Source organism: Manis pentadactyla, chromosome 3, assembly GCF_030020395.1.
Source record: "Manis pentadactyla isolate mManPen7 chromosome 3, mManPen7.hap1, whole genome shotgun sequence".
NCBI classification, from domain to species: domain Eukaryota; kingdom Metazoa; phylum Chordata; class Mammalia; order Pholidota; family Manidae; genus Manis; species Manis pentadactyla.
The window spans coordinates 214,685,000-214,887,781 of record NC_080021.1 but is presented as its reverse complement, the minus strand read 5'-3'; the positions used below and the strand labels follow the sequence as shown (position 1 = coordinate 214,887,781).

Sequence of the window (202,782 nt, the reverse complement as noted above, 5' to 3'; positions counted from 1 at the left end):
GGACCAAACCAGCCAGGCTCCTCTGAGCCCTCTTCTGGACTAGGCCTCAAACTTGACCTGTAAAAATTATCTTAGGCTCTCAGCTCATGTGATTTTTGTCCACCTTCCTCCCCCCACAAACACTAACAGTTTCTAACAGCTCAAGGTTGCACCCCTAGTATCCTAACCCCCTTTAAAGTGCATGCCTGAGAAAGCTCAAGGCTGCCAAAGAATTTACTCATTTTTTTCAGCCACCACCTGAGGAGGCCCCATACACTACCCTGTCTTAGAGCATTTACTGAAAAGAGCTTACGATCCTGAATCCTTCCTCTGTCCCTTTGAAGTGTATTTGTAACCTCTACAACTCAGGAATGTCTTTCTCAAGGACCTGAAAACCATTCCTTAAAAATATAACCCTCAGGGAGGATTGGGCCTCTGTCTCCCAGTCTCCTACGGGAGGACAGAAGCCTAACATCGGTTACTGCCCGCTAGCAGACACAGCTGGCCTGATCAGCATTTTCACTGGCCAAGCCTTTGTGATTTTTCACTTCCCTGAGTCTGTTCAAGCTCCTGCCGTTCCCTCTCTTACTCCTCAAGCCCCTTTTAAAAATGCCCAGTCACTTCTGTACAAATCAAAGTTGCATTCAGTTCATACTGGGCCCTCTTCCCTACTGCACTAATATATTACTGATTAAAATCTTGAACTAGTACCCAACTTTATTTATCTTTGACACTGGACAGGGAGTGACTCATGGAAGCCTCAGATTAAGTGGGTAATGTGCTCGAGGTCCCCATTAGTATACTAAGTCACGCATGCACTCACTGCCATTATCAAGATTGAGTCGCAAGTGACTGACACTCAAATACTTACCAGCTTAGTCAAGGGTGAGAGGGAATTGACTAGTACAACTGGGGAACCTAAAGTTCAGTTTCTTGCACAGCTTGATCTAGGGGCCCAGACAAGTGTTGCTGAGCCTGTCCCTTGCTCCCTCGTTCAGTGCTGCTTCTTTATAAGTTGGCCTTATTCTCTCCTGCCACAGTCTGTCTCCCGGTAGCATAAAGACAACTTGCAGTTGCCCTTATCTCCTATTCCTTATCCTTAAGATCCAGAAATGCCTTGTCCCTCTCTACATCTATACAGTATTCTCTTGGAATGATTGTGATTGGCTCTGCTGTGGCTCATGCCCACCAGCTAGGACCAATTACTGGGGACAGTGAGATGGGGAACTATGGCCTTCCAGAGTCACATGTCTACATCCTGTGTCCACCACCCTAGGGAGTGAGGGATGCAGTTCTTCCAGAATCACATGGGTGTGGAAGAGTTGGTTCCCCAACAGAAAAAGGGATGTTGAACAGACAAAAAAAAAAAAACCCAGTTGTCAGTAGACTATACTGGAGGAGGTGGGAGAGCACCAATCTGATGGAGAAAGTGGATTTGGGGATCAGTGGGAGGTACGGGTGGAGAGGCAGGGCTGAATGGGGAAGGCCCTGGGGATACAGTTGAAGGAGTGTGAGCATTGAATGATGAGGTTTCACCTTAGGATAGTCTGAGGCTACAGGCTGGGCAAGTCAGTCTGGCAGGTTGTAGGTGTTGGCTTAGAGACAGGAAGACAAGACAGTCCTATGCCGGACACTGTTATTTCCAATATTTAATTCTCCCAACCACCTTAGGAGCAGGCTACTATTATCATTTCCATTATATAGACAGAAAACTAGAGCTCAGAGTGGCTCAATAACTTGCCCAAGCCCACACAGGAAGGGACGCCGCTGTTATTTCTGACTTTGACCCATGTTGGGCCCCTCATAGCCGGAATCTGCACCACGGACCTCCACTTCGTTCTCATCCTGTTTGCATTATCTGAAAGCGAATAGCAAGAAGGTAAGGGTGTCGTCACTACAGAGCAACCTTGGGCGAGGCCTGCCTCTCTCGAGGCCTCAGTCATCACATCTTGAAATCTCAATTCTGCAACCTGGAATCAACAGTGCCCGATCTTTTTTTTTTGGCGGTGCGGGGGTTCTTTTTTTTTTTTTTTTTGTATCATTAATAAACAATTACATGAGCAACACTGTGGTTACTAGATTCCCCCCATATCAGGTCTCACCACGTACCCCATTACAGTCACTGTCCATCAGCGTAGTAACAGTGCCTGATCTTTTAAGCGCCCGGAGAGCTGCATGCACGCGTGAGGCTGTAGGGTTGGGGCGGGTAGGGAGATGCAGGGTCGAGCCCGCCGCCCGCTCCTCTGCTCTCCGAAGTTACCTGGCGGGTGGGAGCTGAACTTGGGGGGAGTTACCGGCTGCGCGCGCGCCGGCCCCGCCCTCAGCCTCCTCAGGCACCTGTTGGCTCGAGGGCCTACTCGGTCGCAGCTGCTACCCAATAGGTAGCCTCCCCGGCCCAACCCGGCCCCACCCACAACCTGGACCCGCCAATCCTCGGGTGGCTATGGCCTCTACCTCGGAGGGCCCGCCCCCAACGAGCGCTTCTTCCGGGTGGGGCCCGGGGGCGAGGTTATGGCGCCCTGGGCGCTCCTCAGCGCCGGGGTCCTGGTGCGGACCGCGCACACCGTGCTGACCTGGGGGGTCACGCTGCTGCTCTTCCTGCATGACACTGGTGAGCCGGACCCCGCACGACCGCGGCCCACCCCGCCCCTCGTGGTTCCCCGGACGTTTATCTCACTGGGTTCCTTGCCGAAGCCCCACGGATCCTGGGATTCGCCGCGTCTCCGCCAGCTCCTAAGGCCCCTTCCCCTCTGTCATCCCGAGAGCCACCTGCTTTCGTCCGATACCTCGTTGATCCCTAATTAATCCCAACACCTTCCTGATCCCTGCCAGATGCCCTGCCCATCTCAGGACCCATCTCCCCTGGTCCGGGGACCCACCCTCTCCTTCCCAGGAGTTGACTCCCAACCTTCCCTCCAAAAGATTCCGAGGATCGACTAGGTCAAGGACTGGCATCCCATCCCCCTACCTCCATGGCCACCAGCTGCCGAAGTCCAGGCTTCCCACCCTCGGGCAAGAGAACACCTCATATGGGAGCGGCCTGACCCTTAGGTCCCCATCCTCGCTCCCTGCCCCGGTAGCCCCCGTTCACCCCACCAGCCCACCCCTTCATCTCTTTACCTGCCACGGGCCGCCTCCAGCCCAAGGCCTCACCCTCCCTCGCTGTCCCGACCCCTCCCGTCTTGCACCGGCCCTAGCCTCCCGCCTGGGGGCGCTCTCACTTTCCTCGAGAGACCTTCTCTAGTCTCTGCAGTCCTTGCGCCTTAGCCTATAAACCTGCTCAGGGTCCCCACCAGAAAGGACCTCCCAACCCCCCTTACTTCTCTGCTCCCTTTAACAACCAAGGGGCACCAGAGTTGTCCACACTGCCATCTGGCTGCCTCACGCCCCTTACTCCCCACCTTCCATCCCCCACAAATTCCTCAGTCACCTCCATGGACTGGACCCTTACTGGCCTGGGCCCCCTTCACGAACCTCTGCAACCTGGGAGCCTGCTGGCCCCGCCTCCTGTCTGTTCCTGAGCGTCAGACCTGGCTGGTCTCTCCTATCCGGAAGTCAGAGGCAGGGATCCCTCCTCTCTCCCCCGACATCCAGTCAAGTTTGGTCCCTTCACCCCTTTACCCCCTATGTACCCATACCTTCCTCTCTACCCCTCCTATCAGTGCTCTTGCCAGCCACCCTCCTCTCCTCTCCCTCCTGGACAAGCCTTTGACTCCAAACTTAAACCTACCCCATTCATTTCCTTACCAACAGGGGGACCACCAGCCCTGGGATAGTTTGTAGAAACAGCTCTGACTCTGTAACCCTCCATGGCTCCCTGTTGCTCTCCAGGCAGAGTGCAGATGAACTGCCTTTATTTGCTGAGCCTGAACTACTCCCTCCTGTACCCTATGCAGTAGTCACACCTGACCCCCTCATCCAACCCCATCTTCAGGCAGGGATGCACTCCCTACCTTCAGCACTCCCCCACCCCAACACACATGCACACACAGGCACGCACACATGCCTTCCTATTTGGTCCCAGCCTGGGCCTCACTCTCCTTCTCCTGGGCCTCTCCAGCACTGCGGCAGTGGGAAGAGCAGGGGGACCTGCTCCTGCCTCTGGCCTTCCTGCTCCTGGTGCTGGGCTCCCTGCTGCTGTACCTGGCTGTGTCACTCATGGACCCGGGTTACGTGAACATCCAGCCCCAGGCCCAGGTAACCAGGGAGCCCCTGGGGGCCTGAACCCCTCCTCCCACCAGTAGGGGACCCAAGGTCCCAATACTAGTCTCATGCCAGGTTCTATGTGAAGGGATTTCTTGGGGCATCTCTGAATCCTCTTGCCAGCCCTAGAATCCCATCCTACAATGAGAAATAGCCAAGGTCCAGAGAGGGGAAGCAACTGGCAGAGGTCACACAGCCTCATTTAATTTAGTACAGGCCAATCTGCCCCACCCCACCAATTCTGTTATGCAAGGGATGGGCCCCAAAGTGTGCACACCCAGAGCTAGGCTAGGCCCTAAGGGAGATGCCCACCAGTGCCATCTACCTCCAAAAAGGACCCCTCCCCTTACACCCTGCATTCCATTTCCAGGAAGAGGCCAAGGAGGAGCAGACAGCCATGGTTCCTCAGGTCATCCCCCTTCGGCGCTGCGGATACTGCCTGCTGCTGGTGGGTGATGCAGGGACCTTCGTGGGAGAGGTCAGGGGCAAGGTTGAGACTCCCTGACCTCCTGCCCCAGGGCCTTGGCCTTGCCCCTCCAGGAAGGCCTTGCAGATTCAGGCCCAACTCCCACCCTCATCTCTCCCCTCACTCTTGGGCCCAGAGGGGAGCTGGCATTGAACCGACTTCCCTCCATGCCCACAGCAGCCCCTGCGGGCCCGGCACTGCCGTGAGTGCCGTCGCTGTGTGCGCCGCTATGACCACCACTGCCCCTGGATGGAGAACTGCGTGGGGGAGCGCAACCACCCTCTCTTCGTGGCCTACCTGGCAGTGCAGCTGGTGGTGCTTCTCTGGGGCCTGTACCTGGCCTGGTGGGTTCTGCCGCAGTCTGGTGGGGGGGGCGGGGGCAGGCAGCGTGCTCCCACAGGTGTGTCGAGAGCCAAGCTTCCCTCTCCCAAATGGCCTGCCCACCTGGGCTCCCTGGGGCACCCCTACCCACCCCCAGCTCTGGGTTCCCATCCCTATTCTGCCCTGCAGGTCTGGCCTCCGGTTCTTCCAGCCCTGGGGGCTATGGCTGCGGTCCAGCGGGCTCCTGTTTGCCACCTTCTTGCTGCTGTCCATCCTCTCTTTGGTCGCTGGCCTGCTCCTGGCCTCGCACCTCTACCTGGTGGCCAGCAACACTACCACCTGGGAGTTCCTCTCCTCGCACCGCATTGCCTACCTCCGCCAGCGCCCCGGCAACCCCTTCGACCGTGGCCTGATTCACAACCTGGCCCACTTCTTCTGTGGGTGGCCCTCGGGGTCCTGGGAGACTCTCTGGGCTGAGGAAGAAGAGGAGGAGGGCCGCAGCCAAGTTGTCTAGAGTTACAGGAGGCAGGGCCACCATCTAGTGCCTGAAAGCCGGAAGGGCCACATGCAGCAGGGGCAGGCCTCCAGCGGGCCGGGGGCTTCTCCCGCTGCCTGCTGCTCCCAGGCCTCGGAGCACAGCTGAACACAGAAGCCCTGCCTCGGGGCAGGTCTGCCCTCTCCACTGGAAGAAGGGGGTGAAGAGGACCTGTGGGGGCTCAGGCACGAACAGCCTGGGCTTCTGATTACCTCCACCCCGCCCCCCAAGCCAGTAAGCCTCCAGTACGCAGTTTTATATATTTAATGATCCTTAAAGCAAGTCAAGTATTAAAAACAAACAAACCAAACGGCTCCTAGCTGTGTGAGCCTTCCTGGGCCAGGTCTCGCTGGGAGGCAGAGGAAGGGTGGCGGGAGTGGGGCAGGGGGGCAGTGATGGAGGAAAGCCCACCACAGCACGCCGGGGCCCCCACCTCAAGTCCCAAGCGTTAAGACATGCCAGCAAGGCCTGGGCACCCAGATGGGCAGACAGGTGGGTGAGCAGGGCTCTAACAGTCTGGGGTGCAGGGGCGGAGATGCCAGGAGGGGCCCTCAGGGCTCCAGGAACTGCTCTGACACGAAGTCAAAGTCCCGGAAGGCAACCTGTTGGCGGGCGGTGAGGGGGCTGCGGGGGTCAGGGGGTGTCAGGGCAGGTGGCAGCCCCGTGAACTCGCCCTCAAAGTAGCGCAGGTCTGTAGGGCCACAGAGGCTGGGCAGGAAGGGGGGCTGGACAGCACGGGCAAGCAGGGCCTGCCAGTCGGTGGTCTGGGGGCAAGGGGAGAGGGGCCTGAGACAAGGGTAACAGCAGCCCACATGGTAACGTGAGGCCTGCTTGCCAGGCAACAGGCCCACGACGGCCCTGGCCACTCACCCTGAAGAAAGGCTGAGTCTTGACCTCCTCGGCGTCCTGCTCACCTGCCCCCAGGCGCTTCTCTGGGCACTTCTGGAGGAGCTGGGCGAGAAGATAGACACTCACCGGAGCCCTTGGCCCCAGACACTGTTCGCCTCCTCAAGTACCATGAGCAAGCTGGGCCTCAGGACCCCAAGGATGGGTGGTGACGGGCGACCCATGAGCCACAGCACCTGCCTGGCCCAGCCCTGGACCCTGCAGTGATTACCTTCTGAATGAGCTCCAGCCCTTGCACCGACAGAAAACGGGGATACAGGGCGTCAGCATTGACAATGCAGTCAAACACCTCCTCCTCAGTGTCCCCCGGGAACGGGCACTGTGGGGATGGGGATCAGCAGGCTGCATAGGCCACCCCCACCCCACCCGGACCTAGAGGCCCCAGCAGCCCCAGCATAACACTCACCTCGCCCACCAGCATCTCGTAGAGCAGCACACCCAGCCCCCACCAGTCCACGGCCCGGGTGTAGGCCTCCTGGGTCAGCACCTCGGGGGCCAGGAACTCCGGGGTGCCACAGAAGGTGCTTGTCCGGTCCCCAAAGCCGATCCCTGCACACCAACATACACACCGACGTGGGCGTGGTGTCTTGTCCACGATAACCTCCACAGTTGTAACAATCAACAGGCAACCCTTACGACCCCATGGACCCCATCCCATGCCAAGCCCTGCCCCATACCCTCAGAGGCGGGGACAGTTTTTATGTCATCTGACTGATGAGGAAGCTGGGTTTCAGCCACGCTCACAGGCCAAGGTCATTAGAAAGCAGAACCCATTCCCCTCTCCTAGCTCTAAGCACAGGCTCTCACCCTGGCCAAGGGCAAGCTAGGGCTCTTTTCAGAGCTCCTTGGGGTGGAAAGGAAGAGTCAGTGTGTCCAGCTGGTCCCTGGAAGGAGGGCCAGGGCAGGGAGCTCTCCTAGCAAGTGCCACTTGCCCCCTGCCCTGCTGGCTTGGGCTGTGAGCAAGGCTAAGAGATGGGGTCCTGGACCAGAGGCACCCACCTTCCTTGCATAGCCCAAAGTCTGCGATCTTCAGGAAACCTTGGGCGTCCAGCAGAAGATTATCCAACTTGAGGTCCCTGAGGGTGAGGGGGCAGATCAAAGGGCCTCTGGAATAGCCTAGGAGGAGGGCAGCACCTGCTCCCCTGGCCTCCCAGCCCCGGCATCCTGGGGGCAAGTTACCTGTAAATGATCTTCTTCTCGTGTAAGAACTGCAGCCCCAGGACCACACAGGCCAGATAGAACCTGGAGGGGTGGCGCAGGGGGAGTTCAGGCCCAGGACGACAGTGGGCAGGGCGGGGAGGCGCCAGGATGGCCACGGCCTGGAGACCCCTGGATGTCCTGGCCAGGGTCAGATGTGGATGAGAGGCTGGGATACGCCTCCCATGGCCGGGAGGGGAACTCCTCCAGACAAGAGCCCCAAGGTTGTCCCAAGTTTGCTGCCCACTAACAACCTACCCTTCCTGGGCTCTTAGATGGTGCCAGGTTTGACGCCCAGCGTTCTCACGCCTTACTCTCCCAGCATCCTCCCACCCTGCGGTTGATGGGCATCACGGCCATTTTTCGAATGAGGATCTGAGCCTCCAGGTACTGACGCACCCGGGGTCACACAGCTAGTGGCAGAGCTGACATGCAAACCCAGACTCCAGCGCTTGCAATCCGATGGGCAAGAAATAACATCGGCTGCCAGTCACTTACTGCTCACCAGTCCCTGTGCTCAGCGATTTATAAATATTACACTCATCTACGGGATCAGCCTAGGAAATAATTATTAGCCTAATTCACAGCTACATAAACTAAGGGCCAAGGTCACAAATGCTGTGAAAGTTGATAACCAGGAGGCCTCCCTGCCTCCATGCTCTTCTGCCGATGGGTGCCCCAGGAAGTGGGATGAAGGGAGCTGAGCACAGGGAATCAGGGAAGGCTTGCTGGAAGAGGCAGACAAGGACGGGAACCCACCGGGCCTGGGGCTCAGGAAAGACATCGTCATGGATCTGCATCATGAGGTCACCGCCAGGCACGAACTCGGTCACCAAGCAGGCGTGGCTGGAGGTCTGGAAGCAGGCAAGGAGGGGGAGCAGGAAGGGGTGCCCCGCGCAGCCCACAGCCTCTAGGATCCGCTTCTCACAGTACAGGCTGCAGCAGAGGGTGCGGGTTTTGGAGGGAATGTGTGCCCTGCCGCTCACGATACGCCTGACTCACAGGGTCTCCAAGGTACCAGGCAGGGACAGGGACAGTGTCTATGCATCAGGGGCTCACATGGGCCGCTGAACCCGCACAACCGCCAATGTTCCATTTTATAGATGAGGAAACTGAGGTACAGAGACAAGAGGGGACTTGCCCAAGGGCACACAGTGCCACCTGCAGGTGCTAAGGGAGAGCACAGGCCTGGCTGGCCCCACAGGGTCACCTCTTCAAAGCCCCAGGAGCATTCAGCTGCAACCAGCCCAGGCAGTCATCGGGGTACCCTCCAGGGCCAGGTGCCCCCCAGCCTCCCTACACACCTCTCTATCTCGTCCCGGCTCAGCACCTCCTGTTTCTTCAGTGCTTTGATGGCATAGTATTTCCCTGTGCCCTTGAACTGGGCCAGGAGGACCTGGAGACCAGAGAGGTCAGGCTCCAGGCGAGCAGCAGAGGAGCCTTTATTTCCCCCACCCACTACCCCACAGAGCACAGCATCCTCCGAGCTGATGGCCTGCCCACCCGCCTCCACCACACCCACCCTCCCAGGCACTACCTTCCCGAAGTGTCCCCGGCCCAACACGGCCAAGCAGCGGAAGTCCTGAAGCCGGGGGGGGTTCCTGCAAGAGAGAGGGCACAGGAAGCCCCCTGGGACAAGGGCTGCCCTCCACCACAAGCTGTTCCAAACCCTTTATGCCCGGTCCTGGGCCGCCCCACCTATGAGGCTGGAGAGCCTGAGTAGGGGCTCCTCGGACAGCAGTGCCCCGGAGTCTGGCATACAGCTGGAGCCAGTGCCAGTAAGGTGGGCTCAGCGAGGAAGAACCTGAGAGCGAGCCAGTGACACGGCAAGGAGCTGTGGGTGAGCCACAGATGGCCACGCAGACACTCAGGGAAGCAGATAAATGTCTCAAATGTGAAAGTGAGCCGGGGGGTACCTGGTGGTGGAGGCTGGTAGAGACGGCCCAACCGGACTCCTGGCCTCCATGTGAGGGCGTTTGGTGCGCTGTGAAGGCAGAGGGGCTCAGGGCAGAGCAGGGCCTCCCTCCCGCGGGCCCTGCCACCCCGCCTCAGTGGTCCCCTGCAGCTACCAGCGTCCCCCTCACCGGCGTCTCCTCAGGGGTTGACTCCCGGGGCAGGCAGAGGCGTGGGGGCTTGGGAGGGGGCCTCATCTCTTCTTCCAAGGGGGTCTTCTTGGGTGGGCAATTACTGTGGGGAAGGAGATACATTGTGGGGAACAAACAGATGGAAGAACTGAAGGCACAGACACACAGCCAGGCCAAGAGACAGAGGGTCAGAGGGTAAGCAACTGGGGCAGAAACACAGACTGGCTGCACCTGCAGAGGGTGGATGCCACAGAAGAGCAGGCAGACGCAGGCAACATGGGTCCTCACCTGGGCGAAGCAAGGTCTGCAGCTCCCCGGGGTGCGGCCAGGGTCTGGGGGCACCCTTTGGGGGGGCTGATTGTGCTTGGAGAGCTGCAGGGGGGCAGAAGGCTCGTGACCAAGCGCCCCCAGGCCGCCAAGCTGAGGTTCATCTGGGAAGCCCTCAGGAAGTCCCGACCTAGGGCAAAAGTGGGGTTCAGTCCCAGGGGGTCCTGACAGCCCAACCCGCTCCCTCTACACGCACAGCCCTCTCCTCTCCAAGCCACACCTCTGCGTTTAGAGAAAATGCGTTTCTGCCTCTGCAGCCGGGGCCTCCTCTCAATGACAGGGTCACAGAAGGTCACCTGTGGGGGCAGGGGGCAGGGCTGAAGACCAGTCTCCTCCTATCCCATCAGCCATAGGCAACTCCCAGCCTCCAGGACCAGCCTAAGCCTCCTGTGCCAATGATGCAAGAGCCAGAGGAGCCCAGAGAGACAGATTCAATGTTAGTTGGTACCAGTGGGGAAACTGAGGCCCAGAAAAGAGAGGCACTTGTCCTGGGTCACACATGAGGCATGAAAGTCAGGATAAGGACAGAGGGGCTGGGAATCCTTCATTCTTGGTAACCTCCTGCTGCCAGGCCTCAATTTCCACTCCCATACATGGGTGGGTTGCACAGTATTACAGCCCCTTCTAGCTCTGAAGGAGCCAGGCGTCCTGGAGGTCAGGGGGCAAGGCCAATGGGCACCTGGGCGAAGAGCAGCCCCTTTGGCACCAGGCTGAGGGAGAGCTGGTGACAGGCATTGTCCAGGAAGTCTTCCAGCCGCAAGAAGGCCACGCCACACAGCTGCCGCCAGTCCCGCCAATGCACCCCAACCTCCAGCTCTCGGGCCTGCATGGGGATGCAGGGTCAGGACATGGCACCAGCTCCCACCTGGCCAGCCTTCCACCTCAAGGCCCAAGGCCACCCCTGCCCACACAAAGGCTAGCCTCACCCGTTCCAGGGGGACCACAAAGGTCTGGTCCCAGGACTGCTTGGCCATCGGACCCCAGCCTGTGTGGCCCACAACACGATTGTCCACTTTCAGCACAGCCAGTACCTCACCTGCAGGGCCAGAGCTGGGGCTCAGGGCAGGCTGGGAGTGGGGGTCCTTTGCTGTACTCCCAAAACCCCACTCCCTGTGCCTCCTACTCACTGGCCAGTTCACCTCCACCACGCTGCTGCTTGGCCCTGCCCCGAAGCCAGCTCTGGGAGGGGCTCCCAGCCAGCATGGCTACTGGGGAACGTCCAGGCACGGCTGTCAGCAGCTGCTCACAGCCCAGGAGGTGGACCTGCAGCGTCCCTGGAGGGAGTGTGAAGGGCAATGCCATCAGGGGCCACCCTCCCACTGCCACCACCAGTGGGCACCTGGGACCCCAGGAATGCTACCTTCTCGTGGAGATGGCTGAACCCACACCCATGTTAGGCCTTGGCAGCCATCTGCCACCTCCAAGCGGACGAAGCGGCCTTCCCCTACTGAGTACCCTTCATGCATGTGTTGAGGGCAGCAGACAGGCAGAGGAACGAAACGCAGCCCTCAGCCAGGCCACATGGAGTCAGAGTGCACCCTGACATGCTGCCAGAGTTCAGGGCCCAGGCAACAACACGGCGGGGACGAGGGCTTGGGGAGCAGGAAGTCTGGCTGCCTGCCTGTCCTGTTCCCCCTTGTCCCGGGGCCTTGCTTTCCCTGTCCGTCCAGTGGAAATGAATCCCAGCTCTGCCCTACCTCCCTCAATGGATACAAAGTGTGTTTTGCCAACCAAGTAGATTTGTTTTTAGGGTCACTAGAGTTTTGACCCCTTAAAGGGGAGAGGAAACAGGAGGATTCGAACAGCTTTTGAAGATGTAAACTGGATCTAAGGGTACCATTCAAGAAGCCTGGGCCTGGGGCTTGCACTCTGACAGACCTTATAGAAAAAGGCAATGCCCAGGGTTGGAAGATCATTTTAGAAAGAACTCAAGGAACTGGTGTTTAGCCAGGAGCTAGGGCATGGGATGGTCCCATGGAGCTGTACTCTAGGCCTTTTAACAAGCCATGAATTGTCATCCCTATTTTACAGATGGGACAAACTGAGGTTTGGGAAAGGGATGTCACTTGCTAAGTTCCCACAGCTGGAGAGTGGCAAGGCCAGGATCGGAACTGTTCTGCCAAGTTCTTCCCCACTACGGCCTTTCCTCTCTGGAAAGGAGGGAGTGCTCTGAACTGGGAGGGGCTCCTGGCTACCTGTCAGGGCGGCGGGCTTCACAGGCATCCCTGAAGACCGGGGGGTCCCAGACACAGCCGTCCGCAGCTCCCGGGCCACTCTGCCACGCAGAGGGTGGGCAGGAGGTAGGCCCTCCAGCAGCTGCTCCAAGGCCAGCCGCAGGAGGTCCAGCTTCTGGGAGGACTCCTGGAGCTGGGCCTGAGCCTGCAGAGGGGAGCCAGGCAGGGGACACAGGCCCATGGGGACAGGGGCTGCAGTCAGAGGCTCAGTCCACCTGGAGACACCCCTCCCCATGGAATGAGGTCTGCACACAATGTGCTTCCTGTTTCCTCACTGCCGCCCTGCACGGCCAGTCCTCGGTGCCACCCGCCACTGCAGAGGGTGCTTTGAGAACAAACAGACCCTCAGAGAGGAGCAGCAACGGGAAGGGACCATTGTCTGACCTCAGCCAGCACCTTGCGATCTTGCGTTCGCCGGCTACCCAGCAGCTTCACCACGTTCTTGGCACCCTCGGCCACAGCAGCCTCAATGCGCAGTCGATGCCGCAGCTCCTCTGCCAGCAGCTCAGGACCTGGGAGGAGGGAGTCAGCCCTCAGGCCTCGCCCTGTTCTGCCCTGCCCATCCCTGTCCCTCCAGGCCTCACCTGGCTCAGGGGACCCACTGGCTTCCAGGCTGCTGATTTTCATTCGCAGCAGCGCCACCTTCAGCTGGCTGTCCTGCAGCATCTGCTGAGCGGCTGCCAGGAGTTTCCTCTCCTAGGGGGTTGTGACATATGCCCCACGGAACCAGGACTAGCCCAGAGCCTCCTTGGTCAGACCAGAGATGAGAGCCAAGCCTCCCCCACCAGACCAGGTTTGAAGCCAAGCCTCCCTTCGAAGTCCAGATACTAGAGTCAAGCCTCCCTTGGTGATTCTGTCTGGGGCAGAGCGCCCCCCATCAGACCAGACAAGGGCGCAGGTCAGGCCTGCCCCATCATATTGGGGCCGTGCTCCACATCATGCTGGGATGTGGAGCTGGGCCTTCCCTACTAGACTGGGGACTTGGGCTTGGATTCCCCCATTAAACCAGGGTTCCTTCTCCGTTAGACAAGGGGCTGGAGCCATGCCTTCCCCACTAAGCTAGGATTTGGGGCTGTGTCTCCCCCTCAAAATAAGGGTTAGGACTGTGTCTCTCTTACAGGGTCAATGACCAGGTTGTAGTTCTTTATCAGAATGGGACTTCAGCAGTATCTCCTCTACTAATGTGACAGCCAACTCTTTCCCCATCAGACCCCAAGAGACTTACCTTGGGGGTGCCACTGGCATACGTGTGGGTCATATTCTCAGCCCCCTGCTTTACCTTCAACTCCACCTGCAGCTGCCTCTGGAGAGCCTCCAGGTGCCGGGCCCTAGGCTGCTCTGTCAGTGGCCGGGGTCCTGCAGCCAGAGGTTCTGTGTGCACAGAGCGTGGGGCACGTGAACCCCTCACCCAGAACCAAGTGCCTCCCACAGCCTAGCTCTCTCCTCCCCTGCCCCTGGGCGGGGGCTACCTGAGGAGGCTCTGGGAGTGCTCAGGGCCAAGGTCAAGACGCTGGGTTGGCCTGGCGCCTCCCGTCCCAAGGGGTCTGCTCAGACTCCTCACTCACCAGCCAGGCCAGGCCCGGGGCTGGGCAGCAGGACGCGGGCGTGCAGCTCCCGAAGCTCTCCGTGCAGCTGCTCCAGACGGCGGTTGGAGGAGCGAAGCAGCTGCTGCACGTGGCCCAGGTGGCGGCGGTCTGTGGCCACCCGCCGCAGGTTCTCCACACCTTCCTTGATTTTCAGCTCCTTCTGGATGGCTCTGCGGATCACCTCTTTCTCGTCCTCTGGGGGCCGCTGGCCTGCCCCAGGCTGTGGAATGCAGAGGAGTTGTTTCCACTCAGTCCCTGTCGCCACCAACCCCAGCTCACCACTGACGGGGGTGCGGACGGGAGAGGGGAGGTGTGGACGACACGCAGGATGGACACATGGGGCTTGGGAGGCGCCTCGGACCTTACAGCTAGGATCTCTAAGCCAGATGGAAACCCCACGGCTGCTGTCCTCCGCCGTTAGAGAGAAGGGTCAGGGGGAGAAACGGTTACTATTTACAACGGTGCTACTGGATGCCAGGGTCTGGTGTCAGAGCTTCACACACATTAACGTGTTAGTCCTCACAGCAACCCCATGAAGTAAGTGGTCATCAGCCCCAAGTTATAGATGAGGAAACTGAGACGCAGAGACGCTAAATCATTTGCCCAAAGTCACACCACCGCTTGGGCCCCAGCCTCTCCCGGCCAGTCACTCTTAATCAGGCTGCTCTAAGGCTGGAATTCAGGCTGATCTGGAGCCAGAAGAGAGGTGAGAGATTCACCCAGGGTCACAGAGAAGCAGCCACAATCCAGGGCTGAGTAGAGGCCAGGGCTATTGCCCTGATGCCCTAGGGCCTCGGGTGGCAAAGCAGGGTACAGAGAGGGGGCTGAAGAGGTCTCTGGGGCCCATTCCCAGCTCAGCTCCCGGGAGGAAGTAGGAGCTTTCTCACCACTTCACCCAGTTAGAGACAGAAAGGAAAACCTCCTTTTCAGAGGCTGAGATTTCAAACCAACTGGTGCCAAAGCTGCCTCAGCCCAGGGTAACCCATGACACCCGCCCCCATTGCAGGACCTCCATCTTACCTCTCTGCTCGCCATCTCCTGAGCCCAGGGGAAGGGTGGCTACCCCAGACTCAGGGGCCCCCCACCCCCCAACCCTAGGCCTCCTCTGGTCCGCTAGCTCGGCTGTCAGAGGGCAAGGGCGGGGCTCAGGAAATCCTTTGCCGGCCCTAGGCCAGCGGGCCAGAGCCAAATGCTTGAGCAAACAAAGATCCCATGGAGCAGGGGGCCCGGCCACCGGGGTCCTGAGTCACCCAGCTGGGGCTGCTGGGCGGAGGTTCACAGGAAATAGGAAAATGTGTACAAGCCACCTCTGGAACGGGCCACAGGACCTCCGGAGAAAGGGGGTAGGAGGGGGCAGACGCCTCTCTGAGCCTCTGGGGTGGGGGCTCTCGAAGGCGTCTGGTTCGGGACACGTCACCCCTGAGTATACCCCGCGGTCCTGTCTATCCTGGGCTGGAATCCTGCCATGTACACACATCCCTCTCCCCTTCTGCTCTGCGGCTGGGGGCCCTATCTTGACCAGACACCCCCGCCCCATTTGCTCTGGGCTGGAACTCCCCCGCCCCCTCTCCAGTAACAGACACGCACACCACCTTGGCCCCTGGGTCCAGGGGCACCTACTGCCAGCTCTGGCAGGAACCCCGCCCCCTCGCCACTCTGTGTACCCGAAGGTTCCCGCGCGGGCTCTGGGCTAGGTCCCGACCCTCGCGTGCACACGCCTCACGTGCCAGTGCGCACGAGGAAGGAACCCCGCGAGCGCGCGGGGCTGAGCCCCTCCCAGGCCGCCCTCCCCCGTGCGCACACTTTCGTCCTCTGGGACCTGTACCAACGTGCCCGCGCCCGTCCCGCATTGCTTTTTCCGGGAGATTCGCACAGGCCTTAGAAAGACCCGAGAGAACCTATTTTCGGAAATTTTGGGGCCCACCCCGGTGGCCCTGAGGATTCAAATGCGCTCATGAGCCTGCCTGACTAGAGGCTCTGAGTCACTTGGGGGTGATTTAAGGACGTTTCCAGTGGACGTGAACGACTCACCCGCATGCTCAGGTCTGCCCTGCGAAGATGGAGGGGGGGCCGGGGCAGGGGCTGGGAAGGGATTCGGGGAGGGGTCGGGGGTGCGGAGCCATGGCTGGGGACGCGGCCGGAGCTCGGCACGCCCGCAGCGGTGAGAGAGGGTTCCCCCGCCCCTCGGCGCGCGCGAGCAGCCCTGCCGGCCCCGGCGCCGTTCACCTGCCGCGGCGCCCCCTCCTCCATGGCGGCACTCCGGCCTCCCGGCCCCTCCTCTCCACCACTCCGATTCCGGAAGCCTCGGCCGCGCCAGGACTTTCAAACTTGAAACTTCCCGGGGAGCGGCGCCGAGCCGCGGGATCGGGCGCCCCCTCCCGAAGTCCGCTGGCCCTCGCGGGACGCAGAATCAGCGCCGCCTCGCGGCCGCGCGGGATCAATACCCGGGACCTCACTCTTGAACCTGCGGCCCCAGCGCCTCCCCCAGATCCGAGGTTGTGCGGGATCTGGGCTGTGTCCCCTCCTCAGAGGCTGCAGTTCCCGCTGTTTACAACACTGACCCCCGCCCCGGGATAGAAGGGCAGGAAAGAACCCTTCCCGGGCCGGGGTTCTCTAGTTGCCTTGCCGCGCGCCCTAAGGGGTGGGCCCGGGTGGCGACAGCGCCGCCTGCCGGCCGCAAGACACTTCGTGGCCGGTCCACCCCAGGCTGGGTCAGCCTCCTCTGCCTCCAACCCCTCCACCACTTTGGTTTCTCATCCTCTCGGATGTCAGTGCGAAATCGGCTGATCTGAAACCTGTCACCCCCACGGAGTACTGGCCTGTCCAGAGTCACTGTAAGAATGTATGCATCAAAACTGAAGGAACAAAATGGCAGCAGACTCAGTGACTCCAAGAATGAACTAGTGGTTACCAAAGGGGAGGGGTGGGGGAGGGCTGGGGGGGAGGCAGGGAGAAGGGGACTGAGGGGTATTCTGTTTAGCACACATGGTGTGGGGGGTCATGGGAAAGACAGGGTAGCACAGAGAAGGCAAATAGCAAATCTGTGGCATCTTACTACACTGATGGACAGTGACTGCAATTGGGTATGGGTGGGGACTTGATAATATGGATGAATGTAGTAAGCACATTGTTTTTCCATGTGAAACCTTCATAAGAGTGTGTATCAATCATACCTTAATAAAAAATTAAAAAATATATATGCATCACCCAAATCAAGCCCAATTACACATCACAGATGAATAAACCAAACGTCTCTCAGACACCCATCGCTTGACCCAACCGAAGCTTTCAGGTTCAGCCAGGGCCATTGCTCTGCCTTGGTCCTAAAGAGCCCATCCATACAGAAAGCACGTTTGCGCCTCAAGAAAGTCACCATCTCAGGAGAGTAACCAGCCTACACTAGACCTCCTGGCAATGGCTTCCCTGTGTAGGGGATCCTAGTTCACTGCCCAGCCTAGGACTGTTTAGCCACTTGCTGGTATCCTGTGCTCACCAGCCCTTTGTGGCAGGACTTTACTATAAGGAGGCCATATATGTAAGGGGCAAATATTGAAGGTGGTGGGGCTTATTTGTGAATTTGAAATAAACACCCCCCCAGAGCTTTTACTGAAGGAAGCCATGTCAGTTCCACTTTGTTCTGACCACCTCCCTCACAGTGGACCGGAGAAAATAGAACTGGCAAGCCATGGACCAACAATTCTGGGTTGTCCTGCAATGGGAAATCCTAAGTGGCATCAACATATGCAAAGGCACCTTGGTTCAATGGGGTACCTGCTTATACTTCATTACCAGAGGTCACTCCTGACTTAAAACACATGTATGTATCAGTGTTGAGGGCTACACCATTAACGCATAGTAGGCTAGTCGGGCACATAAGGCTCTTCTAAGTGGGGCTTATCAAGTTGCCCTGAGCTGAATTTTAAACATAGTTTAAAAGGCTATCAGGTTTTGACTGCACATGTCAAGTTTGAGAAAAAAGCCCAAATCAAACAAAGCTCCCCTTTTCAGGAGGATGCCTATTTCCCATCTGGAGGATCATTTACCCACTCCTACAGTCAAGGAAGCCAAATTATGCCTAAGAACTCAAAATGACTTTCCAAGTGTGCTGTAAAACATTTCATTGCCTCACCAGTCACCAAGAGGGTTCAGAAATATCAGAAGCCATATACCCTTCCAAATGAACCCCAGCTGGGCAAACCCACAGGAGAATCAGGTCCTGAGCAGACGGATGAGTCTGACCAGACAGCTGCACCTTTTATGTACGATGGTGATGGTACTTCACAAAGCTGTAGTTCTTAGGAAAACAAGTTCACATTCAACATCTAGTAGACAGTGAATAATGGAGACTCTCCAGCTATTTGGCTGTTAAAACTGTATAAACATCAACCTGAAAGGAGCCTCAAACTTCCTAGCAGGACACACATATTCCCTCTTTCTACACTTTTCTTTCTTCTGGGTATTGCAAACTTCAATCCAGCTACATTTAGCCTAGCCTCCCTTGAGTAGTATGAGTACAATGTCACCAACTAATCAAGTTGGCAAAGTCCTCACTATTTTTGTTTAATCACAAAACTGCAGTCCTTCCCCTCAGACCTGTTACAAAGTAAATTTCTAAGTCTTCATAAACACAGCCATATATTCAAAAGGGAATGGTCACTGCTGGGGTTGGAGACCGAGTTCCCAAATAATGATGTCCTTTAAACTGGAATGGCTATTCGTCCATCTCCTTTTCTCAACCTTCACAAAGTCCTCAAAGTCTTTACCCTTTGCAACATAATTCCATTCTTGCAGTGGCCAGAAGGGTTCATAGCAAAATATGAAAATAGAAAACAACCTAAACCTGTTTCTGGGACCAAGTGAAACCATGAAACCAGTTGTTAAAAAGCAGTTAATGACAGAAGCTACCAAATTAATCCAGAAACACAACTGGCTAGGAATCTTCTGAAGTCCAAAAGCCCCAAATACCCACAAGACATTCATCTTTTAGGAGCCCAACAGCTAACAAGTGAAAACAGGCCAAATGTAAAACAAGTGTCAGCCCAACAAGACATCTAGGCTCCATGGACTATTTAAACTACATTATAGAGGTAGAGTGGGGTGAAATGTAAGAGCCTGCCTTAGAGGTTAGGGAATAGTTACATCTTCTAAAAATCAGGGTATCATTAGAGAAACAAGTAATCTCAACTCCAGGATTGGTCTAGAATATGCCTGAAGGTTTTGAAATTAAAGATACAAGTTACTGTCCTCTATGCCCCAGTTCATGTAACCAAGTTCTTCTCATGAGCTGAATATGGCAAGGACTTGGAAGAGACGTCCACTTGCCAGAGAAACTACCTAACAGTCACTACTTGCTCTTTTGTTAATGTCCTTGTACTGAAGTTTTGGGCCATTTATCAGTAACTTCCAAATACACATTTGCCCAAGCGCCAGCCCATGAGCTGCTCTTGCAACTGGGCACAAAGCACACTAGCTACTCTAGCCATTTTCCAGCACACTTAAGGTTGCCACCTGGCTTTCTTACAGGCTAGTGCTCCTTCACAAGATTTGCAGGCACAGGGAAACCTAAAGGGTGATCGCAGTGGTTGGCAGGAAATTACCTTTCAGGGCTCCTGTTTTTCCACATTCCTAAAAATATTCAAAATGATTATATGTGACCTATAACCTAACAGTACAAAGACCTCACCAGCACAGAAAAATCAGGTTTTGGCAAGCTATAACTTGGTGAAATAAACATGAGAATTAATTCAAATGACTAGTAGTTTCTCCCTTACGAGATACTAGTCATTTGAATTAATTCTCATGTTTATAAGTCCTTTAAATGATGGGAAACTTCAAAATCAAAATACTCCATTCCCTCAGGAACTTACATTCCAAGTTATCAATCTGTGTCCATGACTTTTACACATACCTTTCCATGCAGATGGTACCCACCATTGCTGCACTCACTGCTGAACCATCTGCAGAGTAGCTCCCTCCCTTCCCGTCAGTGTGAACAAATATCACTACAAAAAACTAGCTCACGGTCTAAATCCAGAAGTAAGTTGACATTTTTCTACAAAACAAGGAGAATGACCCCAGTCAATAAACATCTTTATGTTCCTTTATTGGAGTAAGATTCCTGACCGGTATACAGTGATGTTATTTACTAAACAGAGACCTGTGCAGAAATTACATACTATCCATCTAGACAGGTTTCCATTACACTTTGCCTATTGATGGAATAATTCCATCTATAAAGTTTTATACATCAAAAAGCTTTGAATTTGACTAGGCTGTTCATTAATTCATCTCTGAAAAAAGTTAAGTGGCATTTAATTGTAGCTACTATATTTTACAGCATTAAAAAGCTTATGCATTAGGTAGCTTCTCAAAATGTTCTTTTATGCACAATGGCATTTACCAGAGCAGAGGCCATCACCTCACTCAGATCCACACAAGACGGTCTCATTTGAGAGCTCTATGCTAAATAGCTGGTACTTAGAGACGTTAAGTACTCCTGAGTTTCTTACCACCAATACGGACTTCTTTAGTCTGTCTTCTTGGCCACATTTTATAGTGTCAAGGAAGACATGCCAGCAGTTGTCCCGTGTTTAACTCGGCATTAAGCACCAGGTCTGTCTGATGGTGGTGGCAGGCACTATTATTTTATCCAGGTAAATAAAGGCCCATTTTTTTAAATGCCAACTTGAGATACAAAATCAAGGGTACAATATACTCAGAACTGAGTGTTGAGCAATCTGCTGACCTTAATGACATGACAACTTTCAGAAACTGATGGCAAATTGTACCCAAGATGGTTCCCAGCTATGGAGACATTAATACATTGATTCAATCCCTTTACTCAAATCCACATAGCCCTGAGGTCATTCTGCAAAGTGCGTATCAAAAAATACGGAGTTAGGATGACAAAGTTTGACAATATGTTATACAAGTCAAACTTGGAAGTCATATTAAATACATCTGTTCTGAGAGAAAAGCATCAAATCCTTTGTGTACACATTTAGTTTTATTGTAACAAAGCAACTTGTACACTTTTAATGTTTAAAACTGAGCATCATCTTTCCTTTCCAGTGAAACAAAAAGAGAATTTAAAAATAAACAGGAACAAAATTACAATAGAGAATGTCAATTCCAAATGAGATCCTACAGGTTCTGCTGATTCTCCCATCGAGTGGCAGGGCTCAAGTCATCATTAAGAGAGAATTTTATTTTAAAAGTGTCATCTTAAACTGCAAGGATGTCCGTTAAACATCACAATTAAACATGCCAAAGGAGAAGCCATGTTGTCAAAATGCCCACTTAACCCACCCAAACATCTCAAACCCACCCTCTGCTGACCTTCTATAACCCCTTTTTTTTAAGTGTTTTTTTCTTTTTTTAAACAAGAGAAAGTAGACAGATACATGTTGGTAAATGCTAACTGTCCATATTCACATAGAGACACAGTGTAATCTCTGAGCCCGATATACAGAGAAAGGAGGAAAAAGCTAGAATTCTATGCACTACTACACAGGGGCCTAGCACCCTCCAGCTTCCAGCAGAGCTAAGGGAGCAGAAGGTTTTTCTTTTTTCCCACAGAGCACGGTGGTGTTGATTCCAGAAAGTTTTTGTTGAGACAGGAAGGGATAAAAATGAATCTGGAACAGAAAGGGGTAGAGATTCTTTTCCCACTGTATTCTGCTCAAGGTATTTCCCCCCAAAATAAGTTGCAAACCATGGTATAAAGGAGAGAAAAGAGACCTCAGAAAACAGGGCGACTGAGCACAAGAGGAGGGGGAAAAAAAAAAAGAAGACTGCAACTTGCTCCCAGGGACTGGAGAAAATTAAAAAGGGTTGGACTCCATCAGTGTTCCATCAGTCATCTTCTCCTTCATCCTCCTATGAGAAAAAAAAATGGGCAGTTACTCTTCAGGGTTAATTCCAAGGTCACTCCTCAACATTCATACACACTGTGATGAACTCCACAGGACACAACATGCTACTGCACCATCTCAGCTTACAAACCTGTACATCAATCTGTGCTAAAACTCAACTGAAAGACCCAGTGATACTGTTTCAGGCAAATCACTTACCTTTTCAGCACTGACCAAATCACTGGACATCCATCTTTCAGACCAAATAATCCAAACCAAAAACCCATCTATCCCAATCTGATATTAAGAATTTTATCATTTGTCCAAAAAACAGGCATATTTTTGCTATTTAGACTTGTTAGAATTTCAACGGCTGCATGGATACACATCACTTTCATTAAGAAATAACTAGGGAAGAACATGATTGAGTAGTCATAGAAGCTAACCACAAAAGCAGAACTAGTTAAACCATTGACAAAACACTAAGTGTATCAAAATTTTCTTCTATCTTGGACAACACAATAGCTTATCTTTTCTACAAATCCTCCCACAATTAGTTGAGTCAGTTCCATCATACAGTATGTGTAACCAGCAAAAAGTGACATGGTGAATTCTTTCACGGCTATCTTTTTGGACTTAACCAAACTTTCTTTTACCTCTCCTTCCTCCCCCTCATCATCATCTTCATCTTCTTCACCTTCATCCTCATCCCCTTCCTCGTCAATATCTTCCAATCCTTCTTCTTCTTCATCGTCATCATCATCATCTTCTCCTTCCCCTTCTTCATCATCCATGTCAGGAACCTTGAAAAACCAAGAGTTACCTTAAGAACACATTTTCAAACAAAGGAAACAAGTACATCCATGAATAAAAAAAATAGTCTCAACTTACCAAGTAGTACTGCAATGGATTTGGCCAAATATCATCTTTGATGACTTCTCCTAACTCATCTGCACCTGCGTCAGAATGGTCAGTAAACCAGGTAAAGAAGCTCTCTGGTTCCTCGTGCTGTCTCTTCCTACTGGCTTTATTCTGTGTTTGACTTGAACGTTTCGTCAAATCCTAAATGAAAGATGAAAAAACTTTCGATAAAAGGTTTCTACAACACCTAAATCTCCTAATTTAAAGTTAGATTTTAACCCAAAAACAGAACAAAGGACATCAGTATATTGTCTACACATTAAAAGAAATAAAATACACAGCAGGTAAAGGGCAAAAAAGTTCTAAAATTCTAGGTCAGCAAAGACTGTTGTCAAATTTGTACAAGTTCTTTCCGAAAGGGCACCATCTAAAATTGGCTTTTTTCACAAAGTTTGTTCTACTTCAACAATGAATATAATCCAATACAATAATCTTAAAAATGTTCACCACTTAAATGCAGACGTAAACAGATCTGGGGAAGTAGCAAGCCATTGGAATGAAGAGCTGGGTTACTGATGTAGAAACCAAAAAAATTTAGTTCATTTCTTTAAAACCTGCTCTCAAGTTTATAATGTGAGCTCCAGGCTACTGCATTTGGTTTTAACACAACTGTAGCTTTTTTCTTATTTTAAGGGTTTACATTCAACACATTATCAAGGCCTCAGGCATTGATAAATGTTTTAATGAAACCAAAATACACAAACTTGTATTTCTGCCCAACAATTCCTCAAATACCTTTCCAGATTTCCATTTGATTTCAGTGGACTTTGAAGATGGATCACCACTCTCATTCAGATGAAATTCTTTGGAGAGAACTTTATTTTCGAAGTAAGGGTTTTCATCAAAATACTGTAATAAATGATAGGGGGATTAGAAATCAACACAAACAGCTCTTCTAACCAGAGCTTGTTAATTTCCATGGTGGCAAACAATATGAATTACTGACACTTACAAAATCTATTCTGTAACCTGATTTAATATCTTCAAATTCTGTCACTTCAACTCTTGTCAAATAATGCAGCGCCTCTTCATCCTCCTCCCCAAGCAGTGCAGACACTAGACCAGCAAATCAGAGGTCAAAAATGATTATTACACAGATAAACCTTAAGAACTCAAGTGATGTTTTTTACCATTTTCCAAATCTAGCAAGCACCTTTGGCTTCATAAATCTATCAAGTGAAAACCAAATGGCTCAGAGTGTTAGAGCTACCACTGTCTTTTACCAAGGAAATTACAAGGAATCTCAAGTTAGAATAGTCTCTCTAAACAAAAGCATTACTGGTAAGGTTCCCCTTTCTACCTCTGCACGTAACAAACATACTGGACCAAATCCTCAACCAATGCCTCTCCACTCTAACTGGATACCCCATACTCTTTAATAATGCTCTGCTGTAACATACCTTGTGGATGGTTGACAAATGTTGTTACCCAAAAATTGGGTATTTTGGCGATCAATTCCGACCTCTTCTGAAAAAATGGTTGGCGGAGTTTGTTATATTTCTGTTCTACTTTCAAAATCTCCTCACTGGCTTGTTCATTAAGTCTGAAGCAAATAAAAACACATGTTGATAATTAAGAGTATTTGCCAAATACAAAACTGCTAAACTACAGAATATTTACTCCTTAGCTTTAGATCAGTGCAAAGTACTTATTTACAATAGACAAATCACCTAGATTTTTGTAGCTTGCTTCAAGTCGAACTAAGACATAGATTTGATCTGCTTTACCAACAGGCACTCAGTAAGTGGGCAAACAGCACTTTGTTAACATAGTATATCTACTTCATCTAAGCTATTACCAGGCTAAATTCAGTTGTTTCCCTCAAGCAAATGGAATTAAGACAAAAGAACGTAACTTTATTACTAGTAACAAAGTTACAAGTCAGAGCAACACTGATGCCATTAACTAAAATAGCCCAAGTGTAGTCAGTGTATTTCATACAATTAGTAGCCTTCAAAAGCAAAACCCAATCTTTACAAGGTCAATGTACTTTCATCAAAAACTTTTTGGTGACTGTACAACAAAATATTTCACAGAAAAATATCACTGAATCTTCCAAAATATTTCCAACTAAGTTATAATGATCTCCACTTAGGCAGTGGATACACATTTGACCGCAGTTTCAGTGGCTACCAGATTAAAAAATGCATCTCAGAAAACTCCAAAACAATAAGAAACTTTACCTGTCTATTTCATTTTGTACTTCATCAATATGTTCAATTGCTTCTTGCTGTTCTTTTTCTGCAAGAAAAAGAAGCGTAAGACTCAATACTAATCATCATATAAAATCAGGTTTCCTACTAACACTGTGACCCTAAGTTTTATCAATAAAGCCGTTAAAAAAAAACTACCTACAAGACATGCTCTCCACGTGTTCACGCATGTACTGCAGCCGACAAATTTTAATTAAAACACTATTCACAAATCATGCTATCACTAGGCTACTCAAAATGTATGGCCTGTAGCACTTTCAACAGTTACAAGAGAACTACCAATAAAGTTTCTATTGTGAAAAACAAAAAGAATGAACTTTACCCAGGAATTCCTAGTGCTTATTATTTATAACATTATATACCTTCAACGAAATAGTACCAGCTAGAATACGGAAACTAAACGATGACAATAACAAAAATTAGGACACCACCTATCTCAATGGTAGAAATCACTTTTTATACAAAGTTGGAAATACTGCTCAGTATCGATTACAATTAAGACATCAAACACGCCTGCGAAGACAGTGGAGGCCCTCGGAACTACCCCACCATCAACACTCTATGAACCCTAGGATTCCAATCTGACCTTTCTCACCCCTCCAACCCAGTTTCTGGCGGGCCGATCTCAGATATGGCCCCGCACGATTCTGGAGCACACTTACAGGAAGCAGCATGAAGTCAGAAAACTATGAGCCAAAGAAAGTAGAAGAGGAAAAGGGGTGTGTGCTACGTAGAAGGTGCCCTTTTGTCCGGTAAAGACTGCAAAACCTTCAAAGCTAAGTGGGCGTGAAGGGGCCTGAACGCGCGGTTCGTTTCCGGTAACCATCTCGGGGTTTGCAGCCCCCCTGCCGCGAAAGCCTTTACGGGAAAGGTTGGGAGGTTTCCCGAAAGCTACGGTGAAGACCCTCCGACACCCTGGCCGCCGCGCCAGGTTTCCCGGCGCTCCGCCGCCCCCGAACGGCCACCCCACGTGGGGACTGTGCCCGCGGCCGGCCACAGCATCCTCCTCGGCGGCCCTGGCCCCGAGTGCCGCCGGCCGCGTGCTCCCCCGCGTCCCCACCCCGCCCCAGCTCGAGGCCGAGGGCCGCGCCGGGGCCGACCTCCGGCTGGGGGCGCGGGGGCGCCGCCCGCGGGCCGGGCGCCAAGGGGGAGCCGCGCGAAGGCCCGGGCGCGGGGCCGCGTCCGGCCGCACCATGTGGCGGCGGCGGCGGCTGATGGGAGCGAGGCATCATGGCGGAGCACAATAAAGAGAGGCTTCTCGGGAGGGAGGGAGGGGGAGGAGAGCGAGGGAGGGGGGAGAGGAAGGGGGGGTCTCCTCCGCCCGCGCCTCGCAGGCCGCAGCGCCCCCGCCTCGCAGCGCCGTCCGCCGCCGCGGCGCCACCCCGGCCTCGGCCCCGCGCGCACAAAAAAGGGCGCCGAGGCGCGCGTCGGCCCGTCCGCCCAGCGCCCCCCGCGCGCCCCGGGCCCCGCCGGCGGCCTGCGGGCCAGGCGGGCGGCGAAGATGGCGGCGCGGGCCGGCCCCCGCCTCGCCTGCTCCTCACCTGAGGTCTCGTCGGCCCCGTCGTGGTTGGAGTTGAGCTCCTTTTTACTGACTTTGGCCGCCGGCGCCGACATGGTGCTGCTTCGCGGTCGGGGGGGGGGAGCGGGGAGGGGGAGAGAAGGGAAGGCGAAGGGGGCGGGCGGCGGCTTCCCCTCACGCCACACGCGCGGGCGCTCGCTCGGTCCGGCCGCCTCCTCCCGGCGCTGGCTCGCTCGCTCTCCCTCCCCCTGGCTCGCGCGCGATGCCCTCGCGGCCTGACGACGAGGGAGGGGCTGCGGCGACGTGCCGGGCCCCGGCCCGGGCTCCTGCTTACGGAGGGGAGGCGGCGGCGGGCAGGCGGGCGGCTCGGCTCCCTCACTCACGCCCCGCGGTCCAGCTCGCTGCTCGCTCTCCCCGAGCCACCTCCTCCTCCACCTCCTCCTTACGGCGAGGGGCGGGCGGCAGGGCGCAGGCGCGCCAGGCCCCGCTCGCACGCCCCGCCTCCTGCCGGAGAGGCTCGCGCCGCCCCGCCATTGGCTGGGGTGCGGGGACGAGGAGGTGGAGCCGCGGCGAGGAGACACAGGGCCCGGCGAAGAGGCGGGAGGAAGGCACGCTGCGACGTACGGGGCCGGCCCCCCGCCCCGCGCTCCCCTCCCCCGCTTTCCCCTTCTCCAGCCCGACCCGGGACATTTGCGCGCCGCGGGCGCGCGGCGGCTGGAGGGGCGGGGCCTCGCCGGGCCGCGCGGAGGCCCCCGGCGGGCGCGTCACGTGGTGGCGGAGAGGCTTCCCTTCTCCGCGGGGTGGCGCGGGCGCGGAAGAGGGGTGTTCGCAGACCCCCAAAAGTGCAGGCCTCGCAGTAGCCTGGCTTCACATCGCGGCCTGGAAATACACCCGCGCCGGGTTCTGCGTCCTGGACACATGAGGGGCATCCCTCTTCGTGCGTGAAGCAAGGCGGCACCTCCATCCTTTTTTACTGAGCTGCCCTTCGGACTCACCTAAGCCTGTTTGCAAAACCCGAAGCTGTCCAGTCCACTCACAGGGCCTTTCCCTCGCCTTGAGGCCAAGCCCTGCCCAGCAGGCTGTGTGCACTTGGACAAGTCACTTGCCCTCTCTGAACCTATTTCTGTCACGAAATTATAAAACTCAAAAGAGGCTGACAAATGGGAACGTGTCAGTGGTGACATTTAAGCAGAGCAGCGCTAAAGTGGAAGTCCTCTGAAGTCAAGGAGATGCCACATTCATCCGCGGGTCCTTCTGGGCCAATGCAGTGCATAACGCTTGCATGAAACAGACAAGAGTACAAGTGCCAGCCCCAGCAACTGTCAGCTCATCTCGTTGAGGCCACACAATTGCCAGATGGGGTAGGTGATGTTACATTGATTTCACCACGTCTGAGACTGGACCAACAAGGCCTGCTTAAGACGCTAAGTCTTGAGTAAGTAGGGCCAAGGCATTTCTGTTTAAATGCTTTCCAGGTTTGGTCTACCCCCCTCGTCCAGGGCCTCAAGACATGGACCACAAAAAGCCTGAAATCTCTCCCTGGACGTTTGTAACCAGAACCCAGGGTTGGATTATTTGCCTTCCAGCACTCCTGTTTTACTATCGTCAGCTCTTAGAGCTCAAGCAGTGTCTTTAATGTTAAAGACAGTCCATTGGTGGGTGATCAATAAATGTTAAATAAATGGCATACAGTCTATGGATAGAGAATACAAATGTCTTCTGGGACCTCCCCACAAAACCCAGAAATTCATCTAATCCTGCCTTCCTCTCCAAACCTTATCTCCACCGAGTCCAGCTCAATCCATACCTCTTCCAATTGGACAGGCTTTTTTAAAGAAAAATTATTAGCACCAAATTAATAGTGATAAGCTAGTCAATGTTTGACAATCAGCTCCATGAGAGAAAAATAAAATAACACCCAAACCTCTGATTTGTAGCACTTGCTGATTTCAGTGACATATAAATATTATCAGAATGGCTAGTTTCCTGCTACCTCTGGGATGTCACTGAACAGATTTGGAAAGAAAAACCAGGCTCTACTGCACTGCTGAAGCATGTGCCATGGACCATAGACTGGGACCAGTACCTACATTTTCTCATTCAATCCTCACACAATACAAGGCAGGTATTAATGTCCTCATATCACAGATATTCTCAACTTTTCTTAATGCAAGTGACAGAATCAAGATTCTAAACCAGGCTAGTGGATAACAAAACCCCTCCCCCTAAGGCAGTTTTTCCATTTGAGGACAAGACCAATAAGAGGCACATTTGACATCAGGACCCCAGTACACACCTACACACAAAACAATACTTACCCTTACTAAGTGTGATGTTACTCTTAATTGTCCATTTTCTTTAAATGCAGGTTGCCACTAAACTGATTTCGTGACCCTCTAAGGGAATGAAACACTTTGGAAAGCACTGTACTGAGAGCTGCTGCTTCCACACACACTGCCTGCTTACAGGTTGGCACCAGTGACCCAGAGCACCTCCTAAGTGCGGGGTCTACCTGTGTTTCCCACACATCTGTAGGGGCCCAGGGGCTCACTGATTAGGCAGTGAGCTTCCAGGCTCCCCCTAACCACCATCCCAGCCCTCAGAACCATCCTGCTCCTCTTGCTGACCTTTCCCACAGAACCTGACAAGAGAATCCAAGGAGCCCACTAGGAAGTGGAAGAGAAACAGAAAGCAAAAGGGCAAGAGTTTCAGTAAACAAGGGAGTGGCAAGAGAGAATCTGCCCACTGTGAATCAGTCACTGCGGTCTCCCCCTTCTCCCCCATCAAGAGCTGTGCATTCTCTCCTCTGCATCTCACCTAACCCTCAGAGTTCCTGCCTCTCCTCTCCTTGCCAGCTTCCCTTGAAGAAGGAACACCCCATAGCTTAAAGACCAGAACAGGGAGATGCCAGTGTTCCCTACAATGTGGCAGGCTCCCAAGACAGACCAGGAAACCTTAGCTAGAATGGCCTTCAACACCCTGCCCTCCCAACCTCTCTGAGGCTCCTTTTACTGAGCTGTAAAATGGGACTCTCCACAGCTGCTGGTGTGAGGGCTGGTGGAGAGAGAAGCACTTTGCACAGCTCCTGGCAGATCAGTGCCCGTGCATGGGGAGAGCCATTATTTGGATTTAGATGAACCACGTTGGGAGGGAATGTGGTTGCACCTTCTGATCCCTTCTGGTCCTCTTAATTCTCCCTGGAAGCTAAAGAGGAGGCAACCGGAAGGGCTCATCCACATTCAGCTGCTCACAGTGGGAAGAAATTTCATTAGGAGTCAAGCTCCGGCTTAAGCGTTTCACTTCTATTTAAGCCTCCTAGCAAATCAAAGAGATAGATACCGTTAAGCCAATTTTACAGAAGAGGCAAGAAACACAGGTTATGTCACTTGCCCAACAAGGTCACACAGCCAGAGGAAGCCAGGTGTCAAACCCTGTACTACACTGGGGCATCAGCAAGCTGGAGGTCTTTGCATCTCATCTGACAGGGTAGACTGAGACCCATTAAAGCCAAACTCGCCACATTCTCCTGCAGATGCACAGGAGCACCTCCATGAGGGCTCCTCATCCAGTGCTCCATCTGCAAGTGTGACTGGACCTCAGCTAAGTCAGCAGGTTAGGAAGAGTTCATGGGCTCTGAACCCCCTCCTCATCTGCACTGAGCCGCCTGCTGTCACTGTCCTGGGCAAGCCTACCTGTCCAAACCCAACCCCAGCAAAGGCCCACCAAATCCCCACTCTATCGGGTCGGGGGGTGCTAATCACCCGAACAGTCTACTTCGTGCCGGCTCCCAAGAGTGTGCCTGCAAAAAGCAACCCTCTCCTCCAAGTTAACGGTTGGGGGTGGGGTGGGGGCTATGAAACCGACAATTACAATGTAATGATTGATGTAAGGGTCGGGCTGTGGTGACTGGGTGTTGCAAGGGCAGAGGGGGGCTCCTAACACCCAGCAGCTGTGGTTCAAAGGAGACTGCTTTCAAAGTGACTTCTCAGGAGAGCTGCAGAACGAGATGAGCACAGGTGGAGAGGAGAGTGGTCCGGGCAGAGGCCCAGGGAGCATTCGGGGCGCCGAGGTTAGAGAGGTCCAAGGGGCTGGACGGAGCGAGAAGCTGGAGACCTCACAGGGCCCGGAAGTCTTAGCCTTACAGTTCGAGGGCAACGGGGAGGGAAGGAAAGCCGGAGTCTTGTGATTGGCTTCACTCAGGCTGGCTGGGAGGAAGAGGAAGCTGGGAGCAAGATGAGGAAGCAGCGGCGGCGATCTGGGCCGCAGCGGTGGGCAGGCGGGGCAGCAGCAAGAAAGAGAGGTGGACGGATTTGAGGGGTGCTGAAGTAGAGCCACCACTTGACTGGAAGTAGAGGGGTGGAGAGGGGGAAAGGCGGGCTGGTGCTGCCACCTGCCAAGACCGGGAACCAGGAAGGGTGGGTTTGGGGCTGGGAGACAAGCTCAGCATAGGTGCTGGTGGGGGCAGGGATGAGCTCCACGTGCTCCCAGTCTCCCAGACTTGCCCCTTCTGCTGCTTTGCTCACAGAAACCTAATCCATTCAACCGTGTTAAAACCCTTCATGGGAGTTTGGGGTCACATCTCAAAAGGCATTGGGAAAAAAAAAATCACTTTAAGTCAATCCTTGCAAATCCTCTAAATCTCCAATAAATGTAGGGTAGGGACGTACCTCCATTCGGCAAGTTCAGAGAAGTCGATGTCTCCTCCGGCCTGGGGATGGGAGGCGGTCTTGGTTTCTTCGTTTGAGCCAAAGAAATCTGGCGTTTGGGGGCCATGCTATGAGGAAAGTCCAAGAACCATGGGCAGAAGCGGCACCTGGAAGACGCTCCAACGGAGCCCGCCCCCGGTGGCGGGGGTTTAAATCCGCCCTGCTCGGAGGGGTATTTACATGACAGTGGGTCACGCACCAAGACCCCTCCCCCAGTTGAGGTCGGCGTCCCTTAGTTGCTGTCTGCATTTCTCTGCGAGGGCCTTCTCTCGGCTTTGGGTGGGCAGGGGGCCTGGTTTCCTAGTGGGCAGTAGGTCTCTGCTCTCCAGGCCTCTTCTAGTTTTGACTTGAAACACCAGCAGCCTCTCCCAAATCCTCTAGGTCATCAGTCCCACTCCTGTAAAGGGCTTGTCCTCTTCTTTTTTTCCCTTTGGCCTCTGGATGATTGAAACATGCCATTACCTCACTTCAGCCTGGAACATTCTTCAGTCCTCCCCACCCCCATCCCCATTCTGGCTAACTCCTACCCAAACTCAGGTCTCAGCCTGGAGAAAGAAAAGCATGTTGAAATAAGAGATTCCCAATCAAGAACTACAGAGGCTGACAGGGCATAAATCTGCAAAAAAGTAAAAAGCTAACCTTTTCAAACAATATTGCTTCTTTCTCACCAACTTTCCATTTCCCTGTATGGCCCTGGAAGATGACTGGTTAGCCAGAGACGGGTAAGATTCCTCAAGGGAGGAACAACCTAAGACAGGCACAGTTGCAGGGGGGCCATCAGGTGAGACATTGGGGATCAACAGAGGTGAGGCTTAGAACCTCACCCCCCTGTTCTGAGAGAAATCTTCTGCATCCGTGGATGTTTTGTTGCCCTTGTCTAGCTTGGATTAATACTTAGTCTATAGGCACACACCTGATCATCTACATTTGCCCTCTTACAGCACTAAACTATGTTTTCTACCTTTATCTTGCATTATCTTGCATCTACCTACCACTTCAACATTTTATTTAAAATAATAATAAGGGAGAAACGTGGGATTCACATATAAATCAAGTATGAAAATCAAACGAATAATCATATCTGACTTGATTGTTTATAGTTCATGATGCATGATAAAAACTGAAAGTTTCTGTGATATGACTGCCCTTGCACTGTTCACCATGTAAGAACTTATTCACTATGTAAGAACTTGTTCACCGTGGAAGAACTTGTTCGTTATGCTTCAGAAGATTGGAGACTGTTGAGAATTAGGCTTGGGGTTGATTAATGATTGTGCATTGAGTCCCCTATACAGAATTTTATTGTTGTTAACAACCATATGATCAATAAATATGAGAGATGCCCTCTCAAAAAAAAAAAAAAAAAGAATTACAGAGGCTGAGGGACAAGCAGGCACCCTTGAGAAGAAGACTTGGAGCAGCCATCTACTCATTTCAGAAAAGGTTAGAAGGTTAAGAATTCAAGGAATCTAGAAAGCATATTGTCTGGGGGTGGGTGGGGTACATCACAAACCCCAATGCTTTTGGGGGCCTGTCAGGTGGTAACTATGAGTAAGGCAAGCTACTGGAATTCACAACAGCTGGGGGGATAGTAGGTTGGTACAACCACTCTGGAAAACTGCACCCGCTCTACTAACGCTGAACTTGTGCTAAGTTCCTCTGTCACTCAACCACTGTACTCTGGGCTGTGTCCCAGCAGAAATGCATACCTGTATGCATTGATAGCCGTGATCGACGTGTACAAGAATGTTCATGGCAGAGAGATTCATTAAAATCAAAATTGGAAAACAGTACAAATGTGTATCAGAGTTGAATGAATACAATATGAGATCTTTGTGCCCTGGAATATGATAAAGCACTAAAAACCCATGAAGGACAACTACATGCCACGATGCCTGATGTTGAGTGAAAGACACAAGACACAACAAGAGACACAGATGGGCTATGTGATTCATTAGCATAAAACACAAGAACAGGCAAAACTGATGTATGCTGTTAGAAGTGCAGAGTGCGGTTACCCTTGCCTTTTGGGGTGGGCATCACTGGAAAAGGACCTCGAGGGTAAGTAAGGGCCTCAGGAGTCCTGGTGATGCCAGTTGCTGGGTCTGGGGCTTGCTGCACCAGTGTGTTTGGTTTGTGAAACCCATGTTGCCAGATCTTCAATTTTTCCGAAGAGAAGCCAGAGGTACACATATTTTATGTGAACTCTCTAGAGTTTAAAAACTTAGCAACTAATTAAACATTTTAAAACACAATTTGTGGACCCAATGAAAACATGTCATCAGGCCACTTTCAGCCCGTGGGCCCTGAGCTTGCAACTTCTGAGATAGTGCAATGATTTTCTGGGGGTTTTCTATTTGTTTTTCCCCATTCATTACCCTCAACAAAGTACATCTTATGCATAAGTCAATGATGTCAATACCAATGAAAAGGTGAGCTCTTTCTGGTGGAAGTCACCAGTGGCAGTTTTACAGATGGACAGCTGAGACCTGAGAGAAGTCATCTACCTAAGATTGTACAGAGAATAACTGAGTTGTAGCTGCAAGCAGGGCTCCAGGGTCCCTCAATCACAGGGATGAACTTTCTATCCTACCTAAGCCTGGTGTTTACTTCTGTAAAATGGATGACAATAGTACTGCCTCTTTGTTTTAAGATTTTCAATTTGAGGACAAGGGGTCATCTTTTCCCTGCTTTTACTGCAGAGATTGTCTAAAAACAGTACAGGAAACAAAAAATGAACACTCATTTTTGATGAAACTTGCTGGACAGCAAAAGCAATGGAGAAGGAACAGGATGCGTGCAGGAAGAGAGGACAGACACCCTGGCTACACTGGGAGTATCAAGAAAGGGCACTTGAGGAAGCTGAAGGGCGGACCCCAACCCCTTGCCTTGTGGCAGCCAGAATAGTGCATACTGACAGGGTCCTGCACTAGATCAGTGCCTGAAAACACAGAAGGGGCCAAATGAGAAGTCCAGGGGAGAGTCACAAAACCAATACGAATTAGAAGTACCCTCAGATTCCACGCCCCCCTTCATTTTTTGGTTTTTTATTTTTTTTCATTGAAAAATAGCTGACATAACACATTACATTGGTTCCAGGTGTACAATGTAGTGATTTGACAATTATATACATTACTTAATGCTCACCACTGTAAGCGTGGTTACCATACGATTCCTTTTTTTAACCGACTAACCTGAGATCCAGAAGTTTAGAAACACCCTCCCTAGGAGAGGGGTGTGAGGATGGGGCCTCTCCTTACTAGTGGCAGCTTAAATGAATACAGCACCTTTGGGGGGCAATTTAGCCAGCAGAGTACTATCAAAAGTGCAAAAGTATATACCCTTGCTCTAGAAATTCTCCTTCTAGGAATTTATCCTACAGATGCATTGCCAGTGGCTATGAGATGGCACCTACACAAGGCAATTCACTGCAACATTGTAAACGCAAAAGATTGGAAACAACCTATCAGTCTTCTGCACACCAAGAGGTGTATCCATACCACGGAATACTCTGCAACCATCAAAACAAATAGGGAGCCCTCCCACCGTGCAGAAGTGAAATAAGCAAAGTCCTAAGCCAAGTAGTTTGCTATCTTACCGTTTGGGTAAAGGAGGGATAGAAAGAAATACACGTTCCCAAATTTCCCTGTATACCTCTAACACTGCTCTGGAAGGACTCCCCTAAAAATGATAATGCAGCCATCCCTGGGGAGGGGCTGGGTGGTGAGAACTGAAAGGACAGGGATTAAAGAGAGGTGTTTCACTCTAGCCATTATTATACTGCTATACATTTGAATTTTGAGCCTTATGAAAATATTACATTTAAAAAAATTACTTGAGCTCCAATACTTAGAATCAGTTAGGTCACCTAAGTACAGCACCCACTTGGTACATATTAGCTTAAATGCAAACATGCAAGACCCCACCTTTCCTTTCCCCGACAGTTTCCAAAATGGTAACTTTCTGGATTCCCAGAGGTGTTACTAGGCAACTGTGCAACTCTGCTCCATTTCAGAACAGGCTGCAGGCAAGAGAGGGACAAGGCAAAAAGTCTTCCTCTACCCCACCCAAAAGCTGACAGACTCCTGATGTTCTAGCCCTGAGGCCAGCCTCCTGGAAACCAGAAGTTCCCACAACATGCAAACACCATATCGTTATCTGTGTGCACAGCAGGCTAGCTATAAGTAAGCTACCATTTATTGAGCGTGAACTGTATGAGAGACGTTCATTCACTAAGCATTGTCCTTTGAACGCTCCCATCAACCGTTCCAGGACAGTATCATGTCCTTATTTTACAGATGGGAGAATCAAAACACATGAAGAATCAACACACAAAGAATCTTGCTCCAAAATCAAAGCGACTGGAACAAAGTCAGGATTCAAACCTGTGTCTTTCTGACTTCGGTGTACCATTTTCTTTTAATTATTATTTTTTTATTGAAGTGTAGTTAACAAACAATATTATTTAGTTTCAGGTGTACATCATAATTCTTCCACAATTATATGCATTATTAAATGCTCACCACAATAAGCATAGTTATTATACTTATTGTAATGTTATTACAGTATTATTGACTATATTCCCTATGCTGTACTTTTCATCCCTGTCACTTATTTATTTTATACCCAACTATATATATATATATATATATATATATATATATATATATGGTCCATCCATGTTGTCACAAATGGCAGGATTTCTTTCTTTTTATGGCTGAATAATACTCCATTGTCTATATATACCACTTTGTCTTTATCCATTCATCTATTGATGGATATTTTGGTTGCTTCCATATATTGACTATCATAAATAATGCAGCAATAAACAGTGGTGCATATATCTTCTTGAATCAAAGATATTGTTTTCTTCAGGTAAATTCCTAGGCGTGGAGTTACTGGGTCATATGATATTTCTATTGTTAATTTTTCTGGGATTCTCCATACTGCTTTCCATAGTGGCTACTATGGAAATTTACAATTTATATTCCCACCAACAGTGTAGGAGGGTTCCCTTTTCTTCACATCCTCACCAACACCTGTTATTTCTTGTCTTTGGGACAGTGGCCATTCTAACTGGTGTGAGGTGATTATCTCATTATGGTTTTGATTTGCATTTCCCTGATAAATAGTGATATGGAGCATTTGTTTTATAATTGGAAGTTTGTACTGTTTTATCCCCTTCATCTATTTCGCTTATACCCTCTGCCGTATTTCCCTCATGGCCACCACTAGTTTGTTCTCTGTATTTATGATCCTATTTCTGTTTTGTTTTATTTTTTTAGATTCCACATATAAGTGATATTATATGGTGCTTGTCTTTCTTTGTCTGACTGTTTCACTGAGCATAATGCCCTCTAGGTGCATCCATATTATTGCAAATGGAAAGATTTCATTATTTTTTATGACTGAGTAATATTCCATTGTGTGTAGATACCACATCTTTATGCATTCAACTATAGATGGACACTTAGGTTGTGCCCATATCTTGGCTATTATAAACAATGCTGCAGTAAACATAGGGGTGCATATATCTTTTCAAATTAGTGTTTTTGTTTTTTTTGGGTAAATTCCCAGAAGTGGAATCACTGGGTCTTACGGTGTTTCTATTTTTAATTTTGTTAGGAACCCTCCATACTGCTTTCCATAGTGCTGTACCAATTTACATTTCCACCAACAGTGCACAAGGGTTCCCTTTTCCCCCATATCCTCACTACTATATGTTATTTCTTGTCTTTTTGGTATTTGACATTGTGACTTCTGCATCACTTTTGACATTGATGTAATACAATGGACTGCTACCCACAGCCTGATTGCCAGGAGAGCCTAGAACGCACCAAGGCTTATCTCTGAGACTCTTAGAACCCTAGGAGATCATCTCTGGTCATCTCTTGGTAGGTTTCCCTTCACACTTAGTGCAGGAGGCATTATAGCAACTACTAATATAGCCTAACTACATAATATAACATGTATGCCATATAACACGTATTTCTGTGTACTTAAAACATGGGGATTATAGTATAATCTAGTGTTTGTCTAATTCTTCCCATTAATTTTTCTCTAACATCTTTTCATGCTGTTCTATATTCTTCTGTGATAATATTTTTCATGGCTGCATAGTTTTCTGTGGGATAAATGTGCTATGATTTATTTTACTAAACCTCAGCAATGGAAACTTAAGGTATTTTTATTTTTGTCATTATAAGCAATGTGATGAACATCCTAGCAACTAAACCTTGGCACACATACATGTATATTTCCCTAGAATACATTCCTAGAACTATAATTATTGAGGAAGAAATATAAAATAAGGGCTTTTTATGTGTTATCCAGTTGCTCTCCTGGAGTGATTGTGTATATTTCATTGAACTTAGCCTCATTCTCTGAAGTTCCTGTTCGGTGGGTGGAAAATTATATCTCATCGTTGGTATTACTGAAACAGACGGTTTTTCTTATGCTTCTGGACTGATGGTATTTCTTCCTTTGTAAATTGCCCATTCATGTCAACTCACCCAATTTCCTATTGGATGTTTCTCCCTTCTTCGTTCATTCATAAGCATGTTATGTATTAATCCTGTAAGCCTTCTTTCTTATATATTGCAAGGTATTTTCCTTAGGTTGTTATTTGCTTCTCATTGCATTTTTAATATTTTTGGAGACTTACCAAAGTATTTTATGTAACTAAAGCTCTTGATCTTTTCTTTTTTTAATGGTTTCTGAATTTGGAGACAGAGAGAACTCCAGCTCAAGATAAGATATACAATTGCCTGTGTTTCCTGTTTGTATTGGCATATCTTCCTTTTTAACACTACAAGTTATAACCTATATGAACCCATTCTGGAGTATGATGCAAAGCAGAGAGATAATTAGACTTTTTTCCCAAATGATTGGTCCGTTGATTCAACACATTTTTCTTTTTAATTCAGTACATATTGATTAAGTCTTTCTATGAGAAAACTCCAGTGAAAAGTGATGGCAAATGTAAGGATGGATGGAACATGAATCATATCTCACTGAATAACTTTGAGGTTCATAAGGTTTAATTTCACCTGAATAACTGTTTACATATCATATTTCCTCAATAGAATTGGTGCTGCAATTCATAATGTTGATGAAAGAAATACAGAATTGACATATTTAGAAAATATTTGCTTACATAGAACCAAATTAATTCATTCAATCAGTCAATAGTTCCTGTCTAATACATGCCAGGCAGCAATGATTATGATAAGTTCTTTGAACAATATACAGATAATTAGGGAAGCTTTCTAGTGAATTGGTATTTGGGCATACTTCAAGGAAGTAGGAAGCAGCCCTTGTGACCATCAGGGGAAGAACATTCTAGATAGAGAAAGAAGAAGGGCTAAGCCCTAAGGCAGGAGCACATTCCAGGAGAAGCAAGGAGGTCAGGTCTGTGGAAAGGCTTCAGTGATGGGAGATGAACTCAGAGAGTGTTAGGGCTCTGGTCTTACAGGACCTGTGGGCTGTGATAGGGTCTCTAGATTTTTCTATGTTGGGCATACAATATGCAAAGCTGATGAAGACATGCCTGTGTCCTGAATGAGATCATAGTTCACGTCAAAACCTGTAATAGAGATGAACAGAATTCTATAGGACTAGAGAAAATGGAACAAATAAATATACTGCCAGGTGAAGGTGAAGTTTAAACTGTGTCAGTAAGAATGAATGAATGTTATGGGATTTCTTTGGGGGGTGATGAAAATATTTTAAGATTGGCTGTGTTGATGGTTCCACAATACTATGAAGATACTAAAAAACATTCAATTGTACACTTTAAACAGCTGAATTGTTTAGTGTATGAAGTATACTCAATAAAATTGTTAGAGTTTAAAAAAAAAGAATTGAGGTGGAGTTCCAAATAGAATGGATATACATTTTGGAGAGAGGTAACTTTTGGTTTGGGCAGAGTATTTGCAAGGAATTTTCTCTTTAGAAGATGAGACTTCCCTTGTTCTAAGATTGAAAATCGCAAGGAATGGACAGCTCAACCTATGGAATGGACATTGTGTATTGCCAGGTACTGAGCTGGGCCTTTGGGTTGCAGACACGACAACAATATAGCCCATCATTTAAATTTCATAGGCTAGTGTGCTTGCTTGCAGGGATTCGAGGGAAGCACCGCTTAACAGTTTATTCCATTTTACTCTGAAACGTCACCAGTGACATGCATTAAAAAATATACTTAAGTCTGTTTCTGGATCTGCTCTTCGGTTGAATTAACACCTATGATTACTCCAGTATCAATTCCACATTCTTTATATTATTTTATTAGGACTGTTTCTCTCTCTCTACTTTAACAGCTTCACTTAGGTATAATTTACATGCCACGTATTTCACTCATTTTAAGTGTACCATTCAGTGGTTGTTAGTAAATGTTCCAAACTGTACAACCATCACCACAATCTGATTTTAGAACATTTCCACTACCCCGAAAAGAAGCCTCATGCCTAATCCCACCCCCAACCCAGGCAACCACTAATCTACTTTTGTCTCTATAAGTTTGCTTTTTTCTGGACATTTCACATAGATGGAATCATACAACATGTCTTTTTTTTTTGTATACAAAGGCTCTCTATTTTATTTTATTTATTTATTCTTGTATTGAAGTATAGTTAATAGACAAATATGTCATCTTTTATGTTTGGCTTTACTTTATGTATTCATGTGTGGGGCTTGGCTTCTTTCATTATTCTTCAGTTTTAGGAAATTTATTGGGCATTTTCACAGGCCTATTCGTCCAAATGAAGTGGAACAGAAGTCATGTTCACAAGTCATTTTATAGACCGAAAGAGATCACCCCACTAGGTCCCAACGTAATAATCTTTCTCTGAACAACTCTTGATTCTAAAAATCAAATCCATCTTTGACAGATAGAGGGTATTTTTATTTTTAAGGGCTGTCAGATTAAAAAGATAGTTCCAGAAGAAGTTATACACTGAGTGAAACTGTAACCCCCAAATAAATACATTATAACCTTACAAGGAAATTCACTGAAGAGCCTTTGGTGTGTAAGTTCTGGTTTTCTTCCTTAAAAAAAAACAACAACAACAAATCTGTATACTCAGCTGTGTGGCAAATCATTCTTCTTCGTCTCCAAATTTCAGTTGTTATTTGTAATCTGTATAATGGGAACTACACCACCTGTCTCGGAATCAAGCCCATCTGCTTGCTTTACCCCTATAATCCATCTGCAGGGTCACACCAGCCCAAAATCACAGGGAGCATGTGCAGAACAAGCACTTTAATTATGGCTACAGTTTATTTAGCTCTGTCAGGAGCCAGATGCACTTAATCTTCACAATGACCAGGTGCAGTGCATATTGTTAGCCCACTTTATTTTTTCACTTAAAAAAAATAGACTTTATTTCTTGGAACACTTAGGTTTATAGCAAAACTGAGCAGAAAATACAGATTTCCCATATTCCCCATGTCCCCACACATATATAGTCTCCTGCACTGTCAACATCCCCCACCAGAGTGGTACATTGTTACTATTGGTGAACCTACATTGACACTTCATAATGACCTTAAGTCCATAGTTTATATTTGGGTTCATTCTTGGTGTTGTATGGCCTATGGATTTGGAAAATGTATAATGACATGTGTCTGCCATGAAAATATCATGCAGAGTAGTTTCACCGCCCTAAAAGCCATGCTCTGTCTTTTCTTTTTTTTAATTGATATATAATCTTACGTTAGTTTCAAGTATACAATACAGTGGTTCAGCAGTTACCCAGTGTTATTAAATCCGCCCCCTCCCTAGCACAGCTACTATCTGTCAACATGGGAAGATGTTACAGAACCATTGTGTAGTTAGCCCACTTTATATGTGTTCACTCAAGGTGGGCAAACACTTATTGGTGACTTACCAGGGGTGAGCATGGGCCTGACACAGGTAAACTCAAGGCCAAGAAGACAATGCTCCCTGTGCATGGCAGCATGGAAAGACACACACGACAAAGCAGGAAACAAAGAATGAGGAATACCAAGAGGAAAAGCCACCAAGAAGGCAGCCAACTGGGGTTGAAATGGAAAATAACAAGGGAGACCTCTTTCACTCAGTTCTTCAGGGAAAGTGGATCTAAGAAGAAAAGCGTCAGTCTCAGACTTAAAATGTAAAGGGCCCAGCGCCTCACAGAACTGGGAGACAAGTGTTTCAGGAAGAGGAAACAGGCACAGAGAGGGACAGGAAGGGTGGGAGGTCACACAGCGCCTGCACCAAAGAGCCAAGATTTGAAACCTAATGCCAGATGCCAAACTCCCCTCCATGACATTCTAACAGCCAGTCAGTAACAGACCCAGTGTGGGGGACTCACACACAGTAGGTCCAAAGGAGAATCACTCTTGCTTGATCCTCCATGAATGGATGCGGCTCAAGGCTGGGGCCCAACCTGTAGCCGTGCTTGTGAGGGCAGGGAGGAGGATTTCTCACCCCGGGCCGCAGTTGGGAAAGGGGGTCGGAGTTTTACCCCATTGTCATTGTCCTTCCCTTCCTTCCTGCTCTCCAACTCCAGCTCTGACCCAACAGTTTTAATGAATTTATTAAAGCTCCTTTGTCCTCAGTCCACCTTCGGGCTGGGGCCTTTCTGGGTGAAGGTGGGTAGGAGCCTGGGCTGGGTGGAGGCAAATGTCAAGGGGCAGAGAGAAGGCCGGGCAGGCAGGGAATCTTGAGGCCTGGAGGGATTGAATTTGCCTCTCAAATGTCACCTCTTCTGAGAAGACTTCCTTGTCTGTCCTGGATAAAATAGTTGTTCCAGGATGCACCCTGTCCTTTTCTGCTCTGTTCCCCTGCTTGATTTTTCTTCCAGTCCTTGGCTCACAGTAGACATTCAATTAATGTTTGTTGAATAAAACAGAAATTTGTGTTCTTTCATGTGAGAGGCATGGGGCTGGGCGCTTTATCACCAGTTCCTTACCACCCCATCATCTCCCCAGTGGTGACCACCTCCTCACTTTAATGGCCCTGTGTTTCCTCCAAGCACTTATCACCCTGTAATTACTTAGGTGCACAGTGTCAATACTCGGAATGTAAATTTCAAGAAAGTAGGACTGCTTAGTGGTGCTTCTTGCTCCCCAGCACGGTGTCTGACACATAGGAGGTGCAAGATAATCATTTGCTGAGTTGGAGTGAGTGAATGAATGAATGGCTGGTAAGGGCACCCTAGAGCTGACCGAACTGTGGAGCCGGGCCATGGAACTTTGATGTCATGCCTACTGCCCAGAACTCCATGGGATCTGTCTCTCCCAAGAGGCTCTTACTTCCCTGACACCACCTTCACTCTAAATAATCCAGGAATTCCTCTAGAGTAAGCAGGTCTTAAATTTAAGAGCATAAAAGAATGACTGAAAAAATCCCAGAGCCCACCTTCCAGATTCTGAAATGAATGAGTAGGGCTGTCCTGAGCTAAGAGAATCTAGTTGTTTCCAGTACCTTCCCCATTCTACAGCCTGGCATTTTCTTAAAAACACTTCAGTCCAATTAAGTCACTCCCTTGCTGGAAACCCATCAAATCTGGAGTCCAAATTCCTTTAGTAGCTATATGATCTGGCTGCTGACCACCTGCTGCATCAAGGCATCAGGTTCTCTCACCTTGGGGACTTTGCAGAGCTATTCCTTCTACCGGGAAGACTCTCTCCTCTTTCTACTCTTATTTCTGCTTTCAAGTTGTCCTCACCTGGCTTTCTTTTTTTTTGACCTCAGCCTAGAAGCCCTCTGCCCCTGGAGCCCTTTCCTGGTCCCCAACAGCATGAGGGCCCTCTGATGGCCACACATCCTTGCTCATCACTCAGAGCTGACTCATAGGGGATTGTAATTGTCCCACACGTGCAACTCTAAGCTTGTTGAGGTCAGAAACCATCACCGTCCTCAGAAGGCCTGGCGCATAATTGGTGGCAGCTTGGGAGAAGACAGCGCGCACGCACGCACACTTACAACCCACCCTATGCCCAGTTATTCAAGAGTGATCTTTCCCATTTGTTAAGCCCCAGTCTCCCTTTGTGTGGCCTCCCTGAGCCCTTATGGCTTGGTGGTAATAGTAATGCTAAATAATTAAGAATTATTGATACTGATAATCTACTAGACTCTGCTTTGTGCGCTTGCTCTCCAAATGTTAATTCTTCCCATCTTATTTCAACCCAGTGAGACAGGCCTTAGTATCCCAGTTTTACAAGTGAGAAAACTGAGACAGAGTGATTTAAAGAAAAGATCACTGGCCTCAAAAAACTAAAAATAGAAATACCATTTGACCCAGGAATTCCACTCCTTGGAATTTACCCAAAGAATACAACTTCTCAGATTCAAAAAGACATATGCACCCCTATGTTTATCGCAGCACTTTTTACAATAGCCAAGACATGGAAGCAACCTAAGTGTCCATCAGTAGATGAATGGATAAAGAAGATGTGGTGCATATACACAATGGAATACTATTCAGTCATAAGAAAGAAACAAATCCTATCATTTGCAACAACATGGATGGAGCTGGAGGACATTATGCTCAGTGAAATAAGCCAGGCGGAGAAAGACAAGTACTGAATTATTTCCCTCATTCGTGGAGTATAATAATGAAGCAACACTGAAGGAACAAAATAGCAGCAGACTCACAGACTCCAAGAAGGGACTAGAGGTTACCAAAGGGGAGGGGTGTGAGAGGGAGAAGGGGATGGAGGGGTATTATGTTTAGTACACATGGTGTGGGGGATCACAGGGAGAACAGTGTAGCACAGAGCAGGCAAATAGTGACTCTGTGGCATCTTACTACACTGATGGACAGTGACTGCATTGGGGTATGGAGGGGACTTGATAATACGGGTAAATGTAGTAATCACATTGTTTTTCATGTGAAACCTTCATAAGAAATAATACCTTAATAAAAAATAAAATAAAAGAGAAAGGATCATTGGCTTTTGAATCAGCAGGTCTGAGTTTTAATCCAACACCCACTTCACCAGCTATGCATGACCTTAGGCAAGTCATAAAGTTCTCTAAATACTGTTCTTTCCTACTGTGAAATGTGGGTCACAATAATAATCTGCCCTATCAGGATGTTGTGAGAATTCATGCAAAGTGCTTAGCACATGGTGAGAACTCCGTACACTGAGAGAAGTTATTATAGTTGTTTCATCCTTGGTGCATGGTATAGACATTCAAAAACTGAGTTGTTTATTAAACAGAACTCAATTTCCTAAAATAATTGTCACCAGGGTTTTAAAACAGGGATGCCTACATTTTTCACTCTTTTAAAAAAATTGGAATGTAATTGATACACAATATTGGATTCAGATATACTCCTTTTTGACTCTTTGCCAGAGCTTCCTTGAATGCATTTGAACCTTCTTTTTTTTTGTTGATACACAATCTTATGTTGGTTTCAAATATACCACACAGTGGTTCAACAGTCACCTATTATAAAATTTTCACCCTCTCTAGTGTGGTTACTATCAAAGCAGTAAGATTCACAGAATCATTGACTATATTCCCCAATTTATATTGTGATTGCAAATTATTGTGCCCTTTATCCCCTTCACCCTCCCCCCCTCACCTGCTTCAACCCCTCCCCCTTGGTAAGAACTAGTCCCTTCTAAGTGTCTAAGAGTCTACTGCTATTTTGTTGAACCTTCTCTTGAACACCTATTTCCTGAACTTTTTGTGCAGCAAGAAGTAGAGGTAGGAAGCAGAAGCCTTCCTGGAAATGGCCTGATAGGCAGCCTGAGGCCAGTGAAGATTTAAAAGGGGCTCTGCCCTCCTGTAAAGCTGGAAACTTATGGTTAGATGTTCATCAGCTAGCCTTTGCTTGTGCCAGCCATAGTGCTGGGCTCTGGGGACAGCTGTGGTCCCCACGTTGGTGGAGCTGACCCGCTGGGGCAGTAAAAGGCGTTACTGCCTTGTTACTTAGTTACAGTCTTGGGGAGTGCTTCAGAGGAGAGAAACTCAGAGAGCCAAAAATAGGGGCTTAGGATTGGTCCCCTTAGTAACACTTCCCAGGAGGCCAGAAGGTCAGGAGAGCAGGGAGGAAGGTCCCGGAGGCAGGGTTGGGGAGTGTGAATTGCTGTCAGGGTAATGGGGATGGGCCAGAGGTCCTGCAGCTTCAGGGTGCAGGAATGAGGCTGCCCAACCCGTCCTCCACCCCCCTCCTCCTCGTGCTGCTCCTCTTCCTCCTCCAGTGAACCCTGCTCTCCTTTTCAGTCTCCTTCCTGGAACGTGTGCCTGCTGAAAATTCTTCTATCCTGGAAATATTTCTTCGACTGTCCTGCCTACCCAAGGTGCAATACTTTCTTTTGCACTGCTAAGTTTTCATTTACTCATTCACTGCTTTCTTTACACAAGTAAGCCACATAAAACGTGAATGTTACAAAGAGAGAAAAAAAAAATTAAGTTACCCAAAAGCAACTGCCATCAATATTTGGATATTTCTAGGTTTTGTTAGAAACATATTGTTACAAAAAAGGGATACATTGTATATAAATTGCACTTTATAAAACCTCTAATGTGCTGCATTTTGCCACATATAAACATCTGTATTTTTAACAACAGTTAATGGCCACCTGAGATTCTATACCATGTATCAGAAACACTCAACCAAAGTCCTACTGTCTATTCTTCAAATATTTAGTGAACAACTGTTGTGTGTCACGACTTGCTTGGAAATTTACGTTGACTGCAGGAGCTTACTATTTTCATAGTGATACCATTATAAATGTTGAATATTCTTGGGACCTAATATCTGCACAAGTCGGTAATTGTTGACTCAGGAAAAATTTTCAGAAGTAGGATTTCTAGATTAAAGAGGAGGTACCCTTTAAGGACAAATTACCCTCCAATTAGGTTTTGCCAGTTCACACTCACACCCACTTCCTGTGTTAGCTTCCCAGTAACCATCCATCACTTTCTCTACTTCCCCCTTCCATTCCTAAACCCTCTGCAGGCTGGCTTTTGTCCCCACCACTCCACAGAAATTGTTTTTGCTAAAGCCACCTAATGTCATCCAGAGGGCCAGTTTCATGGACTGATCTATTTTCTGGCCTTCATTGACCTGTTTGGGGCAGCATTTAATACCTTGGACCACCCTTCCCTTCCTGAAATATTCTCCTTCCTTGGTCAGGTAAAGCAGGTCCAATCTTACTACCTTATTTTACAACTAGGAAACCCAAGCCCAGAGAGGTACCAGATCTATAGGGAAGACAGTACTGTTCAGGCTTCAATCCAGGCCTCCAGATGCCCACAGCTTTGAGCTTCGTTTTGAGCTAGGTTTTTGGAATCCTTGGTGATGTATGCAAATTCTTTTAGTGTTAAGAGGGCCTCACAGGGAGAATTTTGGTTCTACTCTCTTTCTAGGAAGAAATATCTATTGCATTTCATTTTTTCCCCCAGCGTTGCTAATTCGTCCTCATGGCCTTAGCTGGAACGGTGTCCTAGTGAAGACTCGGTCGCGTGGTGGTGCAGAAGGGCCCCTAATTGGGCAGGTTTCCGTCCCTGAGGGTTTAACGATAGGAAGGAAGCAGCTCAGAGGGCCCGGCCGAAGGATTCCTGCCAAGAGACTCGGAATCCGGCTGCCGAGTTAGGCAAACGGGATGGGGGCTTTACGGCGCGACCTGGGGCAGGTATTTCTCGGACTATCGGCACCCTAATGCGACATTAACAGTTGCTTCCTCATAGCCTTGTTTTGAGGATTTAGTAAGATCAACGTACTTAAAAGTCTGGGTCTTTAATTTCAATTTAGCAAGCATTTTTCAGTATTTGACCTCATGTGGACCTTCCAAAATATTCACACTCTGGATCCACCGATGGATATCATAAATCACCATACTATTGAGGCAGAAGCTCAGAGAGTGAGCACTTTGCTTCGAGGTGGCTACCAACGGGAGCTGCGCGCTTCTCGGCTCCACTAGCAGCTCCCGGCTGTTCTTCACTTTTGGGCCCCGAAGCCCCACGCCACGCCACAGTCCGCCGCGGCCGCAGCTTGCCGCCCTCGCTTCTGGGCCTTGCAGGTCAGCGCCATCTTTGAGCCTGGCACCGAGCCTCGCTTCCGTATTTCCCTCCACCACTCCCTCCCCGGAGTAGCCACGCATGCCCCAAGCGTGCACCTACTGGGATGGAGTATCCAAAACTGGTCGTGCGTGTCGCATAGGCCAGCAAAAAAGAAATTTCCTTCTTTCTTCGGGGTCTTTGGAGGCGGCGCTCTGACCATTTCAAAAATGGCGCCGATAGCCTCACCTCCCCAGTCCTGCTCTCTGGAGGCGCGTGGGCGAAGGTCGCGTCGGAGTCCGCCGGCGCGAGAGGGTGGAGCCGTCTCCGAGGCAACCCGCGCGCAACCCAGGCAGCTCTGCCGGGCTGGACGCCCGGGTGCTGCGGCCCTGGCGACAGGCGGGGCTGCGAGTGCCGAGGGGCCTGGGCGGCCCGGGCCGCTACAGGACGAGACCCTGGGCGTGGTGTCTGTGCCCTCGCAATGGAGGAGCGTCCAGGGCATCCGCGGGGTGACGGTGAGGGCGCGGACTCGGCTCCGGGCGACGCGGGCGGGAGGTCGGGGGGCCACGCGCAGCTTCCGGGCCAGGTTCTGACGTCCCACCGTTTTTTTATATTTTAATACACAGAAACTAACTCTTGGGAATACTCTAGTTCCAGTTTATCCAGTCTTTGAATAACAACAAAAGGGGTGTTCCTTTTAAATCTCTTAAAGGTTTTGTGTGAACTGTAGTTTTTAGGCTTTTCAAACTAACATTCCTTTAAAAAAAGCCCACACTGCGTCTTAAGGTCGAGATACGCCGGTTTTTTAGTAGTTTCATCAAAAGAGCACAAAACGAGGTTCTTTGATGAGATGAGGGACAGGACCACTGAGTAGCAGGTCTCCTGAAGGCTGTGTGTGCAGCTTTGGGCGCCTGTGAATGCGCTCTCTCCTGGAGCTTCCACGGGACTTGTTTGTAGGAGGCAGAAAATACACGGTGTATTTTATTTTATAATAAGTCAGTAAATTATGTAGTGTGTCAGAAGGTGAATAGGGCCATAGTCGAAAGAAAAGAAGTGTGAGGAATTAGGAGGACTGGTTGGGGAGTTATGAGGGTGGGTGGGTGGGCCTCTTTTGAGAGGGTGACATTTGAACAAAGACTTGGAGGAGAGGGAGCATTAGGCAAGTGGGTACCTGAGGTAAACTGGTCCAGGCAGAGCAAATGGCAAGTGCAAAGGCCCCGGGGTTGGAGCAAATCTGGGGTGTTTGAGGAGGGAGGTGGGGCTGGTGAGGAATGAGGGAAGAGGAGAATGGTCCCAGGTAAGGTCAGAGAGGCAAGTCCAGTAGGGCCTTGCAGATCATGGTAAGGATGTTAACTTTTCCTCGGTGAAACGGAGCACTGCCACGTGCTGTACATTTCCCAGAAGAGAAAACAGAGGTGTGTAGCCTGCCACACAGGAGGCCAAGCCTGCAGAGCCCAGGTCCACTGACACCGATGGGGTTTCCATGAAGTCATATTCTTGAGGACCGTTTTCTTGCCTCAGGCCAACAGTCCACAGATCTCAAGCCAGGATTTGATCTAGCTTCAAAGCCCTTCCCGCGTCATCATGCTGTGTAGGAACAGTTCTAGTTAAAAGCAAAGGTAGAGGATGTTTTAGTTAAATCTGTCCATCCTTATTGCAGGTAAATGTATAACTCACATTCACTGACCTCTAAAAAATACCTGAAATAGCTCTTGGCTTGCGGTAGAGTCAGAATTTAGAAGACTCCAGTTGGGGAACCACGGATTCAGTCTATCTTTTTTACTCCCTTTTTAATAGAATGACACTGAGGCTTAAATTTTCTTGTAGCTATCATTTTAACCTGTAAGATTCTAAGAACTGTTTCTAATACATGAGGTGTACAGGTTTTCATCTGTGAGGGTGGTTCACTTGAATCCTTTCTCTTGTCTTACTGAAGGAGATTCTTTAAGTTGTAAGAATGTTGCAAGGGTTGGAAGAAAGTGATAAATAGCTTTTTTCCGATTAACTTATTTTCTCTTTATAAAAGTTGTGTCCAAAATTTAGAAAAAAATCTGGATAAGCAAAAAAAGAAAGAGAAAATAAAAATCACCTCACAATCCGATTCCCCACCCCAGCCATATGGTCTGTACCTTTCCCATCTCCGTTTTGTCTGTTTTTCCCTACGTTTTTTTGAAAAAAATGGAATCACATTGTGCATAACATTTTGTAGACTTTTTTTTTCACTTAATACACCCTGGACATCCTCCCATGTTTCAAACTATTTTTTTATAACATTTTATTTAACCAGTTCCTTTAGATGGACTGTTAGGCTGTGTCCAATTTTTCTGTTATCAATAAACTCTGTGGTGAGTGTTTCAGCCAAATTTGTATGCAGTTCCTTTATTTTTTGTGTAACTCCTTTTGGAAAAGTCAAACACTGGCCCATATAGTAGTGTAATATTGGTATGTATTTCCATGTTTCAGTGATTTTTTTTTTTCTAAAGTATTAATGGTCTTTGGCCTTACTTGACTATTCTTGTGATAACCTGATCCGTTCACAGAGGGATGGGGTCCCGGACTTTGGTTTGAGACCTGGGTGCATGGGCTCTTCAGGGGCTTGGGCTTGGGTCAGCCATGTGATCTCCTGCAAACCAGCTCTTAGAATACTTCCTGTGGGGTTAAATGAAATTGCTGATAAGAAAGTAGTTTATAAACCTAGTGCTGTTCAGGTGGAGGGGATTGTGCATCTCAGTGGCAGTCCAGCTGCCTGAGATAGCTTCTCATCACCCTTCCCTGTTCATTCCCTATTTCTCAAACTTGGCTGAGACTGAAATGCCACTTGAGAAATATGGATGTCTGGGTCCTACATTCAGTGATTCTGGCTTAATTGGTATGTGGCGTGACCTGGGAACCTGGTTTTATTAAAGTTCCCCTGAGTCATTCTAATTCATAGCAACATTTGAGAACCACTAATTTAACCCATCCTACTTTCTAGCAGTTACCTTTCTGAACCCCCAAATCTGATCCTATTAGCATGTGGGGTGAATTTTTTTCCCTTTTTAAAAATCATGGTAAGATACATACAAATTTTATGGTTTTACAGTCCAGTAGGGTCAAGTACTTCACAATGTGCAACCATCACCACTATCAAGTCCCCGAACTTTTTCACTAGTGGGCTGTGTTTTGGACATTCAAGTCTGTCTCCTTTGGACTGTGAGCTCCCAGAGGGCAGAAAGTGGGCCTTGTGGACTTTTGCACCAAACAAAGGCACCCAGGAAATACTGAACTGAATACTTGTCTTGTGTCCTGTCATTTCACACAGGCTTCTGTTGCATCTCTCCGCTCCTGCTTTGGATTGAATTTAGCTGCCTGCCTGTGGGCTCCTCCTCCCTGCTGAGCCCCCGCCCCCTTGCCTTGGGGGGTTGTGGGCATATGGCACCCCCTGCTGGAGGGTGTTTGTGTTTAACCTGCAGTCAGGCCCCTTGCAGATGGTCATGTAGAATGAAATCCATTCTCAGCCTTGAGTGTGCTAGACAGTTTTGATACTAGATTTCTTTTTTAAGAAGCACAAGAAGGGATTAAAAGACTTGAACAACAGCAAAGTAGTCTGCAGTAATTACAACTCGAAGGTGCTGTAGCATATAAGACCCTCTCTCAGATTCTATGAAAATGTCGGATATTCCCTCTTCACTTGGTTGATGTTTGGCTCCAAGTCGTTCTCTGAATAGCTCTTTGCTGCCCTGATAGACTCAAGAGTCAAGTTCAAGTAAACAGGAGATTGTACCTTGATGATGGCTGGGTATCAGTTACTCTGCACTGTTGAGGGTCTCACGCAAGCAAATGTAATTGTCCATAGTACGGCACAAAACTCACTCAGCTCAAGTTTGTATTTAAGACATTCCCATGGCAGCAAAATGTGCTTCAGACCTGGGTGCAGTTTTGCCAGTGTATGCGTGTGGGATTTGCAGTAAGTGGATAAAGAGCCACTGAATTAGGTCTGGAGTCATCCCTGGTCCTATCGCACCGATTATTAACTATCAGGTGTGTGTGCAGGACTCCGAAGGGACGGAAGGTGGGAGGGAGGGCCTGGCAGTGCGCGCAGCCTGAGGAGGGGGGAAAGCTGGGAAGGAGTGGGGTGGGCCCGAATACGCTGGCAGGGTGACAGTGAGGGGCCCCTTTGCTGGGCTCTCCGCTCCGCAGCTTTCCTCAGCCTCTGGGGAGGAGCCCTGTTCCATCAGACCCTGGGGAGGGGAGGTGGCTGGAAAAGGGGGTGATGTGAGCACTGCCTGCCCCAGAGGGCAGCTGAGAGAGGCTGGGCCCCGGGCCCGCAGCATACCAATGGCTCTCGGCCCACGTGGGGGGTCTGACGCCCGCACCTGCAGCTGCCTGGGGCTTGTTAGCAAGGCGTTTGTTACCTGCCTGATATTTGTTACAAGCTAGCCGTGCAGGAACGTTCGTAGAAATCGTAGAAATGCCTGAAAAGGCAAGAGCATACCGGCTCTGTGGGCATTTTTGCCGTGGTTGTGATTTTACATTAATTTTAACATTCACAATCCTATGATACTTTTATTAGAAACATTGTTTTGAGTTCTGATGTTATTAGTGGCCAGGATTTTAGACTGTTTGGGAAAGAAAACATGATGGAGAAAGTTAAGTGTCTCAGGTTAGACTGCCTGGGTTCAACACCATTGTGATCATCTTATTGCTGGGTGAACTGGGTGAGTTACTTAACTTCTCTGTTCCTCAGTGCCAACATTAATGCCAAAATAGGATTTAACTTCATAAGGTGATAGTGAGGATTTGTAAAGTTTGAGTAAAGCTTTGGAAACAGTGCCTGAGTTAGCACTTAATACCTGGCACTTTCACCATCACTGGGGCTTCCAGGAAGTGTGAGATTTACCCATAGTCTCTTAAAATTTTGCATCAGTGTGTATACTTTTTGATGTCCATCCATTAATTCCTCAAAATGCGCATCCCCTCCGTGGACTCCCCCGGTCCTGTGGTTTCAAGTCACACCTCTAGTCGAATGCTTTTCAGAGCCGCACGCCTCCTGAGCACTCTTGGGAACCGGCGGCGAGGCTTCCGGGTGGTTGTCTGAGAGGCATCTCAGTCTGAATGAGGCTCAGCTGAACTGCCCCCGTGTGCTTTTCTCTCAGCACCCGCCTTCCCACCCCGCACTTCTCCCTGCCTAGCGGGGATGCCTCGGCTCACATGTCGTCGCCCCAGAGGCCTCCCTCGCCAGCGCAGCCCATACCAAGGCTCCCTCCTCTCCCACACCTTCCCTGCGCTTAGCACTGCTGGTATGCAGTGGGGTTTTCTTGTTTGTTTATTTATCCACCCCAGCTCCCAAGTAAGCTCCTTGACTCAGGAATGTTGCTTCTTTGTTTTCTGCTAAACCCGCAGCAGCCAGACAGTGCTTGGCAAGTAGGTGCACATTCCCTCTCTCTCTCTCTCTCTCCCTTCTCTCCATCTATCCATCCATCTATTTCTTGATCCTATAACTGAACTTATACTGTGTGTCAATGTTCACAAAGTTCTGGGGTTGTAAAGGTAGAAGATAGATCAGACAGGAGTGGGAGCATGGATCAGGCCCTGGGTGGGGCCAGCCCCCTGCCTTCAGGCTTGCTCACTGGCCTGAGCAGGGGAGTGTGGGCGCCTGGGCCTTGTCACTGCCCTGCACGTTCAGGTCCTCGGTGAGCGGCTGGGTACAGCAGGCCCCTCACAGGTGACAGTCGTAGTGACAGAGGGCCCCTCATTCGGTAGAGATTGGTCTTGTCTGCAGCAAAGGGAGGCTGGCAGCCCTCTTCCTGACCTGATGTCTGTGCCTGTGCCCAGCCAAACGGGACAAGGAATTGGAGACAGATGGCTGGGTGGAGAGAAGGGGCGGCAGGGGGGTAGCCTGCTTCGTACCAACCGGCTTATCGCGGGCACACTTGTTCCTGTTGATCAAGGGTACTGCCTGCCCGGGGGGCGGGGAAGCTGTGGGGTGGCCTGCGCACGGCCCGGTCTGGGGGTCTTCCATGTGGTGGTAAGACAGCCACTGCTGACTTTAATAGTACATGAGGCTCACTGCTCTCAGTACCTTCAAAAGGGGCGTTTCTTCATCCCCTCCAAATTCTGTCACCAGAAGGGCAGGGTCAGGCTCTTTCTGGGTCATGTGGCCACCCCTGAACCTGAGGGAGGGTCCCAGTGCTCCACCTGCTTAGCTGGAGGTCATGAACCCCCTCAGTGGAGCGCAGGAGGGTTGAGGGGTCACCTCCACCCACATCGCACAGGTTGGGTTCCTCCTAAGAAAGATGGGCTAGTTAAGGCGGGAAGGAACGGACTTTGGGCTGGTAGAGTGAACAGAGGCCCGCTCGCCGAGGACCAGGAGCAGCCTGGGAGGTGTGTTCAGCGAGGCAGGGTGAGTGTCCTGGTGGGTGATGCTGGCTGGTGATTAATAGGTCTTGATTTCTTTCTGCAGAAAAGTTGCCAGACAGACAGCCTTGCTACAGCGGAAGCGTCTTCCCAGACCCAGAAGCGTGCAGATGCCGAGGTGCAGACCGAGGCCCGCATGCCTGTCAGTGTGCCATCTGGGTCCCGGCCCGACAGCCCCCGGCTTGCAGCCTTTCTTCAGAGAGTGGAGGGCATGGTTATCCGAGAGCTGAACAAGAATTGGCAGAGCCACGCTTTTGATGGCTTTGAGGTGAACTGGACCGAGCAGCAGCCGACGGTAGGGAAGGTGCAGGCCCGGGACGCCTCCCCCCTCTGCCTCAGATCGAGCCTCTACCCCATTCTGTGCCTCCGTACCACCCAAATAATGGTACCAATAATAGTAACAGCGTTCTTTGTGCCCTTTTTGCCAGGAGGCACTGAGCTAGATTTTGTAAGAATAAGTCATTGAGCCTTCCCTGCTAGCCCAGAAGTAGGTGCTGTCGCTGTCTACATTTTACAGGAAAAATGGGAGACCCGGTGTTGTAGTAACTTTAAGGTGTCGCTGAGCTAGTAAGGAGCAGGGTTTGCACGTGGGCTGTGTGACCCTGGATCTGATTCTCTCCGCCCCTTGTCTGTGTCCCCCAGGCACTGTGTGCTGAGGGCTTTCTCTGTGCCATCTCATGTACTCCTCAGGACAACTGTGTGAGGCAGTACTATCATGATCTCCATTTTACAGGTCAGGCTCAGAGAGGCAAAGTGACTTGTCCCAGGTCACACAGCTGCAACTGGCTGAACTGGAATTTGAGCCCTGGTCTGTCCCATTTTACTGTCGTGCTCTTGTGACTTCAGCATCTCCAAGTCTTTCTGCTCCCTAAGCACAGCTCAGAGCTGTCACCCCATAAACCAGATGTCCAGCTGGACAGACAGCTAAGGCTTCCAGACCAGGCAGCCTCTGAGTAAACGAGGGGCTCTTGGAGTGTGTTTCAGGCTGGACCTCATTGTCCCACTGTGCTGCGGGAGCCTCAGTGCCAAGGGCCCCAGACTGCAGAGCCTTTTAAGTTCAGATTCAAGCTTCTGTAATGCGCAGTATTTCCTTCCTTTAGAAAGGGAGGTGGGTGACTATGTATTCAGAGGTCAGGAGCCCCTCCCTCGCCCCTTCCTCCTCTTGGGCATTCCCTCCGTCTATTTCCAGGGATATACAGCCGCCCCGTTCCCACCAAGTCATTGTAGGTATGGGGGAGCCGATGTGAGAGAAATCCTTAAAATCGGTCTGAAAACAGTTGCCAGGGCCACATCGAAGTGTGGAGTCATTGCATCTAAGCAGGGCAGGAGGAGGAGAACAGTGAGCATTAAAGCCAGTGCGCTTGCTCACGCCCCTTGGCATTGCTGACGCCCGTGTTACAGTCCCACTCAGTTGAACCTGTGTTCTTTGTTATTAGGGCTTTTCTGCATGTCTGTGGATTAATTTGGTCCACAGGTGTGTTACTTTCTCCTTTAAAAATATCTGTTCTTTCCTGATTACAAAAGCAGCGCCCCGTGTTCCTTGTAATAAGTTTAGTTGTTACAGAAACGCAGGACGTCTATCTATCCAACGTAGGCGGGGAGAGGGAACGCTCTGGTTCCCAGGCCTTCAGAGGCTTTCCTGTGCTACGCTGACCCGTAGCGTTACTGTTAGCACCGCTGTTGCAAAAACATTGTAAACAAAAACAAATCGCTGTAGCTTTTGTGACCTCTCCCCCTTACCAGAGCTTTCCATGTCGGCTCCTATGAAGGTGCCCCCGAGTTGTGTCCCACTGCAGACACACACCATCCTTTGTCTGAGTCCCCCGGGTGGCCACCCCAGGCAGCACCTTCACACTTAGAAAGGTGTCCCCCAAACCCCAGAGCAGGCGGGAGGTAGGGCAGCTCCCGTGAGGGCTGTGTGCTGTGCAGCTGCCTGGCGGCCCCGACGGGTCTTAACCATTCCCCAATGTCGCTTGCTTTCACATTTTGCTATCATGTAACAGAACTGCAGCGAATCTCTCACTGTTCCTTTAGCATCAGTCTTTGTTGCTTATTCCCCTGGAGTGGAATTACTATTTTGGCTGGTATAGGATTTCTCCGTCTCTACTCCTACTGTCAAGGCAGGAGCTGCCTTGGACATCTCACCACTGGCCTTGGCACTGCTGTGGGAGCCCAGCAAGGCTGAGGCACCACTCGTAATGGAAAACTGTAAGTTTGAAGTTCTGAAGCCATCGTGACAACTTAGCCATGAGGGATGAGGGAACCGTCACCCGTGGGCCTCCGCCCGCTCTGCCCATCGCTCGGCCATGTCACCTCTTCCCTGTTGCTCGGCACACACGTGCTGTTGGCAGCTGCGAGTCACTGTGACCAATATGAGGGTCTTTTCTGGTCAGAAGCCTCTGCTGTGTTGTGAGGTTGCTACAGACTTCACACTTGTCCAACGCCACATGTTTCATCTGTAAACTCTGATTTTTGAGTCAGGTTTATCAAGGTCGGTTGTCCCTGCAGCTGGGTTCATCCTGTGTGCAGGCTGAGTCCGGGCAGCATGGCCCTGGCGCAGTGAAGGCGTGGGGCAGCCCTCACCACTCCCTTCTCTCTAAGGAGTCTCACCTTTAGATTTTAAATTGTACTAATCATCGTAGTTATAAATAGTGTTACAGTAAGTAACCTTGTGTAGCTTATTTTCAATGTAAACTTCACTGAATATGACATCAAAACATGCACAAACTACAAGTGTTCAGGTCTGTGACTTTTCACAAGGTGAAAACAGTAGCAGAACCAGAACCCAAATCAGGGACTGAAATGTTCCCAGGCCCTCAAAGATTTTCTCATGCCCCCTATAAGCTTTGTTCTGAAATAACAGATTTAAGAGATATAATTCCCCCACTTAAAGTGTACAGTTCAGTGGGTTTTAATGTATTCCCAGAATGGTACAACCATTGCCACAGTCAATTCTAGAACACGTTCATCATCCCCAAAAGAAGCTCCATACCCGTTAGCAGTCACTCCCGGATCTCTCCCCGCCTCCTGACAACTACTAACCTAGCTCTGTCCGTCTGCCTATTCCAGACATTTCACATCAACGGGATCCTACAAGAAGTAGTCCTTTGTGGCCAGCTTCCCCCACTCAGCAGAGCGCTGTCAAGGGTCATCATGGGGCACCTGTTAGCACTCGACTCCTTGTTATGTCAGCAGTACTCCCTTGCAGGGGTTTACCACACTTGGCCATCAGCTGATGGCCATTTTGGCCGTCATAAATGACGCTGTATTTGTGCACAGGTCTTTGTGTAAGCATGTATTTTAAATTCTCTTGGGTGCACATGTGGACCTGGAACTGTGGGGTCATACGGGGACCCTGTGTGTGACAGTGTGAGGGGCTGCCAGGCTGCGCCACAGTGGCGTTCTGCAGTCTCGCTGGCTGCACCCTGGCGGCATGTAAGGGCACCCACCACAGAGCTTTTCAGCAATTTTGGACTCACCCATCGGGTAGCTTCTCTACATGGGGGTATGAGGCCAAGCAGTGCACAGCCTCTCACGGGAGTTTTGATCTGTGTGCGAATTGCCTCCCGGAAAGCTTGCGCTGATCCCTCACTGTGGCCGGCGTTCTCTGCTGCTGCTGCTAGCCTGCGATGGGCTGAGAAGCAAGAAGCCAGAGCCTTAAAAAATGTGTGTGTGGTAAAATACCATAAAATTTACTGTTTGAACCATGTTTGAGGTGTGCATTCTGTGGCATTAAGCACATTCAGGTTGTGTGACCATCACCGCCTTCTAGCTTCAGAAGCCAAAGCTTTTGTGACTGTAGAACAGATGTGAGCACTGGGTCCAGCTCTGACCTGGAGCCTGGCATTCGTCTCCATATCAAAGCCCTTCTAGGTTTCTGCAAGCATCCTTTTAGGGGAGATGCTGAGATGGAGGTTCCACATTTTCCTCCAGGGCTGGGCAGTGGGCTTGGGTAGCTTTTAGGGGTTTGAGAGGCCCACGCCTGTTTTTTTGATAGGTGACCATGGGCCACCTGCTGTGTGGCTTGGGGCTCAGGGTTAGGGCTGGTCTGTGTCTTGTAGGTGACCTGCCTGCACACCCTGGCCTACCCCCCAGCCCAAGGGCAGGGTCTGCATGTGACCAGTGTCTCCTGGAACACGACCGGGTCCGTGGTGGCCTGTGCCTATGGCCGGTGAGTGGCAGCAGGGGTGGGTGTGGGGCACCGGGAGGCCCTCAGACCCTGGTGTGAGCCTCTGTGGCCCCATCTGCAAGGTGAAGGGTCGGCCCAGAGCTTGGCCATGCTGGGAGTCCTTCTTCTCAGGGCCACCTGGCAGCATGTTGGCCAGAAGAGAGCAGGGCAGGGAGAGGCCTGGAGCCTCGGACTTGCAGCGCCCGCCTGCCAGCACGGGTGGCAAGCCCTGGGCCTGCCTTGCCATCTCCTGTTGTTTTCTGATGTGCTAGGGGTCCCCCATCCTGCTGTTGTGTGGACCCATCCTTGGTTCCTGGGGACCCTTTTCCAGAGAAAGCCATGCCCTCATGGTGCCACGGGGGAGCCTGTGCCACTCCATACCCAGTACAGTGTCTGGGTGTGATGGGGACACAGAGGCTGATCTGTTTGGGGGTAGCTGTTGGGGAGCTGGGTCAGGTGTTAGGAGCAAGGTGGGGATGGGCGGATTGGGCTGAAGCCCTGGCCTCGGCAGAGCCAGCTCTGGCATGTCCTTGTGCAGGCTGGACGACGGGGACTGGAGCACGCTGAAGTCCTTTGTGTGCGCCTGGAACCTGGACCGGCGAGGCCTGAACCCCCGGCAGCCGTCGGCGGTGGTGGAGGTGCCCAGCGCTGTCATGTGCCTGGCCTTCCACCCCACGCAGCCATCCCGCATTGCAGGTGAGCCTCCCAGCCTGCAGAGGGCCACCAAAGGGGGGCTCTCCATTGGGCCCGTAGTCCCTGGGCATGGCCAGGGCAAGTCCACTCAGGGGCAGACTTGACCCCTGGATTCCGGTGGGATGATGAGAGGCCTGTACTGGGCATGGAGCTCAGAGGAAGAAGCAGGTCCTCAGCTGAGCTGGGGCTGTGTGGCCTGGTCAGGACTAGAGGCAGGACAAAGCAGGTGCCACGGGGGAGCTGTCAGTGGTCAGAGGAGCCACCCGTGTTGGGAGAGGGGGGTCATGCTTTCCCGAGGGAATGAGAATGGCAGGGTGTGGTCAGGGGGAGCAGGCTGGCCGTGGGGAAGGTTCCCTGGGTGGGGCACAGCAGACAGAGTGTGGGCCCGGAGATAGGACTTTTCCTCAGAATGATTCTGGGCCAGTGGCTCCTTGACTCGGTGAGCAAGAGGGCCGGGACCTGGCCGGGAAGCCAGGCTGCTGGGTGTGAGCCAGCTTCTGCCTAGGCCCGCTTGGTCCCACAGGGGGACTGTACAGCGGTGAGGTGCTGGTGTGGGACCTGAGCCACCCTGAGGACCCGCTGCTCCGGCGCACGGGCCTGACGGACGACACACACACAGACCCCGTGAACCAGGTGGGAGCTGGGGCTGCCGGGCAGTCAGGGAGGCACCTGCCCCTTCTCGGAGCTGGGCCTTGCCCTCCTGGGCCCAACTTGAGGCAGAGCAGGAGAGAGGGCGCCAACCTGGCACAGCTGTGGAAGAAGGTCACCAGGGAGTTGGCAGTCAGACAGCCTTTGGCATTCCCAGAGCAGCCGGGGCCTGAGTCACACCCTCGCCCCCAGCGGGAGCCACTCCCAGAGCCCTGGGCCAGTCCCAGCCTCCGGCGCCCAGGCTGCAGTGAGGGCTTCCCAGCTGGCCGGGCTTTCCGCTGAGACTAGGGGAGGAACCCTGGAACCCTCTGGGCCTACCCCCCTGGTGGGTGAGGTGGCCCCCGGGCCTCCCCCGGAATCTTTTTGTTTCTCCCCCCTGGAAGAGAAGAGGAAGGTGGGGGCGGAGGGAGCTACCTGGCCTTGCTGGGAGGTAGGGCTTGGCCGTGGCGCGGCGGCTCTCTCACCCTGCCCCTGCCGTTGTCCCAGGTGGTTTGGCTTCCGGATCCGCGGCACGGCCACCGCTTCCAGGTGCTGAGTGTGGCCACCGACGGGAAGGTGCTGCTTTGGCAGGGGGTCGGGGCGGGCCAGCTGCAGCTCGCTGAGGGCTTTGCCCTGGCGGTGCAGCAGCTCCCGAGGAGCACCAAGCTGAAGAAGGTAGGCGGGGGCTGAGGCCGCTGCCCCTGGGGACAGCCCGTAGGCAGCCCTGGATGCGGGAGCTCCCCGGGCAAGTTGGCGGCTGGGCAGGCTCGGCCACCAGAGCTGCCAGCGGAGGACTTGCCGCCGGACTTCTTTGGGCCACAGCACCCACTCGTCCGGGGGCTCTTGTAGGACACCATAGCCGGTCTCTCAGGTCTGCCCAGCTCTTTGTTTCTCCACAGCCTCCCCGGGGGGAGACTGAGGTGGGCGCCACAGCGGTGGCTTTCTCCAGCTTTGACCCCAGCCTTTTTGTTCTGGGCACGGAAGGCGGCTTCCCACTCAAGTGTTCCCTGGCAGCCGAAGAGGCCGCCCTCACGCGGGTGCCTCACTCGGTGCCCCTGCGCGCCCCAGTCCAGTTCACGTTCTCTCCCCACGGCGGTCCTGTCTACTCAGTGAGCTGCTCCCCCTTCCACAGGTAGGGAGGGCCCTGGCCTGGGGCTTCTCTGCCACAGCCACAGGGCCTCTGGCACTGGGAGGGCATGGGCATCCCTCCAGGCCATGCTGCAGACCTGCTTAAAGGACCTGCAGGTTGTCCTGGGCCCACTTGAGGCCTGGTGGTTGGCCCCAGGGAGTCAGCCCCTCTACCCAGGACTCCAGGTCTGTGGGTCCGGGGAGGCCTTTCAGGAGCCTGACAGCTCAGGTGTCTGGCGAGAAGGCCCCAGCCACACCTGGACTCATCCCCTTGTCTGGCTGTCTGCTCTGCATCCCATCTAGGAATCTCTTCCTGAGTGCAGGGACCGACGGCCACGTCCACCTGTACTCCATGCTGCAGGCCCAGCCCCTGGCGTCCCTGCAGCTGTCCCACAAGTACCTGTTTGCCGTACGCTGGTCCCCAGTGCGCCCTTTGGTGTTTGCCGCTGCTTCTGGGGAAGGTAGGAGATGGGACGCAGGCTTTAAGTGACACAGGTGCAGCACGGGCCTGGAATTCTGGGTGGAGGAGCGGCTGCATGGGGGTGAGGATGACTTCCCCCTCGGGGAAGAGCTTAACTGGGCGGCAGCTGTGTCCTCCAGGGTTCCTCTTCCCAAGGGCACAGGGATCTGCAGAGGGTCGGGCTGCTGCTCTGGGCCTCTCTTACCGACTCTCTCGCACTGAAGGTGACGTGCAGCTGTTTGATCTCCAGAAGAGCTCCCAGAAGCCCACAGTTTCAATCAAGCAGACCCAGGATGAAAGCCCTGTTTACTGTCTCGAGTTTAATTGCCAGCAGACTCAGCTGCTGGCTGCTGGCGATGCCAAGGGCACAGTGAAGGTATGGCGGCTGAGCACCGAGTTCACCGAACAGGGGCCCCGGGAAACGGAGGACTTGGACCAGCTGGCAGCAGAAGCAGCCCCCTGAGGACAACGAAGCCACAGCAGGGCCCCGGGGGGAGTGTCCCTAAGTACAGAGGCCTGCGGGGTGGGCTGCATCTGGGCTGCTCTGTGTATTTCTGATGGAAGCTGAATGAAGACAAGACACACTTTTGGGGGTGGGTCATTTATTCGTCCTTTATGTGACAACAAAAAATGGGGGTGGGGAGAACAAGAGGAGAAGTCACCAGCTGCTTGGATTTTTCTGAAGTCGGAATGGGGCGGCTGGCTTCAAGACAGAAGCTGGGTCCCCACAGCAACATGGCAGTTGCACCTGAACTGGACCAGAAGCGGTTTACCGAAGCACCATTTTCTACTAAGAAGTCTTACCTCAAGCTAAGCAGATTTAAGGTCACACCGGAAAGTAACACTGTCTGGAATATTATTTAAGAGCACAGAGATGGGTTGACATGCAGCAAGGCGGCAGCAGGGCGAGGAGCAGGGCCAGGCTAGCCTAGGGGTGGAGGATCAGTTCACGAAGAGCGAGCGGGTGAACTCAACGTAGTCGAAAGCAGTGGGGAGCTCACGGCCCTTGCTGTCCACATAGGGCTTCATGTGGGAGACGCAGTAGTCGGCTTGTTCCCGAGTCAGGTTCTGGAGGGGACGAGGACACACCTGTCAGCTAAGCCACTGCCAGGCATGCTGAGGCAGGCAGCAGGGGACTTAAAACAACATGAACGGCCAGGCTTCAGGAAGACCTATGCTTGCAGGCTGCGGCCACTTTTGCGCGCAGCTACAGGACTTGGCCTGAACTGCATTTTATTTACCCGCAGGAATAAAACACCTGCACCCAGCAGTGTAGGGCTCCAGTCTGTTACCCCAGGGTAGCCTTGGGCTTTACTTTTTAAAGGAAACCTCAGCCCTCCTCCCCAGGGAAGCAAAGCACCCAGACCTGGTACAGCTCCTCCTTGGTCACGTAAGGCTTTCCTTCGGAGCTCAGGGCCCGGAAGGCACTCTCTATCTCCTCGCTGGACTTGACGTTCTCAGTTTCACGACTGATCATGAAAGCCATGTATTCTTGCAGGGAGACGTGCCCGTCCCTGGGGGGTGAAGTGTGTGAGTGGGGAGGGCATGGTGGGCTCTGCACACATAGCTGTTCCCACCACCTTCCCTAACGCTCACCTGTTTGGATCCACAGTGTCCAGGATGGCCTCGAACTCTGGGTCAGGTTCCCCTTCCTCCACCATGGGCAGGTCGTAGCCCAGAGAGCGCAGGCAGGACTTGAACTCCTGGTGGTTCAGCCGGCCAGACTTGTCCTTGTCAAAGTGTCTGCAGCACAGAGCCAAGGCCACTCAGTGCCCGGCCCTGCTGCTGAGCCCGCCTCCACCAACCAGGCGGGCAGGGAGCGCGCCAGGCATACTCACTTAAACATCATGCTGAATTCTTTGAGAGCTTCCTCAGTCACCCCTGTTGTGTTCCTGGAAGAGAAGAACAGAGTTAGAGACTGGGCCTCAGCCCCACACAGCAGGTAGCACATTCTGTTCCATCCCAGTGCGATGACCGACTACTAGAAGCTGGGGTGAGCAGGGCCCTTCCTTCCCATGCTGCCGCCCGTGCCCACCCGCTGCCGGGGGCAGGCACCTGGCCTGGATCTGCTGCTCCAGATTGTGCTGCATGCGCATGCCCAGCTGGTCGAGCTGGTCCCACTGCTGGGCCAGGCCCACGGTGCTGTGCTCCGTGTACTTGTTGTCCAGGATCAGGGCTTCCTCCATGGCTGCCCCCAGGTCCTCAATCTTCTTGAGCTGACTTCTCATGGCTCGAATCTCCTGGTGCTTGCGCTGCAGGGGTGGGGAGCAAAGATGCATGGGAGGGCCCAGCCTGAGATGAGCAGGGCTAGACTGGGAAGGGTGCGGCGGGGTGACTGAGGAATCCAGAAGGAGAGGGAAGAACCTGAGCGGGAGTCACAAGCCAGGGGCGCACCTGCCAGGGACGGCCGAGGGGCAAAGCTACCTCTTCCCTTTCAGGCAGGGTTGCAGGCAGCAACCACCGCAGACAAATTTAAAAATGATGGGGTTCTGGGCTGCTTTAAGCCAAACGGGGGTGGTGGGGTGAAGGGTCTTAGCCGGGCAGGGAGCCCTGGGGACACCTACTTTGGTAGCTTCAAGCTGGGACTCGAGGGTTCCGGATTCTTCCACCATGCAGGACCTGAACACAGAAGCACAGTGAGGTGGAGGGAGCCTGAGCAGGAGCTTGGGATTATTCTCAGATAAAATTAATGCATGTAGTTTTGAATTCAAGGGAATCAAACCTATCTGCTATTAGGGAGCCCAGGGAGCCAGGAAAGGCAGAGGTATTTCAGGGACAGGAGATTGCTGCCCGATGTGGCATGCGACCTGCCCGAGACCCAGGGAGCCTGCTTCTGTTCCCAGGCCAGGACCCTTTCTCAGGCGGCTCCTCAGGACCAGCCAGGCTGTGTGTGACCTGCTGCCTGACCCGAGCTAGGCCCTTGAGGGGTATCCCAGGGACTGACTCTAAGTTCCCCTGTGGGAATAAAGGGGCTGCGGGACTGCCTGACAGTGTACCCCTCTGCAACCTCGTGAGAAAAAGATGCCCTGTACAACCGTGCCCCCGACAGATGGGAGACCTCAGGGAAGGGGGAGGCTGACAACCCCTGCCCCTCCAAGAACTCCCTGGAATCTGCAGGTCCCTGAGGAGGGGAGCCACATTCCAGGGTGAGTGGCAGTAAGGGAGGAGGTGCAGTCGGGTGGCCCTTCAGACACGGCAACTGGGGTGCTGAGAGATGGGGACCAAGTTTGGTCCAGTTCTGCCCAAGGAGGGAGGTGGCCTTGACTAAGCCCCAGATTCAGGTTCTGTGACCTGGAGGCACAGTCAGTGCCACAGGCTCTTTTCAGCGCTCAGTTCTGAGGAGCAGGGGGCTCGGGGAGCATCCACCTTCCCAACACACAGTGTGAGGCCACTAGTGAGCAAAAACGACAAAACGAATCAGGGTTGTGTGCAGGGCCAAGTCACACTGTGCGTGGGTCCCTGGTGGGGTTTTAGCCCAGCCTCCCCTGTACCCACATCGGTCCCAACACACCCTGTTAACAGCCTAACCCTGGCTGTTCAGAGCCAGGGTTAGCTCTGAAATCTCCCCCAGGTTCAAAGTGCTCAGCAAGGCAGGGCACCAGGCTTCCTCCTGCCCCAGCAGATCAGACTCACAGCCACACCACGCCCCCCAGGGTAAAGCACACCCCCGGGACCTGGGGGCAGGAGGCTGGCTGTCGGTGCAGTGGGAGGGGGACACACTCCTCCCTCCCAAGCAGCCGAGAGTGGTGGGTTAGTCAGAAAGCAGAGCCGCCTGGGGAAGTCAAGAGTGCATTGGTGAAAAACCAGTGAGGTAAGGAGAGAAATAAGAGGAGAAGAACCTTCCAGACAGATCATCCCCGACTTCATACTGACAGACACGAATGACCCGACGATATGCTATGCTAGTCAAAGGAAAGAAAGCAAATGAATATGCCAGGGTGGGGCAGGGGAGCACCCACACGCCACAAGGCCCAAGCCGACGGGGCCCGGGCAGGGGGACCTGGCAGAGGCAGAGCCGATGGCCTGCCTGGGAAGAGCCACATGGGAAGGGGAGCATGGCGCCTGACGGAGACAAGGCCAGGGCCTGCAGACACAGCCACAGAGGCTGCGGAGGAGAGCAGACGCCAGGCTGGCTTAGGAGCTCCAGCTGGAAAACAACCCCTAAATCCCAACCCACTCTGCTACAGGTCTGATCGGGGTGGGCACACTTCTCCACTGCTGCCTTTGAATACTGTCTACAGAGCCTCTGGAATGCTAGTCTGAGCCGCTGCGGCCCCACTACCCTGGATTTGCAGTGGGCCCGGGAGTGAATGCAAAGATGACCCCCCCCAAGCAGAGGAGGCCGAGGCCTTGGGGAGCAGCCCACACCTGGACTGGACAAGCAGCCCTGGGTCTCTATCATGCAGAAACCCTGGGCACTTCTGTCCTCTACTGGGGCAGATCATCCTGTCCCCTTCCCCTGGGAAAGCTGGGGACAGTCTCAGCCCAGTGGGGCACCGGGGAGAGGTCAGTACAAGCTGGGGACTTACTGCCCCAGCCTGAGCCCCCTAAACATGGTCATCCGCTTTATGTCCACAACCTCCTAGGGGCTGAATATGGTTCCATAGGGGACACGGGACAAAAGGCACAAGTCCAGTACAGTCCCAATGGCGGGGACTCTTGGGGGCTTTGGACTGCAGCTCTGGCCTTCTGGCTTGGTCACGCTCCCTACCTGAATCTGATCAGGAAGTGGGAGTGGCTCCCCTCCCCAGACTGCAGGCTGCCAGGGACAGTGGGCTGTGGGCAAGGCACACACTCCTTGTAAGGTGACAGGGGACAGAGGTGGGGCCAGGGCAGGACAGCCATGGGCAGGAAGGCCCATCCTGGGATCTGCAAGCCAGGCCACAGGGGCACAGAGGGCATGAGACAAGCACATGAGACTACCACATCATGAGCCCAGAGAAATAAGAAGACAATATTAACCCATCGAGGAGATACGTTCTGTGGAGATGGGGTCCAGGCAGCCGAAGACAAGGCGGTGTCCAGACAGCAGCAATTGGGAGGTGAGGGACAAGGGAGACAGAAAAAAGAAAAACCAAGAACATCAGTACCAACAGTGCCCTCAGCCCTGTACCGTCTGTCACCAAGTTGCTGCTTGGGGCTGACCCCGGGCTGCACAGTCCCACCCGATCCAGGCCAGCCAGACTTGAGGACACAGCTCCATGTGCCACCCGCTGCTGCAGCCAGACCAGGCCGCACTTCCAGCCCTTCTTTCCTTGCTCTGAGCATGCCCTCTGGTTTCTCGCAAAGCTCCCCTCGCCCTGGAGCTGGAGGCCCAAGGACTCAGCCCTGGGGACCAGAGTCCCAGGGCCTGCACAGTGGCCAAGGGCTGCCACCTGGTCTCCTGGATCCACTGGTGGAAGGCATTGGCATGCTGGGCAAACTCCTGGCGCAGCTTGTCATTCTCCTCCTGCCGGCGCTGCTCCTTCTGCAGCTCCAGCTCCCTTTCCTGCGGACCGAAGAGGGGCAGAGGCCATGTCACCCCTGCTCCCCATCTCAGACAGGTCTACCTTTGGGAACTGACCAGCTGGCCTTAAAGTTTGAGGAGCAGGAAGGATTGTCCTGAAGCTGAACATAGGAAACTCTGCTTTGGGGGTTGGAGGGACGAGATGTTAGCCTCAACCCAAAGACGTTCTACAGGGCAGGGGCCTGGGAACCATTCAGGGAGCTCACAACACTGCATGCTCGCAGCCCACCCAGGACCTCTGGCAAGACATGGAGGGAAGTGACTGAACGTGGTCATGTGGTGGGCTGCTAGGCCGACATACAAGGGAGCTCAAGGTGAACGAGACTATGCTTCCGCCTCCCCCCACGCCAAGAGGCCCCAGGCCCACAGCCCCGGGAAGGAGTGCAGAGCGGCGGGGAAGGGCACCTTGATGATCTTCTGCAGGTTCCTCCAGGTCTCCTCCAAGGCCTCCATGGTGAACCAGGTGTAGGGGTTGGAGGCCACGCGGAAGCTCTTGATCTGGCGGTCCAGCTCAGCCAGCTGGTTGAAGTCGGCCTGGGCTGAGCTGAGGGAAGAGCGGAAGGCATCATGGGCCTCACGCAAGGCTTTGATCTCTTCCAGGGAGTTGCAGCGCACGGGGTCTGTTAAATCCTCCTCTGCATTTTCAAACCAGCTGTTGAAGGCAGAAGCCTTTTTGGCAAAGGTCAGGAAGAGGTCCTCCACCTGGAAGCAGAGGAGATCGAGTAAGGACAGTTGCTAGGGCCTGACGTGCCTTGGGCAGAAGGGCAGGTGGAGGGGTAGGAGGACGTGGCAGGCTGGGCACAGCTTCTGGGGCGCAGGGGTTGGGACAGCTCTCAGCTGGCACGGCTCCTTTCTCTTGCTTCACTCTGGAAGTCCTCAAGCTTCTCCCCGCCGCTCCCCCTTCCCCTTGGTACGTGCCAGTTCACCCGGGCTCACGCAGGCAAGGGGCCCACTGCTGTGGCTCGAGTTGGCTCCATGCCCCTGTGCAGAACCTCCACCCCAAGCAGTGGCAGAGCAGGGCACATAGGAGCTGGGCTTGCCTTTCCTATGTGGTGGGGCAGGCGAGCCTTGCTGGGCCCACCCTTACCTTGCGGAAGTGACTCTGAGCCTCCAGCAGCTTCTTCTTCCGGGTGGCTGAGTTGGCCAGAAGTTGGCTCCACCTTTTCATGAGGGAGGCGTGCCTGGCCTCGATGGCCTTTGACTGAATGTGCTTGGCAGCCAACAGCTGATCTTTGAGGGCAGTGATGTTGGCAATGCCCTCCTGCTGGAAGGCCTGCAGGCCAGCATCAAAAGTTTCCTGCAGCAAGGAAAGAGAAAGCCAACCGCAATAAAGGCAGCGAGACTGCAGTTCAGGCGGCACCAGCATCTGGCCAGCCTGCTGCCTAAGCTGCCTGTCAGCCCAGAGTCCCCACCTTCCCCCAACACAGCCACACCTGCCCACTCCCCTGCATCTCCTCCAGACGGTCAGCCCCAGGCCCTCCCACCCAGCACTCCAGGCAGGCTGAGGTATCCGGGGCCCCCTGAACTGCCAGGCTCTCCCCAATTCTGCCTAGAACACACCCTGCTTCTCCACCTGACCACTTCCTGCTTGCCCTTCATGATCTAGCTCAGACGTTGTCTCTTCTGGGAAGGCTTTCCCTCCACAACTGTGGCCTGTTGGAAACAGTCAGACACCTCTTGGGTGTTGAATCCGCAGCACATTCCCCGTGCGTACCCCGTGAGCACCAGCAGGCTGCAGCAGAGCCTAGTACAGAAGTTCCCTGAGGACCAGGCCTGTATCTGGTTCACTGCCAGGTCCCTAGGGCCTAATGTGTAACGGCCGAATGTCTCAGTGGAAGATGCTGACCATCATTCATCTACCGGCAAACACCATCTGTATTCATTTCAATCAGCCAACAGAGTGCCACAACCGACCTGCTTGGTAAGGAGAGTTTGGACGGAAGATAGATCTCGGCCGTAATCATCTGTCTTCAAGCTGTTTTCCTTCTCACCTACAGAACCAAGCATGGGAAATATACCATTTCGTTTTGGTGCAGTGAGATGAATTAAGTAGGAAAAAAACCCCAGATACACTGTTATTTTGTTTACTAAGTTCTAACATGACTAGCAGCAGCCTCTGAACCCATGCTAGGTGGCTCCCCCCTGTGGCCCAGGCCCATTTTCTGTCTGTGTCATGAACAGGTCCTTCCAGCTGGTTCTACATGTTTCTGTTGCTACTTATGTGACAGCAACTGTTAAGGTCATGGGGGTCCTGCAGTCAGAGTCTAGTTCCTCTTGGTCTAGACTGTACCCTGGACCCACGTGGCTTGCAGTGTGATGTGGTCTGGTGGCTATGGGAGCACCAGTTTTGTTGTAACGCTTTCTACTTCCAGTGTTGAAGGGCCTTGGTTTTGTTAACCCTCATGTTGGCCCAGTGCTGGGTTCCACTGGGACCCTGCTCTCTGGGGCTTCAGGACCCTGGCTCCTTCTGGCTGCTGCCAGTGGTCAGCCTGGCAGCGAGTTATCTGATATGCCCACGTTCAATGCGTTTCTTCTCTACGGAAGAAAACTGACTGCACAGGGAGAAGATGAGCTGTGGCTCTGGAACAATCTTCCTGGCCGGCACAGTGCTTACCAATCCAGGACTCCACCACGTCAGCCTTCCAGTTGAACTGAAGGAAGGCCGAGTTCTCGTCAAGCTTCGCCTTCCTCTGGGCGGCAGCTTTCTCCAAGTCGGCTACTTTGCCGTTCAAGGCCTTCATCTTCGCAGAGATGTTCTCCTCGTGGTGATTGTTCTAGGCCATGAAGAGAAGGCGCGTTCTGGTCGGCTCGCCGCCTGCTGCGGTCACCTGACCGGCCCTCCTCCCTGCCTGGGGAGGTACTCAATCTCCCTGAGCTGCGCGGTGTCCCCGCCCACCACCAGCGGGAAGAACGATGGGTAAGGCTTTTCTTTGAGCAACACAGAGCAAAAGCTTTAAAAGATGAATGCTGACCATTCCACCTAGAGGAATTAATTCTGAAGAAATAACGAGGCATGTGTTGCAATATTAAGTGACAATGCGGTAGTCATTAGTATTATTTTTGATTATTAAGCCCCAAACACTGATTCAGTTTTGGTTAAACCTGTACTTGAAAACATACACCACAGGTTAGCATAAAATAGAGAAATTCAAGGGAGAAACTAGGACTTGTCAGGTGAAGGGCTGTTCACAAACCAGTCACCTTGCACGTTTAAAGAAAGGAGAACATTAGTTGGGGGTGCAGTGGCCAGTGAGTCACGCACAGGTCTCCCCTGTGTCTCTACCTGAAATGAGCTTCATGTTAGTTTATCTGCCTGTGAGTTCAAGGAGAAAAAGCTCTCCAGTGAACATTTTTAACTGCACTGTTACCTCCTATGGACCAAACTTCAAGTCTCAAGGCCAGAATTATGGGACAGGAAAACAGCTGTTAAAGTTGCCTGTCTTGCAGTGCTGAATGTTTGCCACTGTGCCTCAGTGGCGGGCGGTGCCAACCTGGGACTGAGGGCACCACATTTAGTTGGAGACTTCAATGTGTGAGCTGATGTCACCACTGGTAAAAAGGCACCAAGACCCCTTATTTTCTGCTTTCTCCCTAAAGGGCTATTTGAATGAAACAAGCCTTGGGATTTTAACAAACTCACTTCTAGAACATCTTGTAGAGCCAGGTTTTACAGAATGACATAATCTAACTAAAGAGGTATCTATCTATCTATCTATCTATCCAGGGCTCTACAGGGAAGAAGAGTCTGGAAGGTCAGGCATGAAGATCTTACTAGTGGTCACCTCTGGTGGTGGCTTTATGGGTCATTTGTATGCTTGCTTAATTTCATTTTTACTACCTCTATAAACAGCTCATATGACTTGAGAAATAAACCGAGAGAGTGGCCATATGGGAGTGCTAAGGCCACACAGATGGACCAACAGGGGTGCTTCTCTGCTCGATTAAGACCGAAAAAATAACTTTGCTAACTGGCTTCAAAAAAGGAGAAATAGCACACTAGCCACAGCATCTTCAGACTCTTCTTTAGGAAACACAGGAATGGAATTGCTGTTCATTTCTGCGCAAACCAGTGGTGAATATCCCAGGGGATGAGCTTTGTGGGGCAGGTATGGTACCAGCATGGGACGTCCTGGAGTGGGAAATGAGCATATTCCCAGAAGGCCAGGCTCACCTTCTTTACGAGGTCTTGTCCATTAGTGCAGACGTCGTTCACACGATCCTTGTGGACAGTGAAGTCTGTCTCAAAAGCTTCGTGTTTCTTCAGTAAGCCCTAGGGTGGGAACAGCAAGGCCAGTACTGAGAGGCTGGCATGTGCCAGGGTGCCAGGGACCAGGGACGGAGGTTAACTAAAGGCGTCTCCTCCTGACCCCCAAGTCTAGCCAGGGACTACGCCGGCAGGTGCAGAAACCAGTAGGTAGTAGTAATGGCAGGAAGGCCAGGATGCAGTCAGTGACCATCAGTGGGGTGGGCTGGAGAAGCGACATCAGGGAGGGGAGGTCTTTCTGAAGGGGTTAAACTCTTGCTAATTTATCAGTACAGTGTCCCTCTTCCCCTCTAGAAGACCACAGAATGAACACCAAGCAAGCTTAAGACAGCACCAACTGATCAGCGCCACTCAGCCCAGAGGCCATCCTGAGCATATCTAAGGACCGCCCGTGTCCCTTTTCCTCAGCACAACCGGAGCTCTGCAGACAATGCCCTTTGTGTTGCTTCTAGAGCACCCCACTGTGTGCTTACTCCACCTCAACTCCTACATCGCCCCGACTAGCTGGAGGATTCCATTCTGAGGACGGGGCTCAGGGGTGACCCTGGTTCTCGGAATGCTGACTCTACTTCCACAGCTGAGGGCATGGGCTGAGGAACAGGTGACCGCAACGTGCAGCTCCTCCTATCAAGAGGTGGTCTACTCATCCGCGAGACCCTTGGCTGTCGTGTGACTGCGTGCAATGCCTGAGACCAGGCCATCAGGCCCCTGCAGCATCTGCCGTGGCCTTTGGGTGCTCCTCTGGAAGCTGGCCTAGCTGGCCAGGGGATGACAGGCCACATGGAGGGGAACCGAGATGTGCCAGCCACCAGCTGGGACAGCTGCTGGCTGCACACGGGATGCCATCATGGCTCTACTGCCCAGCTGCCCTGCACCTCAGCACACTGTGGGAGGGCCCCCCAGTGAAAGCGCAGAGGTCATGCCTGCCATTTCGCAGAATCATGGGAAGTAAGAAAGTATTTAGGGGTGTGTTATGGGTTAAACCGTGTCCCCCAAGAAGGTATCACTGATTAAGTCCTTATCCCCAACACCTATGAAATGTGGAAATGAGCTCTCTGCAGATAAATCAAGTTCAGATGAGGTCATTCGGGTGGGCTCTAACTCAGTATGACTTGTGTCCTCATGAGGAGGAGGACATTGGGACACAGGTCCACCCGGAGAGAATGCCAGGGGAAGACAGACACAGACACAGAAAGTGGCCGTGTGGAAACAGGCAAAGACTGGAGGAATGCGGCCACAAGCCAAGGAGTCCCTGAGGCCACCAGAGCTTTGAGAGGCAAAAAGGATTCTCCTCAAGGTTCAGTGAGTAAGGCCCAGTCTGCACCCTGATTTAGAAATCCTTGCCTCCAGAATTCCAAGACAACATATTTCTGTTTTAAGCTACCCAGTCTTTAATGGCAGATACAGGAAACTAAGAGCGTTCTAGTAACCTGTGTAGTAAATACTGCCTAGTTGACACAGGGCTCTGTGAACTGGGGCCGACAAGTCAGCCCAATTTTGTCCACAGAGGGGCAGGGTCTCTGGCATGACACCTGAAGGCTGCTGGCTGTGCTCTCCTAGAATAAACACGGCCAGTGAGCAAACCAGCAGGACACGGCGACCAGCAGGCAGCTGCTGAGGGAAGGCAGCAGGCACCCGCAGGTCCTCTGACCTGGATGGCAGCAAGAGTGTCTCCATAATCTTCACTGGCGACCAGCGTCATCTTCTCATTGATCCATGCTTCTTCCTCTTCCACATTGGCTACAAACTGCTGATATTCCAGGGATTCTTCTAGCCGCTGGCCTCTAAATACAGGAGATACAGAAAAAAAATCAGCCATAATCTCCACCCACTTTGATTCTGAGAGTTAACATATGCTTACAAATATTCATGACAACTGTGGAATGTGAACAGTCCAGTCAAGCAGTAACACAGCGTTGTTCAAGCATGGAATTCTAGAACCATCTGCTTGGTCTAGAGCCACATAACGGAACCAGTCAGCACAGGCCTGTTAGAGGTGGCTCTGGAGCAAGCCAACTGTGGCACCTGCCCACCCCGGAAAAGGGCCCAGGCCCAGGCCCACGAGGCAGGGGGGCCTGGAAGCTGGGCGCCTGACCTTGGGGTGCAGACCTCCCACACTGGGCCCAACGCACGGGCTGCTTCCCCAGCCACTCACCGAGCCGCAGCCAGCCGCTTCAGTTCTGTCCAGTGCTCCACGAACTGTGCCAGGCGCTGCTGGATCTCCTCCTTCCCAATGGTGTTATCATCAGACAGCTTCTTTCCGGTGTCCAGGACGCCCTGGAAGATGAGAATAATTAGATGAACAGTTATCACCAGCTACTTCCGGAAGCTTTCAGGAAAAGGCCTCAGCATCAAATTCAGAACCTCTCCTTCCTGGTCTGTGATGAAGGGTCACCAGCACTGTAAGATCTCTCTGTGCACCCGGGCCCGCTGACACCGTGGCCTTCTCAGCCACAGAGGCCCTCCTCACCTGAATCGCAGGCTCATGTGCAGCCAGTTCTGCCTCCAGCCGTTTGTGCTTCTTCCGCAGGTTCTGAACGCCTGTTAGGTCGCGGCCATAGTCCTCAGAGCTTACCAACAGCTTTTTCTCCCTGAAGAACACAAGCACGCAGGCGGTCACTCCCTGTACCTCTGTGTCTTCAAATGGAGATCTTTGGTCAAAAGAGCCACGAAATGTACACACCCTATGATGTCCCCCACCTACAGGAAAATCCTCACTAGTGCTCGAGAACACAAACACCTGTTTCCCAAACGAGCAGCACCTATGTATACAACCAGGTGCACCTGCGCTGTGCGACCCCACAGAGGGTGTGGTGTGCTGATGAACAGGGAGGCACCAATGGCAGCGCCCTGTCAATCCTACTTCCTCAGATATGCGTGCCACGCATAGAAGTATGTAAAGATACTGCTGTAAGTCACTTTTTAAAGGAAGTGAGAAATTAAGAGAATTTTGTCCTTAAAAATAATTATTTACACATTCCATCTACTTAGACTGACATTTTTGGGTGTGGGGGGAATTACTAAAAAAAAAAAAAATTCTCAAGAATTGATCTTCCCCAGGAGACCAGGCTGTCTCCTCCAGACAGGAGTGCACGACTCTTCCTGGCATCTGGAGCAGGGTTTGGCAAAGTGATGGGTGACCATCGTGCATCACAAGTCACTACCACCTAGAGGCTGCCTAGAGGTCTTCATCATTGCCCACCCGGACCCCAGAAGGGCCTGAGGTGTCCAGGTGCATGCGTGGCCAAGCTGAGCCCACACCCTTTCTGTCACACTTCCCTGTCTCCCCTCCACTGTTCCGGAGAGACTGAAACTTCAGGGCCGGGAGACCCCGACGTTCAGACTCTCACTCAGCCCTGCAGTCCCAATACGGGCCTGCAGTAAACGCTCGGGGGCGTCCTCGAGGACCCAGGGCACGAGGTCCCAAGGACACATACTTGATCCAGGACTCCTCATCATCCATGTCCCGGAAGAACTGGTGCAGGCGATGGGACTCATTCAGCTTGGCTCGCCGGGAGGCTGCCATGCTCTTGATCTTCTGGAAACGACTGTTGATTGTGTCCCGCTTGTCCTTCACTTGGGAGGTGTCAAAAGCACTGCTGGTCATCAGACTGTCAGCTTGGCTGTTCAGGTCCTTCAGACGGTCCTGGGCAGGGGACACAAGGGGATGGGTCAGAAAACTGGGTCTCCCATTGTTATCTGCTTAAAAATAAGAACTCAGGCATTCTTCGCTGTCAGGCTGGTTTAAGATTTCTTTGGTTTATTGATGTTGAGTGTTGATATTCTCAAAGTGTGGTATGTAGACCCCTGCGATTCCAAGACTATTCTCACAGCAATACAGAGACAGCATCCGCCTTGCTGCCTGTGGGGACGTTTGCACTGATGGTGCAAAACAACGGTGAGGCTGTTGACGCGTTGGCTCCAGGCTGTACCAGCAGAAATCTGATTCTTGGCTACCACGCACTCGCCATAAAAAGTGCTATTTCACTTACGAACATTCTTTAAAAAGCAGCCAAGTTGTTAATGTTACTAAATGTCCATCTTTGAGTACACATCGTTTTTGTATCCTGTGTGGTAAAATGAGAAATAGAGCCCTCCTGCTGCACACTTAAGTTCACTGGCTGAAGAACAACATGCGTTTTGAGCCGAACTAGCCACTGTTTCCACGGGCCACCGTTTCTACTTGGAAGATCCACCACCAGACAAACCATGGTTACCCAGCTTTGGCATCTTATAACTACTTTGTTGAGAAAAAAAGTGAACCTGGCACTTCAGGGAGAACTGGGTTTGTTGCTAATGATAAAACTTGAACTTTCATGAGAAAATGACAATTTTAGAAAATTCACATTCCACCTCCATGTGTTTATTAGTAGCTTCACTATGTGAAGATTTTCCTGCTGATGGTTGAGATGTTATCAAATGTAGTGCTTGATATCATGAAATGAAATGTGTCAACATTCAGAAAATCTGTGTAACTCAGTGACCCAGTGTTTTCCAAATGTTATGTGTGGCTAAAAGAGCCATTCAGAGTCCAAGATTTTAATATACAAGTTTAAATATCGGATTAATAGGGTTTCAGAGTCCACTCTGCAACTAACCTCAAAGCAACCACCACTCAGAGTCTGGTGTAGAACCAGAGGATCCACAGCGACCTGAGCTGAAACACTGCTCCCTTCTCTGGCCACCTGAGTGAGGCTCTTCATCCAGCACAGACAACATTCTGTGATGAACTGAACTCAGCAGCAGCTACAAGAACGCTGCTGTCTTCTATGAAGCAGGACATTAAAGCAACTTGCAAAAATATGACCAATGCCACTCTTCTTACTATACCTCTCTCCTTTGAATTTTTAAAATGAGTGTTACTTCATAAAAAATGTTACTTAGGTTAAGTTGTAATGGGTTTATTACTTTCAATAAATTCATCAATGTTTATTTTTCATTATGAAATAGTCAGACTCACGACCTACAGCGACAGTACAGCTTCTGTGCACCCTTCACCCGGCCTCCCCCCAGTAACAGCTCCCACAGCAAGAGATAAAAATCAGGAAACTGACATTGGTACAACCCATAGACCTTACTGGGTTTCACTGGTTTTCATATGCACTAACTCCTGTGTTTCTGTGAGGGTACGTATGTGGTTCCAGGCAATTTTACTGTATGTCTGGATTTGTGTAGCCACTTCTAGAATCATGACGTAGTCGCTGTTCCGTTAGTACAGCAGAACTTGCTAGAACCCTTATAGTCACACCCCGACCCAGTCCCCAACTCCTGGCAACTACTACTCTGTTCTCCATCTCTACAATCTTGTCATTTTCAGAATGTTATCTGAATGGAAACATAGTACGTAAACCTTTGAGATTGTCTTTAAAGTTTAACTTTTAGTTTTTAATAATTGTATCAACAGATAAAATCTGTATGAACAAACTCTTATAGTTGAGAGTCTTTGAGAACCCAGCTTTAACTGCTGGCCAGCACTCTCCTTCCCTAAATGCCCTGGCTCTCTGAGTCATGCCCAGCTGTGTCCCAGACACCAGCCTGGCCACCTGTTCTGCTCACCTCGTGGGCAGATATATCCGCCTCCAGGAGCTGATGTTTTTTCAGTAAATTGTTCACAGAAGCCAGGTCTTTGCCATAATCCTCAGATGCTAGAAGGGCCTCCACCTGTCAGTGAAACACAAAGGGAAAGGCTACTGCATGGTGCACGTTTCTGTATGTGTGTATACATATACGTGTGTGTGTGTGTGTGTGTGTGTGTATATACATACACACATATATACATACATACATACACGGTGCACTTTGTGTTCTGGAAAACCCAGGATGCTCAGATGTGTGGCCGGGTGTTAGGCCAGCTGTAAGCTTCTCTGTCACAAGCTGTTATTGTCATGCCTACTCGGCTTGTACCACCACTCAGCTAAGACGCTCTCCCTTTCTGTCAATCAAACTTGGACTCAGGAGCCTTATGAATTGAAATACTACAGCTACAGGCAGTGTCCCCGAGCCTTCATGGTGGTACAGTGGCAAAACGTATAGTAATTGCACTTCAAGGGATCTCCTCCAGAGACTAAAGAATTAACAGTGTGGGTAAAGATTAACATACAAAAATGCTGACTCTAGCAAAATGTATACCGCCAAAAAGCAGGGAGCACCTGAAGGTCCAACAATATGAGAAGAGTCAAATTAGGGCCCAACTCTGATGGACTTAAACAGTCATTCAAATGTTTAGGAAGAAGTTTTAGTACTTGGGATAACATACACTAATAAAAAAATAACATTGTGAACTCAACTATTTACAAAAATACAGCTACAGAAATGTTCATGGAAATATGCATAGACTGGAAAGAATCAACAGTGATGGTCTCTGAAAGTTTCTATTCCTTTATATTTCTTGTACTTTGTGCATTTTTACTAACGCTGGCTTCTCCCTAGGCATAGACTCATTAGTGCTGCCTGCCACGCAGACAGACCCCCTCACCTCTTCAATTTGCATTCCCTGTGCAAGTGGGTGACCTACAGTCCAGTTCCCATAAAAAATAAGCTCTCTCGTCTCTAAACATGCGATCCCTCTGCTTATCAATCCCTTACAGCACACAACTCACATATGGTGATGGAGATTTCTATTAAAAGGGGCATCGGCAGAGTGCCACCTTAAGCCCTGCTTTTTTGGGTGTTGCTGACTGTCCTGATATTTCAATGACCAGAAATCCTCTGAGAATGGGAAGCGAGACTTGGCATTACCTCGGAAAGCCAGAAGTCAAAGTCCTTGATTCCAGTATTGAAATTCTGCTGCTTGTTGGCTTCTTTCAGTTTCTGGCTCTTCTCAGCTGACTTCTGCACCAGGAATTGCCACTGGTCCGCTAGGGCAGCCAGCCGGGCCTGGGGAGAGGAGCCGTCAGAGCCGGTGAGACCACGGGGAGAGCCTCTCCCAAGGCCAGCTCATGCACTCGCTCGCAGAGACGGGAATGCCCACAGGGCCCATCACCACCCGCGGTCCGTATGCAGCACAGCCAGAAGCCTTCTCATCTGTTTATGTTCTTAGGATCGTATTTTCAAGCCATCATCAAATTGACAAGAACATGCTGACAGTCAAATTCAACTGCTCCTTCCTGGGCCAGGTGAGCTGGCAGACCCTACCTTGACAGCATCCTCGCTGCCAGCACAGGCGCCACGCTCAATGAGGGAGTTGCCCATGTCGATGACCCCGCGGATCCGGTCAGCATTGGCATGAAGCTCTGCTTCGAAGGCCTGGTGCTTCTGGTGCTTGCTCTAAAAAGTACCAAACAAAACAAAATCAAACAAAAACCCTTTCAAAACCAGGTCCTGCTAGGTTACATCTTTTCAGGGAGAAGGAATTCTCAGAAGGGAGTGGTAGAAAACTTAAAAGAACTGGGGGCAGGTGCCAGTATTTTTTGTAGATGGCAATCAGAATTTGTGTGAAGTATTTTCAGGGCCAGTCTGTTGGGACTTCAGCAGAAAGTCTGGGCCAGGAGAAAGGAAATGTACCAGCAGAGGAGTAGGTGAACTGAGTCAATTCTTAATCAACTGGACTGGCTATCTGGAAATGAAGTCCAAGAATTACACACTTTCTAACATTTTGCCAAACAGCCGATTGCAGTTTGGAATACTTGTACATTAGTTTCCATCTGAGGCTTTCTCCTTAGTAGACAGAGACCTATCAAATGGCACACGTATGGCACTCTCATCACCTCCAGCAACCATCAGTGTGCTGACGGAGGAGACGCCTACAGCTGCTGCAGACCCTGGCTCTGCTGGATTCTCATCTAGTAGCTGTCATTGGTCAGGGTCAGAACTTCTGGATATTGTCAAAGTCCAGGCTTGACTCTAGGAATTCAGTTTTCCTCGGGAAAGAGGGCTGGGAGAATGAAAAACCGGGGCTGGGTTTTAAAGGACCGATGAAGAGACAGAGGTGCAGAACCACCACAGGAGACAAGCACAGGGACAGAGCTGGGCACAGTTCTGGGTGAGAAACGCAGGGTCTCAGAAAGTGTTATTGGGAAAAAAGAACTAAAAGAAAAAAAGCAGTACAGCTGGGGGGATTCTGCATCGAATGTTTCATTTCAAGGGCAGCAACAGTCAAGAGGATGGAGCCACCCGGCCGGTGAGAGGCAGCATTACCATTTGGTGTCCTGGTTGTGTACCCCACACCTGAGACCCAGTCTGAGGACAGAAGAGCCTCAAATACCCACTCTTTTCCTGTTTCTAGTTTTGACCACTCTTTGGTTCAAATCCCATCAATTCTTCTTTGTTCTTCCATTGAAAGCAATTTCTGAGTTAGATTTGACTGAAGAGTCCCTTCCACTAGCCCTTGGGTGATAAGGCCCACCTTTTATCTTAGCCTCTCAGCCCCCGGCTCCTGCTGCCTCTGGAGGCAGGCTGCCTGCCTCTCTGAGGTCCCGAGCGGGCCCTCTCCTGCGACCAGAGCCTCTGGGCGGCAGACTGGGCTTATGATGCAGCTCTCACCACGCTGGGCTCCCGGCTCCCGGCCACAGAGACCCATGAGCCCACATTTACCCAGAAGAAGCTGATTATTTTATTTTTAAAAAGAAGCACTGCTCAGAAGAACTACTGCCCCCAAATCAAACACTGCACAGAACTCACCTAAGTGATAAACTGGGAGGGGGCAGGAGGGTGAAGGGTTGCAGGCTAAGTACAGCAGAGCGCCACATCCCACAGGGACACTTGAATGGAGTGTGATGGATGATCAGAAACAAAAAAGCACGGAGGAGACACCAGCAGATTGTGTGACCACAGTAACAACAGTCTACGCAGGAGAACACAAACACTGGAGCTCATTTAACTAAAATGCTTTAGAAGAATAAAAAACTTACCAGCAGCTTGGAAAGCTACAAAAATAGATTAAAATAACAAGAGTTCAGTACACTGATGTGAATACACGCATCGCTATTATACAGAAACCCATTTGTTGTCGTACTTCCTCTGGGAAGCTCAGCATTTGGGGACATGGACAGAGAGGGAGTCTACAGACTTTAATAGCAGACATGGTTTCAACAGAGACGAATGAGGAAATCAGCTTCTAAATGGCTTTGATAATTCAGTGAGACTTTTCCACCAGCTCAGCTGATTAAAATAAATTTCACTGGCTTCACCACGGGTATGAGGAAATTGTCTTTCAAGTAATTCCCCCTTTTAAAGAAGCCTTACTTATAAAATCTACCCAACCCGGGCTGCTCCGGAGATCAGCAGCCACTCGGCTTGGCTCACCTGGATGTTGGTGGGGTCCTTGTATGACTCATCACTCGCTGTCTGTAGTTTTTCACTGATCCAAGCCTCAATCTCATCCACGTCCCGGCTGAACTGCTGGAGGGTCTGTGATTCTCCTAGCTTTGACCTCTTCTCAATCATCTGGGCTTTCAGACGTCGCCACCTGAGAGGGAGTAATCAAGAGCTGATGTAAACATCCTCCAGACAAGGCGGGGCTGGGCTCCCACATAAAGGTCGGCAGTGACCCCCATCAGCACCACCGAATATCCACCTGTCCAAAACCTCATTGCGCCGGCTGGAAATGTCGCCTTTGGCATAGTGGCCGGCAGCGATGAGCTGGTCAGCAAAGGACTGCAGAGCGGCAATCTTTTCTTCCTGTTGGCAAAGAAAGGTGTGAGTGAGGTCAAGGTGGGCCCAACAGCCCTGCCTTCCCTGGACTGCAGGTCTTGAGATGAGAATGGTTATTTTGGGCGACTGAGGACTAGTTGGCGAGAGGATCAGTTACACTGACATTTTAGAAGCAGAAGTGCAAATGCCAGAAAAAGTTTGATTTCACTCATTACTAGAGTAGAGTTTAACTCAGGAAGATTCCAGGTCACCCTGGGGTGGGGCTGGGGCTAGGACGCCAGCAGATGACACGTACAGAATTATGCTTACCACAAAAAAGCTGTCAGATTTTCAACAAAATGCTTTATAACTAAATCAAAGGGTTTTACGTCTGAGTTGGTTCCTTTCACATATTCTCTTCTTTACTCACTTATTTTTCTGTTTTCACAATATATTTTTTTCCTGGGGTATCCCCATTAAAATCTCAGAAATATCAGAATCTATGTATAGAGCTTTACTGTTTATGCCCATTTCATTTTCCCTGGACTGCACAGGTATTCCCTGGAGATTTAATGGCGATGATGTGTTCTCCTTTATGAAGTCAGTATCAAGTATTTCAGTTTAAGCTGCTGCCAAAGCTCTCCAGCAGAGTTAGCCAAGTTGTTAACTATTTTTTATTCTTGTCATAAAAGAGGAAAGGAGACCAGGCCAACAAAGACAGGAGCTGTCCATCGGGAAAAACCCAGATTCAGACTCTAAGGTGCTGAGGCCTCACCTGGACATTAATTGCTTTGTCAAAGTCCTCATGCTTTTTGATCAGAGCCTCCACACTGTCCAGTGAGTCTCCTTTGTCTTCAGTGTTCAAGAAGGCCTCCCGGGCGGCCATCCAGTTCTCGGCTTGCTCACAGTCCCGATGGAACAGCTAAAGGGGGCGGCAGGGGGGAAGATGGAGCCTTTGGCAGTGCGATGCCAGGTCAGAACCCTAATGCCAACTGTCCAGTACATGTACCTGCAATTCCAGGCACTGATCCAACATCATCCTGCGCTGAACCCAGGCCTTCTCCAGGTCTGCACGCTCCTGGTCTAGAATATCTAGTTTCTCCTTGATCTCTGGGCTGGCGTAGTGCCCATGAGCCAACAGCTGCTGCCCGAACTGCTCAAATGCCTGGAAAGTGCCAGCCCTGGCGTCAATTTCTGTCCGGTGTTCCTGCCAAATAAAGGGACGGGATTAGATAACTGGCCACAGATGCCCACTCTTAGGTCAACCACTGGCTCAAAGGGTGAGGTGGAGATGGGGTCGGGGAACGAGGCCTTCCCTGCAGCCGAGCAACCAGGTTTCTGCTGCTCCGATGGCAGGTCTACCCACCTGGTGTCGCTCCAGCAAAGCTTCAGCCCCAGTGACGTCCTTGGCCAGCTCATCTGAGGACACCAGCCCCCGTATTCCATTGATCCAAGACATGAGGTCCCTGGAAACCAGATCCAGAGGATTAGGTATTATGTTATATGGCAAGCAGGCTTTCCACCCAGACAGAGAGAGGACTATGGAGTTCTTGCCCCAAAGGGTTATTTTGGGTTGATTCAATCAATCTATTGGATAGGGCTATATCTCTGAGCAAAGTATTTCAAAAACCTCTTGTATGTCTTATAAAAAATTGACAATTCCTCAAGAGAAAAAATGAATTAGGTTTATAACCAAAACTTTTTGACCTATAGAAAAAGCAGGTCCTAACACAGCCAACACCTGTGGTTAAGTTTTCTACAGTTTCAAATGAAAATGTCTTCATTGAATCCTAGAAGTCATAGGCCTATAAATGCATTTAACCTGGCTTCTTACAATGTCCACACACAAGTGTACAAAAACCAGTGTGCAAAGTCACGTATCATATGCTTCCTTTTATAAAATACACCCAGACTAGGCAAATCCAGAGAGAGAGAAAGCAGATTTGATGAAGAGGGAGTGGGAGTGATCACTTATGGGGTTCAGGTGTTCAACACTGCTGAAAATGTTCCACAACTAGAGAGGTGGTGTTTGCACAACATTGTGAACACGTGAAATGCCACGGAGCCACACAATTTAAAATAGTTAACTGTATGTTATGTGACCTTACCTCAAGAAAAGCAAAAAAAAAAGAGATCCCTGAAAGCCAACTGGGACCTCCTACCAGAGGGGAGGGGCACCGCCTGCCTCCTTCTGTCCTGGCAGGGGACACGCCGCAGCTAACACGTGTCCAGACACACATGCGAACTGTGAGAGAACACTGTCAGCACAGAAACATACAACAGAAACACCTGTCCTCAGCGTGCACTGTTCGCGAGTTAATCACCCATCCAGCGGAATGACACGTAGCCTCAAAGACTGATTGATGTCCCCGCTCACAGGACCTTCTAAAAGCCAATTACCTGGACACGTCAAAAATGTCAGTGTCGTGAAAGACAAAACACCCAGGGTGGAGGGGGACTATTCGATTTTAGGAAGACAAGCTACCACATGCAACGGTAATTCTCGACTGCATTGTGGACCAAAACACAAGCCCCGGCTATGAAGTACACTTGGGAGAAAACTGGAAAAAAACAAATACAGCCTAAAGGAAATACTGTGTGTCAGTGTTAGGTGGCTTAGGAGTGATCATGGAAATGCAGTCACGTAGGAGAAGATCCTGATTTTGGGGATACATGTGCTAAGTATTTAGAGGTCAGATGCCATGCATCTGCAACCCGCTTTCATGTTCAGAAAAACAGAAGTGCATATATTTAGATATGAAGTTTATGCCACAGAACTATAGGTGAAGGTTTTCATATGTGTTCACTGGTTTATTCCTCCAATCTCTATCTTTCACATTATCTAAATAAAAAAAGTTCATGGAAAAGACTAAGGTATAATCTCGCTGATGGACAGTGACTGTAATGGGGTTTGTGGGGGGGACTTGGTGAAGGGCAGACCCTAGTAAACATAATGTTCTTCATGTAATTGTAGATTAATGATAACAACAACAAAAAAAAGTGACGTAAAAAAAAAAAAAAAGACTAAGGTATAATCTGTATTATACTGTGTCTAAGGAAGACATAAACCACCATTTGGCAGGCGGAATAGACCACCATTTGGCAGTTGTGGGGAGACGGGTGTGTGCACATGTGCACAGGGAAGCAGAGACTTAAGATTATTGACTTTTAAGCATTTGGTAGTTTGAATCTTTTAGGCTGAGCCTAGATTACATTCCCAGTGAAATGACGCTGACAAGGTTCTACACCCCAGGGTGGATACTCTTGTACCGGAAATCACTGAGGAAGCGCTGCAGGTCGTGGGAGTCGCCCAGCTTGGCTTTGCGCTGGTCTGCACGCTTTCCCAGGCTGTTCCATGCCTGGTTTAACTCAGTGCATTTTTCCTGCAGGTCCTCTGCTGACTCAGGGTGGGACTGGATCAGGCGCTCGGCTGTTTCCCCAAGGGAGTTTACCTAGGGAAAGAGAGTGGTTGAGAAAGCAAGTAAGGGGGCTGTGCCCTGCAGAACCAACACCTGGCTCCGCCCTGGGCAAAAACATCAGTTGACTGCAACCTCTCACCTTGTCACCAAGAGCTGCAAGATCCCTCTCAAAGCCCTCATGTTTGCGCTGCAAGGCTTGGACACTAGCCAGATCATGGCCATAATTGTCCGTGTTTAGAGCCTGATTCTTCTCTTCGATCCATTCTTTGGTTTCATCTGCATCTCTATAGGTGAGATATACATGAAGTTAGTGAATGCTGCACACAGTTGCCTTGATTACAGGACAAACGCAAATAATTTTTATTTAGCTGGCATTTGTACATTTGGCTGTGGCTACCACCAATTTCTCTAAAAAGCAAAAGAACACACATTCGTCCACTCAGCAGTCTTGAGCATCGATCCCGTGTCAGACATGCCCAGGAGCCAAAGCACAAATACCAAGAAGATGTGGTGTTACTCTGATGTCTCAGCAAGCTCGGGACAGCCACCTGTGTCTCCCTCTCCCAGACCTGCACTGCCTCTCACCTGTGGAACCGCTGCACCTCATGGGCACTGCCCAAGAGCTGGCTCCGCTCCTCAGCCAGCTGCTGCAGGGACCGCCAGCGCTCGTTCAGCTCCTGCAGAACAGTGAAGGCTCAGCCTGCTGCCACCCTCTCTGGTCAGGCCCACACCAGACTCTGGGCAAAGGGCCAAAGAACCAAAGGACTGGTGGCTTCAGCTGAAAGGACAGGCCGAGGCACACATCTCTGGTTTCCAACCTTCCTACTTGAATAAAATTAGTGCACAGCACAAAAAATAACCACAGCAAAGTCCAGGTCAGAATTTGGCTGATGCTAGCTACAGCTGACAGAGTAACACTCCATTAACACCTGACCTGGAGTCACCTGCCAAGAGTGGCTGGCTTATCCTCACACTTAACTCCTAGCCTAGTGCCTGCTATGTAGCAGATGCTTCATGAATAACCGCTGGGGGACAAAGCCCAGAGTCCATTGTTCCAAACACTAAGTGCAGCCACATCAGCAGGTCGCAGCAGGCCTGGGAGGTGGAGGGGCGTCTGCACTGGAGGAGACAAGTCACCCTAGGGCCCAGAAAGAGGCCCCATTTCTCCTGTAGGAGGCAAGAAAGGCCTTCACCACTGGCTGGACATGCTCCTCACAGTTCCCAGCCCCTACAGAACCTAAGGGAAGGCTAACTCTACTATCAGGACCTGGCGACTTCATGACTAAGAAAGCCCAACCAGGTCACCCTGCTGCCACAAAGAAAGTTGCTATTTGCTAAGGACACCCTCAGGCCCAAGAGAATGACAAGTGCGATCATTTATGCAACCAGTGAAGACAAGAGCCCAGCAACAGACAGGAAGAGGAGCAATGCGAGGAGAGAGGTGGGTGAGGGAGCTAGTCGTGCTTCCTTACCTTGATGGAATTAAAGGTGGCCACGGTGTGGACCATCAGCCGAGCAGACTATGTAGGGAGGAAAGCAGAAGAGCAAAACTAATCAAGTGTCTGCCAATTACGGACAGAAATCTGAGGAGTTAAGTGCCATTAAATAGGTCCCAATTGTCACCCAAAATTACTGTAAAGGGATACTGTCAAAATTCTGAGCAGAGACATTAATAACAGTATCAACCACTGGAAAGTCATGAAGAAACTCAAGTGCATAATTAGACCCAACTCAGCGATTAATGTTATTCGATGAAGAGTGAAAAGGTGAAAACATAGAACAGCTGCCTGACAGAAAAATGAGCTCAAAGGCTAAGGATCAGTCTTTTTCTTGTCCACACTACAGGAGAACTATCCGGAAAACACACAATTTAACAAAGGCTGGCAGTCGAGATCTTCAACAGTTAAGCACACCAATAATTCTGTTTCTTTATGGTTATTGGATAGCTGTTCTTTCTGACTCACTGTCCCTTAAAATAGGGATGAAAAAGAAAATGAACCAGTGAGTTAGCTCTCTTCTCCACATAGCTACGTCTTCTAAAAATCCAATGTCCCTTGGCATCTCAGAGCCCACACAGTTTTATCTGAAACTCCACCCGGCACGCATTAGGATGCCCGTCACTTCAAATATGTAAAGACAGGCGGGGCCAAGCCTGGACGTGGGGGAGTCGGGTTCATCAGATGTTCCTGGGATATGCCCAGTAACACTCCCATGGGTGGGTGCGTGTGGGGTTCAGGAGGTAGACACCCACTGTCTCCAGTCCTCTGCAGAGACAGAAGGTGCAGGAGTTTATAAAACAATCTGAAAGACATTCTTTAGAGTATTCAGGATGCCAAAACAGCTCTGCCAGGTCAGATGGTAAGGCTGCAGCCTGTTTGTGTCAAACAATGATCAAATTTGCCATATAAGAAAGAAGGTAAGATTGATAAAAGGGGACGAAACTGAATATCAAAGGAAAAATGCACCCTCCCCCAACCTGGAGCGTCTTTAATGAGCAACAGTCAGAGCCAGAAGGGATGGGCAGGCTGAAAGAACAGCCCCCTTTCTGCCTTGGCCTTCTCAGGTCAGACAGGACAACAGAGTGGGAGGAATATCTATCCCGGTGGGCTGGGGGCGGGGGCTTTGTTTGCAGGTCTTCATGCTTTCTTCCTATTATAGGAGAGGGTATGTTCATCAAAGAGAGATCTGCTCTAACTTGCCTGTAACGTGTAGTATACTCCTGAGGAGGTAGGGTGGGGGAAGGTGCCAGAATGGGGATTTAGGCAACTAACTCCATGGTCACAGGCATCAACGGTTGGCAAATGAAAGCTTCCCCCAAATTCCTGGTTCAACCCCACACCAGGTTCATCTGGAATTATGGCTTCTGGAGCTGGAAGCATCTGTTCCTCCATTTACATCTCTCTGCAGAACATGGTATCTTCCATGGAACTTTTCTCAGACCACTGGACAAAACAGTTAGGCAGACAATGCCTGGGAAGTTACTCTCCTTCACTCTCAGTCATTTCCTGTTCCTGTCGTGTCCTTCTGGACCGCGACCCTATGGTGGGACCACGCCTGACCATGCAGGGCCACCCCTGCAAAGTTCACTCTGGCAGCGCCATGGTGAGAAATGCCATCTAACTGAACTAACTCATCCTGAGCATTTGTGCAGAAACACTGCTTCTGTATATTAAGTATCGTACTTCAAAACTTGACAGATTCAAGGATTATAATGCCAGGGTCATAAAGAAACCAGCCCAATCAAGTCCAGAAATGACCAAAGGCTTAAGACAAGCCTGAATACTCAGAAACAGGAACAACAGAAAGGGACAAGTTATTTTTGTTTTTGAAAACCTTTGGGACAGTAATTGTGCCAGAAGGTGTGAAGGAGTTCTTACCTTCCATGGGGAGGCTGTCTTGGAATCAGCTTCATCCTAGCCAAAGAAAGATGAGTAGTTTAGGCAGCCATGCAACTGGGCAAAACTACACAGCGCCCTCCTGCCCGTTAGTAGAGGGGACGTCCACAGAGATTAGCCAGACAGCATTTCCCTGTGGGATGAGAACTCATCACTGGCTGGTAGCAAACAGCAAGGATGCTTGAAGGGAAATGCAGCTAACAGGAGAAACAAATTCTGATTTATGGAGTAGAAAGACGAGAATGAGGAAATTTAATGAGAAAAATCACCAACCTTTATGTAATAGTCATAGGATTCTTTGGGGCAATAAACCTAAATGACTACAGTGGGAGAAGTTTTAGAAAATTGCAGAGAAAATATTTTTTGGTCTTTTGGAGAATGGCAAAAAGAAACCAATTTCTGCTATTTCTTTACCACAGATTTTTACACACTACAGACATCTCTGAGATTCAAAACAGAAATTCTTAAGAGGCTCCTGACTTTTTATTCTTCCCAAGACCTACTCTCCTCCTCACGTTGAAGTTCCACACAGAGCACCTGTGACTTACCCTGGGCATCATGCCATACACCTCCTGCAAGGAGAGAGGAAACCGGCTTTACTATTAGAGGAAGGACACACATCTCAGTAATATTCATTACTGTCAAACCTGGAAACACAGAGAAAATTACAAGAGGGACAGCCAAAATGGCCAGTTAGACCCTCTTACTGGCAAGTAGTGGCATCCTGATACATGCGGGCCACTAGAGAGACCAAGTGTTTATATGTAAAGCCTCTGCTTGTTTAAGAACACACGAGTTATCGTTAAAGGCTATATAAACATTAGCCTACTTCCACGATTCTGAATGGGCACATGGAGAAGTTGCTGTTCTTCTTTGCAGTATGAAGCTAAACAAAATGGTCTGGGCCACACAGAGGACTAGGCCCACACTTTGGACACACTCCTGGGGGCTGTGTAGGACACAATAAGGAACTGGCTGCCTCCTTATGGCAACAGATTCAGATGCCCACCTGCTGCTGCACGGCCTGCACCTCCTCCGCCATCAGACCTTCAGACTCTAGGTCTTCAGCCACCTTGTTTATATCCTTTAGCCGTGACTCATTGGCCTTCAGATCCTTTAAAGCAAAAGCCATAATAACTAAGACCAATAAGAGCAATTCAAGGAAAAGGAGGGCAAGAGATCTCCATAAACTGGTCTGAGGCTCTACATTTACTTCTGCTCAAAGGTACCTTATGAACTGGTCTTCCTATTCCTCAACAGTCACCTGAGGAGGGAAGTGCTGACCTACACTACCAAGGAACTAAGAAAATAATAGGGTACTGGAAACAGTTTGTCTCAAATTTACTTAACTGTATTGTAGTTAGTGAACCATTCTTCCGTTTGAAAGGAGATTGTTTTTAAAATGTGATGAAATTTTAATGCCAGCCCTATGGGAGAAAAGGCTCCTCCTCACCCATTGCAACTGGTTATAATACTCTTAAACTAAGGAACAAAGAAAATGTAGTATAAACACAAGGAAATATCATTCAGCCATAGAAAGTAGTGGCATCCTGATACACGCTCCCACAGGGCCGATGCGTGAATGTGAAAACATCTCAAAGTCAGTCATAAAGTCACATAACATGAATCCATTTATATGAAATGCCCAGAATATGTAAATCCACAAAAAGATGATTAGCGGTTGTCAAGGGCTGGGCTTAGAGCGGGGGTGGGAGTAGATATGACTGTGGTTTCCCTCTTACAGGAATGTTTTAGAACTAGACAGAGAAGATGGTTGTATGACATTGTGAATGTACTAAATGCTTCTGAATTGTCCACTTTCAAATGGTTAACTCTATGTTCTGTGAATTTTAGCCCCCAACCCCCCATAATACTTTTATACATTTTTGTATTTTAAGCTTAGAAAAGTCATTAAAACAAGTAGAAAAACAGCATGTATTTTCTCAAAATTAAACTGGTCCAAAGAAAGTTTCCATTAAAGTCATTTACAAACAGCTACACAGATGGTGGAATATACTCTAAGCAATTTCCACTCTAGTCATCTGCAGTCAAAAACCAAGAGATCCATCTTTAAGCTCAGCTGCAAGATTCCCCGTACCTTCTGGAAGTCATCAAACTTCTTCTGCAGCACCTCGACCTGTTCCAAGTCTGCACCGACCTCCTCACTTGTCAGAGCCGCTTCCTTCTCATTGATCCACTGCTGTAACTCATTGGCTTCCCGGAACAACATAAACTTCTTGCAGCTCTTCTCCAACATGCCTTTACGCTTCTCGCCCAGTTCCAGCAGAGAGTGATACCTGACGTGATTAGAGAGGGTGGCAAGAGGGCGAAGCAGGAGGTTAGCTTCCTACAGAGGCTTAATAGCCACACGACCGGCTGGCTCCCAATGCGGATCCAAGGCTGTGAGTCGGCAGTGATGAGGCCCAGGAGGCAGAGCATCAGAACGTGATGAGGAGTGAGGGGCCTGAGACCCCCACAGCAGCCTCAGGGAGAAGCACACACTGGCTGCTCAGAACTGGGGGCCTGGGCAGCCAGGCGTACTTGTCCCTCGGCTGCTTTTGCACTTACATCACCACAACCACAAATGACTGAAACCAAGCGTTTAGCACAAGGACACAGGGTTCATGCGACTACAGCTGAGGGATGAGATGAGTTTGCTGGGCATGACAGAGACAGAGCATTTCTTTTCTCTCTTCTCTGGGAAGTTCCCAGGAGGTAGGAGAAGGTCCACTGAGGTTTAAAATAGCTCCATATTGGACGTTAGCATCTCTAAAACCGTAGGAAATTTCTAAAATGATGTATCTATTTCTCCAAAACTTTGGCCACTTCAGAAAGAAAATCAAGTAGAGTGTATCTGTACCCATTTGTTAGCTGGAAGATTTCTTAAGAAGAATCCAAAAATATTCTAACTCTTGGGAACTAAAATACAAAAGGCTGAACTCCTACTATCTTTGGAGACGTGAAAATGAAAAACTGAGTAAAACTAAGTTAAAAGTTAAAAAAAAATCTGGAATCACCATCAAATCTAAGCTTCCCAAAGTGAAATAAATAAAAAAGGCACTGTGTTACCAGAATCAGAGCACCTTGCAGGGAGGCACTGAACTCCTTTCTCCTAAGGACACTACAGACTCGGCCTTCAGGTTTGCTGCCGAAGGCGGCTACTCCACCACAGAGGCCCCAGGAGGGGAACCAGCACCACTCGGAACACACAGCTGCACAGGGAAGCAACCCAGGAGACAAGCGGCCAATGGCTGGTGGAGCTCCACCGAAACCTCTCCCCCAGTGAGCCAAAGCTACCACACAGCCACGCGGCGCCTCCTGCCACCTATCTTTCTGCAAGAACGAGGGCCTTTGGGAAAAGCGGCCAGGGGGCGTGGATGGGCACAGCCACAGGTGCGGGCACAGCGAGGCCAACGGCCTACTCACAGCTCTTCCACCCGCTTCATGCGCAGAGATACACTGCCGGCCTCCTTAGTTACGCGCGTCCTGCACAGAGGGGCACAGCAAAAGCACGCACCAGTTAGTGGGATTGATCCACAGGAATGAAAAGCGGCAGCTCCGATGGGCGCCAAGATGGCTGCTTAGATTGGGGAAAGTTAAGGAGTGATTCAAGAGCGCGGGCCAGGCCACAAATGAAATCAGAGTGCAGACAGAGCAGGAAAACTCAATCAGAGGGGTTAGTTCCACCTTCATTTTCCTGAGGAGTCCGCCAGCTTAAGGCAGGACATGAGCCTGTCCTGGAAATGCAGTGATCTCAGAGACCACAGAGTAAACGACTGCCCTGAGAAAAAGATCTTACGAAAAGCGCATGTTCAACTTCAGCTGTATCTTTGGCCTGGTTTTTCTGCTCTCACACTTATGATCTAGACCAAAACCTGTCCTTCTTGTCCCAACAGAAAAGTCTGTAAGTGTAAAAATAACTATCTTCTCAGGGATTACCATGGTCAGAAAAGTTCTACTCTTCTAAATTCTAGTGAGGGAGTATTTTCTGGATATTTCCCAAGTGCTCAAAGCTCTTAATTTCATTAGCAGAGTGGGATATGCCCTGAAGGAGGAACACTCGTCAACAGGGTGGCTTAGTTTTAGGAAAGAAAGATCAGCCGTTTCATTTCATAAAACCTAAGTTCCCTTCTCAGGGAAATAATGCTACGGTAGAGCTCTCTGAACAGCCTTTTAAAAGGGGCAGAGCTGCAGGGGTGTAGACCATCCAAAAATCCAGTGTCAGAAAACATCTCCCCAGCTGGCAGACAAAGGGTAAGATAGTCATGATCAAGAAACGTTGTTTAGGAAAAACTCAAAAGCCAGGTAAGTAAAACAAAAAGGGAAAATAAAAATATCAGTCAGAGGTTTTAGATGGGTTAAAGTGCCTGGGAAGCAGAAGAGTATGGTCCTTGAGTGCAGATGGCCACCAGAACATTCGCTCTGGAAGCCTCAGGACACGGCTCAAACCTGGGCCCACATATGCTGCAAGGTAAGACTCGAGTGACACGTGGACCTTTGCGGTCGACTGTCCCGCCCTTACTGGTCGTCAATCTGCTCCTGCCGCAGAGCTATGCTGCCTTGCTCCTCCAAGAGATTCTCCCGGGAGGCTGACTGGGCAGGGTCCAACTTCTTCACGTATGCAGCTGGCACAAACCCCTGCCGATCATTCACTTCCACTTTCCACCAGTCCTGAGAAAACAAGGGACCAAACTGAAGCAGATTCCTTCCCCGAGTAAGGGAAAAACATGCACTTGCGTGTGTGCACGCACGCACACACAAGAGCCCAGATCACATTAAGAGGCTCCTGCAGCAGTGTCAAGGTCACTTTGCACAAGGACTGTAATTTCAGTCCCTTTGTTACCTGCCAAGCATGGAGAGGGCCTGAGTGGAGCAACAGAGACCCTCAATGTGGAGGACATTCTCCTGTCAGACACCCTAAAACTGCGCTGTCCAATATTGCAGCCACAGCCCCCGTGCTGTGCACGTTAAAATAAATCAGAATTCTATTTACAAACTCAGCTGGTTTAGTCACATTTCAAGTGCTTAATAATCAGACAGGGCTGGTAGCTACTGCAGGGCCAGCAGACATGTAAAATTTCCACCATCACAGAAACAGGAAGTTCCACTGGATAATGCTGCTTTTGAGTAAACCAGTCAGACCAGAGGGTTGGATCAAGACTAAATTACAGGCAACAGCAAGACACAAATCACAGATTTTCTCACACTCATGGCTAGGACAGGCTGGGGGTGTGGGAATCAGGAGGTTCCCAACAACAGCCCTAACCAAGATGGGAGGTGGTACCTTTCGGGATTAGTCAGGCAATATGCGGAGCATCATGCACCTCACTTCAATGCCATGGTCAAACCAGACTATGTGAGGAAGAAAGGCTGATGGCCCAGGCAGCACTTAACTGCGAGATGACAGCTTATGGGGTGGTGTCACGGCTGTGTTCAACTACCTGCTGTCCCACACAGTCTAGACCAAGAACCTACAGGTACACGTTACAGAAAAGCAGACTGGCTCAAAAGAGAAAGATTTCCACCTGGAGTTGTTCACTTTAGGAAAAAAAGCAAGCCTTGAGAGTGGGAGTCACTACACTACTTTTTGGTATAGTGATTACCTGCCTGATCATACACATTATAAGATAAACCTACGTCATGGGGGAGGCTGACCAGGAAACTCATGCATTGCTTCAAATTCTACATCAGCCTTATTTTGGAGACACACACCATCTGAACACCCCTGACTGAACAAAACGGACGTTGCTGATGGAGACAAACACTGTGTAGCCTTGCCTTGTTGGTGCTGTTGAGTAAGGTGAGAACATCCCCTTTCTTCATGGTGACCTCTCGAGGGCTCTTCTCCTGATAATCATAGAGAGCCAAGACCAGTTCCTTCCCCGTTTCATCGTCCATGGGTGCTACTTGTTGCTAAAAACCCAAAAGAAGATAAGTGAGGTCAGAGGATGTCAGGGCGAGTTGGCTAAGCAAACGACAGGTGCCAACGTCAACAGCAGCACATGACTCCTAAGGACATGTCTATGGAAGTTCCTCTCTGAAGCTCCTGATAAAATCCGACTCAAGAACTTTAGTTGTCTGGTATCTTTGAAAATCTCGTTTTCAACCGTCTGTAAACCTTTGTCGTAAGACGTAATAGCAAGGTCACAAAAATGTTGCCTACAACCTTAACACCTGCTTTGAGTGTCTGTGTCCTGCAACTTCCCGGCCTCCCTGAGGATCTTTATACCTGCCCCAACTAGAGGCACGCTCACCCGGCACGACTGGGCTTGCTCGCGCAGAGCCTGGATGCTGCTGCCATAGGCGCTGAGATCCGACATCAAAGCTTCATGCTTCTTCAGCAGAGCCTGCAACCATAACCACACAGTGGCCCTGCCGGAAGAGCCAGAGCCACCGGGCCCGGCCGCCTCTCTGCTCCTCTGAACCTTGTTCAGTTACACGATGAGCTGACGACCTCCAACTCTACACTTTCTCTGCCCCCCTCCAATGAACATTTAATTTGGAGGAAACATTGTGCCTTGAAGTATGACCTTATATTCTGCCTCTACATGTAGTTATGCAATACGCTGACGTATACACAGACGTAAAGCATAGTAGTGACTCCACCACGCATCCTGAGAAACAATCCCCAACACACCGGAGCTCATTCTGTAGTGCACCCCGAGGAGAACAGGCCCTGTCCTTGCCACACATGCTTCACTGTCACAGCTTTCCAGTGCTCCCATCTTTTGGGAGAATCATATATAGTGCACATCAATATTCAACTCATTCTGGTTTCTGTGAAGACTGGCGAGAAAAGAGGTGAAAGAGCCTACACATAGACCTTTATGAATAAAGGAGTTTCAGTCAAAAAGATGACCAGCGAAAGCAGTGTTCCTGTCCGTCTGTACACTCACTCGCTTGTGGTGGGGAGAATGGAGGAAATGGGGATGGCAAAACGCCACCAAGTGAAGAGAGTGACAGGCAGTCTCTCTCCTTCTGGCCTGAATTTCCCTAATAATAAAAAAGACATTCTAGAACACCTTAAAGAACAAATCGTGCAGCTGCTGCACCTTCCACACAAAGTCATTTTCCCACCTAACTCCCTGGCCTGAGCCCTGGGCAGGCGGCCCGCCAATTATCACTCCCATGCTTGGTCACCTCAGCTGAGTCCTCATCCTTCCCATAGTCCGTGCTGCCCACAATGGGCTCCTTCTCCCGCATCCAAGACTCAGCTTCGTTAGCATCGGCAAAGTACTGCTGGGCCTGCAGCGAGTCCTCCAGGTCCTGCCGTCGCTGGGAGGCTTTGGATTTTAGTGACTCCCACTTCTGGTTCAGTTCACTGAGCTTGGCCTTCACGTCTTCTGCAGCGAAATGGCCTGAAGGCAGGCAGGGGAGGGAGGACAACAGAAAGCACTCTGACATGCTGCAGGTGGACACAGGAGCTCTGTGTGTTCACCGCACGTGTGACTGCATCTTGGTGAGCCAGGCCCCTACACAATTCCAGGTGTTATGAGAGGCTCAGGTTCCAATCCTCTAACAGATTCACTCCATTTCTGCCTCTTCAAACCGTGACCTCTACATGGACTTTAAGAAAGCAGATAGACCACCTGGCTTTAGTAATGTTATTGTAATGAAATAAAAGTAACTGTAGCCCAGGATTCTCAGTCACTGAGACGTACATGTGCCAGGCACTGCACCAGACTCTTCACTACCTGCTCTCATTTAATCCTCACAACTACCCCAAGGGTAGGTATTGTCAGTCCCATTACCCAGGTAAGAACTTCTGTCCGGGGACTTAAGGTCTAGTCAGGGTCACAGTTAGGAAAGAATGGTGATGGTATTCAACCCCACAGCTGTCTAACGCCCACAGAACCCAGGGGCACCTCTGTGAGCAGAGCAGAGCCGTTTCCTGCAATGACGAGCACTCACCTTCCTCCGCCATGGCAGCACCCTTTTGTGTGACTGCCTTGATGCGAGGCTCATGGCCGGCGATTTCTGCCTGGAGGGCTTGGTGTTTCTTCAGCAGATTCTGCACCCCTATCAAATCTTTGCCTGAAAACAGAAACCACTCCTCAGTCATCTAACCACGAGAGGGAAGTCAGCACAGCACTGTTGCTCTAAAGACTCCACCACGGTTCCAGTTTAAGCAAACCTGACATTGGTCATTCTGACACGCATCTCTGTGCTCTAAGGACAGAGCCCTTTCCCAAACAGGAGGCAGACTGACCTCTGTTAGTGGACGCAGCAATGGGTTCCTTCTCTCGAATCCACGTCTCCTCATCCTCCACGTCACGGAAGAGCTGCTGCAGACGCAAAGAATCAGCCAGTTTCTGCTTGCGGGCCACCATGGGCTCCTTGAGAGCCTCGTAGCGGGCCACGAGGGCTTCCTGCTTCTTCTTGATGTTCTCAGCATCAAAATGGCCAGCATCCTGGAACTGGCGGGCCTGAATGGTGATGCCATCAATTCGGTCCTGGGGAAGGGAAAGGACAGAGTCTTGAAAGCTTGGGTCAGTGCCGGGCAACTGTGCTCTGCACTGACTTTGCTGCTTTCGGTGTAGTTTGATCACACCTGAGAAAAGCGTGGTTCTTTCCCCCCGAGGGTACTTCGTCTGCCACCACTTCCCCGCATTCTGGGCTCTCAAAAGCTCTAAGGGAGCAGTTTACCAACTGGGCAGACTGGGGAGCACACAGGGTTATCCAGGATTATCTAAATCAACACACTTCATCCCTCCCCAAACTAGCCTGGTCTTAAAGCTACTCGCCCTTCTTTATTCCTACCGTTTCTGCCCCCACTGGCCAACAGCAGCCGACAGTTCACACCCTACCTGGTGAGCAGCCACGTCAGCCTCCAGCAGGGCATGCTTCTTTTGCAGGTTCTGGACATTGGTAAGATCTTTGCCATAATCGTCAGAAGCCAAATGACCCTCCACTTCATACAGCCACAGTTCAATGTCCTCAACATTGCGATTAAACTGCTGCTGCTGGTTAGCCTCCCGAAGCTTTATCCCTAGTTGCAGAGGCAAGTTAGATTTTCTATTTTATTCTCCTCCTGCCAGTACTGCCCAAAGACAGCAGCATCTCAGTGAGGAACTATGGGTCAGGCTGTTTACTGCCTCGCCTCTATCACAGAACTAAAGAAACAAACCTCAATGTCTGCTCTGCCTTCTAGACTCTGAGCGGGAAGTTTTTCAGAAAGCATCCTAACCCCCATGAGATAAGGGCACTTGGGAATTATTAAATGCCTTGGGTCATGGCTGAACTTTGATTTTCAAGTAAGAGGTCCCACTCAGTCAAACTACTTGGCCCTATCATTCCCTCTTTCCCTCAGGCACCCCCACCAACCAGCATGATCAGCCCCATTCACCACGTGAACAAAGCATCAAGCACCCAAGGCAAGTGCCCCTACGTGGGAAATGGGCTGAACGCCCGAGGTCGCCCACCTCACCTTACTGCATAGTGTGTGTCCTGAAAACACTTAACCCAGAAGGGAGGTTTAATTCCCAAATGCTCCCATCACAATCCAGTGGAAGTTTCTCTCACCTTTCAGTTCAGTGGCCTCTAGCAGTTTCTTCCACAAACTGATGACCTCATTCATACGAGCTGCTACTTCGTCCTTGGCATAGTGGTTGACGTCAATCAGCTTCTGCCCGGCTTTCTCCAGGGCATCAATGCGGCTCTGGTTTGCTGAGAGCTCAGCCTCAAAAGCTTGATGCTTCTGTACTTTCCCTTGTAGGTTGGATGGGTCCTGCCAAGGAAAGAAAGAAGGGGCTTCCATCTTGAACCCAGTTATGCCAAGTTACCTTAGTTACCTTGTGTTACCTTCATACTTATCTTTACAGGACAGGGTGTACCAAACGGTCAGCTTACATTAACTACTATGGTTTTTGGAATTCCGCATTTCTTTAGCTAAAATTTATTTGTGAGAGGTGTGTTAGCTTTCTAACCAAGCACTACATGGCAACGTGAACAGTACATTACTTTATAGGCTTCATCTGTGGCAGTTTTCATTTTCTCATTGACCCAACTCTTGAGCTCATCAGAATCCCGGAAAAACTGTTGCAAGTGGAAAGAATCAGCCAGCTGGGCTCGGCGATACATGGCTCTCTCATGAAGGGCATTGCGGCGGCTCAGCAGCTGGAAGACAAGGATCTCTGTGAGTCTTTAGTTATTACTCCCCCAAAGATTTCCAGCTCTAGAGGCAACCCTGCAACACCCGTCTCAGAAGGGCTAGCCCTGGACAGCAGGGAAGGTGCATAAAGAACCTTGCAACTTACAGCATCTCGGCGAGTAGCCACATCCTCCATTGCATAGTGGTTATTCTGAATTAGCTTTGTTGCAAATTCATCTAATGCCTAGGAAGAAAAGTAAGAGATCTTCACTGGTGAGCACACTATCCCATTGCTCAGCCTCTAGAGAAAAGCAGCTACATAACAGGTCACAAAACCCTTGGAACCTTAACACAGTCAAGGTTTTCACTCTAAGGTTTGCTATGACAACATTTACCCCTTAACTTTGAGTTTTTGCTTGATCCATTTCCAGACTGGAGACATTAGCTATGGCTAATGTCATGACACTGACACGATCTGATGGGGTCAAATACGGGTTAAGCCTTCTATTTCTAAGACCTGTTTTCAATGGGAAAAATACCTCTGACATTAATTCTTTACCACTTTCCGTGAAAGGTAAATCTCACTTTGGAGGTTTACAATGAGATAATGGCTTCTCTCTATAAAGCAGTGGTATACCTCCAGCAAGAGGGTGCTACCATCACTAGATTTTAAGCACCCAATACATGCCCTCCACACAACCTCTTAGAAAAAGGATGGCCTCCCAGCTTCCTCTAAGGATCACTGGAAGGTGCTGATGAAGAGAAGGGGTCTTTCTTACAGTGATCTTTTCCTCCTGGGCACTGAGTGATTTCTCAAAGTCCTCATGCTTCTTGAGAAGCGCTTCCACACTGTCCAAGGAATCTCCCAAGTCTTCGTTTAAAAGGAATGCCTTGCAAAAGGAAACAAAGTGTTCAGAATAATGTCCTGTTCCTTTCACCTAAGGCTGGAAAGCAAAGGCTATCTTGGCCAACACACAAAAGGAAAGAAAGAGATTCCATAGCTTAAACTAAGGTTTCTTCTGGAAAGCCTAAAGTCCTTCTAGATTCACTTAAAATGAATCCAACGATCACATGAAATTCTTGTTTCACATTCTATTGAAACTTCAAAGAACTCTAGTTAATTTCATTCAGTTTAGAGTACATATAATACTGAATTCTAAGGGGGAAAAAATCTCCTCTTTAACAAAAAAACAGTTTACACCATCATGCACATCTGAAAACCCTTGGGCCTTTCCTCAAGGCTGGCAGAAATGCTGGCAGCCCCAACAGACTAGCTCAGCAAGCCCTCCTCCCTTGATCCAGAACATGGGTGATAATGGTTTCCTACCCCAAGTGAGTAAACTACCTGACAAGTAGACAAAACAGAAAGACCCCTCCTCACTGGCAAGGACTCTGTGCGCAGGTTACCTCCTGTTTGCTCATCCAGTTGTCCACCTGCTCAGTGTCGCGGTAGAAGAGCTGCAGGTCCATGCACTGCTCGTACTGCTGCCTGCGCTGCTCCCACAGCTCCAGCAGTGCAGCCCTGTCCTCCGCCAGGATGGCCAGCTGGGGGGAGTGGGGGGCGGGGGTACAAAACGGCAGAGGGTTCACGGCAGTCCTGCTGCCCTCCCTCAGATAGAAAGGCTGCCCAGGGACTTCTAATCCTCTTGCTAACCTTTGGGCCTTTTCCCTGATTTGCAGAAGGGGGAGAGTAACATTTACTCGTGTGTGTCAGCCAAGTCGCAAGAAATCACACAAACCCTGAGGAGCACACATGTTTACTGCTAAACATTAAGGCAGATGGCCCTGTTCTAACTTATCGAGAATTAATTTATTGCCATATTGTCACCAATGACTGTAGGTAAAAAGGCTAAGTGAAATCCTAGGTAGAAGAAAAAGGGCATCTGTGTAAAGGTGAGGCAGTATAACCGGGGTAGGGACTCACAGTTGAGAAATGCCAGTTGAGTGGCTATTCCATAAAACATGGCCAATCAATTCATGAATACCCCAGATGTAAGTTTTAGGCTCAAAGTTAATAACACTAAAGTGTGTCTTTGAAATGTCTCTTCTTTGTCTATATAGTATTAACAAATATATTATCTAATGTTCCTCAGATATCTTTATACTTGAAGATACTTTCAAACTTTGAATTTATATACACACATGTAGTTTGTTTCCTGTTGTCTTCAACTACTAAGGCAGGACTCAAGGCCCTGCAGTCTCCTTTATGCAGATGTGCACACGTCCCAACGAATGGAACTTTCTCTCATCAATTACCACACTGTACATACATCTTTTAAATCTCTGAAGCAGCTGCTCCTTAACTTCCAGGCAGAATCTCTGTGTAAGTTTTCTGACACACCATGGTGAATGCAGTCTGGATATTTAAGGATGAACAGCTTTCAGAACTTTCAGTAAAAGAACCTTTCCTTTTCTCTTACCTTCTCCCTGACTTCGTCTGAGGCATAGTGGCCAGCAGCAAGCAGGGCCTGTCCAGACTCATCTGCAGATTTAAAGCTATCTTCATGAGCATCAATTTCACCCTATAGGGGAGAAGGCACAGTTGTACACCCAGCCCCTTGTAAAGGAAAAACTAAGTTGCTGAATTTCAAATATTCACTACAAATCAGAGTATCACATCATGAATGAGGAACAGATGAAAGTAGGGCCAGCTGTCCTCATGTCAGGCTAGGTTATCAAATGTGATAGCATCATTTATTAAGAAGTCTTTCCCAGTGGCTTTTCATGCCACCTCTGTCAAACTTTACCCTGCCAGAGCTTGGCCCTTTGCTTTTAAGGCACACAGTCCATCTTCCAACATTTAACCCATTTAACCCTCTATTACAATCAGGCAGAACAAGTCTCCAAAGCCAAGACTGACCACAAGCCTTCCAGTGAGGGCACCTTGTGAGCAAACTCTCAACCATTCCAACTATAGATAATTGCGATACACCACCACTGACCCGGACAGTGATACACAATGCATTCTAAGCTCGTGTCTTTGCTTCTGCAGGATACTGGGGACATTACCTTGTGCTCCTGATGCCTGTCCAGCAGGGCTTCAGCCCCAGCCACATCACTGGCAAGTTCATCCGCATTGATGAGGGCTTTCATCTCAGTCACCCAGCTGGTAAGGTCACGGAAGTCAGCAAGGAAGCGCTGCAGCCTAGGGAAAACCAAAGGTAAGTTGTATGTTTCCAGTGGTGGTCCCAGGATGGAAAATGCCTTTCTAAAGCTCTGAATCCTATGCCCTCAAAACACACCATATGAGCTCTAATCCTGGGAAATAAAGGATTCTTGAATCAAGACTATAAAGGAAAGAAAGCAAGGGAGGCTGAAGTCAATCCTCCAAAACCTAGGTTCCGTCCACCACTATTGATTCCCTTATTTTCAACCTAATTTGTCATTCCCAAGTTGAATGCCTGGTTAGTAAGAAGCATTCTTTCCCTATCCAACCCGAGTACTCTTTGAAATCTCACATGGTGCTCAGATTGCTAAGGAGATATTTCCATCGGTCATAACACAGTGATTTAGGATGAAAGATTAACTTGTAAATATTACACACACACACACACACACAGACACACACACACACACACACAGACACACACACACCCATTTTAGGAGGAAAAAGTACCCTGCATGCTTTGAGAAAACCTGGCAGGGTATAGAGGCTTTCTCAGTAGAGAGAACTGATCCCTAACCCCGCCTTCCTCTCCTTATCTAAAGAGATAAATAAGGCCAAGGACACAGGCTGCTGAGAACCGGGGTGACCTCTACCTGGGGTGACCTCTACCTGTACGAATCGTTGAGGCGTGCATGCCTCTCTGCTGCCAGAGTGCGGATCTGCTCCCAGTTTGTGATCAGCTCCTCTCGCTTAACCTGGATCTGAGTAGCGCTCAGTGGGTGGGACTGCTGCAGGCGGTCAGCCTCCGCGCCCAGGGCTTTGACCTACAAACACCCTCTGTCAGAACTGCTTCCTGACCCTTGGTAACTTATTTAACAGAGTTGGCTGCTTTCAACACCCACCTTGTCCTCTAAAGCAGCAAGATCTCTTTCCAAACCCTCATGCTTCCGTAGCAGAGCCTGCACACTAGCCAGGTCTCGGCCAAAATCATCAGAGGCCATTAGCTGCTCCTTCTCCTTAATCCAGCTGATGGTTTCATCCACGTCCCTACAGAATAAAGGCACCAGGAATCCAGTGAGGACGACTGTGGAGAACCAGGAATGCCACACTGGGCTAAGACCCGGCGAGCTCTGGCATCTGACCAGCACAGGCCCCTCGAGGAGCTGCTTGCAGAAGCCCATTCCAGTCGGTACCTGTTGAAGCGCTGGACCTCAGCGGCCCCAAAGAGTTTGCCCTGCCTCTGAAGAGCCAGTCCCTTCAGCCGCTGCCAGGCCGCGTTCACTTCATCCTGCTTGGTCTTGATCAGTTCCTCCTCAGGGTGCTGCTCCTGTCAAGGAAGACGGGAGACTGGACTTGGGCCATAACCTTGGGCTCCTCCAACCAGTTCCTGTGCTTGGAGTATCTGCTTCAGCAAACCTTCATCGCTCTGAAGAAATGCTGGTTTTAAGCATGAAATGAACTGAAGCATATTAAAAATGAACTTCTATTTCCTCTCATATAAAAAGAGGAGAGCCATGATCTATGCCCAGGAGTGGTGTGGAGAGTCTGTAAGGCCGTTATGTGCGTCAGCACTAAAAACCTTCATGTTAAATGCTTCGGCTACAACTCAGTGGCAGCTCCATCGATGCACCCATTTCTGCCCCAACTCTGAAAATGTGGCTATTTCAAAGTTCACAAGGCTGTTAGGCATTCCTTCCCATATGCAGGTTTTCAGGACCTGTTCCTGACTTCAGACTGGAGATAATTCTTTAAAAGTATCCTTTCCCACTAACCACATTTTGTTTTAATAAAAGTAACACATGAAGGGTGATACGTTTCAGGGTTGTGGGATCCATATGTGAGATCTCGGTCTTGGCCTGAATGCTGTTCTCAGCACATCTTTGGGACAGCCCTGGACCCAGGGTAGCACATCTGTCACTGTGAAGGGTGAGGCATTCAAGGAGTGCTGACTCCTCTTCCCCGTCTCACTGAGGAGTAAGTACGAGCCCTGAAGGAGGTCCATACAGCTGTAATTTGTCCTCCAAAATCAAAGTTTGCTAAAACAAAAACTCTAGTTCCCAGATGTCTCTGGAGCTCTCTGACCCCATAATGGAAGGTGAGACTAAAGAGGCAGCCGTGGGAAGGCACGCACAGGCCACATACACTCCCCTCTTTACGGTCGCAGAGCTACCAGCAGACAGCCTGGTCACTGTGAGCTCCCAAGAGAGCCAGAGAGGCTTCCAGTCAAAAAGGAAGAGGCTCTGCATGGCTCTTCAGGGCATTTCTCTGCATGCTAGATGGGATGATGCCTGATTCATGGATCGTTTAATAAAGCAAATTAGATCTTCAAATTAAAAAAAAAAAAAGGACAGGAAGAACAACCAGCTAAGAGTAGATGTCTGCCAACCCTGAGAAGTGCTCACCACCACCACACCCTCGTCTGAGAACCCCTAACACCCAGCTTCACCAGCCCAATAAAAACACCTCCAAGCCCTCCCTAGATGTGGGTAGAGGATACAGATCAAACGAACTCTGCCCTCTCTGCGCATGGCTACATGTTAAAGAGCATTTTCCAGTTTAGGAGTAATCAGTACTGCTGCCTGTCTTGGATCTAAACAGAACTCACAGACATGCATATAAAACCTGCTCACTTGCTAAACATTAGGGAACTGGTCATTATTGTTTTTGTCTGAAAGGACTAGAACGTTAGGATCACCATGTGAGAAGCACACAGCACTTTGCTACTGACCTGAACAAGTTTGGCAGCAAACTGGTTCACTTCGTTCACTCTTTCTTCATGGGCAGCCATATCTGTTTGAAACTCTTCAAATTTCTTCTGTAAAACCTCCACATGCTCCAGGTCCTGGCCTAGCTCCTCAGAAGTCACAATTGCTTCCTATTCAGGGACCAAAATAAAGCCAGAGTTGCCCACCAGCACCTGGTAATGACGGCTCCCAGACAATGACCACGAGAAGCATGCTGCCCTGCATGTGGGGCAGGCCACGCTGGCTTCAGCAGATGCAGCTTTCCACGTGTAAAAGGCTGAGCTCATGGTGTTCTGCCCTCAGAGACCCTAGGTTTCAGACTGACAGAGGAGAACATGTCCAGAGAGAAGCTTGGGATTCAGCACTCCCACAACCTCACCTTCTGCTTTAACTGGCTGCATCCGCACCAAAACTGGCTCTCAGCTGCAGGTCAAGGAGTCATCTCTTACCTTCCCCTCCAGTAAGGCTTACTTAGTAGATGGTTCTTCTTGAAACATACCTTGTCATTGATCCAGTCCATCACATCCTCACATTCCCGTAAATATTGCACCAACTTCTGGGCCTGCAGCAGCTTGACCCCTTTCTCCCGCATCTTCTCCAGGAGGAGCTCCCACTGGCGGTGCAGCTCCATCAAACGAGTCTGCAGTTAAAAATCAACCATCACATTACAACCACTTCTTTGGGATCTGGCTCTTCCACAGTTCCAGCAAGTCAGAAACCTCTCAGAGCTCTGAACCAGTCTTTTAAAAAAGATAATCCCTAAACTAGAGGAAATTGCAAAGTTAACCAAGAACAGGAAAAAGCACATACATCAAAGTGGTTTGGAAAGTCTTAAAGAACAAAATAACTGACCTTTCATACATAGGTATGTTCTAGTTTACTTTAGGGGAATTATTATTGTTAATTATTAGTTACAATTATTTAATGTTATTATTTACTATCAATTATTAAATTATTAAAGTGGGATAACTACTGGGGAAAGAAAAATAAGGAATAACTTGGAACCTGAGCAGAAATTACTGAAGGGTATAGTCTGAATTAAAAGGAAAAAAAACAAGAACAAAACAAGAAGTCCTACAGACATCAACTAAAGAAATAATTATGAGGCACGTGAGGAAAACCTTCGTATGAAAGTATAAAAGATATGGTCCTGAGATAAGTTATCAAAAAGGAAGGAAAAGGTTTTGGAGCCTCTGTGAAAAGACCGTTTGTGATATAACACCATCACAAATTACATTTATTTCAAACTTCACCCAACTGGCAGCCACAGGCCCCAAAAGGTCACCTCCCAGCATCTTTGGGTTCCCACAGCACAGTCTTAGTGAGGACTTGTCAAGAACTGGGGGACGCTCGTCAGGATCAAGCATAGGCGATGCATTCTGGGATTCTAATCCAATCCCAGAGTGCTGACTATGCCTACCCAAGATACTGGGAGTTTCCGTGTAACACTGTCACACATAGTAAAACACCACAAAAGATGAAACTCTACAGAAGAGATGTCTGGGATCCACCCATGGCTGTAATGCCACTCCCAGCAAGCTAAAAACTTGGAAGCCACAGGAGAGCCAATATGGGTGGATGCTCTTAGAAACAAGTGAGGATGTTTGGTTTGAAAGGAGAAGGCGAAGGTAAATATAAATGCTCACACAATCCACTTCCACCAGACAACCACTTCCTCCACTGATGGATAAAACTGGAGTCCACCACAGCGAAGGAAGTGAAAGGCATTCCAAGGGAAGGGGGAAAGGCAACCAAGAGTAACTCAACACTTCACCTACTCGGATGTGGGACCCAATGTGGGTGGCGGTGACGATGGGGCGCCACGCCGTCCGGTACGGTGTAAAAGTCTAAACCAGTGACAGACAGGTTATCCAGGACACGCACAGTCTTCGCACTCCACCCACTCTGCTCTGTGTTAATGCTGCCTGTCAAACTAAGTTCCTGAGTTATGGGTAGATGAATTACCAGCCAGAATCACCATGGGAACAGGGAGCATGAACATAAAGATAAGGAGAGCCCTTTGCTCAAACTGAAAACAAGGCACAGAGCAAACCTCACCCTTGAGTCCAGTGTCATCCTGGCACAAATTTCACCCCTGTCTCCTGGTATAGAACAAAGGCCAGGCCTGTCCCAGTTCTGAAAGAGCCAGGCCATTCCTGGTGTGCCTGATCTCCGTAATGCTGCAGGTTAGGGAGCGTGTAGTTCCCCGAGCTTGCTGCTGTTTGAGGGTGAGGACGCAGGCAAGGAGAGGCACTGGAGCAGCACACCCAAGCTGCCAGGGTGGAGAAGGAATCCAGGCTGTGACTCAGATGGCTTTCTAACAGGGCATGAACCAGTGGCAGAAACTGTTGGAGACGTGGTGGAGGGAAATTAGGGAAAGTAAACAGGACTAATATACAGCTTGGAGAAATGAAGCCAATAATTGTGACTAGCCAAGCAAAGGGGTGGACTGAAATTCCACTGTGTCACCTATTAGCTGTGCGAATTTGGGCAAGTCACGCAAGTTACTCAAACTTCTCTAAGTTTTGGTTTCTACCTTTCTAGACTATGGGGATAATGGCCACCTTGCAAGCTTATTGTAAAGATTAGAGATCACATATGTACAATTCCTAGCAAGTGTTTGCACATAAATAGCTACTCCACACACAGGAGGTAACAGCACTTCTAAGTGTTGCTTTAGTAAGACCTCTAAACGGGGAGGAGGGTACTTACTATAGACCCCCATGAAGTGAGCTTTGGGTCCCCACCCCCCAGATTAATTACTGAAGTCAAACACTTATCTGTATCTCATGCCCACATCTGTGGCCTGGTTATACTGCTGCAGAGCAGCCCCCACACCCTGGGAAACACCTTCTACCAAGGAAATAACAAGGCGTGCTGATTCCAGTCACTGCAAGACTGTATACACATCGTGGGAAAATGGGCAGATAAGTGTCTGTATTTAACTGCAGAGAGACATATGCATTCATTACCTAATGGCTTGAATGTAATTCAACAGTTGTCAAGTAGCATTTAAAATTTACACTTATTTCCTATTTAATTTAGTAAATTCTAAATGCCTTTACTAGTAACAGTTAATTATTAATAGGTTTAGGCCTAATTACAAGTCTCCAATATGAGACTACAGAGTATATTAGGGCAAAAGAGAGACAAGTATTTACTGTTGAAAACCACTAGCCCATATCCTAAGGGAATGGAACCTCCACAGGGAGTGTGAGGAAACAGTGGCCTATGAAGCCTTCTGGCTGGAGCCTAAGAATGCAGCTTTCATCTCAGTCTTCAGGATTGCCTGGACAGGTGAAGAACAAAAAGGCTGGTCCCTCAACAGAGCATGACTTTGGGTAACAAAGAACAAAATACATACATAGATATGAGGTAAATCAAAGACAAATAAGAATATCCAGTTAGAGAAAATAAGTGTGCACACCTCGTCCTAAAGATATTTTTTTCTCTCTTAATACCTTGGTATTAGAAATGTTAAAGCAGAGAAAGATCAGTTATTGCCCCAGCTCCAATGAACATGAGCCAGACCAGAGTCTGGGGACACCTACTTCAAAGTTACCTATTACTATGGTCACTGCCCAACAGAGAACTTTCTTTATAGGGTCTGTGATTAATCCTATTGATCTTTGTGTCCCAATCCCTAAATTCACCAATTTCACTAATAGGTTTTCCATCTAACTACCATCTCTAAACGTTAAGAGTTTAGTTTACAATCTCCTTTAAAGTATAATCACATTCTGGTTTGTTCTACAAAAAGAATATTAATTTCACCAACAAATATACAAACACTTGTTTATAGTCACACTGAATCATCATATTACAGACAGGATTTGGGTAACTCCCTTAGGAGTTAAAGAAAAGGGCTAGAAAGGACTCTTTTTTTAGGAACACCACTTGACATCTAACACGAATCCACATCCACACCAGGCCCTACTTACTCACCCTTATGGTTTCAGATGCAAAATGCCCTTCTGAGATCATCAGGTTTCCAGTTTCATCCAGCTTAACGATGGCTCCCGAGTTGGCCTGCACTTCAGCTTCAAAGGCTTGATGTTTCTGAAGCTTGCCCTGTAGGTGGACCATGACATGAGCAAGGGATGCAATCACATGGCACTCACCATCCTGTCCCCCAGGCCCCAGTGCTCCTCCTCTAGCGAATCCCACTCCCTCCAGTCACAGACACCTTGCACAGCATCTCACCCATCCCCACCTGCTCAATTACTCAAACACTCTGACTGCATCTGTCTGGGCCCTCTGAAAGCCTGGCCACTGAGGACCACCAACTCTGCCGACAGCAAGATACTGTAAGCTTCTTTTTTTTGGTCTATCAGGAAATTAGTCTTTATGTGGACATCTAGTCCCTTTCAGAAGTAAAGAACCATATCAGCAGCTTTCTTAGCATCATTATTTACCCTGAATAGTCCATCCACATTAACTCAGGACAGTGATGCTTTTTTTTAGCTTGCTTTAGAAGCCACTCTTCGACTGATTTGATTTGATACATTTCATTTCTCAATACCTCTTTTTAATCAAATACTGAGCTGGAAAGGGGCCTGCCAAGCAGGGGCTGTACCAAAATCAACGTTCATTCTTTTCTTTTAGATGACACTAATGTAGTAAAAGAACCTTGGGCCCAACTATTGCTCCACTTGCTAAAAGTCTTTAACCAAAATCAATGAAAAGAAAGGCTTTTTTTTTAAAACAGCTTTACTGAGTATAATTTCACCATAAAATTAACTTGTTTTTTAAGTGTACAATTCAATGACTTTTAAAGACTTATCAATGAGTTGCTTAAAGGAGACCACTAACTATAAATTTTCCCCAGCAACAACACTTTTAGTGTGCCTTTCTCAAAAACACATATTCTGAGAGACCAACCTAGACCTTCCCTAAAAACTGCCAAAGGGTCAGCAATGGTTTTGAGGCAGTGGTTTGAGAACCATCAGTTTAAAGCATCCAGAGAAGATAAATGTATACCTGCAAGGTCCCATGCTCACCCTCACTAACATGTACATTATGGGCTTTTCCGAACAGTGAATTAGTCCTTCCTTATGTCTGATCTGCATTCTTGCTGCCCAACCTCTTAAGGTCATAATTAAATGACCTAAAGAAAGTATGATTTGGGGGCAGAAACATCTGAGCCCTTCCATTCTGGCAGGAATCTCAGGGAGATGAGACACACCTGCAAGTTGGTTGGGTCTTTATAGTTCTCATCGGATGCAATTTGAAGCTTCTCCTGAATCCACTTCTCCAGCTCTTCAGCATCTCTTTGGAAAAACTGGAATCGATAGGAATCTTCGAGTTTCTGACGTCTGAGGGTTGAGAGCTCCTTGAAGCGGTGGTATCTGTCTAGGACCTGCTGCCGCCTCTCTTGGATGTCCTCTGCTGTTTCCAGCACTTTGACCCCACTTGGGTCCATTTTCTGAAAAGACAGGGTGGCCAGAGATAAGCACCACAAGACACCAAGTGTCTTTAATGGAATTAGCCTACCTAAAGGAAAGAATGAATTATCAGGGAGCCCTAGCAGACTAACGAGCTGAGAAGGCAGCCCCTCCTCAGGATCTAACAACGAAGTTCAGATCCTATTCCTCTGTACTAAGTGGTACCCACTTCTCTGCAACTCCAGCTTCCACGGGTCCCTCAGAGGTGCCAAACACAGCAATGAAACCAAGTGAAAAAGCAAAGGGTAAACTATGGTTTATACTGTCAATTCTATGAGCTTTGAGAATCCAATGGAAACACCAACTTTGGTACTCCAAGAATCATTGAGAAATCCATTCAGAAGTTCTTCCATCTGATCTGTACATTTCATTGTGTGTAGATTAGACAGAATTTACTCTTACTTAACTCCGCTTTTCTATCTTTCTAGATCTCAGCCTGTTACTCAATGTAGAAAAGGGAAAGATATATAAAGTAACTGAGTCCTTAACATCAATAACCAATAGCATTTAACTAGTCAAAGGAGCTGATTTCTTAGCAACCCCAAAATATCAATCCTACAAGTCTTTGGGATACCAGAGAGCCTGGGCAAAGAACAGGCTTAATTTCATCTGTATGTGCATAATTAAAAGAAAATCAGTGAAAAATTCATCCTCCTTTCCTCCTACCTGTTACTTTGGAAAGCAACAAAACTGCAAGTTCAGCATCAATTTCAGGTTGACCACAAATGCAAGCTAACTGGGTAGGTGGTACTTCCTACCTTTAAAACTGCCCCAGCTTTAAACCCTCAGATTTCTGAGCAGTTTCACCAAATTTTAATGTCAAAAGGAAATCCTGACCTATTTATGGAAGAAACCCAGAATATACTACCTATTCCTATCAGGAATAAGCCTGATATACTCTAATCAGAGAAGGAGCACAAAAGAGGTACCAATTCATGATAAAGAGCTTCTCAATTTGTGGGTAACATGTGAGGAATAAGCCTGATATATTCTAATCAGAGAAGGAGCACAAAAGAGGTACCGATTCATGATAAAAAGCTTCTCAATTTGTAGGTAACATGTGACCTTGCAAAAGTCACCTTCCCCCTCTATGCCTCAATTTCCTGGCGTGCCTAACAATGTCAGGTGAAAATAAGATGGTCTAAGATCCTTTAAAACTACACTCTACATAGAAGATTCTGAGACTTGGTAAAGCAGCAGACCAGATGCACCTCATGGTCTCTCCAGCTACTGTTCTATAATTTACACAGGGTATAAGAACCGTGTTACCAGGGAAATGTGGCAGCTCTTCCGGTTACCCTGTCCGCCTGGCCAGGCTAACACAAAAGGCTAAGCAGGCTCAGGGCTACACAGGGCGTCAGGGAGACCACCCCACCTCCTGTTCGAGGTGAGCAGCACTGCTGAGATCCTGGGCAGGTCAAAGTTTCCAGCTCTTCAGGGATTAAAGCAGCTCTCAGAGGTGGCAAAAAACATCGGCAGCACCTGACCGATCTGAGGACTACCTTTCCGCCAAGAGACTGTCTTCCAAGGGAAGAGAGTATGAGGTGATTTCAGCCAAATTACCACTCCTTCCAAATTATCCTCCACATATGAACAAGTTGTTTTTGTTGTATTATTGTTTTCCCACAAAGCCAAATTTATTTTACTACAAAAAGAAATACATTCTTTGCTGTGTTACTTTCAAGCTTTAGAACATTTTTTGACTCCCTTCAGAGAGCAAAGAATCCACTCTTTAGCAGGACCTTCCCATTTGGCCCAACATACCTGACGTATCTCTCATCCACATCCCCATCCTCCTGGCTGGCATGTATAAACACTTTTTCTCCTCCAAAACGTGTGATGCTTTTTAAAGACTCCAAGCCATTTGCACAGGCTTCCTTTGCCTAGAATGTTCTGCCTCTTCTTTGCCTAAATAACTCCTATTTATATCTCAATACCTAGCTGACATGAGTAAGCTACAGGATCTTGCCTCCTCACCAAGCTGTACTCGATGCTCCCTCCTTCTCAGATTTAATCACACTTTTCTGTGGATTTGCAAAGCACTTGTATATAGTTTCCATGGTATAATTAGCCTGAGCAACCTAATCTTCACATCCCCCATTTCTAGCATACAGTGGTCATTAAGAATCGACTGTTGATGTGCTTGATCAATCATGTGCTAAGTGTTGTAGCTGCTTGTGCAGAAACCCTTAATTCATTTGTAAAGGGAGGGAACTCAATAATCCACCCACATTCCATTCTCCATACTGTCAAACTGGAATCTATACAGGTTAAAGCTAGATTCGTGACAGAATTGCACATGACGAGTTGTGCCAGCACAATGAGGTGTCAACCTAATTGAACAAGTCTGAATGGCAGCATATTTTGAGGAATTAGCTGCCCTTTCACTCTGGTAAGGTGGGACCTTGGAAATAAGAGCTCAAGAAGGCAGCATCAATGGATGGCTGTAACTGGAAAAAAAAAAGAATTTACTCTCAAAACAGGCTTCAACAGAGTCCTTAAAATCAAAACCTGAGAGTAGCCTTGAAAAACCCAGTGTCTGTAACAGAGTGCAGTTTCTGCGATAATACTTGACTACGACAAGGCAGTTCTGCCCACTGCTACCCTCAGAACCTGAGCATCTTCTGGGGAAGGTGGCCTCTGATGGGTACCTGGACGAGGGTCACTGCTATCATCAGCCACATGTAAACATGGCTGCCAGCCAGATTCCCTCACCACCCCAAGTTACAGGCGCTGCTCAGGGGCCATGTCTCAGCTCAGAAGGTTCCCGTTGGCAGGCATGTTCTCTTCTCTCTCCCACTCCCAACTTCACCACTTACTACCACACAAAGCCTTCAAAGCCCAAACACCCGCTGGTCCTCCCTGATGCCTGAGCCAGTCCTCCCTCCCATGCTCCTCCCGAGCACCATCACATTCTGCCGTGGAGGCAGTTTTCTCCCTGCCGGCTTCTAAGCTCTTTAGGGCATTTAGAGTTCCTAAGGAACTGTAAGAAAATATCTTATTTTACTTTCTCTGACTACAGAACTTGACACATATTAGAGTCAATTACATTCTTGAACTTGGAAAGCTGTCACTTTCATTATTAGGAGACACAAGGTCACTAATAAGCAAGTCACAAAGCCTAGGGGGACCTGGGATACTGTGGTTCCCAAACTACTATGCTAGACCCAGTGATTCTTAGCATGATTGGAGCTGACATATTCCTTATTGATGGCTATTATATATTTATGTTAAGTAAGTAATTTTATTAAATATTCGTTCATTCCTTTCTCAACTATCTTTTCCCTCTCCATTTTGGAGAGAAAAAAGGAGGAGGAGGCCATATTAATCATTTTTTTTTAATCAAAATTAATTTTTAAGACTGAGTCTTAAGTTAGTAAACAATTAGGGTTAAGAATAATTTATATATTTCCTTTGTTTTCATCCCTCAGGAAACAGTTAAAATGGGAAAACAGCCGGAAATTATGTGCCTAGTTTGCTTGCTTACAAAACGTTCTTGTAAAATTTTCCAAGGAAGGTAAAGTTACGTTTGAAGTGATCCCTTCACTGCACGGGAGCCCCTGCAAGAAGTCTGAGCCTTCAGATTAATGCCTGTGGTGTTTGTCTTGTTTCCTCGTATCACAGAACTCTGCATTTCTCAAATCCTTCAGCTGCCATGGAAATTTCTAAGAAATCACATTGGGGAACAGCCCTTTATGATGAAAACCAGAATCCCCAACAGCATACTACAAAAGTTCCACCTGAGCAAGTTCCCCTGCTTGGGTCCAGCTTTCTGCTTTGACCCTACCAATCCAGGGAGGCAGTCCAGCCAGGCCCTGCTGAAATTAACCAACCTAAAAGGCCCTCTTTGTCACCCCAGTGAAGTAGAACAAGTCAATTCTATACCAAGTGCTTTGGTCAGGCAATAATGGACTTTTCTTTCCTGCAGCAGATCAGCTGACGTCAGCAGGCGGGAGCTCTGCCAAGCCACAACTGGCTGTCTCTCTGGGGAGCTGGACATCTGAAAGTCATCAATGCTCTCCCACTGCCGTCAGCATTCAGAATTTTCTTCTGTGACATTACAGGAGCCTAAGATTATAAGTTAATAAGTATTGCTCCCATCTCTTAACCTAATGCAGGTTTCTCTATTTTATACAAGTTCCAGTTTCTATTTGCCCCTGAAAGGGTCATTTCCACAAACTGTATTAAACACAGGAAAATTTTTCATGTCATGAAGAACTATTGCAACCCAAAGGCACTAAAAACCTCATCAGAAACTGTTTTGAGAGAGTTAGTGGGATTTCCTGGACTCAGTCTGTGTGTGCCACATTCCCTCCCTGACTGAGGCTGTCCGCTGCAACAACTCCACCCCTGCCCTGAAATATGCAGCTGACTGATAAGGCAGACTCCACCGAGAATGTTCCCGGCTGTTCCCAGCCTTAATGGGATTAACGCCTTGAGAGAGCTAGAAAGGGAGACTCTGGGAAACGTGCCATTAAAAAACAATCTCCAACCACACCAGCCTATCCATTTCACTTAACTGCCCCCAAACTGAGAAGGAGCTGACTTCCTAGGACTTCAATCAAACTACTATCTCAAAGCAGCCAATCAACTCTGATTTTGCCAATCAAGTTTCTGCACCCAGAATGTGGGGGAGGGGAAACGAAGTGTTGAGTGTATTCTCTCTCTCTTTCAGAACAGCTACCCATTTAAAGTAACCAAAGAAAAAGGTCCTGTTTTTACAAATATCAGGAGACTGCAAATGTAGGCTATTTATAAATGCAATGCAGCAAATGTTAGCTGCATCATTCAGCAAATAATGTGAATTGATCTCAGGGGATAAAACAGGAATTATAACTATGTCCTCTATTGTAATAAATAAAAAGAACTTGTCAGCATTATTACAGTATTGCCAGATCTCTGGGAAAATAGAGGGGTCTCTTGGGGGGTGGAGCCAAGATGGCGGCGTGAGTAGAGCAGTGGAAATCTCCCAAAACCACATATATTTTTGAAAATACAACAAAGACAACTCTTCCTAAAAGATATAACTCTTGGCTAGAAAGTTCTAGTCTAATGCAAAAAACATGACATTCCTGAGAATGACTCCTCATATCCAACACAAACTTTTACACACTATTAATGAAAATGGATTCCAACAAATGAGGCTAGACATTAATATCTTTGTCTTCTTGCAGAACACCAAGGAATGGCTGAGGCAGTCGCCTCTACTTGATCTCCAGAAGCTATACACCCCATTGTGCAAGGGATATACTGTCTTTGCAGGGTGGGGAAAGGGTGAGAATGACACTGTGTTAAACAAAAGACTGCAGATACAAACATTCCCAAACCAAAGGTCAAACGCTTTAAACTCTGCCAACTTGGCACCTGCAGTGAATAGCTTAGAACACCCTCACACAGATCTTGGAGAGTGGAAGAATGCAGCAATCACAGTTTCTCTATGGAACCCCAGAGGAGAATAAAATTGTAGCGAAGATGAAAGGACTCCAACTGCAGTCCTTTCAGCTTGGTCCTTTTACAGCAAGCTGATTGTGCCAATGTAAGGGGCGAGTGAAATACTACAAAATGCCCTCAGACTTCTCCAGATACACTGTTTTGCAAGGAAAGGGATTTTAGGAACTCACAGGATGAATAGAACATTTGGCTCTATGGAAAATGTCACAAACACTGCCTAGAGCAAAAGGTCATAAAACATTCATCAGTTTTTTTTTTGTTGTTGAGTCAGAGCCCATAGGTGCAAAACGCACAATGCTGTTTTTGCGTGGCTTAGAAAGCCAACCTATTACCCAATCGTACATTTGCAAAGCAAGAGAACTACATCCAAGCCTGTGGAAGGGCTTCCCCCAGAACAAATCACCGAAGAATTGGTTAGCACCCATAAAACTGTATTCCAGTTCATTCTCAGATCAAACAGAAGAACTCAAAACCAGCTTAGCTACAGATTTTAGTGGCAGATCTGATGGTAAGCAGAGGTAAATGATACATAAATTAAGAGTTTTAACCACGAATAAAACCAAGTATTTTTTGCTTAAACCACATTCCAATCAGGATTGTGGATCCACATCAGCCTTTAAATTGATTAATTCATTTCAACTCGTTAGCACGATTCTGCAGAGGTGAGCAGGGACTTAGCTTTCAGAAAGCAAAAGATTCATACTGCATTGCATAAAAATCCAGGAATGCAGAACAACGCTGAGAAAACTTACTTCTGATGCTTCCCAAATACTATCTTGCTGCTACTTACCTTTTAACCTGTAAAAGTCAGAGAAGTATTTAAGTGCAAAATATTGTTACCCAGATTCATAACAGGATGATAAAGTTATAATATGGCCCATTTTTATAAACCTCATGTAAATAATTAACCAGTCTGATTTATAAAAGGGCTTGCCTTGGATTTATCACCCATAATCACTAGACATTTGCAAAGTTTATATTTCTTCTTATGGGATAGTAAGACACTAATTTTAAGCATTGCTCTTTTTGAAAAACATCCAATTCAGCAAACACTCAAAAACTGTACACACATAATACAGATACAGAGTGCACTTTTACAAGGATTGTGGCAGAAAAAACAAGTTAATGAGAACAGGAAACAAACCCAAGTTTACTGTTTGTATTTGTCAAATTTAAAAATACTATTTTTACTAATTTTCAGATTTTTAAAAAATTTTTTTCCAAATATCTAAGATAATCTGTTTAGTCTCTTGGTTAAGAACCAAGTAACCATCAAAAAAAGAAAAAAAAAGGAAAAAGGAAGCAAACACTACATGCAAATGCCAACAGGGTGATAAGAAATTAATACAGTCATGCCTTAAAGAGAGGAGGTAAAAAAAACAAGGAGGCTTTGGAAATTTTGGAATAAATTTACTAAGACCTCTGTTTATGTAACACCAAAAAAACAAAACCCCAAACCCTAACCAACTTGCTTAACAGAAAGGTCATGCAGGCAGGGTATTTCCCCCTCTCTCTGGATCACTCAACCTCTCTGACACACAAATGTGTCTTCACTACAAGCCAGGCAAAACCGAAAAGGCAACCGTTTCCTGCATGCTGGTCAAATACCTGGACTCTGCGCTTACGAAACGATGACAACATGATGGAGGAATGTGGCGTCTAGAGAGGGACGGGAAGAGCAAGATAACAGGCTTCTAAGGCCAAACTGAACAAAATAAGTTCAAAATGAAGAAAACAGACTATTAGAAGTACGTGAATACAGGTGAAAATCAAATCGCTGTTGCTTTCCCAGCACCTTTCTCCTTTCAGAGTTTCCAGATCCCACCAGGGATTTCAAATGTTTGTGACAGCCAAGCTTCTCTGGTCTCAGCAGTTCTATCTATCCAGATAAGCTGCCTTGGCCAAGAACTACCCCTTCAGAGTGTCTCAGCTTCCTGTTTTTTCAAATAAAGTAATAATACTGAATACACTTTTTAACATTAAACACACCCTCCCCCAACCCACATTCCAATAAATTAATTGACTCCCAGGACTAGATTATTTCCTAAATTCCCTTCCATTCAGTAACAAAACAGCATGATTTCATGAAATCATCAGAAACAAGAACTGACTACAAAGATCTAACTTGGGCCTAGTGTACTGGTACAGGTCCTTCATACAGTATTATTTCCTGTTCAAAACCTGTAGCAAAGGAATATGCAAAAAAGGTGTAAGGGAAGTTAGCTAGCGTGGCCAGAGTGGCCGCTCCACCCGAGGGCCCCACCAGCTGTGGGCTACAGTGCCTCCTCTGCATTCCTGGAGGCCGCAGCTGCCTTCAGAGCGCAGCATTCGCGACCACAGCTGCAGCAGCCTCACTGCATAGCTAGTGGAGTCCTCGCATAGCCCAGGAGGATTGGTTACGAGGCTGGCCTCGTGCCCACTGTCCTTACTGGGGGTTCAGCAATGACAGGGCTGTGGACTACTCCTGACACCCACTTAGGATCTGCAGTTGGCACCTCCCTTCGGGATGAAAGCACGTAAGGAAATGGAAGAGAAAATTCTAACCCAGGCAACCAAAAGATATTATTAAAAAACCGCTCTTCCCACCTAAACCTGTTCATCAGATTGTCTGACAAGCTCATGGGAGCCTGTGATGTATCCGATCTCTCCAGTTATTAGATTACTACAAAACACCAAGACCAAAAGCACATCAGAGAATATTACCAAGCTGGTGGCTTACCAGAACTGCTTCACACCTATCCAGTACGGAGCAAATCCTCTTGCGAGTCTCCTCTCTCCATCTAGGTCCCTAGGTAACAGCTAACACACTTTGAGGATCCCTTTGAGTAATTTCTGGCCCAGTTACTAAAAGAGGCTTACTGTTAATTTCCTGCAAAGAGGCCCTTACTGCAGCACATTTTTTTTCCTGCAGCACATTTTTTAAACTTCTACTTCATTTTGACCTTTCAAAATCTGAGACATTAGCTACAACCAAAGGGAAAATAAACCACTAGTTTAAGGAGTTGGAACCTTCACTCAATGTTCCCACTGCTGTTCCTTAAGACTTTGTTTCCTGGCTGCATGACACCCCCACCCCTTCCATCTTTGATACACTCTGTTTTACTTAAATCCAATTGCTATGACGCCGCAATTTCTTAACACATTAGGAAAATACTTAAGACTTCTCTATTCTACTCTACCCTGATAGCTATAAGTTTTTCTAAAATACATGATGAAGACAGAACAAAGGGTCTACATATTTTAGGATCTATTATATAAAAGAGATTTGATTAGACGTTGCAGCAAATCAAGCACCACCTCAAACCAGCTTTCTGGGCTATTCGGGGTTTTAATTTAAAACATTCAACCCTTAACCTTAACAAGCCCCTTATTTAAAATATTTTATCCCAGTACATAAAAGGAGGCTTTTTAAGGCAATTTTCTTTGGGAAGCATCTAATCAGATTCGGCTTGCAAACAAAAGGCTGCTCCATCATTCAACACTGGCATGGCTGCTCAATTTTTGACAAATAATATAATGTCCTCGACTCCAAGGACACGATCTCAGGGAAAAACAAACAAAAAAACAACCCAAGCCATTTGATTTGGACCTCATACAAAGCAAGGGCCACATCTACCTGTTATTTACAAGCAAATCACAACTGGGTGGGACATAAATGTTTATTAAAAGAAAAGATGGCCAGACTCGGACCTCTCTGCGTCTAGAGAAAAGGCGAAGAATCGCCAAGCAGGATAAAATTAAGGTCAAACAGTCCTTTAGGTTCTCGGCTCTTCTTCCTTCAAGGGGTGGGCCAGCACTGCTTGTGGGCATTTGGGAAAAAAAGAGCAGAGTCGCTCCCCACCGAGAGAAGGGACTAGGGGCGGCGGGGGAGCCCTCTGCAGGGAGGGGGCGGGGGACGACCCCGCCCGGGGAGCTCCCACCCCACCTGCCGCATCCGGGCGGGGCCGCAGCCGGGCGTTGGGAGACAGCGGCAGTCTCGCCCCCACCCCCTCTGCTCAGCAATGACATTCCAGCCGCCAGCGCCCTGGCTCGGCGGGAGGCTCCTCCGCAGCCTACGCGCCGCGAGCCTATCGTGGCCGGCTCGCCCCCCTCCTCGCCCGACCGAAGGAGCTGCGAGGTCGCAGCGCTCACCTGTCCGCGCCCCGGCCCCGCCCCGCCCCGGCTGCCCGGCTCGCGGTCCAGGGGTCGGCGGCCCCTGGCTCGCTGCGCCCCAAGCTCCCCAGCTCCCCAGCTCCCCCTCTCACCGGCTCCTGGGTAGAAGCAGTAGGTGCGCAGGGCTGGGGGCGCTGAGGGGACGACGCGCCTCAGCCGTTTCCTCCTCGCGGTTCGCTCCGCAGACGGTAGTGGCAGCGACGCGCGCGCCCCACCTCTTTTATAGGCGGCCACAAGCGTTCCGGTGGCGCGCGGGCGCGAGCGCGGGGGAAGTGCTCCGTCGCGGCGCGAGGGGCGTGGGCGAGCTCCGGCGGCGCAAAGGGGGCGGAGCTCCCGCCGGTTCGCCTCCCGATCAGCCGGCGGAAAAGGCCGAGTGCTCCCGGAAGCAGCCGAAGCAGCGATCGTGGGGAAGAGCCGAGCCTCGGGAGCCCAGCCAGAGGTTGGGGAAGCAGGGCGCGCCAAGGGTGGGGGTTGATGGTGCAGTGGAATCAGTGCCCCCGCCCGGGCGCGCCCCGGTGCTGCTCCGCACTGCCTTACACTCAGCTTGGGTCCTCCAATCCTGCCCCTCCCCGCCCTGCAGAGAATCTTCTGCACCCCACCCCTCCGCCCCTGGGAACCCTTCCAGGACTGCAGCGAAAGGCGGGGCTGGAGCCATCGCTGCAGTCTGTCTGGGGATGCTGCGCGTCCAGGCCGGAAAAACGCCCTGTCCCAAAGGATGAGATCACGCGGAGGCCTCTCTTCCTCCTGGCCCCTTTCGCTAGAGGTGGAGCCTACGCTAATCGGAGCTGGGGGCTGGGGTCAAGAAATTCAGGGTGATTTGGGGCTCCGGTTTGAGGAGATGGCGAGAAAAGGCCAAATAAAAATAAAGTCGACCAAATCTGGGGTTTAAGTCTGCCATTCCAGGATTTGGAGGGTTAATTTCTAATATTATTACAGCAAAAACTTACAGGTGTCTGTGGAATAGGATGCATTAGTGGTATTTTATAAACAAGATAAAGTTCTTCCTGCCACAATTAATCGAACTTGCCTTATGTACTAGGCCCTATGTACCAGGCATTTCATGTGTGTTACCTTTATTTTTTAAATCTGTGCAATCATTTTACAAGGTAGGTATTCCTTCCCCATTTTACCAAGGAGCATCCTGACAAGGAAGCCAGGCCTCTGGCCTGAGGTCAGGCTGCCAGCAAGAGGGAAAACTGGGATTTGAACCCAAGCAATCAGACCTCTTCAACAGTATGGTATACCACCTTGTCATAGGAAAGAGAGGCATTGTGGTGGTGCATGTCAAGGTGCTAAGAAAAATAGGATTTCTGGAATTTGTTTCTTACAGCCTTAGCAGTTGAAGGGCCTGTTCTGTAACTAAACTCTGTAAGTAGCAGCCCTATTAGCAAGCGTTTCACCCACCCCCGCTCTGGTGACATCTGGGCCGCAGCCATTGGGAGTAACACTCAGATCATTCCTGCGCAGTCAGGCAGACCAGGATATCTGCAGCCTCCCTGTTACCAAGCAGCCCTCCCCTTTGAATGAATCGATGAAGGCTGTGGGCACTACACCAGAACTGTGCCTGGGCCAGCCCTGAGCTTCCTGGTCCTCTGCAGTTTAGCTTCTTGCCTGGTGCCTGGGATCTGCTATCTGGTTTCTAAGCTGCCCTGGCTGTAGCCATGACAGTAAGGACAAAGTCCCCATTCCCTCACTCCATCAGAGTGGAGAGAAAAAAGGAGTGGCCACACCTCAGAAGCTGCTTTACAGAATCCGGAGGAAAAATGTAGGAGCTAAGCACTTCGATGTAGAGAAAACAGGACAGGATAACTACCCCCACCCCCACCCCCCCATCCCTGTTCCCTTCCTGGGAACAGCTGATAGTGTCTGGTCTCCAGCCTCTTCTCCAACGGGTAACAGCAAAATGTTTCATGGAATATTCAGCTCTGGGCACAAGATGGCTAACATAACCATAGCTCTCCAAAATTTCTAAGATCTTCAGCTCCTGCAAAGAACAGGTCTCAAGGCTGTGGGCAGGAGCTATAAAAAGCTAAGATTTTTCTTTTAAAGCACTGTAGCTTCATAGTGAAATGGGGGCTTTGCTGCTTTTACCAGGTGCAAAACAGATCTGAGACCTTAGATAGAGCTTCTGTGTTGATACAGAAACCAAAATCTTACTGGTTGATCCTTTGTCTGATGTGAGACCAGGCCAAAAAACAGAGTCTCCAGCCCGGCCACCTCCCACTCACTCACCCACCACGTTCTACATTTGGCTCTGGAAGTGAGGCACTTACAAGGCATTCTTCACGTGTTCTATTGTCTGCCTACATCAGTGCCCACCAGTCTCACCAGATGCCTGACACTCTGCTAGGTGTGGGGAGAGGGAGATGACACTGCAGATAATGGCCCTCTTTGTTTTCTGAGAGAGACTCATTCATAAAGAAAACCAACAAAAAGAAGCACAGGAGAGTGTAGCAGCTCTTAGCCAGTCAGCTTCTGTTCTCTGTCACAAGTGCTCTTGGCTCCTGAAAAGCGGGGGTGTGGGGTGGAGGGCTGAATTATATTTCAGCAGTTCTCTTAAGTGTGATATGTGCCCTAAGTTTAGGCATCTAGTTCCAATACTTTTTCAGGTTGTTCAAGAGGCCATACACCTCTTGTTTGGGAAATACACCAACTGTAATGATATTTTTTCACTTGTTCTGGCTTGGAAGGTAACTTGCCCACTCTCTCCCTGGGAGAGTCTCTTTCCCTTTCTCTCTCTCCCTCTTCATCCCTCCTTCTCCCACTCCATCCCTCCTCCTCCCCCAGCAGTTAACAAGCAAGCATCAAGTACTTTCACTATTTTTCCTTCCAGCAAGGTTGCTGATTGGGAAGTGACACTGGTAAGTGAACTCTGCTTCCCAGATGACATTCTTCAGTGTCAGAGCTGGCAAGAAATAGCTCAGATCTTCAAAACAGTGACTGGATGAAGCTTGAGAACATTATGCTAACTGAAATCAAACACAAAGGACAAATAAATACTGCATGATTCCACTTACATGAGGACCCTAGAATAGTCAAATTCACAGAAACAGGAAGTAGGGCAGGGGTTGTCAGGGGCTGGGAAGGTGGGGGAATGGGGAGTTGGTGTTTAATGAGCTCAGTGTATCAATTTTGCAAGAGGAAACTCTTAGGAGTTGAATGGTGGTGATGGCTATACTTAATACCACAGAACTATCCCCTTAAAAATGGCTAAAATGGTTAATTGTATGTTATGTATATTTTATCATAATTTAAAAGCAAAACAAAACACAGCGACTGCTTCTGAAATCAGGGACCATGTTAGAGAAGAGGACTGACAGCTGCTGGGGCATGGCCTTGCTGGACTGGTTTGCTTCAAAGGATAACAAGTGACAGTCCCCCCCCCCTTGCACATCTTCCTAAGCCCACTTGCTTATTTCATATCTGTACTCTGGTGGGACTGCCTGTGAGGCTCTATCAGTCATTGTACCTCCTGTTGATCCTGAACACAGTCAGAATGCCTCACAAACCATGTCAAACCGTGCTGGGAAACCGTTAGCTTCCTAAACTAAGTGTCCATCAGTAGATGAATGGATAAAGAAGAGGTGGTACATATACACAATGGAATATTATTCAGCCATAAAAAGAAAACAAATCATACCATTTGCAACAACATGGATGCAACTAGAGGGTATGAGGCTCAGTGAAATAAGCCAGGCAGAGAAAGACAAGTACCAAATGATTTCACTCATTTGTGGAGTATAACAACAAAGCAAAACTGAAGGAACAAAATAGCAGCAGACTCACAGACTCTAAGAAGGGACTAGTGGTTACCAAAGGGAGGGTGGGTGGGGAGGGAGGAGATTAATGGGTGTTATAATTAGCACACACAATACAGGTAGGTCACAAGGAAGGTAGTATAGCACAAAGAAGACAAGTAAGATTCTGTAGCATCTTAACTGCGCAGATGGACAGTGATTGCAATGGGGTGTGGGGGGAAACTGATAATAATGGGTGAATGTTGAAGCCACAATGTTGCTCATGTGAAACATTCATAAGACTGTATATCAACAATACCTTAGTTTCAAGTGTACAACAGTGATAAAATATTTATATACATAATTCTAGATTCCAGCTATCACCCTACCAAGCTGTTACAATATCTTGACTATATTCCTTATGCTATACATTACATCCCAGTTACTTATTTATTTTACCATTGGAAGTCTGTCCTTTTTTTTTTTTTTTTTTTGTGAGGGCATCTCTCATATTTATTGATCAACTGGTTGTTAACAACAATAAAATTCTGTATAGGGGAGTCAATGCTCAATGCACAATCATTAATCCACCCCAAGCCTAATTTTCGTCAGTCTCCAATCTTCTGAGGCATAACAAACAAGTTCTTACATGGAGAACAAATTCTTACATAATGAATAAGTTACATAGTGAGCAGTACAAGGGCAGTCATCACAGAAACTTTCGGTTTTGCTCATGCATTATGAACTATAAACAGTCAGTTCAAATATGAATACTCATTTGATTTTTATACTTGATTTATATGTGGATACCACATTTCTCTCTTTATTTTTATTATTTTTAATAAAATGCTGAAGTGGTAGGTAGATACAAGATAAAGGTAGAAAACATAGTTTAGTGTTGTAAGAGAGCACATGTAGATGATCAGGTGTGTGCCTGTAGACTATGTGTTAATCCAAGCTAGACAAGGGCAATAAAACATCCACGTATGCAGAAGATTTCTCTCAGAATGGGGGGGTGAGGTTCTAAGCCTCACCTCTGTTGATCCCCAATTTCTCACCTGATGACCCCCCCGCGACTGTGCCTGTCTTAGGTTGTTCCTCCCTTGAGGAATCTTACCCGTCTCTGGCTAACCAGTCATCTTCCGGAGCCATACAGGGAAATGTAAAGTTGGTAAGTGAGAGAGAAGCCTTATTGTTTGAAAAGGTTAGCTTTTTATTTCTTTGCATATTTATGCCCTGTAGCTTCTATGCCCAGCATTTGTCTTGAGGTATCTTTACCACTTGGAAGAATTATGATACTCGGTAAATTTGATATGAGGCACAGATTCTATTTAAGGGTTGTAATTAGGAAGGAAGAAGAAAAGCTATAGAAGTAGCAGGCGGAAGAAAACATGGGAAGATTGATTATTTCTTTGATATATCTTCTTGTAGAGTAACTTCAGCATGTATAGGTTTTAAGCTACTACTTAAATTGCACACACACATTAACATAATAGGAGTATAGTTACATAACCAAAGCATACCTGTAATTACCAGCCATCTCCAGTGAAACCAAGAAAACCAGTTAGGCACCTTAGCCATTTGTGAAAACTTATCTATAATATGGTGGATATTGTCCAACTGAACTTGAACAGTCTGAGAGGAATCAGACAAATTAAAACAACCCATTCCTGGGGACTGTTCACATCCCTTATGTTCTTTTAACAGTAAATAGTCTGTAGTTGTAAGATTTTGGAGCGCTACAATTTGCACTTCTCCTAATTCTTGGTTGAGTTCCAACAGTATAGATCCAGTCAAATTTGTTGTTTTACTGTATGCACAGGCCAGCTTAGATATCTCCTTCATTCCCATGGCAAGTCCAGGAGCTGGTGGGATGAGTGCATCTACAGCTGTAGCAGTGCGTGGATCTTTGTTGGGGTTTTTTGATGATCATCTTCTGGCATGAGTCTTCCAGAGAGTGCTGATGTTGGAAGTTCTCTTTCATATCGTATCTTAGTTCATTTTCGGGGTAGCCCAATTAGGCTTTGATCTTCTGTATAAACGCAAACCGACCCTTTGCCTACACTTTTATATGCCCTTTATACCCTTGTGTAGAACTCATTGGAGGTTACCACACAGGAACTGCCCTTTTTGTTTTGTTTTGTTTTTGGTATCACTAATCTACACTTACATGACGAATATTATGTTTACTAGGCTCTTCCCTATACCAGGTCTCCCCTATAAACCCCTTTACAGTCACTGTCCATCAGCATAGCAAAATGTTGTAGAATCACTTCTTGCCTTCTCTGTGTTGTACAGCCCTCCCTTTTCTCCTACCCCCCCATTCATGCTAATCTTAATACCCCCCTACTTCTCCCCCCCTTATCCCTCCCTACCCACCCATCCTCCCCAGTCCCTTTCCCTTTGGTACCTGTTAGTCCATTCTTGAGTTCTGTGATTCTGCTGCTGTTTTGTTCCTTCAGTTTTTCCTTTGTTCTTATATTCCACAGATAAGTGAAATCATTTGGTATTTCTCTTTCTCCGCTTGGCTTGTTTCACTGAGCATAATACCCTCCAGCTCCATCCATGTTGCTGCAAATGATTGGATTTGCCCTTTTCTTATGGCTGAGTAGTATTCCATTGTGTATATGTACCACATCTTCTTTATCCATTCATCTATCGATGGACATTTAGGTTGCTTCCAATTCTTGGCTATTGTAAATAGTGCTGCAATAAACATAGGGGTGCATCTGTCTTTCTCAAACTTGATTGCTGCATTCTTAGGGTAAATTCCTAGGAGTGCAATTCCTGGGTCAAATGCTAAGTCTGTTTTGAGCATTTTGACATCCTGTTTTCTAAACCATTCAGCTGCGCCCAACTGCCCACAGTCCAAGAAGTCAGCAAGGAGAAAATCCTGGTTGAAAAGATTGATAAAATTATACTTTTCCCTGGTGACATCTGACCGAAGAAGTGTAAATCTAGCCCTGCTTTCAGCACCAAATAACTCTTCTTTTTTTTTTTTTTTTTTTTTTTTTAAATAATTATTTTTTATTGAAGGGTAGTTGACACACAGTATTACATTACATGAGTTTCAAGTGTACAACACAGTGGTAGAACATTTATATACATAATTCTAGGTTCCAGCTATCACCCTACCAGGCTGTTACAATATCTTGACTATATTCCTTATGCTATACATTACATCCCGGTTACTAATTTATTTTACCATTGGAAGTCTGTCCTTCTTTTTTTTTTTTTTTTTTTTTTTTTTTTTGTGAGGGCATCTCTCATATTTATTGATCAAATGGTTGTTAACGACAATAAAATTCTGTATAGGGGAGTCAATGCTCAATGCACAATCATTATTCCACCCCAAGCCTAATTTTTGTCAGTCTCCAATCTTCTGAGGCATAACAAACAAGTTTTTACATGTAGAACAAATTCTTACATAATGAATAAGTTACATAGTGAACAGTACAAGGGCAGTCATCACAGAAACTTTCGGTTTTGCTCATGCATTATGAACTATAAACAGTCAGTTCAAATATGAATACTCATTTGGTTTTTATACTTGATTTATATGTGGATACCACATTTCTCTCTTTATTATTATTATTTTTAATAAAATGCTGAAGTGGTAGGTAGATACAAGATAAAGGTAGAAAACATAGTTTAGTGTTGTAAGAGAGCACATGTAGATGATCAGGTGTGTGCCTGTAGACTATGTGTTAATCCAAGCTAGACCAGGGCAATAAAACATCCACGTATGCAGAAGATTTCTCTCAGAACGGGGGGGTGAGGTTCTAAGCCTCACCTCTGTTGGTCCCCAATTTCTCACCTGATGGCCCCCCTGCGACTGTGCCTGTCTTAGGTTGTTCCTCCCTTGAGGAATCTTACCCGTCTCTGGCTAACCAGTCATCTTCCGGGGCCATACAGGGAAATGTGAAGTTGGTAAGTGAGAGAGAAGCCTTATTGTTTGAAAAAGTTAGCTTTTTACTTCTTTGCATATTTATGCCCTGTGGCTTCTATGCCCAGCATTTGTCTTGAGGTATCTTTACCACTTGGAAGAATTATGATACTCGGTAAATTTGATATGAGGCACGAATTCTATTTAAGGGTTGTAATTAGGAAGGAAGAAGAAAAGCTATAGAAGTAGCAGGCGGAAGAAAACATGGGAAGATTGATTATTTCTTTGATATATCTTCTTGTAGAGTAACTTCAGCATGTATAGGTTTTAAGCTACTACTTAAATTGCACACACACATTAACATAATAGGAGTATAGTTACATAACCAAAGCATATCTGTAATTACCAGCCATCTGCAGTGAAACCAAGAAAACCAGTTAGGCACCTTAGGCATTTGTGAAAACTTATCTATGATATGGTGGATATTGTCCAACTGAACTAGAACAGTCTGAGAGAAATCAGACAAATTAAAACAACCCATTCCTGGGGACTGTTCACATGCCATATGTTCTTTTAACAGTAAATAGTTTTTAGTTGTAAGACTTTGGAGCGCTACAATTTGCACTTCTCCAAATTCTTGGTTGAGTTCCAACAGTATAGATCCAGTCAAATCCGTTGTTTTACTGTATGCACAGGCCAGCTTAGATATCTCCTTCATTCCCATGGCAAGTCCAGGAGCTGGTGGGATGAGTGCATCTACAGCTGTAGCAGTGCGTGGATCTTTGTTGGGGTTTTTTGATGATCATCTTCTGGCATGAGTCTTCCAGAGAGTGCTGATGTTGGAAGTTCTCTTTCATATCGTATCTTAGTTCATTTTCGGGGTAGCCCAATTAGGCTTTGATCTTCTGTATAAACGCAAACCGACCCTTTGCCTACACTTTTATATGCCCTTTATACCCTTGTGTAGAACTCATTGGAGGTTACCACACAGGAACTGCCCTTTTTGTTTTGTTTTGTTTTTGGTATCACTAATCTACACTTACATGACGAATATTATGTTTACTAGGCTCTTCCCTATACCAGGTCTCCCCTATAAACCCCTTTACAGTCACTGTCCATCAGCATAGCAAAATGTTGTAGAATCACTTCTTGCCTTCTCTGTGTTGTACAGCCCTCCCTTTTCTCCTACCCCCCCATTCATGCTAATCTTAATACCCCCCTACTTCTCCCCCCCTTATCCCTCCCTACCCACCCATCCTCCCCAGTCCCTTTCCCTTTGGTACCTGTCAGTCCATTCTTGAGTTCTGTGATTCTGCTGCTGTTTTGTTCCTTCAGTTTTTCCTTTGTTCTTATATTCCACAGATAAGTGAAATCATTTGGTATTTCTCTTTCTCCGCTTGGCTTGTTTCACTGAGCATAATACCCTCCAGCTCCATCCATGTTGCTGCAAATGATTGGATTTGCCCTTTTCTTATGGCTGAGTAGTATTCCATTGTGTATATGTACCACATCTTCTTTATCCATTCATCTATCGATGGACATTTAGGTTGCTTCCAATTCTTGGCTATTGTAAATAGTGCTGCAATAAACATAGGGGTGCATCTGTCTTTCTCAAACTTGATTGCTGCGTTCTTAGGGTAAATTCCTAGGAGTGCAATTCCTGGGTCAAATGGTAAGTCTGTTTTGAGCATTTTGATGTACCTCCATACTGCTTTCCACAATGGTTGAACTAACTTACATTCCCACCAGCAGTGTAGGAGGGTTCCCCTTTCTCCACAGCCTCGCCAACATTTGTTGTTGTTTGTCTTTTGGATGGCAGCCGTCCTTACTGGTGTGAGGTGATACCTCATTGTAGTTTTAATTTGCATTTCTCTGATAATTAGCGATGTGGAGCATCTTTTCATGTGTCTGTTGGCCATCTGTATTTCTTTTTTGGAGAACTGTCTGTTCAGTTCCTCTGCCCATTTTTTAATTGGGTTATTTGTTTTTTGTTTGTTGAGGCGTGAGAGCTCCTTATATATTCTGGACGTCAAGCCTTTATCGGATGTGTCATTTTCAAATATATTCTCCCATACTGTAGGGATCCTTCTTGTTCTATTGATGGTGTCTTTTGCTGTACAGAAGCTTTTCAGCTTAATATAGTCCCACTTACTCATTTTTGCTGTTGTTTTCCTTGCCCGGGGAGATATGTTCAAGAAGAGGTCACTCATGTTTATGTCTAAGAGGTTTTTGCCTATGTTTTCTTCCAAGAGTTTAATGGTTTCATGGCTTATATTCAGGTCTTTGATCCATTTTGAGTTTACTTTTGTATATGGGGTTAGACAATGGTCCAGTTTCATTCTCCTACATGTAGCTGTCCAGTTTTGCCAGCACCACCTGTTGAAGAGACTGTCATTTCGCCATTGTATGTCCATGGCTCCTTTATCAAATATTAATTGACCATATATGTCTGGGTTAATGTCTGGATTCTCTAGTCTGTTCCATTGGTCTGTGGCTCTGCTCTTGTGCCAGTACCAAATTGTCTTGATTACTATGGCTTTATAGTAGAGCTTGAAGTTGGGGAGTGAGATCCCCCCTACTTTATTCTTCTTTCTCAGGATTGCTTTGGCTATTCGGGGTCTTTGGTGTTTCCATATGAATTTTTGAATTATTTGTTCCAGTTCATTGAAGAATGTTGCTGGTAGTTTCATAGGGATTGCATCAAATCTGTATATTGCTTTGGGCAGGATGGCCATTTTGACGATATTAATTCTTCCTAGCCACGAGCATGGGATGAGTTTCCATCTGTTAGTGTCCCCTTTAATTTCTCTTAAGAGTGACTTGTAGTTTTCAGAGTATAAGTCTTTCACTTCCTTGGTTAGGTTTATTCCTAGGTATTTTATCTTTTTTGATGCAATTGTGAATGGAGTTGTTTTCCTGATTTCTCTTTCTGTTGGTTCATTGTTAGTGTGTAGAAAAGCCACCGATTTCTGTGTGTTGATTTTGTATCCTGCAACTTTGCTGTATTCCGATATCAGTTCTAGTAGTTTTGGGGTGGAGTCTTTAGGGTTTTTTATGTACAGTATCATGTCATCTGCAAATAGTGACAGTTTAACTTCTTCTTTACCAATCTGGATTCCTTGTATTTCTTTATTTTGTCTGATTGCCGTGGCTAGGACCTCCAGTACTATGTTAAATAACAGTGGAGAGAGTGGGCATCCCTGTCTAGTTCCCGATCTCAGAGGAAATGCTTTCAGCTTCTCGCTGTTCAATATAATGTTGGCTGTGGGTTTATCATAGATGGCCTTTATTATGTTGAGGTACTTGCCCTCTATTCCCATTTTGCTGAGAGTTTTTAACATGAATGGATGTTGAACTTTGTCAAATGCTTTTTCAGCATCTATGGAGATGATCATGTGGTTTTTGTCTTTCTTTTTGTTGATGTGGTGGATGATGTTGATGGACTTTCGAATGTTGTACCATCCTTGCATCCCTGGAATGAATCCCACTTGGTCCTGGTGTATGATCCTTTTGATGTATTTTTGAATTCGGTTTGCTAATATTTTGTTGAGTATTTTTGCATCTACGTTCATCAGGGATATTGGTCTGTAGTTTTCTTTTTTGGTGGGGTCTTTGCCTGGTTTTGGTATTAGGGTGATGTTAGCTTCATAGATGAGTTTGGGAGTATCCCCTCCTCCTCTATTTTTTGGAAAACTTTAAAGAGAATGGGTATTATGTCTTCCCTGTATGTCTGATAAAATTCCGAGGTAAATCCATCTGGCCCGGGGGTTTTGTTCTTTGGTAGTTTTTTGATTACCTCTTCAATTTCGTTGCTGGTAATTGGTCTGTTTAGATTTTCTGTTTCTTCCTGGGTCAATCTTGGAAGGTTATATTTTTCTAGGAAGTTGTCCATTTCTCCTAGGTTTCCCAGCTTGTTAGCATATAGGTTTTCATAGTATTCTCCAATAATTCTTTGCATTTCCGTGGGGTCCGTCGTGATTTTTCCTTTCTCTTTTCTGATACTGTTGATTTGTGTTGACTCTCTTTTCTTCTTAATAAGTCTGGCTAGAGGCTTATCGATTTTGTTTATTTTCTCGAAGAACCAGCTCTTGGTTTCATTGATTTTTGCTATTGTTTTATTCTTCTCAATTTTATTTATTTCTTCTCTGATCTTTATTATGTCCCTCCTTCTGCTGACCTTAGGCCTCATCTGTTCTTCTTTTTCCAATTCAAATAACTCTTCTTAAAAACTTAGCTAATCTTTCATTTTTTCCATAAAATCCCATAGTCTACCTCCTGTAATCAGGACACTATGTAGCTTTCTACCTAGATCTGTGTACCCCAAACTGCAATTCTTTGATTCCAAAATAAACACTTTGCCTTTTGGGGAAAAAAAAAAAAAGTTAGCTTCTCATTGCCTATAGAATCACCCAAACTATTTAAATAGATATTCCAAAGCCTTGATAAATTTGCTCCACTTTACCTTTTCCAGGGTCATTTCCTACAGCTTTTCTCCAGCCTTGAATTTAGCTACATCCTGAACAGGGTTATTTATTTATTCAACTTCCTGCTCCAGCTCATACATTTTCCTCCAATTAGAACAGCCTTCTCTCCCAAAGCCCACTCTTCCCTTCTGCCTGACAAATCCCACCCATTTTTAGTTTCTCAGAAGAAACTTTCTGGAAGAGCGATTTAACAGTATGGATCAGAATATAAAATTTATGTGCCATTGTGACATATTACATCCAAAATTCACTCTAAGGAGGTAGGACAAGATATATATTTATTATAGCAAATGTTAATAACTGTAAACAATTGTAACAATTGTAAAAAAACGTAATTGAAAAAATTAGAAGCAACTAGCCACTGACAGATAAATGGTTCATTATGATTCATAAGTTTGACAGACTATATTGGTGAAATAGTTCATACTGACTGACTTGGGAAAACATCTGAGATGTTACTGAAAGACAGCAGGTATGCATCTATCTCAGAAGCACTGTATTTGTGTATTTGTGTGTAGACATGCAGAGATGACCCAAGGCAATGTTCACAGATGACACCCAAAATAAAAGGGTTTTTAAAAACATTTCTGAGTAGTTTTAAGTATCTGGATCAAACACTATCTCCAAGATACTTTCCTAAACTCCAAGTAAGCATTTCAAAAAGTATTTTCCCAGAAATACTAGGCTCAAGAGCAGCTCTGGAAATTGGAACTCCACCGTCAGTTCCAGAACACTGCAAGCTCCTAGAAGTTAACAACTCAAAGCAGCATAGTTAAGGCACCATGAAGTCCTCCTGCAAGAAAAAGTCCTTTTTCTTTAGAATCTAAGTATTTTGTAAAGGAAGATTTCAAACATAAACTTGGTACCCAGACTGGTACACTGAACCCCCACATGCCCCCAACCAGCTTCAACAATTATCAAGTCTTTCATCATTTCATTCTTATTTCATCTGCTATTTCACCTCGTCCTCTCCTTAAGAGTTGCAAGCATTGCTTTTTGTTTACTTAGGTAGACGAGGAGGGTTATCTTTAAATTTTCAAATAATTGAAAGTTATACGAATAATAGGAAAAAAATCCCATATACCCTTTACCCATATTCCCCAATTTCTTAGCATATGACATTTATTCTATGTATGTATATACTTACATAACATGTACATGCACACACACACGTGTGTAGATACATGCTTTCCCACTGAATCATCTGAGAACTGCACACCCCATTCCCAGGTACCTCCAAGTACTTCGTGAATATTTGTTCAGAACAACGACATTCATTTTTATCACCACAGGACAATGATCAAAGTCAGGAAATTAATGTTGACATAATACTGTTATCTAACATATAGATCTTATTCAAATTTTTCCAGTTGTCCCAGTGTTCTTTATAAGACAAACACACAACAAGATGTATTTTTTCTGGTCCAGGTTTCAATCCAGGATCACATACTACCTTTCATGTAAACATCCTGAAGGAGCTAAAAGACACATGTTTCTTGAATACATCATCTGTATAAACTGGGTATTTTAAAAAAATGGAGCCTGGTTGTAAACTAGACAATAAATTCCTTTCTAATGGGTGTTTTGTAAATTCATCACAGAGCTGACCACAGCTCTCACCTGCTTTCTGCAGGGCCACAGAAAACCTAGTATGAGGAATTCATTAGGTAGAACAGAAAAAAGGGACATGAAGGGCTGGGCCTGAAAAGGCAACTGTGTGAAGCTCTGTGGCCCTTTTGGTTGTCCCAGCACTAACCCAGAAGACATCCAAACCTAATTGTCACTGCGGTCATCACAGGAAGCTTAGAAGACCGGAAAGCTTCCAGTGCTTGGGTGGCAAATCTCCAGAACAGCTCCATTCTACTGTCTAAGGTATATGTAGGGTTTCTCTCCTGCTGCAATTTTCAATTCACTATCAAATTTGCTTTAAAATGATGTAGGACAATGATAAGACAAAAACATGGGTCCTCAGCCTGAGAAATGAGCTCAATCCTGACAGAAAGGACTTGAATTCACAAACTGAGTGTTCCACTCTAAGTAATCTGCGGCTCCTGCCCATCAGGAGTTGCACCTGCCAGCAGGCAAACATTATCTCTGAAGGTGACACTATCATTGAGCATCAAAACCTGACCTCCCCAATGCTCTACTTTCTTGGTTTACTATCAAGAACCCCCTAGGAGCACCAAGCATCCAATGACATGTACACGACTGTTGACACATTTAGAGAAAGAACACCCAAATAGTCTAAGAGGCATTTTCTATGGAGTGGTACAAATTCAGAGCGGAAGAGACCTTAGAGTTCATCTCGTCCAGTCATTTTCCACATTTCATTTTTGGCAGAGGGTCTTCCCTGTATATAATCTAACACAGGACCCCGAGACACACGGCACAGAGAGCAAAAATGCCATGGCAGAGATCCCAGCATTCCATCAGGGCTCCACTTAAAGGTTGTGCAACTGTGAGCCAGATATTCTAACCTCTCCTGCTACCACAGATTTTCATGGTTATTGATGGGACAATATTCCAGCAAATGGCAGTAGTCATCTTTTTATTATTATTATTTTGAAGTATCATTGATATAGAATCTTATATTGGTTTCAAGTACACAACACAGTGGTTTAATGGTTACCTGTATTGCTCGATCCTCACACCCTCCAGTGCGGTTTCTATGTCAACAGAGGAGGAAGTTACAGAATTGACTATATTCCCCGTGCTGCACTACTAGCCCCGTGACTGACTGATATTGTGATTGAGAATTTCTGTGCCCTTTTATCCCTCTCCTACCCACCCCTCCCACCCGCTCCCCCATAGGAACCACTAGTTACTCCTCAGTGTCTGTGAGTCTACTGCTGTTTTATTCATTGTTTCAGAAGGCAGTAGCATCTTGAAGGGAGACCTTTTTAAAATTTGCAAAGCCTCCGTATGCCGACTAACTAGAGCTGAGCCCATCCGCTCAACACCCCAAAGTCGGTGCTTCCCAACTCGCTCCGTCAGGACACAAAGACATAGATGCCATTGGTAAAGCACAGGCAGAGAGGGGGTGCAAACGGCCACTGGCTCAGGGCCCCTCCCTGCGCTAAGGAGCTAAGCTGCCATTACACACCAGCTGGGAAGTTCTGTCTTCTGGGAAGGCATTGCTCAGGAGCACAATTTGAAAACTACTGATCTAGGGACCAGAGGTTCAGAGAGGGTGGGTGACCTACCCAAGGCCACAAAAACCTAAAAGTGAAAACCTAAAACAAGTCTGACTCCTTCCCTGGTGTTTATTTTTCCATTTTTGCTAGATAAAACAGGGTCAGTTACTGGTATACAGTTCCAAAAGAGGAATGACAGAAAAAAAGCCATGTTCCCAAGGTGAAGGTAAAGAAGATACAAAAGAGAAAAACACATAGCATTCTATACCTAGACTTGGGAACCAGACTGTTGTGCTGATGATTTATAGCTCAAGGTACAGGAAATTGATCATAGTCAAACAACTAGATAGCAGCAATGGCTTTTTAATTAATTTTATTACCATTTATCTACAATTACATGAAGAACATTATGGTTACTAGGCTCCTCCCTTCACCAAGTCCCCCCCACAAACCCCATTACAGTCACTGTCCATCAGCATAGTAAGATGCTGTAGAATCACTACTTCTCTGTGTTGCGCAGCCCTCCCCATGCCCACCCACATTATACATGCTAATCGTAATGCCCCCTTTCTTTTTCGCCACCCTTATCCCTCCCTTCCCACCCATCCTGCCCAGTCCCTTTCCCTTTGGTAACTGTTAGTCCATTCTTGGGTTCTGTGATTCTGCTGCTGTTTTGTTCCTTCAGTTTTCCTTTGTTCTTATACTCCACAGATGAGTGAAATCATTTGGTACTTGTCTTTCTCCGCCTGGCTTATTTCACTGAGCATAATGCCCTCTAGCTCCATCCATGTTGTTGCGAATGGTAGGATCTGTTTTTTTCTTACGGCTGAATAATATTCCATTGTGTATATGTACCACCTCTTCTTTATACACTCATCTAATGATGGACATTTAGGTTGCTTCCATTTCTTGGCTATTGTAAATAGTGCTGCGATAAACATAGGGGTGCACCTGTCCTTTTCAAACTGGAGTGCTGCATTCTTAGGGTAAATTCCTAGAAGTGGAATTCCTGGGTCAAATGGTGTTTCTATTTCGAGCTTTTTGAGGAACCTCCATACTGCTTTCCACAATGGTTGAACTAATTTGCATTCCCACCAACAGTGTAGGAGGGTTCCCCTTTCTCCACAACCTTGTCAACATTTGTTGTTTGTCTTTTGGATGGCGGCCATCCTTACTGGTGTGCAGTGATATCTCATTGTGGTTTTAATTTGCATTTCTCTGATGACAAGCGATGTGGTGCATCTTTTCATGTGTCTACTGGCCATCTGAACTTCTTCTTTGGAGAACTGTCTGTTCAGCTCCTCTGCCCATTTTTAAATTGGATTATTTGCTTTTTGTTGGTTGAGGTGCGTGAGCTCTTTATATATTTTGGATGTCAACCCTTTATCGGATCTGTCATTTATGAATATATTCTCCCATATTGTAGGATACCTTTTTGTTCTACTGATGGTGTCCTTTGCTGTACAGAAGCTTTTCAGCTTGATATAGTCCCACTTGTTCATTTTTGAGCAATGGCTTTTTAAAAATCAAGCTTTATTACTCATTTTTTGGCACCATAGTCAATAATTCATGGAATACACTTCAAGCCACTCAAGAATAGCAGGGAATACCCCTAAAACACATCCCTCCCACGACATTTAGCACAGAGGAACAGATCCATGGCTGCTGCCTCTGCAGTATGAAGGAGAATGAGTCTTTCCACAGAACAAATCCCACTCTTATCTGAAGAACCAAGCTCTATCATCATTCATTATGCAGAACACATAAAAATTGAGAAAGCAGTCCTCGGTTCTTCCCTAACATGTTTAACCCTGCGTCCACTGCTTACAGGTGCTCAGCCCATGCACAGCGTACCAGGCCCCATCTCAGCCCAATCTAACCCAAACTGAAAAACACAAAGGCACCTGCCTGGTTTTTGCATCCCTAGTGCTCCACAGACCAGATTCCAAATTTAAAGAACAAACAGTGTTTTTCGGTTCAAAATACATGTGCTAACAGCCCTGATCCCAGACACTAAACTACCTCTGCTGCTGTCTGGGACTTCATCCTTGTTGACATCAGGCATGTCCTCTGAATTTACAATTATGTCACAAGCTGAGAAAAGCAAAAGCCACTATAACCTAGACTTGCAGGTAAGGACTGGGCCTTGGCTACTAACCAAGACAATTAAAGTGGACTGTTTTTTAAGATTATTTTTATTATTTTTTAAATTTTGGTATTGTTAATATACAATTATTTGAACATTATGGTTCCAGACTCCCCCTATTAACAAGTCCCCCCCACATACCCCATTGCAGTCACTGTAAAAGTGTACCTTTTGAGTCCATCGCTCAGCATATGGACCCCTTAGGGAGTCATCAAATCTACTAAGGGGCCACCTAGGTTTTGTGACCCATGAAAATCTTCATTCCTGGTCACAAGACACAAATATATAAAAATGGGTATTGGTAGATTTCTACATCTGACATGCCTTCTTCCAAATACAGTTGTCTTGAGCTGCTTTATTACTGTTCTTCCACAACAAAATGGGGGTGATGGAAGATGACAGACATCAGGAACGCCAGAAGGATGGGGGCAGAAAGCCCTTGGGCACAGGAATCTCCTTGCGCTGCCAACATTCCTGGTCAGGGAAAGATGGAGAAGACAATGATTTTCTCATAACACTCTGGAGCCAGAAGAAACTCTGGGGCGCAGCACATTAAGTCCTATGGAGCAGCAGTCAGAATGGAAAATGTACAGATGTTGTGTGTAAGACGTCTGCTTCTGCGTGAGGCATGACAGAGGACACGTGTTCTGCAGTCACCATGCCTGCCCCGCCCCGCCCCCCAGGGCCTGGCCTCATTGTTCGCTGTCACTTGTTCTCCCCGCTGGGCCATTGGAATTTGGAAGTCTGTGGACAGTCTTGGAAGACCTACCAAAGAGTTATAATTTATTTATCAAAGTTAACCTCTTAAAAATGTTTGGCTCTTAGGCGGAAAAAGACAAGTACCAAATGATTTCACTCATATGTGGAGTATAAGAACAAAAAAAAAAACTGAAGGAACAAAACAATAGCAGAATCACAGAACCCAAGAATGGACTAACAGTTACCAAAGGGAAAGGGACTGGGGAGAATGGGTGGGAAGGGAAGGATAAGGGCAGGGAAGAAAAGAAGAAAGAGGGCATTACGATTAGCATGTATAATGGGGGGGGCACGGGGAGGGCTGTGCAACACAGTGAAGACAAGTAGTGATTCTACAGCATCTTACTACACTGATGGACAGTGACTGTAGTGGGGTTTGTGGGGGGGACTTGGTGAAGGGGGGAGTCTAGTAAACATAATGTTCCCCATGTAATTGTAGATTAAGGATACCAAAAAAAAAAAGCTTGGTTCTTGGAAATAGGGGAGGAGTCTGGCTGAAAGTACGGTTTGTTCTCATGGAGAAAAGTGACCACATTCACCAGTTCCCCAGACCTGAGACTGAGACCAGAACCATGGCCATTATGCAAAAAAGTGTACTGGTGAGACAAGAGTTATTAAGCACATGTTATTCATTTCTTAGGATAGCTTTCCACAGGCAATATGGACAGTGACTTAGGAGATGAAATGGCAGCCCATAAGATTACGAGAGAATCATGGACAAAAATGTAGGGTTCTTCAATAGAACAAAAAGGTACCCTACAATATGGGAGAATATATTCATAAATGACAGATCCGATAAAGGGTTGACATCCAAAATATATAAAGAGTTCACCCACCTCAACAAACAAAAAGCAAATAATCCAATTAAAAAATGGGCAGAGGAGCTGAATAGACAGTTCTCCAAAGAAGAAATTCAGATGGCCAGCAGACACATGAAAAGATGCTCCACATTGCTTGTCATCAGAGAAATGCAAATTAAAACCACAATGAGATATCATCTCACACCAGTAAGGATGGCTGCCATCCAAAAGACAGACAACAAATGTTGGCGAGGTTGTGGAGAAAGGGGAACCCTCCTACACTACTGGTGGAAATGTAAATTAGTTCAACCATTGTGGAAAGCAGTATGGAGGTTCCTCAAAAAGCTCAAAATAGAAACACCATTTGACCCAGAAATTCCACTTCTAGGAATTTACCCTAAGAATGCAGCACTCCAGTTTGAAAAGGACAGGTGCACCCCTATGTTTATCGCAGCACTATTTACAATAGCCAAGAAATGGAAGCAACCTAAGTGTCCATTAGTAGATGAATGGATAAAGATGTGGCACATATACACAATGGAGTATTATTCATCCATAAGAAGAAAACAAATCCTACCATTTGCAACAACATGGATGGAGCTAGAGGGTATTATGCTCAGTGAAATAAGCCAGGCGGAGAAAGACAAGTACCAAATGATTTCATTCGTATGTGGAGTATAAGAACAAAGAAAAAACTGAAGGAACAAAACAGCAGCAGAATCACAGAACCCAAGAATGGACTAACAGTTACCAAAGGGAAAGGGACTGGGGAGGATGGGTGAGAAGGGAGGGACAAGGCAGAGAAAAGAAAGGGGGCATTACAATTAGCATGTAAATGTGGGGGGGCAAGGGGAGGGCTGTGCAACACAGAGAAGACAAGTAGTGATTCTATGGCATCTTACTACACTGATGGACAGTGACTGTAATGGGGATTGTGGGGGGGACTTGGTGAAGGGGGGAGCCTAGTAAACATAATGTTCTGCATGTAATTGTAGATTAATAATAGCAAAATAAAAAAAAATTGGGTCTTTGAAGATGTAATTACAGAAAGGATGGAGAAGAGATAAAAAAAATGTAGGGTTCAGAAAAATCAAGAGAAGATTGCAATCAGAGCCTAGAGATCTGAAGCTTGTCAGACCCAGGCCCATTCAAGGACAGCAACAGTTCGGGACATGCTAGTCTAAGGGTGTCTTACCTCCACGAACCGTTTGAGGCGTGTGAAGGAACCCATCTGATCTGAGCTTGTGATGGCTTCGATCCTATAGGGAGAGAAGAGACATTGAGTCACACCTACAATTCACATCTGTCTTTTGGAGCCAAGTTCAGCACCCTGTTGATCTGAAGGAAGGAGCAGAGATGTCTTAAAAGACTAAGAATGCTGTTGCTTTTCCAAATGGTCTCAACCTTCTTTTCAAACCAGACAAAGGAGAAGAGAGCGCTGTTCCTCCCCAAGGGGTCCGGGGTCAGGTAGGATATGGCTGCCAATGTCTTTCTCCCCATTGAGATGCCAATGAGCTGGGAAGGGTAAGAGGGCTACAGACAGGGGAAAAGCCACACTAGATTCAAGCCAGATGGTCGATAAATCAGTTTCTCCAACAGATTTATTTATTGATGGGATTTGACTCTGTTTAATCCATAACTGCATGTAATCACCATCCCAGATTATCTGGGGGAGTTTGGAAAAGGACAGAGTTTTAAAAATGTTAGGTATCTGAATCTAAGATCTTCCTAATTTGTTTTCTTCTTTTAGCTAATAATGTGTAAGAGAGACTCTTAAGAAGTTTGTTCAAATATCAAGAAAAGATGGGAGATGTCACACTTTGCACAGGTGGTTTAAACTGAGTCAAAATCAGCACATAACAGTGCCTAAGGGCATCTGCTGTCATGAGTTCCACCCACCAAACCCCCGAGCGTCGGCTCAGTGAGCTAATACCGGGGTAAATAGTCTTCCTTGATGAGAAGCATCATTTTCCAGAACTGGATCTGGTATTGCTTCACGAGGGCATTCCCACATACCTGCAGGGGAAGACAGGCACCGAGTAGAGAATGAAAATTCACTCATGTGGGAGACCCCTTCCAGCACAACCAGCCCTCTGCCTTCCATTCATATCAAGAATTTTAGCCACAATGCCACTTAGCTAGTTAACTACGGGAACTGATGGAAAAATTCAACTTTCTTCAGAAGCCTTCCTCTGTATATGCCAATACCTCCCTCCCTTTAACCAGACTGCCAGGTAGCCAGGTATTTCAGAAAACCAGAAAATGTGAATCAAACTTAAATATTCTTCGATTCTATTGAATGGAAGCCTTTTGAACCATGTGACATACCTCTCAACCTCACTGAGCACAGTACACAGAACACCACTTGTGTTCTCAGTGATTCAGGATCACTAGTCATGTATGTAACTTCAGAAACTGAAAGGTGACTAGAAACTATTGACATTATAGGCCAAAAGACCCCAGGTTGTACGGTATGTACGCCAAGCCTTTATTCTTTCGGAAGTGTCTCTTTCCCACAGAAGCCTGACCCTCACCCTAGAGTGGGAGCACTGGTTTATCTTATGTTCTCTCCTGGGAACTAGGGGTCACGGTGGTGGGACACCAGCTCCACTAGGCTGGGTGACCACGCTGAGGCTGAGGGATACTGCCTGGATGGCCATCTTCTCCACTGTGCACAGGGAGCTGGAGGAAAGTTGGCTTATATGGCAAGAATGAGGCAATTTGCAGGAGAAGCACCAATGATCAATCACGTGGCCCCAGAGAGACTCTTGGTACCTGGCGACACTCGTTCCTGGTCCCAGCCCTCGTGAGATTCCACCGCACGCCCCACCCTTCATTCTTGGTGTCACTCTCCACCCTAAAATAAACTCACCTTTTCCCTTGCGTTAGGATGCAGTTTTCTGTTGTTTAAAACAAGAAAACATCCACAGAGAGAAGGAAAGAACAGTGGGAGAAGTGGAGAGCTAGGTTGGTTTGTGTTGGGGCTCGGGAAGGAATTCTGACACCGGGTCCTAGAGCTGCTCACCACTCGCCTCTACTTCCACACCGCTACCCCGCTCTCATCACGCAGGGGTCTCAGGGCTGCCGCAACCACTGCCTCCCTTCTGTGACAACCGCATCACGTACCTCCAGAAAGTCAAGGAGGAGGGTGGCTGTCACGTCCGACAGTGGCTCCATGTTTAAGATCTGTGCCAACCAATGCCAGCCATGATTTAAGCCATGAGGATGAGCCTGGGAGAACAGAAGTTTGCCTATATTTCCATCTCATTTTATTCAGAGATCTAAATTCCCAATGTTATAATCCAGCCATTAGATGTGAACCCGCAGATCACCTAAAACAAGCACATGCCTCAGGGCGGAAGCACAACCCAAACGAATCATGATTTTAAATGTTCCAGCACACTGGGACCCACATATTCTTTTCAGGATTCCCTGAATACACATCTGTCAGCTATAGTTCAAGGAGCTCCACAGGCCAACAGCTACCCTTAGAGATGTTTTACTTATTACTCATCACTTTTGCTGCCTTTAGCACAGAACCTGGGACATAGCAAGTACACAATAAAAACTGCTCAGATCCAGTTAGTTTATATTCCTTCCTCTTCATGTCTCCAAGTCCATTAACTTCTTCATCTCTAATCTGTATCCTGGGAAAAGAATAGGGCCGTGGCTCTGTCCTTGACAGTGTGGATCCCTGTGGCTTGCTAAGCCTCCATCTGTCCATCAGTGAGGACATGACCTAGATGACCTCTAAGGCCCAACTGGGTCTAATATGACACTTTCTTGCTCACACCTCTTCTAATAAAATCTTTAACCTTAATGACTGATTTACCTTACTCTTGTCTGACAGCCTCTTCTACAAACCCAGTTCTTTAGTGTCTTACATGAACTAGTCCTTGAAGAAATGGCTCTAATGATCCAAAAGTTTCCTAATAATTAATATGAACTTCTTTAGAGAATACCTGTGAAGCAGGAATACCCTTTAGCTTAACATGCAACTAGACTGCCCTCTCTGGAGGGCTCCCTGCATAGAGTATCTGCTTCAGCTAGAACACGAGAATGAGGGCTGACTCATCACTGCCAGGAGGCCTGGGCGGCTACCTCCTGTTGGCTCTCATACGGCCCCCGGAGCTGGATGACGGCAGCATACAGACGGATCATCCCAGACATGCGTTTCAGAAATCTGTTCTGCGGTTCCACCTTGGAGTCCTCCACTCGGTAGCCAAGCATCCTATGTCGGAAGAAAAAACTCAATGTGATAAGGCTGAAGTGAGGGTGACAATCTATTTTCATGGCTAAAATAACACTATATTAGTATTACGCTTAGCATTATTAAATTATTAGATATTATATTTGTAGAATACTTAATTTACAAAGTACTCATCTCCATGATCAAATCTGTGCATCATATAAGCCCTTTGAGGCAACTCACAGGAGGTAACGCATATCGTTGCCCCCATATACAAATAAGGAAAAAGACGCTCAAAGGGGTTAAATGATTTACCCATTTTGAAAATCTATTAAATGACAAAGCAGGTATCCCCAGGATTCTAGATCCAGTATTCTTCCCATTAAACTATCTTGGTTATTGTACCTAAATCCACAAATTCCAAAAGTCACCCAGTTTGCATGACAGACACTGTGTTTTCTGATAGTGCACTCAAGGGGCATTAAGAGGAACTGAAAGCGGGGGTGAAACGAATCCCAATTCTATTTCTATTTCACTCATCACCCTCATAGCCAGTGAGGAGGAACAACTCTACCTCTGATAGTTTTCCAAAGCCATGCCCTCCTTGAAGGCTGGGTAGAAAGGAACCGAGTAAGGGCAATTCTTGTGCAGATGAGCCAGAAAGAGGGCCCCCACTCTAGGGAAGAGTCCCCAGATCCCGGACACCACCACTGCGATGGGAAATGCTGCCTCACGGTGCGAGGCCACTTCCTCATCTCCTTGTTTCTGGGGACAGAGAGATGGGGCAATCTTAATACTCAAGAGAGGCTTAAACATTGTGTACCAGCCCCCTCTTCCAGACCTCTGGCAATAAGGTTGCTCACCACAAATTTCTCTGCCAGTTTGTACTGGACAAAGTCCAGGCCCTGTGGGTGAAGTGAGACACACACAGCACGCCCACCAGACTGAACAGACTTTCCAGAGAGTAGGTTGTGGATCTTGTCAAATACCTCCTTCACCTTTGAGCCTGGATATGACAGAGAGTTTAGTGAGAAGACACACCTGCAGATCATTTCTCATCATCATTGTAATAACAAGGCCTCTATATAACTCCAGCTATTAAGTGCTATAAAAGTTCAGAGCCTAAAGTCAAAATACTGATATGGATAAATATTTGACAATCAAATGCACGTTGTCTGAGGTGCAGAAATACATACAACATGGTACCATCTCAAAAGAATTCCTTACTTGGGAATGAACTAATTCTGAAATTGACACATCAAACAGAGAGACAAACAGTATAGAAAAGGTGTGAACTGTAACAGATCCTATGGGCTGTGGTTGGTATCTCCAAAACAAAGATACCATCTCCAGGAAATAAACCATCTAAAGGATCTCCCCAACACATAATGATGCCCCACCCCCGCCGCCCCAGGACCTGCTCTCCCCTTCATCCTCAGAGACAGAAGGGTGGGTTACACTAGCCGTTTGGATTGCAGGTCCTGCGTGCTCCATCCCCAGCACTGGCTACAGTTAGAGGAGAGGGCAGGCCGAACCAGCCACCGGACAGTCAACTCCTGGCAGTGCTGGCCTACGGCACACACCTGTGAGCAGTGGGCCCAGCACCTGCCATGTGGACCAAAAATAAGAACAAAGATATACAGAGTGAAGACAAGATGGAAGAGAGAAAGGCACGGAAGTTTCTACTTCCGGAGAACGTAGCCACATAGCCCCATTCCTGCCAAAGTGAAGAATCCCTTTACCTTAAGAACAAATGCCTTTTTTTTTTTTTTTTTGATTAAGCAGCTCTAAATTAGTTTCCATTATTTGCAATGAAAATTTACATGAATGAATACAGCATCACTAGTTTAGAAATACCCGGATCAATTCCTAATTACTTGGAGAAATGTTATAAAAATCTCAGAAATATCCTTCCCAAACCACCGATTCAATTTCATTAAAAAAAAAAGCCAACCCCATTTCTTAGGAAGTAAAAAAAGGAGGAGGGAACAAAGAATTAAATAATGAGATATCACAGAAACCCCAAGGCTAGTAATTCCCAGAAAAACAGAAATAGAGACTCAAACTTTACAGAGATTACTAAAATACGTACATTTCCGTACAAACGCACCCAGCTCACATCCATACTTACTAGCTTACTGAGGGTTTCAGAGAACCTGTCTGGCCCAAACCCCCATCCAGTCCCTTCTCCACGCTTCTCCTGTTAGGAAAGCCAGCTCCCCACCCGATGGCTGACACAGCCTCCCACGTCCCATATACCACGTCAGCACCGAAGACACTTAAATTCTGCTTGAATCTAACGACTCGTGGACATCCACCTCTACAGAGACAGGAAGTGGGTGCCCTCTCAGTGACTTGACGTTTAGCGAGCACTGACGCTAGTACACATCTGTGTCCGGCTGCAGGACAAGGGCTTACAGAAGTGACAGAGACAAAGGGACAGAGTCAGGAGATACACAGAAAAGTGAAGAACAGCAAAACTAGAGCCTAGTCAGACGGGGAGAGTGAGTGAAACAGAGGAGGCAGTCAAGCGGACTTGCAGGCTTCCAGCTCAGTGACTAGCTGGGAACAGTGCTGGTCACTTAGCACGAGCAGGAGGAAAGCAGGCGTGGGAAGATGACGAGTTCAGACTGGAACACGCTGAACTCCAGGCATGCGGGAGCCGCTCACTAACACCCAGCAGAGACGCTGCTCAGACAGTGGAAGCCAGGGAACCTGGAGCTCAGTGGGAAGGAACGAACCAGACTGCGGAGTCACCGGCATTGGAGGTCACCTTGGAAGCCACGGTGTGTGCAGAATGAGAAGCACTGAGGGGCGAGGAGGGGTCCTAGGAAACACGTACAGTTGGGGGGGGCAGAAGCCCACACAGGAGGAAGAGGGGTAGGAGGAGAACCTGGAAGAGAATACCGTCACAGAAGCCCACAAAATAGAGGCCACAAGGAAGGGAATAATCCCTGGCACCAAGCACACCCACGAGGAAGACTAGAAAATACTTACATATAGAATCAAAGGGAACATTTTAGGATGTGAGGCACTTAAGTATGTTTAAAGGGAAAGGAGCCCACAGAAGGGAGCAATTTGCAGCAAACAGGAGAGAAAGGCAAGAAATGACGAGGCGAAGTCTTGAAGGAGGTGGGAAGGGATGGGAACAAGTGAAGGGAGAAGGAGCCGTGGGCGGGAAGGTCACCTGTCCTTTGAACCAGGATGATAAGAGGGAAATACAGCTGTGGACAGGTGGGAGGGGCACGCACCTCCGGCCCTCGGGGCTGACTGCAGCCACCGGGGGGGCCTGGGGATGAGCTGAGGAGGGCAGTGCAGGCTAGGAACAGCCATCTAGTCAGCATCTCCCCTGTGGCTACCACGGGGAAAGGCACTTCACATTCCTGAACACTATACGTTCTTATTTGTTTATACCCTGCCCTGCTCCAGAGAGAATTTCGGGCAGCAAAGTGATACTGAGTTCTGTTGTGGCAGGCATCACGCACCTACAAACAAGGCACTGGGGACACGTTCGGGGAGCAGCAGCATTTATTAGTGCCGGCACTGGCTCAGCGGATTCCTATCCACAGGCTGAGCCCCGAGCGCAGCAGTGCTGTGCCTTCTATACATTCACCAGAAGGTTTGGGGGGGGGGGGAGTCAGCACCCAGGAACAGTTGCCGTGGGAGCTATATAGGTGTACCCAGGATGCTAGCTTTATTTTAATCTATCTCTGTAAAAGTTACCCAGATACCGTATTATAAACGAATGGGCCTCCACGACTATGATCAACAAGCTGTTCCATACCACGAAGTCCCACAATATAAACACATTGTGACATTGCTTCAATCTCAAGCACCCAAGCACCTTGTGATTCCTCTACATTCTTGAAACCTCAACAGAAACTTTGTCTCCCTGGCTTCCTACCCCATTGTGACATAGCCTCTCAAGGGCAGAAGCTGTGACTCTCCTATATTTTTTAGGTAATAAGTTAACCAGGGGCCCCGGGAGCCTTGCTAAGTCAGAGCAGCCTTCCAGCTGCACACACGTCCTGGCCACTTGGCCGCAGTCGGTAATCCGGAGGCATCTGTGAAATGGAACCTGTTTCCATAGAGGAGGAAGAAGGGTCTTTCCTGTCTATTTTTTTCTCTAAATCTCAGTCTCTGGGGAGAAAAGGGACTTGTTTTAAAGTATTTAGGCACGCTTCAAGTTTGGAAAGATGATGAAACAGGACAAAAGCAAAGAATAGGTCACATCCTAGGTTCCCTTAGAAATGTTTTCAGGAGTAACTTTCAACTCCAGCTAAGAGCCTTCCTAAATAATTTACTACTAATATACAGCTTATTTTTAAAAAATGAGTCAACAAACACGTAACAATTACCTTCTGTGTTTGTAAAGCAGAGTAAAATAGGACGCACAGAACTTACACGTACCTGATTCAACTATGAACACTTGTTTGAACATACTCTGTTTATAGAAACCTTACAGATAAATAGATTCAGAATCTTAAATAACAATAAAATGAAGTGAAGGGCCATGCTCTTAACCCCTCTGACTAACCTGATAGGGTGGAGATTTGGCTCACTGGGATGGTGGCAGCCTTCTGGAGGTCCATCTTTATCTTTCTGACCTGCCCCGTGATAACAGTGAGAAGGCAGAGAGTTTTGAAGAGCTGAGTAGATGCCGTTAGGGTCAGGGAACATGAGGGGTTAGAGACATTCTTGGGGGACACAGCACGAGAAGGCCCAGAGAACTCCTGATCTACACTGCTGCCTACCTGACTGTCTTTGCTGCTGGTCAGTCCCTCAAAGGCCAACGCACACTGACTGGCAACGTCCTGTAGCTGCTGGTACCACTGCATTGTGCTGTCTTGAGCCTTGAACTGGAGATCTGAGGGATAACAGAGAGGCTTTCTTAATAGCCAGCATTTGCTGATGAGCCAGGCACTATTCTCATCTCCTTACATATGCTATGAACTGCTTTCAGCGCCACAATAATCCTGTGAAGGAGACACTGTAATTATCTTCATTTTATAGATTAGGCAATAGCACAGAAAGGTTAAGTAATTTCCAAAGTCACACTGCTAGGAAGCAGAAAAACTAGATTGCCACCAATCTGGCTCCAAAACCAGCATTATTCTCAACTGGTATGCTATACTTACTGCCTGATGTAGTAAATGAACACACATCTTGTTCACACACATTTATCTAAAATACTCAGTGGCAGAAATGCTTGGAATAATACATCTACTAGGAATACACAGAATTTCAATCCTCATGGCACAGGCTGCAATCTGAGGTCAGGCTCCACAGCAACCAAACTGACTGCAATTCAGTAAAAGCACATTATGTAAAAGTTCTAGGAAACCGTCCTGTGGCCTAACACAATATTTAAAGCACATTCTTTTTTCTTTTCACACTCAGGGTGAAAGGGTTCTCGCCACACCAAAACTCACCTTCATTCTGTTTCCTTCCTAGGCCCTGGCTGGGAGCCGGGGACTCTTTGTGGACCTCAGGCCCCCGCTTCCCCTGGGACTCCTGCTGCTTTACCCGGGCCTCCTCCGCCTCCTGCCTCCTCTTGTCCTCACAGGCCCTGGTGATCTCCTGCTCCGAGTTCCTAAGGAGGTCCCGCATTTCCTGCAGAGCCCTCTCGGCCACAGCCTGGTCCTCTGCCGTGGGAAGGCCGTTCTGTCAGGGTGACAGAGACAGACCTTAGTGCTTATTGCCTAGGCACCTGGGAATGGAATCATACCTCACGCAAATCAATACACTTCCAGAATTGGGATTTTTGTGCCAATGGAGTACCCGCATTCAATGCGTTCAGACCTACTGTTTTCTGTTCTCTTACAGGTAACACTGATTTACCATCACATCCACAGTATCTGAGGATAGATTTTCCTATGCTGTCACCAGTAATAGCTGGAATAGTTCTTTAAAAGCTTCGGACAACACTTCAGATAAAAATGATACTATGTATTCCATATGCTAATGGTGATTTTGAACTTAGTTTAAAATTTACTAGGCAATTATATTTCTGCTCTTATAAGCTGCTTGTTCTGTCCTTTGCTCATTTTTCCATTAGTGGGATGGAGGTAGGTAGAAAGAGTATGATGTACTTATCTTTTTTTTCCCCATAAATCACAAGAACTCTTTGTATCATGGACATTGAATATAGCTCTGCTGTATATGCTACAAATACATTTCCTAACTTATAAACTGTGTCTTTAACTTTTATGTGCTTACAGTTATTGACTCTTTCCATTTACATTGGCTTTTACTGCTATGCTTACACAGGGTTCCCATGCCTTAATTCAAATATTCACCTGAATTTTTTCCCATTGAACATAATTTTTTCTTGTTTCTCTACAATATTACATTTAAACACCCAAGAAATATGGAGTAAGATGAAAGAATGGTACAAATTTAATATTTACTTTTATGGTTCTAAATAATCGCTCTTTTCCCCACTGATTTGAAATGATACCTTTGTAATATATTAATTTCCTATAGAGAATGTGTGTCTTTCTGGGGCTTGGTATTCTGTTCCACTATTGTTGCTGTCTGTACACAGGCAAGAAGAAACTGCTTTAACTATGGTGTTAGAAAATGTTTTTTTATTTGATTGCAAGTTCCCCATCAGTAGATTTCTTTTTGAAACAGTCTACATATTTTTTATTAGAATTTCACTAAATTTATTGATTTGGGCAAATTTGGTAACTTACTTTAAGGAGGCCTCAGGAACATGGTAAATTCTTCTATTCATTCAAGCCTCATTTTATAAATTCAACTAAGTTCCATACTTTTCTCCATGTAAATTGCATCTATTTCATGCTAGTTTATTTCCAGGTATTTTGCATTTCATCATCATTTTTTAACTCTTTTTTTTTTGCCAGAGTATTTTTAACTTGGCCACATTACTAAAATCTCATTAAAAAAACCTCATAGTTTCCAGTTTTCTTACTCTTAGCTTTTGAGGTAGATATGCTGTCATCAAATCACATTTCTTCATTTAATATTTATACTTTGTTATAATTATTTTGTACTGGCTAAAACTTTAAAAACAAGATTGAAGAAAGGTAATAATGTGCTATATTATTTGTCTCCCACTTTTAACAGCATTATCTGAAATGTAGTCATAGATGGATACATATTCTTTTTTTTGTAGAACCTTTTTTTAAAATTTTTAAAAATTTTTAAATTTTGGTATCATTAATCTACAATTACATGAAAGACATTATGTTTACTAGGCTCCCCCCTTCACCAAGTCCCCGTCACATACCCCTTCACAGTCACTGTCCACTGCCCACTGCTGTAAAATCACTACTTGTCTTCTCTGTGTTGCACAGCCCTACCCGTGCCCCCCCCACTATACATGCTAATCATAATGCCCCCTTTCTTTTTCCCCGCCCTTATCCCTCCCTTCCCACCCATTCTCCTCAGTCCCTTTCCCTTTGGTAACTGTTAGTCCATTCTTGGGTTCTGTGAATCTGCTGTGTTTTGTTCCTTCAGTTTTTCTTTTGTTCTTACACTCCACAGAGGAGTGAAATTATTTGGTATTTGTCTTTCTCAGCTTGGCTTATTTCACTGAGCATAATACCCTCTAGCTCCATCCATGTTGTTGCAAATGGTAGGATCTGTTTTTTTCTTATAGCTGAGTAATATTCCATTGTGTATATGTACCACATCTTCTTTAGATGGATACCTATTCTTGATCATGTTAACAAGAAACATATTTTTATTCTGTTTACTGTGTAAGTTTTTTAATTAGGAAAGGACATCAAATTTTAACATACACATTCACAATATCAGATGAGATAAACATATGATTTTGCTTCATTAACCTATTAATGAAATGAATTTCACAAACAGATTTCATAACAGCTGAACCAGCTTCACATTATTCTTTGACTAATACCTCTGGTTATAATGCATTATTCTTTTGTGGCACTGATAAATTTTATTTGCTTATCTTTTGTTTAGAACTTCTGCTCATAAATTGCATAAATCAGAACAAAATGCACATTTTTGTGTGTGTGCTACTGTGTTAGAATTTAACTATCAGGATTATAAAATGAATTGAGACATTCTACATTATTTTCTATGTTCTGTCCTATAAACAGATTTGATGGTTTTGTCCAGTATATCAACAACTCCTCTCATTTTAAACCAACTTGTCCAAGGTAGTAGAACAAGAAAATTCTACAGGAAATTCATGTTAAGTTTTCCCTTTTTGATACTAAAATATATTATACAGCTATACCTAAAAGAGGGTGATTCTGGTATAAGAATAAAAACCCATATCAAGGAAACAGAAAAGAATATTGCAAAAGAGCTCCCAGGGTAGTATTTAGTTTGGTAAAAGAGATTTACAAATCAGGATGGAAAAGTGGTGATAAAACAGTATGAATATTTTTAAATTAAGATCTTTATCTCCCACCAATCATCAAACAAATTTCAGGTGGATTAAATGAGGAAAAAACCCCAGAATTTCTTTATATCAAAAATGGCATAAACTATGGTTGTACAACATACACCCTCACAATAGAGTTCTATGCAGTTATATAAAGAAATGAGGGAAACTCTATGTGTTGCTAAGCAGTTATCTCCAGGATAGATTATGTGTAAAAAAGCAAAGTCTTCTGAATACATCTCCTCAGGCAAGGGAAACAAAATAAATAATGAACAAGTAGGACTATATCACACTAAAAAGCTTCTGTACAGCAAAGGACACCATCAGTAGAACAAGAATGCTTTCTATAGTATGGGAGAATATATTCATAAATGACTTATCTGATAAGGGGTTAACATCTAAAATATATAAAGAACTCACATACCTCAACACCCAAAAAACAACCTGATTAAAAAATGGGCAGAGGATATGCACACACACTTCTTGAAAGAAGAAATTCAGATGGCCAACAGGCACATGAAAAGATGCTCCACATCACTAATTATCAGGGAAATGCAAATTAAAACTGCAACAAGATATCACCTCACACAAGTTAAGATGGCCAACATCGAAAAGACAAGAAACAATAAATGCTGGCAAGGATGCAGAGAAAGGTTAACCCTCCTACACTGTTAGTGGGAATCTAAATTAGTTCAACCACTGTGGAAAGCAATTATTGAGGTTCCTCAAAAAACTAAAAATAGAAATAACATTTGATCCAGAGATGCCACTCCTAGGAATTTACCCAAAGAAAACAAGATCCCAGATTCAAATAGACATATACACCCCTATATTTATTGCAGCACTATTTACAATAGGTATGGAAGCGACCTGAGTATCCATCAGTAGATGAATGGATAAAGAAGATGTGGGACATGTACACAATGGGATATTAATCATCCATAAGAAGAAAACAGATCCTACCATTTGCAACAACATGGGTTGAACTAGAGGGTATTATGCTCCGTGAAATAAGCCAGGTGGAGAAAGACAAGTACCAAATGACTTCACTCATTTGTGGAGTATAAGAACAAAGCAAAACTGAAGGAACAAAACAGCAGCAGATGCACAGACTCCAAGAAAGCACTAGTGGTTACCAAAGGGGAGGGGTTGGGGAGGGTGGGTGGGGAGGGAGAAGGGGATTAAGGGACACTATAATCCATAATCACAATATAGGTAGGTCTCAGGGAAGGCAGTACAGCACAGAGAAGATAAGTAATGACTTTACAGAGTCTTACTACACTGATAGACAGGGACTGCAACAGGGGGTTGGGGAGTGAGGACTTGATAATATGGTTGAATGTTGAAACTACCGTGTTATTCATGTGATACCTTCTAAGATTGTATATCAATGACATTTAAATAAAAAAAATAGGGGCAGGGGGTGGCAGCCTGAAAGCACTGGGCCAAACCCCTCAAACAACCCCTAAATCAAAAAAAAAAAAAAAAAAAAAGCAAAGTCTAGAATAGTACATCTAGTAAGCTATCTTTTATCTGGGAAGAGGAAGACATACATAAAGCAAACCAAAAGGCTGAACTCTGTGTGGATGTTAATTTTCTAAGCAATTGTTAAAAAATTTTGAAACAATTACAGAAATTTGAACAATGACTAGATATCTGGTCATATTAAGGAAACTTTGTAGTTTTTTAGGTGTAAGATTAGTATTTGGTTATGTTAACAGAGTTTTATCTTTTAGAGGTACATACAAGGGCCATACTTTTAGAGGTACAAACCTCTTTTAGAGGTACATACCTCTTTTAGAGGTACATACCAAAGTATTTTCCAGATAAACCAACATGTTTCTGTGTTTGCCTTCTGGGGGAGGGGTACGGGTGGTTTATAGATGAAACAAGACTGCCCCGTGTTGAGTCTTGCTGAAGATGGGGAATGGGTACATGAGGGCCACTGGGCTGTTCGCCTTCCGTATAGGTTTGAAATTTTACAAAAAGAAAGGTAAGCAAAAGCCATGGAGAGAATTCAAAGGGAACAACAGGCTATAAAAATAAATTTCTTCCTCAGATATGATCAATGCTTAAAGTTCTTAATAATTTATAGGTCATATAAGTTGGTTTTTTAAATCATGAACTCTGGTAGACATATGAACTAAGGGTGAGAACATACAATTTATACAAGTGTGAATTGGTATAACTTTTGGATGTGAATCAAGAACCTTAAAATTCTTTAACTAATTCACTTCTAGGAATTTATCTCAAATAATCAGAAATATGGAAAAGATATATAAGCTGCTGTGTTATGCATGGTAGTAAGAATAAAGAAACTTAAATATTCAACAGGCATTATTTTTTTCAATAAATTTTAGTATGGCTATATGTTGGAAGTATCCAGTTTCATCTGTTTATCAAATATTTATTTCATACCTACTATGTGTCAAGGCAATACCTGCATTTCTTAACAGCACCTCAAAAATATCAAAATACTTTTAACGATTACAGTAGTTATGTGCTCAAAGAAAAGCAATACGCATTTCTGTAAAGTTTCCATTTTTACCATAAGAACAGCAGGTAAATATTACCGAATGAATTAAAGTATTTTGTAAACAGAAGAAACATGTACTTTTTAAGTGACAATATGAAATTCTACCTAGATGAGCCCAGTTTGGGGTGGGGAATCTCACACACACTGTCAGGGAAGAAACAGAAAATGTAACAGTGGCTAACTCTAGCTTAGGAGATGACAAGTGATGTTTGCCATTCTCTACAATAAGCAGGCACTAGTTTTGAATCAGAAAACAACTTTGTTTTTAAGGTTCTCCATGTCAAAGACAGAAGAGTCCCTCGGAAGCCCCCTCACCTCACACGCGGCCCGGATGATCCCCGAGATGAGGCCACACAGCTGGTTGCCGCGGGTGCGGAAGGCAGAAAGGTCAGCCTTCAGGCCTCTGTGCTGCTGCTCCGAGGCGTCCAGCTGCTGGCTGAGGTGCAGCACCTCCTCCTGCAGGGCATAGAGTCTCCGCAGGCGGGTCTGCCCTTCTTCCTTCCGCAGCCGCTCCTGTTCCGCTTGCTTCAGGCGCTGTTGCTCTGCCTCCCGCAGCTTCAGGTTGAGAATCTGCAGGAAGGGTTGTCAGGTTACCTCTCTCCGAGGGGCTCCTGGGCCTTCTCTCTCTAGATTCTTCGAGTCCTGTGGGGCCCCAGAGCAGGAAGGCATATGGGCCAGGTCCTCCATGACTGCCAGAACATGACTCCGCAGGCAGTGTACAGCCAGACGCTGAACCACCCACACGGACTGCCCAGGCTCTGACCTTTGCTCTGTGACGATGCTCAGCTTTTAGCTTCTCTTGGTGGCCCAGGGCTTCTCTGGAGCTGAGGGGAAAATGGCAGGAAGAAGAGCTGGGGATGCTTCCTGTGGTCGTTTGACCTCTCCTAACAGCCTCCCTCTCGGTCAGATGTTGGTCCTCTTCCCAAGGTTGCTCAGTTTTCTACATTATAAGCTTCTCTGTTCTTTTGATACTTTAAGGATTCAAAATAAGTTGGACTCTTTTTCCCTTTGGGTTTTGGGCTGGGAAAGAGTTCCAGTTGAGCACACTGACATTCCTGGTCATACCCCCCCAGGGCAACCCACCTCTTCTCCATCATTTCCCGTAGGTCCTGGAGTTCTTTATGATGCTTCAGCTCCCTCCGCTCATCATACCGCTTCAGTTGTTCAGAAGCCATGTCAGCGAACACTCGCACCGTCTTCTCCTGCTCCTCCTGCCGGCACCTCAGCCTCTCCTGGAGAGAAGCAGCACCGCTCTCTGGAGCACCTTGACCGCCTCCCTCACCCCCTGGAATGCCCTCCCATCAGACCTAACAATGCCAAGGCTACTCCAGGGCATGGAATCATGTGCTGCCTTCACAGAAACTTTGCTCAAGTCAGTTTGCCCCTTTGGGCTGATACTTAAACTCAGCTGTTTGGTGAACTCCTCCAATTTGCCCCATACTCTTTATGTCACACCAGTATAAGCTGGAAATAAGTGGGAATTCACCAACATAGTACCAAATAGCCCCGAGTGTTGAAGCCTCCATCCTCTGTGATCTCATGACGGTTTCAGGGTATTCTACAGAAATCCTTGCTCTGACTCCACCAACATGCTATGCACATTCCTATCTCACTTCTTTCCTTGTCCTATTATTTTGCCTAGATTTTTTGCCAACCTTCACTTAGCTAAGTCCCTTTCCTTTATATCTGAGGGGACCAGGTATTTCTATTATTCAAGAGGGTTCCCATATGGTTTTTAGGGGTTATGTGACATCTTAACTGTCAAAATCTGAAGCATGTACATATACTTTGACTCTAGCTCCCCTTTAGGCATTTATCCTAAGGAAATACTTGCATGCGTGTGCAAAGATTTATAAGCAAGGTTGTTCACTGCAGCCCTGTTGATAATGGCAATAAATTTTAAACAAATTAAATGGGGACTGGTTAAATATATTACAGTGTGTCATAATGGAGAATACTCTGCAGCCTTTCAAGAGGATGAGATACCACATACACTGTCATGGAGATATGTCAAAATACATTATGTTACTCTATTTTAAAAGTTTTTTTAAAGCTTCCAGTCCAAGAAGGCAAATTAAAGAAAGCATATATATTTTCTCCTCGGAGCCTCTGTTTAAATAAGAATTGAGAAGAAAAAAAAAAAAAGACAACATCAGAGAGCACACAAGGAAGATCATCAGCAGGGAAAAACTGTCAACATCCTCTAGAAGAGAGGAGTCCATGGAGGAGCAAGGACTGACAGGGCGGAGCGGAGAAAGCCCGAGGAGACACACACTCAGACTACGCCTCTCAGGTAGAGGCCAGTCTACCAGCAGAACCTCCAAGAGGCTGAGGACTGGGAAATGGCAGGCCTGAAATCAGATGGGGCTCATGGGGCTGAAAGTAGAGACATCGGCTGGAATGTTTATGGACAGTCAACTCCTGCCCCCTCCCCCAAATCATTAGACTAAAATTGGCAGACACCAGGCACTTGCACTGTAATGATTTAAAAAGAGATCTGCAAATCTTCTGACATCCTCCCATGCCCTCTATTTCACCCTGAGCAGGCTAGTGGGGGCATGATGAGTAGCACAAGGTGGGCATTCATAATCCCCGAGGAAATGTATTTACATGCGGCTCCCTGGGTGGCCCACCTGGCCTTACTTCAGAGGTCACTTACCAATGCTTTCGTTCTGTGCACCAGCTCATACATCCGGATGCAGCCTTCCACTGTGACCCCCCGGGGGGACGGAAGTGCCTTGGATTCTGTGTGCTGGGACTCACGTTTGCTCTGTACAGACAAGAAGATGACAAAATCAAGCTTTTAGGATGATAAAGTTGGTATTATCCTCTCTATACAAAAACCACATCCTTATTTATGAACAACTAATAGAAGCAACAACAAAACAATGTAGGTCAGACCAGTGTGCTTTACATTATACTGACCCTGTTCGAATTGTTTTCCTTAAAAACTGGATGTTTGTTGACTTGGGCAGATTTTTTTTCTCCTTTAACTATTTGTTTTGATCTGCCCAGAAAACTTTTCCCCCTTCTTCTGTTAAGCATCCAGTTGTGCTCAGGTCATGTGGATGGAGCAACCCCAATTCACATCCCCAATTCTTCTGCACTCCTAGCCTCAGGGGTAATCATGCAACCAGCCTACGATCAAAGTACTCTGTCGCCCTGCATCTGCTTCAGGAATGAGGCCTATGACCCAAGCTGGGGCAGAGTCCACCTCTCTTTTTCTGATGGAGCTTCCGAGAGGGCTTTCTCTTCATCTGGGGATGTTAACCTAGGAAGATGTGTGTCGAGAGCTACCAACAGCCATCTTGCCATATAGAGTCCACATGAAAAATAAACCAGGAAGAGTGAGGCAGAATTGAGAGATGGAGAGGCCAAGGCCTGGGTCTGGGTCACTGGATCATGCCAGAAATTATGTAAACCAGAGATAAGCAGAAAACAGATCACCTAACTGATTCTAAATGCACTCCTAGACTGCCTACTTAGAAATTAATTAATAATCAATTATTTAATCAATTCCTTTCTCTCTCCCTTGTCTTGCTCAAGCTAGTTTAAATTGGTTTTCTGTTTTTTAAACACCACTCCTAAATGATACAATAATCCATTATATAAAGCCCTCCTAAACTTCATTTAACCTCAAGAATGACTGAATTTTATACCCAGAGAGGATCTCAGCAATTCTGTCCAGCACCAGATAGGTAGGACACCACCAATAACAACTTAACTGTTTTTAAGTAGGAGAAACAAAATTGGGGACAAAAGAGCTGAAAGAGGGTAAAAATTCATTGCAGAGCGAATGATAAATAAATTCAAGAGCTGGTATAAATTTTACACTAAGCCTTCCAGCAGCCAACACAAAAAGGGAGACCTTATGAGTTAAATAGATGCAATGCTCATCAGAGGGGAATTTCTCTCTCTGGGTCTCCATAAAAAGAACACTGGGTGATGTAGTAAACATTGTCCCTACAAACAGCTACAAGAAGCAGCAGTCATTATTTTTCTCCGGGTAAGGTCAAGTGTTGTAGGACGATATTAAACACTTCAGCTTTATGGCCACCATTGTCTTTTGTCTTAAGCTGATCAAAACCCTTACCTTGGCTCCATTTGGTGCTGAGGAGGCTGGTGGGAAGGCGGGGCTTCTGACAGGAGATGTGGGAACAAATGAAGGCTGGTCTAGGTCTGAAGCAGAAGTTTTCGAGGGAAGTGGGCTCTCTTGATGATGGGCTAAGACATGATCTATCACCCATCCACAGTAAGGAGATAGCTTGGGAGGACGCGTACTTTCTTCTAAAATATCCTAGAGAGAAGAAGAGGGTGAAGCCCAACTTGCATGTCATCTGATCTCAGCAATCAAAGATAATTTTATCCTTATAATCCACTACAAGCCTTACTGAGAATCTAAGAATGCCCAATACATACACTTATACATACCAAAGATGCAAAGTAACTGTATTAACAATCAGAGCTGAAGAGAAAGCACAGTAGTTTCTTGATAATGACCCTGACTACTTTTAGGGTATGGGACTAAATAACCCTAACTACGGAAAAAGGAACAATGTACAAAGAAGGTCATTAAAGCATATTTGAAAGCAACCTGAAATGCTGGAACAGAAATGAACACAAGAGGAATTTTGAAGTAAACTACCGTATACATGCTCAGTGGAATATCAGTCACTTAAAAATACTGTGAATCCTATGTAATATACTTAACATTAAATTTTTTTTCCCCGTTTGATTGAAAAACAATTCACATACATTACTGTAGAAGGTGTACAGCATGATGGCTTGATTTACATATATAGTGAAGTGACTATCACAGTCAGTTTACCTAACAACTCTCTTCTCATAAATAGATACAATAAAAAGAATAAAAAAGGAAAAAAGAACTTCTCCTTGTGAGGAGAACCTTTAGGATTTATTCTCTTAACTTTCTTTATATTGCACACAGTGTTAGCTATATTCATCATGTTGTACATTATATAACCATTCCTTATTTATTTTATAACTGGAAGTTTGTATCATTTGACCATTTTCCTCCATTTCGCTCTTCCCAAGATTCAATTCTAAGCGAAAAACCAAGAGGTTAAATCAATATGGCTACAATTATCAGAAATAAAAAATACTATTACACTAAAAAGAATAAATAAATAAAGGAAATAAAGTTATGCTTGAGTGATGAGTGACATATTTCCCTTAAATTTTGTTTTTAATTTTGATATGAACATGTAATTCTTTAAATGAAAATAGGCTTATTAAAAAAAGGTATAACAACAGTGATTACAACACTGATTAAAACTGTATGGTACTGGCACAAGAAAAGATATATAGATCAATGGAACAGAATTAGTGACCAGAAATAAACCCACACATATGTGGTCAGTTAATACATGACAAAGGGGGCACGAATATAGAATGGGGACCGGACAGTCTTTTCATTAAATGGTGTTGGGAAAACTGGACAGCTACATGCAAGATCACTATCTTACATCATACACAAAAGTAAACTAGCAGTGGATTAAAGACCTATACATAAGACATGACATGATAAAACTCTTAGAAGAAAACACCACCAAGAATCTTGTGAACCTCAGCATGAGTAATTTTTTTCTGGATACATCTCCTCAGACGAGAAAAATAAAAGCAAAAATAGACAAGTGGGACTACATCAAACTGAAAACTGCCCAGCAAAGGAAACCAACAAAACAAAAAGGCAACCTACTGTATGGGAGAATATATGTGCGAGCGATATAGTCAAGAAGGGGCTAATATCCTGAATCTACGAAGAACTCATACAACTCAACACCAAAAAAACCCAAACAACCCAATTAAAAAATTGGCAGAGGACCTGAATAGACATTTTTGCAAAGAAGACATACAGATGGCCAACAGACGCATGAAAGGATGCTCAACATCACTCATTAGCGGGGACGCAGATCAAAATCACAATGAGGTACCAACTCATGCCAGTGAGAATGGCCACTACCCAAAAGACATGAATGATGGTGCTGGCGAGGATGCAGAGAAAAGGGAACCCTCCTACACTGTTGCTGGGAATGTAAATGGTGCAGCCACTGTGGAAAACAATATCAAAGTTCCTCAAAAAACTAAAAACAGAAATACCATATGACTCAGCAATTCCACTTCTGGGAATTAACCCAAAGACAACAGGATCATTAATTCGAAAAGATATATTACAGCTATGTTTACTGCACAATATTTACAGTAGGCAAGATACGGAAGCAACAAAGTTATCTACCAAGAAATGAATGGATAAAGACGATGTTGTACATATACACAATATTATTCAGCCATACAAAAATAGGAAATCCTGACATTTGTGACAACGTGGATAGACCTAAAGGGTACTGATGCCGGCGTTCTTGTTCACGAAGCCAAAGAATGAGCTTCACAAACACTCAAGGTAGGAGAGCGAGGTACAGGCTTTTATTTAGAGATAAAGTGAAAGAACAGAGCTCCCAGCTTATGCCAGGAGGGGACAAAAGAGTCCATGGCAGTGTGTTGTCTAAGGGATTTATAGGCAGTTGAGAGACCAAGAGTTAGGGATGTGGATCCACCAGATGGTCTCTGAGTGTTTATTTTTAAAGAGACACTAAGTTTCTTATCAGTTTTCCAGACTATTTTGTGGAGTTAACATAAGAAATTTACTGTTTTGATCCTTTCTCAGAATAGCAGTTTCTTGGTTTGGGAGTGTATCAGTCAAGGCTGCTTGTCTTGCTTTCGAGGTGAGCTGAGTTACTGACTTGATTAGGGCTGGAGGAGGAAAGCAGCATCTGGGCAAAGTTAAAGATAAACTGGGCCTTTTAGCCGCTAAAGTAAATTTTACAATAGCCTCATTTAATTGACACAAACAAGACATGGGCTATGCTGAGGTATCTTCCTATCTAGGGGATGTTCAAACATTCCAGGCCAGGTTATTCCTGACTTTTTAGTTTTAACCAATCTTCACTGAAGAATGCTTATATTCCTAGTTTAATATTTTACTTTGGAGAATTAATGCGACTGTCTTTAATTGTTTAATATGGAGTTTTGGTAGGGGTCTTTTTCCAGAGGCCCTCACCCTACTCTGACTACACCCAGGGTCCCTGTCTCAGTATCATGCTAAGCAAAATAAGTCAGAGAAAGACAAATGCCACATGATTTCACTTAAATGTAGAATCCAAAAAACAAAACAAACAGAAAGAAACAGACCCATAAATACTGACAACAGACTGTTGGTTACCACAGGGGAGGGGTTGGGAGGATAGATGAAACAGGTGAAGGGGATAGAATATAACCTCAAACTATAAAATAACTTAGTCATAGGAATGGGAATGCAACATAGAGAATATAGCCAGTAATAGAGTAATATCTTGGAATAGTCATGAGGGGGAGACTACACTTACCTAATGAGCACTTAGTAATGTTTGTAATTACTGAGTCACTATGCTGTACATCTGAAATCAATATAATATTGCATATCAACTATATTTCCAATAAAAAAGTAGTTCCTTACATAAAAAGCAATGGCTTAAATAAAGTGGGATTTATAACTATTGTCTCTAAGATGTCTGGTGTACAGTGCTTTAAACCAGAGAAACTTACACCATTTAACTGCAGTTAAAGCACACAGCACATTTTGGCTGAGAACTGTACTCAATGTCAGGAAAATATTACCAGGAAATATGGAGAAACATTGTAACAGTGATCCAGAGTACTGAGTTTGGAATCAAACTGTCTTGGTCTGAATTCCATATCTGCATTCCATTTAGCTGTATAACAACGAGCAAGTTATCTAACCCCTCTGTGCCTGAACTTCATCACTCCTTAAATGGTATAGTAAAGACTCCACCTCAATGGATTTGGGGAGGATTAAATTAGCAATAGACATAAAGGACCTAGAACAGTACCTGACACATAACTACTCAAAAACTGCAAACGGGAGCTCTCTTGTCCCCTCCTGGCCTGGGCCAGGAGCTCTGTCCTCTCACTTTTTCTCTAAATAAAAGCCTCTGCCTTGCTCTCCTACCTTGACTGCTAAGTTCACTCTTTGGCTCTGTGAACAAGAACCCCGGCATCATTTTTGGGGCTCATCTGGGATAACTTGGGAGGACCAATTATAAACACTGGTTATATTACCAAGGCTTTGACTGGAATGTCATACCTGAGAGACACGTGCGTCAACTCAGATATGAACCGCTTTACAGAACTAAGATTGACTTTATAAAGCCAACAAAGCCCCTTGGAAGAACTGGCCTGGTACCTTGCTTACAGGGTTCCCAGCAGCCTTACCAGATTATGGGCCACTTATACCCAATAAGAAGTGACTCAGTTCTGAACAATAGAATACGACAAAGATGATGGATGTCCCTTCTGAAGTTAGGTCACAAAGAGACTCTGCTTTTGCCTTGCTGTGTTCCCGTGCTCTTCTCAGGCTCTGAGGAAAAGTCAGCTACCCTATGGAGAGGAACTGGGGTCTCCAGCCTATAGCCCCTGAGGCCTTGAGGTCTGCCAATAGCCATGTGAGCTCGCCTGGATGCGGATCTTAGCCTGGTTGAGCCCTGAGACCCCTGCAGCCCTGGCTACGATCTTGAGGAGATTCTGAGTCACAGGCACCAAGAAGAAACCAGCTAAGCTGTGCCCAGATTTCTGACCAACAGAAATTGCACAGGTCTTGAGGACACTTACGAAGCCCTCTGAGCAAGTGTAAGTATTGATGAACCTGTGTTTGTGGCCTGATAACAGCCAGCACTGACTTAACAGGCAGGCGAATGAGAATGAAAGCAGATCATCCGAGACTTCAGCTGACTGCCGTCTCTCGACTCCACCTTGGCTGCAATGTCCTGAGCAGCCTGGAGCCAAAGTCACCCGATCAAGCTTCTTCTGAATTTCTGACTGATGGAAATTGTGAGATAATAAATATTTACTGTTGTCTCAAAAAAAAAACCTGCAAACAATTATTTTACCTAGATCAGTGGTTCTCAAGTACAGTCAGTTTACCCCCCAGGGGACATACAGCAATGCCTGGGAACATTTTTGGTTGTCACAAGTGGGAGGGTGCTACCGGCAGCTAGTGGAAGAGGCCAGGGATGCCAGTAAACACCGTATAAAGCACCCCTGACAACGAAGACTTACCCAACCCAGCCCACAAGGTCAATAATGCTGCGGTGGAGATAGTGACCTGCACCAGACGTACACAACCCATGGACAATAAACCCAAGGAGAATAATCAGAACAGAGAAGCAAACAGGCTGTATGCACATTTTAAACAATAATGAAGCTCATTTTAAAGACATTGTTGAAGTAATGCTGAGACAACATTTTTTTTCTCATTCCTTACACCAAAATAAATCCCAGAGCTGAAGTTTCAGATGTAAAAAGCAAAAACGCCATAACCAGAAAAAACTGACAGATTAGGGGCAAAAAAAGCAATGCATATACAGATAAGGGCTATTATTATTCCTAGTACATAAAAGAACTTGTAAACTTCAACATACCGAAACCTAAAAAGAAAAGTGAGCAAAAGACACAATACCAGCAATTCACAAATAAAACTGGCTCTTGAAAATATGAAAAAACATCCAATCTTATCAAAAGAGAAATGCACTGCAAAACTATCCTGAGATCTCACTTTTACCCATTAACTAAGCATAAATAAAAATCAGAGCAACACATTCTGTTGGCAAGGCAATGGGCCAACAGGCAAGATCATGTACTGCTGACTGGAAAGCAAACTGATACATCCATTATTGAGGGGAGAAGTGTGTGAACGTGGCAATATATAACAGAACTAAATCTATGTTTTCCTTCTGACCTAGAAATCTCAATTCAGAGTATCCGTAAGACACACTTGCCACAAAATTGAAAATGAACATGCACAAAGTCACAAGTAATGGATTACACTCATTAAAAAAACAGGAACCCAGGAGTCCATGCTGATATAATTAAAACTCTTCGTCAAGGTAGAATGCCAGCTAACAAGTGTAGAAGGAATGATGAATATAAATAAACACTATATGGCTACAGCAGAGAGGCTTCTGATTCAGGCAGAAACCATTAATGAATGCTAAAGGTGGAAGTTTCATGGGGAAAACAATACTAGTGTAATCTTGGAATACCTCCCCACAAAATACTAATTAGTTACAAAGAGAAAACTGATGAATTAGGTGGTCATATCTGGCAGATACCAATGCAACCTGGTGATCAAGGTTAGCATCTCCAGTACTGGGGATGGGTTGAAGCATCTGTGATTCCTGGTGTGACTTACTGAGAACGCAGCATCATGATCTGTGGTATTCCTGCCATGAATGAATATCCTGAGTCTACACCAGATAGATCCATACTGGGATTTCTCCTATAGAATGTAAGGTATCTACTCTTTAAAACTGTCAAAGACATAAAAGACAGGCAAACGCTTCCTATCTGTAGCTAAATCATCAGCAACTCCGGAACAAGAATTATGCCTTAATTGTCTCTACATCACCCTAACCCCTACGGTCTAATACTAATACAGAGCTTTGCAAATCCTAGGAACAGTGACCACGCCACCATTAAACAATTCCTGTCTGCCTGATGTCTTCTAAAAATCTGGTCTTTACACTGGCAGGAGTAAATTAGGTCAATTTTACCGTTCGCTGCTAAAAACGTGGATCGCCCAGTACAAGAGATGCACAGCAAATTAACTGACCCTGTGAGCCAGAATTGGTCTGGCTGCGGGTAGTAATGAAGCCTTCAGAGAAAAAGGCATCTCTAAAGCACGGAGAGCTCCCCCGAAAGACTCGAATAGGCAGGAGAGGGCAGAAACCGTAGAAAGGGCGAGGCACACACAGTAGTCAAGAAACAAGTGCAGGTTAGAAAGAACCCACGGGGTCCCGGGCAGGACACGCCCAGGGCTCTGTAACAGCAGGGGTCCGTGGCGAGGGATCGGAAGGGCCAGCGACCCCTCCAGCGCCACCGCTCACCTCGCCCCGCAGAGGCCAGTCGCGGTCGTAGCAGAGGCGACCTTTGTCGGAACGGCGCAGCGCCTCCAGGGTCTCCCAACAGCGGCCCTGCGACGGCATAGCTAAGGCTCCTGCAGCTTACGCCGTTTGAGACAACAGAAACACTCGAGTCAGCCGCGCCCAAATTGGCGTACGCTTCCGCTTCCGGGGCACGCCCTCGTAACCCCTCCCCTACCGGCTTACAGCCCGCCTCCGCCGCCCAGCCAGTCTTCCAGCGCGCCTGCGCATAGGATTTGGCCCTTTCATACTCGTTTTCCTGCAGGTACTTGAGGCGGGGAGCTTCTGAAGGCCTCCAGATTGCAGAACAACGAGTATGTATTGCTGTGCACGAGGAGAAACTGGAATCCTCATACACTGCTGGTCGACTCTAAAATAGGGCAGCCCCTGTGGAAGACAGTCTGGCAGTCCTCAATGGTTAAAGAGTGACCATTGAACCAGCCACTCTTCTCCTAGGTATATACTCAATAGAGATGCAATGTGCATCCACACAAAACTTGCAGAATAAGCATTTCTCATAATAATCAAAAAGTGGAAACCCAAATGTCCATTGATTGATGAGTAAACAAAACAGTGTATCCATACAACATATTACTCGGCCACAAAAATGAAGTACAAATACATGCTACAACATGAATGAACCTTGAAAATTTTTTCTAAGTGAAAAGAAGCTGGTTACAATATTGTTTGATTTCATTTATGTTAAATGTCCAGAAACGATAAATCCATAGAGACCTGATTACTGGTCGCCAGGGGCTGGTGGAAGGGGAAATGGGTAGTGGCTGCTAATGAGTATATTTTATTTTAGGCTAATGTAAATGTGTTAGAACTGGATAAAGGTGCTAGTTGTGTTAGGCAGGAAAATAGATAAGAGCAGGGTGGAAAGAGAACAAGGTCAGTAAAGGCCCCTAGAAAGGACTCAGTTAACCAGTTAGAACTAGAAACCCAGAAAAGACTCAGAGTTAAAGTTAATCAGTTAAAGCTCAAAAGGTCAAGAGCAACTTGGCCTTGAATGTTTGAATATTCCCCAGATAAAGAGAAGTATCTGAGCACAGCCCAGGTCTTCATTGTGTCAATTAGATCATTGTAAGATTTACTCTAGCCTGCTAAAATGCCCACCTATTGTGGGGAAAATTGTACCATTTCCAGACTAGCTCGCCTGGCTTTAGTACATCTGCATATCAATAGGCGTTCAGAGGTGGAAAGAAGTATGGCTTTAGTGCATTTGCACCATTCCTCAGGGATGAAGAGAAGTTCATTTCATTATCAGTGGGTAATTACCTGGGCTAGGAGGGCTTATCTGTACCTGATAGGTGAGGGAGAGGGCGGGTTTTTGGCTTCTGCTGGAGCAGGAAATAGAGAAACGGCCCTAGACTGAAGTTTGTATGCAATAAATGGATTTTAAACTTTATTTCTCCCTTGGACTGAGGTATTTTGGAGATGGTTTTTAGAGATATTTTGCCCTGGGATTTCCTCTCCCCACACTTACATTCTAGCTCATTTGGCAGGATTCCTCTGAACCCGAAATCTGTTTTAATGGGTGTGACCTTTGGGAGGGCCACCCCAAGAAATGATGGGGAGGAGTGGCACTCGCGCCAAGGGACATGTGGTTGTTGTAAGATAAATTCTAGTTGAAATAAGATAAATTCTAGTCGAAGTAAGCAGGCAATGAGAGGCAACAAAGGGCCAGGCAGTTTATTTGAATGCAATTCCTGGGTGATGTTCCCAGGTCTGAAACACAGGCCGGGGACATCACACTCAGCAGGGCAGGCACCGAGTTTTTAAAGAAGGCAGGGGGAGGGAGAGCAAAGGTGTACAGTGGCGCGGGGATTGGCTTGCCTAGGGTATGTGGGGGTCTCTCATTGGCCTTTAGCCAGGTACTGGAAAGTTACCACTACTCTTCTAGCTTGGGGGAGGGCTTTAGTTAGGAATGTTGTCTGATCAGTCTCTGGAATGTTGTCAGACCGGAACCTGTTGGTCTCTTGGCCTGAGCTTGTCCAGCAGGCTCACCCCTTCCCCTGGAGCCTCCAGCCTTGTGGTTGTGGAGGCACCACTGCAATTGCTGGCCATGCCAACCCCAGCCTGTGGCCCTAGCCTAAGGCTACTGCTTCTGCCACTGCTGCTGCTTCTGCTGCCTGGAGCCTGGTCACAACTATGGAAAGGAGCAGAGGTCTGGTACATCTTGACAGAGAAGCAACTGGCTGCCGTGTACCGCGCCTTGCTGGCTATGGAGTCCATTGTTGGGTAAGCTCCGACCAAGGTGATAACCACTTATCCCAATGTGGGGTGGGTGAGAGACTGGACCCAGAGGCCACGGAGTGGCATGGCACAGACACCTACCATATATCATTGTGACTGACCATTTGCCTTTGGCATCCCCAGGGAATAATGAAGCAGGTGCATTGGCCCGGGTGCACTGGCTAGAAGGAAAGCCTGCCTCTGATGTGTCCCAATGGCTACATCAGCGTTTGTTGCCCATGGGGCAAAAGACAATGTGGGCTGTAGCCCGTCAGTGGGGCTTGCCAATCGACCTTTGAAGAAGTCAGCTGAGCCCGGAAGGAGGGCCCTGCACATTGTGCAGATCAGCAAATCGCCAAGAGGGGCCTTGAGCGTCTCTTTGCAGCCTGTGGCCAGTCGCTGGTGTTTGAAAGCAATCAAGGCACCCACTTTATTGGACATGCATTGCAAGGATGGGTGCAGCAATTAGGAATTAAAATGGATGTGACCTTGGACATTTCAACACATGGACTGGTGATGACTGGCTCTTCTGGCACCTTGGGGAAAAGGCCTGGAAGCTGGCCTCCTGTGTATTCTGGGGATAACAGCAAAGTGGCCCCCCACAATCATGGTCATTTGCTTCTACAGTCCTTGTGGCTGGATGCGCCCCCTGGCTGCAGCTGCTGCGTGATGGCTGGGATGGACGAATTTTGGACTTAATCTGATTAGACTTTGAACCTAGCGGAATCCTCTGGCATGAGAATTATGATTGTGTTGCTGTTGTCAAGAAAAAAAAAATGTTTAAAGAGAGGCTTGACTTTGTCTAATGTTTGGTAAAAGTTTTGTGAGCAATCTAGCATGGTTGTTAGGAATGGGTAAACAAGTGTAGAAATATATTTTGTGTAGTGAGAGATTGTGCTGAAAAGTACATTTATTTAATCTGCATAGGCTGAATCCTCTGGCTTGAGGATTCTCAAGATTTTATTGCTGTTTCTAGTCTTTGTTACTAGATTGGTCAGAAGACAGGTACGTGTAAATTGTAAGGGGATTTCTGGAGGGTTGGCCTGTGGGTAAAATTGTAACATTTCCTGAATATCTTGCCTGATTTTAGTACAGCTGCATATCGATAGGTGTTCAGAGGTGGAAAGAAGTATGGCTTTAGGACATTTGCATCATTCCTCAGGGGTGGAGAGAAGTTCATCTCCGTATCAATGCATAATTACCTGGGCAAGGGCTTCTCTGTACCTGGGAGGTGGGGGAAGGACCAGTTTTTGGCTTCTGCTGGAGCAGGAGAAACGGCCCCAGACTCCAGACTGCAGTTTGTGAGCAATAAACGGATTTTAAACTTTATTTCTCCCTTGGACTAATAATGGTTTTTAGAGGTATTTTGCCCCAGGATTTCCTCTCCCCGGACTTACACCTATAAACAGCATAATAAAAACAGGGAGATCCCACCTTAAAGCCAAAATTGCTTTTTTTTTTAAGCCTTGCTCCATCCAATAAATTTCTTCCTTCCTTCCCTCTAGTGAGCTGTATTACATGTGTAAAAAGGTCTGACACATGGCAGGACTCACAAAATACATTCATTGAATAATAGATAAATTAGATTGTAAAGTTTTCTATGGAAAGCAAGTAAAATATTTGGATTCAAATAATATAATATTTCAGGTGAGGAGGAAAGTACAAATCAGTGAAAAAGAATCTGGCCCATATTTGCATGCTAACATATTTGACTTTAACTTTTTAATCATTACCATGAGTGGAAAGTTTCAGTTCATGCCAATGATAAATGGACACACAAGCTGTTTGGTTGGGAAATTCGTAGCTCTTTCAAAGAAATATAAACATTTTTATGAAAGTATGTCAGACTCTATACCTTAGTAGATCTTTCTGGATTAAGATCTGCATTACAAAAAAACAGAAAGATTTCCTTAGATATATATGAAACTATATCCAACAGCAGGAAGTTCAGCTTAAGACTGAAATTGCAGTAACAGCAAAGAGGATAAGGACAAGAAATGCATACTATTCTGCAACAGTTTGGTCATAAATTTATTATTGAGACATAGTATTTGGAATTTGGATTTTTTTTTTAATAGAAAATGTTCCCTGGATTGGATGGAATCTTTGATACTGTCAATAGTGGAAATCATAATTGAAATGTTGGGGAATGTGTTCATGGACTGGTGAACTGCTCGGAATAGGTCAAGAACCAAAAGACCTCTTCCGCCGACCTCATCCTCACCTGCCTGGCCAGCTCCAGCATCGGTCAGATGTTGGTGTCATTGTTTGAATCATTAATTATGAGACTGTATCCACATTTATTTTCCACTTACAAGCTAGCAAAACCTGTTACTTTGTTTTGGAGAATAATCACTTGACTGCCTGGCAGGCTACCTGCTTAAGCTTTGACGTCCTTAAGATAGTGGAGAAATGACTCCACTCACTTTTCCTCTTGCTGAAGGGGAGAAGTAACAGAGCGATTCTTGTCAAAATTGCATTTTGAATAAAAAACAGGATGTTTAAGAAGATTCTTAACATATCTTTAGCAAACAAATAACTCTGCCCACCTTGGAGGAAGGGCAGAAGGTCTTGATTGACAAGCTCCCAAACCAGGAAGCTATTATCCTGGGAGGGGACCAGAGCAGTAAATTTCTGGTGTTACGCCAATTTTGCAGAATTACCTAGAGGACTGATAAGAAACTTAATGTCTCATCAAAATTACTTGAGACCACTTAACAAGTCCACACCCCTAGCCCTTGGTCATATTCCTGAAAAAAAAATTCCTTAAAAGGGGGAATCCCCAACCTCTCAGGGCGCTCCTCTCTCTGAGGTCGCCCACACTTTCTGAGAGTGTGACCTTTTAATCTCAAACTGTTTCTCTCCAACCTTTCCGGACGCTCCTCTCTCTGAGGTCACCTGTACTTTCTCAGTAACTTTAAATAAACCTTTTATTTTGCTTCACTGTGTCTCTGCCCTTCGATTCTCTGTCGCGGCGATTCTCTGACCTCCCATGGCAAAATTAAAAGCTGGAAAATACTGAGGAGAATGTGCAACGCTTCTCCCCCAACAGTTGCATTAGGGAATTCACCGTTGCCAGGAACGAGCTTTAACTGGGTAGGACCCTTCAACTTTTGGCCTATTTTATGGGTTCTCAGCTTGAGGTTGAAAGGAAAAGCCTCTGGAGCAATATAAACATTTTTCAGTTCTTAATTTTTTACAAACTCTGGGCTTTTTGTAATAAAATATTTTACAAAGACAAATTGTTGTTGGGAGAGTCCTGGCAATGGACTCTGAGAGGTTTTCCATACCCACGTTATAAATAGCAGTGCTCTGCACTGAGGAGGGTGTCATTAGCTTGACAAAATCAAAACAAATTAGATGCGTACACACATTGGTGTAAATCTGCCAACTGTCCTTTCTTGGGAAGGTTTCTCATACATTCGAAGTTCAAGTACTGCTGCCAGCTGGTAAAGAGTCTGTTTGCATTAAGGGAGTGAAAACAGGCCAGGTTTTGTGGCAATAGTAATTGTTTTTTGGTTTGAAAAATGGTTGTTTTTTCAATGACCTCCCATGGCAAAATCAAAAGCTGGAAACTACAAATGTCCCCAAAATTTGGGGTGGGTGGGTGTTTCTGGTCATGAAATGCAGATGCGTGGGTGGGATCCCTTGCCTTTGAGGACAGAGAAGAATTTTCTTGGTTTTGGACTTGATTAGAGTGGCTTAGAGAGGACAAGACTGGATCACCCAGAAAGCTGATACCAGCTAGAATGGAAAGGTTAGGGTTCAAACTCCAAATCTGTTCTCCTCTCTAAGGAATTTGTTCATTCTTTTAAGTACAGGAAAATGTGAAGGAAACAAAAATAGCCTATAACCTTTTCAGAAACTAATTAACATTTTAAAAACAGTAGTACATAAACATCCTGACTTCCTCCTAACAGCTAAAGTGGTCTGCCCCCAAGTGCTGTTTTCTCCATTCATCTCAGGATTATGATATGAAGGCGCACAAAGAGAAAGAATAGACTTCGGGAAAAAAATAAAGGAAAAGCCTCATGTTCCGCGTACCAAGTGCCATAAAAATGTTTACTAGTCTCCTGCAGCATTTGACTTAATCATTTTTAGAAAAGGGATGGGGTGGGTAAAGGAAACCATGCAACAGAGCCTCAAATATTGATTATAGAAGCTTTTTGTAAAACAACATATTTCAAGAATAAATGCAGTCCACAGATACAAACCTGGCAAAGAAAAACAAAAATCAATGAGATTGGGATTATACTTTTAAAAGGCCAACTGGACAGGAGCTCTCGAGTCTAAGTGCCAGGGGGCAAGTGGCCTCAAGGAAACTTGGGCACGAGGTGCCCAGTGGGCTAGGGAAGGGGGCCTTGGGGTAAACACGAACCTATGAAATAAACAGCAAGGGAACAACATGCTCCCGGCCCAGGATGGGTGGTGAGGACCTCTGGTTGGAGGCTCCTGCTGGCTCAGGTCAGAGAAAACCCAAGAAATTCCTAAAAAGAGGAGCACTGTTAGGGACTGCACGGAAAAGTCCAGTCCAGACTTCCTCTCAGGAAAGGGATGAGCAAAGTCACAGTGAGCTAACCTCTGGTACCTTAACAGTGGTTAGACTGAAGGCCTGTCAAAGTAATCAAAAACCTCCATCAGGCGACTCTACCAGAAAGGAGAGGGCTAGTGGTTTCTGTTACATCCCCCGCTGCCTTAGGGACTTCTCTGAAGCCAGGAGCTAAGACAAAATCCTGAACACACTTCATCACTGGGAGAGAGAAGAAAACCTATAGGCTTTCCAAATATGGCTTTAGCAACTCCTTAGATCCCATGGTATCAATCAGGCTCCTGGCCCGAGACTGGCAGCCTCAGGCAGGAGGAGATCGGGAGCGGATGGGAGAGCTGGTCAGGTAGGTAGTGTAGGCACTGTCCCCAAACACGTTGGCATAGGATGACTTGAGGAACTGGACGTAGTTCTGCATGCTGCGACTGGTGCTCTCTGACTGCTCGAGGCGGTCTTTCAGGTCCTGCAGCCGGCTCTGGTAGCGGCGGTCAGCCTGAAGGACAAACAGTGGGGGCCAAGTGTGGGAGATGTCCGGGACAGACAAAGCCGGACACCGGGCGGTTGCCAGGGGCTGAGAGCAGGGGGATGCGAGTAACTGCTAACAGTACGTGGTTCTAAGAAAACTATTTCTTTCTGAAAATATTCTCAATCTCGATTGTGGTGATAATCGCACCACTCTATGAGTACAGTAAACACCACTGAATTATACAATTTTGGAAGTGAATTTTATGGCATGTAAATGGTATCTAAATAAAGGCATAAAAAAGATCTGCCTGGGATATCCTTAAGGGATGGGGACAGTGATTGGAGAAAAATAAAACCATGTCACGTTCATAAAAACAACAAACACCTAGCCCTGGAGGCCTCAGGAAGCTAGATCTCAATCCACTTGCTTCTCTTCTGCCCCTGCCCACCAGCCTGACTCACATCGTCCCGGCTCCGCCGCAGCTGGCTGAGCTCGGTTTTAGTCCTGCTCAACTGCGTTTCCAGGTCCAGAATCTTGTTCTGAGCTGCACGCTCCTTGGTGACTGCATGCTCCTTGGTTTGCTCCACCTGCCCAGGAAGCACAGAGGTGGGACTGGCTGACATGACATGGGAACACCTGGCAGAGAGAAGGCTGGGCCACTCCCATTGTCTGGTCTCACACAAAGTCCTTGGACGTCACTGTGAGGAGTTCTCTGGGCCTCAGGGTGGGAGCTAACTATGGGGGCAGCTTCTACAACCCAGCTTTACCACCTTCTCCCAATGCCCACTAGTCATCACCTAAGGTTGTAAACTAGAGTTCCATGCTGGTGACAATTAAATGAGCAATGGTGAATAAAGTGCCAAGTCCTCATTTGATACTTTCGACAAATCCACGAGGCGGGTATTGCTACTATATGCCCATTTTTCAGATGGGGAAATAGGCTGAGAAAACAGGCAATTTGCCCAAGGTCCCAGAGCTAGTTGGTAAAACAACTGAGACTGACCTGCCTCCTAGCATCTTCAATGGCACCCTCCAGCTGCCTTGCCAGGGTCCCACATTCCCGTGTTTTGTCCTCCAGCCGCAGCTGGGACTGGTGGATGGCCTCCTCTCTCTTGGCAATCACCTGTAGGAACTCGATATTCTGGGCACTGGTCGCCTCCAGTTTCCTAGGTGAAAGTACTCAGTTAGATCCTGCTCATACCCTTGCCTGTCTGTTCCACCCCGCCAGGGGGCTGCCAGTCACCCCTGGACCAGGGCTCTCCTCACGACAGAATCTCCAAGGAACCACAGGAATAAAGCAAAGAAATCTGCTGATCAGCAAGGCGGCGAGGAACTGGGTTACTGGAGCAGCAGGTTAGAGGACTGTCTGAAACGCAGGGAAGCACAGACGTACCTCGGGCTGTGCTAAGCGTGCGTGTCACCACATGGAAGGTGGGTTCCATCATTATCCCCACTTTATAGATGAATTAACTGAACCACAGAGAGGTAAAAGTCACTGGCCCAAGTTCAGGAGCGCTGCTAGGTCTGTCACCAAAACCCATGCCCTCAGCTTCACCTGTTCACTGCTGGCTCCTTTAGCAAAGGGACTTCTGTGACCCGTCATGGTGCAGGTGTGGGCATCCTGATGTATACACAAGGTCCCAACTGCACTTCCAGAACACCTTCAGTTAAAGGAACCCTGCACGTCCTGCTGAATCCAGCTGCATCTTCGAGGCCAGCAGAACAGAGCAAAGATGGAGCCCGGGAGGAGATTGAGTGCGGTCCCTGCCTGGAGGCCGCATGAGCCACCTGAGGTCCGGACAGCCCCCCAAGGAACTCAGGCCTTTTCACCTCTGAAACTGAGGCTCCAGCCCTCCTTTTACAGATGCTAAAAGCTCTGGAGGAGGTTAGGGGCCTAAGTTCCAGGTTTTCCAGGTAGCAGCTGGTGACTGTGGACAAGTCACTTAACCTCTCTCCAAACTCAGTTTCCTCATATTTAAAATTGGGATAATACCAACTAACATACACTAACTCTATTGGGCACTTGTGTATGTCAAGCAACGTGCACTGTAATAAGCCCTCTAAGGATTATTTCACTGAAGATGCACAATAACCGCAGGAGCTAGATTTTTGTTATCCCCACCTTGATCTCCACCTCAAGATGAGTAAACAGATTCAAAAGCATTAAATGGTTCGCTCAACATCACAGCGCAGGTTATGTGGCCAAGCTGGGACCCAAGGCCAGGGATTCTGATTCCAAAAGGACTATTCTTCACCTCTGACAGCTTCCGATAGTCCTTAAGTACCAGTGAAGAATCAGATCAGAAAGGTCTTGGGGAAGGATGATCAGGAACAGAGAGCAGATATGGGGGGCAAATGCCCCACTCTGCAGCATACCGGCCCTGCTGGTTTGCTTGGATGGAACCCCTCTGACAGATGGTGCCTCAGGGTGGTCTGATCTTGATCACACTGTTACGGAGTGTCCCCCTGGCTGAGAGACTGCCCTCCTTGCACAATGCTCACCATCATAATGGAAGCAGCTCTCCTCTGAGGTCTGCCTAGTACCTTCCAGGGCTTTGAATCCCTCAAACACTTCCGCACACTAAGCCCAAAGCAGCTAAGTGGCTGAAAGTCTCAGGTCCTAGGAAGAGGACAGAGATGGGACCAGGCGCCTCTAACCTCTCCAGTTCATCCACCTTCAGACTCAGCTGTTTATTTTCCTTCTGGGAAGCCTGATGTTTCTCTCTCGCCATCTCCAGCTTGTCCCCCTGATGTTCGATCTAAAATGACAGGAACAGACTGGTTTGTGAAAGAACTGTGGAACAGCCCTCCCTTCTCCCTGTGACCTGTCATCCACACCCAGGAAAGAGGCACACTGCCCTCAGCAGCCATCCAGGTCTCAGTGCACAACCTGGAGGAGAGAGGAGCAGGGACAGGTTAGGCCCCAGTCCCGTGACTGAAGGCTTTCCCACACCCGGAGAAGCCAGCTTCGATCCTCCAGAACCATTACAATACTTTCTTGATCAGAGGAGGCCACTCAGTGGGATCCAGGGCGGACATAAGGCAGAAGCAGATGGCAGGCCTAACTGGCCCACACAACACCCCACAGAGCTTTACCAGTTATGTTGTTGGTACCATCGATTTCATCCTCTCCTTAACTGGGAACAAGTGTGGGCCAGGAAATAGGAAATCTGTCAAGTCTTTCAGGTTGGCCAGTTCATCCAGAGGGCTGCTCTATGCAGAACCTCCACTATCAGGGCTCAAAAGGCCCTGAGAATGCCCAGATTCAATAGAAGGCAGGCGTTCAAGAATACTGAGAACATGGTCTTGGGGAACCAGATAGAGATGGTGGGTTCCATGCCCTGTTCACTAAGCATTAACTCTGTGACCTCAGGAAATTACTCACCCCTTCAGCGGCTTTCTTTAAAACAGAGAGAATACCTCCACCTCACAACCTTCTGGGAGAATTAATTGAGAGAGTGCAGGAGCACAGAACACATGCTCAAAAAAGGGTAGCTACTGTATTATTACTACAGAGAAGCAGGTCAAGAGAGGGGAAGGGTCTTGCCCAAGGTCACACTGCAAAAGAGACACACAGGATTTCTGTAGATGCTGTGGGTATGGCTCCAGTAGCCCAGAGGGAGCCCTCTTTCAGGACAGAATCTCAAGCAACAGTCTGTTAAGAGTAGGGAAAGGCAGCAACAGCAAGAGAAAGTTGGAAAGAAACGCTGAGGCGTGGGGCCTGCCGTCTGTGGGCGCTCGGCTGAGGGCAGCAGCGGCGTGCAAAGAACGGAGGCAGGTGGAGACGTGGAGGGCCAGGGCAGGGCGACGGCAGGGCAGCGGCGGCTCCTGTGACCACAATCACTGTGCAAACGCGAGACATGTGGCACACCAGACTTTTATTGCACAGCACTGATGAGAGCTCACTCCTGTCAGAGAGTGGAGGCCAAGAGAAAGAAGTGGTCCTCCCTTGGGGGGCACGCAGCTCATCTTGGTAGGCGGACCCCTGCTCGGGCCGGTTCGTGGGACCCTTTCTGCCAGTCCCTTACCCGGCTGCGCAGGTCTGATATGATGGCTGTGAGGTCAATGTTCTTCCTCTCATAGCCCTGCAGCTGGTCTTGGCACTCTGCCAGCTTGGCCTCTGTGATCTTGAGGATGTCAGGCAGCTGCTGCAGGTCAGCCAGCTGGGACTGGAACTGCCTCCGTGCCTGCAGTGGGGGGAGAAAGTCCACTGTTGGGAAGGACCTGGCTGCTGGGGCTGGTGGAGTCCTTCGGAATTAGGGCAGGACCGCCCTCAGTCCCCAGAAGAGGGTCCTGCAAGATCTGTTGTCTAAAGGGCAGCCTGCCCGCACCACAGGCCACTGAGGGTGTCCAGCTGTTCTCTGGGGAACACACTCGGCCCTGACTTGCCCCTGGAGCCTGCCACTAAATTAGTCATCAGATAACCACAGAGCAAACACCAGAAAACAGGTATTGTCCTAAGGGCTCTCTGAATTACTCCACTCATTCATTCAATGACCTATGAAGTAGGTGCTATTGTCCCCATACAAGGACACTAAGGAGCAAGGAGGAATGCCACTTGCCCAAGGCCTTTCATCTAGAAACTGGTAGTCAGGATCAAAGTCTAATTTAACCCCAAAGCCCTCAGGAAGGCCCTCACAATGCCACAGGTCAGAGGGAACCGTAAGAACCAGCCAGTTTTAGTCCCCCTCTGTGTTAACAAGGAGAATGAGCTCTGGACAGCAGCCATGACTTGCCCAAGGTCAGACATCAAGCTAGTGGCTGAGCCTGACCTCAGCCCATCTCCAAGGTTACTATTAAGATATCCCTCTTCTAGACAGCCAAACATTCTAGAAGAATCATGATCTTTGGAGAAGGGGACAGAAGGCACATTTTTACCTGGTGCAAAATAAAGGTACCACGCAGATTGAAGCAGGTATGCCTAAGACCTGGTATATATGTGGGTTTGAATCCACTCGGATGCTCCAGGCAGGGGAGATTTGTACTTTTTTAAGGAAATTAGAGAAAGAAGAAAACCAGGAGGGAAAAAGGCATAAAGAAACATGAATGAGAGAAGGGAGGAGACCAGAGAGAAGAGAGAGAGCACATGCATGGTCAGGCTGGACCAGCTCAGCAAAAGGAAGCTTTGTTCATCTGTGTCCAAATCAGGGAGGGGCAAAGGCAGCAAGAAGGGCAGATGGACAGATGTGAAAATGGGGGGAGGAAAGTGAGAAGGGAAGCAGTACCGCTTCAATCTCTTTGTTCATCTCTTCTTTCAGGATCTTGTTCTCTTTGTCACAGCGCTCCAGTTGGGTAGCCACTTCATCAGCCTCCAACCTGGTCTTCATCACCTAGGGATGAACAAAGCATCAGCCCATCCTGGACGCAGCCAGACTTTAGTGAAAAACACCTCCACACTCAACCCTTCCCTGGAGAGGCCACAGGGTTAATTTCCCAGCCTACTGGGACGCAGGGCCACGGCCCAAGGGGCCTACCTGACTCTTGTAGTTGTCGATCATCCCCTCGTAGTTCTTAACCGATGCCTTCAGTTGCTGGACCTCGCTGTGCGCCTGACTGAGTCTGTCTTCCATCGGGGTGAAGCTAGCCTAGAAGGGGTGGCTCATGAGTAACCAAGGGAAGGTTACAGAGCAGGTGGCCACCTCACCCTCAGCTCCTCCTCCAAGGAGTTGGCAAAGGGAAGCCCCACAAACTCAAACCCATGGCAGCAGTTTTCCTTACTTAACAGCAACTTAAGTGAATATAGATGCAATTAAATGACCCCATGTTTTCTTATTATTATTACAAAGGAATGCATAATTACTAAAGAATGTGGAGTAAGACCAAGAAAAATGAATCATGATACATGATGCCTTGGTATATGGCCATACATTGTAGTTGAATATAGACTTTTTTCCAACAAGAATGGGATTACATTGGATTTACTGCTTTGCAGCATACTTTTTCAGTTAACAATTATGTTGTGATGTTTCAATTATGTTTCAATTATTCACTTATGTTGTGATCTACTTCTTGTCAGTAAATGTGCTCTTACAACCCAAAGGCTCACCTTAGTAGATGGGACCAAATAGATCATGGTACCTCAATACAATAATAACAGTCATGTAATAGAGATTAAGCTTAAAAAAAAAAAAAACCTGACCTAAGAAGATATTCAAGAAATATGGTTGAATTAGAATAGCAAGCTGCAGAAGCAGTGGGTGAATGGCTGTGTCCATGTGTGAACGTGTATGTCAGTGGTGGGGAAAAAACTGGGGAAGCATATGCTTCCGTATCACATTTCTGTATGAGCACATTTTGCCTTTGTATTTGCATCACCTAAGAAAATACACTTCCACAGACATCAATCAGTGTGGATGGCCAAACTGTATTACACTAGGCAGAAAGACCACACTGTGACTAATCCCGGACTGCTTGCTGGACTTGGAGGTTGTCTTTAATTTATCCAGCAATTGCACTACAACAAATTACACACTACTACACTCCCACCGGAGCAGCTAAAGGGAAAAAGACCCCCAATACCAAACTCTCACAACCCCTGTTGGGAGTGTAAATATGTACAACTACTTTATTGAATGGTAATGTCTACCAAAGCTGCATTTATACACACCACCCAATGACCTGGCTAATTTTACCTCAAGATATTTAACTTGTAAAATACACCCAATATGTGCACCAAAAGATGTACAAAGATGTTCAGCAACTCAAATGTCCCTTGATGGCAGATTCTGGATAAATAAATCGTGGTGAATTCATACCATGGAGCACTGCATCGCATTGAATGAGTAACTGCCACACACAATGTGAATCTTTCACGAACACAGTGCTGAGTAAAAGCCAGGCACAAAGTTCAAAAACAGGCCGACTAAACTGTGGTGATGGAAGTCAGGATCATAGTCACCCTAGCAGGGTTGTGTGTAACCAGGAGAGGTCACTGCTGGTATAGTTTGGATCAGGGTGAGTAATGGACCAAATGTGTCCACCTTATGAAAATTCTAGGATGTGCGTACCATCTCTTAAAATCACTCTTAACCAAAAAAAGATAAATAGATTATATAAACCACACACACACATCTCTCTCTCTCTCTCTCTAAAAAAAATTTAGCTAGACCTTACTGCCCAGCTCAATTAGAAACCAAGACGGCTTGTGGCTCTGAAATGTCAAGGTCTGTTCAGGTGCTCCCCGCCATGCTGTTGCTATGCTGGGGTGCGTGTAGGGAGCGGTTCAGAGCTAGAGCTCCGGAATCAGACTCGGGTTCAAACCCCAACTCCCAACATCTCCAAGGGAAAAATCTTGGCCAAAAACTCTAAGCCTCTATTGCTTTATTCTAAAAAGGAGATAACCATCTTATGGTTAAGAGGATGGAAGTTCAAAAAAGTGGGAAATAATACCGACTGTGCGAAGCTCAAAGTCAGGGCTATTTCATGTGCATGGGCTGGACGTGTGTGATTAAGCATCGCACACACATTCCACATGCCCACAAGGGCCTCAGTTTCTCCACTAAGGAAACTGCAGCAACCGAGGAGCGGCTGTCTCACCCAGGATCCTGCAGCCCACAGAGGCAGAGTTAAGACTTGCACCGGGCCTTTCAGACTCCAGAGCACACCCTTTAAACCCCACTGCTGCCTGCAGGTCCTCCGAAGACCCTCGTGGTCACCTCTGGGGTCCAGCCAGCAGTGCCCCACCATCCGCCTCATGCTCGCCACCCAGCTGTCCCAGCCCCTGCTCTCCCGGCAGACCTTTAGTCTCTCATTCTCCAGCTTGAATGCAGAATACTCGGCAGTCTGCCGGTGTAGTCTCTCCACCAGGCTGTCCCGGTCTTCCCGCATCTTCTCCTCCAAGGTTTGTTGCTGGTTTACAAGGTCTGTCACCCGACTGGAAGGTGGAAAAGTAAAAGCAGACCAAATCAGTTGTGCGTGTGATGACGAGCCCAGGTCTCTGCGTGGAGTGGAGCCAAGTGTTCCCCGGTCGTCACTGCCACTGTCCTGCCCTGCCGCTCATGCATTAGTGTATCCCACCTCTCAGATCACCTTCACCGCCCCTCCAGAAGCCCTCTCTGTTTTGACCCTCCCCAACGCCAAGATATGTCCAAAAGACAAGGACCAGAGACGTGACCTCCTCCCAGCTCTCCGTGGCACCCCCTGGATCTCTTAGCCCATCAGGTCTCCAAGTTAGGACAAAACTCCCAGGCTGGTGGTTAGGGACACTCCCAGGCATTCCTCTCCCTCAGGCACCTACCATATTGGGCCTGTGTCTCCCAGACCCTTAAGGGCAGCAGCCGTGATTGGCTGGTTCACATATGCGAACCCTCACCTAGCACAGGTGGGAACTGCAATGAACGTATATGGGAGGGAGGAAAGAGGCCAACTCAGGAACCAGCTGCTTCCCTGCCCTTGCTACCTTCTCCTCCCATCAGCCACTCAGTGGGCCGTAATCCAAGAAGAGACTGGCCTCACAGAAGCAGTGGGGCTCACAGATACTCCTGTGAGATACTCCTGACCAGAGACCCAAAACAGAACCTTTACACAGTGTGCATTATCAAGTATAGTTCATTCAGCAAATATTTACTGAGTGCTGACTAGGCCCAAGCAAACACATGTTGTTTTACCTCGCAAACTCCTATTAACCCCTAAAAACCCAGTTCAGACTTCCTTCCTCAGGGCATCTCTGCTCTAACCCCTTTCATCTATACCACACATCCCACTATATGGGGAATGCTCTGAGGGTAGCACCTGGCTTAAGGCCCAACACACAGCAGGTTCTCAGCACACGTTTGCTAAATTGAGTTGAACATAGCAAAAGACAATACCTCAGGGAAGGCTTTCCTGACCTGGAGACTAAATTAGCTCTCCTGTGACCCATCCTTAGCCCAGGGAGTTCAGGTCTCCGTAACCCATCTCCTCTACTAGAATATACATTAACTTCACGAGGGCAGAGAATGCCACCAGGGCAGGGAACTCTAAAGTCCTTTTACTGCTGTAACCCCAAAGCCAGCATTGTAGGCTGGTATATGGTAGATGCTCAATTAATGTTTTTAAATGAATGAACACATGAATACAGCTGACCCTGAGAATGTTTGAATGGCTGCTATTGACAGTTCACCAGAGGCAAGAAAGGGGAGCTCAGTCACCTGAAATTTGAGGCTACTTTTCCCCTCTACTCCCAGGTCACATCTCTGCCCTACTGATGGGTGGGCAGTCACTGGGCAGAGGACAGAGAAAGACACAGGGATTACCACCGTCCCATCCCCTAAGAACAGGAATGGGGATGCACCTGGTTCCCACACTATGCAGACTGGCACACATCTCAGGCCCAGGCACTGGCATCAGACCTAGGCCTCCGTGATCAGAGAAGCCTGGCCCCAACAGTGCATGCCAGGGGGCTAGGACCCCAGGACCAGAGCTGGAACTTGCATCCCAGCGCCAACCAGAAATCCCAGCTCAGGGCCACTCATAGCTCAGCCCAGCGCAGCCCCTGACTAGTGGAGACCAGTCGGCAGCCGTGAGGGTGAGGTGACCTGCCTCGGGTTGCCAGGCTCCGTCCACCTGTGCACCCACTTCTCTCTAACAGCCCACAGCCCTCTCCTGCGCAGACGTACTCATTCAGGACAATAATCTCCAGTTCGAGGTCTCCCTTGTCTTTCACAACTTGGTTGTAGCGGCTCCTCCATGACTCCAGGGTGGATAAAGCTTCGGCGACATAAAGATCCTGGGCACATGGGACAATGGGACCTTTCAGCCTATGTCACGGCCGAAGCCGAGGGAGCTCACCCAGGACAACCCTCACCCCTGCAAATCCCTTTCTAGAAAGCACCAAGGGTGACAGTGGGAGCCCAGCCATTGCTTGTGGATTGCTAGTGACCATATGTACCCTGTCTGCACATACACCCTTATCCTGCCTTCCCCCACACAGTGACGGCGTGGCTAGACTGTCCCCCCAAATGTCTCCAGCCGGCCGCCTGCCCAGCACCGTCCTTCACTTACGCAGCTCCTACTCCCCTCCCGTTTCCCTGCCACCTGTCCTACGGCTCATTCCCTTTTCCACCGCCATCCCTCCACTCACCCACTGGCCGCTCCCGCCCACCCAAAGCACCTCCGCTCGCCTGCCCACCGGCTCCCTGCTCAGCCAGCCACCCCCTCCCTCCACCATGGCTGGCCTGCTACCTTGTCGGCGAGCTGCGCGTGCAGCTGCTCGGCGTACTCCTCGCTCTTCTCTGCTCGCTCCTTCTGGGCTCGGATGGCCGCCTTCAAGGTCTCCTTTTCTCGTTCTCCCTTCTGCTTCAGTTCCTTCAGCTGCTCCATGATGGCCTCTATTTCCGCCTTGTGCTGGTTCCCACTGCGCTCCAGGTTCTGGGAGGGCACGGCCAGGGCGCAGATGCGGGGAGGGGGTGAGAGAGACAAGAAAGGCCAGGGAGGGCAAGGCAGAGAGAAAAGGGGAGAGAGGGGGAGGAGGGGACCAGAGAAGAGAGGGAATGAGGAGAGGGACAGTGAAAATGGGGGCTTAGGCTCCAAACACAGGCCAGAGCTGCAGGCTCTTCCCAGCTCCCCACATCCTTCTCCGGATCACTGAACCCACTGGGTCTTAATGTTGGGCCAGAACTCCTCTGGAAGCCTTCCCTGAACTCCCAGCACAGTGGTCAGAGCTATCCCTGCCACTCAGTAGCACTGTGACCTCAGAGGGTCCCTGGCTCACAGATGCAAGCAGCATCTGGAGCCATCCCCTCCCCACGGAGTAGGAGAGCGGAGGGCCTACGGGATTAAGTGACTGGCTCCGGGCACAGCTCCCACCCTGGTTTCTGCTGGGAAGGACACCCAAGACCTCCAGGAGTTCTCTCTCCATGACTCTTGCTGCTGTCCCAGAGTCTCTCTGAAACACGAGGGCTTCGGCAGCAGCTGCCCTCACCCTTGGGGGTAAAACCTACCCGAGCTGCGACAGCCTTGGCCAGGCCCCGCCCTTGGACTGCCATGCCCCACCCCCTCCTTCCCCCACTGTTGGGCCAGCAGGCACCTTGATCTGCGTGCACAGGCGACTGTTCTCTGCCTCTTTGCACCGAAGCTGTGCCTGCAAATGCCCTCGCATGGACTCCATGGACTTGGAAAGCTCAGATGTTGTCTTTGCTTGAGCCTTTGGAGAGACGGGAAACGGGACGAAGAGAGGATTTGAACCCAGGTCTCCAATTCCAGAGCACAGTCTACCCATGAAGCTCTACTGGCCCCTAAGGGGCAGCTGTCGGGGGTGGTACCTTCTCACACTGTATTTCCCGGAGGAGCTCTTCCACCTCCTTGTCCTTGTCTTGCAGCAGTAGCAGCAGGCGCTGGGGAGAACACACACTGCCGTGAGCTCCCTGGGAAAGGCAAGGAGGCCCAGCCCAGAGAGGAGAGACGCTATTCTGAGTGTCCAGCCGCCAGGGCCAACATTTCTTAAAAACAATAAACATGCGTTTATTTTTCAATTTAAATAATGTTAATTGTGGAAAACGTTAACACATACAAAGAAGGCTAACGACTCTCCATAATCCCCCACCCAGAGACAACCATGGTTAACAGACTTTAAAAAGTCCTATGTACATTTTGTTCCATAACCTATGATCCTACATTTACCATAACGTGCTTAAATCTTCTACATCTCTTGAAACCACAGCTTAATGTTTCAATGTACTGATGTGTCATAATTTGACAAGGCCTCTCCAGCTGAGAATAAAGGCTTCGGAATTATCCTGTTCCTTCTGAATTTCCCCCAGTGATGCCTGGCGAGGCACTGAGGGCCAAGGGCCAAAACAGGGGAGACACGACCTCTGTCTTCTTTCTCTGAGACTCAGTGGGCATTAATATATCAAAGGCTCTGAAAGGTCTTGGAGTTAAGAAACCTGCTGAACGTTTTGATCAGGCCCAGCCAGCTGTTTCCCAGATTTACTTGGTCGTGGGTCACTCCCCCCTTTTCTTTCTTACATCCATTCACATCTTGAGGAACTTAGGCTTTGCTGTCTTGGGAGAGATTCCTAGAACTGGAATGAGTCAAAAAGTATCTACCTTTTGATGACTGACTTTTAATCCAGAATATGAATGAGGAAATTGAGGTAACAGACTCTGATGATTTATTTATAAGTGTGTTATCATTACCTCCATCCCTCATGTTGGTGTCTGGCATGGTGGTTCAGGTGACCAACCAGACCAGCCCCAGTGGAGCAGGTGGCAGACGGGACATCAGCCCATTTTACAGATCTTGAAACAGACTCAGAAAACAGAGCAGGGTTTCAGCCCTCTTGCCGCCACTGAACCTCTAAGCTTTGTCACCTGAAACCCGTTGGAGTAGGGGGACCGGTGGGCGAGGTGGGCGCCGGGGGTGCCCTCTGTTACCGCTTTCTCCGAGTCCGCCTCTGCCAGTCGTTTCAGCAGCACTCCTTGTTGCTCCATCAGCCTTTCAGAATCCTTCAAGGGAAGGCAAAAGGAAAGCAAATCATTAAGCAAGTGATAAACCAGGAGGTCTACATCCTAAAAGGCCCCTTTTCCTTATCTGAAAATTGTATTTCTAATCATTGAAGTACTAAACAAGTTACATCCTTATCATAATATATTTAGTGAACACCAACAAAGCTAAGGGCCCCCTCACCACCTCCCAAGCCCCATCCTATGGTTTATTAATTGGATGATACGCTGCCACTCTCCTCTCTGCATTTATGTACAGCCACACCCAGAGGAATGCTCTCTTTGGGAGGACGGGGGATGGAGGGCATGTGTCATTCCACCAAACTGACATCAGGCTGTACTTCTGTGCTGCACCTGACTCTTTAAAAACAGCTTTAGTTGAGATATAAACTTAAATACCATGCGAGGCACCCATTTAAAATGTGCAATTCAAAGGCTTTTGGTATATTACATTGTTATCTTTTTAAATTGAGGTAAAATATTTACAACATAAACTTCACCATTTTAACCATTTTTAAGTATAATATTCAATATAATGGATATATTAAAACATACTAAATGGATATTATATTAAAATACACTAAAATATAGTTCACTCCCAATATCGTGCAACCATCGCTACCATCTAGTTCCAGAAGAGTCACTGTCAGCACCCCAAGAGGAGACCAGGTACCTGGTTAACAGTCAGTCTGCATTTGCCCCTCCTCCCAACCCCAGGCGACCACGAGTCTGCTTTCTGTCTCTAATGCACCATGGGATTTTTACCTTCTTCCCATAACTTCCAGGCAATGTGGTGCTTCCCAGGTTTTGCAATAGCAGCACTGTAGCAGTGGACACTGCTGGACAAGTACTAAGTATCTGTCTAGGGTGATACCAAGAAAAGGAGGAACAGCTGGGCTGGAAGGGTTGTAATGTGTGGCAGCTGAAATGCTCTGCGAAGGGCCTGCACCTCCTCACGCGGTCACCAGCAGGACACGGAAGCACCCGGTAGCCGCTGCCTGCTGTCAGTCTTTGCCGGCACCACTCCTGCTGTTTCACTTTGCATTTCTCTCATCACTCACATGCTCATTAGCCATTCGTGCTTCCTCTTCTCGGAACTGCCTGCTCACCCCTTGCCCATTTTCCCACGGGTGTCTTTGTGAACTGTCTCTGCTCTTCTTCCCGAGCACCTCCCTTTCCACCTCAGGCCCACAGGCCCCTTCACAAGCCAAAAGGGCTCCCTGGTCCCACAGGTTCCCAGGCACCTAGAACTGACAGAAGCCAGCATTGTGGTTTCTCCAGCAACAAGAGGAGACAACACGAGATGAAAGCTGAGGCCAGAGACCTAGAGCCTGAAGCTGCTCCTGCTGCCCATTAGGCCGCGTCCCCAGAGCCTCCTTTGGGACACTAAACAAACTGTCACGTGATCTCACCAAATCCCACACTCCAAGGGCATACACACTATCATTACACCCATTTTACAGATGAGAAGATCGAGGCTAGAAGTGAGTTTCCATAGATCACACAGCTGGAAATGGCAGAGCTGGACCCTAAGCCAACCGACTCAAGGCCAAAGCAGTCCCTCCACCACACTGAGTACCCCCTAGTAAGCCCCAACATGGGGGTGTGGTCCCCAGGGTCACATGCGCAGTAGGAGATGAGGTCCTAGAACAAACAGGGAGCACGTACTATGGGTGGGAGTTTAAGGTAGCCCACCCTTCATCTCCAGCTGGAGATGCTGGGATTCCAGGATAATAGATACTAAGAACATAAAGGAACAAAATTGGGTAGGAAGAGGTGATAGAATCCTCCTTTTGAAAAGCCCACCCACCATCTCAGAGAGAACTAGGTTTCATCTTAAGCTACAAGCATCCTCCAGAGGACACGTCAGCGAACCACAAGCCCACCTTTCCCCTGACCCCTCCCTCAAAGAGCCGCCCAAAGCCCTGGCCATAAAAAGCCTCTTGAGCTGTTAGAGGCCCTCTTTTTTCCTTTGTTCTGCTGGCCTGGACAGAGGGGTCCCTCTCAGGTTCAGCAATAAATCTGCTTGGACTGTTGAGTTTGCATCCCCTCTCTTCTTTCAAGAGGTTTCTCAGGGCCCCAGTCCCAGGACAATAAGCAACAGCACCTGCCACTTACCAAGCACCTATCGAGTGCCAGGTGGTATGCAAACCCCTTGTCCATGCATCATCTCAAGTTCTCATACAGTCTGTGCAGTTCCCCTTTTATAAGTGAAAAAACCAAGGCCCAGAGAGGTAAAAATTGTGCACCCGAGAACACCAACCAGAAATCCAACAGGTATACTATTTTAAGACAGAAATTTAGCTATAACTAGTAAAATTGATAAAAATATATCCTCCAAACTTTCAAGTACACCAGGATAGGGCGCATGAATCCTCAAAATAACACTGCTCCTAACAGCAAACTGCTGAAAATATGTCTCCATCAATAAAGAAGAGATAAATTGTGGTACAGTCATAAAATGGAACACAGCAGTGAAAATTAATTGCTCAGGCCTCAAGGATAAAAATGGAGGAATCTCAAAAATATAGGGTGAAAAAGCAAACTCAGAAGAAGATACATGGAACAGTACCATTAATGTAAAGTTTGAAAACATGCTTAACAATACTACATGCAGCTTCAGAATACAAACATAAGCAATAAGAACTATCAGATTCGAGATAAAGGTTCCCTCTGAGGGGAGGGAGATGACACTGCCACCCAAAGAGACACAAGAGGGATTTAGCTACATGAAAAAGGTTTTTACTTATTTTAAATGCTATTTTTTTAAAAGAGAAGTTGACAATGCTGAATAACAAAAAAAGAGATTAAACTAAGAAAACTGTCATCACCTCATCAGCATGGGCTCTTTGAGACTCTTGGTATCCCTTTGGTTTGAACCAAATAGGAAGCAGCTGTTGATACTGTCCATCTTTCCAGAATCATACGCTAACATACAGCAGATTTTAGAGACTAACGTGTGTCCACGGGCCATCAGTCACTCAGCTACTGCACCAAAGCTCAGGTGTAGCACGCTCCCCGTTTTGCCACGTGATCCCTGGAATGGGCTGAACCCCACCCTGACTCCCCACTGCCCTCCAACTGACTTCCAAGGTCCCTCCGGTGCCACCACGTCCAGCTTCAACAACCGAGGCAACGCCTGCCACCTGTGCCCAGCACACTGCCAGCGACTTCAGCACGTCTTCCTATGGCCCCCTCAGGTCACGCACCAAGAGGGTTTTCTTTTCAGACGAGGAGCCTAGGGCTCCGTGGATGGGCTGTGGTGCGGGAGGCCTGGCCAGAGCTCACCTCCTTGCAGTGCTGTTCCCTCAGCAGGTCCCGGAGCGTGCGGTTGGTCTCCTCAAATGTGCTCAGCTTCTGCAGGAGAAGTTCCTTCTGCCTCGTCAGGGTGTTGATGTCCGTGCAGGTCATTTGTTTCTCCTGGAAGACAGCAGGCAGTCTTACAAGGTATAGGAGGAGTGGGGAGGAGGCCGCAGAGGCAGGCCCCACGGGGAACTCAGGAAGCCCACGCAAGGAGAGCGGCGCTGTGCACAAGGCCAGAGAGGAGGCAGACCTGGCAAGATGGGCAGGAGCCAAGTCTGCTGAAAACGACAAGTAGGGAAAGGGGCTGGGGAGCTTGGTGTGTGTAAGTAGTTAGGGCAGGTTTCCTGGAGGAGGTGCAGGAGGAGCACGACAGCTGTTGGCTGATATTTGCAGGAATCAGACGACGGCTGATACTTACAGGAATCAGACGCATGTGCGTCTCGCTGTGCTCCCAGGAGACCCATGCTGAGGTCTCCTCAGAGGCTCTGGCTACCAGTGGTCATCCTTAAGGGTGAGGCCCCGGAAGTGAGAGTGGTGGGTAGGGGCTGGGGGCCAAGGAGTTAAGTGTGCCCTCCCCTGGCCTGGAGATGTCATAAAGTCAGCCTGATGACTGTGTAAAGACCCCACCCCAGCTTGCAGCTGCACCCTCTCTGGGCTCTGTCCTAGGCTGGGTTGTTCTGCCTGCCACCTACCGTCTTCAGCTTCCCGATGGTGTCCTTCAAGGCCATGACTTGCTTGGCAGCAGCGGCTCCATCCATTTCAGCCTCTACCAGCTTGGACATGAGGCACTCCTTCTCCTGCTGCAGGTGTTTCTTCTGAAGTCTGGGGCCAGATGAAGCAGGGCCCTGTGAGCCCTCCAGGCCCCTGCCCGCCCAGAGCTCTGAGGCTTGCCTCACAATGCCCTGCAAGGCTCATCTGGCCAGGGAACAGTGGGGGAGGGGGAACGGCTGGCTCTTCTGACTGGAGTGGCCTTCTGAAAGGACACCTGGGCACCACAGCAGGGCCGCCGTGTGACATTATGCCACTTGTAGTCCTGCTTGTCTCTTAGACAGCCACTGCTGGCATCACCTGTGCCCTTGGTCACTGCCACAGCCTACTAACCAGCATCTTCAGATCTGCTTCTGAGCCCCCATCTGCTCTCCACACGGGACCCAAGGCTGGTCACACCTGCTTTGAAAACCCTTCCATGGCTTCCAACTGCCTTCAATGCAGATTCCTCAAAGGGCCACTAAGAGCCCTGCCAACACCCGTGGCATCCCTTACCCTTTGCGCCCAGTGTCCACCTCACTCTGGCTGTTTTTCCTTTCTCAGTCGCAAATCCTTCCCAGCTCAGGGCCTCCACATACAATGTCCCCACCGTGGAGCGTGCTCTCTCCCCCACACCCACATGCCCACCTCCTAGCTGTCCTGCAGAACTCGCCTTACGTGCTTTTCCCAGGAACACGTCCCCGCGCCCTCCCCTTGCCACAGCTGCACTCTGGGGGCTCAGCCTCTGCCATCACACTATGATGCATGAGTGCCGGCAGGTACCTAACTGCGTTGAACAGCTGCCACCCTGGGCTAGACTCTAACCCGGGGACAGCGCCTGGGCCTGCTCCTCCACTGCCCTCCACTCCCAGGGCTGGGGCAGCCTGACACTCTGGGGCAGGGCCCCCTTACATGGTGAAGTCCTTCTCCTCCTTGATGCGCTCGATGTCGTGCCTCAGCACCGTGTTCTCATGCTCGGTCTCGGCCAGCTCATGGGCCACCTCCTCCAGCTCGTCCTTCCGCTCCTCCAGGAACCTCTTGGCCATCTGGCGCTCACCCTTCTGCATCTTGACCTGTGCGTGGGGCATGTGGGCAGGAGCCACTGAGAGGAGGCCCTTCCTCCCCACCACATCGCTAGGCCCACTGCTGTGGACCAAATTAAGGGTGCTTCTGACTGAGAGCTGCCTGGGTAGCTTGAGTTCTTGGGGGAGCAATCTCAGTTAACTGTCACAAAGACTCTCTGGCAGGTACTCTTCCTCTCCTTTCCTCATTACTGAGAGCCTCGGTGATTTGCTGGCTGGGGACAAAGGCCGGATACAAACCAGCTGGCACACCGAAGGAGAGATGTCACAAAAGGCCCACGTGCTGCGGGCTACGCAGAAAGCAGGGATTGTTGCCAGGCAGCCCACCCCAGGTTCTTCAAGAGGTCCCCAGGTGCAGGGTGAAGGATCAGAAGCACGGTCCACCTTAGCGGTCAAGACCTGGATTTCACGCCAGTTCTGCCAACTTCTAGTCGGGGGCCCTGGGCTTCCAGGTTGTTTCCAATTCCGCTCCCGTATCCCATCCAAGGACACAGCCCAGCAACTGAGGGCAAACTTCATTCACTTCTTTGGGGCTTTGTTTTTTTTTTAACCTTTTGTGTAAAATGGAAAGCAGAGGCCCCAGTGTCCAGTGACTTCACCTCCAAACTTGCAACAATACCATCACTGGCTTCATTTACTCTTGTAAAAAATCAAACCAGGCCAACCTTGCGGAGCACCAGGCCAGGTCAGGAGGTCAGGGCCAGGCTGGGCTAAGTGTTCAAAGGAGAAGGATGCCAGGATGCCCCAGCTGCCTCCCCAGGGGCGTCCAAAGCCTGCTGAGAGGCAGCCAGAAGGAAATGTCTACAGGGAACCCACCTGGGCAGCTCCGTACATCCTCGGGGCACAAGCTGTCCCAGCCCCCCTCGTCCCTCACCTCAGACTTGAGACAACCGACCGCATTCATTAGACTGTCAATCTTCTTATCATAACAGTTCATTCTACAGTGACCCGAGTCGTCATCTTCAGTAGAGAGGTCACTTAATCGCATCACTGAGACCAGCTTTTCTGAAGATGGTGGTGTGTTCTCCAGGCAATGAGGTGGATTCTGATAGAAAGGAGGGAGAAACACATTAACTCATAAGGCAAAACCACAGTCATCAGTCCCACCACGCCCACTGTCCACTGGAGGCTTTAGCACGAAGAGCTGAAGCCACTGAGGCGCCAACCACAGGGACCCCAGGAGCAAGAACACACTGCACCGTCTTGATGGAATATTACCTACCCATATTTAAATGACATTTTTGAGGATTTTCTAACAGAGAAGTAGAAAGGCTGTGTTACAGTGTCAAGTTTAAAATAAGGATATAACAAATTGGCAAGAGTTTGCGGCAATCGATATTTACATATACTAAGACAGAAGTGAAGTATGTCAAGTCTTTTAAATGACTATGAATACATGAGCCCAGAGGTAATCACCGTTTACCACTTCTTATATATCTTTTAAATGACTATGAATACAAGACAGTGGATAATTGCAAAGGTATACAAATTTGCTATAAAGAGTATTTTTAGGGACAAATGGGGAAATTCAAATATGGACCAGATATTATATGATATTAAGAAATGAGGTTTTTAGGACTAATCATTGTAACTTTGGTTATGTAGAAAAATATTACCAGAAGTACATATTGAATAATTTAAGGATGGAATGGTATGGTATCTAGAAAAATATCTATTTAAATACATCAGCATAAAAACACATACATCTGGTTTTAAACACTCTACTTTTAAGACTTTAGGAAGATCTTTTAATACAGGGGCCAGGGTTTCCATGGGTTTTGATATATTGAACTTGACTCTCTCACTCGATAAGTTTATTCTGGTGCATTAAGTAATTGCTATGCCTCATTATTTGTACAGTTCTTTGCTCTTCTTAAGCTGAGGTGGCTAACGTTCTGTACCAATTTCCAGGAGAAGATGACAGCTATCAGGAATAAAAGGGGTATTCAGTAAGGATATAACTGTTACGTCAAAGAAGCAGAACTCATAGCAAACAATTTTAAAAATGGATGCACCCTCTATCCCAGCAATTCTATTTCTAGGGAATTATCAAGGGTATCTAAGAATGTGAATCGACATTTAAATTCAAGGCAAGGATACAGATAAATGTATGACAAGATAGTATAGTTTAAATACATAGCGGCACAAATACACACACAATGGAATACTGCCTTACAAAATAAATGTGCAATGTAAACATAGCCAAAATATGTTAAGAAAGAATGTCATACAACGATAAGTAAAATACAACCCTATTGTTACAAAAATCAAAAGAATGAGTCTATTCGTAAGAAAAGATCAAGGAGGTTTCCACGGTCTCCTCGTAGGGAGGGCATTATAGGTGTTTTTTTTACGTTCTTCCTCTTGCTGATTTGCATTTTCTAATTTTTCAACAATGACTATGCATTGCTTTTATAAGAAATAAGTTATTTTAATATTTAAAAGGATGATAGGAAAATATGTAGACAATACAATTATAATAATATTTGAAACAGCAAAACTGTGCATAGAAAAAAATTTGACAGTAAATGTACCAAAATATTTCAAGGGAGTGGTTACCCTCAGGGGCAACAGTAATGAGAACAGGACCAGAGAGGAGCTTTGGGTTGAGCTGGTAATGGTTACACAGGGGTATTCCACTTGTAAAAATTCATCAAGCAACACACTTCTGATGTGTGTACTTTCCTGTACTTTTCAACAAAAACTTTTCAAAACTTAATTATGGTCACATTATAGTAGTAGAATTATTATTTTCAACTTTCTGTAATAAAGATAGATCACTTTTAACAATAGGTGGAGGAAAAAAAAGACCTTCTTTCTCCCAAAGACAATCTTGTGTACCAGAGGGAGTTTTAAAAAACCAAACAAGAATCCCCACATGCACATAGAAGCTTCTGGGGTCCTCCACATTCAGCTCACCCCAAATCTCCTCCCTGTAGGGTCTTTCTCCATGTCCATCATGGAAAGGGTCAGGTTGTGTCCTCCCAGAAACATGGAGGGCTCCTGGGAAGTGGATAGCTTGCTCAAGAGGACAGGATGAAAAACAACTACTGTTTAAGAAATGCCAAGTCACCTCTCTGCACCCCTCCATTTCTAGGATTCTGTGGCCCCAGAACTGGTAGTGGACACTGAGTTTTTCAGAAGGGACCACAGCTCCTAGCAACATATGTAAACAGGAAAGTCAATTTCCATAGTGGCATATCTTTGACATGTATTTGGAAAACCAAGTCTCTACTTTTTAAAAAAGTGTTTTTAATTATAAAACATAGTATGTTTGTTACAAAGAAAGCCAGACAATAAAAAATGAATCATTAAAGCTCCTCACAGCCCAGAGATAATCAGTTTACCACTTCCTATATATCCTCCCAGAAAATGTTACACATAAAAACACCCATATACCCATTACACATAAAAACAGCCACATACAGAAGTCCTTTATTGTGCAAATAGGGCTAAATGATACGTGCTGTGTGGCTCCAGCTTCATTTTCATGTTTAAATATCTACCTCACTCTATGGAATGGTTGCAGGGTATTCCACTGTATGGCTGTTGCATAATTTAACCAATACCTTCCTGATAGACATTTAAATTGCTTCCAGTTTTTTCTATTACAACCATCTTTATACATGATCCCTGTCCTCTTCTGTGACTTTTTTTTAGATTAAATCCTAAATTTAAAACTATGGAATCAATTCCAAGATGCAAACTATAGAATAAATGTTTATAGAGATGGTGCCAAATTGCCTCTAGAGCCATTGGTTTTACAGTCCTCTCAAAACTGTGTCCAAAGGTTCGTTGACCCCCCTGTGCTTGCCAACAGATCTTTGTAATCTTTTCAACTTGTTTCACTCCATAAAAATGATAGCTTATTGTTTGTTTTTAAAAGTTGTTTTTAATTGACACATCACTAGTTACTTGTGATATTTACATGGTAAAGACTGTATTTTAATTCCAATCTTCCTTGTACATCAGATATGTATATGTATAAGGGGCCAGAATACTTCTTTTCTATTCCCCAGAATTCTCCAAACTCCCTTTATCTCCGAGAAAAAACTGGTAAATCAGGGAGTCAAACAACCATGAAGTGTGACTTCATGAGTAATTGCTTGTATTTTATATTTCTAACTTTAAAATAAACTATCAAAAAAAAGGAGGCAATAAGCTATCAGAAAAAGACTAAATCTTTCAAAGTAGATCAGGCATCATCATCTTAAAGCAGTCTCAAATCCTTTACTTGCCCCAATAATGAGATTTTAGTCTAAAACACAGCCAAAAGGCCTTGTTTTATGGAGTGTTTTCATTACCCTTGACTAAAATTTAAGCATGAGGGCACACCTGCCAGTTTGCAGCTGTAACCCCCAGTGCCCAACAGTGCCTGGCACAAGGCTCAATAAGGGTAATGCTGCATGGATCGCCGCACAGATGGACTGAATGGATGGATGGAGAGACACGTTGAGGTGTGGCTAAAAATAGACAACAGTACACTTGGCACCTTGACAACTAATACTGAAGGAGATTATTCCCCAGGAGATTCTTCGAAAAGTAGTTTTGAGGACATCTAGGCACTAGCTATATGCACGGTTTCTTATGGGGACTCCCTCAAAAGAGGGGATGCTCTCCTGGGTGTGTACATTCTGCTATACGTATTTTAAGCTATGTTTTAGATACTGTCAGAGTTCCGTGGGAAAAGACATGGGATTCCTCACAATACAAGTCAGAGAGGCTAAGAGTACCACCTCTAGGAGACCCCCCGGAATCCTGACTCCAGCTCTGCTCCTGTCTATGAGAATCCATCTCTCCGACCCTCGGTTTTCTCATCTGGGAACTGGGAGAGCAGGACCTACCACATCACAGTGTTGTAGGACTCAAGAAGATGCACGTGCTCTCAGGGTTTAGCAAGGCACTCAGTGAACAGGACCGAGTTGGGTATCCTCAACAGCTACAGCCCACCCGGAGTCATACCGACTTTGAAGCCTGCTAGAAACTGACCAGTCCGAGAAGAAAAGCCTGAGCAAGAATGAGCCTACCTCCCACTTGCATCCCACATGCCGGGCGGATGATTTTCCAGGGGGCATCCAAGGTACCTTGGTTTTCACCTGGACACTCCGCCGCACATTCACGGTGTTCCCTTTCATTCCACGCTTATGAGATTTCTGTGGAAAGGGACAAACCCAGGGTCACTTCCCCACACAGCTGGCTGTGGCGTCACTCTGGTAGCAGCCACTTCCAACTCTGCAGGGGAGTCTCCTCTGACGAAGGCAACTGCTGCCATTTCTGGATGACAGACCCGCCTACCTTCTGATCAGGCACTGACCTCAAAAGTGAGTGCATTTGTCTCTCAAACCTTTGTTGTTAGAAGCGCGAGGAGGTTGAGCCGGGCAGCGTCACCCTGCTCCACAGCCTTTGCCTGGCCCCACTGGCATGCTCCTACCTGGCTGCTGGCCGCTGATGGTTTCGGGAGTTTTTTTATGTGGACATGGACAGGAGTGTTCTCATCCACGTGAACATGTAAGGGGGGAGTTGAAGAGCGGTCCTTCATGATTCGCTTCTGGCAAGCAGGGGAGGACAACACAAATAAGGTTGATCTGTGGATGAGTAAACTGGGCATAAAAAACAGAGCTCACAGCCTCTGGGGGCCCCTGAAAGCCTAGCCACCAAGCAAGCAGGACAGCTACCAACTACCAGCACGCAGGCAGGAACCAAGGTGGAGCACCACTCAGCAGGCTGCTGCGGAGATCCCAGCTGAAGACCAACTGGCAGACCAGGCCCACTAAAGATAGAGGGGTTTGTAAGACCCACAGGTTCTACAAAGGAGCCCAAAGCTGGGCCTGGGGTCCTCAGAGCTGAATTTCCTTCTAAGCCTGCTGGAATGCACAGCTCCTCCTTAGAGTCAGTGCGGCACAGCTGGAAAGCAGGTGAAGCCTGCCACACCGACCCCTGAAAGGGGCATAAGGATTAGCGTGGGAAACACACAAAATGGTTAGGATGCAAAACGAATCAGGCAGCGGGCAGGTAATCCAATGAAAACAGAAAGCCAGGCGAAATGCCGAGATGAGAAGGTTGTATAGATTCTAAAGAAAAGAGCTACATACCCCTCACCTGCCAGCTCCTGTCCCCTCTCCCCATTCTTTACTCTTATCTTCTTCTTCTTCCTCTTCTTTTTTTTTTTTTTAATCTATTCTAAAGAGTTTTGGAATTTGTCTGGAAGGCTTAAGTTAAGACAACCTCCTCATATCTGGAGGCTTTACCACAGGCAAAAAAAAAAAACCCCAACAATTAATCAGCACGTATGAAAGCTTCTAGCAGAGAGCCAGGCCACAGCGGTGCCCGCAGGGCAGGACACCTCCTGGGAGAGAGGTGCAGATGCATTTCCGGCAGAGACCTGCTCCGCATGCACGTCACATACCGTCACAGTCACACTGGGTGCACCACAAGGTGTCCTCAGGACCTTTTTCTGCGTGAGATTTGTTACTCCGTTCTTCCCACACGATGGAAACCTGTACCTGGGCACAAGAACCAGATTATAAGCAGAAAACCAGGGCTCTTCTGTTTCTTAGATCTCCCAAACTTATGCTCTACATATGGTGACTAAATAAGTTCATGGCTAGGAAAACCAGTCTGTAATTACTTGGCTCCCTTTACACAAGCACCAAACATGCATGGCGTGCCCAGCAGTGGGATGGAAATAGGAGGTGACGGGCACTCGCAGGGCTGGCCTTTTAAATTGCCAACGTATCACACATATTGTGACCTTTTGCTGAAATGTCCAGCTGTCATCCTGTCACGCGACAAAAAGGCGGTGGCATGTGAGCCATAGCCAAGGTGCTAGTTTGGCCAAGAGAGTAGTGCCTGGAGCAGAGGAGGCCCTGGAGAAATGCTCAGCAGATGAATGTCATAAGTAGACAAAGCAACAAGCTCAGAAGCGAGTCCCTGTGACTCAAATTCATAAAATCAACAAATATTCAACTAAGAGGATGAAAAGTTACTCTTTTCTGAAATATTCCACTTGCTACCCTTTAAGCTCCTACGAAGCAGGATTATTTTTGTTCTGGGGTTCTTTTCATAGCATGCTTATTCACCTTGCTTATACATGAACAGCCCCATCATCAGAGTTGCAAATACAGCAAAAGTTTAATCTCCAAAATTTGGCAGTAGTACACCCAAGAATTCCAGGACAGGAAGAGGCTTGGAAATTCCATTGGATCCATCCCACTGCCTCCTGACAGCCCCCAAATATGACCTCACTCCCCCCCCAACAAATACTTGGGGAAAATAATACAATATCCAAATGCACCACAAAAATTCTTGAGCACTTCAGCATGCACTTTGCTGCTTATCCCACCTTGATAAAAAAGAAAAGCATATTATTGAGTCCTACTGATCAGGTAGCCAAGGAACACCGAATCTGAGTAGAACAGGTTTCTGTTTCCCTCCTCACTCAGAACATTTCTGTCCACTTAAAGCCAATAGATTTGGGAAATCTCCCTCAGCACCTTCCTGCCCAACCACCTGGATTCCATCCACTTCGCCACAGCATCCCGCTCCTGCATCATTGTTATTTACACCTTGCCTCCTTTCACAAAGGAGCTGAGCCTGTACTCCAGACAACAGTGAGGACCCTTTTTACTACCAGAGCCGGGGCACTTGGGAGGGAGGGCCAGAGGAAGGCAGAGCTGAGGTTGTCCACGTGCATTTTTTCCCTCCTTCCCCTTAAAAACGGTTTTTAAATGTTTGGTCCAGACTTTTAGTACTCAGAACAGAGTGGCTGAAAAGAGAACCTCTAGCGAGCCTGGCCTTAGGGCCCCTGACCACCTTTCCCTGCCCTCGGCAGAGGTGCCCCCCCACATTGGCAGTACCTGGGGGGGCCGCCTGAGGATGAGGCAGACATGGCCAGGCATCAAAGCCACAAAGGTGGGCAACTGGGTCAGCAGGCTCTGCTCAGGGGGACCCAGAGGGGGATGGTCAATGAGACTCTCAGGGGCCTGGCATCAAATGTCCTGAGGGGAGGAGGGTGGAAGATTTGGGGGTGGCAGTTGGATGAAAACTTGGGAGGCGCTCCTCTACTGTCCAAGTCGCACAGCAACTGTCCTGCCAAAGTGGGGGGGAGACAGCAGAGCCTAAGCGACCTGCAGGGCGGTGGGTGGGTGCGGTGGGGCGCGGTGGAGCTTCCCTCTCCCCGGGGAGGGGCGGGGGGCAGAACTTTGAGGGAAAGGGCCACCACGCCCGGGCCCCACCCCGGAGGGAAGGTGGGTGGCCACCAAGAGGAAAGCCTGCGGTGCTGGTTGGTCTGCGTGAAGGGCAGGAACCGCCAGGCCCCAGGAGGGCCCCAAAGGGCGGGAAAGGGCGCAGGGAGCAGGAGGGATGTTCGGGGCGGGGCAGGGAAACTGTCCCCTAGGAGAAGGGGGAAAGGGGCGCTGGGCCGCGGGTGGGCACCCCCGACGGCGCAGGGGAAATGCTCCCGCGCTCAGCAGCGGCCGCTGGGCTTCAGCTTCCGAGTTAGGGCTGGGTAGACGCCGGGTTGTGCCGGGAGCGGGGCGGGACAGGAGGCCCCTGCGCGGGTGAACCCGCTCGGGCGGGTCAGACGGCCCTGGGCGGTGCCCGGGAGACGGCGTGCCTACGAAACGCGGGCCAGTGCCCGCCGGGCCGGGGCGACTCCCACCGGGGGCTCTCGGAGGGCGCGGGGCCAGCCACCGTCGGCGGAGAGAAGGGACGACCACCCACCAGCGGGCAGGAGGGGACCAGTTTCTGCCCATAGAGAGAAGGGCGACGCCCTGCCGGAGGGCGGCAGAGGCAAGAGCAGCCCTGCCGGTGGCCAGGTGAGGAGAGAGGCGCCCGGCCTGCCCGTTAGCGGAGGAGAAAGCCCGCGCCGGGGGGCGGGGCACGGGGCCAGGTTCTGACCGGAGCCGGGCGAGCGCGCCCGAGGGCTGGAGACAGTGGGGGGCGGAGGGGCAGCGGGCCCCGGTAGGGACCATCCCGCCCGTGAGCACCGGGCCCAGCGGCATCCGCGCAGCGCGGGTCCCGCCTGCCGGCGGCCTCTCACCAGGAACGACACGGCTGCGCCCAGAAACGCCTCCTTATGAACTCGTTGAAATCGGAGGCCAGGGTCGTGCCATGGAGACGCCGCAGCGGATGCGATCCAGCTCGGGCGGCGACTCCTCCCCGCTTCCGCCGCCTTTTCCGACACCCGGTCGGCAGCTCGCCCATTGGCCAGTTCAAACCCCCAGTGAGCCTCTTGAGTTTCGCCCTTTAAACCCAGTCTCTGGCGTCACAGAGCCCAGGCCGATGCCCCGCCCACTTCCGGGCCACGCCGCCCGTCGCCGTGGAGACGCGCGACGCCACCCGCTGGCCCTGCTGGGGCTTGTCCAGGTGTTCAAGCCCAGCTTCCCGCCTCCGTCATTTTTACCCTGCCCTGGAGTCCCCATGACTCACTAACTCTCTAACCCGGATCTTCTGAAATGTGTTAGGACACTGGACTCGGTGAGGGGTCTTGGCAAAAGTTGGTGGCCGAAGCTGAGCGCCGCTTCTGGACATCAGTGCTGTCTCCACCCCACTGCTGGTGCAGAGATGGCGCCAGCTCTTGCACACTACCCATCCTTTAATACCCCCTTTGGAGAAAGAGAAATCCTTCTTGCCGCCCAAGATAAACTTATCTCAAGGCCTGTAAAATGCTTCTTGCTATCCCAACAGAATTGTTGGGATAACTTGAGTTATTCTCATATTACTTTGGAAGCTGGACCATATTTTCTGACTGCAAACCCCTCTGAGTCTGGCCACTTTTTTTTAAAGGTCACTACTCAGCACTGATGAGGACAGTAGGAAATAAGCAGTCTTGTACATTTTGCTGGTAGGTTTAAAAATTGATGTAACATTTGGACAGGACACCTGGGCATTATCTATCAAAAACCTTAAACACCAGCATCCTCTTTGATCCAGCAATTGCACATCTAGGAACAGATTTAAATGGAATAATCAAGGAGGTACACAAAGATTTACACCTTAATGAGAAATTCCCCTTCAGCTCTTGTTTTCCACAATGTGATTTTCTTTGGACTTATCCTTATCTTCCCAAAGGGGTGAGAGACTCAGCGAAAGGTGAGAGAGGAGTCCTCTGTAGCTTGCCTGTAGCCCAAGCAACAAAGAGGGCTCCACATGGTCCAGACTTGTAGGCCAGGAAACTGTGGGTTTGGAGCAAAAGCTAATTAGTGATAGGCAGTAAGTATTTGCCCAGTGCATGCCCTGTATATGTTATTTCTCTCTGGAATCTGGTACAAGGATGAGTGATGTGGTACAGTTAAGAATAGAGGGGAGTTAGGGTGAGACTGGGAGATCTGATAGATCCTAGATCTCACACATTAATTAGGCCTAACTAAGGCCTAATTAAAGTGACTACTTGTGGAAGGATTAAAAGATAAATCCTAGCTGCCTGTTACATATATTCAAAGGAATATATGTTACATACATTCAAAAGAATATACTACAGAACCACTGAAATGATAAGACAGATCAATTACTCAGGCATGGAAAGATCCCCAAAACATTTAGCTGAGAAAAATAAAAGGCCAGGTGCAAAACTTGTAAGTAGGCTGTGATGCCATTTCTGCATGAAAATAACTTGTGTATGTTAATAAATGCATGTAAAAAATGCATGTAAAAAATCTGGAGGAATATACACTGAACTACTGGAACTGATGATTTATGGAAGGTGGAATTAGGGAAGATTTTCACTTGTAAATTGCAAATTTCTGTAATGCTTAAGTATTTGCAAAGGAGTATTTCTAGACAAAAAAATATTAAAAACTTGTTAAAGAAAATAATTGTGACATGGTGGTTGAAAAAACATGTTGCCGAACAGTCAGTTCAGTATAAGCCTATGTATGTGGGGGAGTGGGAGAGATTCGTAGAGAAAAAAATGCAAATTTGGGGTGGAGGGTATATAACACCCATATAAGGGTGTTTCTTATGCTCCTCTTGTATATTCTCTTCAGTACTTTGTAAAAAAAACTTTTAGTTGTGAACTACATTTTCAAAAGAGGGTATATAATGTGCATTAATTCACTGAGACTGCTGTAACAGACCACAAACTGAGTGGCCTAAACAGTAGAAATGCATTGTCTTAAGGTCTGGAGGCTAGAAGCCTGAGCTCAAGGTGTCAGCAGGGCAGTGCTCCCTCCAAAGGCTCTAGGAAAGGATCTGTGCCAGGCTCTCCCCTGGCTTCTGGTAGTTTCTTGGGAGCAGAACTCTTGTCTGGGTGTAGCATTCTCCCTGTGCGCATGTCTGAGTCCAAACTTCCCCTTTTTATAAGGACACCGGTCATGTGGGATCAGGGCTCCATCCTACTCCAATATGACCTCATCTTAACTGACTTCACATACAACAACCCTATTTCCAAATAAGGTGACATTCTGAGGTTAGGACTTCAACATAGGAACTTTGGGAGGGGCACAATTCAACCCATAACATGGTACATACGTTAAGTTTAAAGATGTATAATAAAATAAACGTAGTGAAATAAGCCAAGTGGAGAAAGACAAGTACCAAATGATTTCACTCATCTGTGGAGTATAAGAGCAAAGAAAAAACTGAAGGAACGAAACAGCAGCAGACTCACAGAACTCAAGAATGGACTAACAGTTACCAAAGGGAAAGGGACTGGGGAGGGTGGGTGGGAAGGGAGGGAGAAGGGGAAAAAGGGGCATTACGATTAGCACACATAATGTGGGGGGTTGGAGGGGCACGGGGAAGGCAGTATAGCCCAGAGAAGACAAGTGGTGACTCTGTAGCATCTTACTACGCTGATGGACAGTGACTGTAATGGGGTATGTGGTGGGGACTTGCTAATGGGGGGAATCCAGTAACCACAATGTTGCTCGTGTAAGTGTATATTAATAGTACCAAAACAAATAAATAAACGCTAATGGAGCAACCACTAGCTTAATAAATAATAGAGACTAAAATTTTTTTAAGTCAGAAGAGACTATCTCAAAATGTTAACACTGGTGATTTTCTTTTCCCTGATCTGTTTTTCTGAATTTCAACAGTGAACATGGGCCTCTCTTGTAAGTTGAAAATCACCACAGGTGAAGGAGACACTGTGAGCTCCACCCAGCAGGCAGCCTGCAGCAGCGGATGCCAGGCTCCCACCTGCCCATTTGCCCAAGGGCCCAATTACCAGTTATTTCCAAGTCGGAGCACCTCCTCCAGGGGCCTGATGCAACTGCCGCACGCCGCCCTCGGGAGAAGGAGTCTGTGCTCCAGAGGTCTGGCTTTTTCTTTCTGGTGACTTGAGAGATTTCAAGTCCTGGTTGGAGCCAGGAGAGAAAATTCTCCCAGGCCCTAACAGGGCTTGGCTCCTCTCAGACCCTTTGACCAGCCCCTCACAGACCCTGGGCCTCTGTGTTGGATGGACGCTGGGCTCAGCCAAGAGTTCTGGCTCCCCCGTCGCCCAGACCAGGGTTTCTGAGTGTGCTTCCCACACCAATAGCATCAGCACCACCAGGGAACTTGTTCGAAATGCAAATTCTTGGGCCCCACCTCAGACCTACACTGAGTCAAAAAGTCTGGGGGTGAGGCCCAGCAATCTGTGTTTTAACAAGTGCTCCCGGTGACAAAAGTTGGAGAACCACCTCCCAGACCACGGGGAAGGGATCTTGGAGGGCAAATCTAGTCACGTCCCTTCTTTACAGAGGAGAAACTGAGGCACTTTACAGAGAGAAGGACCTGGTTCAAGTGCTAATGAAGTGGCAGAGGTGAAGCTAGAAGTTAGATGATCTGTTTCCAGTGCCGACTCCCCACTCTTTCTTCTGACTCAGGCAGACCTCCCAGGGGCATCTGATCACTCTGTCACTGTCTGGAGGGGCACCACGATGCCAGCGACTAGGAATGCAGCCCTCCCCTCCTCTGTGCTGGGCACTGTGCTCACCTGCAGTAGCTCAACAAGTCCTCATAACATCCAGTGAGGTCGGCATGAGTGCAAACCCCATTTTACAGAGCAGAAAACAGGGTAGACAAAAGTCAGGACACCTGCCCACTTTCACAGAGCTAGAAGGGGCAGAGACAAAACTCAGACTAGCTTTCTCTGCCTCCAGGGCCCACGCTGTGACTAGCAGAACCACAGCAAGGATTGCAGAGACCACTGCTGTCTAAGGAGGGCTCTTCTCCAGCACCTGGAATTGGGCTGAGAACCTACAAGACAAAAACTCCCTGGGCAGGCAAAACGGTTGGCAAAAGGCCAGTGCTCACAAGCGACTGCCCTTCACTCACAGGAAAGCCCCTTGTCCCTTGGTCTGCACACAGTTGTACCAGCCTTGCAGGGTGGGGCAAAACAGACTAGAAGCAGTCCTCCAGGAAGGAGGTGTAGTAGACATGGTTCTTGCCCACATCCCCACTTTCTCCCAGTTATCCATGCCTCCCCCAGGCAGCTGGACAAGACTTCCTATTTATAGCAGGGAACACATAGAAAACCCAAATATTTGCACAGCATGTGATAATCTGGAGGATATTGGGAGGTATTTGGTAGTCTTGATTAAAAAGTCATAACATATTCTTTAATCCTACAAATTAGAATTACAAACTACGATATAAAGTATTAGGGAAGATGTTAAAGCCCATTTGGTATGAAACTTCCAAATAAAATATGCTGGATAAAAGGAGACACAAAAGACCACATATATGATTTCATCCATCTGACAGTTTGAAAAAGGCAAAAACATAAGGACAGAAAACAGACCAGTGGTTTCCAGGGGCTGGGATGGGAGGACTACAAAGTGGCACAGATATATATATATTCCATATCTTCATCATAGTGCTGAAGACACTTCATATGTCACATGTCATCAATCATCAAAGTAAAGTTGACTCTATGGAGATTGAGTAGCAGTTTCCAAACCCATCAGCTCCTAAGAATCACCTGTGGTGATATTGTTCAAGAACAGTCAGGCCTCCCCCACAACCTACTGAATCAGAACCTCTTGGCAGTGGGGATTAGGAGGGGGTGGGAGTCTGCCTTTTAACCAGCTCCCCAGGTAACTAGTGGTGGACTTTGTGGAGAGGGGCCAGGATGGGATTCAAAGCTTCTATCTCCAGCCCACACCTGAACCCTGCATCCCAGGGTCCTGTGTTCGACTACTGCCTGACATTATCCCTGGATCTCAAATTCTGCATATTCCAAACTGACCTCCTGACCTGTCCCCAAACCAGCCCCATTCACAGTCTCCATTTCAGGTAATGCAGTTCCACTCTTCCAGAAATTCAAACCCAAAACTGAAAACCTTAATTCCTCTCCTTTTTAGATTTTTTGTTTTTTTTTAAATTTCATAATCATAAACTTAATTCTTCAGTCCAGCTAAACTCAGAGGGGGATAAGGAAAATGTGGAACCCAAAGACCTGTGGGAGAGCAGAAAGATTATAGGATGTTGTGAGTAGGCAGGGGTCAGGGTGCTCTGCTGAGCTAGAGAAGGAAGAGGGCAGTGGTTAAAACACAAATCAAACTTAATAGAGTCGTCCAGACAGCAACAGTGACCTTTCTGGTCCTGGTTCTGGCAGAATATTCGTGCCCTTTTTCACCTTGCCAAAGACCACATGCTTGCCATCCAGCCACTCAATCTTGGCAGTGCAGATGAAAAAATTGGGAACTATTTGTGTTGGGTCCAGCCTTTGTACTGGACAAGATGCCAGGACCTGTGTGCTTCAGGATGAAATTTCCCCAAATTTCACCCTGTAGATGGACTTGCCACCAGTGCCTGTATGATGTGTGAAGTCAGCACCCTGGCACATAAATCCTAGAATAACTCTGCGAAAGCGAGACCTTCATAACCTTCCCCCCAGTGCTTCGAGCATGAAAGTTCTCTGTTGTCTTTGGAAACTTGTCTGCAAACAGCTTGAAGAACATGCGGCCCAAGGGCTCGCCATTGATGTCAGAGAAAATGGTGGGGTTGGCCGTAGCTAGACAGCACCAGACAGCTGGGCAGTGGCTTTGGCTTCTGTAAAGCCTCCTCCCCTTCCTCTGAAATTGTTGGCTCTGCCTTCTCACCACCCCCACTGCTAACACCTTGGACTGAGGCACCATGGTTTCTCACCTGGTTTATTACAATGGCTTCCTAATTGGTTTTCTATTTCTACCCTGGACCCAACTACAATTTACTCTCAGTACAGTAGCCAGGGTGATCATAGTAAAATATAAGTTAGACCATGTCATTCCTCTGCCTCAAACCCTCTGGTGGCTCCTTCTCTTACAATAAAAGCCAAAATGACTTCCAAGGTCTTCCCTGCTATGACCCTGACT

At 47.6% G+C, this 202,782-nt stretch overlaps 7 protein-coding genes across 37 annotated transcripts; 2 read left to right on the top strand and 5 right to left on the bottom strand.

The window, feature by feature from the left end:
- The first annotated feature begins 2,431 nt into the window (after nt 1-2,431).
- Nucleotides 2,432-5,816, top strand: ZDHHC12 (zinc finger DHHC-type palmitoyltransferase 12). Of its 6 annotated transcripts, none has more exons than XM_036913708.2 (5): nt 2,432-2,590; nt 4,040-4,176; nt 4,553-4,630; nt 4,829-4,992; nt 5,159-5,816. In XM_036913708.2, the coding sequence occupies exons 1-5, from the start codon at nt 2,491-2,493 to the stop codon at nt 5,481-5,483; spliced, it is 804 nt and encodes a 267-aa protein (XP_036769603.1). In that variant the 5' UTR covers nt 2,432-2,490; the 3' UTR covers nt 5,484-5,816. The 6 variants fall into 6 exon arrangements, with proteins under 6 accessions (XP_036769603.1, XP_036769602.1, XP_036769604.1 ...); XM_036913707.2 differs by having other exon boundaries at nt 4,826-4,992; XM_036913709.2 differs by having other exon boundaries at nt 4,826-5,048.
- On the bottom strand, nt 5,755-16,353 carry PKN3 (protein kinase N3). 5 transcript variants are annotated; one of them, XM_036913692.2, is made up of 22 exons: nt 16,065-16,321; nt 13,818-14,058; nt 13,478-13,623; nt 12,837-12,948; nt 12,637-12,764; nt 12,214-12,397; nt 11,146-11,292; nt 10,945-11,054; nt 10,698-10,841; nt 10,239-10,314; nt 9,980-10,148; nt 9,692-9,794; nt 9,524-9,591; nt 9,145-9,208; nt 8,912-9,003; nt 8,367-8,543; nt 7,590-7,652; nt 7,410-7,486; nt 6,817-6,959; nt 6,622-6,729; nt 6,375-6,455; nt 5,755-6,268 (listed from the first exon to the last, which is right to left on the bottom strand). In XM_036913692.2, the coding sequence occupies exons 1-22, from the start codon at nt 16,086-16,088 to the stop codon at nt 6,056-6,058; spliced, it is 2,670 nt and encodes an 889-aa protein (XP_036769587.2). In that variant the 5' UTR covers nt 16,089-16,321; the 3' UTR covers nt 5,755-6,055. The 5 variants fall into 5 exon arrangements, with proteins under 5 accessions (XP_036769587.2, XP_036769582.2, XP_057355085.1 ...); XM_036913693.2 differs by having other exon boundaries at nt 6,180-6,268; nt 6,419-6,455; nt 16,065-16,353; XM_036913687.2 differs by having other exon boundaries at nt 12,637-12,948; nt 16,065-16,329.
- A 3,567-nt stretch (nt 16,354-19,920) lies between these two features.
- On the bottom strand, nt 19,921-31,132 carry SET (SET nuclear proto-oncogene). 3 transcript variants are annotated; one of them, XM_036913712.2, is made up of 8 exons: nt 31,012-31,132; nt 24,796-24,853; nt 24,013-24,155; nt 23,565-23,668; nt 23,348-23,461; nt 22,583-22,753; nt 22,348-22,494; nt 19,921-21,716 (listed from the first exon to the last, which is right to left on the bottom strand). In XM_036913712.2, the coding sequence occupies exons 1-8, from the start codon at nt 31,115-31,117 to the stop codon at nt 21,693-21,695; spliced, it is 867 nt and encodes a 288-aa protein (XP_036769607.1). In that variant the 5' UTR covers nt 31,118-31,132; the 3' UTR covers nt 19,921-21,692. The 3 variants fall into 3 exon arrangements, with proteins under 3 accessions (XP_036769607.1, XP_057355084.1, XP_036769608.1); XM_057499101.1 differs by lacking the exon at nt 31,012-31,132 and adding an exon at nt 26,367-26,750 and having other exon boundaries at nt 22,389-22,494; XM_036913713.2 differs by lacking the exon at nt 31,012-31,132 and adding an exon at nt 26,367-26,745.
- A 16,118-nt stretch (nt 31,133-47,250) lies between these two features.
- DYNC2I2 (dynein 2 intermediate chain 2) lies at nt 47,251-61,092 on the top strand. The gene is made up of 9 exons (XM_036914030.2): nt 47,251-47,550; nt 53,478-53,726; nt 57,493-57,602; nt 58,138-58,295; nt 58,816-58,925; nt 59,427-59,594; nt 59,819-60,051; nt 60,351-60,508; nt 60,732-61,092. The coding sequence occupies exons 1-9, from the start codon at nt 47,266-47,268 to the stop codon at nt 60,968-60,970; spliced, it is 1,710 nt and encodes a 569-aa protein (XP_036769925.2). The 5' UTR covers nt 47,251-47,265; the 3' UTR covers nt 60,971-61,092.
- Nucleotides 61,093-117,882, bottom strand: SPTAN1 (spectrin alpha, non-erythrocytic 1). Of its 7 annotated transcripts, XM_036913715.2 has the most exons (58): nt 117,741-117,882; nt 107,787-108,026; nt 106,547-106,672; nt 103,101-103,241; nt 102,586-102,732; nt 101,051-101,184; nt 100,760-100,904; nt 100,527-100,681; nt 99,761-99,896; nt 99,172-99,273; nt 98,159-98,296; nt 97,531-97,641; nt 96,918-96,995; nt 96,622-96,777; nt 96,184-96,388; nt 95,469-95,650; nt 94,871-95,114; nt 94,573-94,695; nt 93,802-94,019; nt 92,916-93,008; nt 92,440-92,574; nt 91,184-91,332; nt 90,088-90,147; nt 88,760-88,958; nt 87,671-87,775; nt 87,210-87,233; nt 86,644-86,679; nt 84,739-84,786; nt 83,852-83,943; nt 83,406-83,550; nt 83,118-83,299; nt 81,214-81,313; nt 80,857-81,054; nt 80,623-80,769; nt 79,792-79,895; nt 79,521-79,683; nt 79,127-79,141; nt 77,412-77,543; nt 77,016-77,153; nt 75,834-75,938; nt 73,715-73,923; nt 72,748-72,868; nt 72,433-72,554; nt 71,929-72,061; nt 70,185-70,283; nt 68,628-68,787; nt 67,928-68,004; nt 67,101-67,310; nt 66,419-66,715; nt 65,883-65,995; nt 65,470-65,487; nt 64,347-64,409; nt 63,072-63,126; nt 62,563-62,759; nt 62,346-62,399; nt 62,104-62,250; nt 61,874-62,021; nt 61,093-61,575 (listed from the first exon to the last, which is right to left on the bottom strand). In XM_036913715.2, the coding sequence occupies exons 2-58, from the start codon at nt 108,021-108,023 to the stop codon at nt 61,450-61,452; spliced, it is 7,497 nt and encodes a 2,498-aa protein (XP_036769610.2). In that variant the 5' UTR covers nt 108,024-108,026; nt 117,741-117,882; the 3' UTR covers nt 61,093-61,449. The 7 variants fall into 7 exon arrangements, with proteins under 7 accessions (XP_036769610.2, XP_036769615.2, XP_036769611.2 ...); XM_036913720.2 differs by lacking the exon at nt 64,347-64,409; XM_036913716.2 differs by lacking the exon at nt 79,127-79,141.
- A 15,603-nt stretch (nt 117,883-133,485) lies between these two features.
- On the bottom strand, nt 133,486-162,839 carry GLE1 (GLE1 RNA export mediator). The gene is made up of 16 exons (XM_057499094.1): nt 162,661-162,839; nt 155,796-155,999; nt 154,362-154,472; nt 152,786-152,934; nt 152,466-152,526; nt 152,018-152,272; nt 146,213-146,444; nt 145,535-145,647; nt 145,318-145,387; nt 141,644-141,786; nt 141,355-141,545; nt 140,693-140,822; nt 139,718-139,822; nt 138,525-138,607; nt 137,787-137,850; nt 133,486-135,509 (listed from the first exon to the last, which is right to left on the bottom strand). Exons 1-16 carry the CDS (start codon nt 162,757-162,759, stop codon nt 135,441-135,443), a joined length of 2,079 nt encoding a protein of 692 aa, XP_057355077.1. The 5' UTR covers nt 162,760-162,839; the 3' UTR covers nt 133,486-135,440.
- Nucleotides 162,840-168,977: 6,138 nt separating this feature from the next.
- ODF2 (outer dense fiber of sperm tails 2) lies at nt 168,978-196,720 on the bottom strand. Of its 14 annotated transcripts, XM_036913732.2 has the most exons (22): nt 196,542-196,650; nt 195,358-195,435; nt 193,908-194,004; nt 192,933-193,049; nt 192,529-192,654; nt 188,376-188,546; nt 187,332-187,492; nt 186,365-186,494; nt 185,658-185,789; nt 182,301-182,372; nt 181,187-181,258; nt 180,952-181,068; nt 180,108-180,293; nt 179,543-179,652; nt 177,684-177,819; nt 175,421-175,531; nt 175,172-175,276; nt 173,975-174,133; nt 172,605-172,705; nt 170,950-171,112; nt 170,408-170,533; nt 168,978-169,973 (listed from the first exon to the last, which is right to left on the bottom strand). In XM_036913732.2, exons 2-22 carry the CDS (start codon nt 195,387-195,389, stop codon nt 169,785-169,787), a joined length of 2,613 nt encoding a protein of 870 aa, XP_036769627.1. In that variant the 5' UTR covers nt 195,390-195,435; nt 196,542-196,650; the 3' UTR covers nt 168,978-169,784. The 14 variants fall into 14 exon arrangements, with proteins under 14 accessions (XP_036769627.1, XP_036769620.1, XP_036769622.1 ...); XM_036913725.2 differs by lacking the exon at nt 195,358-195,435 and having other exon boundaries at nt 196,542-196,720; XM_036913727.2 differs by lacking the exon at nt 195,358-195,435 and having other exon boundaries at nt 192,586-192,654; nt 196,542-196,720.
- Between the last annotated feature and the right edge of the window lie 6,062 nt (nt 196,721-202,782).

Bases quoted from the DNA above. Each gene is read 5' to 3' on its own strand.
- ZDHHC12 (XM_036913703.2), top strand. From the start codon at position 2,491: ATGGCGCCCTGGGCGCTCCTCAGCGCCGGGGTCCTGGTGCGGACCGCG. The intron at 2,591-4,039 runs GTGAGCCGGACC...GGGCCTCTCCAG, and splicing joins GCTCTTCCTGCATGACACTG to CACTGCGGCAGTGGGAAGAG. The intron at 4,177-4,552 runs GTAACCAGGGAG...TTCCATTTCCAG, and splicing joins ACATCCAGCCCCAGGCCCAG to GAAGAGGCCAAGGAGGAGCA.
- PKN3 (XM_036913687.2), bottom strand. From the start codon at position 16,088: ATGGAGGAGGGGGCGCCGCGGCAG. The intron at 11,055-11,145 runs GTGAGTAGGAGG...CTGGCCCTGCAG, and splicing joins TGGTGGAGGTGAACTGGCCA to GTGAGGTACTGGCTGTGCTG. The intron at 9,795-9,979 runs GTGAGGACCCAT...CCTTCCCCACAG, and splicing joins GCAGACCTTGCTTCGCCCAG to TAATTGCCCACCCAAGAAGA.
- SET (XM_036913712.2), bottom strand. From the start codon at position 31,117: ATGGCCCCCAAACGCCAGATTTCTTTGGCTCAAACGAAGAAACCAAGA. The intron at 24,156-24,795 runs GTAAAGTTTCTT...TATTTGCTTCAG, and splicing joins GTACAAAATGAAATAGACAG to ACTTAATGAACAAGCCAGTG. The intron at 23,462-23,564 runs GTAAGTGTCAGT...CATTTATTACAG, and splicing joins CAGGTTACAGAATAGATTTT to TATTTTGATGAAAACCCTTA.
- DYNC2I2 (XM_036914030.2), top strand. From the start codon at position 47,266: ATGGCGCCGATAGCCTCACCTCCCCAGTCCTGCTCTCTGGAGGCGCGT. The intron at 58,296-58,815 runs GTGAGCCTCCCA...TTGGTCCCACAG, and splicing joins GCAGCCATCCCGCATTGCAG to GGGGACTGTACAGCGGTGAG. The intron at 60,052-60,350 runs GTAGGGAGGGCC...CATCCCATCTAG, and splicing joins AGCTGCTCCCCCTTCCACAG to GAATCTCTTCCTGAGTGCAG.
- SPTAN1 (XM_036913715.2), bottom strand. From the start codon at position 108,023: ATGGACCCAAGTGGGGTCAAAGTGCTGGAAACAGCAGAGGACATCCAA. The intron at 96,778-96,917 runs GTAAGTTGCAAG...CTTGTCTTCCAG, and splicing joins TGGCTACTCGCCGAGATGCT to CTGCTGAGCCGCCGCAATGC. The intron at 88,959-90,087 runs GTGAGTAGGCCG...TAATCACGTCAG, and splicing joins ATGAAGCGGGTGGAAGAGCT to GTATCACTCTCTGCTGGAAC.
- GLE1 (XM_057499094.1), bottom strand. From the start codon at position 162,759: ATGCCGTCGCAGGGCCGCTGTTGGGAGACCCTGGAGGCGCTGCGCCGT. The intron at 154,473-155,795 runs GTAAGGGTTTTG...TTGTCTGTACAG, and splicing joins CAGCACCAAATGGAGCCAAG to AGCAAACGTGAGTCCCAGCA. The intron at 146,445-152,017 runs GTGAGGGGGCTT...TCACCCTGACAG, and splicing joins TCATCCGGGCCGCGTGTGAG to AACGGCCTTCCCACGGCAGA.
- ODF2 (XM_036913725.2), bottom strand. From the start codon at position 196,705: ATGGGCGAGCTGCCGACCGGGTGTCGGAAAAGGCGGCGGAAGCGGGGA. The intron at 179,653-180,107 runs GTAGCAGGCCAG...CCATGTGCCCAG, and splicing joins ACGCGCAGCTCGCCGACAAG to GATCTTTATGTCGCCGAAGC. The intron at 169,974-170,407 runs GTGAGTCAGGCT...TTTGTCCTTCAG, and splicing joins TGCGGCGGAGCCGGGACGAT to GCTGACCGCCGCTACCAGAG.